Source organism: Hyperolius riggenbachi, chromosome 2 (genome assembly GCF_040937935.1).
Source record: "Hyperolius riggenbachi isolate aHypRig1 chromosome 2, aHypRig1.pri, whole genome shotgun sequence".
NCBI lineage: Eukaryota > Metazoa > Chordata > Amphibia > Anura > Hyperoliidae > Hyperolius > Hyperolius riggenbachi.
Window position 1 is genome coordinate 489787945 of NC_090647.1, and position 263425 is coordinate 490051369.

The following is a 263425-nucleotide window of genomic DNA, read 5'->3' on the forward strand; positions in this document are numbered from 1 at the left end:
CTTGGAATTAAGCCAATCAAAATCATCAGGAAGTTCTGCTTACGGCCAGGTCCAAGCTGCATAAAAACTGCATTAAATTTGCATGCCAGACAGATTTATTAGGATCTAATCAACCATCTCTGATCTTTATGAACCTCCACCCCCCGAGGTTAATTTTGCACGCAGTTCAACATGACGTCTTATACCAGTGATGTCACAGACTCCCAACCAATTCGCAAGGTGCATCAGTATGGCTTTCTTCAGTCATGTCACAGCAGCCATGTTTAAGTGCAGACAGGAAAGACTGGATGAGCTGATGGACAGTCATGCTGGGTATTGCTCGATAACACGGTTTATTGTAAGACAACCTAGATACAAAGCAACACTTACCAGTTAAGTACAGAAGTTGGTGAAATATTTCCTTCCCTGCAACGAGAGCTCATCTAATCAAATAAAAACTCTACGTTTTACTAGGTAGGCATTGATCAGGAATAACTTATTTTAAAATATTTTTGTCCTAAGTTTAAGAGCTGCAAGACAGCCTCCTCCCTCCAAATAGCCTTACCACCAGCCCTATTGCTTAACCTTTCTCCCCGGTCCCATCCCTAAATCCCCCCTCTTCTGTGCCCAACACTGATCTCACCCCCCCCCCCATCAGTGCCTAACCCTAACATTACTCCTGCTCAATACCTAATCCTAATGCTTCACACCCTCTCCTGTGCCTAATGCACAACCTGCCCTATGTCTACCCCCCCCCCACACCATCTCCTGTGCCCATTGTTACCCTTTGCCCTATGCCTGACCCTAACTCTTTGCATTGTCTCCTCTGCCCAATGCTACCCCCTGCCCTATGCCTAACTAACTCAACCTTACACCCCTCATGCCTAGCCATAACTCTACTTACACCCTCTCCTGTACCCATCATCACAAGCTGCCCTATGCCTAACCCAAATTACCCCTGCATCGTCTACTGTGTCCAACGGTCCCGCCTGACCTATGCTCAACCCCTGCTGCATAGTCTCCTGTGCTCAACTTTACCACCTGCCTAATGGCTATTCATAACACCCCCTGCAAATATTTCAGAGTCGTATCTTGTCCCACGCATAATCCTAAATTCCATTTTCTCCTGTGGAACCATAACCCTTCAATTTCCAGTGTGCTCCCAAAATGCAATCTGTCCATTGACCACCATGTGCTGTCCCAGTAGATCAGGTTTTTGCCCCCAAAAAGGTCTTTCATTTGGCAAAATGAAAGATCTTTTGTGCATTAGATCACTGACTGAGATGGCTGAACATAGCATCATGTCTATGGGCACCTTTACACCAACATACCTCTTCACCTATCAGCAACACAGATCTAAAACCCCAACTTTTCCTAAACTAACCTAAAATTCAACACTATTCTCCATTCCCTGAAGTCCAGTACTACTAGCAATGCTAACCATCTGCATGGTACAAGCAGCATCCTGTGCTTATCCTTTTGGAACTATCAAAAAGCATCTGTAGTAGATCCCATGCATGTTATTTATCTGCTGTAGACCATCATTTGTGCCTAGTACTTCAGTATTGTAGGAGAACAGGACAAGGATTGCGCCATTTCTTAATTTGGCTTCAGTAAAATTCTGCAAGGTATATATTTTTTTTTTGCTTTTTCTGTTTCTGTACATCTTTTCTTTTCACTGTCTCCTTTTCTATATATCCCAAACATATGGTACCTCTAAGGCAGTGCTGTCCAAATGATAGCCCACATTCGGCCTGTGGGCCATATCTGGCCCTTGAGAGCTTTTGCTGTATCCAGGAGCGGGAGCATATTCACGAAGTTGGACAGCACTGCTCTGAGGCCTACACTCACAGACCTATAAAAGCAGCGCCTAGACGGCAACTGAGAAGACTCAGGAATGCTGTGTAAGCATTATTTAGGGAAATGTCATCTTTATTAAAAACAAGAACAAACAGACCGGTGCTGTACAATTCCATATGTATATTTTTTTCAAATCTGCAGTTAGCTAAGAATTAAAACTGGCAGCGAACTCAAATTGCCCTTCTTTGCAACCTTGGCAATGTTACTCTGTTGAGTACTGTAGCTAGGAGATCGCCCAGATACTCCCTCCTTGTTACAGAAATGATTATCTGCACAAGGCAGGAGCCATTGTTATACGGTACATTTCAACACCTGCACTAGTCCACTGACTGCAAACAGCAACGTCCACATTGGCCAGTTTCCTTAACAAGGACTGTGGAATGACTATTTTATTTGCATATAAAACAAAGGTAAGCAAGCTGAAAAATCTTCCATCAATCTTTGTAATGTATAGCGCTGAACTGTAAAGCCCAGATTTTATCCAAGCAAAAGTGGAATTTGGTCATACACCATACAATCTTGTCTGCCAGTCTTATCACTTTGTATAGTAAGTAGTATGACAGCTTACATACCAATCGTTTCATAGCCTCAGCCTGTTGGCTCTTATACTAGAGTATTGGTAAGATTGTATGGCTTATGGCCAGCATAGGCCTTATTCCCTTTCCTTACATTGACGCAAACTCTGCATGTGTTCCATCAGACACTTCATACACCCCGATATAAAGACTGTCTGCAATTTATATTAGTGTTTAGGGTGGCCTGCTGCTTTGTACTGCATACGCGACATGCATTCATGGCACGGAGCTGTGCCATGAGGAATGGCTCTCCCCACCCCAGAGGGATTATGGGTAAAAATCATTCAGGAGTGTAAAAGCAGATCACGGTATATGAAGATATTGCTATTAGTCTGTGCAAAGGACCCTTCTTGCAGTTCTCTGCTACAGCTGTAATGCACGCATCTTTTCCTATGGCTTAACAGTAACCTGTCACCAAACAAATGTCCGTGCGACTGGGCTACGACCAGAGCTGTGGTGCAAGACTAAACCTATATCAACTGAATGGCCGCTCTGGCATAAGCATGCAGCAGCGGGTTCTCAAAACCGCTTGTTTCCATCAAAGCCCAATCACAGGTTGTTTGCTTAGTGACAATTCCTTCAAAGAGAACCAGTCATGGCTGCCATTATGCAAGACCCTGATAGGCTGATTAGAATGTAGACTGATGAAAAATTGTTGTCTCAGCATAGCTTTTTTTTACTTTGAGGACGGATTTTAAAGTAAATAAGAAGTATTAACTTTAAAGTAAGAGTTGGCCATCAGGATAGCTGCTACCTTGCTAACTGCCAGATATACTGAGATAATACCCAGCCAGTCAGATCTTAAGCATGCATAAGAATATGCAAGTAAAAACAACCTGTTAGCTGGTTGAAAGAAATGTAAACCTCTGGGTGCCCAAAACATTCAGGAAATGTTGGGCATCAAGATATGAAGAAGAGGACAGCAGATGACAGGGCAGCAGCTGTTACAGATGACAGGGCAGCAGCTGTCTTAGCTGACAGAGTTCTAGAGTCATCCTCGGATGAGGCAACACAGCTGACCATAGGTCACTGAGTGAATGGACGTGTGGACTCAATAGGAGTGCATTATGACATTTGTCTGCTGGTGTCCTCCAAAGACAACGTCGGGTACGGTAAAACATTCACCTTCCTAGTCTTTTAAAATGATGGCTGGCTTAACTGACCAAAGGTAAGGTCAATAGCTTCAATTCTACTCATTTCAACTTTTCTTATACCGGTTTCAGTCTCTGGAAAGACTGGTAATTTTACTTATGCGGTTTTCATTGTAAGAATTGTATAATTATTATTTGGTTTCCATTACCAGACTTTACCCCAGGTTTGCCTACAGTCAAGCTAAATGAGGTACCAAACAGTCTTGCATAATTTGTGACTGGTTCTTTTTGAAGTACACCTGCCTCTCTCTCTCTCACACACACACAAACACACACAAATGAGGCGGCCATTTTGTTTCCTCCACAGGCTCCTAAAAACTCACAGTGTAGAGCTAGAGGAAGGAAACTGGATTCACACATTACTTCACTCAGGAGTGCCGCATCTACTCATTGTCTTTCAGAGTTTTCTCTGTCATGGTGACCTCACGGGGAGGCGCTGCTCCTCTTCGGCCTCGTAAGGCCCCCTAAGCCCCAACCCAATCACTCATGCTCCGTCTCTCCCAGTCTGCTCTGCAGTTTATTTTTGTGTTTAGTTTTTGGGAGCAGCTTCTTGTTGAAGAGCCGGGTCAGCGTGGCACCTCTCTTGCGGTGCTCCAGGGCCCCCGGTTGCTCCAGGTACACCAGGTCATTGTGGGATTGGCTCATGCTGGGGTCTTTTTGCTGGTGCCTCCGACGAAAAAATAACTTGGCTCCTTTGTGCAAAAGTCCACCTGTGGGAGAAGAGATAGTCAGTAGTGTTACTACGGGATAGTCTTCAACATCACAATGGTTACCAAACTTGCCGAATTTCACTTTATATTAAATCATAAATTGGACCAAGTAAGTTCTGAAAACAAAACCAACTTTTTACCACAATTTCTGTCCCCACTCAAATTTTGCACCATTGGGAGTCCTTGTGCTCCAGAGTGCTTCTAAAGACCGGCACATCCATACTGTGCATGCACAAGCACGGACTTGCGTGTGCACAGTACGGATCTGCTAATCTTCGGAAGTACTCAGGGACACAAGTACTTCCGAAGGCTAGCTGAGGAAGGCTGGAGACTTATTTGAACTGCAGGCCGAATAACTTGAATGGGAAGGACAGCAGTAGACTAAGGGCAAGAAGAGAAGACAGAGGAGGCTCTATAGGATCCAGATCATTCCTTATCCATAGGTGAGTATCTTACCTTTTTTTTTTTTTATTGGCTCCTGACCCAGTGATCGCTGTGAACCAATCATATTGGCTCACATTGATCACAGGGTCAGGAGGCAATGAAATCGCCCCCTGACCGGCTCACACAGCTCTGCTGTCATAGCAATGGCAGAGCAAGTGAACTTCAGCGACGGGAGAGTGGCAGTAATCGGCCGGTCCGAGCGTTACATCAGTGAGCGCTTTTTTGTACCAGCAGTCTCTGGTACCAAGAGACTGTTGGTACCGAAGTGGTTAAAAACTGACCATGTAGTGGATTCATGCAAAAAGATCCACTGTTACAGAAAATGCATAGATGCAGTTTCTACCCTTGAACACCTTTTCTTCCGTCTTATACAGCCATATGAAAAAATTCTTGCAGGTTGTGAAAGCAAGTTATTGACTGCCATATGATCACTTCTTACAGGTTTGAAAGACTCATGCTGTCTTCTCTCCGTCTAGACAGCACGAGTCATGAAAATGGAGTGAGTAATCATGTGGGAATCCGTAATCTCCGTGATCACGTTTTGAACTGCAGCTTTCAAGTGGCTGATTAATACAGAAGAAAAGATTTTCAGGGCAAGAAACCATTTCTGTATGGTTTTTAAACTACCATTTCAGGACAGGACACCAGAACATATTTCTGGATCACCAAAGGGTCACAGGAACCTGAAGTTAGAGTAATATGGATGACATCTTCATTCTGTTACAAGCAATGCCAGTCGTTTAGCTGTGTAATGCTGAGCTTTTGGCTTTAGTTTAGTTTTTGAGTCACACCTGCTACAAGCCGGCAGCCAGGTGAGTCTGACCAGAGGCAAAGCATCTTATCTGCATGCTCATTCTGGCCCAGTGACTAAAGTATTAGAGGCAAAGCATCAGCAGGGAAGTCAGGCAACTGACGTTGTTCATTAGAATAGGAAGATGGTACATATGTATTTCTCGCTCTTCAGGTTCACTTTAAAGAATGAGTAGACGGGATCCCCAAATGATTGAGGCTTGCCCAACTTTAATGTAACCCTATTTAAAAAATAGGCTGTGCAAATGTTTTTAATAGGATAATGTAATGCACGTTTGAGGTCTTGGAAGTTTGCATGGAGGCAGTGGAAGCGTGTCCCTATATCGGATGTTCTTGGTGTAGAGAAGAATGGCTTATAAGTTCCAGCAAGTTTTCGGTCTGTTAGAAGGTCTGCCTCTTCATTTTTTATTATATTTATTTAGAAGCAAAACTTGTGCACTTCTATAAAACACTGCAGGTTGTGTTGCTCATAAAACCCTCATCAGCTTCCAGGTGTTACTTTTAACAGTGTTGACTAATGGCCCAAACACACACTAGATTAAGAATGGCTAAGGCGGCATACACATCAAATTTTGATTGGCCAATGACTGATCTATTAGCCAACATGTTAAATGGAGGTGGTAAAATTGGCCAATTAAAATTAGGAGTGCATTAGGTGGGCAATAAGTATTGCCTCTGCTGATAATGTGACGTGTGTATAGTAGCCCCCAAACTTCACCAGCCAGTGAACTGCCAGGCGGATTAATTCAGCCGACAGACGGCCAGTAGCTTTGTTCTCATTGCTCTCCCGATAGACCATGCGACGCCACACATCTGCATTGCCTTGTCAGACCCCCACATTGCAACATAATAGCATGCAAGGGCCTATAAACATAAAAACAAATACGATTGGTTGCTTTGGCTAACATCTCTTTGAAATATTCCCAGTCTTTCAAGGAGAGCTACACCAGCACGGCGAGAGAGCTGATGGAACCTCTTTTTCCTGTTTTCAGTGCTGCTTTAAAACTCGTAAGCTCGTAGATGTAAAATATTCTGCCATGGTGTTTTCTGGAAGTGTAAAACCTCTAAACAGAGATTATATAAAACAGTAAATAAATGGCAGGCTCTTCAACTGACCAAAGATTCACTGAAGCCATTCTAGATGCATGCAGGCACCTCTTCTAACATACAAAGATCAGTTTCCACAAATTAGAGCATAAAAAATGAAGATGGATAGCAGGCAAGCTGACATTATAGGCGTGTACCCACATCCAATCTCAACCAGCCAAATGTTGGCTAATTTTGCCACTGCCATATAGTATGGGAGTTTATCTATATGGACCTCAATTCATTAAGGGCAGTTCAGTAAAATAATTTAGGCCGGTAAAATACCACATTCGGTATTTTATACCTTTTTCCCCCCAAATTCACCAAGATTTCCTTCATGCGGGAGAAGTTCAGTAATTTACTGAACAAACATGCTTCAAGCCACTAAGCCCAGCTCGGTAAGTCTCACCAGCTGTGGAGCACGTCAGAGAGGAAGCTGCGAGGCTTCCCACAAGTGGTGTGCATGAGTTGGGGGTTTTCTGTGCAGTTCATCCCCGACATCCCTTTAGATCTGCTGCAGCCACCAGAGGGAGCACTTCTGTATACCAGTATACAGCTATTCACATCTAAAGGAATACGGAAAAGCCTTTTAAAATGTCTTCTTCCCCTGCTCTGCGTTCTGAAGTCTCGCCCTCCACAGCATCAAATGAAATGGGGTGAGAAGCAGGGTTGTGTGGCTCTCCCCTATTGGCTGTCTAGCTCTTTCTATTGGCTGTCTGCTACATCTGTCAATGTTACCGTATGGAGAGTATACATTATCAGCTGGCCAGAGCTGGAGGTAAATACCGAACACTTTTGCTTGATTTACCAAATGCTTTAATTTTTTTGAATTGCAATTTCTTCACATATTTACCGCACAAGTGGGTAATTTACCTCACTAGTTGGCAATTTTACTTTTCAGTGCGGTAATAGGTTTAGTGAATTGGCATTTTTCATGGTGATTGGTAATATCAGCTGTGATACCGAATGTGATAATGCTTTGTGAATTGAGGCCATGATCTGTTCAAAGTATTAAAATTCTAATGGCACTCATACTACATGGAAGCGTAGTAAAATTGGCCAATCAAAATTGGATGTCCGTATGCACCTTATCCACTCCTATTTGTACACAAATCGTGTTCTAACAACACCTGTTTGTACATGTACATTATCTCACTGAACACACAATTGATACAGGTTTATGAAAGCTCTTTTCACGATAGATACAAGATGACAAGAGGGTTATTCACCATCTAAGCCTATACTACATATCAGCATCAAAGAGGAGGAGCCTAACCCTCTAAACAGACAAGAAGCTATTTCACAACAGAGGAGGGAAATGGGTGAACTTACTGTGCAAGCAATTAATGCAAGTTGAAGTAAAGGTCCTCTTAAGGATAGAAATGACCAGAAAGATGATGAGAGAAAAAAGGAATGAAAGATGAGACAGGCAATATGTAATGTCATTTCAGGAGCATCTCCCATTACGTCCATCCTCCAAGCCCCCCCAGTACTGCACTGCGGCTCCCTCTGGGCTCCCGGGAGAGAGAACCACCCATGAGATAGAGCAAGGAGGACCACATGCAGCGCTCAGTGCTATTTTTTGCCCCAACATTTTCCACAGCATCCTGCAACTATAAGAGAAACAGAGAGCGGCTATTGCAAGCGGAAAGGGAGCCGGAAGATAGACTGAACATTCATTGTTAGCAAGGTGTAAAGGGAGAAATGGGGATTCAGAAACATCCTTAAAGTTGATCAATTACAATTTCTATAAACAGAAAGGCTGCAGCCAAGCAGCATTAATGTCATTCCATACAACATACTGCTGACACGTCAATGCTGTGGAGCCCTCCACAGTACACAAACTGTCCTCCTCCTGTGTGTACCTCCCACCATCCTCTGAACTGATCCAGGGGGGGGGGGGGGTTGAGGCAGACCTAAAAAGCAGATAGGCAAGACCAGCCAAGAAAGCAGACCCCCCCCCCCTTCCTCCTCCTGCCCACTAGGTTTTTTAAAACATTACTGTATCTGTAAACCATGTAAAACACATGTGACAGGCAGATAGCTGATCACAGAGTGGTGAGTAATGCTGAGCCACACAGTTTTGGGAAGTTTGGAGGGCAGAGGGAGAAAGTTTGTAAGGCAGTGGGAGAGGCAAGGAAAGCCGGCAGGAGCCACAGTACTGCTGTATATGCTGTACAGACAGCTGGTAATGGGGACGTGTTTGTACACCACAATAGGCAACGAGTGGGTCTTCCAACCTCTTCACTGATCAGGGTCCAGTTTGTGAGAAACACTTCTCAATTAAAAGAAAACTTCAAATTACAAGTATCAACTGCGTATATACTGGGAATGCCCATTCTTTGTACAAATTATGTTGGGAGTTAGGGCATTTTATGCAGCTCAATACAAATATTTTTTTTTTGTATAGTAGAACGGGATAAGAATATTTTAGAAGGTTTCATTGCAGTCTGTGTCCCCGCTGTGAGCTTTATCCTCACTTCCTGTTCATGAGACCACTGTGGGGGCCTTGTTGTTTCAGGATGAAAGTTAGTAATCCCAGGGACAGGAAATGAGGAACTGGAATACAAAATGGATTCAAACTTCCCCACCCTACAAAAGTGTGTTAGCCAACCTTTGGCTTCATTACAGAGCCGTCCTTTCTCCCTGCCCAGGAAGTGATGGAAATTCTCCAAGATAAAGACACCGGTAAGACAAAAAAAATAAAAATCCCTTCCTATATAGCAAAGCAGGTACATTGAGCGCCTGGTAATTTGCACACCGCCATGGACTGCAATGTTATATGCACTAATAGTGGCACCAAGAGTACAATTTGGCCATTGGCAATAGCCAAAGCCTGAAGAAGGTATGGGTAGTGTTTCTAGTAGGGGATGGATTAGGAAGCAACCATGAGTAGAATTAGTGTCTTCTTAAGGCCCAAACACACGGCATACATTTGTCTGTAGTTGTGAGGCAGCGACAGACAAGCGACAACAGCATATTTATGGCAGCGACAATTTGAGTTTGCGACAGTTGTACACGCGACAACAGAAAGAGTGAAGACACGACAGAAACTGTCCGCCACAGACTACGTGTAGTTGTAGCACTATGGTAGCAACTCTGCTGTCTGTAGAAGACTTTTGTACGCACGGCAGGGCACCAACAGACTAAGCCACAGTTCCTGAGACAAAAAAGTCACAAGAGATTCACCGGATGAATCGGTTAAACATGGCTGTGTCTGCTGACAGTCTGTCTCTTGCAGTGTCCACACAAACCGTCGCACGAACCATCTCTCAACACGTGTCTCTACAGACATCTGTACGCCGTGTGTATGGGCCTTTACTTTAAAGTTGATCTAGGATTATGCAAAAGTTAAATTTACATGTATACAGCACAAAAAAGGACTAGTCAAATACAGCCAAGGTGAAATTCGACTTATCCATTTTCAAGCTGTAGAACTTTGCACACAAAAATCAGCATCTTATTGACCATTCCTACTTAAAGGGATACTGTAGGGGGTCGGCGGAAAATGAGTTGAACTTACCCGGGGCTTCTAATGGTCCCCCGCAGACGTCCTATGCCTGCACAGCCACTCACCGATGCTCCGCCCCACCTCCGGTTCACTTATGGAATTTCAGACTTTAAAGTCTGAAAACCACTGTGCTTGCGTTGCTGTGTCCTCGCTCCCGCTAATGTCACCAGGAGCGCACTGCGCAGGCCCAGTATGGTCTGTGCCTGCGCCGTACGCTCCTGGTGACATCAAGGGGAGCGAGGACACAGCAACGCAAGCACAGTGGTTTTCAGACTTTAAAGTCTGAAATTCCATAAGTGAACTGGAGGCGGGGCCAGAGCATCGGTGAGTGGCTGCGCAGGCATAGGACGTCTGCGGGGGACCATTAGAAGCCCCAGGTAAGTTCAACTCATTTTCCCCCGACCCCCTACAGTATCCCTTTAATACCTCCGGTGTGCATCAACCAAAATTTTCTTTTCTTTTTTTAGCACTGATGTGCATATCTACTCTTACAAAAACACAAAAAAATTTTTTACAGTTTGTGTAGCTGACTTGTTTTCCTCTTTCTAATGAATTATGAGTTGTTGCCTTTGACCTCTCCTTGGCGTTGGTATGTAGCGCAAGGTTACAGTAGCAAAGTAATAATAACAATAATAGGACTTAACGTGTTGCTCTTGTAACTGGAGATGGATAATGATGTTCAGTCTAGGCCATGCTCACAGCACAATACCAGCACTACATGCTACAGTTAGTAGATTAGTATCACAGGTCCTGCATAGCCAAGACTCACGTGCATTAGCAGAGTAGTGCTCACACTACAGCATGGAGTAACTCACAGCAACCAATCACAGAGCAGCTGTCTTCAATTTAACATTGACCAATATACTGCTCAGTGCTGACATCTAGTGGACTGCTGTGGGTTACTGCATATATCAATGCTCTATGCCAGGGGTAGGGAACCTTGGCTCTCCAGCTGTGATAAAACTACAAATCCCAGCATGCGTTTGCCTTTATTAATCATGTGTGTGGCTGTCAGACTCCTGCATTGCATTGTGGGACTTTTAGTTCCTTAACAGCTGAGAGCCAACGTTCCCTACCCCTGCTCTATGCGATATGTTATTTGACAAGGCACAGAAGTAGTAAATCAGGAGGATTCTTCTACTGCAAGTGGTTAGGCAAGTTCCTCACACACACAAACAGCAAGCAAAAGCCGTCATTACCTGGTTTTAGATACAGAAAAAGTGGCTCATTTCAGCAGATCGGCTTGAAGGGCTGAATATAATTTTCTAGTTAATAACTGGGAGATCACACAACATCAGATGTGCAAAGGCAGATGTTGAAAGTTTCTAAATTAAAGCCCAAATCCAGCCAAACTTTTTTTTCCTCTTTTTAGTTCGCTTTGGAAAAACTGGGGTAGGTTTATCGATTCTGTCAGGTTGTTTTGGCCGTCTGTGTCACTACTGTGGAGAATTTCCTTCACACCCTGCCTCTGAAATCTACCTGGCCCTCAAATTAATATCATGGTTTCAGCATCAGAAACAATTGTATGTACTGCTGTATATGGGTCTTTAGTCCCCGCCACTCCGCTGAGGCTTACCCTAGACTGTATTATATGGAATCCCCCCCCCCCCCGGTTAGAAAATAAATCAGGGGGATGAAAGATTTTACAACTTAATCTATAAATAAAGGATCACAAAAAATACAAATAAGCAATTGTATTCATGATGTTATTTTGACTACACCTCCTCTTTAAACCCCATGCAATGTTTAGATCGATTGCAAAAAAATTTGCATATGTTTACACGAACAACGCAAAAATGCATAGAAAAGGGGCATTTTTTTGGGGTGTGTCTTATAAGGCAAAAAATGCGGTAAATCTTAAGGTACATAAACACGTCTGATCTTTCCAAACGACCGATCGTTCAGACTGGTCGTTTGGATGTCAAATTGGGCGTGTATACAAATGATCGTTCAGCTGATAAGACTGGTTTTGACAGTTCCACCAAGCGGATCCGTCAAAACTAGCGTTATCAGCTGAACGACCGTTTGTACACACGCCCGATTTGACGTCCAAGCGACCATTCCGAACGACCGGTCATTTGGAAAAAATCAGACGCGTGTACGCACCTTTACCTACCATTCATATAAATACTCACAAAACACTATTCCTAAGGATACAAAAACATTAATGTGTAAATTAAAAAAAAAAAAAAAAATCAGCATGGCCTCCACTCTGACAGTGGTAGACACTGGTGGTCCTGAGGAAAGAGGGGTGAAGCAATAAAAAGTAGACTGAGGGGTGCAGGTCTAGTTTAGGGGACCCAGCAGGAAACCTCTTAGGAAACAGTTCTACGATCAAAGCACCCTCTACAGCGCAAATTGTTGTGATTGGCCGGATAGTGTGGATGTAGCTTACTACAACCAATCTGAAACCTAGCAGTTTGAGAAAGTGTTGTCCAGCCAATCGTGGTAGCAGAATTTCCCTATGACATTTCCTGCTGGGTTCCCTAAACTAGACTAGCGCCGACAGAGGTTCTAATTCTTCTCTATGTTGCAAAAAAGAGAGAGGCTTCTGTCCTTGGTGGAGAGATTTACTCTCTGATGGGAAGTGTATGAATTTCTCCCAGATGGGAACAAACAAACTGTTCAGCCCATTTCATAACTAAAAGTTGTGGCTGGAGCTGGGCTTTCAGGGGCAGATGTTTTGTTATGTTCAGTGGAAGAGGCAATAATGGATCATGCTAAGAGAAATCTCCCAGCACCACTTTTTCCTGTATGGAGAACTGGGTGGGGATTATGGTTATTGGGACAGCCTTCAAAACTGCCCCAGAAACAGACAATGCAACAAAAAACAGCCTACTAATGAGCCACTCGGAGCATCCATGTCCTCCCAGTCTTCTGCAGCATTCCATGGCAGGACTTATTTTATGTTTGCATAGAAGCTTTGTAATTGGCTGATGCAAAACAAATTACTTTTAAAGTACCTAGTTAGGTGCCCAGGCAGTGTTCTCAGAATGTCCTATCTGTACCTGCTCCTACTCTGCTGCTCTCAATACCAGCAATAAACTCACACAGTACAGAAGTCAGGTGAAGTATCAGCAACTGTCTGTTATGTGTCAGTGCTGGCCATTGCTGCCTGTTGCTTTCTATGTGCTGTGGCTTGCAATCAACGGACTGTACAGGGCCCGGAGCAGTGCTTTTCAGCGCTGCTAGATTTGGACGCAGCCGGCGCCTCCATAGACTTTAATAGGAATCATTCCTATTGAAGTGCTCAGTGAGTAACGTCGGCTCCGTCAGAAGACAGAGCCGAAGTTGCTTAAAAACATAATAATTCGGCCTCCAGCAATCGCTGGAAGCCGAATTATTTCATTCCCCCACTATCCATGGCGGCCTGGAGGGGGAATAGAAATGAAATCGGCCCGGACTTGTGCAGAAGCAGGATCAGCTATATAACGCTGTATCCTGCGCCCAAGTCTACCGGCGCCGATTTCAAATGTACGCTACAGGGCCGGCCCTGCCAAGAAGCTGACTGAATCAAGTGATTCAGGACGACAGACTAGGGGGCAGCATCAGCTTTACACTGAGCCGACATTTGTCAGTCTCTGACAGACTCACAGTGCACAGAGTTTGCCTGCTGAGAGTCTGAGCGCTGTCCCCACCCCTTAATATCCACTGCACTCTGCTAGTCTTTTCCCCTAGGATGGGGGTGGGGGCTCAGCCTCACAAGTTTGCTTCAGGCAGAAAAAAGTCTAGAACTTGCACTGGGACTGTATTTAGTTATGAATTGATGGCAGTTTTTCATTGGCTGAAGAGATTTTATATGGAAAGATTGCTCTGGAATCTAGTGCGAGTATGGCTGTCCCCTGACACTACTGACTAAGTCATCAGCAATTGCTCACATTGGATCACAAATAATCCAACGTCTATTGTAATAATGGCAATCATAACAAGTCCGCTGACTGCTCCTTTGTCTATGAAACAGAAATGTCTGCCAACTAATTCGTCTGTACAATGAAATCCCAAGATGAGCTTTCTGACGACCATTATGAAAAATGTGTACCTTTAGTGTAGCCACAGGTTGGTTCAGAGCTATGAGATATATTATACATAGAAGCAGCTCAAACACCAGCTTATTAGAGTACAAACACAACAGTAAAAGACTTAAAGCCCACATCTTCTCTAAAAAGTATTCCAAGACCGAAGTCAGGCAAAACAAGAGAATAGCCCAGAAAGTCTGATGCACCAGTAGGCAACTTGCTTCATAAAGAAATCTCCTATTTAGCGGTTTAGGCCTCAAACTTTAGTTGCACTGTAAACTTTACATGAGTAATAAGTATCTGCACAGGGGGAGGTTTTTCGTTATATTGGAGAATTTAGAATGGGCAGGAGTTAATGAAGAGGAAAATGGCTGGGCTATCAGTATACAAATCCTCACTTTGTAGTATTGGGTTTAAAAATATAGTTTTACATTATTTCTACATACATATGGAAAAAGAATGTAATACAGTTATAAGGCAAGTGCTGTCAAGTACATTTTAGGGTAGCTTTACTCACATTGTTACAAGGATGGGGCCCTGTGGTGAAGAGCAGTGACAGTGGAGAATCATACTTAACCTTGTTCCGGCGATGGGACAGGCCCTTTTCACTTAAAGCGGACCCAAACCAAACATTTTTTTAATTAAAAATATTTAGTTGCACCACTCTGACACATACAAAGATAAATAAACACTCCTTCAAACCTATGAGCATTTCAGTGCATGCTTTTCACCCTTCTCTTTTCATAGTTAGGGTTATACTGGGGCAGCCATTAGCAATTCCATCATTGCCGGACACCATCTACTCCACCAGTTTGCCGGAAAAATCCCAACAATTTGAAAGGAAGGGAGGGGTTCCTCCAATAAATGTAAAATATTATATATTTGTCATCATGCAGCTGAAAAAAGGGCTGCTATGTATTATTATAAATTAGAAAATAGATTTTATTTCTGAAATCTTGTATTTTTAATTTGGGTCCCCTTTAAGTATGATGCTCCGCTGCCCAGCAAGTTGGGGGGGGGGGGGGGGGGGCGGGGATGCAGCAAGTTACGCCCTTAGTGTATCTCTATAAGGACAACTCACATGCTCACTTCCTATTCTTGTCAATAATGTCTCAAGTACCAGGATGGGGAAGGAAATCTCTCCAATGGGGACACAGAAAGCAAGAAGACATCGACAGATAACACTTCCTTAATCTGTCTAAAGAAGAAGAAAGAGTTTTGGCTGGATTGGACTTTTAAAGAAAATAAAATTGGATTAACCAATTGCTTTTTTATGTTTTTTGTTTAGCTTAAAAGTTTTTGTGAGTTTAGCTTAAAAGAAAATAGTCATTTATTTTTGGATATTTAAAGAGGAACCACATCCTAGGATTGACCGTCATCCGATCAGTAGCCAATACGCCCTTTCCCATGAGAAATCTTTTCCGTTTTTCAAATGGATCATAAGGTGGGGTCTGTGTTGCTGATATTGTGGTGAAACCCCTCCCACAGTGTGATGTCAGCACCAGGGTAGTGACATCACACTGTGGGAGCCTTGTTGCACTGTGGGAAATAACAGCTGTTTCTAACTCCCAAAAATGTGTCATCTCTTTCCACAGACATCACCTGCCAGCAGTAAAGATATTACCATGTGATAAATGTCAGAATGTAAATCAGGGAGAGGAACGATTTTACAATGGGCAAACATTGACTGAATAATTTATACATAATTGTAAAAATTAAGCATTTTTTTGTTACGTTCTTTTCACTGCAGTTCCTCTAAGTGATTTACTCGTAGGATTTTTTTTTATTTACTGTATATACACGTGGGTAAGCCGGCCTAGTTGTACCCCAAAACATGGGTAAAAAAAGGTTTGTGCATTTATCCATAAATACTACCCATGTGCTCAGCTTATCTGTGAGGCCCTGTATGCACTGCACATGCTGGAACCATTGCCTAATGGTGTGTACACACTTGAAAGATTAATGAAAGAGCTTAGACCAATTTTACCACCTTCCCTGTAGTATGAGAGCCATACTCTACACAGTCTATTCTATTGAGCTGAACTCATCAGATCAAAATCTTTGCAAGATGCTGCACACAAAGATGCTGTACACATTCAAAAGATCAGTATCAGCAAAAGATCTGTTTCTACAAAAGATCCGTTGCTGCAAAATGCATTCAGTCTGTGATATCTGCAGATCCTCATACACACCTTGTTTAACCTCCTGAGCGGTCTGGACGAGCTCAGCTCGTCCATCACCGCCGGAGGCTGCCGCTCAGGCCCTGCTGGGCCGATTTTTATCAAATAAAGTGCAGCACACGCAGCCGGCACTTTGCCAGCCGCGTGTGCTGCCTGATCGCCGCCGCTCTGCGGCGATTCGCCGCGAGCAGCGGCGAAAGAGGGCCCCCCTAGCCGCCTGAGCCCTGCGCAGCCGGAACAAAAAGTTCCGGCCAGCGCTAAGGGCTGGATCGGAGGCGGCTGACGTCAGGACGTCGGCTGACGTCGATGACGTCACTCCGCTCGTCGCTATGGCGACGATATAAGCAAAACAAGGAAGGCCGCTCATTGCGGCCTTCCTTGTTTATTCTGGGCGCCGGAGGCGATCGGAAGATCGCCTCCGGAGCGCCCTCTAGTGGGCTTTCATGCAGCCAACTTTCAGTTGGCTGCATGAAATAGTTTTTTTTTTATTTAAAAAAAACCCTCCCGCAGCCACCCTGGCGATTTAATCAGAACGCCAGGGTGGTTAACAGACATTCATCTGCATATCTGACAATCATCTGCAGATCTGAAGATCCATCCTGGGGGATCTGATCTGCAGATGAATGTCTGTTAAACAAGGTGTGTATGAGATCTGCAGATATCATAAACTATGAATGCATTTTGCAGGAACAGATATTTTGCAGATACTGATCTTTTGAATGTGTACAGCATCTTTGTGTGCAGGATCTTGCAAAGATTTTTATTTGATGGGGAGTTCAGCTCAATAGAATAGACTGTGTAGAGTATGGCTCTCATACTACATGGAAGGTGGTAAAATTGGTCTAAGATCTTTCATTAATCTTTCAAGTGTGTACACACCCTTAGTTAACTCTCCTGGCAGCAGTCCTTGCCTCTACTCTGCAGCTTTGGAACTCACCACTTGAACACCAAGCTCACTGTCATGTGACCTGAGTGAAGCGTGGAGCTTTAGTGGCGAATTCCAAAGCTGCAAAGAAGCGGAGAACCAGAAAAGGTAACTATAGCAACTGCAATGTTTCCATCGCACGCTCTGCGTAGGGGGCCACTCTTCCAATGTGCACTCTGCACTGGGGCTGTGGCGAGACAATGGGGATTGGGCTTATCTGCGGGTAACCCATTTTTAGTATAGAGGCTTCTCTGCAGGCCTATTAAAAAGGTATATATGGTAATTGGGAACACATTTTTAAAAATGGCACTATTTGATGAGAGCTTTACTAGCAGTTCTGACTGGAAATCTTACTAGAATTATCTACAGGATCCATTAGGATAGGTCTGTCTTCGATATATCCATTGTTCTAATTACTGAAGCAGAATGCAAAGTCCTGATTTGCACTATTTTTAGTGCACTATTGCAGAGAAAATGGACATGACAAAAACAGCAGCAAATCCACCCCACACCCCTCTCACCAAACCAGTTCTCTCTCTCACTGTCTGTGGTCAGAAAACACAAAAGACACCAATACCAAACTGTACATGGGCGGACAACCCATCCAGGCGAGTCAGGTTTTCAGCAAAGATAATCTTTTATTCTAACACGATCTCTCATCCTCACCCTGCATATTGCTCAACTGAAATGGTAAATATTGGCTTTTTCACACCCAAAGAATGTCTAAGGGAACCCAAGGGGTACATGAGATGGGCTCCACAAAGAACATTGGGTGTAGTTATCAGTCTGTTCATGTAATGCTAGGGATTTACTGTATTTTTCAGCATATAAAAAAAGACGCACCTAAGTTTAGAGGGGAAAAACCAGGGCATAAATAAAAATAAAAACTAAACCTGTTGCATCTGTGGTCCAGAAGCATCTAGTAGATGTCCTCCCCCAATTTTTGTGCCCCCCCTCATCCTCCTCTGCTCCCCATGTATAGTTATAAGCAGCGACAGCACGGTGCACCTAATCCATCAGATCCCGCGATGATCAGACCTCTCGTCTCCCTCAACTTCCGTTAGTGCTGACTTCTGCTCATCGAGTCAGCATAAGCCGTCATTGGGGGAGCCGTGAGGGAGAATAGGCCTGATTGCTGCGGGCTCCGATGGATTGGGTGAGCTGTGCTGCTTATAACTATACAGGGGGAGTGGAGGACAACACAAGGTGGGGAGCGGAAGGGGACAATGCAGGAAATCCCCGATATCACGGTGGGTTGGCAGTTCATATCAGCGGGTGTTCGTAAGTTGGGGTCTCCCTATACAGTATTTGGCATATAAGACGCAGTGATTTTTTCTAATAACCCAAAGATATGGCACTTAATGTCGAAGTAACATTTTCTTCTGCTCAGAAATCCTACCAGGCGAAGGTGCAGGAGGAGCAAAACAAATATTAAAATGTAACATTTTGTAAGACTTATGGAGAGCTTTTCTTTTAAATTGGATCTTTCAGTCCTAAAGAAAATAAATCGGATATATAAAACATTACAGATTGCCTCTTATGAACAAACAGAGACAAGGATGATTTTTCACGGTTGGCATTCAGCTTTAAAGGACCATTATAGAAAAAATTGTGACATTCTGCTATTTCCATTAGTGTCATTAACATTGCCGCCACATCTCAACCCATCATAATTGCTACTGCAAAATCCTTGAAGGTTTGTTTTTCTTAAGAGCCTTAGGTCTCAGCATTGGTTCGGCGAAAGTAAACACCTTGCAGCTGCAGTCATGGAAAGATTATCAAAAACACTAGAAAGAGGGTAGAGTGTTTTGTGGTGTGGCACACATTACCATAGGGTTTACGGGTGTATAAACCAGGATGAAGCAACACCCAACGTCATAACTGACAGTCCAAAGTTATGGTCGGTTGCCACGTTTGTTGCAAATCGATTATTTCTTAAGTCAACACCAAGATTGACAATTGTTTTGGCGCCACGCAGGGTCCCCTTCATCACTTTCTGGTGAAGGAGACCCTGCGTGTCCCCCAAACAGTTGTCAATCTTGGTGTTGACTTAAAGGAAACCAGAGAAGAACGCTTTGGCACAAAATAAACAGATCCACCAATAGATTTTAGGAAATAAATACTACTAGCGGACCCGCGGCTTAGCATACGCCGCATAAGAGGGTAGCGGGCAGGAAGGGGGGTTCGGACCCCCCCCCTCACCTGGGTCCCCCATCTGCGCTCCACCTCCAGCTTAAGCTCAGCAGCAGCCTCCGCTATTAGTAAGAGGCAGCGGGCGGGGATGACTCACCTCTTCCACGTTCCACTGTCGTCACAAGTGGATGGCATTGCAGGAAGTGACGACAGTGGAACGTACGCTGGAACGCGGAAGCGGTGAGTCATCCCCGCCCACTGCCTCTTACTCATAGCGGCGGCTGCTGCTTAACTTAAGCTAAAGGGGAGCGCAGATGGGGGACCCAGGTGAGGGAGGGGGGGTCCGATCCCCCTCCCCACCGCTGTGCCCAATACCCCCTTCCTGCCCGCTACCCCCTCCAGCTCGGCGGCTATGTAGGACCGCCCCTGGGGGCACTGAGCTACTACTTGCTTGGACCGGCCCCATCTTGCTTGGACCTACCCTAGGGGGCAGGGCGCTACTTCTTGCTTGAAGGTTGAGGCACTTAGAAAAAAAGCAGAGCCAGAAGGGGGCAGGCTTGAGCTTGAACAGACTCCGCTATGAGGATTCCTGAGCAAAGCCAGACTGAATGCTCATTCGGGGATTTTATCAGGGCTGATAACAAGCAGGCTGAGCAGTTAAGGATGAAACAGAGAGCAGGGTAGGTGTTTTCTCTAATGTTTCCACTGATCTATATGGTAAAATACATGAGGGTGCTTAGTCTCTGGTTAACTCTAAGCATTGAGAAATAATCGAATTGCAACAAAAACTGTGTTTTAACTAACCTTTGGACAGTTGCAGAACACTAGAAAGATGGAGGATGAACTCTGCAATAAATGAAAAACATTTTGAGGAACCATTTCTACTGCGCAGTGCATGCAACACTGGATGAACACCTTTGAAGGACTTTATGTAAAACAACGCTCACAGATGACTGAGCATTCCTTTATCTAGGACCATACGACACTTGTCTCGAGGGAGAAAATGCCAGGAAAATGAGATTGAATACCAATGTGAACAAAGATGTAACAGAAGCAAAAACAAAATCCTTATACACCAATCGCCAATAAACCTGCCTAATAATAATGTGTAGGTCCCCCTGCTGTCAAAACAGTAAAGTGTGACGCTATTGTAAGTTTTGATTTGAAAGATAAAGAAAAGTTCATCAAATACAATGCAAAATTACCTGAAAATAGATCAAAGGGGAATTGCACCTTCCTGCATGATCCACTTCTGATGTGCGCATGTCCATTGTAGGTGTTTTCTGCCATGGACATGGGCCATCAAAGGCCCTATTGCATGTCTGCAGCTGTGCAGCTCAATTTGCATCAAGCCATGTTGCACTGCCTGTTCTGAAGTCTATTTTAGCCAGTGCCCATGATGTGGTTACCAGTTTACTGCATACTGGGACACCCACCCAGTTGTTTAAAGGCTGGGTCACACTTTTATGTGATAATCAGACAATTTCTGCAAACGTTTTGTGCACAGTTGTGCAATATAGGTTTTTTTTCTCTTTACAGTATCCACTAATTTATATGGAAAACCGTATGTGTTGTGCAGGATTGTAGTGCAGGTTGTATTTTCTTTTTATAATGCTATGCAAAACCACATGTCTCGGGAAAATGTCTTTTTTTTGCCTGCGGCGCAAAACAGGATGTGCCCGTGTGACTCCTGCCTTAGAGACAGTCCTATTTGGTCATCAGAGCTTCACATGTTGCCCAAGTCAAATTTGCTCAGCCCCGAGCACTTGCCCATTTTTCCTTCTTGCATCACCTTCAAGAACTGGACTGTTCACTTTCTGCCTAATGCCTCTTGACAAAAGCAAAAACTAATTGTAAAAAAAAAAAAAGAAAAAAAAAAAAAAAGTATTCAAGGTTTCTAATTAGACCTGTCTGATCTGTGTGGAATGTATACATCCTCCCTTGGTGGGTTTCTTCCTGGTGCTCTGTGTCTTCACATATCCCAAAAATGTACATATGCAGCTGACCATAGCAGACAGACAGACACTCTCACAATCACACTCTTCTCCTTAGCTGCAAATAAGCTTTGATTCCTACTGAAAAAAAAAAAACCTTTATGAATGTTATCCCGGTTTATACTGAATTCTTAGCAGGTGACAGAGAATAAGTGAAGATGACGGATGAGGGTTGTCAGAAAAAAAAATAAAAAAAAAATAAATTGGCATTTCTGAGCAATTTTTTTCCCGCACAAAGGGCTTGATTCACTAAACCGTAATAACTCAAACATCACACCTTATCAAAGATATCACACCTTAGAGTACCATAGCGAGCGCTACGAACCCGCAGGGGCTCAGGGCAGGACAAGTGCCATTGCCAATTAACAGGCATAAGTTTGTAGCGCTCGCTATGCAACGTTGAGAAGGCGTGTTAACGTAGAGAAGGCGTGTTAACGTTGAGAAGGCGTGATGCCTTTGAGAAGGCGTGATATTGGAGTTAAAACAGTTTAATGAATCAAGCCCAAAGTGTGGTACTCTGAAAATGCACATGGCTCCCTCCTGATTTCCTGTATATTTTTTCTTACCTCCCTGGCGTTCAATTTCCCCAGGATTTCTGTGCAAAAAGTGATCAAATTCATTTTTATAACTTTTTTTACCTGTAACTTGCCAAAATGTGTCAAGCAAGGGTCTAGTATACAGTGCAGGAGAGTATTGATGTGTATGCACGTTTATACTGTTCACAGCATGTTTTATATGGACGGAGAATCGTCAATACCGCTAGGGAGGTTAATAATAGCTGCTTGCCCAACTAAATCTAAAGTTAAACAAGCCAAATTAAGTAACCATGATGCTTTGCATAAATTTTAAGGATTACATTTGCCAGTGACATTTTTTAAATTAAATTATTTGTGTAGTTGTGCTTGCTGGTATTTACCCATACAGGCTTCAGACCTCTCCTGCTTGTTGTTATTTTCTGGTACCAGAGAGGTGGTCTGGCAGTGTTTACAATCGTCACCCTGTGAACTACAAAGCTCCACCTACTCATCTAGATGCAGGTTTTCTACAATGAGTACCCCCTACTCTAAATGTCATATGATCACACCTGACTGACCTGCTCCCAGCTGCAGCCAGAGATGAGTGAAAGTTGTGTGACCGTAGAAGTACATCTGACTTCCTAACAGAAATAGGTGTTTTGTCTACCATGTCCAAATGCTTATATACACTGTCAATATTGTAAAGAAACATCCTGATTGAATAAAGAGGAACTTTAACCAAGGATTGAACTTCATCCCAATCAGTAGCAGATACCCCCTTTCCATGAGAAATATTTTTCTCGAATAGAGCATGGGGGGGGGGGGGGGGGGGGGGGGGGGGGGGGGGGGGTGGGGGGGGCAAACCCCCCTCCCACAGTGTGATGCCATAACCATGGTCCTGACAGTTTGCTGTCTGAGATCTCACGGCATCGTGGGAAATAACTTTTTCCAACTGCAAGCAAGCAATATCTCCCTCTGCGCATTAACTACTAGTAATGAACATTCTGTACAGATCACCTGGCAGAACTAAAGATGTCACCACCAGTGATACGTTTGAGAAAGAAAAATTCTGGAGAGGAAAGATTTTACAATGGGACAAAACACTGACTAAATAATATATAAATTAATTTGGTAATCAATTACATTTGTCTAGTTTGTTCTAGATTTAGAGGAAATCCTGAAAAGGGACAAGAGCTTACTTTTTAAACCCCCGTATGAAGGATTTTGCAATGCTGCCATTACACAGATGATCATGGGGTAGCAGAATGTCATTTGTTTCTACAGTGATCCTTTAAGTCTGAACGACCCATGACAGACCTTGAATGAAGAGAAGACAGCCCTGAGCTAAGTTTTCTCAGCTCATCTGGCTGGTGATACAGAAATGCAATGAGATGCAGAGATCTGGGGAGAAAGAAAGCTCAGCACAGAATGACCAAAATGATCACCGACCTTTGGGGTTTGCGCACGCTCCCAGTTTCCGAGACGCTCAGGTTGCTAATGGATACCGCTTCACTGTCCGGACCCTCCATGCCATTGCTGGTCCAGTCCTTCCTGCTGGCTGCTGTCCTCCCAGGCATCATGCAGCTGGTACTTGGTGGTGCTGAGAGGAAGGAGTGGCTGAAGAGGATGCAGCATGACCTTTCTCCCCATCACCCTGGAGGTGATGTCAGCACTGGGGAATTCTTGGTCGGATTTAGTTGCATTGTCCATAGTTGCTGCATAATCCAGCATGAGCGAGGCTTCATCATCCTTAGTCAGTAGAGTCTGTGGAAGAAGCAGAGCATTGTGATGATGAGAAGGAGTATAAGACTTTTTACAGCTGAACTCCCCTTCAGGAGGCATAAAAGAAGAACCGATACTTCAGTTTTCAGCCTGACCAGATTGAAATCCAATATGCCATTATTAAATGCAATTGCTTGAAACAGGTCCTGCAACTGCTGGTACTGGGCACAACTCCTGTGTTCTACTCAGATAGCAAGCTCCAGGCAAAGTCTCTCCTCAGCATTGCAGTGTCCTCAATACCCATAAAACCCCACCCTAAAAGCAAAGTAAAAATTCACTGTAGCGCTCATCCCTCCCCCGCTTTCCAAAAGCTCTACTAAGGGCAATCTAAAATTGCAACAGTACAGGTAGCCTCCAGTTAAAGGAGTTATCAGGCATATTCAAAGAAAATAAGTGCTACTTACCCAGGGCTTCCTCCAGCCCCTTGCTGCAGCTCTGCCCGCAGCCGTCCGCTGAATCTGCGTCCCGGTCCCCAGCGATGACGCCAGGGCGACCTCCAGGTCGGCTGGACTGCGCCGCTGTCAATCACCGCCACGTGGGCCAGAGCGGACTGCCCGCTCCGGCCCACGTGGCGGTGATTTGACAGCGACGCTCGCACAGGCTGGAGGTCGCCCTGACGTCATCGCCGGGGACTGGGACGGAGCTGCAGCGAACGCTGCAGGTAGAGCTGCGGCAAGGGACATGCTGGAGCTTGGGGCTGGAGGAAGCCCCAGTTAAGTAGCACTTATTTTCTTTGAATATGCCGGATAACTCATTTAAAGAACAAAATAGGGATTGTAGGTCAGTACTTAACCTGAATCTGTTAAGTTGGAACACTGTGCCATCTCTATCCCCTGTACCTCCTCTAAGCAACCCCAACCCCCCCCCCCCACACACACACACACACACCCGTGCCTCCTCTGTCGAGGGGACCGCAGAAAAATGTAATTTAAATAGTTTAAAATAATTTTAATTTTTAAAATCTATTTTCTGAAAAACTTCAAGGTATTTAAAAAAAAATTGCCTTGTTCCCACAGAATCACAATTTCACATTTTCATGCTGGTTGTATCAGTGGATTGTTGAAAAGTCCGGTGATCATAAGTCAGGGACTACCTGTGTTCTATTTTCCATCAGAATTTGACTAGCTACGGATTTATGGCGTTGGAAATACCCAAACGCTACCTGTTTTACCTGTTAGTCAGCAGCACATAAATCCATGTCAAGGATAGATTTGGCCTTCGGGTCTCCCTCGGTGCTCCCAATGGTACAATCTGTAGAGACCCTGCTTTAGGCATAGCGGATCATTCACCTCTTTTAACACTCATATCGCATAGAGCCTCGAAAGACCGCCTATGGCGTATTTCTAGGTTCTATATTCAAGAGCCACAGATTCATTCCAAAGTAACAGCCCAAATTACTGAATACTGGGAACTTAATGCAAAATCTGCCTCGGATAATGTGTATGGATGCCGGCAAGGCGGTTATTAGGGGTCATTACATGTCGGCACTTAAACTAGTTCAATGCAACTTCCCACAGATATATTGAAGCATTAGAACAAGCGACCATAGATGTCGAACGTACTTTTAACCGTACTCTTACTATAGATTCCCTGGCGCATATGACAGAGTGCCCTGAGACAATGGAAACTGGCGTTGGTAGATATGACAAAAATACTCTACTTCATCAATCACAAAGAATTTTTGAATTTAGAGAGAAAAACAGCAAATTATTGGCTTGGTTGTCAAAAGAAAATATCTCCCCTACAATCCCATCCATTAGTAACAGATCTGGGGAAATGTTCGTAGATCCTGAAGCACTCAGACATTTGTCTCCTTTTACCAGATTTATACACTTCTAGAGCTAATTACAATGAAGATGACCTCCTGAGATACTTACAACAGATTAATATTCCCAATTTCTCAGAGGACACCCCGCCTGCGCCTTAGATAAGGCCATTACAGTTGAGGAGGTACAGCAGGCTATCTCAGAGATGAAACCAAGCAAATCTCATGGTCCAGAGGGCTCCCTGCTGAATTCTAACATACCTACTCCAGTTTGTTGGCAGGTAACTTTGTACAATATTTAATGGGTTTTGGAAGAGAGATCTTCCTCTACACTTCAATGAAGAAATTATTATTGTTATTCTAAAACCTAACAAGGATCCCAATAACTGCGGCTCTTACAGGCCCATATCATACTTAATTCTGATGTAAAAATCCTTGCCAAAATCTTAGCAAATAGACTGAAGGCGGTTATCACAGATGTAGTGCATTGTGACCAGACTAGCTTTATGCCAGGATGCAGCCTGACATTAATATTCGAAGACTCTTTACTAATATCTCACTACCCTCGCATGAATCATAGACAGTACTGTGGCCTCCTTAGACACAGAAAAAGCATTTGATTCTGTAGAATGCCTTATCTGTGGCGCTTCTAAATCCATTTGGGTTTTGGCATACATTTATCTCTGGGTAAGAGCACTGTATCGTGCCTTAACAGCTCGAATTAAAACCGGTGGTGCTATCTTGTCCATTTCCGTTGTCTCTGGTACCTGCCAAGGATGTCCGCTATCTCCTTATCTATTTGCATTAGCCATTGAACCATTAGCTATTATGCTGAGAGACTCAGTCGAGGTCAAGGGAATACCAGTTGGCTCGCTTATTGAAAGTTTCAATGTATGCAGATGATACTTTACTGTACGTTGGAGACCCAGAGGCCTCTCTTAAAGCTGCCCCTTTCAATAATTAATAAGTTCGGGGGTTACTCTGGTCTTAGGGTTAATTTGAAGGAGTCCGTTTTAATGCCCTTAGATAACTTTGATACTGCTCGCTATCCCAGCCCACTACAATGGGTTAATACATTCAAATATCTAGGGATTTAGGTTACTGGGCGCTTAAAGTGAACCTCCGGACTAAAAATCTACTCAGCAGAACTGAAAAGGCTTGGTGTTTTTTTTAACAGTTCACAGCATCAGAAACTGTTTTTCTACCAAAGGATCATTTTTAGCTGCATTTTTAGCAAAGCTCCACCCATCAAAGAAAACTGCCGGGCGTTTTTTCCTGATGCTGTGCAAAGCATGATGGGATTTCCCATGTTATTCACGTTGCCTAGCAACTGGGAGGGGTGATCAGCACACAGGACAGTTGGGAACTGTGTCTCATGCTCCCTGTCACCTCCTTTCAAACCAAAAAGATGGCTGCCATCATGAAATCAAACATTTGCCTGTTCTTTTAAAACAGGGTGGGAAAGAGATTATATTACCTATTTTAATTAACATAACTAATGTAACTAATGACAGTATGTTTGCTCTTCAATCTTAATTTGCAGCCGGTTGTTGACAAGCTCAAGCAAAAAATGATGGCGTGGAAGACTCTCCCTCTTTTTTAATCCCTCCCTCTTCTAATTTTTCTCCAAAACCACAATCATCCCTAAATACTTCTTTAAAAAACTGCACTCATTAATCTCTAGCTTTATCTGGGGAGAGAATGTACCAAGGGTTAGTCTTCCTACCCTACAATTACCAGCAGACCAAGGTGGCCTTGCACAACCCAATATGTACTTGTATTATTGTGCTGCTGTTTTGGTTACAGTACGGTGGTGGTTCTCTCAAGTCACTTATAATGCTGCTGTTGCGGTTGAAGGGGCTAGGCTGTGTTCTTAAGAAAAACTCTCCTGGCTTTCAGAGGGACCAAGAGTAACTCCAGATGTACAGCCCCTATATCTACCTCGGTTAAAATTTGGAAGGATAAGCTCAAATATACTGATGGAGCAAATAAGTTATCTTCCCACACTCCTATTTGGGACCACTTCCGGATTCACTTTTCGCAAATTCCGGATCCTGGGATATGGGCCCGTCAAGGTATTAAGGCCATACAACACATTGTACAGGATCTTCTCAAAAAATTAGCATATTGTGATAAAGTTCATTATTTTCTGTAATGTACTGATAAACATTAGACTTTCATATAGATTCAAATACACACAACTGAAGTAGTTCAAGCCTTTTATTGTTTTAATATTGATGATTTTGGCATACAGCTCATGAAAACCCAAATTTCCTATCTCAAAAAATTAGCATATTTCATCCGACCAATAAAAGAAAAGTGTTTTTAAAACAAAAAAAAGTCAACCTTCAAATAATTATGTTCAGTTATGCACTCAATACTTGTTCAGGAATCCTTTTGCAGAACTGACTGCTTCAATGCGGCGTGGCATGGAGGCAATCAGCCTGTGGCACTGCTCAGGTGTTCTGGAGGCCCAGGATGCTTCGATAGCGGCCTTAAGCTCATCCAGAGTGTTGGGTCTTGCATCTCTCAACTTTCTCTTCACAATATCCCACAGATTCTCTATGGGGTTCAGGTCAGGAGAGTTGGCAGGCCAATTGAGCACAGTAATACCATGGTCAGTAAACCATTTACCAGTGGTTTTGGCAGTGTGAGCAGGTGCCAGGTCGTACTGAAGAATGAAATCTTCATCTCCATAAAGCTTTTCAGCAGATGGAAGCATGAAGTGCTCCAAAATCTCCTGATAGCTAGCTGCATTGACCCTGTCCTTGATAAAACACAGTGGACCAACCCCAGCAGCTGACATGGCACTCCAGACCATCACTGACTGTGGGTACTTGACACTGGACTTCAGGGATTTTGGCATTTCCCTCTCCCCAGTCTTCCTCCAGACTCTGGCACCTTGATTTCCGAATGACATGTAAAAGTTGCTTTCATCCGAAAAAAGTACTTTGGACCACTGAGCAACAGTCCAGTGCTGCTTCTCTGTAGCCCAGGTCAGGCGCTTCTGCCGCTGTTTCTGGTTCAAAAGTGGGTTCATGCTTCCATCTGCTGAAAAGCTTTATGGAGATGAAGATTTAATTTTTCAGCACGACCTGGCACCTGCTCACAGTGCCAAAACCACTGGTAAATGGTTTACTGACCATGGTATTACTGTGCTCAATTGGCCTGCCAACTCTCCTGACCTGAATCCCATAGAGAATCTGTGGGATATTGTGAAGAGAAAGTTGAGAGATGCAAGACCCAACACTCTGGATGAGCTTAAGGCCGATATCGAAGCATCCTGGGCCTCCATAACACCTGAGCAGTGCCACAGGCTGATTGCCTCCATGCCACGCCACATTGAAGCAGTCATTTCTGCAAAAGGATTCCCGACCAAGTATTGAGTGCATAACTGAACATAATTATTTGAAGGTTGACATTTTTTGTTTTAAAAACACTTTTCTTTTATTGGTCGGATAAAATATGCTAATTTTTTGAGATAGGAAATTTGGGTTTTCATGAGCTGTATGCCAAAATCATCAATATTAAAACAATAAAAGGCTTTAACTACTTCAGTTGTGTGTATTTGAATCTAAAATATAAGAAAGTCTAATGTTTATCAGTACATTACAGAAAATAATGAACTTTATCACAATATGCTAATTTTTTGAGAAGATCCTGTAGGTGATGAAGGTTTGTTGTCCTTCAATGCCCTCAAGCATACCTTTAATCTACCAAACTAAATGTTCTTCAAGTATTTGCAAATTCGCCATGCATATAATGCACAATTTAAGGCTGGTAGATTGCTCTTGGTTTCCTGCGATCTAGAACAAGTGGTAATGGTGAAAGACCTGGATAAGTCTTTCTCAGTCATTTATTTTGCTCTTATGAATAATACCCACAGCTTGGTAAGATGTCAATCCAGATGGAATGAGGAAGTGCCGGGGCTAGATGACACAGACTGGGAAGACATTTTAGAAAATTTTGTCAAAACACCAATATTGGCTAGAGACCGATTGCTTAAATTTAAATTTCTGCATAGAACTAACCTTATGCCTATGCGTATGCATAAAATATCCAACTCAAATTCTCCTAACTGTTCCAGGTGTGGTCTGGACCCAGGCACTATCTATCATATGTCCTGGGAATGCCCACTTAAACGTGCATTCTGGTCCGATATTATTACCTTCATTAATGACATTCTTCAAACACAGCTGATGATCTCTCCTAGGACACTTCTATTAAGTTTGCTAGATGACACTCCAGCTGGTAAATAGCCCCAATACTTAGTCAGAATATTATGTTTTTACACTCACAAGGAAATCCTCTGCACTTGGAAGTCAGATAGGCCCCCCTCTAATTATTGAAAATGTACAATCATGAAAGCTCTGCCCTTATAGCGCCTTACATACAAGAGTCCTAACTGTCCTCAGAGATTTGACAAAACCTGGGCCCCTTGGTATAATAATGTTGAAGCTCTTCCATCCGGACCGGAAGATTCATTGGGTAAGCTTACACTCTTCAGTCTTGTACAGTTCATAAAAGGTTCCCTTTGCCCTACACAAATATTTTGGCGGTAGGGAGACGTGCACCGGAGACCTTCTTCTCTTTCTCCTCTTCTCACTTCTTTCTTTCTCTTCTCTCTCTTCGTCTCTTTCTCTAGTTCTAGAGGGCAAACAAGACTTGAGGTTGTCCGAAATGGTGGTACGCTTTAAGCAAAGGGGATACCCTACCAAATTACTTCTTAACCAACTTGATAATAGACCAGGTGGGGGTAGGAGAAGGAGAGGCTCTGGTAGACAAGACAAACAAGATAGGGTTGCATTTGTTTCCACTTATAGTGTAGTCAGTAGTCAAGTGGAACGTTGTATTAAACGACATTGGAATATTCTTAGGGATTCATTACCTTATATTAAGGAATTTAATCGCCCCCCTATGTTCTGTTACAAAAGAGCACCCTCCCTTAGGAGTAAATTGGTTCATTCTGATATCAGTATTAATAAACAACCAAAGCAATGTGGCATTTTTCCCTGTTTACAATGTCATATTTGTAATAGCCTCATTAAGGGTGATACCTTTTTTCACCCTATGAGTGGTAAACGATATGCCATACGAGATAGGTACACTTGTGATTCTCGTTGGGTGGTTTATATGCTTAAATGCCCATGTGGTAAGTGCTATGTTGGCCAAACGACACAGAGATTGAAAGATCGTTTGGCCTCGCACAAATCTACCATTCGCAAAAAGAATATGGATCAGGCCGTTTCAGAGCATTTTACTACCTTTGGACACAATGTTAGTCAGCTTAGGGTTTGTGTCATCGATGGGGTTAAACAGGATAATAAAGGGGGTGATAGATTGTCTAGATTATTGAAGTTAGAATCTAAATGGATCAGAGAACTTGACACTGTGAATAGTGGGTTAAATAAAGAGTATGATTTGAGACTAGATTGGTGATACTGATAGACTCAGATATTTATAGGCCTTATTAGCTTTCTTTTATTGGATATTTTTTATTATACTACCAATCATTGATATACCATTGGTGGAAAGTGCTGAATTGATTTTTTTCATATATGGCATGATTTTTTCATATATGGCATTTTTATGTTTTTGGCATTTTTTGGCATTTTTTCAGCAGTTTCTTGGCATTTTTTGGCATTTATTTGACATTTGTTCGGCTTTTTTTGACATTTTTTCGGCATTTTTTTGGCATTTTTCGGCATTTTTTCGGCATTTTTTGGTGTTTGGTTAATTTTACGCGTATTTTTAGTTGCAAAGATTGCGTATAGTTAGGACGCGTTCATGTGGCACTTTCTAGGCGATTGTTTTATTGATACGTAGTTTTTTATACGTTTATGCGTCATTTTTTGAGCGCTTGTCTCATGTGTATATACGTCCGGCATAGATGCGTATTTTTGATCGTCAGTAGTCTAGATAGAGGATATGCATTATTACGTCATCTATACGCGTATGCGGGTATGGCGTCGCGTCGTATTGATGCGTTTATGTGTCATTTCCATGCGGATTTTGATGTTTTGTTTTCTTTAATAAAATGTTACTTTTTGGATTTTTTCTTTTTTCTGCTATTCAGCATATTCCACCATGGCATTTTGGCTGATATCTTGCCAATACATCTTAGAGGCATGCCTGATTTTGATATTTTTTTATTCAGCCATTATTGACAGTTATTTTTTGAATGTTTGGATCTTGCTCAGATCCACCAATGGGGGAGTTGGAGGTGTGACTAGATATGTAAATAGGCTGTTTCCCATCAGGTCCTCTAATTAGTATATACTCAGTGATTGGTTGTTTCTCTGTATATATGTTGGTGTTTTTGTATGTTACTTCAGAACTAGGCAGCATGAAGATGGGCAGGAGCCCGAAACAGTGGACTGTCCTGCCTTAAAGTTCTTTTTAAATTTGTATGTTTTTTTCCAATAAAACAGACTAAGCTTTTCTGAAGGTGGTGCGGATCTTTCTCTTCATTTTTCTCTAGTTCACTGACATGGCTAAAGAACAGCTGAGAATGCAGAGATGCAAATAATATCCAGCTAAATCTTCTGTTACTTACCCAGTGCCTCCCTGTCTTGGCTGCCCATTTTCATATTATGTATACACGCAGAACAAATTTTACAACTGTGTAATATTATTCTGTTTCATATGGTTGTATTTTTTTTTTTTTTTTTTTTTTTTTTTTTTTTTTACAGATTTATCAGCTGTATCAGTGATGACTTTGCTGTACTATTTCCTTAAGTACATGTTGTACTTGTTTTGTTTGAAAACCAATAAAACTTGATATGGGAAAAAAAAAATGAATGAATTTGACTTGTGCCTGCGCAGTTGAGCAGACCCGATCGGGCTTGGCCATTTCCGCCAGAGCCCATTGGAAAGCTACTACTGCACCTGCTCAGGAGCACGGTAGGTAAACATTTCAGCCACTAGTGGGTCATCACTGCATCACAACCGACAAGATTGTTGGTTGATGTTTCGGGGGCTGCCAGCGCTGGATCCCGGAAAGTGAAGAGAATGGGGGAAGCCTCATTAGGATACAGAGGCTTCCCCCTCCCAATGTAAGTACCCCCAGGGGCTGTGTTTTTTTTTTTTAGTAGGAGGAAGCCTTTAGATAATCCAGAGATTTCCCAGATCCTCCTCAAGTCCACAGCTGCTGCACAAAGCCCTCTTCTGGTGGCCGAGCTTCTGGCTGTGTACAAGCGCATTCATACTAACATGTATGGACTGTACTCGTGTGTAACCCAGTACAAGGACGCTTGTACATGGACCAAAGCACAGCCCACAAAACCACATTCAACAAATCTTATTGCATGTTTTGAGGGACCCAGCACTGGTACAGTGGGCTGCAGGAAGTCTCTGGACCACACAGAGATTAGTATTTTTTTTAAGAGACTGTAATAATAAAAAAAAAAGGGCCCATGGGGGGTTCTTACATCAGGAGGGAAAAGCCTCTGGATCCTATCCCCTGTTGTCCTCCGTCCCACGGTGGTCTCGCTGGGTCCCTCCAAAGCCACAGCCGACAATTGGTCAGGCTGCGGCGCAGGCGCTACTCCACCTGCAATATTTACCTTCCCCGGCTCCAGCGCAGATGCAGTTCTCGGCTTGGGATCAGGCAGAAATGGCCACCTGATCCCGAGCAGAGAGCCCATACTGCGCATGCGCTGGAGCCGGGGAACGTCAATTACATGGCCGCCGCTTGGAGGGGCCCAGTGAGACCACCATGGGACGGGGTAAGCCTTGATGGGGCCCATTTTTTTTTTTATTACAAGGTATCTCTAAAAATTTGTTTTAGGTACAGTTTAAAGGGAATCTTTAGAGAAGTATTTGGAGGTTGCCATATTTATTTTCTTTTAACCACTTCTGCCTAACTGGACGAATATATTACTCCAGAAAGCGCCGCTTAGAGGCCCTCTGGACAAATATATTAGTCTAGTGGTGTTGGGGCAGCTGCACGAGTATTTATGTGTGCGGACAGCTCTTCCTCGCTGCTATTAGAGGAGATCCCCCAAGCTTAACAATCCCCTGTGAATGAATCAAGATGCTTCCAATCAGGAGGCATCTTGATTCATGAATTGGAGGCATCTTGATTCATGAAAACTTAACGTTACAAAATGTGAAAGAAAAAAAAAGAAGAAAAGAAAAAGATTGAGCACTTCCTGGTATCTTCTAGGAGAGGAGAGTGGGTAATGCCACCTAGTGGCCAAAAAGTAAAATTAAAGTAAAAAAACAAAACAAAAAGCACATTATAAAGGTATAAAAGGCAGAGGATCAGTATGACAGCCAGACAACAGGTATTGCTTAAAGAGTGCCTGAGACGACAAAATGAAAAGAACCGATACTTACCCGGGGACTTCCTCCTCCAGCCCCATAAGCACCGCTGAGTTCCTCGCCATCCTCCCAACTACCTCCGTTCTTTGGCAATTGGTCCCGGTAATCTGGCTCAGTCGCGCCAGTCAGGGTCTTCTGCGCATGTGGCTGAGCCAGTTATCGGGACCGATAGTTGGAGAATGGAGGCACTTGGAAGAATGGCGAGTGACACAGCGGTGCTTATGGGGCTGGAGGAAGCCCCCGGGTGAGTATCAAATCTTTTTATTTTGTTGTCTCAGGTTTTCTTTAACCTCCTTGCGACCGCCTTGGAGGTCGCAAGGTGGCAGCCCCAGGACCGCACAATGCCAATTGGCGTGAACCGCGGGGGACATGTTTTGCTGGGGATCCCGCTTCTCCGCTTGAGTGATGGAGCCCTGTTCCGTCAGTCTACCAGCAGCGATCGCAGCTAGGAGACGGTTAGACAGCGGTTTTATTTACATTGTACAGCGCTGCAATCTACTGCAGAGCTGTACTGGGGACAGCCATGTCACTCGGCTGTCCCCTGGGGAGGCTCAGAGAGCGATTGGCTCGCATAGGCTAATGCCTAGGAGAGCTGATCGCTGAGATTGGCTGGCGGGGGGAGGGTAGCAATAAAAATAAAATAGCTAAAACTATTTAAAAATAAATACGCATAAATAAAATAATAAACATCGGAGCAGCAATCGGAGCCCACCAACAGAAAGCTCTGTTGGTGGGAACTCATATGTGTGCCAAGTTGTATGGCTCTGCAGCAAGCTCTTAAAGGGAACCTGAACTGAGTAAAATTATTTAAATAAACAGATGAGGTAACTTCAAATGAACATTACATAGTTACCTTTTGTCAGAACTGAAATATATTAGTTGCTGTCAGTTATAGCTGAGAGGACAATGGATGTGCCAGGTAATGTCCATGTTTCCCTATGGCTCAAGTGGGCGATGTTACAGTTTAACAGTGTGCTGACCAGGAAGCTGTTATGGGGTAATGGTCATTTCCAAAATTGAGGACAGAGAATTCCCTTGATCACAGTGGACAAACAGGACACGGGAGAGGAGAAAGATTGAGGAGAAGACTACACGGGAGGCAAGTAGGACTTGTGTATGTTTATTTTGACTTAATTTTCAGTTCAGGTTCTCTTTAAAGTTGCAGAAGCCTGAATTGTAAAAAATGGCCTGGTCACAAGGAGGGGTGTAAGGCTATGGTCCTGAGGTGGTTAAAAGGAAATATGGCAACCTCCATATCCCACTCACTTCAGGTGTCCTTTAAAGGGGAACTGAAGTGAGTGATATGGTGGCTGCCATATTTATTTCCTTTCAAACAATACCAGTTGCCTGGCAGTGCTCCTGGTATAGTTGGCTGTAGTGACTGAATCACACCTGAAACAAGTATGCAGATAATCTTGTCAGATCGGATAATAATAAAAAAAAAAAAGTTCTAGTGAGAGAAAAGTAGGCCAGTAGTAAAGCTATAATTCTGGTGGTCCACGACTTACCTGTGTGCTCTGTAGCTCCCCCCCCCCCCTTCACCCCCACTTCCTGCATGAACACTGCCCAGCCATCTTAGCAAACCTGGCTACTGCCCTAATTACCATAAGGGGCACTGCTTTCATTTTTGGGCAGCTTTCCCCAATCAAAGTCTCGATCACAACAAAAGCAAAAGAGCAGTTAACAGTAATTAGGATGCCAAGCGTACATTGTCTGCACAGTGCATTTATAAACTTGTTACAGGGATCTTTGTACACTTGTGATTAAGAAAAAAGGTATTTGCAAGATTTCAGCCACGCATAAACAAGAAGCTTCTCCCACAATGCATCACTTGCCTTTGAAATTCCTGATATAATGATGGTGCTCTTCTTGCGAGGGGATTTCAGCGACTGCCTCGATGACTCTCGGAGCTGTCTGATGGCAGCTTCAGCGACTGGATCCGACCCATTTAGCATCAGGAGCTCTGTGTCCAAAGCAAGAGTTCATTAAACAAGTATACACCGGTCATGTCACTGTAGTGTACCACCAACTGCAAGCAGACACCGCTTTCCCTTATTTACAGCACACAGCATTCTACAGAGCCATTCACACTTTCCCCAAAGAAGCTCACAGTCTGGTCACCGCCACATATACAAGCCAAGGTCAGTATGACCACATGCCAGCTAAACTACCATTATGTGTTTGGGATGTGGAAGCATAACAGATCACCAAGAAGAAACCCACACAGGCAGAGGGAGATCAGGGAGACGACATGCAGCGTTCCGGGTGGGGGGACTGCGTACCAGATACACTTCCTATGGGGTTGTGATGTACAGTATGTTTCAGGAGTTTGAGCTGTGGAGTCGGTACAAAAATCATCCGACTCACACTGCTCAATTTTTTAAATCAAGTTTGCTTGCTTAAAACAAAGTATTTGTGATAATTCAGGTTGGAGTCAGCTTGAGATGTCTCCCAATGCATCACTGCTGAATATATGCAAATCAACCATTGTCATCCCTAGAAGCTAAACACCTCCAGATCCACTGGAATGCAATGATGTGACAGCTTGATAATTGTACAGAGCCACAATAATCCAATATCGACTGTTTCGTTTTGATTGAGCCTCATCAGCGCATGGCATGGATTAATTACTCCAGGTACCCAAAAATTGCTCCGACTCCTCTACTCCAATTCCACAGCCCTATCAGTGCTATGGAATGGGTACGAACATCATCAGACTCCAGCTCCTCAGTTTATGAAACCACGGACTCCAGGTGCCCTAAAATTGCTTCGACTGACTATCCAGCCCGGGTTTAAAAGGCGAGAAGTTGGGGTGCAGGGGGGTACTTTATATCAGGGGTAGGGAACCTATGGCTCAGGAGCCAGATGTGGCTCTTTTGATGGCTACATCTGGCTCACTGACAAATCAGTAGGAGTTGATTCATTAAGCAACACTGCTCAAGCAGCGCAGCTTAGTGTGGCAGCGCAAGTAAAATTTTCATAGTAGTGCACGCTACTGCTGTAGCATGCACCACTAACTTACTCGCACTCCCCTCAAAACTAAGAGCTGCTCCAATTGTCCCACTCTGAACCCTGTCAGGTCCAGTGACTTTGTAGGACGAGATCCCCGCACTTTGATTGGCCCAATAGGCTACCTGTCACTTGACAGTGCGGGGATCTCATCCTACAAAGTGACTCAACCCCCAAGTCAGCTAGCTAATTGTACAAGCTGTTAGTCTGTATTTCTCCTGTCTGGCTCTTGGGGAAATTGCTGATGTCGCTGAAACCCAAGAGAAGCTGAAGACGTGTCTGACACTTCCGCTGCCGGGCGGATCAACTGTATACACATCACCATAGCAACAGGGACGTGAGCCCTCTGCACATGCGCACTGTGCCAGTTTAAAACATATTGTATGGGTCAGGAAAATACATTTTAAAATGTGGCGTTTATGGCTGACCCCTTCTTTATACGATTTAAAAATTGTAAATAAAAATATACACACTTGCCCCCCCAAGAACAAAGGGTTATCCTTTAAAGGTGAATGCCAAGAAAATCGAAAAAAACAAGTAGCTGTGTGACACAAGCACTTCACACCAATCATCTTTCAATCAAAAGCTTCCAGAGGTTCCAGCCTCCAAAAGGTGGCAGAACAGCATCTTCATAACCTCAGCGCTGAATGTCAGCAACCTGCAGCCACTCAGTGCACGGGGGTGGCTGCTAATTGTTAGTTAGTCCTTGCACACAGGACCCAAGCGCATCAAATCTCCTTAAATAAATGCAGTGCAGGTAAAGTGCAACGTGCAGATAACAAATACACATCAATAGACTTGCCCGCTTTTCCAATCCCCAAATCTAAAAAATAAATAAATAAATGAATAAAATAAAAATCCAGTTATGGTATGTATTTTCTAAATCAGAGAATTTCCGACAAGTCCGATCTGATTTTCGATCATTTTTCTGATCGATTTTCCAATCACTTCTATACAAAAATCGATCAGAAAAACGATTGGAAATCAGATTGGACCTGTTGGAAATAATTTTGATTCAACCGTCAATCTAACAGAATATTACAACACTACAGGCATTAGATGTGAACTTCAAAAAGACTTTTCCAGGTGTACTTTAACAAATGGATTGATGATATCATTGCAGATCGCTTTTTCATTGGCTGGCACGGCCTTTACAAGTGGTGCATTTTTAAAGCTGGTGTGATCCATGTGGATGGTGATGCTGGGTAACCCCAGGAAACGCTGTGAGGTTGGGGGGACTATGGCCCCATCTTTCCTCCTCTGTGAGCGATGCCAATAACTTCAGTGTATCTGGTGCCATCTCCTATAGAAAGCAATAGAAGAGAGGTTTTTATCTCAGCTGTAGCGTACCTGTGTCTGAAGACGACAAAGCCTTGCTAACCCCGCTGCTGGTAGACGGTATCGCCTGTATGGAGAAATCTCGCTCAATCACTTTTATTTTCGGTGGGGTCCTGGCCGGTGAATCTGTCATGTGACCACAAACAAAGGCGTAAGCTAGAGAAATGACATGAAAATGCACAACTGTTTGCTAATAACCCACCTGTCCATATATTTAAATACACATTTACAAAAAAAAAAAAAAAAAAAAAAAAAACACAACGCGAAAAGAGACGCGAAAAAAAGTGGTCCCCTCGCTCACCTCAAAATGTGGAATGTGTAGATGTAAATGTGGAATGTGGAATGTGTAGATGTAAATGTGGAATGTGGAAATTAAAGAATAGGTGGTAACCATTTCAAAATACACTTTGCATGACACCGCTCAGCACAGCCTCCAGAAGATAGAGGGATAAGGAGGCTGCTTTTTTTTATTTCCTTTTAAACAATACCAGTTGCCTGGCTATCCTGCTGCTCCAAAACAAAAAAAATCTGTGCCAAGGAAATCAATAGTTCGATCGCTGCTGAGAAAGGACCAAAGTCCACAATCAATCGTCTCACCAATGTGGTCATAAATTCTCATACCCAACTGGTATCCTGCTGCTCCTCTGCCGCTAATAATTTTAGCCATAGACCCTGACCAAGCATGCGGCAGGTCAGGCATTTCTGACATTGTCAGATGTTACAAAATTAGCTGCATGCTTGTTTCAGGTGTGTGATTCAGACACTACTGCAGCCAAAAAGACCAGCAGGGCTGCCAGGCAACTGGTATAGTTTACCATTTCCGCCTGCGGGTATTTTTTACCTTCTGGACGAGAGGAATTTTCACATTTCAGCGCTCCTCCCTTTCATTCCCCAATAACTGTATCACAAAAAAATGATCTATAACTTATTTTTTCCGCCACCAATTAGGCTTTCTTTGGGTGGTACATTATGCTAAGAATTTTTTTTCTTATTTATAATGCATTTTACCGGGAATAATAAGGAAAAAAATAGAAAAAAAAAATCTCAGTTTTCGGCCATTATAGTTTTAAAATGACATGCTACCGTAATTAAAATCCACACATTTACCCATTTGTCCTGGTTATTGCAACAGTAAAATTATATCCCTAGTACAATCTGTGGTGATATTTTATTTGCAAATAAAAGGTGAATTTTTTTCAGTTTTACATCCATAACTAATTTCTACCCCATAATGTAATAATAATATACCCTCTTAAAGGACTTACGAAGCCAAAATCTGCCCCCAAAACGTAAAAAAAGTTAACCACATGCATGACTTTGTAAGGCACGGAGGACGCCGTCCGCGCCGTTCCGCCTGGTCCCCTCTGCTCAATAGCCCCCCGAAAGGCTGCGACCCCACGGTCCAGGTCGGTATCTGCAGCCTGCATAAAGATGTCCGCCGGAGCTGGCCACGGCTGCGCAGTCCGCATAGCCGCTACTGCGGCTGCGCAGCTCTAGGGCCAACCCCCCCGATCCACGTAACAGGCAGCGTGGATCGGAGGGTTGGCCCTAGAGTTGGGGGCAGATTTTGGCCTCGTAAGTCCTTTAACATACATATGAACATTTTTTATTCCCTAATGCCTATAGGTGTAATTTTACTATTTGGCCACATGATTGAGCACTTCCTATTCATGTACAATACGTGCGCAATAGGAAGCAATGTGTTGCTACATTGTAATTAGGTAAGTGACGCAGGCTTCAACGGAAGCCTGCTATCACAGTGGCCTGCGGAGAGATTAATGAATGGGAACTTTGTTCCTATTCATAAAACGGCGGCAAGTGGCGGGAGGAAGCACAGCGGCTCCATTTAAGAATAAACACTATTTTTGAACAAAAACAGTGTTTATTCTTGGCGGATGAGAACGGATAGGCTCAGGGGACTTTTGTCCCCTGCAGTCAATCCCCCCTGTTGTCGGTAGCATTGCTATCACGGGCATTTGCCTGCACGATTGCATACACAGCACCCCAAACTGCAGGGACGTGACTAGTGCGCCCCTGCGGCTGTAGCAGCGCTGCTGCTGCGGTTCGTGAGGCTCACGTCCCAGCGGCAGAAATGGTTAAAATGAAATAAATATGGCCACCTCCATATTCTTCTCACTTCAGTTCTCCACTGTCTTCACTGCAGTACATTCTAAATTCCAATGTTCATCCTCATTACTGTGCAAAATCCACTAGGGGGAGACAACAGCCTCCGGGCTTCTTGCTAATCAATTTTAACGTACCTGAAGATTTGTCAGAGAGGCTGGTCGGGCTTTTCCCATCGAGCCGAGGTTTGGACGTGACAGAGGTGATGGTGGTGACCACAGTGCCACAGGGCATCACAGTGCGGTCCATCTCCACCTTCTTTGCTGGGACCGGGACTGGAACCGGGAAGGATTTCAGCTCATTGGGCTCCACAAACAGGAACTTAAATGGACGCAAAATAAGTTCCACTTAAAATGAAATATCACGGTCATGAAACAACAGAACATAAATAATTGCTTCATGGGCCATTTTGCTATTTAAACATATAAAGATAGCCACATATATCTATAGGTTAGATTGTAATAGCATTTTAATGCAAAAAGACATATGCAGCCCACATCTGTGTTATATGATAATTCTATAATATGGTGAAGCTGTCAGCTACCTGATCACTGACTGACCCCGCAGCAGAGCAGGCACCCACACTGACCCACACTGACCCCCGGCGAAGAGCAGGCACCCACACTGACCCCCGCCGAAGAGCAGGCACCCACACTGACCCCCGCCGAAGAGCAGGCACCCACACTGACCCCCGCTGAAGAGCAGGCACCCCCACAACTCCACAACTGACACCCCCCCCCCCCCCCCAGAGCAGGCACCCCCACAACTGACCCCCCAGCAGAGCAGGCACCCACAACTGACCGCCGCCCCCCCCCCCCCCCCCAGCAGAGCAGGCACGCACACTGACCCCGCATTAGAGAAGGCACCAACCTGAGCACTGACTGCTCCCGCTGCAGAGCTGCCAACTGCTGAGCTGAGTGGAAAGCTTTGCCTTCCAGATGGGTTCTTTCGGAAAAGGTCTAACGGTACCGTAGCCCAGGCCAACGGAGCACCTTCAATAAAAAGAAAGAAAAGAGCTGCTATTATAGCCATTGCATGGGAAGGGTTTTTTATGTGTTATTTCAAGTACAGACAGAGCTTGATGTGCATTGTAATGAGTAAAATAAGTATTTTATCCCCCATCAAAAAGGACTTTCCATTTAGTGGCATCAGAGTAACCAAGCAGCTCGGGGTGACCCAAACCACTAGGAATGTATAGGGGTATAAAAGAGAAGGAAAAGCCGTCCTACTAATAAGTAATGCTTGGTGAAATTTGCCTTCTTCAAACAGAAGGAAATTTGCAATAATTCAGCTATAAGTGACCATTTGTGGTTACCCACAATTCACCACACTACTGAATATACAAATTATCAAAATCCTTGTTGGCAATCACAGAGGTCAGGTGTTTTTTGTAGTTGGCCACCATGTTTGCACACATCTCAGGAGGGATTTTGGCCCACTGCTCATCGCAGGTCCTTTCTAAGTCAGTACGGTATAGGTTGATTTTTGGCAACTCGAACTTTCAGCTACCTCCACAGATTTTCTATTAGGTTATGGTCTGAAGACTGGCTAGGCCACTCCTGGACCTTCATGGGCTTCTTGAACCACTCATTTGTTTCCTTGGCTGTGTGTTTTGGGTCATTATGCTGAAAGACTAGTCCACGACCCATCTTCAGTGTTCTGTCTAAGGTTATCAAAACTAAGATTAATTGGCCCTTCAATGCAATATCCTGTAATTGTCTGGAACCCTTAGAAGTAAAACTATTTCAAATCAAAAATGTTTCTACTTCCATGCTTGGCTGTGGGGAGGGTGTTCTTTGATTTATACTCTGGAATCAACTCGAACAGCCGTGTTTGTAGGAAGAAAAATACAAAGAGCTCTATTTTGGTATCATCTAATCACAGAACTTTCTCCCAAGCCTTTACTAAATGACTTTTTACTGGAAAACTTCAAATGTGCCTTTGCATGAGCCTTCTTGAGCAGGGGGTGGGGGGGGGGGGGGGGGGGGGGGGGGCTTTCTGGGAGCGTCAAGATTTCAATCCAATATGGCGTAGTGTGTTAGCAATGGTGTTCTTGGTGACTGATCGCAGCTACCTTTAGATCATCAACAAGCTCCTCCATGTACTTGTGGGCTGATCCCTCATTCTCCTGATCATCCAAACCCCATGGGGCAAGATCTTGTATGGAGCCCCAGGCGAATTATGCTCATTTTATATTTCTTCCATTCCTGAATTGACAAACTATCGTCACCTTCTAACCAAGCTTCTTGCTAATGGTCTTCAAGCCCATTCCAGCATCGTGTGGGTCTACAGTCTTGTCCCATAGGTCCTTAACCAGCCCTTGGTCTTGCCTGTGGTGATGGAGAGGTTGTAATGGAAGCAACACTCTCTGGACAGATGTGCCTTATGTACATAATGGGCATAGATCAGGAGTATCTCTAATTGATCGATTGAACTGTGTGCCACGTAACCAATCTGTGGGAGCCTGAATTCTGTCTGGGTTGCTGGGGCTCAAATACTTAATTCAATCAATGACATGCTAAGCAATTTATAACTTAACATGAGTCTGAAGCATGTTTAAATAAACCCCCCAAAAACCTACCTAAGGAGAGAGAAGGCTTTGGGTCCTATAGAGCCGTCCCATTCCTCAAGTGGATCACTTGTTCCAGTGCTGGCTCCTCCGTTTGAATCCCCCAGCGCAGGAAGCTTTGAAAGTCTTCAAGAGCAAGACTGCTTCCGAAAACAGGCGGCTCCGTACTGCGAGTGCGCATGCTCGTGCATGCTCTTTACGGAGAGGCCTGTCTTTGGCTCCCAAAGACTTCCGAACCTGCAATACGGAGCAGCCCGACTCGGGCTACCAAAGCAGCAAAGAGCAAAGGTAACAGGGGAGCAAGCGGTGGGGCGCAGGGACCATGAGAGGAACGGGAACGCTCTATGGGACTCAGCCTTTCCTCTCCTTAGGTGAGCAAAGGATCAAGGATCAAGTAATTATTTTCCCCCACAGCAGACAATTATCAACCTTAAAAAGTGTACCCAGGGCGAACCACACGTACAAATAGCCATACTTTCATAAGAAGAGGGAAGCCTCTGGGTCCTATAGGGTCCCCTGTCACGGACCCCCAGAGGATTAGGTTCCCTTCATTTTTATTTTCTCCCAGGTTTGCTTTAACTTGTGAGGGTAGTGCAAAGAAAACATGCATTTAAAGAGACACTGAAGCGAAAAAAAAATGATATTATGATTTGTATTTGTAGCACAGCTAAGAAATAAAACATTAAGATCAGATACATCAGTCTAATTGTTTCCAGTAAAGGAAGAGTTAAGAAACTCCAGTTGTTATCTCTATGCAAAAAAGCCATAATCTCTACGACTTTTAAAGTCGTGGAGAGGGCTGTCTTCTGACTTATTATCTCAACTGTAAGTGAACAGTTTTCTTTTTATCTGCCAGAGGTCATTAGTTCACAGACTGCTCTGAAAGAATCATTTGAATGCAGAGTGTTGTGTAATCTGCACATATTAGAGAATGATGCAATGTTAGAAAACACACTATATACCTGAAAATAAAAATATGAGAATATTTTCTTTGCTGCTAATCTTGTAATTATTCATAGTACACAACCAATTCATTATATCATATATTTTTTCCCGCTTCAGTGTCTCTTTAATCATACCAAAAAAAAACCTGCTCCGTGGCTAGAGTACTCCTATAGACTTCTAGTACTTGTCTACCAGAGTTCAACAATGCTGAGTGCCACACTTACTTCCTGCTGGCTTTTCAGCTTCACAGATCTGAAGTAGGAGTTCTTTGGATTTTGCATTCAGTTCTCTGTTATGTATAAAAAAAAAAGGCATTAGGTTGTATGATCATGTTGGCTAATGTAGGATAAATACATTACTACAGTAAAAACAACTAGTTTGAATACCAAGAACCTAAGGGGAAGTGTAAAGTTTTTTTTTTTATAGGGTGATGGGGGAATCTCTTAACACAATGCATTCACATTAGGAACAATGTAGCAATTTGTTGCTATGTCCCCAGAAAGTAAACACCAAGGAAGTCACTTGTCTGCAAGGAATCACCAAGGAAATCACTTATTCACCACAGGCCTAAGCCCAATAAATTTGAAATTGAACCAACAATGAGCACAATAAGTAAATGAAAAAAAGTAATTTCACAAAATAAACATGCTCCCCAATTAAGTAAAAAAAAACAAAACATATTCTCTGTTTTGTTTGGATACTGCTGGTGGGTTAATAAGTCAAATGTGATGAGGTGACACAAAAGAATAGATGCCAGATTACATTTTCCAGCATCCCTGCATTACAGTACAAATGTGTCTATATGATGCAGTGGTACTTTGTAGTTAACAGGAAGTAGGTGTGACCAATTTAAAACCAGCTCTGCTAAGCGGAAATAAAAGGCAGGAGAGTTCTTAAAGGGAACCTGAGGTGAGAGGGATATGGAGGCTGACATGTTTATTTCCTTTTAAAGTGAACCAGAGACTAAGCACCCTTATGTATTTTACCATATACATCAGTGGGAACATTCGAGAAAACACTTACCCTGCTCTCCGTTTCATTCTTCACTGTTCAGCTTGCTGATTATCAGCCCTGATAAAATCCCAGACTGAGCATTCACTTTAAATAATGCACATTGCCTGGCTGTCCTGCTGATCCTCTGCCTTTAATACTTTAAGCCATAGACCCCGAACAAGCATGCAGATCAGAGGTCTATGACAAATCTGACAAGATTAGCTGCATGCTTGTTTTGGGTGTGTGATTTAGACCCTACTGACCAGAAAGATCAGCAGGATTGCCATGCAACTGGTATTGTTTAAAAGGAAATAAACATGTCAGCCTCCATAGTTCACTTTAAGCCCATACAGATAGATGCACAGCTACACAAAGGACTTTTCAATCTGAAAAGTTCAGATGCAAAGGTCATACTTCTAATTTATGGTAAGCAAAATGATTTGCCTTGTTCAGTTATGGCTATCACAAACCGTGGTTCGCATGACAGCCTGGGGCCTCAGATTCTCTCACTGGCCGGGGCCCCCACACCACCATGAGCTACCCAGAGGAAAGTGCAGACGAGCCCTGGGAGTGAGCAATTGTGTGCGTTTCAGTTTTGGCTATAGCTGGGTTTGGAATTATTTTAGTCTTGCACAAAACCGCTCTTTGAACCTGACATCACAACTTGGAACGCTTATGAACCAGAAGAAACAACTGTGGTAATTTGTACAAACAGGTCCTCTTGGTGCTGAGCCTACGATGTCGGCATAACAGCCTCCTCTTCCGAGACATCATATAATCCCCCCATTGTGCTGCATGTACAATCCCCGGAGTCACGTCTTGCACACAGGCCATATTAAGCCATTTCTGCGGAATGTGAGGTTATCGTGCCGTTATGGCAGGAAATGACAGATGAATAGGCTGCGCTCCCTCATGTATCTCTCTGTAAAACACATTCTGCAGAGCGCTCCCTGGGGACTTCTCATGATGATCACAAATGGATATTTCAGCTGTTGTGTGATAATGAGAAGCTGGAAGTTCCCTAGCTGCACATACAGTGGCAGCTGCAATACAAGAACTATTGTTCTGCAAATTCTACCTATACAAGCTCCAGTAACTCTTTCCTCTCAACACCACAGTCTTTTACCTCAATTCCTATTAGCTTTCTACTACTAGGGAATCTATAGGGAATCTATAGGGTGCTGCTGCCCCCCCCCCCCCACACACACACTGTATGCATATATTTCAGCCAGTAAATAAGTGCCAGGATCCTACGCTGATTTTAGTACTTGCTAACCTTGCACAGCTGCGCAAAAAGTCTGGAGGGGGGATGGATGCGCTGTGAGGAAATAGACTAAGCCACTAGTCCTAGGGGGTTCATTATTTTCACAATCCTGATCGACAATTTTAGCGTCATTTATAAAATGGTTTGGTCCCCGGTGAATAGGAATTTAAAAAAAATGCAACGTGACGACCTGTGACTAGACTGAGGCGGTGATAAGAGTCCGTTTAATAGAACTGAGAACAGTTGAGAATTGGCAGACATTACCTTAGAACAGGGGTAGGGAACCTATGGCTTGGGAGCCAGATGTGGCTCTTTTGCTGGCTCACAGAAAAATCAGTAGAGGTTGATTCACAAAGCTGCGTTGCTCCAGCAGCGCAGCTTGAGTAACATTTTCAGTAGTAGTAGGCACGCTACTGCTGTATCATGCACTACTAACTTATTTGCACTCCCTCCAAAACTAACGGCTGCTCTAATTGTCCTACTCTGGACCCTGTCAGGTCTTTTCTTAACCACATTTATAAAAGTTGCAGTCCGCTATCAAAAATGTTATTTTGAATAATTAACTTTCTGGGAAGCAGGCAGTTCGTCCCTATACAAATAAAACTCTTAGATTACCGTTACTCAAAGTGACTGTTTATGATTGTATCAGATGAGCTTTAGGGCTCTACAAATAACCCAACAAGGTGGGGTTTAACCTTCAAAATCTAAATAAGACTATGGAATTCCAGGAAAGTCCTATTTAGGATTAGCACTATAGATACAATGGTTTACTTCCCCAGTTAATTTTCACGCCAGGGTTGCTGGTAAAGCTGGTAGTTCCATGGACAGGAAATGAGGAACAGCCATAAATATGAGCCAGGAATTCTATTGTCCAGTCCACAAAATATTTTATTTGTAGCGGTTTCACTCTTTGCCACTTCCTATATACACAGGAAGTAAAGGAAATTGACGGATATGGTCAAAAGATACCAATAAAAACCTCAGAGTGTCTGAACACTTACCACATAATCCAAAATCAGAGGTTTTTTTTTTCCCACTGGAGTTTGGCTTTAGAAAATGAAAAAAGTATGTTTTTAGGACAGGTCTCCTTTAAATAAACCCAGGAAGTTGATTAATCTCCAGACATGAATTGATTCATGCTAAAGAAATTCTGCAGTCATCAAAGTAGATACCTCCAGACATAAATCGGCCGTACTATATATACATATAGTGAATGTCTATCATTTCTGAACTTTGTCCTTATCAGGAATGAAATTGTACAGATAAGAGGCAGACATCCGATTTCACTGGCTTGTTAGCTGTAAAGACGTTTCTACAGCTTTAGAACTCTGTATCCTTATAGCAGCTACAGGTGCAGGGCCCGATTTGTACTTTTTACTGCCCAAGGCCCATTATCACTAACTGCCCCCAGACCGACAGCATTGTAAATCAGAGGATTTACAATGCTGTCGGTCTTTGCCCCTCTCCAAAAAAACAAACAAAAAAAAAAACGGCAGGGATATTATATTGTAGGCTCCTCTAAGGACAGTTTGTGAAGTGATGGCAGGGATTACATTATAAGTTCCTCTGAGGACAGTTAGTGACATGATGGCAAAGATTAGATTGTAAGCCCCTTGGTGAGTGGCACATTCGGTGAGTGACAGGCAGCTCAGAGGCCACTGTAAGTCCCTTTGCTGCCCCTTCATTCCCCGAGTCCCAGATCTGGCTGTTGGTACTAGTCACCCAGAGTTTGGTATGTGCCACCCTGCTGCCCACAGAGCTCCCCTTGCTTTCCTGGCGCCCTAGGCCATGGCCTTTGTGGCCTTGCCTGAAATCCGGCCATGTACAGGTGTAACTGTCCTTGTACTGCTCCAATCCCTTAACAGTCACTAAATTTAAAAAACAAAACCATACTCACCTGTCCTTCAGCAGCCCAAATATCCAGGTCTCAGCAGAAAGCCTACAATAACTGTGGCCATACACTTAAGTGTCGGGGTGCACATGTTACCAGCTGCAGTCTTGCGGTTGGGAACATAAACCTACCTGCATGCTGGCACAGCTGGCAAACTGTGTACATAGTCATGGTTGTGCATGGCTAGTTGTGATCTTGGTCATGCACCTCTGTGTACAAGGACACATGCAAGTGTCGAGAAAACTAAAGCCCCTGACCTTGCAGCCAGTGCTGCATCTATCTTTCTTCTTGCCACCTTTCTGATCTAATCTGTGTCTTACCTAACCCCGCCTTCATATTCTGTGATTGTTGCTTGCACCCACCTCAACCTTGATTTGTACCATACGAGCCGCAAGACTATCCCTGTGTTTCTTCCCACTCTACCTCAATTTAAACCGGTCCTTGCCTGCGCCTTCTTTTACCCCTCTATGTATCCAGCCACACCATCTAATACCTCTAGAAATTTACAGTGACTTTGAAGAAAATAAAAAAAACCTTATGATATAATGAGTCGTATGTGTAGTACGGATAATAGAACATTAGTAGCAAAGAAAATTCACTTTATTTTCAGTTATGTATGTTTTTCTATAACATTGCATCATTCTCTAATATTTGCAGTTTACAAATTACACTCTGCATTTTAAATGATGAAACCGAGCAGAGTTAATGACCATTTGAACTTCCTGGCAGAAAACCTTTAGGCTGGTTTCACACCAGGACGTTGCGTTTTAGGGGACGTTATGGTCGCATAACATGCCCCTAACAACGCTTGGTGCTCCCTGCTTTGGACGTCAGAGTGAGCCGCGTTGTGCAGTTCACTCTGGCGTCTCACGCCTTGATGCGCACTCTTGGACGCATGCGGCATCACGTGGTCCCACCGGCCAATCGCCGCACAGAGCGGCCGTATCAAGAAGTAAACACTGCACGTCACTGAGTGCAGTGAATATTAATTAGCCATGTGCCTGGCCGCTCTCCGCTCCTCCCCAACGTTACTGAGCATGTGCAAACAGTCTAATGCGGCTCTGCCGCTTACAAAGCACTGCATGCAGTACCTTGACTTATGGCGCAGCGTTACTGTGTAACGCAACGTGGGCACTGTGAACAGCCCATTGATTTTTCATTGCTGTGCGGTGGGCTGCGTTACAGGCTGCACTAACGTGCGCCTGTAACGTCCCACTGTGAAACCAGCCTTAAACAAGAAACACAGGTTGAGGTAAGTGCCTTAGAAAAAGAAACATTACTCTCTGACTAAATTAGTCGGAGAGTTCAGGAAAGATGTTTTATTTCTTAGCAGTACTACACATACAAATCATAATCTCAAGTGTATTTTCACTTTAGATTCCCTTTAAGCTTATGTGACCACATCTCACAGTCCGTTCTCAAGATCTCCACTATAACTTTCACCCGCCTCCCAAGATAATTTCCTCAACTCAGCCTCTTCTGCAGAATTCCAATGGCGCAAGAATAAGGAATGTCCTGGGAGTTCTGGCATCCACTAGCCTATGAGGAGTTTTCTGGCGAAGACAAGGGAGCTCCTAAAATTCTGCACCTCTCTAAGCTGTCACCTGCCTAAGCTTTCTCATGATACAAGCCTGAACACGAAAAACGTCTCAAACCCCCAACCACTAGAGGGCACAGTTTATAGATAAGCTCTTATTCAGGATATAGAGCACAATAATCCATCTACCTGCCATCTGCGACCTTGGTCAAAGGACAGTCCCATTTGCTGCAGGGCATGTGAGTATTGCAATAAGCATTTCATTGCATGTTCCTTCATGCAACATAAACCATGATCAATTCACATTTTTCTTTCTCAGTAGGGTTCAGTCTGCTATCCCATTCACAGATCAAGGAACTTTTTTCATTCTCAACTAACTCGCCGAATCTGCTGGCCATCGCTGCTGCGCTATGTCCCGTCCATTGCATGAACTGGCCGCGGCGTCTACTAGACGCTACGCAGTTCATAGCGCGCAGCCCCGCTCCAGCCTGCATAGTCTTCCAGCAGGCAGAGCAGGGCTACTGGAAGATGCCGTCCGAAGCCCTGTACTGGAGACTATTTGTGTCTCCAGTACAGGGCTTTCGGGCACCATCTTCCCATAGCCCTGCTATTGCATTCAGCGCGGGAGATATGCAGGAGCAATATCTCTGGGGAGCTGCGCGCCAGAGGCCGGCCGGGAGAGGAGACTTCTGTCAAGTGAGTAAATTCCTTTTTTGCGGGTGAAATGTTGCCCACTGCGTTGTTTTCTATTGAAATGTTGCCCACTGCATTTTCTGGGAAAAAGTTGCCCACTGCATTTTCTGGGGAAATGTTGCCCACTGCATTATTTTCTGCTAAAATGTTGCCCACTGCGTTATTTTCTGCTAAAATGTTGCCCACTGCGTTATTTTCTGCTAAAATGTTGCCCACATTGCGTTTATTTTCTAGTGTCTGAAGTAACCGTTGCTGCATTTATTTAATGGACATAGTTGGCTATATTTGCTGCTTTGGGGTTACGGCGGGTATATTAATAGCATCACACAGTTTCTGCACACCCATGATGCGAATCCTCGTTTCACCACATCATGGCGGAAACACTGCTTTCTTATGCCTCGCTGTTACATCATTACGTTAGCTCCGACCCATACAATGTCATGGCCATGCCCATTTTTTTCATCGCAGTGCGCCGCAAACCCCCCCCCCTTCCCAAGGTTGAACCCACAAAAAGCGGGTCACTGTAGGTTTGAGGGCCTGGTATTTGTCATCTCTTATGTTCTGAGGAGGGGGGGGGGGTCATTTTGTTCAAATTGGCGCGTTGGCACTTTACGAGAGACAAGAGACTTTTGAGTTGAAGTTTGGGCACTGTCTCGAAAAGGTTTGCCACCACTGTTTTGCATAAAGATACTGTTGTGCTGCTCAGTAATCAGAATTTACCTCAAGCGGAAATTGCCTGTTAGACACATAAGCAGTTCAGACCGCTTACGGCGAGCCTCAACCAAGTAAAATTATTTAACCACTTGAGGACCACAGTGGAAACCCCCCCCCCCCCCCCCCCCCCTAAACACCAGGCTAATTTTTGTGAAAATGGCCACTGCAGCTTTAAGGCCAAGCTGTAGGGCCGCACACCAAAGCACACAAGTGATTCCCCCCTCCTTTTCTCCCCACCAACAGGGCTCTCTGTTGGTGGGGTCAGATCACCCCCCGGATGTTTATTTGTTTATTTTTTACTTAATGTTTGTTTTTTTAATACATTTTGCTATTTTTTTTTTTAATTTGTTTGTATTCCACCCTCCCTCCCCCCGCTGGTCAATCCATGTGATCAGCTGTCATAGGCTTCAGCCTATGACCGACAGTCAGGAGGGGACAGCCGTGTCACACGGCTGTCCCCAGCACAGCGCTGCTGCAGATCGCAGCTCTGTACAGACGGCGGTTTCGCCGTCTAACAGTCTGAAGGCGGGGCGGAGCTCCGCCCCCCGAGCAGGAGATGCAATCTCCTGCAAACTGCAGCCCCAGGACTTTACACTGATCGGCGTTAGGCGGTCCTGGGGCTGCCGCCGTGGCCACGCCCATCGGCATTAGGCAGTCCCCAGGAGGTTAAAAGACAATAGTTCGGTATCTTAACGAACCTCTACCACACGTGAAAATATTGATGAATTAGCACAGTGAAGTGTAAAATACCGCATGCCATTCATACTTAGTGAACGTAGTACTGTGTGAATGGAAGCGCCGCAGGTGGCGCTAATTACATTGATACGCAACGTAACTATACAATGTTAATGCCAACGAATATATTGTATTTGAAGTGGCCGGAACTGGCACTTAATGGAATTCAAATGAAAGCGGCGGCAATGTAACACATGAGGCCGCAGCCTTCGTCTGTTCTTCTCCCCCTTTGCCCTCTCGCTTGTATACAATGCTGCCAGCCTGCGGGGACATGCGTGTCCCCCCAGAGTCGTTCGTCGCGGCAGGGAATCCTGCTTGTTTCCTTGCGACAAACGACTCTGGCAGCATTGTATACAAGCGAGAGGGCAAAGGGGGAGAAGAAGAACAACAGACGAAGGCGGCGGCCTCATGTGTTACATTGCCGCCGCTTTCAAATACAATATATTCGTTGGCATTAACATTGTATAGTTACGTTGCGTATGTAATTAGCGCCACCTGCGGCGCTTCCATTCACACAGTACTACGTTCACTAAGTATGAATGGAATTAGATACAACAGCGCAGCAAAATTCGCTACAACAGCGCCACCTGCCGGATGCGTCCGGCTAACGGATATGTACCGCCCTTTGTGCAGATTCGACAATTACTTCTAATACTGGAAAAATCTACTGTCCACATTGCTTAAGATTCCAGAATCTTGAAATCCTCTGCTTTACACACAACTTGGCCAGAATATAGAGAAGGGATAAAACTTACAGGGGAAATTACACTAAATACTAAGAGTGTATCTCACTGAAAAATTGTCAATCTCTACAGCCAGTAAAGGTTTAAGTGCAGGCTTGACAAATCAAGCAAAATTCAAAAGAAATGCAAAACAGATCCGAAACCAATGCAAAACAGATCCGAAACAAATGCAAAGCAGATCCGAAACAAATGCAATGCAGATCCGAAACAAATGCAATGCAGATCCGAAACAAATGCAATGCAGATCCGAAACAAATGCAATGCAGATCCGAAACAAATGCAATGCAGATCCGAAACAAATGCAATGCAGATCTGAAACAAATACTATGCAGATCTGAAACAAATGCAATGCAAATCTGAAACAAATGCTATGCAGATCTGAAACAAATGCTATGCAGATCTGAAACAAATGCTATGCAGATCTGAAACGAAGGCTATGCAGATCTGAAACAAATGCCATGCAGATCTGAAACAAATGCCATGCAGATCTGAAACAAATGCCATGCAGATCTGAAACAAATGCTATGCAGATCTGAAACAAATGCTATGCAGATCTGAAACAATTGCAATGCAGATCTGAAACAATTGCAATGCAGATCTGAAACAAAAAGCACAATAGATCTGAACAAGTTTGAAACAAGGAACTCCTTGAAACTACCCAGAGATTCACTTCCTGAAAATTTCCATAGATTGTCAATCACCATCGCTGCAGTTCAGGCTTGACAAATCATCTTATTATAACCCTGGGGAAGCCTATTGCTGCAATGGCAACAATTCACCTTCGCCTCCTGCTTTGCACCCACTGCTAGATTGCACGGACACAGAGGACAAGTATAAACTTATACCAGGGAAAAATCACTCTAAAACCAACCATGTGAGTGTACACCCCTGCAACAATTGTCAGTCTCTACAGCTAGCATAGGTTTAACTGCAGGCCTGACCAATCAAATGGGAAGCAAATAACTACTTGCAACTATCATTACCCTGCAAGTTTCCATTATCTTACTAGATTATAGAGGAAAAAAGAGAGAGGGTAAAACACACAGGGGGAAAATCACACTCTAATGTGAACTATATGAGTGAATATCCCTGCTGCTGGAACAAGCTTGGAAGCTCTTGTCTGTGATCCCATCTTTCCAGCATAAGGGAGAATGTCAGGAACAGTACCATTTCTTATGCTGTCTAGTTCTCCTATATTGGACTCACCCACCAGCCCCAGTCTCCCAACCATGGCTTGTGGCCCAGGGATTTCATGCATGAGCACTGCTGCCAAGAGGACACCAATCCGGCAAAATAAACTCAGCAGCTATTCCTCTTGGGTGTTTCCAGGACGGAAACAAAGTTAAAACTGAGGAACCAGGGGAGGGTGCTTGATAACCCTCAAATAATAGCCGGTATAAAGGCCTTATAACAGAAGACACATACCAGAGAGGGAGTGGAGCTTGTCTCCTCAGAACCCTGGAAGCAAGAACCTGCAGGAGCTTCCATGGTCAGCATACACAAGACTGACCAGGATGCACAACCCTTGAATAGGTCACCTGAAGGTTTCCGCCCAAACATAATGAAAAGGTTTGCTTTACCTTAGAAATCCACCGCATTACCGAGCAGACTAGCTCAATCAGCGGCTAAATGCGGTGGGATGCACGCCGAGCCATGGAACGCATTCTACTTCCTCCTTGGTCACGTAATGCGGAAGTCACATGTCCCCCTGCGCGCGTCCTCCAGCGGAAGCCGCTCCGGCGTGTAACAGACTGGGGGAGAAGCCGATGCAGACAGCAAGCACCCGCGCTGGCTCGCCTGACCAGCGCTGACATAGGGGACACTTGTATGCCGCGGCTCCTGAAATTTATCATGGTTGGCCAGCTCTCCCCACACAACCAGCATCCTGCTGGACAGGAAAACAACTGATGAGGGTAAGGGAATGCTGCCTTATGTAGTGTGCCTGCCTAATCAATTATGTTAATTCTTTTAACTAGTATCCTCTCCAGTTGGAAATGGAGGGAGACAAGTCTCAGGGTTGCTGTCCTGAGATGTCCTGGAAACAAACACAATGTAACTGCAAATGCATATTACATACTTACCTTGCCATCAGTTCCTCTCAGAAGCTCACCATTTTCTTCTTATGATTCCTATCAGTTCTGACAAGATTTTGGCAGAACTAAAATAAATCAGTTGTCAGGTATATATCAGTTGCTGTCAGTTATAACTGAAAGGGAAAACCGATGAGTAAAGTAATGTCCCTGTTTCCCTATGGCTCAAGTGGACGATATTACAGTTTAACAGTGTGCTGATCAGGAAGCGGTTATGAGGTAATGGCCATTTTCAAAATAGAGGACGGAGAATTCCATTGATCACAGTGAACAAACAGGATGCAGGAGCGGAGAAAGAGATTGGTGAGTAGACTACAAGGGAGGCAAGTATGACGTGTGTATTTTTATTTTAACTTTTAATTTTCAGTTCAGGTTTGCTTTAAGTCAACTCAAAATAAAAGCGAAGTGAGTGGAGTCACCAATTGCACCAAAAGGACCTAAAACAGATTTGGAAGGTTGAAGGAACCAGGCAAACTACAACTTTCAGAGACTATGGCCTCAATTCACTAAGCTTAACTCCTGTCTTTAATAACTCTTCTGAGCTGTTTTACAGTTATCACCATGGTGATATAATTGTGATAATTGTAAAACAGCTCTGAAGAGTTATTAAAGACAGGAGTTAAGCTTAGTGAATTGAGGCCAATGTCCGAATCTATCTTAAACGGCCTATATCTTTGGGGCTAGGCATTGCTTTTATGAGCAGTCTTCACTGAAAGTAATCTTTAATGATTTTTTTTTCAGTGTGATTTCAAGTAAAATTGAAATATATGCAAAACAAAATTTTAATATAAAGTAAACTGCACAATCCTGAAAAAAGAACAGTAAAATAAATGTTTTTATCAGAACAACAACTAGCTGTAGTTGGATACTGTCTGCCTGAGATACAAACACTCCTGACACTTGGGAATACAAGAATCTGCTTTCCATGTGTCCAGGCTAAAATGCAATTGCCTGTTCAGGGCAATCGCTTTTGTTATTTCCTGGAATTTTGACGGAAAAAAAAAATCTGCCTATTGCTCGGTGTACATTTCCCTTTATGCTCAAGCACAATGTGAAATGTAACACGTTCCCTAAATACCAGAATATATGCGTTTTATTTCCAGGAACTGAAACTGGACACCTGGTGATCAACGATCATATGTATGTACAGTCCAATTCTTAAACAGAGCTGTGTACCTTTTCCCAAGCTGTAATGCTATGTACTCACCTCGCAATGCAGGTAGATTGACCTAGTACAGTGATGGCTAACCTTGGCACTCCAGCTGTGACAAAACTACAAATTCCATGATGCCTCTGCCTCCCAGAGTTGTGCTTAAAGCAGTCAGAGTATTGCAATGCCTCATGGGACTTGTAGTTTCACCACAGCTGGAGTGCCAAGCTTAGCCATCACTGATCTAGTGACATCTCCCTGACGACGAGCGCTCCGCTGATCCATCTTCTGGCTGGCAGGTATACGCAATGCTGCACGATGGGCGCAACCAGACTTCAAGCGATTGCGGTACTTTTGTTAAGCGATGTTGCCCAACGTCAGGTAACATCACTGCAAGTATTGCCTGGTGTATACAAAGCCTTGAAAAGAACCCGAGGTGGGCGGTTGGGGGTTGGCCTCTCTGTCTCATGACATGCTTCTGTGTCTCCACCACCCCTCTCTGCCGCCCACCGCCGGGCTGTAGTCCCCCCCCCCCCCCCCACACACACCAAGATTAGCAACAATATTTGTCGCCATCTCTGAGGTAAACACAATGAGAGGGATTTCCTGTTTAAAACGCCGCTAGGGGCGTTCCTGCAGGGTTTCCAGAGCAGCCATTGCGCAGCTCTCTCTCCCTGGCCACGCCCCCTGCCGCTACCCCACCTCCCTGCATGCTATGAAAGAGACAACAGTCTCTCAGTGCAGCGTCGTGACCCAGAGGTCATCAAAGTGAAAGTGGTCCATTGCAGCCCATGGGAGCGGTGGTTTTTGCAGCTACCTAATCTGCTCAGCACCCTGGATCAGGTAGACTTTTTTTTGAGCCCACCTCGGGCTCTCTTTAAGGGTTAGGAATTCAGGGATCTGAGTGATGTCAAAACTCTTGTTTGGTAGTGAAAAAAAACAAAAAACAAAAAAAAAACAGACACAAAATTCAGTTTGAGAGAGGTCTATAAAGGAGCTGCATATACTGTAGAATTTGCTCGAGGTAGATAAACCTTATAGGAACACTATCAAACCAAGGGTTCTAAAATGACAATGTACAAATAATGTCTAAGTAACTGTGTAAACATTTTCCAACTTTTTATGTTCAATATCAGAGGCAAAAGCTGCAATTGTGTACTATGTTTAGATTTTAGTTTGGTTGGAATATCTAATTTGCATAGATGAATCTCTGCAATCTGACATGCTAAGAACAGTGTAATATTGAAGCAGAGTTATATGCAATGGCTCTGGTGTCAGGTTTCACATACTATTACAAATGTTTATGTTGCACATAAGATACATTTCCTCTTTCTGCAGACAGCTCAGTCAGAGACAGGCAGCTGCTGAGAGCTTTCTCTCACACAGAGGATTAACAGATGTAGTGAGGGAATCTCCCTCCCTTCATTATGTAGTCCGTCAGATTTTGGAGTCACTGAGGTGTGAAAGGAATTTGATAACCGTAAACAAAGATACCATATATACTCTCATATAGGCCGAATTTTTCAGCACAAAAAATGTGCTAAAAAGTCACCCCTTCGGCCTATATGCGAGTCACCAACTTACTAAGTTGGCGTCTGTGGGGAGGAGTTGACCAGGCTGACCTACGGAGGGGATCAGAGAGCGCAGCGGTGAAGGCTTGCGGGCTGTGCAGTGACTGGCGCACAGTGGATGGCCACCTGCACTGTAGGTGGCCCGAAGGGGAGCGCATCAGCTAATCTGCAGGCGAATGCCCGGATTACCATGTGGCAGGAGGGAGAATGCTGCAGGATCAAACAGAGGTCCGGAGGAGAGCAGAGCTGGCTGGATGGACGGCTGGCCACAATCATAGCAGAAGCGCTCCCCTGTACGCATAATCTCGCGTTTGGCTGGTCAGAATCATAGAGGAGCACTTCTCCGTGCACATACGGTAATCTCGCACTTGTCACTTCCGTATTGCTTTAAGGTGATAAAATAAAGATAATGCAGGTGTGTTTCTGAGAAATCCATTCCATATTTTCTATACGAGTCACGAAATGCGTGGGCAGCCGTGCACAAAGAGCACTGAGGGGAAGGAAACGTTTTCTCTCACTTCAGTACAAACAAGACTGGAAACAATTAGTAAACTATTAACAGTCTCACCCCTAGAAGCCGTAATGCTAGATTGCTACTAGAACATGTGGGTTTACTAACAGAGACTTACAAAAGAAAAAGGTGGTGTTGCCCTGGCAACCAGATTCTGGTGATGGCTTCTCAAGAAAGGAGACATAAAAGGACCAGATCGAGCAGAAATAATGCAGCAATACCTTCTCACACACGTAAACCTTTCAGAAGAGAAATATGGAGCATGAAAAAGGGGAAATTGTGCAATGCCACTCAGAGGTCAGGGGGAACCTGTGTACAATTAGTTTTAATCACAAAAAGAACTAAAAACCCCAAGCACAGTTTTCCCAGGTCAGTGCAGCACTCATATGCAAAGCTCTTTTTATTCCATTTATAAGCTCCTTCATTAGCAGAGGTAGAAAAACAGGGCTGTTAATGCAGCCAGGGATCGTCCTTTTCACGTCAAGACTTCTACCCAGGGCTGTGGAGTTGAAGTCGAGGAGTTGGCTTTGGGTACCTGGAATTGGTGGTTTCATAAACTGAGGAGTCGGAAGACGCCACATAACCCTGGAAAGGCAGTGGAGTTGAGGAGTCAGAGCAATTTTGGGTACTTGGAGTTGGAGGTTTCATAAACTGAGGAGTTGGATGATTTTTGTACCCACTCGACAGCCCTGCTTGTAACAGCTGCCACTTTACTTTGGTATGCACAGGTCAGCATAGTAGTGCAGAGAAGCAATAGCCGCTAGGGAGCGTTCATACTTGTACTTGCGTTTTATTCACGCGATCTTCGTCATGCTCTAATCTGTATTTGCATTTTTTGTATGATCTTTTGTGCACATTTTTTGTGATTTTTATAGGCATTTGTATGAGCTTTTTCTGTGAATCCCGACAAAGTTAATGTTCATGAAAAACCATGTACGAATTAATGCAAAATTGCATGTGAAATCACGTTTTGGGAAATTTGCAAAGTTACACACATAACTTAAAGCGACTATAAACTGATCATGCCAAAATTATTAACACTACATTTTAATAACGAAATCCTGAAATTTTCTTTAGTTTTTAACGTATAAAGGCTCCCAGAATCAAACAAAATCAAATGCATTTGTATTTAAAGAAGATGGTGGTAGCCTGAATTTGACGCAACTACCCACTTATCAAATGTTTTAAAGAATGGTGGAGTAGCAGCTAGGTATGTACTATTGTTGTGTATTCTATTTATAATGCTATGGGTGCAATATGGAAAAACTTTTTTTTATTTTTTTAAAGGGAACCTGTACTGAGTACAATTATTTAAAATAAACACATGAGGTAACTTCAAATGAACAGTACACAGTTACCTTGCCATCAGTTCCTCTCAGAAGCTCACCATTTTCTTCTGACAGTGATCCCTTCCAGTTCTGACAACATTTTGTCAGAACTGAAATATATCAGTTGCTGTCAGTTATATATCAGTCGCTGTCAGTTACAGCTGAGAGGAGAACTGATGTGTCCATGTTTCCCTATGGCTCAAGTGGGCGATATTACAGTTTAACTGTGTGCTGACCAGGAAGCGGTTATGGGGTAATGGCCATTTTCAAAATGGAGGACGGAGAGTTCCATTGATCACAGTGGACAAACAGGACGCAGGAGAGGAGAAAGATTGATGAGTAGACTACGCAGCAGGTAAGTATGACTTGTGTATGGTTATTTTGACTTTTAAATTTCAGTTCAGGTTTTCTTGAAGTTTGGCTCCTGCTCAACAATTGTGAACGCTGCCTCAGGGCGAGTTTCCATTAGCGCAATCCGATATGATGGTAGCATCGCTTTTACTCCTTATGTAACATGATTGACTTGGCTTCACTATCTTTAGAAACCTGCTAGATTTCATGCTTGCTTGCATAAAGCTCACTGGCTCCAGCCTGCTGATTCCCTGACATCTAATTGCTAAACAGCACCCAGCACAACTGCCATCTTCATGTTTGCCATTTCCCTGCATCAGTGCTTTACTACAGCCAACATCTGGAAATATGCCTGAAGAAGGGGACTAGATCCCAGAAAGCTTGCATCATTTAACTTTACCAGTTAGCCATTAAAAGGTATTACATTTACAAGACTTTTTTTCTACCTACATACATCGCTTTGCACTAAAACTTAAACCGATGCGAATCAATGGAGCAGTTTCCATTGCATGCTAATTTTGCAATGCAATCCCATGCAGCCTGGGAAAAGAATTGGTTACATAATGCAGATTCTGCTACATGGTATCAAATCAGGGGTAAAGAGCTATAAAAAGTCTATTATGCCTTCATTACTCAATGCAGCCAAGAGCCTAGTACCTAGATACGGGAAGTCTCATAATTCCTACGGTGAGGGAGTGGTGTGAGGCAGTAAATAGGTTGTTGACTTTTGATGAATTGCATTTTCTTAGAATGAATAAGCTAGATAAATATGTTAAATAGAGAAGGTGGTTAGAGTTCAAGGAAACCAAAAGATATGCAGAATTTCTCTCTTCTTAAAGGAACACTTAAGCCAGGAATAAAAAAAATCAGTTTTACTTGCCTGGAGCTTCTACCAGCCTCCGACAGCCATCCCGTGCCCTTGCAGTCACTTACGGAGCCTACTCTCCCCTGTCACCAACTAGTTTTGCTTTCGCGGACAGGCCCTGACAGGGAGTCTGCGGGCTTTCTGCGCCTGCGCAGGCCTGGCCACGTGTATGCTTCATTTTCCCATCCTCAATTGCATCCTGCACAGGCGCAGGACGCTATTGCGGACAGGAACGCAAAGAAAAATACGCGTGGCCAGAACTGTCGGGCCTGTCAACAAAAACAAAACTAGCTGGCGGCGAGGGAACCGGAGGCTCCGTGAGTGAATGCGAGGGCACGAGACGGCTGGAGGGGGCTGGTAAAAGCCCCAGAAAAATTAAACTGATTTTTTATTCCTGGCTGGCGCGCGTATACACGACACATTTTAGCAAACGAGAGTACAGGCGGTCGACAGACTGATAAGACTACTGAGGGCAGAATGACCACCCGCGGGAGGGTCTGATGGACCCGTCGTTTGCTAAAATACGGGGTGTGTACGCGCCTTTAGAGGCTCGAACAACAACAATCATCCTATTCTCTTTGAACGATGTATTGAGCTGACTTTCCCAGGTAGATAAATAAAGATGATAAATGTTAAGTATAAGGAATATAAGATATGGAAATACCACCTCGGGGGATATGAGATAAGGGATAATAGTCGATTTGTTTTTCTCTTGTTTTCACAGTGTAACTAGAATGATAAAATACTTGAAAAATGGGTCTTCTGGTTAATAGAAAATTAGGCTGTTTGTACGGTTTAATTTATTGTATAGACTGGCCATAGTAAGCTACTGTATTTAGAAGATGGACGGCGTTTATGAATAACTTGTATTGTGGTTTTTGTAATTTTTGTAGACAAATAAAAATATAAAAAAAAAAAAATAATAATGCAGATTCTCGCAGCAAGCATCAGATTCCCTTTCACCATTACAAATGCCCACATCCAGACTTCCGGAAGTAAACCGGAAGTGCTCACAGGGCGATATCGTATTGTATAATTTTGGTAGTGCAAATGAGCCCTAAAAGTGCTGGATGTCGGGAATCGGGACCCGATCCCCTGGGGCGACATCCCTGGGCCGGGTTGCACAGACGTGTAGTTGACAATACGGTGTGTTGCTATGTGGAGTGATGACGGACTGGCGTGACATCACACTGTAGGCAGGAGAGCGGTGTGAACAATGCAATAGGGTAACTTGATATGGCGGGAGGATCGCTTGCAAGTCGCTGTACCCACACCTGATTATCAGCTGAGGCAGTCATCAGCTGTCTGATCTTTAGGTCAGGCGCGTGGACAAGCCAGAGGTTATCTCGGGTAGAAGAGTGGATATGAGGGCAGCCCTGCTGACAGAAAGCTGTCAGAATCAGATAATATAAAAAACGCCATTTCTGAGCACTTTCTCCTGCTATAGGGGTAGCAGATTGTGAATTTGACCTATGGTGAGCCTTTCATTTCCCTTTCAGGAGTGTGTGCCTCCAGTCCGGAGCAGCAGCATGGGCATGTATGGGCATTTGCTGCCTTCACGCCTAGTACTGTGAAATATGTGCAGAGGGGCTAGAGATGTAGGAAATGCTTCCACTATAAAAAGCATTGTTCACATTCCTGTAATATCTTCACAGCCAGCAGAAGCGGGTAGTGATCAGTATTCTGGGATAACAGTAGCAGATTTCTTCCCTGCTATCAGACACATAATGGGAAGCCACTTTACAAAATGTATACAGGAACTCGAAGCAATACATTAATGAAAACTGAACATACTTAAAATGTATACAGCTATTTAGCAGTTTTTATCCGCCATCAAATGCACGTCTTTCAAAGCGATGACAGAAATATCAGATATCCAAACCTTCCCTGCCTTCTCCGGGACAGTCAGACTTTTGTTAAATACGCCGCAGCGCCGGAAATCCAGGAATCAACAAGTGTGAATATATCGCTCTTGGTCACAGCCACGACCTATTTGCACACTTCCAGTGCAAAAAAGATCAGAGAGAGTACTCTCAGCAGATTCATAACATGCAGCTGCTTTATACAGTGATAAAATGCATCCAACATCATAAGGGTGCACTCACATTGTGAGGGTTCTGACCCAAATAGGACCCTCTGAGGTACAGATCGCTTCCCACCCATGTGCTACTATAGCCCTCTGGTTGGTATCAGTATAGCTTTGCCTGTTCTCATCCCAACTAGTTTCGGTCTCTCGCTGTCATCAGGGGTCAGACGACTGGTTGTCCGATCACCGGGGAGACTGTCACCTGTGGAGCGTCACCTGTGACCCCATTACACCAGGCAGGTAAGTATTTAACCATAGTACCAGATGAAGGAAAATAAAGGTCGGCACTGCAGTCTTTCAGTTTATAATATGAAGTTTGCAAGTCACATGCAATATTAGACAATCGTGAGCACAAGTGGCAAACAAACTGGAATGCACATACCGGTCCTGGTGGGTAGTCAGTGGATGGGTGGGTGCAGGGCAAAGGTAACCTGACGCCGTTTTGTTCCTTCAGCGTTTCTACAGAGGCTCAGTTTGAGACACTTGTGCTCACAATTTTCTAATATTGCATGTGCCTTGCAAACATCATCTAATAAACACAGAAGACTGCAGTGCCGACATTCATTTTCCCTCATCTGGTACTATGGTCAGCTTCACTGGTCAGAGCATGCCATACTTCCATTAGTGGGCTTGCTGTCCCTGTATTGATGTAGTAGCTATCTATCTATCTATCTAACCTGCAATGCCAATGGCGTTTCTTCTTCACTTCTAAGTATTAATGCAACCCCCCCCAATCCAACTTCAAAGTATACCTGAGACGCACCCTCCGGCATGGTCGCTCCTTCGCCGCCGCCCTCTGCTGCCTGCACAACTGGCCCCGGCAAGTTGTCCAGTTGGTGCAGTCGGGCTGCGCATGCTCCCGTCTCGCTCCCATGGCCGGGAGCACTCTGCGGCTGCACAGTACTACTGCGCAGGCACAGAGCGCTCCCGGTAATAGGAGTGTGACTGGGGAGTGCGCAGAGCCCGACTGCACCTGCCCATTATGCCCTGGAGGATGGCCGGGGGGGGGGGGTCCTGAAATGAGCAGGCCGGAGGAAGCCCCAGGTATGTATACATTTTTTATTTCCCCCCCATCTCAAGTTAACTTTAAGAAAGTTTGTCATGACAGGCTGTCATTTTTACTCTAAGAAGAGAAAGGGACAACAATAAAAGATCCTAAAGGGAACTTGGGATATGGAAGATCCCATACATTTTTTCCTTTAAAACAATGTAAATTGCCTGGCTGTCCTGTTGATACTCTGCTTTTAATACTATTTTAGTCATAGACCCTGAACAAGCATAAGTATAACAAGCTGCCTGGTGTCTGCCTGGATTAACCAAATGCTTGTCTCAGGTGTGTGATTCAGGCACTACCGATTCTGGAAAGATCACGACTGCCAGGCAACTGGTATATATATAAAAAAAAAAAAAAAAGAGAAAGAATATAAATATAGCAGCCTCCATATCCCGCTGAGGTTCCCTTTATGGTACCCACAGACATGATACTTTGATTGGCTGAAATGGCCAATTTTGACTGTTTAGGCCGATCATCATAGAAGATAAAAAAAAAAAAAAAAAAGTGTTGAATATGCTTATTGGCCTAACCCAGGAAGCAGAATTGGGCACCTGCAAATCACAGCATCCAACACTTGATTCAGTTAAGCAGTACCTTAGGGGCCGTTCACAGTTGTCCTAGCGTTTTATGCATGCGATTTTCCACGTGCACACTGCGATGACACTAAGATACATTACATTTGCAAAGATTGCATGCAAATTCTACTAAGGGTGGCCCCTTTCCTCCTTGCTTAGTGATCTGAAAACCAAAGCTCCACTCTGGTGAAGCCAGAAGCATCATTTGCTCACACCCACCGTCTGCTACAGGAATAATCTTTTCCAAAAAAAGATATCTGGCCGGAAAGACTTCAAGTGTTTGCCATTTACAGGGGTTAAAACAGTAAAAATAAAAAAAAACAGTGTTGCGCCTTTAAAAGTCAGCAGCTGGGTCTGGAAAGGGAAAAACCCACTGGTTCCGTGGTATTGGTAAAATGCTAGATAAAATTTCAACCAAGCGCTATACAATGGCAAACTATTGTATTTATTAAAACTCATAAAATCAGCAAAAAGTGCACAGTATTTATTAATATCTCTAATAGCACACACACTCCACCACATCCACTACACCGCTGCAGTGGGAAAAAAATGCATGCAAAAAATGGGATTATTCATTACATTCATTATTTGCAAGAAGTAGTTAACTACCCCCGCGTATATTAAGGACACTTTTTGAAAATGTTATCTGAAATTAAGTGGCAGGAAGAGTACTGGTTATGTACTTTTGATGCGATTTAGTAATACACTGAGTCCTCATGAGAAAGAAATGGAGACTACTGAGAATTTTTGGACAAATGGCACCAACCTACAAGAAGAATAAATAAACTTTATTGTGCAGAGCATTCTGTTTATACTTCAGCACAACTATTTTGTGTACAATGGTGACCACTTCCTCCAGAGCACTGGGACAGCCATGAGGACCAGGTTCATTCCTGCATTCGATAATCTTTATATGGCCCACTGGGAAGAGCACTTTCTCAGTGGTCCTGAGGGCCCCGGTAGCCTTCTGGTGCTCTGGAGGAGATTTATTAATTAAGCATTCTTTGTATGGGATGGCACTGCAGAAAGTTTGGAGGAATTCTTAAGATGGCTAAATTTAAGTACTTACAATTTGAATTTTACTGGGAGCTCAATTAGACAATCCATCAACTTCCTTGATTTGACAGTGTATGTGGAGAATAGAGAGATTTTGACTGGAGAGATTTTGACTAAAACCTATCTGAAACCGGCGGACGTTAATAGCTACATCCAGATTGATAGCTGCCATCACTTAAAATGGCTCACTACAATGACTCATGGGAACTACTGCGCCTGCGCAGTACAGTCCTGATGAAGTCGGTGCTACCATGTGACCCGCGGAGTGCATAAGAAGCCGACCCGAAAAGCCGAGCTGGCGAGGTCAGCATCTGCAGCGGAGGAGACCGGGAGCCACCAGAGCTGTGGTAAGGGCACAGGACGGCTGTCAGGGGCTGGAGGAAGCCCCAGGCAATGTGCATTATATTTAAAAGGAAACAAACATGTCAGCCTCCATATTCCTTTCACTTCACGTTCCCTTTAAGTCTATGGCCTCAGTAACATTTCTAAAATACTGAAAGATATAGTTGAAGTTAACTAAGTGCAGTTACCCTAAATGCCCCAATTCCTCGAATCGGATTACCTCTTGAAGTGTTGCAGTTTATTGCTGGGGCACATTTACAATCTATATAAATGCATTCCTCTGTGTTATTGCTGAGTAAAGTAAATAAAATAGGTTTCTAACAGCATCTTAGAGAGCAGCGCCAAATCATTTACATGTCAACACAGGTATATGCCTAGGGTCAGCTAAGAAAGCAGATGTAAGCTTGCACCCACATTGAGGTCTCAGTTCATCTTTTTTATAGTATGTTCCCACCTGGAAGATCTACTTACAAAACAAATTCCTCCTCCCAGGAGGGGCTCAGGGTGTGTTTTATGGCTGCTGTGGTGTATTTCTGGACTGGATCATTCAGCTGTACCGAGCATACAACCATATCTGAGCAAAGACAAAGATCACAAGTGAAAGGGTTAAAAGATGGCTATGGATGAGAAATACATTTTAATAAACATGTACATTTTAATATGAAATGTACACTTGACTGTCATTCACTGTAAAACACTTTTTTCCACGTAGCAGTCATTTACAGAAAAAAAATAAAATAAAATAAAAAAATGGGGGTGAAATAATACAAGTATGTTGCATAACTGGTCAGGGTAGAGGCCTGCATCGGGTCAGGTACCTGTGGGTTTGGGTTACAAATTTTTATTCTAAACTGGTTGCGGGTAGCGGCCTGCGGGTGCAGGTAGTGAAAGCAAGCAAGCAGATAATTTAGTAACAAAAAAAAAAAAAAAAAAAAAAAAAAAAAAAAAAAAAAAAAGGATCTTCACACTTCTTTGGCTTTGGTTTCTGTAGAACAATAGTTTTCACTTACTTTACAGCCTTCCAGTAGCTATGTATATTTTATTATAAAATTTAAAAAAAAAGTGTCGCAGGTTGGGATGCGGGTCTGGGGGCCAGCGGGTCGGATGTGGGTACCAGATGCACCAGAAAGTGGGCTGAAAAATTAGACCCGCCATTTTTACAATACAGTAAAGTGTAAACACAGTAAACATGCATACAACTGAACACAGAGGAATCCAACAGCAAGTCCCAGTAAGGGAACAAACAGACCATTATCCATGCAGTACCTGGTGGGTTGGAATCTGCTGCCAGTGAGGCTTTGATATTCCGCAACTGAAGCTTCAGCTCGTGGGCTCGGGGAGGCTTTGGTGGGCAGATCACCGGGGAAAGACTACCATGCTGCAATGACATCACAGAACAGGCAATGAGAACTATACCAGCTCAGGGTTACCCAAAGTAGCCAATCAGATTAGAACTGAATGGGAAAACAGCAGCACACTGCATATATTCTTTTTCATCAATTAAACATTGCCTTTTTCAGAAGTCACTTAAAAATTTACACATGACCTCAGAGGAATTAAAATAATGGGAACACAGGGAACTTTGTTTACTGTTCCAGGAAAAACAAAATAAGACTATTGACTGAACACACAGAAGTCAAGATTAACATTACTGAAATGTAAATGCACGAGTTTGTGGCCATATCTTGTGTACACTAAGGGCCCGTTTCCACTATCGTGGTTTCCGCCGCGATTCGGGAGAGTTTCCCCGCACATGAATTGCACGGGGAAACTCTTCATAGGGGATAGCGGCGGCGCGGCCGAATCGCTTGCGGGAGCGATTCGGCCGGAACCCCCCGCAGAATTCGCGGCGGAAGCTGCGAATCCCATAGCCGTGCATGGCACGGCTCATGTGATTCGCCTGCGATCCCGCCCACCCGCTCAGTGCCGGCGTGCGTCTGAGAGCCGCACGCCGCACTAGTGGAAACGAGCCCTTAATTTTCCTTGGAGGGTGGAAACTCCCTTGGTACAAGCAGTTATGTGGCAATCAACGGTTTTAAATGGACACTATAGTGAAAAATTGTAAAATTTGAAACCCATACGTACATATACATAAACTCGTCCGGGGGTAAATGCACTGTAAATTTTTTTTTTTTTAGTGCATCTATCACTTACTATAAGTATTATAATTTGAAAGCTCTAAATCTCTTAACATCAGGTTTTAAATTCGTCTATCTTCTCATGGGGGATTCTCAAACTTTTTTTTATGGTTTCAAAAGCACTCCCTGGAAAGGAACTAACAATGATGCCACTTAAACGTTCAACTCACTTGCACACTATACTGGCAGTTGAACTATACCCCTGCCACTCCTACAAATGCCCCATGAGGAGATAGACAAGTCCAAAAAAAGTCTGTAAGAAGTTCAGAACCGGTGGATCATAATGCCTTCTGTAAGTGCTACATAGAAAGTAAAATGTACCGATATGTACAGTACATGTTATATGAAGACGTAAATCTGTATTTTACAGTTTACAGGTTTTTTTTGCCATTATGTCCCTTTAAAATTTCAGGACAAGGCGACTAAATCATAGGCAATAAAATGATTTGTGCACAATGCTGACTTCAGCAAGTAAACTCCCCCCCCCCCCTCCTCCACCCCACACATTCAAAACCAATCCGAAGAATCTCCTTTTTCATAGTCTTCTTTAATGCTGGGAATACACGGTTCGTTTTTGCCTTCGTTTAAACCTTCGATTCGTTCGGTAAACGAATCGAGTGTTGAAAACGTATGTGAAAATAGTCATAATCTCATTATAGTTTCGATTAATAGACCCCAAAAACGAACGACTAGTGATCGAACATGTTTGATATCTCTCTTTATCCATCTAATCGAGCCATTGGTAGGCTTGATGGCTGTTCAGATCGATTATATATTCGTTTATGCTAGTCCGTCCCTGTAAAAAGGGATTTTCGTTTCGTTTCTTTGCAGCCTTCGATCATTGGAAAAACGAAACCATCAGAATCGAAAAAAAAACCGAAACCGTGGGTGGTGATATTAACCGTATGACCGATTATTTCGGGATCGAAAAGGACAAAAGGCACAATCGAAACGAAGGTTTAAACGAAGGCAAAAACGAACCGTGTATTCCCAGCATAACAGAGAATCCATTACCCGTGGAGCCAGTTTCCACTGCTTAGTTCCTCTATAACTCTTATAGGACAAAAGCTCGCTTTATGCAATAATCGTAGCAGAGAATTTATTGGCCAGTGAACAGCCTGTTGCACAATCCAAAAAGGTTGTTCATATAAGGCAACAACAAAAGGTTTCTGTTTTTTTAATCCAATGGAACCAGAATGAATGGGACAGGAACTTTGCACAGAGCTGATCAGATTTGGAAGTTAGCAGCTTGATTAATCAGCCCAATGTGATGTTCGGGTTCTGCCTTAGCCAAATCTGGTATGTGTAGATTTTAAAGTTAAAATTAAAAAATCCTGTAAATTCAAAAGTAAAAATAAATAAATTAACATGCCAATCTCTGTACCTCCCAAAGCCTGGGAGCATTGCGGGTAGCGCATCTGATCCTTTCTAGCGACTGACAGGTTGTTCTCTGGAATATCTATTTTTCACACTAGGAAACCTTTGACTTTACACTGGGTTTAACTACAGCCACCTAAGGTTCATGACTGGATAACATTGGTTGGGGACTCACTTTATGTGTATAAGTTTAATTACCTGAACAGGAACTGTCCCAAACATTTTTGAACGGTTATGGGGACTGCATATATTGACTTGTTGATTGGGGTTATGGGGACTGGCTTGTTGGTTGGGTGTTGATTCCCTGAAGCAGGAACAGACCACATGATGGATGAGGAGGGTGGGATAGGACAGTCAGTGTTGACCCTGTTGCGTTATGAATTTGTATATCCTTTTCCAAATTGAAACAATCTCTTAAAAAAAAATATCTGATAAAAATTTGTAGTAACACAAGGGATACCAGTTCTCAGCAATGCATGGTTTACTCAATGTACAGTAAATCACTATAGACATCTATCTACATCTCACTTCCCAGCTAAGGAGCACTCACACTGTCCCACACCAATAAAATATGCTGAACGGAGGGCTACTTATTTCGACCAATGATTGCACAGCTGAGGCACAAGTGACTCCATCTAGGAACGCACCTGAGAATCCTTCCCATTGGCCGGCCGGGTGCTCAGCTCCACACTCGCCCGCACACCACTCATAAGGTTCTTCATTATATCCTCTAGGGTTTCCATGAGTACGGAGGCTCCCGGGGTCTGCAGGCAGGACAGGTGAAAGACACATGAGCGAAAACTTAGCCATACACTAGAAACCTCTTTCATAATTCTAATGCAGAGCAGGAAACGAGGAAGTAACTGGTTGCCGGTGCTATTAGGAACCAAACAGCAACAAAGTCATGCAAAAGCACCTGGGTAATTGACACCTGGAGATGACAATAGAGGACAGATCAGATGCTACAGACCAGTGGTAGGCAATCTTAAAGAGGTGGAGCTCGAATTTTGAAAAAAAATAGAGGCACTAAAGATCCTCAGGGATCACGGGCTTGCAGAGATTGCCGTAGCAAAAATTTAGAAGTGTGCCCTCAATGACATTGGTATGCCCAGTAAGAATAAATCATGGCAATAGCTCATTCATACACAGTCACATTATTACCAAAGACAGTGTCCTATCCACTAGCCCCAGTGCACCAACAGGTTCCCTCTCAGTGCTGCCTTGTGCACCCATAATGTACGGGTCACATGACTGACTTTTTCAAAAGGAAATTCTCTGCAGCGGACTCAGAAAATTCATGACATCATTACTCCCACTGAAAAATCAGGGAGTGTGAACTAATATTTAAATGATAGCATGTATACCTAAATTTCAACTGCTCCTACTTATTAACCTAAGTAATACATTTACCAGGAATTTCAGTGTTTTAATGTAAACAAAAATTAAAAATTCATACCTAATAAAAAAATACATTCTATAAAAATCCTGAAAGAAAAAAATAATTTACATATTCCAGTCCGCGTACCTGTTTGACAACCCCCAAAACAAAATGCATAACAACCAAGCAATCTGGACCTGCTTTTCTGTTGAAAGATGAACAATGAAATACAGACAAGTGCAGCTTGCATTCAAATGAATGCAACTTGTTTATAGCTTGGATATGGGCCAATGAAAACTGACTGGAAGGGCATTTCACTGAAATTTATTCCAAACCAAATGCATTTGCATTAAATCTGCATGCAATCTGAAATTATTAGCATCTCATTGGCCATCTCTGTTCCTGTCCAGATCATAAATTAAGCCTCTGCAGCCTCGTTCCCCTTCACACTACACTGGAAGCTGTATACTAATTTAATGTCAAAGTTCAATCAGCAGGGAGTAGGACAATACCAATAATGGATGTAATACTAAAAACTGCCTGGTTCTGAAGAATTCCTGCCCCTCGCTATCAAGAGCCCCCACCTCCCATGCGTCTCAAAGCTTATTTTGGGTAGCCAGTAGAAGGCATTACTATTGTATGCAACTATCAGTGTGGGTTGGAGGAGCACTAGGGCAATTCACTATTCCCTGACTTCCTAAAAATGGTCCAGTTTAGCTTATTGAAGCACACTGGGGGGCAAACAGATAACTGTACTTGTGTAAGTACAAGTACCACTGAATTGAGAGGGTTTGATTGCTCTTAGTGCCTTTTTGTGAATGGTGCTTTGACACATCACAGCACCATTCTCTCAGTCCAGTGCCCCCCGCACTAGTCAGGCGAAATCTTCAACTGATTAGAACGTTGAATATGGGCTGGGAGGAAGTTGCAGTTGGCCTCCTTAGGAATGCCCCTGATCACACCCACCACTACAATTTAAAGAACTAAAAAAAAAAAACTACCTACAGCAAAACTCGCATACTCCTGGTTCCCTTTGCTGTCTTTTCTGCCCATCAGCTCTCCCGATCCACCACAATGTCACCATATATAGTGGCATTTTCACCGCTATGGCGCTGTCCTGAAAGTACTTCCGGGTCAGCGCCAGAACAGTGAACATGCCACCATACATACAAGAGGACAGGGCGGTGGAACGGAAGAGCTTACAAAGCATAAAGAAAACAAAGGTAACCAGAAGTAGGTGAGTTATGCTGTAGTTTTTTTTATTCTGTTTTTTCTTACAGGTCATTAAACTTACAGGAGTACTTGAAGGATCACCAAAGTATCATTAAAATTACAGCATTCATACTTTCCCTTGAAGTCACAAAGTAGAAAAAAAAAAAAAAAAAGTATAGACCAGTGGGAGCATCCAGCAATAAAATCCTAGGAGGTTGTAGTTTTTTCTTGCAACATCCCACCAAAAAATAAAATATTGGGCTGGGTTTCCAACTCATGTTTTGCTAAAAGTATGAATAGAACATTCACCTAGGGATGGTTGGAAAGTGAGGGCTTCTGCCAAGAGAGGACTTACACCTGTGTAAACAGACAACTTATCCAGAGCACGGGAGATTTTCTGCTGAACATGGAAAGGCCTCACCTTTTTTCCCCTTCGTCACATTAGTGTGATAATAAACAAGTCTGACCTCGTGGCTTTGCTCTATTTCTCAATGTAGGTAATACAGAACACAGAGAAGTAGGAGAAGGTTTAGAGGCAGAACTTACTCACTGACCTCCAGCTTAGTTTTTGGCTGAACCTGCAGATCGAGGTCGGTGAAGTTCCCCATCGTCCACTGAACCTGAATATTTCCATCTCCTTCCTTCACCCGGAGCTCCAGCTGAAACAAAAAAAACAAAGACCATCAGCTGCCTTCCACAACACCTGTCACATCAACACCACAGCAGTGCCGAGGCTAAGTGGTCTCTCTCGAGACATCTCTGTACATGTTCAGCCCTGAAAACCCAGTGCCAGCAAGCTTCAGTGACCAATCGCCAATAGCAGGTAAATTAAAGGCTAGTCAGCCTACAATAGCGGTTGTGGCAGCACCATTACCTTTACCTGGTGTGGCCTCGTTATAGAGTGCATCTGATATCTGAGGTTCCCTATTCAATAGGGCCCCATATGTGAGTCTTATTTCCTTTTATAGCCTTTATGTACATACAAAGTTTATTATTAAAGTCAACACTTAAACCATTTTGCTTATTTTATCCACCCTATATTAACATCCTGGGCTGAGCACTACCAACTGGGCTACTTGTATTACCATGTGAAGACCTTATTGGGGACCATATACACCAGTGGAGATTCTAGAAATCAATTGCAGAGCTATTTGTAGCCTTGTAGTTTGGGCTATTGTGGGCTAGTAAGCCTTTCATTTTTACCTGCTACTGGTGATTGGTCACTGAAGCTCGACACTGGGTGCTTATACCATTGTCTGAGGAACTCTCTAAGTGCAGATTGCTTTTTATTGCTATACTGTTTGGGACTCTGGACAAGTCATATTCTCTGCTGCTTTTTACATAATGCTGGCGCTGTTTCTTGTTTGATTAGTGCTTCAGTTTTGCCCACACACAAATTCAGAAGCAGTCCATTGATTTCAATAGGCTGCGCAACCGCTTCTGAAGTGGTGTGCGGAAAAACAATGCAAATCACCCTTAATGAAAATTAGCCCTTAAAGAGACACTGAAGCGAAAACAAAATTATGATATTATGGATTTGTATGTGTAGTACAGCTAAGAAATAAAACATTAAGATCAGATACATCAGTCTAAAGGTAGCCATACACTGGTCGATTTGCCATCAGATTCGACCAACAGACAGATCCCTATCTGATCGAATCTGATCAGAGAGGGATCGTATGGCTACCTTTACTGAAAACAGATTGTGAACCGATTTCAGCCTGAAACCGTTCACAATCTGTGGTGGTGGTGGTGCTGCCGCCGCTTCCCCCCCATCCCGCATACATTACCTGCTCCGCTGGCGAGACTCCAGTCCCCTGGTCACCGCTGCTCCGTCTCCGCTCTGGTCTCCAGGTCCAGCATGCTTTATTTCTTCCTGCCCGGCAGGAAGTTTAAACAGTAGAGCACCCTCTACTGTTTAAACTTCCTGCCGGGACAGGAAGAAGGGAAGCATGCCGGAGACCAGACCAGAACGGAGAAGAAGAGCGGAGACCCGGGAGTCGCGCCGGCGGAGCAGGTAATGTATGCGGGCTCTATTGTGCCGGTCGGGCACTCGAACGCCGCTAGCGATGCGCTCTTTACCCGCGGGCGATCGACTTATTTTACGCACGGCGCGATCGACGGGATCGGACGGAATGGATCGAAATTCGGCGTGTAGCGCGAACGATTGCCAGCAGATTCGATCCCAGTGATCGAATCTGCTGTCGAAACGGCGGCAAATCGGGCCAGTGTATGGCCAGCTTAATTGTTTCCAGTACAGGAAGAGTTGAGAAACTCCAGTTATCTCTATGCAAACAAGCCATTAAAGCTCTCCGACTAAGTTAGTCGTGGAGAGGGCTGTTATCTGACTTTTATTATCTCAACTGTAAGTGAACTGTTTACTTTTTCTCTGCTAGAGGAGAGGTCATTACTTCACAGAATGCTCTGAAAGAATCATTTTAAATGCTGAGTGTTGTGTAATCTGCACATATTATAGAATAATGCAATGTTAGAAAAAAACACTATATACCTGAAAATAAAAGTATGAGAATATTTTCTTTGCTGCTAATCTTCTAGAAATTATTCATAGTAAACAACCAATTCATCATATTTTTTTTCGCTTCAGTGTCTGTAACAGGCTATAACTGGCACTGCAAAGTAACAGAAATGCAAAATACTCCATATTTTCATAAAAAGGGCACTTTATAGGCGTGGTTCACAGCTCCTCGGCCAACAACCCCACACGCCTCAAGACTTTTGTAACCTCAACTAGTGAAGTCATTAACATCAAGGGAAAGCAGTGAGCAGCTCTACAGGAAGCCAACAAAGGTTTTACTTTCATCAGTAAATAATCCTTTATGTTCTGTAAGAATATGTCACCAGCACAGAGGTAACAGAGGATTTCCCATGTTATGTACACAGACATTCCAAGGGGTGAGGAAAAGAGAAGAGGAATTCCTCAGCTTATCATAGAAAGAGACAAGAAACAAGAATGTGCATAATGTGCAGGAGGGCTACACCGATCACTGGAGAGGATGAGCTAAATATTCCTCTCATGCCTCATTACTGACTGAGGGGACAAACTGAAGCTGCTGAGAGGAAAGGCCAGCAGCCATCATGTTTTGTGTTGTACACCACAGTGTTATGATTAAACACAATTCCAGGAAGTTCTTTAGGTTTTGAGCAGCCTTGTGCAGGGAGGATTGTTGTCAGTGTCCACATTGGAGAGATGTTCTTTCACTTTCTGTACTTGGGACCTCCATGGAGTTTTTTGCGTCTTGAATACTAAAACTGCTAGTCTTATGTACTTGAAATACGAAACAGCAATACAAACTATTCGTTTTAATATCTAACAATACACCGAGCACTGCTGTGCTCTCCAGCGTTCGCCATCTAACCTCAGCTTCCAATTTAAGCTAAAGGAAAATTTAACTAAATCTGACAGCGGACTCTGCCGTGAGGAAAACTTGCGGAAAGCTGTAGGTTTCAGAAGAGTCACATGAGAAGCTGAGAGGGAGTGCAAGGGGCCGGACTTTAAAAGGATCAAGTTAATAGTCAACTTAAAAATAAAACAAGTGTAATGCTGGGCATACACGGATGCAATTATGCGCCGGATCGATCCCGGCGCATCCCCGCCGGCGCCTGTACGAATCCCCGCGGGCACTCCTTATCTTCCGCTAGATTCCCCGCTATTGTCCGCCCGTGGGAATCGAGCAGGGAATCTGGCGGGTCATCGGAAGAAACTTGCCGTGTATGCCCAGCATTAGACATTTACCTCAGTAGTTGAAACATTTGGATGGTCCAGAAGGTTCCCAGATCCTCCTACAGCCCACACTCTAGCAGCTTTTATCTTCTGGCCACGAAAGTGACAGAGCACGTCCCCACTGGCCATGCGCAAGTACAGTTTGCACATTGTGCATGCCAAGTAGTAGGAAGCACTCATGCGCAGGTTTTTGTACCTAATCCACAGGCGTCTTCCCTCTACTGTTCATGCACACATTTTACTTGCGTATGGCAAGTTTGGATATGCTCGTCTGTGGTCTATTCCACTTACTAAATTGAATAAAAAAATACAGAGGCCCTGCAATGGAGATGTGGTCTGTAGGGAGGATCCAGGCAGCCTCTTGACTATCCAGAAGCCTCCCACTGCTGAGGCAAGTACCGTAGAGAGTGTCTTGGTTTTCCAGACCTCAACTAACCAGCAGTCTCAATCAACCAGAACAAAATCGCCGGCAGTACTCACAGTGGTGAATGACAACTATAAAGGCTGTTTGTAGCGCTTTCTGTATATTTCTGCGTATAAGACTACTTTTTAACCCTTCAAAATCTTTTGAAAAGTTGGGGGTCGTCTTATACGCCGGGTGTCATTGACGCCGGGTGATACGTCCTATCATGTTACCGCCTCTCAGATCTCCCTGCTAAGGGGTCGCAAACTATTCTTCCATACTGCTCTGATAAACAGGTAGTCAAGGAGAGCTGACCAGTCTACTTAAGGAGAGTTGACCAATGCAACAAGTCAATTGACTATATACTGTTATATACTGGGTAACACATACAGTACAGCACCAGTATCTGTTCATACACAGCACCAGTACAGGATTTTTTTATTTTTATTTTAATTTGGTGTGCGTTGAAGGAGGGGTAGTCTTACACGGCAAGTATATCCCAAACTCTATATTTTAACTGGAAAAGTTGGGGGATCGTCTTATACGCCCAGTCTTATACGCCAGAATATAGGGTAAATACGGGAAATACTGGGTTCCACAGCTCCTCCATGATTAATATACTTTGTTACTGTAATTAAACATTGAAAATCGTTGGGAATCTATTAAAAAAAAAAAAAAAAAGCCAGATTCATACCTAAGGAGAGGGAACGCTCTGGGTCCTATAGAGCCTTCTCACTCCTCTCTCGGGGCCTGTTCCAGCACTGGCTCCTCCATAGCAGTATTCAACCAATTTGGTCAAATACTGCTCTCTCCACCACCGAAGGGAAGCTTCAGAAGTTTTCAGGTGCCAGAGTCCTCCCGAAGACAGGCGCTCCATACTGCGCATGCATGAGTGCCCCTCTCTCGCACACGCGCGGTATAGAGCCGCCTTTCTTCGGGGAGGACTCTGTTCCCAAAGACTTCTGAAGTCCCTCAGGCAGAGGATTCAAGTGGAAGAGCGGCCGCTGCAATGAGGGGACCGAGAGAGGAACGGGAAGGTTCTATAGGACCCAAAGCCTTCCCTCTCCTTAAGTACTGGTATCCGCTGATTTTTTGATTTTATTTTTATTTTTTAAATAGATTATCATTGACTTTAATACAGAGTTCATGGTATGTATATAGAGTGGAGTATAGTACTGTATTAGCTAGGCCTATTTTCAACATTTAGTCTCTGGCAACAAGATAGCATACTTATCCAGCATCAGCTGTTCCATCAGTGCCGGATAACTCAGACTCTACTGGATGTAACTTTTGTTTTTCGCTTCCAATTAAACACTTTTACCTGAACAGAAGATTTTTTTTTTTTTTTTTCAAAGAAAGCAGACAGACCTGAATGTAAAATGCAGACTCACATTTAGGAGCAGTGGGGTGATCCGTACAATGTACACCTGGCACCCTGAGTTGGCTGGGACAGTGCGAGTGACCTGTACTGCAAACTGTATAGAATCCCCCACCAGACAGCATGATACAACCTGGGAAAAAAAATAAAAATAAAAGGGGATTGAAAACAAGTGTTAGATGACAAACTTCCTTCATCCACCATCTGAAATTAAAGCAATAATAAAACAAGCCAGAAATAAAAACATCCCACACTTCCAAAACATTCATTATTTTTTTTTTAGTCTTTCCTTTGGTCAAAGCTAGAAAATGAAAAGGATTGGGAAGTGGGGTGGGGATTTGTGCTTTAAGGCTCAAATTCAGGCATTTTTGATATTTAATACATTTTAAGAAATACTTAAAATCAGAAATCAGGATAGAATAGATATGCACAGAGGGAGATACTGGTTGCTTTGCACTTGGAAACAACGTTATTTCCCACAATGCAATGAGGTACACAGACAGGAAATAGTCATGACCATGACATCCCAATGTTGGAAGGGTTTCACCACCATATCAGTCATACAGACACCCGGATTACCTATTCTAGAAAAGGTAAAGATTTCTTGTGGAAAAGCGGGTATCGGCTACTGATTGAGATGAAGTTCAAACCCGGGTTAAAATTGTTATTTAAAAGGGGCACTATGGCGAAAAATTTAAAAATTTAAAATATGTGCAAACATACAAATAAAAAGTGTTTTTCCTGAGTAAAATAAGCCATACATTACTAGTTGCTGTCACTTACAGTAGCTAGTAGAAATCTGACAGAAGTGAGAGGTTTAGGGCTAGTCCATCTCTTCATTAGGGAATTCTCAGGGATTTATTTATTTTCAAAAGCACTCAGTGAATGGCAGTTGCTCTGTCCAACTACCAAAAAACTGTAGCGAGCAGGGACGCTGACCAGCATCATTGTTAATTCCTTTTTAGGAAATATCTTTATAAAGAATAAAAGCCTTGCTGAGAATCCCCTATGAAGAGATGGACTAGTCCAAAACCTGTCGCTTCTGTCAGATTTCTACTACCTATTGTAAGTGACAGCAACATTGTAGAAAAGTAATTTATAGCTTATTTTACTCTGGGAAAAACACACTTTTTAGTCTATGATTGCACATATTTTAAAGGTAAAATTTTTCGCCGTAGTGCCCCTTTAAACAGAAAATGCCCTGTCCAACATTTAAACCTGGGACGCCATCTGTGTCAGGGAAAAGCACTATCCACTATGTCACTGTGCCAAGTAGAAACAAGGGCATAGCACTCAGATGCATAAAGGAATATACCGGCTTTAAACACATCAATAAAAAATACAAACGACACATTACTCCCATATGGGTTTTATAAACAGGCATATGTAGATTCTAAGCATAGGATTATGTCAGGCAGGAACCCAAATGCAAATGGAGATTAAACTGGGAAAGCCCCCTAATTGGTCCTTAGTGGGTTTAACAAATGCGTAGGCATTCAGAATATGTAAACATTAAAAAAATAAATTGTGAAATAATGAGAAGCCTCAGCGTTCATCGCTGGTACTCGTCCTGCCTCTTCAGAAACGCCTCATTCCATTAATCTAGGTGCTGAAATGTACACCGACCTATACCCAGCGTGATGAATTGGTGCGTTCCGTGCGCCCCTGCATGGATGATCATCATATAGTGCAGAGTTCCCCAACCCTGTCCTCAAGGCCCACTAACCGTACATGGTTTGAAGGAAACCACACACAGGCCCAGTGCACACCAAAAACCTCTAGCAGATCCGCAAAACGCTAGAGGTTTTTGAAGCAGATTTTCAGAGCGATTCTAGGCATGTTTCGAGAGATTTTCTAAACCTGCCTAGCGTTTTTTGGAGCGCTTTTGTGTAGCAGATTTCATATATTGTTACAGTGAAGCTGTTACTGAACAGCTACTGTAACAAAAACGCCCGGAAAAGGCGCTCTGATCTAGCGTTTTTCAGAGCGGTTTGAGCTTTTCCTATACTTCACATTGAGGCAGAAACGCAACTGCAAACCGCAAAAATGCTGCAGGAGCCATGTTTACGGTTTGCTAAAAACCTCAAAGTGCTGGTGTGCATCATCCCATTGAGATACATTAGCCAAGCGTTTTCACAGGCGGCAGCGGTTTTGAAAACTTTACCAAAACACTGTGTGCACCAACCAAAATCACAGGTGAGGTAATTAGTGTCTCAGTAGAGCTTATTAACTACCTCTGTGGATGTATACAGAATATGCACTGTTGGTGGGCCTAGAGGACAGGGTTGGGGAACACTGACCACTGGACAGATCCTCGGATAGGCTCAGCACTCACACCCTGGATGTACGTACAATTCCCAGAGGTGCTGAAGACTATGCATTAGGGCCCGTTTCCACTATCGCGAATTTGCGTGCATAAGCCAAGTGCAAATTCGCATACGCAATGTATTTCAATGTGCTGGTTTCCATTACAGGCAAAAATCGCTTCCCCCGTAGGTGAAAAAAAAAAAAAAGTCCACGTCTAAGAATTTTCCACGCCATTTCCGTGGGGTTTTAACGCATTTTCATGTGCTAATGTCAATAGTGATGAATGACCATGGGGGAAAAAAAAAAATATTTGCTTACACATGCAAATTTGCATGGAAAAAAACGTCCGCAAATGCACGCAAATTCACTTGCAGAACCTAGCAAGCGAATTCACTTACTTGTAGTGGAAACGAGCCCTGAAATGTATGGAATGTTAAAGCAAGAATCACATATCAGCATAGAGTTGCACAAAAAAAAATAAAAAAAATAAAAAAAAATCGAAATATGTCTTACGACTTCCAATGCGTATTAATGAAGGGGTAGATAATTGCTACCACTTTAGACAAGGATCTCCAGATAAAGAGTCTATTTATGACAAGTTCGGATAATGAGCAGTTTCCATGGGAACATAACATTTGAGCATTATGGTCAATCTGTGTGGAAGGATGAGCGTTCTGGAGCCCTGGTACTGCTCCATCTGTATCTTCCATCTGAGCTCCTGTGCGGACGCTGTACATCTATCCACACATGAAGAGACACTCTGTGACACTGTAAGCCTGTCCTTTGTGTGGAAGGCACAGCAGATGTTCTACATGTACCCAGAGGAGCCCTGACGTCGCCAGGGATACTCGTACTTTATAAATCTCATAGAGGTCATGTGAATTCTCTTCAGGGCTTGTCAGAGGGAGAATTCTGCAGACTGTTTTTCCTTAAAGTGAAATTCCACTTCAGTTTAGAAATAGGCAATTTCTTCAGTTCATTTCATGCATCGCTAGAATTAATGTCACACAATACTATTTCAAAGCCAAATTTACAGAGGGCAACCCCATCCACTTCAGGATTAACTTCAACATTCGGTGCTTGGCCTAAAAACGGTGCACAGGACCTGCCTGACCTACATCTCCGATCTTGTCCACATGCACATACAGCCCCCTCCGATCCTCCAACGACCTACGCCTGTTCGCACCACGCATATCTCACTCCCATGCACAATTGCAGGACTTCACTACTGCTGCCTCCACTCTCTGGAACTTGCTCCCACCTTTAAAGGGAAGGTTCACGCAGATTACAAAAAACAAAAACTGCACTCACCTGGGGCTTCTTCCAGCTCCTGGCAGTTGATCGGTGCGCTCGCCGCAGCTCCTCTCCCTCCCGGCGTCCAGCGTTGAAGAAGCAGACATCGCCAGGTCGGCTTCTGTGCGCTCCACGGCAGGGGGTCACGTGGAGTAGAGACGTCATCGGGTCTACTGCGCAGGCGCAGAACTTCTTCATCGCTGGACGCCGGGAGGGAGAGGAGCTGCGGCGAGGGCACCGATCAACTGCCAGGAGCTGGAAAAAGCCCCAGGTAAGTGCAGTTTGTTTTTATATAATGCTCGGATCTTCCCTTTAAATACCTTCAAACAAGCCCTTTAGAGACTCACCTTTTCATGCTCAACATCAGCACCATAATACTTTCTACTGGGCACCCTCTCAACAGATGTGCCCATTTGCCTTACCCCCACCCTTTAGATTGTAAGCCTCTGGCAAGGCTGAACCGTTATCAAAGAAATGTGCATGACCTTGTTTTGTTGCGAGTTCCTTGCATGTCCCACCTTGTATGTTAACTCATTTATCCATTGTGCATTGCTGTGTAATATGTTGGCGCTTTATAAATACAATAAATAAATATTAATAGCATATAATCAGAGAGCCTTTCCACCATGATCCCAACAGTCCTGTCAGGTTGGGAATAGGTCCATACTGTGGCCACTCAGTTAATGCAGGTGGTGAAAATAAGGCCTCCTGCTTTGTGCAGCCAATTATTGATGCAAGAGAATATACATGGTTAGGCCCTACTGAAAGACAAAATGCAGAATCCAGACAAGAAAATAAGTCAAGTTCTGTTGACAGCCCTTCTCCTCATGGGGGATTCTAAGAACGCCCTTTGTTGTCAAAATCATACCCTGCACGGCAGTCAAATGAATCAACATATCAAAAACACACACACACACACACACACACACACACACACACACACACACACACACACACACACACACACACACACACACACACACACACACACACACACACACACACACACACACACACACACACACACACACACACACACACACACACACACACACACACACACACACACACACACTTCTCGTAAAGCAGACCTGAACTTAGAACTTTCTCTGAGCTCTAAAAGATAAGCATCAGCATAACCTTTAAAGAAAAAAAACATCTTTATTACCATTGATACAAATCCTGCTAAAAATCTGCAGTGCTTACTTCCTGCTTTCATGGAAGCAGACATATTGTTAACATCCTGTGCTTTCAAAATTAGCCTCTCTGCCCAGGCAGCCAGCTGACATAGCTGAGGGATCAAATTACAACTTGTGCTTAGTCACAAATGACAAAGCATTAGACTACGCTCTCTAAATACATACAGGGTGCATTTTTCTATGTTTTCCTTTTGTCCTGTGCAAGGGTTCAGGTCCACTTTAGGGCAGCCATGACCTGTGGTGGGCTGTCAGGTTTTGTCAGTGATTTGAACAGCCAAGTAGATTATAGAGCTTATCTTTTCCTTCTCCTGCGCAGCACTCAGAGGGAGAGCTTTGTTTCATCTGTGTGGCTGGGGGGAAAGCTCTGTGATTAGCTAATATAGGATAAATCCCTCTAAAGTACCAGCCATTGCCTGCAGCAACCAGAGTACAGGCTCCTACAAATGCACAACGGCTGTTGCATGAGGGGATAGGAGTTCCTTTTCTCAAGAGAGAGTCCTGGGGTCGAGCATTGTACAGACCCTGTAGCAGAATGATGCACCGCACCGGTTTCTGAGGAGAAGGGACAACATAGCAAATTATTCTTTAATACTTAAAAGCGGTCTTTCCTTCTGATCTGAATGATCTTATTGAAAACATGATTGTTTGCTATAAATCCCATGATTACTGATCACCTTTAGGCTTCGTTCACATTGCAAAGCGATTGCCATTTTCAGCGATTTTTAAAGGGAAGGTTCAAGCAAAATAAAAAAATGAGTTTCACACTGCGACATTTACGCATTGAACCAGTAACGCGTAAAAATGTATGTGTTAATGTTCCTGCACTAGCGGGAATGCGTAAAAATGTACGCAATGCGGCCCGGCGACCTCCGAGGTCGGCAAGCTGCCAGCGGGGGACTGGAGCAGCAGTGAGTGACTACGAGGGCACGGGATGGCTGCATGGGGCTGGTAGAAGCCCCAGGTAAGTGAAACTAATTTTTTTTATTTTGCTTGAACCTTCCCTTTAAAAAACTTGTGTTTTTCACATTCCTCATGGGGGGACTCTACACTACCATTTTGTAGATCACTGGCGATCTGAAAGCGCAGGGCAACCAGCCCCAGTGTAAACCTGCCCTTAGCTTTATGCACATTGTGTACCTTAAAAGGTCATGCTGCTGCAGCATCTGATTGGTTCATTTTCAAGCAGCATAACTTTGCACACAGTTAGCATAAACATTTATATCAATGGAATTAAATGCATCTCATCGACCATCCTGAATGGTATATTTAACTGTGAAAGGTAGAGGTTAAAGCCGTTCTACAGAAACAATGGCTGACCCTAATCTCGTAAACAGCCACCTACTCTTTAAAGCCACACACACACACACACACACCTTACCCCACACCCTATTCTAATCCCCAAACCTCTTTATACTCACAATACAGATAGGTACAGCATCATGTGGCATGGTAATTTAGCACCAAAATCAGTTTTGGGGAATAAGCATCAGCCAATGCATACCTATAACATAGCCGCCGGGAGATTTTGGTGCTGCTCCTCCACAAGTCCAAACGGCGTTAATTACTATTCCACCCCCAGGCCGCCATGGATAGTGGGGGAAAGACCAAATTTGGCTTCCAGCTATTGCTGGCGGCCAAATTACAGTGTTCTTGTAGTGATTTGTGCTCTGTCTTCTGACTGCGACAAAATCAGCCACTGAGCGATGCTATAGCCGTAATTCCTATCATGGTCAATGGTGGCGTGGGCTGCGCCCAAATCTCCTGCGCCGTTCTTACAGCACTCGTCAGCCAATAACATGAGGATAGAATCAAGAGCAGGATTTAGATCCCATGCCACTTCACAGAAGGCGGGACACAGACAACAGTGGGAGTGGCTATCCCTTAATCACAAAGTCAAAATCTGCATACAATTTGAGGGGTGTTACTTATCAAGAATAATACAGCCCCACTACAAAAAGTTCACCTTCCTTCCGGATTGCCGGCATTCTGTGGCTTGATGTAAGACACTGAGGTTACTACAGACAGGTACACTTTAGCTTGATCAGCATGAAAAGCCAAAACAAGGCATCAGAGGTGGAAAGCTGAGTGTTTTCCACTTCTCCATCTGGCAGAGGAGTGTCGCACCGTCTGCTCCGTGTATAACAGCATATGCCTTTGTGTGAACGCGCTATGACAACATGTCTACACACTGCGGAGGACAGGACGAGGAGGGGTACGGTGTGCCGGGTACTCCACAGCCTGACAGACTCCATTACCCTCCTCTGATCATCACTAAGCTAGAAGGCCTGGAATGCACATGGTTTTCAATGCAGGCTCCCTAAAAATGTCCCCATCAAGAAGAATCAAATACATCATCAAAAAGAACCAGAAGGGCAATGTAAAACTTAAAGTGGACCTGAAATCTTGCACAGGACAGAAGGAAAACAGAGAAATGCACCCTGTATGTAATTAGAGAGTTTAGCCTGTTTAATTCTCCCTCATTTGTGACTAAGCACAAGTTGTAATTTGATCCCTCCCCTGTGTCACATGCCTGTCACGGCAGATAAGCTCATTTGAAAGCACAGTATGTTAACAATATGTCTTCTTCAATGAATCAGGAAGTAGACACACTGCAGATTTATTGCAGGATTTGTATAAGCTGTAATAAAAATGTTTGTTTAAAGGTTATTATGCTGTTGCTTATCTTTTAGGCCTCTTTCACACTGCGACAATGTTTTAACGTGGATTAACGCACAACAATACTAAGTCTGTGTGACATTCACAGTGCACATGTTGCGTTTGTGTGTAACGTGTTGCATTATTAGACAGTTCTGCATGCTGTGCGTTATACATGCTATTAACTGCGTTGGTCTGTTTGCACATGCTCAGTAATGACCTGGAAGCATACTTATTGCCTGTATGCCCTACTGTATGCGACGATAACAGGGCACAGAGTTGACTTTTTTTGGGACGTTGCGTTGTTAGTTTGCGTTGCGACTTTAACGTCGCATCAAAACGCAACGTCCCACTGTGAAAGTAGCCTTAGAGCTGAGAGGACGTTCTGAGTTCAGGTCCACTTTAAGTGCTTTAAGTAAACCTTATGCAAAATAAAATAGAATAAATAAAAGGACACATTTTCTCACTGAAAAAAAGAGTTGAAGAAACAGAATCCTTTATTTCGCCAAGCATAACAGGGTTATACTCGGAATTGGATTTGGCACAATACATCGCTCAAAAAAAGAAAGAAGACATACATAAAGGGTACACAGCATGCAGGAACATCAAGCAGAGGAACAACGATAACCATTTACAGTGTTCGTTTAGGACAGATCATCCTGTGGTTCCTGTCCGCCCTCAGATCCTGTCTTACGTAGAGTTAGTCAGACTTGGGGGACGGACAGATCAGTTCAGCAGTGTCACAGCTCGGATCGTGATCTGTGATGGGGTTGTAGTGCTGATGGGAGTATTTGGAGGGAGTTTAGGAGGCTGACAGCCGAGGGGAAGAATGCATTCATGTGCCTTGCAGTCCTTGTTGAGATGGCCCGAAGCCTCCGGCCCAATGGGAGCAGGTTAAAGTAGCGGTTTCCTGGGTGGAAACGGTCGTTTGCGATCCTCAGTGCCCTAGATTGCAGCCTTGAGTTGTGTAGGTGGGCAAGTGAGGGGAGGGGTCTCCCAATAATCCTCTCCGCCACCCTGATGACCCTCTGCAGTTTGCACTTGTTATCATTGGCGCCATTATGCCAGACCAGGATGGAGGAGCAGAGAATCGATTCAATGGTGGCGGTGTAGAAGCTTGTTAGGACCTCCTGGGCCATGCCGAATTTCCGCAGTTAGCGTAGGAAGTAGAGCCTCTGCTGGGCTTTCCGCTGGATAGCAGTGATGTTGTCTCTCCAGCTGAGGTCATTGGAGATGGTGGTCCCCAAAAGACTAGCGCATGTTACTCTCGCAACTTCCATGCCGTCGATTAAGATGGGAGGTGGGGTGGAAGCAGCCTTCCTGAAGTCTATGATCAGCTCAACAGTTTGTCGTGTTTAGCACTAGACTGTTCATCTTACACCACTGGCAGATTCTCTCCACCTGCTGACAGTACTCCTGTACATTATCCTTGGTGACCAGGCCGACAATGGTGGTGTCATCGGCAAACTTTATGACTTTAACAGAGTCTGCCTCGGATCTGCAGTTGTTCGTGTAGAGGGAGAACAGCAGTGGTGACAGGACACAGCCCTGAGGTGCGCCAGTGTTTGTCGTCACTACCGCTGAGTGGATATTGCCCAACTTGACGACTTGTGTCCTGTTGGTGAGAAAGTCTGTGATCCACAGGCGTAGGCCGGGATGGACACCAAGTGCAGTTAGATCATCCTGGAGGATGCGTGGGCAGATGGTATTAAAGGCCGAGCTAAAGTCCAGGAGTAGTATTCTGGCATACACATCTGTTTTGTCAAGGTGATCATAGATGAGCTCCAGGCATATGTTTATGGCATCGTCCGTGGACCTGTTTGCTTAAAGGACTTACGAGCCCAAATAGTAAAAAAAAGTTAAGTACCTTAATCATTTTTAAATGCACGGAGGACGCCGTCCGCGCCCTCCGTGCTGTTCCGCCGGGTCCCCGCAGTCTGATCGCCCCCCGTGCCGCTCCCGACCCCACGGACGGGGTCGGGCTCCCCTTCCTCTCCCAAGATGGCCGCCGGAGCCGGCCGCGGCTGCGCAGTCCGCATACGCGTTAGTGCGGCTGCGCAGCTCTAGGGCCTCCCCCCTCGATCCACGCTACTGTGCGTGGATCGGGGGGAGGCCCTAGAGCTGCGCAGCCGCACTAACGCGTATGCGGATTGCGCAGCCGCGGCCGGCTCCGGCGGCCATCTTGGGAGAGGAAGGGGAGCCCGACCCCGTCCGTGGGGTCGGGAGCGGCACGGGGGGCGATCAGACTGCGGGGACCCGGCGGAACAGCACGGAGGGCGCGGACGGCGTCCTCCGTGCATTTAAAAATGATTAAGGTACTTAACTTTTTTTTACTATTTGGGCTCGTAAGTCCTTTAAGGTGTCCCTGGACCTACGTCTCACCACAGAAAAAGCATGATGAAAATGAATGTTGAAGATATAGTTAAGCAGCACCCCCACAACCTTCCTTATCGCTATAAAAGCTAATCCAAAAACATTTCTTACTGGAACACAAAGTGCAAAAAACAAAAAAAGAGGAACTGTACTGAAAACAATTAATACATTTGCCTTCTTAAAATATTACTTTACTAGCTGCATAAAAGGATAGAGGTCAGGAAGGGGGTATTGGGCACAGCGGCGGGGAGGGGGGGGGGGGAATTCACATTCCTTAATTTATCACAGGTTTTTAGTGCTGTCAGGTGCAGTCCTGTGGCAGGTTTGTATATTCACTGTTGCAAAGCCAGTAGAAAAAAATACCTGAGCCCATATGCAATTTATTTTTTCTCCTGACTTTTCACCTAGGTGAGATTTTCACCCCTTGTCATAAAATGCATTTTAAGCCACCAGCAAGCAATACTCAAAATAATTTTGATACTACTTTTTTCACCATCATTTTGGTACCATTTCAATTGTAAAATGCTGAAAAGTTATTTTAAAGAGAAGATTAAAATGATCACCTAGGTGAAAACCCAGGAGAAAAAAACATTAATTGCATATGGGCACTGGTCTCCCAGAATGCTCTGGGAAGAGAATTCCACATAGCAAAAAAAAAAAAAAAAAAAAAAACTGAAATCAGTGGGAGGGCAGGGCTACATATGGATATACAGCAACGTATTAATATAGGAAGTGTTCAAAACCTGTTCTAAACATACATCAGTGCTGCACATTTGTTTTTGTTTTCATTTCAGTCTGCAGTCAGCTACGAATTTCCAAAATAGACAACGAAGGTCAAGTGGCATTGCTTTTCTAGTCTGGAATCTGTACTCTGTCTTGCACTAGTTGTCTGCACAGCCTACATCGTTACATTCTTGGTTCTGCAGGAGTAATGATGACTGACTCTGCAGGAATAAGTTACTTCGTTTCACACTGAAGTAGTTGAACATTCTGAATACATTATTACAAGGTAAGCAAATAAATGCATGCTCTACTTATTTCTTCATGAAAGTTAAGCTGAAGCCTGAGCCAAAAAAACTACACACCAGAATAGGCCACAAGCAAGTGCTAAAAATACCTGCTGTACAAGTAGGGATGGCCAAAGGTATTGCAAATTTCGAGTTTATGCAGGATATTGAAAGTGATGTACACAAAATGTATTCTGCATCAACTCAGAATTATATAGTTTGTGCTGACCACTGGGAAATTATAAGGGCTCAGAGACCAAAAAACCCTGTGTTTAAAAAACAAAAAAACAATGCCAAGGGCCCATTTACACTTTATCAGTTGGTGTAAGTTAGTACGCGTTGGTGCACATTAGTACGCGTTTTTTCCATAGCAATGTATTGTGAAAAAAATTTCAGTTAAAAACGCGTTGAGTGTGAAAGGTGCCATAGGAAAACATGGGCATTACTTTGAGAACTGATTAAAGCGGATCAGAGATAAAAAAAACTATAACAAGTAACTTGTCTATATATCGTATCTAAAGTTTAAATAGTTTACACAGCAAATCTAGCTGCAAATAGCTTCAATAGAATATTTATTATTTCTTCCTGTGATACAATGACAGCAGCCATGTTTGTAAACATTACACAGGCAAGCTTATCTGCATCTTCGTGAATGTGATGAAGCGGGTTATACCTGCGAAACGCGTTGCAGAGTGCCAAAATAAATTGTTATTTGCGATTTGAACAATCTCGATTGTCCATCATTTCAGGAGGTAAGTCCACCTGTACTCCTTTTTAGTTGTTTTTAGTTCATTTTAACCTGGATGGCGCCTCTGTCCAAATTTGCACAGTATATAGTCCACCTTGGGTGGAGGGGACTGTCCCCTTCTTTCTATCTACAGAGAGCGACTTCTTAAACCTGAGTGGGGTCAGGTTCTAATGCTCCCCACTTGCATTTCAAGTGGTTGCCTATGTGGTAACCCGTGTTTGTGAGTATATCCACATCTGTTAATTATTTCGCCAACAATTGTTAGACTTACTGCACTATATTGGGCTCTCGGTTTTTCTTTTTGTTTCAAGTGTTATCTGCATCTTCAGCACTCAGCCTGTGAAAAAACCTAATCCCCCCCCCCCCCCCCCCCCTCTGTCTCTGAAAGCTCTGGCAAGTAATACCTCCCCCTCCTCTTGCCCAGACTGAGCTCCCATGAGCCCTTGCTACTGTATGAAAATGCAAAGGCTCTCTGAAAAACTGGATGAGGCTTGTTTAGTTTATAGGGAATTAGAGTATTAAAACGAAAACAAAAAAGTATTTGGCTTGAGGAATGCCCTATAAACAATAGGAAAGGAACACAATTATGCGTAAATGAGTAAAAGTTCATCTCGGATCCACTTTAAGTGTAAACAGGGCCTAAATATGAATTTACCGTCTTAAAACAGAAGGTGTGACGGACGTTTGCGTGGCCGTAGACACGTCCTTGAACCGCCCGTGAAGAACATGCGATTGCAAACGATTCTCTGCATCGATTGTGATTAAGATCGATAGAATCTAGATTGGTTGTGTAGGAGCATCTGCAGTCAATCTGGGCTCTCTTTTCTCAGCAGAGAGATAGCAGTGACTTAGGTGCAGGATGTCTTTTGATTTGCTAATTCGCTTGGACAATGCTTGTGTCCAAGAAGAATGTTTACTTTTAATTACCTCAGCTAGATGTCCCTAGTCACCAAATGCTGACTCTATTCAGAGAAAGGCTTCCCTCACAGCAGGAGGTCTACTCAAAACCTGCTTTCCCACAGACTGGCCAGCCCCGACAAGGGCAGATTTGAATGCATGTGGTGTATGGTTTCTGGTCTATTATATGGAGACCGTACATCGCACAGCTATAAAATTCATATAGTCTTATTTGGTAAAATCTGGCCAACGTGCTGATATGAAATTCATCGCAATAGCTCGTCCGGTTATTGAGGTATGACATTTTTCAAGAACTGGATCAGATACCCTAGTTACGTCTGATATATTAATCTGTATTTTCCGAAAAGTATGAATCTGCTAACCACCTAAATATGACATGTATCGTTTAGGAGTTACGGCATTTTATAAGTTTAAGCCTAAATCTCTCCCCAAGGACTTGAACTGTGGTTGGTAATTCAGAGGAGGCCGGCACGGCCACACCCCCGAGCCAGCTTCATCAAAAGCACATGGCCAGCAGGCGGACCTCAGTCCTCCAAATTCCATCTGTATGAGAGCCTGTCTGCTGCTAGCCAGAGGACACGTGGTTAGCGGCCATCTTGTTTGGACTTTGCTCTGGAACAAAATAACTTTGTTACTAACTGAACTGAATTGAAACCAGGAACTTTATGCTTTTCCCAGAAAGGACATCTTTCCATGAATTAAGTATTTTCTCCCTTTTATTTTCATACTGTGTTATCATTTGTCTCCATAATTGTTGATTTAACGATTTTCTGTATATATTTATATTGCATTAATAAACCGACGCTATCATCAGTTTGTTCAGCTACCCTATTATTCATCTATACAGAAACTGAACCCAGACTTCTGGAGAGACGCTACTTTTGTTGCTAGCTAGACAGAATAGAGTGTGTTTAACCGTTTTTATTTGTAGATCTAGGCTCAGCAAGTCAGTGAGTTCCTCTGTCTCAGAAAACAGAGGTGGCGGCAGTTATACCCTGAAATAGTGTGTAGTTTGTAAGTACCGTAACCTCACAGGCTCCCTTTTAGTCGGTCTGCTGCCCAAATTCCGACGGTTTCTGCGCGACCACAGCTTGCATGGTCTGTGTGCTGAAACCGATTGGAAGGCAATTTGCGGTCTGGCCACGAGGGGTCCTGTGACAGAAGGCATCTCCAAATACCTTCTGTTCTAAAGAAAACCTATGACATTAAAGGGAATCTGAAGTAAAAATAAACTTATGAGATAATTTGCATGTGTAGTACCGCTAAGAAATAGAACATTATTAGCACAGATAGGAGTCTCATAATGTTTTCCAGTACAGGAAGAGTTAAACTTCAGTTATCTATGCAAAAGAGCTTCTCTGGGCTCTCACCCAACTTGGGTCGATGCTTTCTGAAGAACTAATACATAAAAAAAAAAAAAAGAAAAAAAAAAAAAAGAAAAAGAAAGACAGATCTAGAGAAGATTTTTACTGCGGGGAAGTTAAAAGGGTCATTAGCTCTGCTTGTGTTATAGTTTAAAATACAGAGTGTGATTTGTAATTGCAAATATGATGGAATTATGCAATGTAATGTTATTATGCAATGTTATATAAAAAAAAAAGCTATTAATATGAGACTATTTTCTTTGCTACTAATGTTCTATTCATTATCAATACTACATGTACAATTCATTACATCATAAGTTTGTTTTTCCACTTCAGTGTCACTTTAAGGGAGGGAAAGTTAGATCAGGCATGTCCAAAGTCCAGCCCGAGAACCAATTGCAGCCCATCGAGCCATTTCTGGTGGCCCCCAAATCTTTCTACAGTTGTTAAATTGTGCGGCCCACAGGCCATAGCTGGGGTGCTGCATGCAAGGGCCAGCAGCAGTTACAGCCACTGATTAGCAGCTGCCACTGTGCTAACTGCACACGGTAAATGGGTTATTTCCAGTGGAAAGCTTTTGGCTAAATGTCCCAGGTATAGTGTATCTAATGGCAGTCAGCAAAAACTGTTTTTAAAGGATAACTGAAGATTCCAGTTAAACAAACCAGTTGCCTGGCAGCTCTGCTGATTAATCGCTCGTGAAACCCCCCCCCCCCCCCCCCCTTTCAGCACTCTCAAGAATTGCGATATAGCCCTTAGCCTGAAAAGTTTGGCCAGCCCTTAGTTAGATACTTGGTAGAGGGAAGAGGCTTTTCGCTTCTTTATCCAGACCACTGCTTGTCAGCGGGCCCTCTGAAAGCTTGCAGCTGTAGAGTGGTGCTTGATCTACCAAAACAGGGGAGGGGGGGGGGGAATCTGGGACAAAAGTGTAGCAGGTGCTAGGGACAGCCAATTAGAATCCTGGTTTCATTCAGTTGCTGAAAACGGATGGATTGCTCAGAGCAACTTCCACACTATTGCTCCAGTTTTCCTAGCACTGTCTGCACAGACGCGGTTTACAGACAAGGACGAATTGTGATGGCTATAATAGTACTGGGTGGTGCAAATGCCAGTAATAATTCTTACACTGCTCTCCACACCCTCCCAGTTATCTCAGCACCTTTCACCCCGTCTGTTTATATCATGCAGCTCACACACTTCTCATCACTGCTTCCCTGGCTAATCCCTTTCATGATTACATTTTGCATTACTGAAACTGAATACACCAAAATCAGTCCAAGTTACTTTAATGGGAAAATAGGAGATAGAATTCTAGCCAAACAGCAGACCATGTGACCACTAATATGCCCAGCACCACTTGGCTATACTGTATGCTGAATTATCCAGACTGCTATGGGGCCCAGCACCACCTGGCTATATGCTCCACTATCCAGACAGCTATGGGGCCCAGCACCACCTGGCTATATGCTCCATTATCCAGACTGCTATGGGGCCCAGCACCACCTGGCTATATGCTGAATTATCCAGACTGCTATGGGGCCCAGCACCACCTGGCTATATGCTCCATTATCCAGACTGCTATGGGGCCCAGCACCACCTGGCAATATGCTGAATTATCCAGACTGCTATGGGGCCCAGCACCACCTGGCTATATGCTCCATTATCCAGACAGCTATGGGGCCCAGCACCACCTGGCTATAAGCTGAATTATCCAGACAGCTATGGAGCCCAGCACCACCTGGCTATATGCTCCATTATCCAGAAAGCTATGGGGCCCAGCACCACTTGGCTATGTGCTGAATTATCCAGACAGCTATGGGGCCCAGCATCACCTGACTATGGGCTAAATTATCCAGACAGCTATGGGGCCCAGCACCACCTGGCTGTGTGCTGAACTATCCAGACTGCTATGGGGCCCAGCACCACCTGGCTATAAGCTGAATTGTCCAAACAGCCATAACACTTGGCACAATTCTGGAAACAACTGTATACACAACTAAAGTTGGCCCATGCACATATTTTTCCACCCAATTTTACAAAATGATTGATTCCTTTCTGAAGGGAATCGATTCCTCCCACACACAGCTCAGATTATTAATAGATTCTCTGCTAAAATGTATAAAAAATAGATCAAATCACAGTGTTGCGCTTTTTGATGCAATACAACGCTGGGCCATTGATCTACCTCCGCTCCTGTCCGTTCCCCGATCGACCTAGATTTTCCATCCTGCCTGGTAGATACTTTTGATAGATTGTTGACCATAGCTAGGTGGCATAGGGATGCTATGGCAAGGTGGGTAGGGATGATCAATGAGATTCAAAGGATTCAGAGTTGGAGGATTATGCAAATTTATGCGACTTGGAAATGGACCAAATTAAATCTTGGTGGGATTTGACTGGTCCATTTTCAACTGCATTCAAAATGTACATATACCTGAGTCAACTGAATTATTTGCATCTCTCAGACCATCCCTAATTATGGGATATGGTGCTGGAAGTTACAGGAAGGGAGATCTGCCACCAAACCTCCCATATGTGCAGGGCTAGAAAGAGGAGAAAGTACCCCCAAACAGGGCTGTGGAGTCGGAGCAATTTTGGGTTTGGGAATTTCTGATTCATAAACTGAGGGGTTGGGTGATTTTTGTACCAACTCCACAGCCCTGCCTCTAAACACCTATAACTGGCTGGTGCGGAGCAGAATCGAAGATCCACATATGTTCGTATAAGCAGGGCTGTGGAGTCGGAGTAATTTTGGGTACCTGGAGTCGGAGTCTGAGGTTTCATAAACGGAGTCAGAGTCGGATGATTTTTTGTACCAAATCCTTAGTTCTGGTAAGTATTAGACTGAGGATTCGGAGTCATTTTGGGTACCTGGAGTCGGAAGTTTCAAAAACTGAGGAGTCTGAGTCGGATGATTTTTGTACCGACTCCACAGCCCCGAGTATAAGGGTCGTTTTGGGCACAGAAGTGCTTCCTTCTACTAGGTAGGGGGGCATGAAGAATAGTCTGTGTAGATTGTCTTTCACATATACCACTACCAAGTGGTAGTTTAAAAAGCTTTAATATTATGCAACACGATGGTAAAAACTCCCCACTAAGCATGCTGGCATGTACAAAGAGCAGGGGGGAAGCAAAAGAATTTTCTCTGCGTCCCCCAATATTCTCAGGACTGAAGTTAAACCATTCTATTAAAAAAAAACAAAAAAAAAAAACAGAATCCTGGGTAATTAGGGTTAATAGGATTCTTTGCAGGATGTTCTGGCGTTTGTGAAACTCCACGTAATCCACTTAGGAGGGTCTGACCGAGTGACTGAGAGGCGTCTTGTTTTCAGGAACAGATGGGTGATTAGCGTGCTGGAGGAAGCCTCGGCACTCGACGACTGTTCTAAGCGCGCAGCCGATCCTGGCGCCTCGCCAAGCGCTCAGCACGAGGCGCTCGCAGACGCAAATCACTGCTCACTCAGAGCCATAAACCTTACACGCTCCTAACGCAGCATTAATGTGTCACTCAGCGCCAGATTAGGTCACAGCGCAAAGCAGCCAGGGGCATTTTTATTTAATAAATCTCTTCGCCAAACTGTAAAATAATAAGTGTACAAACTTCCTGTACTGCAGCTTGAAGTGCCAGACTATTGTATTGTGAAACATCACCATCATTCAGATGGCGGGAACTCCGTGCAGGAAAAGCCCTGCAGACTGTATAGATTAAACATGGAAATTGGAGGCAGAAATGATGACTCTCCTCCAGAGAAAAGCTGCCTCTGGTTCCCAGGAGCCAAATTAATTCAGTGAGGTGCAGGCGACTTCTGGTGCAGTGTAGGTCAAAGTCAGCCTGTGCAAGGTCATCGATGTTAGTTGCATTAGGCAGAGGTCATACTACACCCAAGGAAAAGCTAGCTCAAGTAAGCACAGAGGTATGTCCATGCGTTGCAAAATCATTACCTCTTACACACTACATACGATTGATTTTATTATCTGATCAGATTTTTGATTCGGATTAAACAACGTACTGCACACAGCTCTTTTTTTTTTTTTTTTTTTTTTTTTTTTTATTTAATCGGAATCAATAAATGTGTGACCCTCACTGATAAGAAATTCCCCTTTTACGTTTTTCTTGCTCTCAGAAGCCATTTTCTGCTAGGAAAGTGTTTTATAGTTGGAATTGCTCATCAGTGAGGGTCACGCTGTAGTCAGGACTGAGTTAGCCACTTACATACCTGATAGTTAACTATGCTGTGTTTTTTTTCCTTTCTCTGAAAGAGTTATTAGTGTGCTTGGCACTGTACTTACGCATGTCTATCATGTCACATGTCACTTCGGTTATCCTTTAAATGAGTACTGTAGGGGGTACCTCCGGTTCACATCTGTAATTTCCGACTATAAAGTTGGAAAACCACTGAGCCTGCATGGTCTTGTCCTTACTCCCGCTGACGTCACCAGGAGCGTACTGCGCAGGCGCAGACTGTACTGGGCCTGCGCAATACACTTCTGGTGACATCAGCAAGGGCATGGCCGCGCAGGCGTTTTCCAACTTTAAAGTCGGAAATTCCAGAAGTGAACCGGAGGCGGGGATAGGAGCCTCGGTGAGTGGCTGCCTGGGCACAGGGCGTTTTCGGGTGACCATTAGAAGCCCCAGGAAAGTTCAACTCTTTCCCCCCCTATAGTACTCCTTTAACTTTGGTTACTTTTCGTCCAGCATGAACTTGAAGGCTGTCTTCTGACAGAGATTCCTGGCATTCTCTGGCACTTAGCACTAGCAAAAATGTAAAAAAAAAAAAAAAAAAAAAGTTAATGGTTCCCCATGAGGCCACTTCACAAAACCTTTCCATTGTCTGGCTTTGCCAAGAAGCCTACTGCAGGCATTTTGGTGGCAGTTAGAGATATGATCTTCATTGGTGATAAAGCCCAGTTACCGGCATAATGTTTCTTAGCTGGCTGCCTAATTTCCCCATTCTTGTCCTGAAACATGTTTAAAGAGAAACTTTAACCCAAGATTGATCTTCATCCCAATCAGCTGATGCCCCCTTTCCCACGAGAAATCTTATCCTTTTCTCAAATAGATCATCAGAGGGGTCTGTGTGGCAGATATTGTGGTATAACCCCTCCCGCAGTGTGATGTCATGATCATGGGTCTGACAGTTTGCAGTTTGTGAATCTCATTGCATTGTGGGAAATAACAGGGTTTTTTTCCCAACTGCCAAGCAAGCATTAGCTCTCTCTGTGCATAGAACTCATAGAACATTCCATACAGATCACCTGGCAGGACTAAAGATGTGCAAAAGGTGGATCAGCGCATCACCAGTGGATCAGCGCATCACCAGGCCACCTCCGATCAGAGGTGCGCTGAGCCCCCCCAGAAACTGCAAACGCACCTTGAACCCAAACAGAAGCTCTGCATATACACCAAAAGCAAAGCTGTTAAGTGGGAGCAGCTGACCAAAAATGAATTAAATTAGTACATGGCAAGGAAATGAACAGCGCTACTTAAAAACAGATAAGTGCCTACCTGCAAAAGAGTGCAAGCTCATTTCCTTGCCAGGACTAAAGATGTCACAAAGGGAGAGGAAATCTAAACATGAATATTGTAAAAAAAAAAAAAAAAAAAAATAAATTTAATCATAATGTTTTCAATACAGTTCCTCTAAGTCCTAGTTCCCAAACTCTGTCCTCAAGGCCCACTAACAGTACATGTTTTGCAGAAAACCACAAACATGCACAGGTGGGGTAACTACCTTCTGTGGATTTCCACAAAACATGCACTGTTGGTGGGCCCTGAGGACAGGGTTGGGGAACACTGCTTGAGTCTAAGTGACCCACATCCCCTCTTCCCCATGCCTAAAGAACTTGCAGTCCAAACCAATCGCTGCTGCAGTCTCAACCACTTATCTCCAACTAATGGGAGGTGGGTTGAGAGTCAGCCTGGTGACACCCTCCCATGTCTTGATAGGGAGCAGAGGTGTGTCAGCTTGGCCACTACTCCCCTCCTAGAAATCACTGTTAATTGGATCGGGGGCACAAAACAAAATAAAGAAAAGACTGGTATTGGCCACAATTTATAGAAATATATTTATGGCTACTAGCTAATTAAGTATGAGAAATGCCTGCCAGTGAAATCTCAGTCAGTGCCAAGTAACTGCTGCTGAAGTGCCAGTCAGAGAATTTGCAGTGTAAACGTCTTCAATCCAGACCATTGGCTGAGGTCAACGCACTGGTGGAAGGAGTACAGCAGGAGCAGCTTCAATCAGCTTTATTAGCACAGAAAGTGGCTGTCAATTCACTGGAAAGCCACAACTTTATCAGCAGCCCGGCTGTGCCGATGAAGGACGACAACTGAATCCCAAGCCCTGACAACCACTTTCTATACGCTCTAGTCCTGAACGATCTCACATCCCTATCCAGACGACACCAGCTGATGAGTGCATTCTTCATGATGAAAAATATTCTGCTCTCCCTTATCTCAAACCCTCAACAGCAGAAGCAGACATCATTCTAGAAATTCCAATTCATCCAAGTACATGCCAATTTTATTTCTATACAGATGAAGACAAAATTGAATCTATATTATATAGTGTCTGCCAATATATGAAATGAAGACAGGATTGTTGTGTCATAGAACTATATATGTATTCAGCTTTATGGGAGATATACAGTATACATGTACATCAGCTGATACATTTGAGATAAGTAACAATAGATTATTCTAGCTGTTGTCAATGGAGCGGACACCGGAAGTTTTTTTTGTTGCCTCTAAAAAAATTCCACATAAATGTTGTCCACCCCTGTACCAAACACTATACTGTTGCCATGGTTTCTAGCATGTTTCCAAAGAGAAGTATAGCAACTGCAGACTCTGGTATGAAGATACCATTTCAAGGTGGCTGGACAGCGTACTGATTAAGGGCTCTGCTTTAGACACAGGAGATCAGGGTTCGAATATCGGCTCTTCCTGTTCAGTGAGCCAGCACCTATTCCCTTTCTACCTGGAAGATTGGAGAAAAAAAAAAAAGTTCTACTTACCCGAGGCTTCCTCCAGCCCCTGGCAGCCGAAATGTCCTTCGCCGCAGCTCCGGTGTCCCCTCATTTGCAGATGCCGACCTCACCAGTTCGGCATCTCCTGGGCCTGCGCTGCTCATGGATTGCGCTCAAGTGGTCAGGAGCGTTTTTTTTTCCCCTCAGATCTTCCCATTAAGCAAGATTCCCCAACACTGCTACTGCCTAGACAGTGACTGTAAGCAAGGTTCATAAAATAGATGCAGAATGATAAAATCTCACCTTCACATTATCAGACTTCACAACGCTTGCTACTTGTTTTACAGACAGCTCTAGAGGACGTTGTCTGTCATCTTCAAACGTCAGACGCAGAGACCCCTAAGGAGAGAATGGATTCAGCATCAGAAAGATTAAAGCACAAATGTAACCATAAATTAGAGATGACAGTTGGGCATTTGGATTCATCCCAACTTCAGAGCTGTATTCTTTAAATGATGGCTTCACATCATTCACATTTATTACACCTATTCATATCACCCTGAGATGTTTATAGTCCCTCAGAGAGGGTCACAACCTAAAACCAAAAAAGTACATTCTTATGTCTATATAACAAAGACCAATTTTGGGTAGAAACCAGGAAATTAAGGGCTGTGGAGTTGGAGTCGGTGTCTAAGGAGTCAGAGCAATTTTGGGTACCTTGAGTCTGAGTGTGTGGTTTCATAAACTGAGGAGTCAGATGATTTTTGGACCAAATCTACAGCCCAGGTAAGACGAAGAGTTTGACCAATTTTGGGTACCTGGAGCCGGAGGTTTCATAAACTGAGGAGTCAGAGGCGGATGATTTTTGTACCGACTCCAGTCCTGAAGACTTTTTTCTGTAAGGTGTCAACCAAGAGTTGGTTGGTAAAAGGTTGCCTCCTGTGCCATCTTCAATGACATGCTGAGGGCCCTTTTCCACTACCTTGCGCTTTGCAATCCACTTCTGAATGCTAACGGATCGCAAAACGCAGGGTACAGTGAAGCTATCGGAAACAGGCGACTGTTTCCATTCGTGCAATCCAATTGCGGTGCGAGTTCAGCCTGACTGCAATAGTCATCCTGTCAAGTTTTCAATGTTATTGAGCTTTTCAGACCACGTTCACACTCTAAATCGCAAAACATGATCACAATCGCCAATGAGATATTTTGCCATTTTACCGCAATTGCATTTTGTGATTATCATTCCAGTGAATGAGAGTCACAAAACAATTGCCCAGGATAGCTGCATGCAGATTGTTTGTGATCAGCAGCAATCGTGCCACAGTCGCCGCAGTGTGAGTAATCTCATAGGATGACGTGCCAGTGATCAGCAAAACGCTGCAGGAAAGAACCAGAGTGTGGGGCCTTATACTTTGTAAACTAGCTCAATCACATTCGTGGAAATTAAGAAGAACCGCTATAGCATCGCAACTACAATCACATGACCTAGCGGGACAGAGACCTATGCCCGGCTGTATAAAAGATATAGGACTGCAATCATTTTCTATGGCCTGGTGCTTGTGGATGCGTTCTGTTTGAGCCAGTTGCAGTCCTTTGCGGAAAAATCCGACTTTTTTCTGGATGGCAGATTGTGTTAACATTCACTTAACCACTTAAAGAGAATCTGTATTGTTAAAATCGCACAAAAGTAAACATAGCAGTGTGTTAGGGGACATCTATTACCCTCTGTCACAATTTCGCCGCTCCCCGCCGCATTAAAAGTGGTTGAAAACAGTTTTAAAAAGTTTGTTTATAAACAAACAAATTGGCCACCAAAACAGGAAGTAGGTTGATGTACAGTATGTCCACACATAGAAAATACATCCATACACAAGCAGGCTGTATACACCCTTCCTTTTGAATCTCAAGAGATCATTTGTGTGTTTCTTTCCCCCTCCATCTCTCATGCACTGAAGTTTCAGGCTGCTCTTTTCTTCCTGCAAACAGCTTTGCCCTTGTCTGTAATTCTTCAGTATGTGAAAGCCCAGCCAGCTCAGAGGACGATTTATCCAGCTTGTAAAAGATAAGAGATAAGAGAGAAGCTGCTCTAATCTAAATAACACACAGGCAGTGTGCATAGAGGGGCCTGGAAGGGGGAGTTCATAGCAGAACCACAACACTGAAGAACTTGGCAGCCTTCCAGACACAGGCCGACAAGTCTGACAAGGGAAAGATACATTGATTTATTACAGAGACTGTCATAGTATAAAGTGCTGCAGTAAGCCAGAACACATTAGAATAGCTTTTGGAACTTGTAGGATGATAAAAAACAGGATGCAATTTTTGTTACGGAGTCTCTTTAAGGACCGGACCGTGGTGTTAAACCCCCCTAGTGACCAGGCCATTTTTAATAATTAGGCTACTGCAGCTTTAAGGCCTCGCTGCAGGGCCGTACAACCTAGCACACAAGTGATCCCCCCCCCCCCCTTCTTTTCTGCCCACCAAGAGAGTTTTCTGTTGGTAGGCTCTGATCGCTCCCAGGATGTTGTTTTTTTTAATATTTATTCTATTTTTTTTTTTTTAAATAAATAAACCTATATTTATTTTCTAATGATCCCTCCCTCCCCCTGATAGCCAATGACAGCGGATCACTCCTGTGTGTCTCAGGGGGGACAGCCGTGTCAAATGGCTGTCCCCTGTACAGCACTGCTGCAGATCGCAGCTCTGTACTATGTAAATAGACGGCGGTTTCGACGGCTAACACTCTCCTAGCGGCGATCTCTGCTGGGAGGCTGATGATGGAGTTCTGTCAATCAAGCTGGGATGCGTGGGCATCGGCATGCGCAATCCCCGCCCTAAGGACTTCACACCAATTGGCGTGGAGTGGTCCTGGGGCTGCTGGCGCGTTCACGCCAATCGGCATAGAGCGGTCAGCAAGAAGTTAATCAAGGGCACACCTCTTCCTGTCCGAAAATTTGATTGTAGCCAAAAGTCAACTTTTTCAAGGAGTGATTGCGGGGTTTAAAATAGCTATATAATAATATCTACCTAATAGCTATAGGAGCTGCCATGCCCCCTCCCCCCCTCCTCCTAGCTGCCCATTATTTATCCAGGGACAGGTGTGAGGATAGCATCTGTGGCTTTTCTAAAGCTTTAAAAGTATATTATCCTATTTATCCACACTGCTGTGGTCGGGCAGGCCTGGGAAGTAGTGTAGTAAAGCCCTCTACTAAACTTTTAAATGTAAAAAGAGGTAAAACGTGAAGGTTTTTAATTATTTTTATTAATGAGCTACATTATTGGCATGTACCGGTATATTTCATGTGCTATCGAGATGCCCTGGGTGCTAAAAATGGTGCTCAGTTCACTTTAAAGGGAACCTTAACTGAGAGGGATATGGATGTTGCCTTTTAAACCATACCAGTTGCCTGGCAGTCCTGCTGACCTCTGACTGCAGCAGTGGATGATTTAGACACCTGAAACAAGCATGCAGCTAATCCAGTCTGACTTCAGTTAGAGCACCTGATCTGCATGCTTGTTGAGGGGCTGTGGCTAAAAGTATTAGAGACACAGGATGAGCAGGAAAGTCAGGCAACTAATATTTTAAAAGGAAAAATCCATATCCATCTCAGTTTAGGTTCCCTTTAAAAGGACCCCCGAGGCGACATTAAAAAGCAATTTTTACTCACCTGGGGCCTTTTCCAACCCCTAGATGAAGCTCGCCAACCTACCGGGTCACTTCTGCACATGGCTTATGGCTGGCATCACACGAGCACGCCTAGGTCATCGGGCATGTACTGCAACGTTTGTCTGCGCAGGTGCAATACACGCCCGATGTTGGCGCGCTCGCATGATGCAGGCCACACACACCTGCACATGCGCAGAAGTAACGACCCGCCGGTGGGTTGGCGAGCTTCACGGGCACCCAGCGGAGCTGCGGCGAGGGACTTCGAAGACCTCTAGGGGCTGGAAGAAACCCCAGGTAAGTAAAAATTGCTTTTTAATGTCGCCTCACGAGTCCAAGGTGTTAACGAATTCAGTTGACACTGCCCAGTGGTAAATCTCTGTGTGGGGCAAGTCAGAGAGCATCTTCTTCCTCTGACACTTGCTTGTGATCCATGAGCAGTCAGTCCTCAGTCTACAGCTGAGAATCACGGAGTTTGAAGTTGTATTTGCAATACAGCCACAATGGCCAGTATGTGACATTTTCATATGTAGTTTCCTATTGTCTTCTACACGGTACAGATGACTTCCACCTTTGCTGATATCCAACACGTTGAGATTAACCCATTTCCATGAATGGCAGAATCTGCATTTCCACAGAGTACAAGTCGGGAATCCTACAGCAAAATGAAGCTTTATTTTAGAGTTATGAAATGGTGACCCAATTCCCCACTTGCTGGTTTCCTGTTAAACCGCTGCTGGGAGGAAATCTTTGATCAGCTAAGCTTGTGCTTACTGCTCATAGAGAAATAAAGCTTGGCTGAGGCTCCCTCCTCCTCTCTGCAATTATTTGATACTCATGTGCAGGGATAGGACGAGAATTCTTCCTCTTACACACCTGTGAATAGGAAGCAGTTTGCACTGGGCGGGGATTGTAGTATTTTTCATGCTGCAGGAAATCTTTAAAGTGGGATTGTCAGCCACAAAATCTAATTCCATTTTTTCACTGCTCTGTGTTTATTATGCAGCCTGCAACCTAACCCTGCATTTCAATCTAATCATAAATGTTTCTGCTGTAATAAATCTTATTTCAGTCAGCTTGGCTATATTTGGTACATTGCCGATAAGGAAGCTTGTCATCTCCCCTGTCACATTCCTGCTCCTCACTGACTGGCTGAGGACAGTTCAGTGTTTCAGTCAGCTTGGCTATATTTGGTACATTGCCGATGATAAGGAAGCTTGTCATCTCCCCTCCCACATTCCTGCTCCTCACTGACTGGCTGAGGACAGTTCAGTGTTACAGGAGACTGAGAAGGAAGAAGCTGCTGAAATCTGATCCTAGTTGTGCTCACATGTGTTTACAAAGCAAGCTAGATATAACAGTGCAGCTTCTAGAACGAAAAAAAAAAGCTAGGGAGTAAAAGACATCAGGATTACCTTCAGTCAGAAGAACTAAACATGGAAAATGCCAGGAAGAATTTTCTCTTTATTTACTATCTACAATTCACCGAAATAAAAACGTGGATGGTACAATACATACATGCAAGTAAAACAAGTATTTTTCTAATTACCTATTACGCAGCGCTGCGTAATATGTTGGCGCTTTATAAATACAATAAATAAATAAATAAATAAATAAATAATAATGTGGTGTTTTTCCTGGGATGGCTGTGGGATGACTGTTCCTGCTGCTTTAAAAAGAAGCAGATTTCAGGGATAATACAGAGGCTGCCATGTTTTGAGTTAGGCAGGCCCACAGCTGGAAGAAGAATACGGCCAATGGAGTCACGACACCTGAGTCACTGACTCCAAGTATTAGCAGCTGGACCGCAGCACAAGAGCCAAGAAGCCAAAATGAAGATGGCAGCTTCCATATCATGTAAGCTGTAAGAGCGCGCAAGAGAGAGCGAAAGCACACGCGCGAGACAGAGAACATGGACACTGGACTCTAATAGTACAGCGTAAAAAAGAAAAAAATGGCATTTGAATCTTCATTTCAGTTGGGGTTGTACCAAAATGTGAATTAAAAGCAAGAAAGAAATTACCTTTCCAAATTAGATGCAGTCTTTTCGTACCTAATTTCTTTAGCATACTTCATTGAGAACCTAGGATCTCGACAGCTTGTACATCCTGCAGGTGTTCTGGTTGGGTTCAGAGTGTATTTGAGCTAGTCAGTCTATTAGTGAGTTGGGGCTTTTAAAAGATTCTAAATTACAATGGTTTCGCCTTCTCTCCACCTACATGTTTCAACCAATCACCTGGTCTTTAAAGGGATACTGTAGGGGGGTCAGGGGAAAATGAGTTGAACTTACCCGGGGCTTCTAACGGTCCTCCGCAGACATCCTGTGTTGGCGCAGCCACTCACCGATGCTCCGGCCTCGCCTCCGGTTCACTTCTGGAATTTCAGACTTTAAAGTCTGAAAACCACTGCGCCAGCGTTGCCGTGTCCTCGATCCCGCTGATGTCATCAAGAGCGCACAGCGCAGGCCCAGTATGGTCTGTGTCTGCGCAGTACACTCCTGGTGACATCAGCAGGAGCGAGGACACGGGCGTGCAGGCGCAGTGGTTTTCTGACTTTAAAGTCAGAAATTCCAGAAGTGAACTGGAGGCGGGGCCGGAGCATCAGTGAGTGGCTGCGCCAACACAGGATGTCTGCGGGGTACCATTAGAAGCCCCGGGTAAGTTCAGCTCATTTTTCCCCGACCCCCCTACAGTATCCCTTTAAGGCCTTGACAAATACCGTAATACATTTTATATATTTTTTTTACTAAACTCTCCAAACATGTTTCATAAAGGGGTACATGGTGTATTCATGTTGAGAAACACTAATCTAGGAGACAAAGATTAGGTCTAACATATAAGAGATATCCGAGCCTGACAAGGCAGATGCCGCACTGCTGCAAAAATGAAAGAATGGGGTAAGGCATACCGGTAATCCAAAATTATACAACACTAGGACAATTTCAAAAATAATGGAGAAGGCTGGCCTTGGGCAAACTACATTTTCAGCATAAATATACAGTATACTGTTCGGGTTATTAGAAATAAAAAAAAAGCCAGCATTAGCATTATGTAAAAATTTAAAGAACTGCTCCTTCCAGGCGCTGTACAGGAGGGTGCCGATCAGGGGGGTTAAGTAAGTTAGTAAAAGTGCATTGATAGGATTATGGAATGCATCTTTTAGCTCACCCATCAAGGGCACCCGACTGGTTAAAGGGAACCTGAACTGAGAGGGATATGGATGTTTCCTTTTAAAAGTTATGGAGGCTAAAAGTATTAGAGAGAGACAGGATCAGCAGGAGAGTCAGGCAACTTTCGGGGCTGTGAAGTTGGAGTCGGAGCAATTTTTGGGTACACAGAGTCTGAGTTAGAGTCTGAGCCGGTGGTTTCATAAACTGAGGAGTAGGAGTCTAAGTCGGGAGTCGGATGATTTTTGTACCAAATCTACAGCCCTGGTAAATATTTGATTAAGGCAGTGTTTCTCAAACCTGTCCGCATATGCACTGGTGGGGTAATTAGTGTCTCAGCTAGGTGGATTTCATGTAGCTGAGACACTAATTACCCCACCTGTGCACAGGCGAGGTTGCCTGCAAAACATGCATCCTTGGGGAGTGACGACAGGTTTGAGAAACACTGGACTAAGCCTCATTTTTAGCTGCACAGAAGAAAACTGCCCTGGCAGTTTTCCCCTTATGCTGTGCAAAGCATGATGGGATTTCTGATGTTCTCGTTCTGCTGTTTTGGTGCAATTTTTTTTTTTACATTTTGAATTTGACATTTGAAGCCTAGTGTGTGCAGCTGGGAGGAGTTATCAGGACACAGGACAGTTGGAACTGTGTCGCATGCTCCCTGTCAGCTCCTTTCAACCAAAAAGATGGCTGCCCCCATGACAAAGATGGCAGCCTCCCATGAATCAAAAACATTTGCCTGTTCTTTTAAAACAGGGTGGGTAAAAGACTATATTACCTATCTATTCTAATTAACATAACTCATGTAACTTAATAACAGTATGTTTGTTTAGGCTGAAGTTCCCCTTTAAGCCTGGTGTAGAAGTTATTGAGCACAAAAGGGAGTTTTTAATTTTGAGCTCTTAGAAAGTAAGGAGAACAATGGGGAGTCTGTACGTTCTGATGAGGTAGACAAACTGGTTTTAACATAACTAATAGCTTGATTATACTGTAACCATTTCTTAATTGGCAGCTGGAATTTAGATTGAATTTCAGAAAATAAACTTTTCCTCAGAAGGATGGATGAGATGAAAAGGTTATATACACAGACAACCAATTTGGTTTACTAGATGGACCAAAGATCAGTATTTGAAGAGCCCAAATTTGGCGCTAGTTACAAACCTACGTAGCATCAATAAAAAAAATAAAAAAAAAAAAAAGCTTTGGCCCATACACTGGGTACGGCCGTCGCCGCAACCACGTGGCACGCGCGTAATGCTGCGACAGGTCGCCCGTGTGTATAACGCGCGTGCGCCCCGAACCGGTGCCCGTCGGAGCTGTCGCCAGGCTATTGACATGTTCAAATCGCCAGCTACAGCTGTCGCCGTGACTTCGCCGGAACTGTCGCTAGTCCCGCGTGAGTACGCGGGCTAGCGACAGGAGACCTACGCGAGTAAATGGAGCATCCGGCCAGGGGATGCTCCATTCACAAACAGCTTCCACCACGTTTCTGCATTTCCGGCGAGACGTGTGGACTGCTGTCGCGCCGTTCGTGTGCGCGCATGCTACGGGGGACAATTGTCCCCCGTGAGTATGTAGCTTTAGAGTTTGAAGTATATCGTTCCTTTTCACAGGCAATGCACTGACCTAGCCTTTCGTGTTATATCATAGTTAGGGAAAGTTATGTTTCTTAAAGCAGGAAGGACAGCCATACTATCCCAGGAAAAATAGGCGCATATATAAGTAGATAAAGACTTGTTCTACTTACATAACAAATATTGTACTTTCCACATTTTGATTTCAGAGAATTTTATATAGTAAAATAAAGAGAAAACTGTTCCTGGCATTTTCCATTTTATTCCCTCTGACTGAAGCCAATCCTGATGTCATTTACTCCCTTACTCTTTTTTCCTCCTAGAAACTGCACTTTCATATCTAGCTTGTTTTATAAACATATGTGATCACTGCATACTGTATATACTCGCAAGCAAGTTGGGGGGGGGGGGGGGGGGGGTCGGCTTGCTTGCAAGTCACCTGTGGTCCGCGCACCCGCCCCCCGCTATCACCTGAGCTGGCGCCGCATCTTCTATTATTACACCCTCTACGCTCGTATAGTAATTCACTCCCAGCAGCGCGCCCCACGGGGCTGCTGTGATGACAAGGCAGGAAGCCATAGAGAGAGCGGCTTCCTGTAGCTATGGGAACCGCTCTTTCTCTCTATGGCTTCCTGCCTCGTCATCACAGCAGCCCCGTGGGGCGCGCTGCTGTGAGTGAATTACTTTACGAGCGGAGAGGGGAATAATAGAAGATGCGGCGCCAGCTCAGGTAATAGCGGCGACCGCTGGGCGGGGGAGAGGAGGGGGCACTACCTATACTGGGCACTGTACAAGCTATACTGGGGCACTATACTGGAGCACTACCTACCTATACTGGACACTATACTAGCTGCACTACCTACCCATACGGGGCACTTTACTAGCTATACTGGGGCACTTTACTAGCTATACTGGGGAACTACCTACCCATACTAGGCACTATACTAACTATACTAGGGCACTACCTACCCATACTGGGCACTATACTAGCTATACTGGGCACTATGCTAGCTATACTAGGGCACTACCTACCCATACTGGGCACTATACTAGCTATACTGGGACACACTGGGGGGGGGGGGGAGCATTTCCTACCCCCGGCTTATATGAGGGTCAATGATTTTTTCCCAGTTTTACTCAGGTAAAAGTCGGGGGGGGGGGGGGGGGTCTGCTTATATGCGGGTCGGCTTGCTTGCGAGTCGATACGGTACTTCATTTTTCAGCAGCTCACTGAACTGCCCTCAGCCAATCAGTGAGGGATAATGAGAAGCTTCTTTTTCATCAGCAATGTACCAAATAGTACCAGGCCGACAGAGATGAGATTTACCACAGCAGAAACTACTTGTAATGCAGGGTCAGGTTGCATAATTAATATAGCAGTGGGTAAATGAAATCTAGTTTTGGGACTGACAATCCCGCTTCATACTCAGAGACCAACCCTTCTCCGTACAATAGAGTTTGGAGTCTGGTCATAGTGATCTGAGGTTATTAGGTTGCTTCCCACCGTAGAATCCATCGCACCTGACCCTCACAGTACACAATTCTGAAAAGATTGCTTATAGATTATAGTATTAGACTTTCTCTTATACTATACTCTGAGGGCTTCTGTGAGCTTCACGCCTCATAATGTCGGACTTGGGGATATGAAACGCCTGCGCAGGTGGCAGTTTTTACCTTCTTGTTTGACCATATGAATAAAATATTACTCACCTGGACAATCTTGAGGTTTTGTTTTATCACAGGGTTGGGCCCGATTTACATTGGCAGTTAAAGTGGTTCGTTTAGCAGACCATACTGGGACAGATGCGAACAAATCCAATGTTAACCAGAAGTTCCAGTCACATTGTTCCATTCAAATGGATCCATTTGGTATGTTCCGCTGAACAGGCCACAAGTATGTGGCGGGAGTGATTTTTCAAGATCTACAGATCAGTTGAATTCACATGGAAGAGAGTCAGGGATCAAACTGTTGCCCAATAAAAACGGATCTGTTTCACGGATCAGTTTTTAATCCATCCAGTGTGAACTGGGACTTATGCTGGGAATAGACGGTACGTTTGTACCGCTCTATTATGCCGCCCGCTCATCCCCACGCGAGCCTGGATCGATTCCCGCTCGTCCCCGCGGGCGCTTCTCTAATCTTCTGCTCGTTTTTCCTCATCTTTTCCCATTGTCCCGCCCGCGGTATCGAGCGCGGAATCGATGCGGCGGGTGATCGGACATGTCGGAATTTATCATTCGAGCCATCTAATGTGTCTATTCCCAGCATTAGGGAATAACGTGTGAATTTGGTGTAAAGGCCAGAGTGCGGATCACTGTAAGAAGAAAATGGGGAGCTTCTGAGAGGAACTTATGGCGAGGTAAGTATATAATAATTTGCAGCTAAATCATGTGTTTATTTTAAATAATTTTACTCAGTACAAGTTCCCTTTAAAGTTATGGTTAGCCTCAGGGCCCCTTTACACGTAATCAGTTGCTCTCAGTTATAACGGAAAGAAAACAGATTTTCAAAGCAATGCCCACGTTTCTTCTATGGCACAGTTCACACTATATGCGTTTTAACAAATCTTTTTCACAATGCACTGCTACGGAAAAAAACGCACACTAACACGTACCCAACGCATTCAAGAGGAACTTCAGCCTAAACAAACATACTGTCATTAAGTTACATTAGTTATGTTAATTAAAAAAAATAGTTAATATAATCTCTTACCCACCCCGTTTTAAAAGAACAGGCAAATGTTTGTGATTTCATGGGGCGGCCATCTTTTTGGTTGAAAAGAAAATGACAGGGATCATGAGGCAGTTCCAACTGTCCTGTGTCCTGATCACCCGTCCCAGCTGCGCGCGCTAGGCAATGAGAACAACAACATCAGAAATCCCATCATGCTTTACACAGCATCAGGGGAAAAATGCCCGGTCAGTTTTCTTCTGTGCAGCTAAAAATGAGGCTTGGATTAAAAAAAAAAAAGTTCTGATGCTGTGAAACTGTTAAAGTGAACCTCCAGACTAAAAATCTACTCAAAGAAACACCAAAGGCTCATACACACATCAGGCCATAGTCTTTGGAAAATGAAAGATCACAGACCAATTTTACCCCCTTCCATGTAGTATGAGAGCCATACCTACACAGTCTATTCTATGGAGCTGAACTCCCCATCAGACAGAAATCTTTGCAAGATGCTGCACACAAAGATGCTGTAGACATTCAAAAGATCAGTATCTGCAAAAGATCCATCAGATCCACCAGGATGGATTTTCAGATCTGCAGATGATTGTCTGATCTGCAGATGAATGTCAGTTAAACAAGGTGTGTATGATGATCTGCAGATCTCATAGACTGTGAATGCATTTTGCAGGAATGGATTTTTGGCAGGAACCTTTTGTGTCTGTACAGCATCTGTGTGTGCAGCATCTTGCAAAGATTTTTTTTTTCTGATGGGGAGTTCAGCTCTATAGAAAAGACTGAAGGTATAGATCTCATACTTCATGGAAGGGGGTACAATTGGTCTGTGATCTTTCATTTTCAAAAGACTATGGTCTGATGTGTGTATGTGGCTTAAGCCTTTTCAGTGCTGCTATGTGTAAATGGGCCCTAAAGGCTCATACACACATCAGACTATAGTCTTTGGAAAATGAAAGATCACAGACCAATCTTACCACCCTTCATGTAGTATGAGAGCCATACTCTACACAGTCTTTTCTATGGAGCTGAACTCCCCACCAGAAAATTTTTTTTGCAAGATGCTGCACACACAGATGCTGTACAGACACAAAAGATCAGTATCTGCAAAAGATCTGTTCCTGCCAAAAATCTATTCCTGCAAATTGCATGTATAGTCTATGAGATCTGCAGATCATCATACACACCTTGTTTAACTGACATTCATCTGCAGATCTGAAAATCCATCCTGGTGGATCTGATCTGCAGATATCATAGACTATGAATGCATTTTGCAGGAATGGGTCTTTTGCAGGAACACTTGCTTTTTGCACTGTGAACCTCATGTTAGCAACTATCTGGCAGCAAACTAACTTATGAATATTCTTGGGTTGTGGTTGTAACTCTAACCCAATCAGAATGTAGACAGTCTATGCAGAGAATAGCTTTAGAGAAGTGGACCCCAGACCCCCAGTGCAGCAATGGTGGGGAATGATTTAGTCAGGCAGAGCGCAGCTGTTCTATCCCAACGCTTGGCTGGACAGTTGCAGAGATGAGCAGGCCTCCCTCCTCCTCAATGCACAACAATACATCAGTCACTCTATACCAAGGCTACCCTTGGGGGGGGGGGGGGGGTGGGGGGGTAAAGCACACTATGGATTTTCCTTCCCTCTCTGTATAATGGAGCTTTTTTTTCCCCCCCACTCTTAAATATGCCATTGAATCGCCAGCAGATCAATCTGCCTTTCCCTTCCAAACCGGTTACGGATCACCTTCCTTCCTTCCTCCGGGCTGCCTTCTGTGGATCTGCAGCACTATCAGCCTGGAACAATGCCTAGGCCCGGCTGTGCTCTACATAAATCAGAATGGATCCAGGCATCTTTTAAATTTAATCTGACACACCATCTCTGCTGTTAAGTAAAAGCCCTTAAAAGCCTCGTAAAAGCGGCAGAGACAATGCTGCGTGTGATTTGTCATAGTTACACACCGCTGATGGCTCTGGAGAGGCTGTACACTGAAGAGCGGCTCAGAGCAGGACAAGGACGCTGCTGCAGCGATGCAGACTTCTAATACACCAGCTTGTGTTACCTTGCTTGGCTTCTTCAGCTTAAAAATCTATTTTTAAAGCAGTTATGTGACCTGATGCAGCCCAGCTGAAGGGGCTCAGTGGGCAGAGCTGCTGCACCTCCTTAGCTCTGGATCATCAATGTCTCTGGTCCACAAGACTGCAGGTCTGGTAATCTCAGCTGAATTAAGAGGCTTGAACAAAAGCCCCTCATCAGGGACATCAAAGTACGGCCTCATATGGGGGGGGGGGGGGTCCTAACAGCAGTAGACTATATACAAGTAGAGGTTGTAGGACCACTCCAGCGAAAACAGTAAGCCGTTAAAAATGTGTCATAACAAACAGGTTTTGGGCTAGTCCACCTCCTCATGCAGAATTCAGGGTTTTCTTTGTTCTCAAGCTTCCCACCCCTGTGTAAAAATATGTAGTTGGTTTGTTCACTGCATCAGCGGTTATCCACCCTTGTCTTGTATTAATCGGTTCGTATTGTTTATTTTGCATTGTTATACCCTGTATGCTGTTGTACAGCACCACGGAAGATGCTTGCGCTATATAAATATAATAATAATAATAATAATAAGGCATATAGGAGGGGGAAATATTTAACTTTACAGTCCAAAAGATTATGGCGGTGCTATGTATTTATAATGTTCCATATTTTCTGCCATATAAGACGCACTTAGGTTTAGAGGGCAAAAAAAACCCATGTGTCGTCCCGTGACTGCTTCTGTCCCAGTGTGTGCACGGCTAACCAACCCCCCCACCACTGCTCCCTCTCCTGCATGCCCCCCCCCCCCCAGGTGTATAGCTCCAGTAGCGGTAGCTGCTTGCCTAATCCACTATGCCCACAGAGATTGCAGAAATCCTTCTTTGCGCTTCTCCCTCTAGTGTTTGGCTTGCATTAATGACGTGATCTATACAAGCCAAACACTAGTGCGAGCTGCGCAGAGAAGAAAGTTGTCTGCAAAACCAAAGGCCATGGCGGATTAGGTAAGCAGCTACCACTACACACCCGGGGGGGCCAGGAGAGGGAGTGAAGGTGGGGGGAGCCAGGCACAAAGGCAGGGAACCCCCCGTCGTGGCAGCGGGTCGTAGCGGAAAGACGCAGGGACTTTTTCTCCCCGTTTAAGAGAAAAAGGTACGTCTTATAAGGCGGAATATACACATATAGGCCCAACATCTTCCATAGCACTGTACAGAGTATATCGCCTTGTCACTTAACTGTCCCACAGAGGGGCTCACAATCTAATCCCTACCATAGTCACGTGTCTGTGTCTATTATTTAGTACGTATATAGCGCCGACATCTTCTGCAGCGCTGTACATAGTATATATTGTATTGTCACTAACGATCCCTCAGAGGAGCTCACAATCTAGTCCCTACCCTAGTCATATGTGCTATGTGTGTGTATTGTGTAGTGTATGTGTTGTAGTCTAGGGCCAATTTAGGGGGAAGCCAATTAAATTATCTGTATGTTTTTGGTATGTGGGAGGAAAACGGAGTGCACGGAGGAAACCCACACAGACACAGGGAGAACATACTAACTCCTTGCAGATGTTGACCTGGCTGGGATTCGAAACGGGGACCCAGCTCTGCAAGGCAACAGTGCTAACCACTGCGCTTTCGCCTTGCAGGTTTCGTGTAGTGTATGTATCATCGTCTAGAGCAGGGGTCCCCAAATGTTTTGGGTCGAGGGCCGGGTCAACATACTTCAGACTGCTGGGGGGCCGGAGTATACATCAAAATGATGTCTGTGGGCCAGACAGTGAAGCATACCCAGGTGACGACCTGCAGTCCAATTGGACAGCAGTGTCGCCTGATGTGGAACTTGATTGGAAACCAGCGATTACTGCTTTCTGGCTTCCATGTGGATGGGCGGTGCCAGCACTGCTATTCTATATTTGGACCACCAATATTTAAAGATGTAGCTGACCACATCTACAGGATCTTCTCAAAAAATTAGCATATTGTGATAAAGTTCATTATTTTCTGTAATGTACTAACAAACATTAGACTTTCATTTTAGATTCAAATACACTCAACTGAAGTAGTTCAAGCCTTTTATTGTTTTAATATTGATGATTTTGGCATACAGCTCATGAAAACCCAAAATTCCTATCTCAAAAAATTAGCATATTTCATCCGACCAATAAAAGAAAAGTGTTTTTAAACAAAAAAAAGTCAACCTTCAAATAATTCTGTTCAGTTATGCACTCAATACTTGGTCGGGAATCCTTTTGCAGAAATGACTGCTTCAATGCGGCGTGGCATGGAGGCAATCAGCCTGTGGCACTGCTCAGGTGTTATGGAGGCCCAGGAAGCTTCGATAGCGGCCTTAAGCTCATCCAGAGTGTTGGGTCTTGCGTCTCTCAACTTTCTCTTCACAATATCCCACAGATTCTCTATGGGGTTCAGGTCAGGAGAGTTGGCAGGCCAATTGAGCACAGTAATACCATGGTCAGTAAACCATTTACCAGTGGTTTTGGCACCGTGAGCAGGTGCCAGGTCGTGATGAAAAATGAAATCATCTCCATAAACCTTTTCAGCAGATGGAAGCATGAACCCACTTTTGAACCAGAAACAGAGGCAGAAGTGCCTGACCTGGGCTACAGAGAAGCAGCACTGGACTGTTGCTCAGTGGTCCAAAGTACTTTTTTTGGATGAAAGCAACTTTTACATGTCATTCGGAAATCAAGGTGCCAGAGTCTGGAGGAAGACTGGGGAGAGGGAAATGCCAAAGTGCCTGAAGTCCAGTGTCAAGTACCCACAGTCAGTGATGGTCTGGGATGCCATGTCAGCTGCTGGTGTTGGTCCACTGTGTTTTATCAAGAGCAGGGTCAATGCAGCTAGCCATCAGGAGATTTTGGAGCACTTCATGCTTCCATCTGCTGAAAAGCTTTATGGAGATGAAGATTTCGTTTTTTAGCACGACCTGGCACCTGCTCACAGTGCCAAAACCACTGGTAAATGGTTTAATGACCATGGTATTACTGTGCTCAATTGGCCTGCCAACTCTCCTGACCTGAACCCCATATAGAATCTGTGGGATATTGTGAAGAGAAAGTTGAGAGACGCAAGACCCAACACTCTGGATGAGCTTAAGGCCACTATCGAAGCTTCCTGGGCCTCCATAACACCTGAGCAGTGCCACAGGCGGATTGCCTCCATGCCACGCCGTATTGAAGCAGTCATTTCTGCAAAAGGATTCCCGACCAAGTATTGAGTGCATAACTGAACAGAATTATTTGAAGGTTGACTTTTTTTTTGTTTAAAAACACTTTTCTTTTATTGGTCGGATGAAATATGCTAATTTTTTGAGATAGGAATTTTGGGTTTTCATGAGCTGTATGCCAAAATCATCAATATTAAAACAATAAAAGGCTTGAACTACTTCAGTTGAGTATTTGAATCTAAAATATATGAAAGTCTAATGTTTATCAGTACATTACAGAAAATAATGAACTTTATCACAATATGCTAATTTTTTGAGAAGATCCTGTATAAGTAACACATTTTGTGTGTGGGGGGCCGGTAAAAAAGCTTCAAGGGGCCTGCGGGCCTTCGTTTGAGGACCACTGGTCTAGAGCTAATTTATTTATCTGTATGTTTTTGGGATGTGGGAGGAAACCCGGGTGCCCAGAGGAAACCCAAGCAGACGGGGGGGGGGGGCACACAAACTCCATGCATTGCAAACAGTGACCTGGCTGGGATTCAAACCAACCAGAGACCCAGCGAAGCAAGGCAAGAGCGCTATCCACGCCACCGTGCTGCCCTATGTATTAAATGAAGAATGTGTAAAACATACATGCATATACATATATATACATATACATATATACACACACATATACATATATACACACACACACATACACACACATACATATTCCCCTTTCAAAGAACAGGATCGATAGTCACAGCCTGAAGGCTGACATTTTACATTTCAGTAATGTCAGCCTCCACATTCCCCTCACTACAAGTCTCTTAATGCCCCCCCCCCCCCCTCCAATTAGTTTCCCATTCTGTGCAGCCCACACAGGTTACACAGGAATGCTGTACAATAAATACACCCACTGCTTGAAATCCACACCTGTTAAACCTTTAGTGAACCAGAAAGCATAAATACGGCTATGCACCTATGTACAGCTAAGCCTAGAGCATGGAGGAAAAGAAAAAAAAACATTGATGGGATGTCCTGATACAGAGATTGATTTTTTTTTTTTGTTAACCTATTGAACTAAATATAAAGCCCCACACATTCCCTTGAACAGTCATACACAAAAGCAGCTTCATAGAAAAGGTTTGTAAATGGCAACAATACAGGTTTGTGCAGCTTCAAGTTGTGAAAACAACCAGCTTCTATGCATAGCCATAGCTGGGATTTGTAAATGCTCTGAACTCGCTCAGCCCCAAATACTGGAATTATTACTAGAGCCCTGACAGGCACCAGTCTGCTGCAATACAAGATCCTGATCACACAGTGTATAGAGGACAGTGCCTGTAGGCCTGAATATGTAACTGCAGGTCACATTTACTACGAGTTCACCAACTACTGCAATTGCTCGAATATAACCCACAACCACATCACTAGCAAGCAGCAGGCAAAGCAGATTTATAAGCAAACAGTTTATCAGCGCCAAGGAAATAAAACATGTGATCGCTGCAGAGATTGAACAATGTCCAAAGTCCACAAAGACAATATTAAAAAAAAAAAAGTCAGCGCACATCAAAGAGGGATTAATACAGTCAATGAAACTTCACCACGGTGATATTCCAACTTCGTATGGTGGTGGTTAACGATCACCCAAAGAGAGTAGGAGGGGGCTTGCCAGCTGCCAACAACCCACATTGTGGGAGTAGACAAACTCCTTATGCAACAACAGGCTGCATCCGAATCATGTCAGATGCAGCTGCACTGTCCCAATGTGTCCCACACCTGTGCACTACTCCAAAAAGTGATTACACAATGCCATGCGCCCCTGTGCCACATCACCACACTGTAGCTGTGTATGCTTGGAAAGAAGAGGAATTAACAGATATACCATCCCTGCAGATTAAAGAGGGTGTCTAAGTAATTACATACAACCCCACCCCCCAAAGGCCAGTCTATACTCCAGACTAATGTTACTATGGTGATGTCTCCAATGAAGTACAATTTGAACTTGGGGTCAGTTTTGGAAATTCTAAGCTGCCTTCAAACTAAAATGTAAAGATATATTTAAAGGACACCTGAAGAGAGCGGAATATGGATGCTGCCATATATATTTCCCTGTAAAGTAAACCTGAGACGTTGATAACCGGAGTATTTATACTTACCTGGGGCTATCTCCAGCCTAATGTTGGCTATGAGCTCCCTTGCGGTCCTCCCTGGCAGCTGTGTTGTCCCATGGTGGGGTACAGTAAATTAGTTGTGCTCCACTGAGCATGTGTAGCCCAGTGTCGGGCGTTCCCTTGGCATGCTCCCATAGTTGGGATCATTCTGTGCCTCTGGTGCAGAATTCTCCTGGTCACTGGAGCATGCATTCACCACTTACCAATTTATCAGAGCTCACCACAGGACAATAGAGCAGCCAGGGAAGGAACCCACGGCCGACATGGGGCTTAGGGCTTGTTCAAACTGCAGGCCTTTTCGTTTTTTTGCCCGCGTGCGGTATTTAAAAAACGCCCCCGACTGCGTGAACAATGAAGGTCTATGAGAAGGTTTAATATCAGCGCGGGTAGTCCGCTGTGCGGCTAGCAAAGTGATGTGTGTACCATTTTCATGGCGATTCAATGGAAGGTATAGGAGGGCAAAAAAAAATTCCGAAAACGCGCACAAAAACGCGCAATAAAGGTAATTGCGCTCGCACTTTTAAGAATACATACATTGTATTTATTCTTTTGCGGATCAAAGAGTTCACTTCCTGCCCTTGGTTACCTGGAGTTGTGATTTCATAAACTAAGGAGTCCGAGTATTTTTGGACAAAATTCACAGCCCTGGAAAGTATTAGACTAAGGAGTCAGGCCTAGTGCACACCAAAAACCGCTAGCAGATCCGCAAAATGCTAGCAGATTTTGAAACGCTTTTTCTTCTTTTTCTGCAGCGTTTCAGCTAGCGTTTTGCGGTTTTGTGTAGCGGTTTTGGTGTAGTAGATTTCATGTATTGTTACAGTAAAGCTGTTACTGAACAGCTACTGTAACAAAAAACGCCTGGCAAACCGCTCTGAAGTGCCGTTTTTCAGAGCGGTTTGCGGTTTTCCTATACTTAACATTGAGGCAGAAACGCATCCGCAATCCAAAATCTGCAGCAGCCCGGGAGTATGCGTTTCAGCAAAACACCTCCCGCTCTGGTGTGCACCAGCCCATTGAAATACATTACCCTAGCGGATCCGCACCCGCAAGCGGATCGCAAACCGCAGCAGAGCCGCTCCGGTGTGCACTAGGCCTCAGAGTCGAGTCGTCGGAGGCATTTTGGGTACCTGAAGTCGGAGTTGGCAGTTTCGTAAACTGAGGAGTCGCGGAGTCTGAATATTTTTGTACCGACTCCACAGCCCTGGAAAAGACGCTTTGTAAACAGCTAAGCACAAAAACAAATCGCCCACCCAAGTGCCAGGACACGGGAAAAAATATGCGCCAAAAAGCGACCAACGCAAACAGACACGTGAACGGAATGCAATGTAAGCAAGGCCTAAAGGAAGCACCAGGCAAGTAGAAATGGTCCTGTTAATGTCTCGGGTACACTTTAACCTCCTGAGCGGTATGGACGAGCTCAGCTCGTCCATCACCGCCGGAGGCTGCCGCTCAGGCCCTGCTGGGCCGATTTGCTTCAAATAAAAAGCAGCACACGCAGCCGGCACTTTGCCAGCCGCGTGTGCTGCCTGATCGCCGATCCGCCGCGAGCAGCGGCGAAAGAGGGTCCCCCCAGCCCTGCGCAGCCGGACCAATCAGTTCCGGCCAGCGCTAAGGGCTGGATCGGAGGCGGCTGACGTCAGGACGTCGGCTGACGTCCATGACGTCACTCCGCTCGTCGCCATGGCGACGAGGAAAGCCAAACAAGGAAGGCTGCTCATTGCGGCCTTCCTTGTTTGTTCTGGGCGCCGGAGGCGATCGGAAGAACGCCTCCGGAGCGCCCTCTAGTGGGCTTTCATGCAGCCAACTTTCAGTTGGCTGCATGAAATAGTTTTTTTTTAATTGAAAAAAAACCCTCCCGCAGCCTCCCTGGCGATCTCAATAGAACGCCGGGGAGGTTAAACAATGCAAATTGCCTAGCTTTCCTGCTGATCCTCTAATACTTTAAGCCATAGACCCAGAAAATGCGTGACAATCAGATGTTTGACTGAAGTCTGACTTGATGTGACGCATGCTTGAATATGTATGTGTGAAAAAGTTGTGCAAACCCAATATAGCTTTGTGGAAACGTAATCACATGAAATTTTCCTACAAAAGACAGCTCTGTGTAAGTATTTAATGTTTTTTTGAATTGTTGCTAAACCTGGTTTAACTCTGTAGAAAAAGCCAAAAGGCCTGGATTGCTGAAGCCAGGATTTCTGGCGTTTCCACAAGCCTTGTAACCAGGGCTGTGGAGTCGGTCCAAAAATCCACCGACTCCGACTCCTCAGTTTAGGATTCCACCGACTCCACGACTCCGACTCCTCTAATTTGCATATTACAATTTTGTTGATTAAAAGTATGTAACATGAAATTCGTCTCTTAACTGCCAACGCTTAGGAATTTTACAAGACAACTGAAGTGAGAAGGATATGTAGACTACTATATTTATTCCCTTTAGACTAAAACTAGTCCTTGGTAAGAGTACTTGTAAAAGGTACAAACCGGAACAAAGAACATCTATCAGGCCCTAGGCAATGTAAGTGTGGGTACATGTAAGAATGATGTGCAGGTACTCTGCAGGGGAATGAGGAGATTGTAAACAGACAACACCTCTGTGTTCAATGTGCACAGCATTCTCAGTGGATTCCCTGCAGCTCCGTGGGGAGTGCATATGTATAGTACTACTCTGTAACAAAGTAAACCTGAGACTGATGAAATTAAAGTTTTATACATACCTGGGGCTTCCTCCAGCCGCCTTCAGGATAATCAGTCCCTCGTTGTCCTCCTCCACCACCTGGATCTTCTGCTATGAGTCCAGGTACTTGAGCCAGTCAGGCGTAGTGCGCATGCACACACTCCGCCGCCAGGAGCATACCACACCTGTGCAGCACTATTGCGCAGGTGCAGAATGTTCCTGGCTGTGGGAGCGGCATGCGGCCGGACATCGCTGACTGGCTGAATTACCAGGACTCATAGCAGAAGATCCGGGTGGTGGAGGACAGCGAGGCACTGATTAGCCTGAAGGGGGCTGGAGGAAGCCCCAGGTATGTATAAAACTTTACTTTTCATCCGTCTCAGTTACCCTTTAATTTGTAGTCACCAAACCAAATTTTAATAACATATCAAATTATTTGATTTCATCAGCAAAGGGAGTGCATACATTTGCATAAATCAGCATCAATGCAGAATTATTTCCATCTCATTGACCATCTCTATTAGTGACATGGCTACACATCAGGCTTTATTCTTACAGCATAGATGTTATTTACCGTATTTTTCGGACTATAAGACGCTCCGGACTATAAGACGCACCCAGGTTTAGAGGACAAGAATCGGGGAAAAAAAGTATATATACTAAACCTGATGCGAATATAGGTCGGGGCATCTTGTAGACCTTTTCCCCCAACTGCACTACACTAACCCCTGCTGTCCACCCCCAACTACATTACACTTCACTGCTTACTACACTAATCCCTGCTGCACCCCCCTTACCCCAGCTAGGTTACACTTCCCTACACTACACAACACTAATCCCAGCTGCTCCTCCTTCCTTCCAGCTATGTTACACTACAACAGCAGGGAACTAACAGTGGAAGCTAAACTAAAGGACACTACAGTCACCCAGCATGCTCCATCCTGGGAGTGGGAACAGCTACAATGATCCCAGGTGATGCCCGATACCTCCCTCCCTCAGATGCACAGCGGTGGCAGCATGTAAATGTCACCCAGCATGCTCCATTGCAGGAGCGGTGACAGCTGCAGTGTGCAATGCCTTATATCCCTCTCTCTCTCTGCAGTGGCTCCAGCTGATTGGCACCCTGCTCCTTTGCGAGTGCAGTGACTGCAGCAATGTCCCCGGTGATCCACCGATCCCTCCCTCCCGTGCGCGTCAGCTGCATCGTTTTGTCACTTACCCTGCTCCATCGTGGGTAAAGTGACTGCAGCAATGTCCCCGATGATCCACCGATCCCTCCCTCCCGTGCGCGTCAGCTGCATCGTTTTGTCACTTACCCTGCTCCATCGTGGGTAAAGTGACTGCAGCAATGTCCCCGATGATCCTCCGATCCCTGTATGCGCGGCTGCTTTAGATTTTGTCACGCACCCTGCTCCATCGCACGGGTGCAGTGACAGCGGTAATGTCCCGGGTTCCTTTGATCACTCCCTCCTGTGCGCGGCGGCTGCAGCCCGTTATTACTCAGTCTGGCGTGTCCCGGGAGCCGGCTCTTTTATCCACACTTTGGCAGGCATTTTACTACACTGTAGCAAAGGGGCCTTGTTTGATGAGGTCATCACGCAAGGGACCCTTAAAGCTACAATGTAGTAAAATGCCTGCCTAAGTGTGGATAAAAGAGCCGGCTCCCGGGACACGCCAGACTGAGTAATAACGGGCTGCAGCCGCCGCGCACAGGAGGGAGAGATCAAAGGAACCCGGGACATTACCGCTGTCACTGCACCCGTGCGATGGAGCAGGGTGCGTGACAAAATCTAAAGCAGCCGCGCATACAGGGATCAGAGGATCATCGGGGACAACGCTGCAGCCGCTGTGCTTGGGAGGGAGGGATCGGTGGATCAGGGACATTGCTGCAGTCACTTTACCCACGATGGAGCAGGGTAAGTGACAAAACGATGCAGCTGACGGGCACGGGAGGGAGGGATCGGAGGAACCAGGGACATTGCCGCTGTCACTGCACCCGACATGGAGCAGGGTGCGTGACACATCAGGCTGCAGCCGCTGTGCACGGGGAGCGAGGAGGGGACCACTAGACTGCCAGGGATTCATTTTTGGGGAGGCTGTGAGGGCACATTCGGACCATTAGACGCACCAACATTTTCCCCCTCTTTTGGGGAGTAAAAAAGTGCGTCTTATGGTCCGAAAAATACGGTAGTATATATAAGAGATTCCTGTGTACACATCATATATACAGTCACAATCAGATATGTATATCTGACCTTAAAAATACGGGGACTGCTTTATTGAAGCAGCACAAGTAACTAATTTTGATTGGTTTATTTCATTTTTGTGGACTAAGCACAGCTATTACTGTATATATACATTATTTTTAAGGACTATTATCTAAGAAATAGAACATTTTATCATATTTTCTATTTTAATTACAGTTACAAATTCATTAGGAGTCGGAGCATTTTTTCCCGACTCCGACTCCAGGCACCCAAAATTGCCCGACTCCACGACTCCGACTCCACAGCCCTGCTTGTAACCACACATTTACTACAGTAAAACAAGACAACAACAACAAACAAAATATTTGCAATTATTCAGGTTGGAGTGAGCATATGAGGTCTCCCCCAATGCATCACTGCTGAATATGAAACACCTTTGTTGTCCCTGCAAGCTAAACACACCTCCAGAACGGCTGGAATGCAATGAAGTGTCAGCCTAATTGTACAGAGCCACAATAATCCAACAGGCATACAAACTGTTTCAGAGTGGTTGATCCTCATCAGTGCAAGGCATGGATTAATGTGACTCTATAGATTAGGACTGGAATTACCCAAAGTTACAGACTACCCAGCGAGCTCGTGGTGAACCAAAACTCCTAGGAGTGTGTAAGGGGCTACAAAGGACCAAAAAGTCATCTTACTAAAATTAACTTTGGTTCTTTTCCGTTAGCCGAGCGCAACCACTAGGTGGCGGTAAAACTCAGTTACCCGGGCGCAACTGAGCTAAGTAATGTAGAATGTAATCTCCCTCGCCAGTGATCGCTGGCAGCAGAGTTACATCTTTCCCTACTATCCATGGCAGCCTGGAGGGGGAATAGCAATTAACCCTGCTGGGACTTTGCAGGCCGAGGGGGATTACATTCTACATTACTTAGCGCCACCTAGGGGTTGCACCCGGCTAACGGAATAGTACCTTAGCTTTTAAGCAAAACAAAAGTGTGCCTTCTTAAAACAGAAGGTATTTGCAATAATTCAGGTTGTAGTGAGCATATGCTGTCTCCCACAATGCATCACTGCTGAATATGCAAATCATCTCTGTTGTCCCTGTAAGCTAGCCACACCTCCAGAACCACTGGAATGCAATGATGTGTAAGGTCCCATGCACATGCCTCTGCATACTATACAGCCCAATCCCACATAATCCAGTGCTGAGGTCAGTAATTTAGGAATCATGAAAAGCCATTTTACAAAATTATTTTTCACATATTCTGAACAAAAAGAGCTTCTGTGACCAGAGTTCATCAAGAGAAGAGAACAGAAGGGGATGTTTTACTACAAGCCCCCCAGAGATCTGCTTTCATTTCACTGTAAGAGCTGCTGCACATCTAAGCTTCAGCCACATCTGGCCCACAGTGGTGTTCCATTGAAGTTCTCTGAAAGCAGCAGGTTATATCTGCAGTGCTGGGAAACCCGCGTAAGCATTACAGCTATGATATGAATGCAATGCACTTCATTATATCCAGTCTGGGGCACGCTTCTGCTGCCCTTAATGGAGACAGACACCACTTGGTGTAGCCGAACAATCGATTCCTCTCTGATTGAAATAGATTGCCTGTTTACTTGGGTGATGCTGAGGTTGGAATGTTAGTAATATTAAGCTTAAAACTTCCCCACTAGCTACTGCAATTTAAATATTTGCGATATTATGATCGATATTAAAGTGCAACTAAAGTGAGAGGGATATAGGGGCTGCCATATTCATTTCTTTTTAAACAATACAAGTTCCTAATGATATTCTACCTCTAATACTTTAAGGCATAGCTCCTTAATAAGCATGCAGACCAGATGTTTGACTGGATTTGATGAATTGACATATTTTGGATCACTTTTTGCGCAGAAATCCTGGGGAAATTTAACACCACAGAGGTAAAGGCTATCCGGGGGTAACGCAATAAATTATTACCTACCTGGGGCTTCTTCCAGCCCCTAGAGGTCACATGCAGGAATGAGCTCCAAATGGATTAGTGGAATTGGTGCACCTGATGGGGCTAGTGCAGGAAGCTATTGCAGACATCAACAAGTACATTTTTACGCGTTACGGCTGCAATGCGTAAAATTTTTCGCATTACACCAGTAACGCGTAAAAATGTACTTGATGTCTGCAATAGCTTCCTGCACCAGCAGGGATGCGTAAAAACGTACGCATGGCGGCCGGCCGACTCCCAGCCGGCAAAAACAAAACTAGCTGGCAGCGGGGGACCAGAGGAGCCATGAGTGACTGCGAGGGCACAGGATGGCTGCAGGGGGCTGGTAAATGCCCCAGGTAAGTAAAAACATTTTTTTTTCTCTGTCTCTCAGAAAAGGTTCCCTTTAACTTTCCCTCACCAGCCCCATCAGGTGCACCAATTCCACTAATCCATTCGGATTTCATTCAGAGCTCATTCCTGCATGTGACCTCTAGGGGCTGGAAGAAGGCCCAGGTAGGTAAAGATAGATTTATTGCATCGCCTCGGATAACCTTTAAGGTAGTGATTCCCAACCATTGTGCCGCCAAACATTTATGCATCACGGCAGCCCCGGCTATGTGTCGCTGCTCACCGCGTCCCCCTCATACTTCTGAGATCCGCCCCCGCTTCGTCTATTTAGAGCAGGGCTACAAAAAAAATGGCCGCCAATGTCCACAAATGCAGACATGGTGGCCATTTTTGTAGCCCTGCCCTAACTATACATGCAGAGAAGCAGGAAGGGAGAAAGCGCTGGAACATTGAGCTGGTGAGTGACCTTCCACCAGCACATGCTACTGAGGGCACCTCCCTCCTAGCCACCTATCCCGAGGGCACCTCCCTCCTAGCCACCTATCCCGAGGGCACCTCCCTCCTAGCCACCTGTCCCGAGGGCACCTCCCTCCTAGCCACCTGTCCCGAGGGCACCTCCCTCCTAGCCACCTGTCCCGAGGGCACCTCCTCCTAGCCACCTGTCCCGAGGGCACCTCCTCCTAGCCACCTGTCCCGAGGGCACCTCCTCCTAGCCACCTGTCCCGAGGGCACCTCCTCCTAGCCACCTGTCCCGAGGGCACCTCCTCCTAGCCACCTGTCCCGAGGGCACCTCCTCCTAGCCACCTGTCCCGAGGGCACCTCCTCCTAGCCACCTGTCCCGAGGGCACCTCCTCCTAGCCACCTGTCCCGAGGGCACCTCCTCCTAGCCACCTGTCCCGAGGGCACCTCCTCCTAGCCACCTGTCCCGAGGGCACCTCCTCCTAGCCACCTGTCCCGAGGGCACCTCCTCCTAGCCACCTGTCCCGAGGGCACCTCCTCCTAGCCACCTGTCCCGAGGGCACCTCCTCCTAGCCACCTGTCCCGAGGGCACCTCCTCCTAGCCACCTGTCCCGAGGGCACCTCCTCCTAGCCACCTGTCCCGAGGGCACCTCCTCCTAGCCACCTGTCCCGAGGGCACCTCCTCCTAGCCACCTGTCCCGAGGGCACCTCCTCCTAGCCACCTGTCCCGAGGGCACCTCCTCCTAGCCACCTGTCCCGAGGGCACCTCCTCCTAGCCACCTGTCCCGAGGGCACCTCCTCCTAGCCACCTGTCCCGAGGGCACCTCCTCCTAGCCACCTGTCCCGAGGGCACCTCCTCCTAGCCACCTGTCCCGAGGGCACCTCCTCCTAGCCACCTGTCCCGAGGGCACCTCCTCCTAGCCACCTGTCCCGAGGGCACCTCCTCCTAGCCACCTGTCCCGAGGGCACCTCCTCCTAGCCACCTGTCCCGAGGGCACCTCCTCCTAGCCACCTGTCCCGAGGGCACCTCCTCCTAGCCACCTGTCCCGAGGGCACCTCCTCCTAGCCACCTGTCCCGAGGGCACCTCCTCCTAGCCACCTGTCCCGAGGGCACCTCCTCCTAGCCACCTGTCCCGAGGGCACCTCCTCCTAGCCACCTGTCCCGAGGGCACCTCCTCCTAGCCACCTGTCCCGAGGGCACCTCCTCCTAGCCACCTGTCCCGAGGGCACCTCCTCCTAGCCACCTGTCCCGAGGGCACCTCCTCCTAGCCACCTGTCCCGAGGGCACCTCCTCCTAGCCACCTGTCCCGAGGGCACCTCCTCCTAGCCACCTGTCCCGAGGGCACCTCCTCCTAGCCACCTGTCCCGAGGGCACCTCCTCCTAGCCACCTGTCCCGAGGGCACCTCCTCCTAGCCACCTGTCCCGAGGGCACCTCCTCCTAGCCACCTGTCCCGAGGGCACCTCCTCCTAGCCACCTGTCCCGAGGGCACCTCCTCCTAGCCACCTGTCCCGAGGGCACCTCCTCCTAGCCACCTGTCCCGAGGGCACCTCCTCCTAGCCACCTGTCCCGAGGGCACCTCCTCCTAGCCACCTGTCCCGAGGGCACCTCCTCCTAGCCACCTGTCCCGAGGGCACCTCCTCCTAGCCACCTGTCCCGAGGGCACCTCCTCCTAGCCACCTGTCCTGAGGGCACCTTCTCCTAGCCATCTGTCCTGAGGGCACCTTCTCCTAGCCATCTGTCCTGAGGGCACCTTCTCCTAGCCACCTGTCCTGAGGGCACCTCCTCCTAGCCACCTGTCCTGAGGGCACCTCCTCCTAGCCACCTGTCCTGAGGGCACCTCCTCCTAGCCACCTGTCCTGAGGGCACCTTCTCCTAGCCACCTGTCCTGAGGGCACCTTCTCCTAGCCACCTGTCCTGAGGGCACCTTCTCCTAGCCACCTGTCCTGAGGGCACCTCCTCCTAGCCACCTGTCCTGAGGGCACCTCCTCCTAGCCACCTGCCCTGAGGGCACCTCCTCCTAGCCACCTGCCCTGAGGGCACCTCCTCCTAGCCACCTGCCCTGAGGGCACCTCCTCCTAGCCACCTGTCCTGAGGGCACTTAATCCTAGATATCTATGCTGAGAGCACTTACATCTTGATACCTATAATAAGGGCACCTACGCCTGGCTACCTATACTGGGGGCACCTATGACTGGCTACCTACTTACCCATATCTACCTATACTGAGTCTGAGGGTGTTTTATTTGGGGGGGCATGTGTGATGTGTCACGGAGATCTGAGCATTTGGCGTGACTGCTTTATGGGTCTGTCTGTCTAAAGGTCATAGTTACGAACATAATTTCAAAACAAAAAAAACCGGGAACTGAATAGTGTATGGCCAGGTTAAGTGGAGGGTTTTTGGAAATTAAGAGGGGAGTGGAAACCCACACAAACATAGGAGAACATGCAAACCTGACTGCAGAAGGAAAAGGGGATGCAAAGATATTGGGTTGTTCCTTCCCCCACTATCGTCACAACTGGGAGGATGCATAGTTCAGAAGGTCTAGAAAATCATAGCTAGTCATAATTTTAATAACTTTACAGACAGGTTTGTGTATCCATAACATAGGCAGTAATTTTGTTTGGTAATAAACAAGTTAAATGTCAAAGAACTCTAACGTGTCAGTTAAGTAACTAGATTTAGAAAAACATTTATTTTAATACTTCAAATGTTACGGGTTTTCCAAAACATAAAACCCCCTCTAGTCCGCTGGCAAATACCTATCTGTATGAGTATTGCAGATCAACTGTATTTCGGTTTTAAAGAGAACCCGAGGTGGGTTTGAAGAATATTATCTGCATACAGAGGCTGGATCTGCCTATACAGCCCAGCCTCTGTTGCTATCCCAAACCCCCCTAAGGTCCCCCTGCACTCTGCAATCCCTCATAAATCACAACCACGCTGCTGACAAACAGCTTGTCAGAGCTGGCTGTGTTTATCTCTATAGTGTCAGTCTGCTGCTCTCCCCGCCTCCTGCAGAACTCCAATCCCCGCCTGCATACCTTCCCTCCCTGCTGATTGGAGGGAATGGACGGGGGCACGGACCGGAGCTATGCAGGAGGCGGGGGAGCAGCTGAGACTGACACTACAGATGTAAACACAGCCTCACAACACGGCTGTGATTTATGAGGGATTGCAGAGTGCAGGGGGACCTTAGTGGGGTTTGGGATAGCAACAGAGGCTGGGCTGTATAGGCAGATCCAGCCTCTGTATGCAGATAACATTCTTTAAACACACCTCGGGTTCTCTTTAAGGACAAAAGGATTAGCTTTACACGACACCTGAATGGAGAGGGATATGGAGGCTACCATACTAATTCAATTTTAAACAATGCAAATTGCCTGGCTGTCCTGCCACAAATACTTTTAGCCATAGACCCTGAATAAGCATGCAGATCAGGGGTTTCTGACTGAAGTGCGACTAGATTCGCTGCATGCTGGTTTCAGGTGTGTGATTCCGACACTACTGCAGCCAAAAAGATCAGCAGGATGCCAGGTAACTGGTATTGTTTAAAAGGACATAAATGTGACAGCCTCCATTTCCAGCTCAGTTCAGGGGTACTTTTAAGTACAAACTGATGCTTGAGTGAAGCAATGTTGTCTGAATACAACAGGATCTCATTTTTTCCCTCATTCTGTAATGCACAGCATTTTCATTGGCTGAAATTATGTTTTTATCAATTAAGGCACATCATAAGAAAGGGAAAACCATGCGAATAATAGACACTTACCCCTCTTTTGCTGGCCTCTTCATTCAGTGCAGTTATCCATGCCTTCAGCCACTGGCTTCTCCAACTATTCAAGGACAAGATCCAGGAGAGCAGAGAATCCACCTCGCTGTGCTTGCCATATTGCGATAATCTGGCCTTCCGGTTCCACCATCCTACCCACACATTCTGGAAGAGGTACAAAGCAAGCGTGACCACGGCGGCAATGAAGAGGGTTACCAACGTGAGCCACTGAGGGTCTCCAAACCAAGACATGACTGTGTGGTCAACACCTCGAAAGAGGTCACCAAAGAACCCTCATGAATGAGGAAGTGTATTCCCGTAGCCGTGCAGAATTCCTTTGGGGTATCTCAAACAGGCATAAAATAAATGAAGGGCTGTACAATTGCCATTTCTTACGGTTTCAGAAAAATCAGACGTCGGGACTCCTCATGAGAAGAAGGAAGGAGTGGTAGATCTGTATCTCCCGGTGCGAGCAAGTGGAAGTGGTTGCTGTCAGAACCAGAGTTGGAGTTACTGGACTGTATCCCAGCATGCCTGGTCCTCTGTGGTGACAAGAACTCAACTGGCATAGATGTAGCGAAAAGTCCCTGGATCCAGATCCATCAGAGGAACATTGTTTTCATCATTTTGTTGCCGGAGGGTGAATCCCTGGAACAAACTAGCTCATTTTCTCCTCTTCCGCGATACCTTTCAAATTAATGAACTGTGGAATGTTTAGGACTTCTGGAAAATACGTCTTTTCAGTGGAATTGTGCCGAATTCCCGTTAGTTCCTCCGCAGAGAGCAGGCCAGGGGATGTGGAGGCGCAGGGGAACAATTCAGAGGAAGACACTGCAACAAGACATCACACACCAGTCATAAAACACTAAATAAATAAAGCATTAGGCAAGCTTCAGTTTACAATACATAATCTGTTTTGGCAGATGAGTCACAGGATAGGGTATCAAACACGCCCAGGGAGCCCAGAGACAAGGAATGACCTGAAAAGGGAGATTATAGGACTTATTCCCACTAGGAACGATTCGATTTCACAAGTGCGTGCGGTTTGCTGGTTGCAAGGATGCAGAATTTATCAACCCAGTCATGGTACTATATCACTATTAAAGCAATTTCTAATAAAACCAATGGAAGAATGTAAAAAAAAAAAAAAAAAAAAAAAAAAAAACCACACAAGCACAAACAGATTGAAGAGAAAAAGCATCAGAAATCGTATGGTAAAAAAAAAAAAAAAAAAAAAAACACCCACGCATTAGATGTTGCAGTGGAAAAAAAGCCCTAAAAAAAATGTTCCTTAAAGGAAACCTGTAGTAAGAGGAACATGGAGGCTGCCATTTTCATTCCCTTATAGCCAGCTGCCTGACTTCTGTGCTGATGCTTTGGCCTCTAATACTTCCAATCACATATAACTCTGTTCTGACACTACTGGCTGCATGCTTGTTGCAGGGGTGTGACAAACTAAAGTCAAAAGCTCAGCATAAAAGCCAGGCAACTGCCAGTGTTTTTTAAGGGTAGGAAAATAAACTGGCAGTCTCCATATCCCCACTCACTTCAGGTGTCCTTGAAGCCTCTTCACTGAAGCCTGGTAAACCCCCCCCCCCGCCCATTTAGAATCTGGTGGTACCTCCCAGGGCTGTGGTGTCGGTGCAAAAATCTCCCGACGCCAACTCCAACTCGTCAGTTTATGAAACCTCAGACTCCAACTCAGACTCCGGGTACCCAAAATGGCTCCGACTCAGACTCCTAAGGCTGCATTTCCACTTGTGCGGTGCGAATCGCCGCGGTAAAAATTCGCATGCGAATTTCGCAAGCGGGTCTATGCGAATTTTCAAGGGAATTTGCATGAAAATTCGCATGGATGATGTTGTATGCGAATTTAACCATGGCAGTGCTGGTGTGCTTTTCCATTGTTTCTATGCGAATTTGCATGAAAATTCGCATACCAAAACCTCATGCGAATTTCCTATTAAATACATTGTATGCGATTCGCATAGCGGCTCTGCCATGCAAATTTTTTCTGCACAGAAAACGCAAAGAAATCCTGACAAGTGGAAACAGTCCCATTCACTTGTATTGCTATGCGAATTTGCATGTGAAAAACTCATGCGAATTCGCGATAGTGGAAATGGGCCCTCAGTCTAATACTTGCCAGGGTTGTGGATTTTGTACAAAAATCATCTGACTCAGACTCCCGACTCCTCAGTTTATGAAATCACCGACTCCAACTCCGGGTACCCAAAATTGCTCCAACTCAGACTCCACAGCCCTGGTACCTCCTCTAGCAAACAAAGTTAGGAGGTAGACTGGCGGTGGGGACTTGCATAACACAGGGGTAGGGCCAGGGCAGTCTTATGGAGGTGATTTTGGAAGACCAGGATATCTGTATCCAGACATTCAAGGTAGGAGGTTAGGTGTAGATTTATGAAGGGCTGGAGTCTAAGCAATTTTTGGGTACCAGGAATCAGAGTCTGATGATTTTTGTACCAATTCCACAGTTCTGGTAAATATTAGGCTGAGTCGTCTAAGCAATTTTTGGTACCTGGAGTTGGTAGTTTCATAAATCGATGAGTCAGATGATTTTTGTACCGGCTCCACAGCCATGGATTTATAATTTGTGCAACATGTAGGGTATCCTTTAGGGCTCAGACACACTATAAGTGCTTTTCTGAGCGCTTTTTGGCCTCCAGCGCTTTCTGTGAGCTTTTTTTTTTTTTTTTTAAAACCGCTCCCTTTGACTTACATTGAAATAGCAGAAAAATCGTGATCTACCATGATATTACCGCAATTTTAATGCAAGTCAATGAAAATGATTTTTAACCACTTCGCATCCAGACCTTGTATCCCACTTATGGACCAGAGCAGTTTTTACATTTTAGCCATGTCCCTATTTAATCAGCAATAACTTTATCCCTACATATGACACCTGAATGAAATATATATTGTATTTTTCCCCAAGACAAACCAGGCTTTCATTGTATGGCATTTGGGAAAAAAAAATAAATAAAGAGAAAACATTTCTCAGTTTTACCAATTCCAGTTTTGTGATAAAAAGTAGAAAAAAAAACACTTTATTTTTCCTGTCACAATTTATGTTGAAGATATTTGATTTTGAAATAATGCTATAGGGTGCATTTTTCACTAGGATTTGAGAAAATAAAAGTATTTTTAATAGTAAAAATCAATCTTGTTGGTTGAGGGAACATATATTCCCCTTCGCCAATTAGTGCTGCATCAGATAGTGCCAGAGGTGTGCACAGGAGCAAGCCCAAACATGTACAGCTGGGCTTCTGCTACAAGACGTATTTCTACGTCTTCGTGGCTTAGATGAAGTCACAGAGGGCATAGATCTACTGTAGTGGTGGATAAAGTAGTTAAAAAGCTTTCAGAAGTCTCTGGAGGCCAAAAAGCGCTCAGAAAAGCACTTATACTGTGTCTGAGCTCTTAGTGTACAAGTTTTTTTTTCTAAATTAAAACCTCAGCATTCAGTAGAAGTTGCAGTGTTGGCACTTGATAACTAAGTAGATATTGGGTTGCAGTTTGAGCGCTCTCTCTAAAAAGGGTTTGCCATCACTGACAGAATGTGTGGTAAAGTGTCCTGCCAATCCACACTGCCAAATGTGAGGAGCTGTGGTGTCCTCTTCTGTCCACACAAAAAAGACAACAGTATAGCAGGGAGCAGGACATATGATGGCTAGAAGGGGGCAACGCAAATACTTTATGCAGCTTGAACATGGAGAAATCAAATGCAACCACAACACATTTGATTGGTCCATTTTCAAGACGCATACATTTATATAAAAATCTGCCTAAAATTTGCATCATCTAAGACTTATTTGCATCTCATTGATCATCTATGCCACAGATAATGAAGAAGTGAAAAAGACAGAAAAGTCTTGAGGTGCGTACACACATGCGACTATAGTCGTTTGTAACGATCGTTCCCCGATCTTTACCAACGACGATCGTTACAAAAAACGAACCACCGACTATTAAGGCAAACGACGAACGAGCCAAATCGCTACACAAGAAAGTTCTGTCTCGGCGGATTTTAACCAACGACGATCGTTTGCAAAAGTACTACATCGTTGGAAACGGTCGTTTGTACTAGGCTTGACATGCGCATTTCACTATTTCTCTGTGAAACTTCTCATTTTTATGCGCAGGCGCAATAGTTGCTTTACGTAATGTAACGTTCGTTCTAACGATCAGATCGTTACACACCTTTTAAAACTATCTTTACTTAGGTCGTTCTTTCATCAATTAAAAGTTCGTTCGTCGTTCTCAACGAACGATCGTTGTCGCATGTGTGTACGTAGCATTGCTCTCACAAGACCAGTTCCCAGCATGGTCAGGGTAATATTCGGACGCTGTGCAGAAAACTGGAAAGGTTTTGTTTACTCAGCTGCAATCTATTTATGGCAAAAGGCATATCTGTAGCATGTTCACTGTGCGTCAGGTTACCACAGCAACCAACCCCAATGGCAAAAGGACAGCTTCCCCAGACTTCTTCAGTAAAAGATTTACACACACACAAATTTACTAAAACAAGTCCATTATAGAGGAAATGCATCAAGATGAAAGAATTCCCATGAACTGTGTATACTATTAAAGTCTATGGACAGTTTCCAAAGAGCCATAAGTGTAAACACCGGAGTGCGGTGCATCGCAGCACACATGTGCTGACCGACGGGAATCCCACTGACTTGTTTCCTTCCTGCAGGGAGTACGTCACTGAGTGGGAGGCGGCGCTATCAATATGGACACCGTCACCGCACTCTGCTTCAGGGTCATAGGATTGTTGTTTGTTGTGTTGGGTTGCATCAGGAGCATTGCACCGCACAAATCAAGTGTAAAACCAGCCTCAAAGTACTGAGTAGATAAGTAAAACAAAAAGGTAGACAATCAAGAGCCCCCAATTGCGTATTATTGATAATACAATGTATATATGGTATGTAGTGAAGAATACTCAAGTATGGGTTGCAAAGACCAGGCAACAACTCAAAAAGCAAGAGGGGAGATTAGGCCTGTCCCCACTCAGGCTGAGAAGTCGCTCTCCGTAGCACTAGAAGAAGGGTGGTCACACCCATCCACCAGGTGAATAATCATCACTTAGGCCCCATTCAGACTGCAGAACGCGGACCGCAACACATGCGGACCGCAACGCGTACGAACGCACGCCATCCGCGTTCGTATGCGTTGCGTGGCTGATCCCATCACTGAAAAGTGAATGGGACAGCCATGCGTTTTATACAAAAAATGCGTGCAGCATGCGTTCCCGGACCGCACAGGTCCGGAACGCATGCAGTGTGAACATCAGACATTGCACTCTATGCAATGTCTGATGTCGTGCGTGTCGGCCACCTGCACGCGTTTCCAAAACGCGGCTGGAAACGCGTGCAGTGTGAACGGGGCCTTAGACCAGTGGTTCTCAAACTAAGGCCTGAGGGGCGAATGTGGCCCCCTGAGGCTTTTTTACCGGCACCCCCACACACAAATTCTACTACTTATAGATGCGGTCAGTCGCTGGTTTCCAATCGAATTCCACATCAGGCGACACTGCTGTCCACTGCAGGTTGTCACCTGGGTATGCTTCACTGTCTGGTCCACAAAGACTTCTACATCATTTTATGTATACTCCAGCCCCCTAAAAGTCTGAAGCACGACCCAAAATGTTTGGGTAACCCTGACTTAGACAATACAGAGGTGCCAACAGAGTAAAAGTATCACTTTAAAAAAAGGTATAAAATGAGGGGCAAGGGTGGACTTACCTCCCCGACAAAACACAATTATTGTATAAGATCAAGAAAAACGTATTCTTACTCCAAAAACAGTTAGCAACGCGTTTCACAGGTCTCAAACACGCTTCCTCAGTGAAGCGCTTCACTAGCGTGCACAACTTGAAAGTTGCTCCTTGTGTTTTTTGTCTGAGGAAGCGTGTTTGAGACCTGTAAAACGTGTTGCTAACTGTTTTTGGAGTAAGAATACGTTTTTCTTGATCTTATACAATAATTGTGTTTTGTCGGGGAGGTAAGTCCACCCTTGCCCCTCATTTTATACCTTTTTTAAAGTGATACTTTTACTCTGTTGGCGCCTCTGTATTGTCAAAATGGTGAGCGCTAGTTGGTGATCAATAAAGTTACTAGTCCCTTTACAAGTAGGCCAATAACAGAAGTTAAGGTGCCCATTAACAGTACAATATTTTCCTCAGATGCGATGATTCCATCAGATTTGTGTTATCTTAGGTAATCGGAAGGTATCCATCAATTGTTCCCATAAACTAGAGTGATTAGGGCACGTTCTCTTTTCAGATAGGATTGTAAAATCCAATATTCTGATCTGAAAAAAGCATATCCCCTGAAATCTAATAAAGCACAGACCCCAGCATCAAGCACCAGCGGGGACCGCCTGATATAGTGCAAACCGGTCCAAAATAGTGCAAACCTTCCCCCTAAGATACTTACCAATCCTACAGTGACGTGTACCAGCCTTCCTGTACCTCCCCGCAGGCTCAGAGCGGTTTCCCGGCTTCCCCAGTGCACGGAAGCCAGAGTGGCAGCTGACCCGCATCAGGTCATGTGACACACTGGCTTCCGTACACCGCCGCCAGAAGCCACTAGGATTCTGCCAGGAGGAACATGGAGACTGTCAGACATCGCTGGAGCCTTGCTAAGTATTTTAATGCCTGTCAGCACCCACAAAAATCCCCCTAACAGAGGTCCCAGTTACCCTACAGGCATGCTGGTTAGTTGAGACTTCCGGCTGCCATTCAGGCAGCCGGAAGTCTCAACTAACCAGCATGCCTGTAGGGTAACTGGGACCTCTGTTAGGGGGATTTTTGTGGGTGCTGACAGGCATTAAAATGGGTAACGGGGACTCTGCTGTATCAGTATTTTATCCTGCAGACAGGCTTTGTGCAATGACATCAGCATGTGAGGTGCCGGGTTCAGCAGCAGGCACAGTGAGGCAGCAGGTTGGGCGCAGTTGCTTACTCTACATGTGTGAACGCTGGGAGACTCCGTATGCAAATATTTACCCATCCACCACCGAGACAAACACGGCTTCCTCTCCATTTCCTCATGTAAATATAGCCATGTCATGGAGTGTCCGATTCCAGCTGCTGCCTGCTATTTGCAAGGGAAATCATTCATGCTCTCCCTGGCACTAAGTCACCTGCTAAATGAACATGTCAGGATGTTCTGCAGGGCAGAATGCTGGATAACAATCAATCATACTTGTAACCATCACCTGTAAAAAAAAAATAAATAAAAAAAAAATAAAAAGCGATTCTCTGGCATGTATCGCAAATCACCAGCGATTGCTAGCACTTTTACCAGCGCTAATGTGAAGTATACAGCAGTGATCTCACTGCCGCGATCGGTGGCGTGTTCAACGCTTTTTCAGGAGCGATCACAATGTTAAAAAAAAAAAAAAAAAAAAAAAAATTCGAGATTGCTCAAAAACATCCAATGAAAAACAAGCGTTTACTATAAAAAAAATTGCCGCCGCAAAAACACTACCGATAGCCTGACTTTGGTCATTTTCAAAGCAATTGTGTTTATTACGGTTATATAAATATGTGTATGTATTACCTTTAGGAATTAATTTTTTACCAGATATCCTCCAGTAGAAGTCTAGAAATACAGGTCCGATTAATTTGTATGGCAGCCTCGGCTCTAGACTTTTGGACATTATCCCCCTGATCCTTTCAGAACTTGTATGAGCCAAAACCAATTCCGGTTTGTACTTGGCAAAAATAAAGGATTTGGATTAAGAAAAAATATAGGGATCGACATATGGACTACCTAAATTTGACTTGTGGCCTCTCTTGCTCCCTGTGTGAGCAGCAAAGCAGCTGCAGCAGAGCACATATACCTACTTAGTGTTCTCCCCAGAAATTATTTCCAGCCGGGTGGCATGAAAAAGTAGCCGGATGGGGCAAGATGACAGAATGCAGGGCCGGTGCTTCTGTGCATAACTCTGCTTACAGCATAGGAGGAGGTGAGCCGATGACAGCCGGGTGCTCACCAAAACTACCTTGGTGGAGCACCTGGCTAAAATAGCCTGGGGAGAACACTGCTACTCCAGCGCTGGCTCTTCCCTCCTCTTTACTGCAGCCAGTCAGAGTGCTACAGTCTCCCTCCAGCACCTAATATCTGGAGTGACGCTGATGCACGCTTACCTGCTGCAGGGATGTGTGTGGGTGATGACGGGATAAAAAGGAAGAGTTTGTACAGTAATCTGGCCAATAAAATATGCAGTGATCTAAAAAAAAAAAAAAAAAAAAAAAAAAAAAAATTTAAACAAGACCCTGCCAGTAAGGTACTTTCAATAAACGTATTGCAAAATGTACACTTGTGCACTGCACAAAAGATTTTCTCTACAGCTTCAATGACCTTAGTTATCTTCAAAAACAACGCAATAACTAGACGTTGCCTAGCAAAGTTTAATCTAACGTGTATACAAGGCTTAAAGCCTCGTATACTTGCTTAAAGTCGGCTGATAATGACCACGTTAGCCCATAATCAGGTGTGTATGGCTGGTTTCACACTACATATTGGCGGTAGCAGTGTGCCCACCGCATCTCACAAGCAAAAACAGGCCTTCAGGAAATAATGCGTTAGTACACGGTATTCCATCTGGCATTCGGCCAAGCAGACGTGACACGCGCTTGTGTTCACTTCTTGCTATGGGTATACGAAAGCGTAATTTAAAAAATATGCTTCCACGCATGCGCACCGCAACACCAACGTGCTTAAAGAACCTTGCATCGCCACAGACTAACATGACTGCATTATTTCGGGCACTTCCGGCGCAGCTTACCGCAACGTGGGAAGTATGAACATCCCTATAGGGTTTCATTAGGCTGCGGTAGCAGTGCTTCAAATTGCTGCACCGCCCCAGTGTGAAAGGGCCCTTAAACGACCCTCCCGGCAGAACAACTGACCCAAGCGGTGGATGATTTCTTTGATCCTGTCGCTTTGCCATGTGTCATCGTGCAAGCAGCGCTCAGTCTTCCCTCCACCCCCCCCCCCCCCTTCCCCCTGCATAGCAACAGAACGATTTGTCAGTAAGACAGCTGATAGGAGTCTGTACAAGCCAGCCCAGCGATGTCCTGACACCAGATTGGTGACATACATGACAGGTGTGTGCGCACCTTAAACGCATACCCACACCCAATTTCGATTGGACATTACTACCACTTCCATGTACAGTAGTAGGAGAGCCAACCTATACAATCTGTTCACAATCTTCAAAATTTGTTGGCTCTCATACTCTGAAAGTGGTAAAATTGTCCATTCACTGGCCAATCTAAATTGGATGTGTGTACACACCACAGGATATGGAAAAAGGCTTTTTTTCAGGGATTAGTCAAACCACGGTATTCAAAAGATGAACGATAATAAGTGATAACACTGAGGGAAAGCATTTAAACCTGAACTCTTGCTCAGGACAGAAGGAAAAATTGGTCTGATCTTTCATTTTCCAAAGACTTTTATCTGACGTGTGTACCCACCTTTAGTCATTACCAGTTTTTGGACAAAAAAGGAAAGGAGGACCACTCTAGCCTATACAATCACCACGGACGCTTGCCATGTACAGTATTGTTAACCCTTAGGCTAGGGTCACACTTAGAATCACACGAGTTTTCCCCATAGCATAATCGCATTTGTTATCCAATGTGTTCTAAGTGTGACCATGCCCTTAATTCTAGAGTTCTCCTCTCGGCCAGGGATGCACCCACTTCAGCTTTCTTATTACATGTGCAATTCTTAAGATATCCTCACTTCCTGTGTTGTCTCATATACAGAAGACTAGAAGCACAAAATAACCGTCCAGAGTCAGAAAAAGAGAAGAAAAATGATATTTTCAGTATTTAAGGAGTGCAAGATGGCAGCCCCCATGACACACATAGCGCACATTCTGCAGCTCTGGATAGCTAGGTCAGATGGCACTGTTCATTATTATTGTATTTATTATCCTAATTATACATTTTATTTTTTTTGATATCCAAAGGTTTTATTTTATATTCAAACAATTATAAAGTAGATTGAGGCCTTGTTCACATCTAAAAACGAACACATTTTGCGCTTTTGTGCACTTTTTTTTAGCACCTCCCAGCGCTCCACTGCACACTGCGTTTTTGTTAAAAGCGCTTTTCTAAGCACTTTTCCTGAGCGTTTTTTTTTTAATTCACTCCCTGACAAGTCAGGAAGTGAACTCTTTGACCCGGAAAAGAATACAATGTATTTATTCTTAAAAAGGCGAACAAAATCGTTGCACAAAGCGATTTTGTGAGCGTTTTGCCTATACCTTCCATCATAGCAAAAATACCCCAAAACCGGTAAAGGCACCGCTTTACGGACCGCAAAGTGGACGAAACGCGCTGTTATGAACCTTATAGAGATTCATTGCACAAGTGTTTTGTGGGCGATTTTGAAAAATCGCCTGCACTTGAAAAAAGGCCGAAAACGCCCCTAGTGTGAACGAGCTCTGAAGGTTTTATTGTCTCTGCTCAGTAGCAGTCTATTAAGAGTCCCAAGTAATACAAAGAATCAATACTTACTCGGTGCTTCCTCCAGCCCCATAAGCACTTGCAAGTCCAGGGCCGACTGCCGCCGAACGGAGTCACACCGTAGGATGGCGAGGGACTCGCACGTGCTTACGGGGGATGGAGGAAGCCCTGGGTAAGTATAGATTCTTTGTATTACGTGGGCTCTGGCACACTTTAAAATACATGAACTATTGACCTTTTTCTCTCCTGCATTCAGAAGTTGTATTGCATGTATCTGCTAGGAAAACTTATTTGCTTATCAGTGATTTTTACTATATTCCAGACAAGGAACTGACAAGACAGATGCTGTCATTTGTAGGCCTGAAAATTAACTCTTTCAGGCTGCAAAATTAAAAAAAAAAAAAATAAATAAAATAAAACCAGCCTGGTTATTAATATGTTTTGCACTATACATACACATTTGTCTCATATGACATGTCGCCTCGGGTACACTTTAAGAATGTAGAAGGTGGCAAAGAAGATCGAAAAAATGGAACAGACAAGAGAGCCACACTTTATCACAGTCATGTCACTGCCAACATTTCCAGTAAAAAATGGCTCGCTAGTTCACATTCTATTTGGCGATTGCTATACTGCTGGTAAGATCTGCATGGCGATGATAAAAAGAACTGCCAAGTATAAGGAGACGGGAAAGAACACTTTAGAAGCACATTTTTCAAAGCCGATATTCGGCTATGGGAATCATACAGTGTGCAATATGCTGCAGGGAACCTGCACGAATGTCAAGCATATCACAAAGCTCTGTCACAAGTGCGTGCGTCCCATAGAGGACCATTGCACAGAAACAAGCGTGGTCGCTGCCTTACAGAACAGCATTATAAAATTGGGTTAAAAAAAAAAAAAAAAATCACTGAAGCAAGTGTACTGCATTAATAATCAGGGCAGACTCATTTTAAAAGTGGATCCGAGGTAAACTTTTACTCATTGCATAATTGCAGTGTTCTTCCCAGGCCTAATTAGGTGGGCGGGCCGCCCGGGTGTTTTAAAATCCTGCCCGGCTGCCAAAAGTCAGGCAGGACTTTTTTCTTTTTATTAATACAAGCCGGCGCCATTAGAGGGCTGCGTGACACAGGCACTCTGGCCATTATATCCCCTTTCCTTCCCACAGCACCATCTCCTTTTCACGGGATGGAGGTGGGGAAGAATCCAGGGATGCGGCGCTGGGCTTACTGGACATCCAGGGTGCACTGCGTATCTGCGCTGCAGGAGCAGGCTACCGGACGGCCACCCACATGGACTTAGTCGGCTGCAGTACCGGATCAGCTGAGCCCTGGGAAGGCTACTGGCACATGGAGGGACCAGAAGACAGCCCCCAGCAGCACCTCGGCATTAAGGACAGCAAGGGGAGCCGACCACCAGCTGCACCGGGCTCCCAGCTTCAAGCACGAGACGCCAGAACGCCGCTCACTGCAACCATGCGGTCGCACCACGTGGCTGCCAGGACGCAAGCTGGGGAAGTCGGAGGCTCGCTTGGGAAACAACACTGAGCCTCAGCAGCTGAGTGGTCGCCACCCACGTGGTTGCGACCGTGGGCCCAGGAACCTCACTGCCTCACTCTGGCCAGCCACGTGCCCGGCCCTCCGCATCGGATATCCATTGCTACGGTTGCCAGGTATGCACGCCATTCAGCGACGGCGTGTGAGAACGGACCGTACCATTAGCACCGGCTCCCCCGTCTGCTGTGTAGAAGAAGAATCCTCTGGCTAGTAATAAGGTGCAGTTATTAGGAATATCTAGAATAATTGATTGTGCTGACAGGGGGGGGGGGAATCAGAGGCGCGCCAGGGCCCAGGGGGAGCATGTCTGTGGCCTTTGCTTCAGCCAGACCCAGGGGGAAGGGAGAGGTCACCCAGCAAAACATCCAAAAGGTAAATCGCCTTATTCTAAGGGGGAGGGGACACCTGCAGCGTCATCTTACAGCCCCCATGTATTATCATGCAACCCCCCATGTGTCACCATGCAGTCCCTCATCATACAGCCCCCCAGTGTCACCATCATCCATGTGTCACCAACTCACCATGTAACCCTCATCTGTCACCATGCAGCCCCTTATCATGCAGCCTCCATGTGTCATCGTGCAGCCCCTCCTGTGTCATCATACATGACAAATCATGTGCATGATGGATAGGGCATATATGAGCGCATGCTGCATCATTAGGTTATTATCTGTCCATATCTAGCAGGACGTTTGTCATCAGGTGTATATTTATATCAGTATATACATTCCCATCCCATATATACATTTATAATAATGTACTGGCACACCTATCCATTGCCGGGCACTGAGCTCTGCACAGGTGCCATGGCTGAAACTAGGCCCTTCACTGTTAAACTTTCTGGGGCCCTTCTGGCCCCTCGGCTGCTGGGCCCTGCATCTCACGCTAGCGCCCTGGTGCTACGACGTCGAACAGCTGCAAGCCAGCCAAACTGACCACAATCCCATGGGGGTCAAACTTTCACTTTTGCTGTCTTTCACCTTCTCTCTCTTCTTGCTCTCCCATTCCTCTACTCTTGCTCTGCTCTTTCCTCTCTTCTCTAAAAGTACCCCAATATACTACACTGCTCTGTGCTCAGTAGTGTTCCCCAGTATACTACACTGCTCTGTGCTCAGTAATGTGCCCCAGTATGTTACAATGCACTATATTGACCTTAGGGCCCTTTTCCACTAGCTGCGATCTGCTTTTCTGAATCGCAATTGGTGGGCGATCATGCTCCGTTCCCAGCAGCTATACGTTGCAATCACGGGTAGTAGAAATTGTAGGTTGCGCGATTGCATTTCCTAGTGTAAAAGGGACCTTACTTCCCCACCCGGCTACTTTTTCATGCCACCCGGCTGAAAAAAATTTCTGGGGAGAACACTGAATTGTGTACCTTTCCTATTGTTTACAGGGCATTCCTGAAGCCAAATACTTTTGTTTTAAATACTCTAATTCCCTATAAACTTAACAAGCCTCGTCCACAGTTTTTCAGAGAGCCTTGGCATTTTCAGACAGTAGCAAGGGCTCATGGGAGCTCAGACTGGGCAGGAAGAGGGGGAGGTATTACTAGCCAGAGATTTCAGAGGCGGAGGAGGGGGGAGGGGGATTAGTTTTTTTTTCACAAGCTGAGAGCTGAAGATGCAGATAAGCTTGCCTGTTTGTAATGTTTACAAACATGGCTGCTGTCATTGTATCACAGGAAGAAATAATTCTATTGAAGCTGTTTGCAGCTAGATTTGCTGTGTAAACTATCTAAACTTTAGATAAGATATATAGACGAGTTACTTGTTATAGTTCGTTTTTCATCTCGGATCCGCTTTAAGCCCATGTAAGTAGAAATACAGTAACACTTAACGTGTGGACAGTCCTTGCCTAAAACCTGAGCCAAACCTTCCTTCACAATCTCATCTATACCTTGTTCTGCATACCTGAACAACATTGTTTAACTGAGGGTGCCCATTAACTGTACAAGTTTTTCACCAAATACGATCTTTTGATGCAATTTGTACGATCGAATTGTATAGAAAATTCACGGTTTATGAAGGCAAATCAATAAGGAACTATTCTTTGGTCGATTGCTAAATAGGATAAAAAGTTGGATTTTATGATTGAATTTTAAGAAAGAATCGTTCAGTAAATGTGAACAATCGATAATTACCTTCCGATTAGTTATGATCGTTCAAAGTGCATCGAAAAATCGCATTTAGTGAAAAATTGTACCCTTAATGGGCACCTTAATGTACATTATCATCCAACCTAGATGGCCAGTGCCAGAATACACTGCCTTTATGTTAAGAGGGCTATTATCCTCAAAATGTCTTAACTCACATCTGACCTCTCCCCCAGTGTAAGAAACAACATATGGACATATGCCAGAAAGTCCAGTAAAATACTCTGCACAGGGAGAGCATGGCTATTTTACAGTTAATTACGTTGGATATATAGCACATATAGGGCAAACTGGTGTTACCTGGGCAACATGCACTTTGAAAGTAGTGTAATGCAAATCACACTAGTGACGCATACATTACCTAGGTAACCTGGGTTGCGATAATTGTGCAACGCGCTCTACATACTCATCGTACTTACCAAGCAGATTTTCCCATAGGCATTCATTGGAGTCATAAATAAATGAAAATTGCTTCACTGCGCCTCAATGATAATACATCAATTGCTTCAATAAAAAGGTTTTTATTTAAAACTATTCGAGGTATGGGTAAATAATAGGGAAATGTCTCCCAAGCTATTACTGAGATCAGTTGACCTCACCACACTGCACAGCAGATACCCTCATACACACTACTCCATTCACAACCTGGATTGGTCAATTCTCCCCACGAAAAGCTAGCTGATGCCGCCCGTGATCGTGTAGGGAAATTGTACCCCAATTGCGTCTGGATATAGGCTGCAGAAAATATCCCCTGGGTGTGGCAGCGCGGTTTAGATCCCAAAAGATTTAATGTATCCCAATTGGTTAAAAAACATAAAAATAGAAAATATAGAAAAACACTTAGTTGATCATTGACGTTGTATTTCATAGCATTCATATGCTCTGCATATAGCGGATTGTTGTAGGCAATCAATTAGATTAGGATTGTAGGTACAGTTCATAACAGTTCATAGCAGTTCCACTGCTCCGCATATGGCGTTTGTGATAACTCACGTAATCTTCACCCAGCGGCTAGGAGGTTTGAGGATAGCGGCTAGATTGTAATGGTCTCTTTTTGGCAGCTCAACGCGCTCCCTTGTCCCGGCCGAGGACACCAAGAGCTCGGAGCCGCTTGTTGCTTCACGGTGGTACTCGGAAGTTTCAGGTGACGTCACCACTCTGTATCCACCAATCGGGGCCTATGCGTTTCGGTAGGGAACGCCTACCTTCATCAGGGCCTTATGAAGGTAGGCGTTTCCTACCGAAACGCATAGGCCCCGAGGCTTGAAGCAACAAGCGGCTCCGAGCTCTTTGTGTCCTCGGCCGGGACAAGGGAGCGCGTTGAGCTGCCAAAAAGAGACCATTACAATCTAGCCGCTATCCTCAAACCTCCTAGCCGCTGGGTGAAGATTACGTGAGTTATCACAAACGCCATATGCGGAGCAGTGGAACTGCTATGAACTGTTATGAACTGTACCTACAATCCTAATCTAATTGATTGCCTACAACAATCCGCTATATGCAGAGCATATGAATGCTATGAAATACAACGTCAATGATCAACTAAGTTTTTTCTATATTTTCTATTTTTATGTTTTTTAACCAATTGGGATACATTAAAGAGACACTGAAGCGGAAAAAAAAATGATGATATTATGATTTGTATGTGTAGTACAGCTAAGAAAAAAAACATTAAGATCAGATACATCAGTCTAATTTCCAGTGCAGGAAGAGTTGAGAAACTCCAGTTGTTATCTCTATGCAAAAAAGCTATTAAGCTCTCCCACCAACTTGGTCGTGGAGAGGGCTGTTATCTGACTTTTATTATCTGAACTGTAATTGAACTGTTTACTTTTCCTCTAGTAGAGAAGAGTTTATTACTTCACAGACTGCTCTGAAAGACTCATTTTGAATGCTGAGTGTTGTGTAATCTGGACATATTATAGAGTGATGCAATGTTAGAAAAAACACTATATACCTGAAAATAAAAATATGAGAATATTTTCTTTGCTGCTAATCTTCTAGTAATTATTCATAGTACACAACCAATTCATTATATCATATTTTTTTTCGCTTCAGTGTCTCTTTAAATCTTTTGGGATCTAAACCGCGCTGCCACACCCAGGGGATATTTTCTGCAGACTATATCCAGACGCAATTGGGGTACAATTTCCCTACACGATCACGGGCGGCATCAGCTGGCTTTTCGTGGGGAGAATTGACCAATCCAGGTTGTGAATGGAGTAGTGTGTATGAGGGTATCTGCTGTGCAGTGTGGTGAGGTCAACTGATCTCAGTAATAGCTTGGGAGACATTTCCCTATTATTTACCCATACCTTGAATAGTTTTAAATAAAAACCTTTTTATTGAAGCAATTGATGTATTATCATTGAGGCGCAGTGAAGCAATTTTCATGCATTTATGTTCCCAATTCGATGAGGTTTTGAGCAAACCCCATAGCTTTTTTCTGCAGCCCACATTATTACCATCACAAAGCACCACAGCCACTTAAACTCAATTCATTGGAGTCAGTTTTTCTGCATCCATTCTGCATCCAATCTGTGTGTAGTGGAAACAGGCCCTAAGGCTCTCTATTACTGCTGCAAGGGTCGGTGAGTGGCAGGGTTGATAACTAACCGATTAGCCCGTAAATTCATGACAGTCAGAAAGTCCACCACCTCCTCAAAACTTAACAAGCTGACACATCATTGCATTCCAGCGGTTCTGGAGGTGTGTTTAGCTTCTAAGGGTACAATGGTTAATTTGCATATATTCAGCAGTGGTGCTCTGGGAGACATCTCGAGCTCACTCCAACCTGAATTATCGCAAATTCTTTCTGTTTTAGGAAAGCAAATTTTTGTTTTTTTTATTTTTGTTTTTGTTTTTCTCAAAACTTCCGTAATGGTTTTTTCAGAAGTCTTCCAAACCCCCACCTGCTTCTGTGCCTCATCCCAGGTTGGCAGCCATGGCCTAATTGGCGGCTTCCTCCTTTGGGGGAAAAATGGTCGTGGCCATCTTGCAGATGGGGGCGGGTTTCTAATGAATTGCCAGCGAGCAGGTGAGTGGTTAAAGGGCACCTAAACTGAGAAGGAGAGGGATTTTTCCTTGTTGCCTGACTCTCCTGCTGATCCTGTGTCTCCAATACTTTTAGCCACAGCCCCTCAACATGCATGCAGATCAGGTGCTCTGACTGAAGTCAGGCTGGATTAGCTGCATGCTTGTTTCAGGTGTGTGATTCAGCCACTACTGCAACCAAAGAGATCAGCAGGACTGACAAGCAACTGGTAGAGATATGAAGGTTTCCTTTTAAACACACTCAGTTTAGCTTCCCTACAGCAGTCAGAGACCAGCAGGACAGCCAGGCAACTGGAAATAAATATGGCATCCTCCATATGCCTCCCACTTAAAGTCCCCTTTAGCCTATTTAAAGCAAATGTGACACCTATGGAGAGGGAAGGCTTCCATTCCTACAGATGATAAATTGCTAATTTGGTGTGAAAATTAATGTGATTGTCGAAAAAACACCCAGACTAATTTTAGAATTCTAAAAACCAATGTAATGCTCAATATACAATATAGAGTTCACTTGTGTACATTATTCTAACTCCAAGGTTAAACAACATGTCTATATAACATTTATTGATTTATATGTTTCTCCTGATGGACTCAAAGTGCCAGAGCTACAGCAACTAGAGCGCACGCAGTAAGCAGTAGAAGTGTTAGAAAGTCTTGCCCAAGGTCTCCTCACTGAACAGGTGCTGGCTTCCTGAACAGGAAGAGCAAAGATACGAACCCTTGTCTACTGTATCAGAGGCAGAGCCCTTAACCAGTACACTATCCAGCCACAGAGCACTGGAAAGTCTGCAGAACTGCATTAATGATCAGAGCTTCATTAGGAGAGGTTTAGTCGGCCTCAATCCACATCAGGTATTAGTTACAGACACATAACCATCTATTAGCCGTGTCATACTGCTCGCTACACCTAGTTATTAACAGCCCTAATGAGAGCTATATTATTATTATCAGTCCCAAATTATCTCTGCAATAATAATCTCCATACAGAGGATTGCAGCACCATATTACATTGACACGTTTAGGCTTTGCGATTGGTTGAAACACAAAAGGTGTAATTAGACAATTGTGTGCGGAGCTAGTGGATGAGTGGTAGCTGAAAAAAGGAATATAAAATGGTAGCATATATCTAGGAAAAATAAAATATCATGGGATAAAAAAAATTCAATATGACAATGGACTGAATACAAAGGAGGTCAATTCTATAATAGTTCCTGATCCATGTAGGAATTACCTTTTTGCAGACACTTTAAACAGAATCAGTCAGAAGGCATTTAAAGGACACCTGAACTGAGAGGGATATGGAGGCTGACATTTATTTCCCTTATAACAATGCAGATTGCCTGGATGACCTGCTGATCCTCTGCCTCTAAAAGTGCCCAAATACCTAGTGATGATGGGCAAATTCAAATAATAGACAGATCCCTCTCGGATCAAATCTGATGTGAGAGAGAGAGAGAGATCTGGCACCTGCCCATACACCACAGGCCGATCGATTTCAGCATGAAATCTCTTGGGAATTGGCCTATCCTACGCCACCTTGCTGCTCCCCTAGTGTAAAATGTGCGCTGATGTATGAAATTAGAGCAGGGGATCTGGGGACTGATTATTTTCCTGAAAAAGAAAAGCAAGGTGGTTTCTGAAATTTTGCATTGCCTGTTCAGCATAATTTTTACTTATCTAAAAAGAAATAGAGAAAGGATTTTTGATTTTATGCCTAAGTGCCCTTTTCCATTTCTGAAAGTGATGCGATGCAGCTACGTATCACTTCCGCTGGTGTCCGCGTCACCTCCGCATCTCCCGTTGCGAAAATGTATGGAGGGGATGGCGGGCGGATGCGGCTATACGAGAATCTGCAGCATGCTGCAGATTCTCCAATCGCTCCGCACACAGTGGAAACTGTTCCGTTGCCATGCATTGGTCTCAGGACACCTGCGGTGCAATGCGGCTATGTAACCGCATCGCACCACTTCGAGTGGAAACGGGCCCTAACCGTTACACTTTAAACAAGAAACCGTGAGACAGGTTGAGATAAGTGCTTCATAAAACAGCACTGTAGCCCACCCAAGTTGGGTCAGAGAGGTCAGAGAAGCTCTTTTGCATAGATAAGTGAAGTTTCTTAACTCTTCCTGTTCTGAGTAGTCCACGAGGCAGGCACCACCAATGGTATAAAACAATGCTCTTTTATTGAATCGTCATTAAAATGACATCAGGACTGCATAGCTTGACCAAGAGCAACCAGCTCGAAACAGCGGGTTGTCGCCAGAGCTATTCTTACTGACTTGATGCAATTTTAATGATGATTCAATAAAAGAGCATTGTTTTATACCATTGGCAGTGCCCGCCTTGTGGACTACTTGTTATTTAGCCACAAGGAACTGTGAGCCAAGGCTTGGGCACGCTGAAGTCTTGCTACATGGGTGCTTCTCCAATCCAGTGACTACTGCTCTTCCTGTACTGGAAACAATAGGAGACTCACATCTCTGCTAATAATGTCCTATTTCTTATCTGTACCACACATACAAATCATTATCTCATAGGTTTATTTTCACTTCAGATTCCCTTTAAACTACATTGTAACTGTACAGCGCTCGTTAGCCAAAATGTTACACTAATGATTGTTCATCAACCATTAATGAAGACAATTTGCCATACTTTGCAAGTGCAAATCCATGATAGCTACACATGCATTGATCACAAATATACCGCTGCCTACAGAAACACCACATCAGGCATGGCAGGTGGGCATTTAGATCCTTCAGGTTTTTAGGATCTAGGCTTTGTCCAAGTCAGGAGCTTCATAGGTGCAAACGCCAGGGCTGTAAAGTCCGTACAAAAATCATCCAACTGTTTATGAAGCCACCGACTCAGAGTACCCAAAATTGCTCCCACTGAGACTCCACAGCCCTTGCAGGGCTATGAAGTGGGTACAAAATCATCCGACGACTCAGTTTTATGAAACCACCGACTCCAACTCCAGGTACCCAAAATTGCTCAGACTCCACAGTCCTGAGAAGAACAGACGAAGATGACAGCTCTTGAACCTGCTCCTTTTGAAAACAAGCAAAAGAAAGTCCTGAACATCTAACCTCACAGGCTCAGTGTAAAACAGAAGAGCCATGCCCTCCAGCAATGGCTGCACAGGATGCAGAGATACAAGCAGCTGCTGGGTTACTGCATTTGCCAGAAGTGTACTGTAGTTATCTTTCAGCACACAGAATTAGGGCTGTCAACACTCGATGGGCTGCTGAGAAGTGCAAGGCACTTAGCTTACAAGGAACCGGTTAAGCGTTTTTACCTAAAGGAGCGGGCAACAGGGTTGGCAGCAGTTCACTGGATGTTATTATTTATGTAGAGCTGACGTCTTCAGCAGTGCTTCATAGAATGCATAGTCATGTCACTTACTGTCCCTAATAGGAGCTCACTCTAACAGAATCAGTACATTTGGACTCCAATGGTAATCTGGAGCCAAGGCGGTGAGTTGGGCGCACAATGCACTAGATCCTAGCCAGCTAGTACATGAGCTAACTAGTCAATTGGCTTCTTTTAGCTTGGTAGGTTGGGGGGGATTATGGTGAGGCATCAGCCAAGTCTATAGTAAAATACAGTTATATTACATTACCGATGTTAACTATCTGCATCAACACCCAATCTTTTCCCCTTTAAACCAGTTGTCTGGCAGTCCTGTTGATCTCTATGGTCCATAGTGTCTGAATCCCAAACCCAAAACAAGCATGCAGCTAACCTTGTCAGAAACACCTGATCTGCATACTTCTTTGGGGTCCATGGCTAAAAGTATTAGAGACAAAAGAGCAGTAGGACCACCAGACAAAAAAAAAAAAAATGTGTTTAAAATGTATTAAATATGTCAGCCTCCATTTCCCACTCTCTTCAGGTTCCTTTTAAGTGTTCTCTTACTAGGCCTGAATGATTTTAGGAAAAATTTAATTGAGCGATTGCTGTCCAAAATCGCGATTTCAATTAGATTCACAATTTTTCAAATCAAGCTTTGTGCTTGATTTGTGCCCCCTTTGTCTCTGTATCCCCTTTGTATCCCGTGTCTCCCTCTGTGCCCACTCAGTGTCCCCTCTGTCTCCCAAGCTGCAGCAGTGCTGGGATCCAGCACAAGTCCAGCGATGCCCATCTATCCACTTTGCCTCCTGCAGGATCTAATGCACGGCATACTTCCTGCCTGTCACATGACCAGGAAGTATGCAGTGCACAAGAGCCAGCAGACAGCAAGAGAGGACAGACAGCGTTGGATTCGTGCAGAAGGTATGTCCAACACTGCAGGCCGAATGCGTTGGCACTTGCGGGAAGTTTGAAGACGCTACTTCAAACTCCTCCAGGCGTAAATGACATTGCAGAAATCGCTGCTGTAACGATTCTGAAATCATGATTTTGGTGATCGCAATTTTGGTTTAAATTCGATTTATCGTTCAGGCCTCTTACGCGCTTTCAGACAAACTATGCAAGCCGTAGTTTGGCGTCAGAGAAAATGGCAAAGGATGTTTCAAAAAATGCAGTCGTAGCATTTGATCGGGAAAGCAGAATCTTTAAATGACAGAGATCCTCAAGCCCACAGCTCTCCTGCTAACCTCTCCCCTAGAAGCCAATACATTGATGTCCCTCTTCCCTACACCATAGAAAAGAAAAAAAAAAAAAAATAAATAAACATGCATCGCTCTCCTATCGCACAGTAATCGCCTGTAACACGATTTGCCTCTTAACGCGTATATAATTAAGCCGCTGAGAGATTTGTGGCACAGGGTAAAGCCGAAAAAACCTCTCACCCTGCTCCTGCAAAACTCCCGGCGGCACCAATTACAATCCCCCCTTCAGGTCACTGTAGATAGTGGGGAAAGAAGTCATTCGGCTTCCAGATATTGCCGGCGGCCGAATTACACAGTCTTTATAGCAATTTGTGCTCCGGCTTTTGACAGCGAGCAAATTACTCAACGAGAGCTGCTATAGCCGCATCTCCTATTATGGCCTATGGCTGTGGCCAAATCTCCAGCACTGTTTTTACACCGCTCCCTCCAAGTTGTCGCATGACGGAACGGGTACCTATCCTTTTGGGGCGACATCCACTGTGCATGTGTGCGCACCTTTACTCTGCCTCCCGGGAAACTAATCCTATAACAAGTTTTGTTAGAGCAAATAAAGAGTATCACATGGCTACAACCCTCTTATTAAACATGAATCAGAAAACCCACAGGATATAAACAGAACAAACATCACATTCGTACACACATTTAGCCTAATCGCATTTTGCCACAGGTTCACTTTAAGCTGCTATAAGTACGCCTGGAAAGGTCTTCAAAAAGTGGAAATATCTGCTGCCGCAATATTCTCGTGTCCATCCAGCAGAAGTAATATTACTAAGAAAAATAGCACCAGGAGAGTAGCACCTTGTAATTTATTTGCTGCCTAGTCACATCTGCAGGGCACATACTAACGTTTGCAGCTGTCACCATAATAGAGACACTTTAACAGCTTAATAACTGCAAACAACCTGTAAACTGCGCGTCAGGTGACAGCGAGCAATCCGCGGGATTACCAGGGCCGCTGGTAATGGTCACAAGCACACTATATAAAGAAGTGAAAGGAGCTGCATAGAAAAAGACAGGAGGGGGCCATTGAACAGTCTAGCTGAGTGATCTTTTGTGACTTCCTAGTGGAACAAACAGGAACTGAACTCTCATTGTTATGAATGGGCCGGTGAAAAGGCACAAATACAAAAGGCTGACAACACACTAACTCTATACGGCAACAGAATAATACATGGCGGTCTCCCGTACCTGAGACACAAGCGGCTGCTGGCTGGGAACTTTCTAGATACTCAGGTTTCAAAATACATACTTTATTTTTACCTGTATATTAAATTTCAGCACAGGTAACGACAGGTATTCAGTGGCGGCCAGGGCTTAAGCAATACACCGGAAATATCAGCCATTTGATAGGCAGTTCGTCAAGTGGTGACAAAGCAGCTAGGAAAGGGTTATCTTAAAGCACAGCTGTACTCAGAGGGATATAGAGACTGACATTTATTTTAAACAATGCAGATTCCATGGCTGTCCTGCTAATCCTCTACCTCCAATACTTCTAATCATGGTCCCTGAACAAGCATGCAGATCAGAGGTTTCTGACTGAAGTCTGACTGGATTAGCTGCATTCTTGTTTCAGGTGTGTAATTCAGACACCACTGCAGCCAAAAAGATCAGCAGGACAGCCAGGCAACTGATATGGTTTAAAAGGAAATACATATGGCAGCCTCCATATCCCTCAATTCAGGGGTACTTTAAAGCAAACTACTTATACTTAACCCCTTAGCATCTTCACACAAAATATTGGTTTTGATATGCTGCACTCATGTTAACCTCAACCAGCTAAACTCGTTCTGCCTAGTTAGGTCACGCAGAGCGGTGCTGGGAGAATTTTTATAGTTACATGTTCCAGACACTGGACTGGCTTCTCTTCATCCATCCACAGCACTGCACCCCCCCCCCCCCCCCCCCCGACATCCTCCTCTGACTTTAAATTACATTATAACAGGTGATCCGGGCTCAGAAGATGGTGTCAGCGGTGCAGCACCATCCGGTGGTGGAAGAGGGGTAATGGAAGAGCTCAACTGTTTACTGAGTGTTCCATAGTCAGTAGAAATAATACCTAGTCTCCCAAAGTGCTCTGTGAGGAAGATTCCGCAGAACTAAACAGCCTAGGCTAAACCTCACTGGGAGGGTGGGGCTACAGATCAATATAGAGATGTAGTAACTGTTTCTAATGCTGAAATAGAATCATCATGAAAGTGGGTATCCTGAATAGTTTACTACATTCTACTATTGGTCACCACGGTGTCACTTTAGATCCTGCTGAGATAAAAGTGAACATAAGGTCACATCAAGGTTTAGCCATGGGGCCGTCATTCCTAGGAAGTAAGCTTTAATAATGTACCCCATTTTTATATCTTTAAAATGTTTTATTTCTCTGTAGCTTCTTTCTCCTCCCTACCCTTCCCTTTAAGTTATCTAACTTTATTCCCCAACTATCATAAAACCTTTATGACTTGGCAGCTGCAGGGCACGGAACCTCAGGTGCACACATGGAGCTACTTCATGTGCCTACAATGTAATTGCTTAGTTGGCAACACACTTCTGTATTATTTCTATTGATTACAGACCTAACATGCAATACACAGTACTTGAAGGAATCATCAGGAAAATATATTGCAAATCTGTTTTACTTACCTGGGGCTTTCTCCAGCCCCTCGCAGCTGTCTGTCCCACGGCAAGAGCTCTGTTCGCAGCCGCCGGCCCAGGGTCCTGCAGGATGCAGAGGAAGACCTCGAGGTCGTCCTTACTGCGCCTGAGTGAAGCACCGCTGTCAATCTGCGCAGGCGCAGTAGTGGTGACAACATGGGTTTGATTGATCCACCCAGCATCCTCAGCTGCCTCTTTCCATTCAGCACCCTCACATGCCTCTTTCCTCCCACCCAGCCACCTAACATGCCTCTTTCCACACACCCAGCAACTTCTCTTGCCTCCTCCCACCCCCCCAGCGCCCTTAGCTGCCTCTTCCCACCCAGCGCCCACATCTCACCTAGCACCTTCAGGGCCTTAATAGTACTCAGTGCTCACCACCGATGTGCCTGCAGAATCAGCCACCACTGAGTAGCAACCACCACTGTGCTAGCAGAAGTAATAGCCTCTTAGTAGCTGCCACTGTGCCAGCAATAGCCACTGATTAGTAGCTGCCATTTGTTTTTTCCTACTATACATATGCAATGTGTCACGAAGATTGGAATGTTTGGTGTGGTGTGTCCCGACTTAAAGGTTGGGAAGCACTGATCTAGGCGAAGGTTGCTTCTAAACATACAAAGTTTAATAAACCCAAGTTTTCAGGATCCCCAATTCTCTGAAATCTCCCTCATTACTTCTTAACTTGGAGAACCATCTGATATCCGGTTAATAATGAGAGTGGACCTAAAACAGATGTCCTTTTCTGTAGAAAACCACTCTAACCACTTAGCCAGACATTCATTTCCACAGGAGAGGTCAGCTAGGAGCACAACTAAGAACGCTGCACGTTTTAGTACCATCGGAAAAAGCAGCCCTCCAGCAACTTCAATCTGTATGGCTTCATTTGGCTCAATTGAAATGCAGGGCTTTGAGATTTATGTACAGGATAAGTGCACTTATGCAGCCAAGTGCCCTGATTTTGCCCCCCAAGAGCACAACAGAAAAAGTTAATGGGGCTCTTGACCTGGAATATGCAGTTCTTTTCATGTCCCGCCATCAGCCTTCTGCTTTTCCCACAACTGCATCTCTTGCATACAAAGGTGCCCTGACCACTCCCTACGCCATGCCAGATGTATCAGGATGGATGGAAGGAAAACGACGGCAATCGATCTTATTTTCGATAGGATCATTGGGATCAAAATTAATCAAGATTCAGATGTATCTAATCGATCCACAGCATTAAAGAATCCAACTTACGATCATGTCTAAATCAGTTGCCTAAATGATGTCTAAACCTTCAGCAATGCAGATTGACCACTTCAAACCAGCTAACCATTTCTAACCAGCCAACCTGAGACTAGGGGAGTAAAAGAATTGATACTTACCCGGGGCTTCCTCCAGCCCCATCACCACCATTGGCCTCCCTTGCCGTCCTCTTGGGTGCCTCCATTCTCCTGCTATCAGCACTAATAGTCCGCGTTCAGTTACAGGCAAATGGAGGCAAATGGGAGGATGGCGAGGGAGGAAATTGTGGTCATGGGGCTGGAGGAAGCCCTAGGTAAGTATGAATTTTTTTTACCCATCGGTTCTCTTTAAGTTAATGATCGATAACGTGCTTGTTCAGGATTGATTGGGCGCACCAGCCTCTTTGTTTTCATATAATACAATCTGAATAATCTTATCAAAAATATGACAGTTCACTAAAAAGTGTACCAATAACGGCCACCATCATTGACCTGATGATAAAGAGCAGTGTTCTCCCCAGGCTCTTTTAGCTGGGTCCTCCACCCGGCTAGTTTTGGTGACCACCCGGCTGTCATCGGCTCATCTTCTCCTCTGCTGTATGCAGAGAAACGCCGGCCCTGCATTCTGTTATCACGCCCCACCCGGCTACTTTTTCATGCCACCCGGCTGGAAAAAAATTCTGGGGAGAAAACTGAAGAAGTAGACCTCTCTAACTTTATAATTGGATTCAGTCTTCACAAACAGAGTAACTCTACTAAACAAAATGTTGTATACATTTTTATTTACTGTATTAAAAAAATTAAATAAATCAAACTTCTGTCTAGATGGTACTGCCTTCTGTGTTCTGCCAAATCCACAAACAGGGAGAAATTCCACTCTTATTTGCTCATAAAACAGCTCATAGGCTAGTAACAGATTGCAGCTCTATGCTCAGGTACAATGTTTTTTCAAGAGCATGAGGAAAGATAACATCCCAAAAGGATGTTTCTAAATTGCTCTGTACAGCGTGCTTCATTTCAGTCTGACTTGAATGACATTCAGTGGCCTGGCTCATCTTCCTCTTACTGCTTCCTGTTCCTATTTCGAAGAATACCTCTTAGTTACTAACATCGTGGTACCTAATGATCTAATGCATGTTTTGTTCTTCACCAAGACAGGAAATGAAACAAAAAAAACAAAAACAAAAAAAAAAGCACAACATAGCAATACCTCTCCCTGACTCAGCAAAAAGTTATGTTTTCCTTGCTTTCTATGTACCTTTTAGGAGGAGGTTTCCAACAGCCTGTATGAGTTACACCCTATACATGGGGTATAACTTGTGTGCACCAAGGTTTACCTATGTAAACACTACTGTGTAAGGTTTCTCTTTGTGACGTGCTGAGTTAGGGAACCGTGGCACAAATCATGGACCTACCAACAACTGGGAGAACACCACCTTAACCACTAAAAAGCAAGCTTTACTTCAGTTAATGCTTAGTATAAGCAGTAAGGATACAAACAGAAAAAAAAGTCAGAAGTCTGGTATACTGTACCCTTTCCATAGGCCATTAGTAGAGTGTTGAACACACACATTCATTAATTTTTGTGAGGAACCTCCTGATTAACAATTTCCTTCACGCTCTTCTCCTTTCACTTAAAGCGTACATGAACTCAAAACTTCCTCTCTGCTCTAAAAGATACACAACAGCATAATAACTTTTAGGTCTCTTTTACAGTGGGACGCTAAAGTCGCACGTTATAAAAAATAACGCAGACTAACGCACAGCAATACAAAGTCTGTGCGACATTCACAGTGCACACCTTGCATTGTATGTAACGTGTAGCAATATTTAGTGCTGCATGCTGTGTGTTTAGCAATAAATTTGCTGCGTTTTGTGTGTGTTGCACATGCTCAGTAATTTTTTTTTAATTATTAATGTAACGTATGCGCCATTTTCGTTCCATCAGTATGCAATGAAAACGGCGCACTAAGACAACACAGGGCAAAATAACGTCCAATTTCATAACCTACATGCGCTGCATTAGGGGCACATTGTGCGACTTTAACGTCGCATCAAACGCAACGTCCCTCTGTGAAAGAGGCCTTAAAGAAAAACATTTATCTGTTACAGCAGATACAAATCCTTCAATAAATCTGCATCGTTACTACTTTCATGGAAGCAGACATATTGTTAACACCCTGTGCTTCCAAATGAGCTTATCGGCCTTATCTGCCATGGCAGTCAGGTGCACAAGGGAGAGATCAAATTACAACTTGCAATTAGACATAGATAAGGGAGGATAAGACAGGTTAAACTCTCTAAACACATACAAGGTGCATTTCTCTATGTTTTCCTTCTGTCCTCTGCAGATGTTCAGGTTCACTTTAAGGAGGACATACACTAGTTGATGATCACCAGATCCACAATCTTATAGATCCATCACAGATCGAATCTCATAGAGGGATCTATAACCTACCCACACACTGAAAGCAGATTTCCGAATGATATCAGCATGAAATCTATTGGAAACCGTCCTAACACCACTGCCTCCTGGATCCCCCCCCCCCCCCCCCATATGTAATGTGTCTCCTCCTTCGGCCCATAGTGGGTGTGGAAGTATCTCACCTATCAACCACGAACCTTGTAGTATGTTCTCCAGAAGTGCCTGTACTATGTGAAACATATCAATAGCAATATCAGTACATGAGACAGGGTTACAGGGTACAGGCACCCCCCGCAATGGAGAGAAGATGCTGGAGGAGGTGCGCAATGGGTATGTGAGCTACTTCCACACTCATCACGGGCCCGGTATGGGATTGGGGCAGGAACATACTACATGGGAGAGACTGGCCACGGGGCCTGACGACCGTTGGACTATGGAACACCTTTCACTGACATGCACCCGAAACAAGCTCTTTCGAATGAGATCGTTCCAGCACGTCAGATCGAAAGTCACAACATGGCCGCCTGATCGATCATCTCCATCGAATTCCAGTCAGATGAATCAATAAGATCGAACGGTCGACCACATAGCGCATCAATCTCTGTCAGATCAGATTCCATCATTATGATCAAAACGGCCGTATATCGATGCCGCAAATTCAGTAATGCATGGGCACCTTTACATTTGTCTGATTTCTAAAGCAACTGCCACACAAGTTCCACCCCGATCACCACCGTCTCCAGTACCAATCTTCAGCCACACTGACATGCTCTCTCAAGCGCTGATGATTTTTGAAATCACCCTTTTCCACTAGAGCGTTTGCGATTGCTTAATCACAAAACCGCAAACCGCTAGAAATTTTAAAAATCGCTACAGTTTGCTTTTTAACATAGGAATCGCGGTAGGTAATTTCCACTACCGCGATTAACTTTACTAAATCGCGATCGCGTCAAGGAACGATTTTTGCAGCGATTTTGCTATGCAGTGCATAGAAAAATCGCGTTCACAAACGTCGGGAAAATCGCCAGTAAAATTTGGACTTTTGCTGAATCGCAATCACTAGCGTTTAGCACGAATGCTAGTGGAAAAGGGCCCTTAGGCCCAGAGCACACCAAAACCGCTAGCAGATCCTCAAAACGCTAGAGGTTTTTGGAGCAGATTTCAGAGCGATTCTAGGCATGTTTAGAGAAGTTTTCTAAACCTGCCTAGCGTTTGTGTAGCAGATTACAAATATTGTTACAGTAAAGCTGTTACTGAACAGCTTCTGTAACAAAAACGCCTGGAAAACTGCTCTGTTCTAGCGTTTTCCAGAGCGGTTTGAGCTTTTCCTATACTTTACATTGAGGCAGAAAATCTTCTGCATCACGGCAAAAGTGCTGCAGGACCCACGTTTGCGGTTTGCTAAAAACCTCAAACCGCTGGTGTGCACCATCCCATTGAAATACATTAGCCAAGCGTTTTTACAGGCGAAAGCGGTTTGGAAAAACGCTACAAAAACTACTCGGTGTGCACCAGGCCTTAAAGCGCTTGTGCAATGATTCCTAATGAGTGTTCACATGTGATCGTTTCGATTTTAGTAAAATCGCAAAACGCGATACATATACCATTTTCTGAGCATTTTTGCTCAGTTGAAGGTATAGGGAAATCGCAAAGGGCTTGAAAAAGCACTTTGTATAGGGATTTCCCCAGCGTTTTTAAGAATATATTGTACTTGTTATTTTCCAGGTCAAAGAGTTCACTTCCTGACTAACATCAGAATGTGAAAATCACAATCGCTCATAAAAAGCGCATACAAAAGCACTTTTCTAAGCTAAAAGCGTGCATAAAAAGCTCAATAAATTGCTCAGCGCTTGCAATTTATACTGTGACCAAAGCCTTAGAACAGGCAGTGCTTGAGCCAGCTGTGACTGAAGCATTATATAACTGGGAGGCAGACAGGACTGGTGTGCTCTGTGAAGTTGCTCTGCTGTAGCCTACTACATGAGAGAAACTTCAGAGAACAGCGCTCACGGAGAAACATGTGACCAGTCTGTTCAGGTGAAAGATTTTAGCCTGGGGCAGGGTTCACACTTGACCATTTTCCCATATGCATACTTGTATTAGAACTGGCAACCAATAGGCTCATTTACATCTGATGCAAATTTTACCATGCGCAGTAAAAGTGCGCCCACAGCATATTTTCACACCATGCATGCTCTTGTTATGTACCATCAGCTACTGTAGCAGAACATGCGTGCTGTAACGCAGACTAGCTTGCATAGTGTCCGAAAATCTACATGCACAAATAAGCACGTTTTCTGCGTATACAAGTGTGAACCCTGCCTTTAGTTATGATCGTTTGAGGATTTGAGGAGTCGGGCTAATTTTTGGGTCCCTAAAATCAGATTTGGATGATTTTTGTACCAACTCCATAGCCCTGGTAAGTATTACCGTATATACTCGCCTATAAGTCGACTCCGTGTATAAGTCGACCCCAATATTTGTCCCTCTTAAGCTGGAATTTTTTACTGCCTCAAATATAAGTCGACCCAGGAAAGTTACTCGCTGCACTTAGGGACCAGGAGGGATAAATAGCTTCATTGCAAAAAACAAGTATTGCACCCTTCCATATCCCCAAATGCAGCCACTAAACCCTACAGGTCCCCATGTACAGTTGACCCCTAATGAATACAACAAAATTATTACTTACATGCTGCCACCCAGAATCCAACACCATAGGGGGGAGTCGCCAAGGTCTTTCTTGATGCCCATCAAGAATGCATGTCTCTCTCCCCGTTCATATGTGTTTTTGCACCGGCAAACTGATTGGGGGACCTGACTGATGTGACAGTCAATTACATCCTGTCACCCACGTTACAGCACATTCAGGGGGGTGGCGGCGGGCTGCCGTTGTCTTTTTCAATGTTTAAGTGTGCCCGCCTCTCTCCCCCGTTCTTATGTGCCCGCCTCTCACATTCGTATGCAGAGTTATTGCGGAAAGCGCATATCGATTCCACTGCCGGGCGCCGCTTTATCTCTTCTGTGTGCCTCACATACAGTTCCTCCGTCGGCTCCTGATGATGTCACCAAGAGCTGCCGGAGAGACGCCAATGATGAACCGCTCGGAAGAAATAAACACGGCGCCTGGCGGTGAAATCGATATGCACTTTCCGCTGCAATAACTCTGCATATAAGAACGGGAGAGGCGGGCAGCCGGGCACATAAGAATGGGGGAGAGAGGTGGGCAGACTTAAACATTGAAAAAGACATCGGCGGCCCCCTGCCACCCCCTGAAGGTGATATAATGTGGGTGACAGGATGTAATGAACTGTGAATTTATACGGATCAATCGGCTCCCCCACAAATTAAATATGTAGGTCTCAAATATTAGTCGACCCCCCAACTTTTCTTTATTTAGTTTGACCTAAATTTCTCGACTTATAGCTGAGGATATACGGTAGACTAAGGAATTGTGGTCAAGGAGTCAGAGCAATTTTGGGTACCTGGATTCGGAGTCGGTGGTTTCATAAATTGAAGAGTGTGGAGTATTTTTGTACCGAGTGCACAGCCCTGATGCTATCAGCAATTTTGTTGTTACACAGTCACAATAAAGTGCCTGAACATCAAAGGAATCCCATGCTACTCCAGGGGATCTGCAACACACGATTAACTCCAATGATGGGGACAGGTAAATGAATTTGCTGCAACTCGTATGCTGGATACACACGGTGCGTTCGCGCACTCGATTTTCCCGTCGATTCGTTTATTTTCAACATGTCCGATTTGGATTTCGATGGATCGTTAGGTCGATTCGCATGCAAAGTATGCCGAATCGACCTAACGATCCATCTAAATCCAAATCGGACATGTTGGAAATAAACGAATCGACGGGAAAATCGAGTGCGCGAACGCACCGTGTGTATCCAGCACTAGTCCCAATCATTGTGCCCCCGCTGTCTATCCCACTCAGCTGTTATTTAAAGAGTCTGAAGCCATAAAAATTACCTCTTTTTATGCCCAGTTATCTTAAGCAATAAGATCAAAGCTGATTTGCCGCATTCCCACAGCAGAACTAGGTATTTATCCCCCCAAAATCCCCAGGGAAAAATTCTGCATTCCTTCCTGGAAAGGCAGAGCTTTGCGCAGTAGCTCTGCCTCTGCTCCAGTCAATCTCCGCCCCTCTCGGTCTTCTTTCACTGAGGAGGTGCGGGGAGAGGTGGAGATCGACGGAGATTGACTGGAGCAGAGGCAGAGCTACAGCGCAAAACTCTGCCTCCCCCGGGCAGCAAAATCCACCACCTGGAAGTCGTGGAATTTTGCCGCGGGATTTTGGAGGGATAAATACCTCGTTCTGCCGCAATGATGCGGCAAATCAGTTTTGATCTTAATGCTTAACGCAGACAAACTGACCAAGAATTGAACTTTATCCCAATCAGTAGCTGATACCTCCATTTACATGAGAAACCTATTCCTTTTCACAGACCATCAGGGGGCGCTGTATGACTGATATGGTGAAACCCCTCCCACAAGAAACTCTTGAGTACGTACTCCTGGCAGTTTCTGGTCTAGGAACCTTGCTGCATTGTGGGAAATAGCTGTTTACAGCTGTTTCCAACTGCCAAAAAACCATGCAGCAGCTACATCACCTGCCAACAGTAAAAATGTCACCATGTAATAAATGTCAGAATGTAAATCAGGGATTTAAAATATTTAACAATTGCCAAACACTGACTAAATCATTTATACATAATTATTGTAAAAATGAAGCATTACATTATTTTCACTGGAGTTCCTCTTTAAAGAGAAACTCCGACCAAGAATTGAACTTTATCCCAATCAGTAGCTGATACCCCCTTTTACATGAGAAATCTATTCCTTTTCACAAACAGACCATCAGGGGGTGCTGTATGACCGATAATGTGGTGAAACCCTTCCCACAAAAAGGCTGAGTAGTACTCTTGGCAGTTTCCTGTCTGTGAACCTTGCTGCATTGTTTCCAACTGCCAAAAAAAAGCATGCAGCAGCTTAATCACCTGCCAACAGTAAAAACGTCACCATGTAATAAATGTCAGAATGTAAATCAGAGATTTAAAACATTTTACAATGGGCAAACACTGACTAAATCATTTACACATAATTATTATAAAAATTAAGCACTTTTTTATTACATTATTTGCACTAGAGTTCCTTTTTAAGTCCCAAGCAGTTGGAAACAGTTTTGGGGTGAGAATGTGGTGCTGCACAGGGTGCCAAAAGGTGAAATTCCCCCATGGGATGCTCCCACTTCTGAGGTAGTTACAAGAGATCATGGACCTTCTGTAACGCACCCTGATCAGAGGGGTGTCTACTCCGGGATATGGTACACAGCCTGACAACACCACCATTTTTAAAGGACCCCTGAAGTGAAAGTAATACGGAGGCTGCCATATTTTTTCCTTTTAAGCAATACTGGTTACCTGGCTATCCTGCTGATCCTCTGCTTCTAATACTTTTTAACCATAGCCCCTGAACAAGCATGCAGCAGATCAGGTGTTTAACATTTCTGTCAAATTTGACAAAATTAGCTGTATGTTTCTGGTGTGATTCAGACACTACTACAGCCAACGAGAAGAGCAGGCCTGCCAGGCAACCGGAATTGTTTAAAAGGAAATACATATGGCAGCCTCCATAGGTCTCACACTCTTCAGGTTTCTTTTAAGGGCACATTAAAGGCAGACCTACAGGACACAGCATTTGTAAGACAGTCACATGTCCGCCTCATTCACCATAAAAAATAAATAAATAAAAAATCCTGCAGTGCTTGAAAGAATCCGTAAATATAATTTAGCTTTGCAGTCCTATGCTTAAAGTGAAGTCTATGGGCAGGCCTAAATACTGCAGAAATCAATCAGATGGCACATCATCCTCGGCTTGCATATTAAGAGATAAATATCCTCCAGATCACAAGGTCGACTGCAATTCAGCCAGAATTACAAATCTCCACAGTAATGCATTACAGGCAGTTACTGCAGCATGCGTTAAAGGCGGCACCCAACAGATGCCCGGTATAGAGGGGACAGAGTTTCCTGCTCACTAGGGAAATAGTTGCCAGCTTAAAGAGACACTGTAGCGAAAAAAAAAATATGATATAATGAATTGGTTGTGTACTATGAATAATTTATAGAAGATTAGCAGCAAAGAAAATATTCTCATACTTTTATTTTCAGGTATATAGTGTTTTTTCTAACATTGCATTATTCTATAATATGTGCAGATTACACAACACTCAGCATTCAAAATGATTCTTTCAGAGCAGTCTGTGAAGTAATGACCTCTCCTCTGGCAGAGAAAAAGTAAACAGTTCACTTACAGTTGAGATAATAAAAGTCAGATAACAGCCCTCTCCACGACTAACTTAGTCGGAGAGCTTAATGGCTTGTTTGCATAGAGATAACAACTGGAGTTTCTCAACTCTTCCTGTACTGGAAACAATTACACTGATGTATCTGATCTTAATGTTTTATTTCTTAGCTGTACTACACATACAAATCATATCATAATTTTTTTTTCGCTTCAGTGTCTCTTTAAGTGTCATGCTCATTAATGCGTTGTAGCAGATCATGTGTCAACCTCTTCCCGATTGTTTGCACACTCCCTGCTGGGTACTATGATGTTATTGTTACTGCTTATAAAGTACAATGCTATGTGTCATAAACATTTGACGTTTCACCGCGGTGTGTCACGGCCTGAAATAAAATTTAAAAAAAAAAAAAAAAAAAAAAGTTGTGAAAGACTGCACTAGGATCTCTTCCTTCTGCCAGGCTCACTAATTTCCATAGCAAATTACCCAGGCAATGTTTACAATGAAGAGTGCCAATATTCAGTCACCAGGCACTGAGCACTAGACTGCCTCACCTCCACCAGGACCACAAACTTCTACTGCAAAATGCCCAAACAAAAGATCAACCTTCCCCTTCCTAGCCCTGAGTACTGGGGTGTCCCACTGAGAACTAGTCAGAATCATGTTTATTACGCCAAGTACAGTGGATAATACATGGAATTATTTTTGGCACAGACAGCTCAGCAGGGCAGACAGTACAAAACAAGATAGAGACATACAGTAAAACACAAGGTAAAGACATACATTTGCAGTACAAGAAAGGCAGTAGTAGAAAAAGGGACAAGACAGTATACAGTAAATTGGCGTGCGGGGTAACCACACTGGTGGGGGCACCAGTTTAAGGGGGCCACTGTTAAGGATTTGAACAGCTTGAGGAAAGAAGAAGTTTTTACGTCTAGTGGTCCTGTTGGGTAAGGACCTGTATCGGCGGCCCGACTGGAGAGGTTTTAAGGTAGCGATTGCCAGGGTGAGAGGAGTCCTTTGCTATCCTGACTGCCCTGGAACACAGTTTGGGTCGCTAACACCCTCAGCAAGGTAGCGCAGATAGCTCAGTCACTAATACCCTCAGCAAGATAGCCCCGATAGTTTGTGCAGCAAAGCAGAAATGCACTTCATGCTTGAGACCAGGGCTGTGGAGTTGTTACAAAAATCATCAGACTCCAACTCAGTTTATGAAACTACCGACTCCAGGTACCCCGAATTGCTCCAACTCCGACGGCAACTCCTTAGTCTAATATTGTCTGTGGAGTCGGTAGAAAAATCTTCTGATGCCCCAGTTTATGAAATCAAAGACTCCAACTCGAGGCACTCAAAAACTGCTCTGACTCCACAGCCCTGCTTAAAACAGAGCAACCTGATTACTGGGGTGCCCACTCTCTGCCACAATCAAGTGAGGATGCACCTATCGCATGTTGTGATAACCGGAGAGAATGCCTTCTACCAATATCACTACCGCTATAGCAATTCTCCCCTGGCATTTCCAGCAGCAGGTAGAGGGAGGCACCATCACATACGCCTGGTAAAAAGTAGTAGCAGTAGGGTATTGTACCGTGTTAGCCATCAGTAAAGCCATCACTTCTAGCAAGCTCCCTAACCACTGCATAGCAATAGACCGAGACTGTACAGCAGGAAGAGAGGGTGGCAAACCATGAGACAGACTTGCTATCACCTCCATGGAATGAGACACTCATCAGAAATGCCTGGGCTACAGAATGCTAATGACTGATGTTCCCCACTTCCAGCACCGTGTTCTCCCAAGGCTCTTTTAGCCGGGCGCTCCACCCGGCTAATTTTGGTGAGCACCCGACTGTCATCAGCTTGCCTCCTCACTCTCCTCCCATGCTGTAAGCAGAGTAGTGCTGATCCTGCAATGATCCCCTGTGGCGACCCGCCCAGCCACTTTTTCATGCCACCCAGCTAGAAAAAAAGAGGGGAGAACACTGTAGTATGAGCAATGACCTCCACCTAAATATACCCACAGAGCTTTTACATTATTAAGAGAGGGTGTTCATGTGGGACATGCTTGGCAGAGTGCTAAGATCACAGGGTGCCTCAATACTGACACAATCACTACCTCTATAGCAATATACTTGTGATGTAATGTCCTTACAGCAGCACACAGGGATAGGACAATCATAACATGCCTGACACAGAGTGCCCTTCCTACTGGAATACCTCATTTCTCCCATCCCCTCTGTAGTAATGTACCTGGGCAACACAGCAAGAGGGACTGCCAACCTTGAGACATGACTGGCACTAAGATCCATGGGGTATGCCACTTCTACCAAGAAAATGAACCTCCACTACAATGTACTCAAGCAGTCCTGTCAGGAAGTATAAAGGCAACATTCATCAGAATCCATAAGATTGTGAGCACAGTGGTTAGCGCTCTCGCCTTGCAGTGCTGGGCCACCGGTTCTAATACCAGCCAGGTCACCATCTGCAAGTTTATATGTTCTCCCCGTGTCTGCATGGGGTTTCTCCAGCCACTCTGGTTTCCTCCCACACCCCAACAAAACATAAAGATAAGTTAATTGGCTTCCCCTTAAATTGGCCATAGATTATGTTACATGCACTACACAATACATACATAGACAGGACTAGGATAGGGATTAGATTGTGAGCCCCTCCAAGGGACAGTTAGTGACAAGACAATATACTCTGTACAGCGCTGCAGAAGATGTTGGCACTTTATAAATACTTCAATAAAGCTACATATAATGTATACTTCAAGTGGCTCTCCTGTGCCCCCTATGCTGGATACTATTCTGGGACTCCCATCTGGGTATCCATACTGGAAGTAGTACCTGAACCACTCTGATGTCTGGCACTAGCTGTCCTGATCACAGGGATACCCCACTTCTGCCAGTCTCTGGCCTCAGTAACATACTCCAGATAGATGCAAGAGAGAGGGCACTCCTAATTAAAAGATGTCCCAAACGTTGTGGTGCCCCACTTCTATCAGGATCACTTCCCCACCAACACTAGGCACCAGCAGGTTTTCCACCCATCAGGCATGACTGGTCAGGACTAGGGGCTTCACTTCTGTCACTACCCCCACCATAGAACTGTACAGGGGGGGGGGAGGGTTGCAGGGAGTGCAGGAGGAGAGGGCACCCGTCAGACAAGACTGGCACGGGGTGCTCCGATCACTGGGCGCCCCACTACTGCCAGGACCCTCTCCAGAGGTCTATGGGCCCCGAGGATGGCATGTGGGAGTCTAGCTGGGCAGATGTGAGCGAAGTGGACACTGGTGGTGATGGGGGGGCTGTTAGAGGGCACAGAAGTCCTGGTGACAGGAGGCCACCCCTCCGCCCTCCCTCCGCCCTCCCCGGCATGGCACTAGGATGCCCCCCGCTCTTACCTGCGCAGTGAGTCAGCACTCCCCGGCCATCAGGCCTGGCGATTCCCCGCCAGCAGCCCTGCACACACCGGCCGCCACCGCTCCTACAGCCCGCAGGAAAAGCCGACTGACTACCTGGAGGCGGGACCCGCATCGCACGATTTGCATAATTTACCACTCCCCGGGCCGACGCGCTCCGCGATTGGTGAAAACGTGGTGGGCGGTGGCGCCAGATCCGGCTAGTGGAGGATTAACCCGCCTAGTGCTGGAGAGTTGGTGTACACTGTACGTTCTGCACTACACTGCATGCTTGCGGACTGCTCTGTCACTGCTGACCCCTGTCTGACGACGTACTGCGCTGACACTGCTGCTGACTTCTGTCTAACCACACGCTGCACTGTCACTGCTGACCCCTGAGGGCACACTGCACTGTCACTGCTGACCTCTGTCTAACCACACGCTGCAGTCGCTTCTGACCTTTGTCTGACGACACACTGCACTGACAAACACAGAACATTTATATTGCGCTTTTCTCCTGGCGGACTCCTGCTAACCTATGTCTAACCACACACTGCACTGTCACTGCTGACCCCTGTGTAACCATACACTGCACTGTCACTGCTGACCCCTGTCTAACCATACACTGCACTGTCACTGCTGGCCCCTGTCTAACCATACACTGCACTGTCACTGCTGGCCCCTGTCTAACCATACACTGCACTGTCACTGCTGACCCCTGTCTAACCATACACTGCACTGTCACTGCTGACTCCTGTCTAACCACACACTGCACTGTCACTGCTGACCTCTGTCTAACCACACGCTGAAGTCGCTTCTGACCTTTGTCTGACGACACACTGCACTGTCACTGCTGATGACACACTGCACTGACAAACACAGAACATTTATATTGCGCTTTTCTCCTGGCGGACTCCTGCTGACCTATGTCTAACCACACACTGCACTGTCACTGCTGACCCCTGTCTAACCATACACTGCACTGTCACTGCTGACCCCTGTCTGACGACACACTGCACTGTCACTGCTGACCCCCGTTTGACAACACAATACACTGTCACTGCTAACTCCTGTCTAACCACACACTGCACTGTCACTGCTGACCCCTGTCTGAGGACACACTACACTGTCATTGCTAACCCCTGTCTGACCACACACTGCACTGTCACTGCTAACCCCTGTCTAACCACACACTACACTTTCACTGCTGACCCCTGTCTGAGGACACACTACACTGTCATTGCTAACCCCTGTCTGACGACGCACTGCACTGTTAAATCCTGTCCGACTACACACTGTCACTGCTGACCCCTGTCTAACTTCACACTGCTCTGACACTGCTGACCCCTGTCTAACCACACACTGCACTGAAACTGCTGACCCCTGTCTAACCACACACTGCCCTGCCACTGCTGACCCCTGTCTGGCGACACACTGCACTGTCACGGCTAACCCCTGTCTAACCACACACTGCACTGTCACTGCTGACCCCTGTCTGACAGCACACTACACTGTCACTGCTAACCCCTGTTTAACCCTGAGGACCCACTGCACTGACATTGCTGACCCCTGTATAACCACACACTGCACTGTCACTGCTGACCCCTGTCTGATGACACACTGCACTGTCACTGCTGACCCCTGAGGGCACACTGCACTGACACGGCTGACTCCTGTCTGAGGACACACTACACTGTCACTGCTGACCCCGTTTGAAGACACACTGCACTGTCTCTGCCGAGCCCTGTCTAACTACACACTGCACTTTCACTGCTGACTGCTGTCTGACGACACACTCCACTGTCACTGCCAGACACTGTCACTGCTGACCCCGTTTGAAGACACACTGCACTGTCTCTGCCGAGCCCTGTCTAACTACACACTGCACTTTCACTGCTGACTGCTGTCTGACGACACACTGCACTGCCACTGCCAAACCCTGTCTAAAGATACACTGCATTGTTACTGCTGACCCCTGTCTGACAACACACTGCACTGTCACTGCTGACTGCTGTCTGACGACACACTCAACTGTCACTGCCAGACACTGTCACTGCTGACCCCGTTTGAAGACACACTGCACTGTCTCTGCCGAGCCCTGTCTAACTACACACTGCACTTTCACTGCTGACCTGTCTGACGACACACTGCACTGTCACTGCCAAACCCTGTCTAAAGATACACTGCATTGTTACTGCTGACCCCTGTCTGACAACACACTGCACTGTCACTGCTGACTGTTGTCTGACGACACACTCCACTGTCACTGCCAGACCCTGTCTAATGATACACTGCATTGTCACTGCTGACCCCTGTCTGGTGACACACTGCACTGTTACTCCCAGGCCCTGTTTAACAATACACTGCATTGTCACTGCTGACCCCTGTCTGACGCAAACTCCACTGTCACTGCTGACCCCTATCTGCCGACACACTCCACTGTCGCTGCCAACCCCTGACTAATTATATACTGCATTGTCACTGCTGACCCCTGTCTGACTACACACTGCACTGTCTCTGCGGAACCCTGTCTCACTGACTACACACTGCACTGTTACTGCTTACTCCTGTCTCACTGACTACACACTGCCACTGCTGACCCCTGTCTCACTGATTACACACTGCACTGTCACTGCCGACCCCTGTCTGACAGCACACTGCACTGTCACTTCCAAACCCTGTCTAAATGACACACTGCACTGTCATTGTCAAATCCTGTCTAATTACACACTGCATTGTCACTGCTGACACCTGTCGCACTGACTACACACTGCATTCTCACTGGTGATCCCTCTCTCACTGACTTCACACTGCACAGTTACTGCCAAACCCTGTCTGACGATACACTGTATTGTCAATACTGACCACTGTCTGACAACATGCTGCATTGTCACTCCCGACTCCTATCTGACAGCACACTGACTGCACTGTCACTACCGAACCCTGTCTGACAACACGCTGCATTGTCACTGCTGACCCCTGTCTCACCGGCTAAACACTGGACGGTTACTGCTGACTCCTGTCTGACTACGGTGCACTGTCACTGTCAAATCCTGTCTAATTGCACACTGCATTGTCATTGCTGACCCCTGTTGCACTGACACTGCATTGTCACTGCTGACCCCTGTCTTACTGACTACACACTGCACAGTTACTGCTGACCCCTATCTGACTACAGTGCACTGTCACTACCGAACCCTGTCTGACAACATGCTGCATTGTCACTCCCGACCCCTATCTGACAGCACACTGCACTGTCACTACCGAACCCTGTCTGACAACACGCTGCATTGTCACTGTGCTGACCCTTGTCTCACTGACTACACACTGGACGGTTACTGCTGACTCCTGTCTGACTACAGTGCACTGTCACTGCCGGGACCTCTTACGCTGAAGATGCCCTTGGTAAGTTTTTGGGCTCCATATTAATAAAGTGCTTGGGGACCCCATCTAAAACTTGCACTTGGGCCCCTGGCTCCCTAGCTATGCTACTGCACAAGGCCCCACACACCTGCCTAGGTTGCCTTGTGGATGATCCTGCTTTGCTGCACATTGTACTGTTAATTAGGGATGTCAATGAGATGCAAATAATCCAGAGTTGGTCCAGGATTATTCAAATTAATGCAGTTTGAAAATAGACCAATTGAATCCTGCCTAGGTGGACTGTAGATCCTTGTTTGCCTGCACTGCACTGTCAATACTACATCCTGCATTTCAAGGGAGAGTAATCTAGCATTAGTGTGTAGCTTGAGCACACACTACACATCCTCTGGAGTCAGGAAGAGATGTCTCTCCAGTCCTGGCAGTGATCTCTCCTTCCAGCGAGTCCCATCATGCAGCAGGAAATGCCCAGAATGCCTAAGCAGTGCTATCATATTATTACATCAAAAATTATTACATCAATAATCGTCAGGGAGATTTAATCCCATTAATGATCCTCTTCCACCCCACCGATGCTCGACGGGATCCCCTTCTTTTTCATGGCCATGCTCGTCCATGTAAAAGTGTGACCACTAATGCAAGGCTTTTTCTTCTGTCCACAAGCACAAAGCTGCTTGTGGACAGAAGAAAAAGCCTTGCATTAGTGGCGCGGGTTGTACTTGCACATGCGCAGAGCAGCTCGTACACAGGCGGAATCGCGGCCCCGAGAACCTATTCAACAAACTCTTGTTGAATATGTTTGGAGGGTTCCAGTGCTGGATAGGTGTGGTCGAACAGGAAAATTGGAAAGCCTCAGAATTATCCAGTGGCTTCCCTCTACTGAGGTACTGTACATTCTGGCGTATAGGACTACTTTTTAACCCTTGAATATCTTCTGAAAAGAAAGTTAGGGGTCGTCTTATACGCCAGGTGTCATTGATGCCGGGTGATACGCCCCATCCTGTTACCGCCTTTCAGATCTTGCTGCTGAGGACTGTAGTGAAGCTGTGCAGGCGCACATGTGCGAGATGTGAGAGGCAGAGAAGAAGGTAAATAGGATACAAGGGTGGGCCAGAAGGGTGAAAGAGGCGTGTTTTATGGGAACAGCGCGATCTATTCTTCCATAGCGCTCTGATAAACAGGTAGACAAGGAGAGCTGACCAATCCACTTAGGGAGAGGGAGAGTTGACCAATCCAACCAGACTATCGCCTATATACTGTTATATACTGGGTACCACATACAGTACAGCACCTGTATCTGTTCATACATAGCACCAGTATATGATGTTTTTTAAATTTTTTTTTGGTGTGCGTTGGAAGAGGGGTAGTCTTATACGGCGAGTATATCCCAAACTCTATATTTTACCTGGAAAAGTTGGGGGGTCGTCTTATACGCCCAGTTGTCCTATATGCCAGAATATACGGTATGTATCTAAACTGGAACTTTTTACGATTAGGGGCCTATTTCCACTGGCACGCGTTCGAAACGTGTATGGAAATCCACAACCGGTTTTTAATGCGGATACGCATTTCGCATTTGAAATCTGCCTGGCAACAACACATGTGACGTGTTTGCTGGGCAATTCGTGTTCGCAATGCAAATTTTCACGTTTGTAATGCGGATTACATGTGGACCCATTGACTAACATTAGCTGCAATTTCCATCCAGATTTTATCCACATGTGGAAAAAATGCAGCATAACATCCAGATTTTTCTCGCACCGCAAACAAAAATTCGCATTGAATGGAAATTGCTCCATTCACTAACGAGTTGCATTTCTGATGCGGAAATCCGCATGCGGAATCCGGGAGTAGTGGAAATAGGCCCTTAAAGTGAACCTGAACCGAGTAAAGTTATTTAAAATAAACACAATATACCTGCAAATAAACATTACATATATACTTCGCCATTAGTTCCTCTCAGAAGCTCACCATTTTCTTCTTACACAAATTCCTTCCATTTCTGACAAGATTTACGTACGGCCTGGGTCTTTATAGCACGGAATGTTCTCCTGGAAATTCAGAGGTGTTGCAACAATCAATACAGACCAAACCTAAAACAATCACAGCTTAGTTACACATTATGGCCTCTTGCACACTACATGCAATTCCGATTTCCGATTTTTAATCGGTACAGCATGCTGAGTTTTTTTCTGCGTTTTTCTTTTGATAACATCCAGGGAAAATCGGAATCGCAAATCAGAATCCCAAATCGGAATCGCAAATCGGACTTGCATTGTGCAGGGGGTCTAAGGCCTCTTTTCCATGGACTGTTGAACTGTGTGCTCAGCAAGCAGTTACCAGGCAGCAGCAAGCAGATGTGAGAGTTTGAGAGGCATTTCACTGCCTATCAACTGTCCTTGGAAAAGAGGCCTAATAGCAATTGACACAACATTGTCATGCTATTAAAGCGGATCCGAGATGAAAAACTAACTATAACAAGTAACTTGTCTATATATCTTATCTAAAGTTTAGATAGTTTACACAGTAAATCTAGCTGCAAACAGCTTCAATAGAATATGATTATTTCCTCCTGTGGTACAGCAGCCATGTTGTTTGCAAACATTACACACAGGCAAGCTTATCTGCATCTTCAGCACTCAGCCTGTGAAAAAAAACCTAACCCCCCCTCCTCCTCCCTCCTCCCCTCTGCCTCTGAAATGAGTTCCCATAAGCCCTTGCTACTGTCTGAAAATGCCAAGGCTCTCTGGAGAAGCTGTGGGCGAGGCTTGTTTAGTTTATAGGGAGTTAGAGTATAAAACAAAAACAAAAAAAGTATTTGGCTTGAGGAATGCCCTATAAACAATAGGAAAGGAACACAATTATGCAATGAGTAAAAGTTCATCTCAGATCCACTTTAAGGCCTCCTTTGTTATGCTAATAAGCCGAGTTGTTTATAAGATTCCCGTTTTATGGTGTGCTAAGAATAGCTCTGTGGTGCCCCTTCTTGCAAGTGTCACTTCAGACACCTGCCTTGTAGTCTATGCCTAAAAACGCTTGGTCGATAGAGCTGGGAGCCGCGCCAAAATTTTACCCCATAATTTGTAATTGGACCCATTTTTCAAACAATTTATTGGTTTTTTTGTGTGAAATAAGGGCTCGTTCACACTAAGGGCTTGATTCACTAAACCGTGATAACTCAAATATCACACCTTATCAAAGTTAACACGCCTTATCAGAGTAGGATAGCGAGCGCTACGAACCCGCAGGGGGTCAGGGCAGGACGAGTGCCATTGCCAAATAGCAGGCATAAGTTCGTAGCGCTCGCTATGCTATTCTGATAAGGCGCGCTAACGTTGATAACGTGTGATATTTGAGTTATCACGGTTTAGTGAATCAAGTTCTATGAGCGGTTCCTTTTTTTTTTTTTTTTTTTTTTTTTTAAGCGATGGCGATTTTAGAAATCACCCTAAAAGCGCCTGTGCAATGTTTTCCTATGAGAGCGTTCACATGTGAGCGTTTTGATTTCTTTGAAATCGCAAACATGCTACATGTATAATTTTCTGAGTGCTTTGGCTTAATGGAAGGTATAGGGAATTCGCAAAGCGCTTGAAAAAACGCTTTTTATAGCGATTTCCTGAGCGCTTTTATGAATAAATACATTGTATTTATTCATTTCTGGGTCAAAGAGTTCACTTCCTGACTGATGTCAGGAAGTGAAAAAACAAATTGCTCAGCAAAAGCGCTCACAAAAGCACTTTTCTCAGCGCAGGGAAAATCGCTTAAAAAAAGATCAATAAATCGCTCAGCGCTTGCGATAGGCAATGGTGATTTAAAATGTGAACCAGGCCTAAGAGTGCCTGTTTTATATTTAGCGGTTGCTGTAAGGGAATTCCCATTGGTATATGAGGGCATTGAGAGACTTGGAATGAGCACAGAGCACTTACTTTGGGACTGTCCAAAACTGAAAATACTCAGAGATAACATTTTAAGGTTTTTGAAAAAATTGCCTATGTCCTTACAGTCTATACCTTCGGGTATGGCACTTTTGCACCTGGGAGTTAGGGACCTGCCACCTCAGGAAAGACTCATATACAATCATATTTTTATTGTCACTCGAAATCAAATAGCTTTAAATTGGAAATCCACTACTATCCCAACACTTGGAGAAATATTGAGGATTGTGGAGTCAAATCTTCTCGCAGAGAAGGCATGGGCAATCAGAAATAACAGTCTGAAGTCTTTCCTGGGTAAGGCATGTCTCTGGCCTACAGTATACAAAAATTCCAAATTATTAAAATTTTGAGATATCTAGCCCTCTCACAGAAGATACACTCCGTCTGCCCTCACTGAGACAGTTCCTGGATACTATAAATACTGCATATGTTGTGAATAATGTGATTACCGCTCATGTTATAACTAAGATCTAGAGATCACACCTCTGCACACTGACCTTTTTGGGACAACGATGCATACTGTTTAGTTTAGTGTAGAATAGTATAGTTTAGTTTTAGTTTTTTCTAGGCTCACGCCTGGAATAGTTTTCTTTCCTTCTTTCCAGTTTTTTCGATTCTATAACTAAGATTAGACCATACACTCAAAACCCATAGATACAACAGATATGGAAAATTTCTGAAAGTAATATACAAATTAATCAACTCAACCACCAGATATTAAGATATAGATAATCACCCCCACACAGTAATAGATGACATATATATATATATGTATAGAATGGAAAAATGCACTATATATATAGAGACCACTCCTTGGAGTCTCTGTAGGGTGGTTTTATTCCCCCATTCTCCAAGTTGAGAGGTCTCAACAAAGCTTTCTATATATGTATATATTTGTACGTATATGTATACCAAATCTAAAACAATATATAACTATTCCTCTAGAAATATATGTAAGTCACTAATGGGACTGAGCTTCTAGAGATATATTAGGGTGGAACTAATAGATAGACATAAGATATATCCCCCTTTAGATATATAACCTTAGACTCTCGAAGCAAACACACCAAGAATTAGTCTTGGTCCTCTTGCTCTTTGTAATTAACAATAGTGTATTGAGACGTTGCAATGGTTGCGGAATCTGTTATTGTTGTTGTTATTAATATAATACGCTGTATTGATTTGAGATTCTGTATAATCTTACTTATACAATGCAATTCTCTGTAATACAATATACTGTTTTATTATAAGTATTTCATTTTTGTATATGTTTGAAAAATCTTCAATAAAAAACAATTGGAATTGGAATGAGCACAGAGTTACCTGTGCAGGTTGCATAAAGTATGTTTGCATCTGACTGGGACTTTTTGTAATTAAAGCCATGCTATAAATAAGCTCAGACTTTCGGATTTTTGGCAAATGACCACAAAGAAATACATTTGATGCAGAGTCTATTTTTTATTCAGTGTTATATTGTGTGCCAAGAATAAATGGCCTTAAACAGATCGATTCCCTCAATGCAGAGTTTTTGGTGGATAGGAGCCAATGTCCTGAATGCTGCATTTTTTATGTGATGCAACATATGGCCGCAGTCTGTATACTGAGTGGCACTTGTAACATACTGCATGGCACAATGCATTGTTCTGCTGTATTCCGGAAGGAGAATATGAAGGTTTCTTGATTGAACTGACCAATAATTTGGAGATCCACGAAAGACAAATTCAGACTATTAAAAGAGATAAATATCAGCGAGACGAGCATGATTATAACTTGGGGTTTGTCTATAATTGGCAACGACCAATGACACGACCACGACCCACACGACCCCCGCGTAAACCCAGACAGGAGGATCAACCTAGTGGACGACCAACTGGGAGCCAACCAGACACATCAGATAACCCTACAAGCTCCTCACAGGAAGCCTTGACTGTTTTCCCCTCAAGTCAAGAAGTAAACGCCGGGGCGGACGCAGGAGATATCGGAATAAGATGGAGACTTGGGCCCCAACGCTACCAACCTTATCGCAGGACTTGATAGTGGTGAATATCTCCTCACGCCAATTGTCCCCGGCACAGCTCTCTGCCCTCAACTTTGGCTTATCTTTTGCCCCTATATATGTGCCAGATCCACTTGAGGTGGACATAGAACTACAGCGATTTTTCCGTACCATCAAATTAAAATATTTTTTCTCCTTACCCCGTCTCTTTGAGGTGGGAACTACTACTAACACAGAATTGGAACAATTACAACTACGGGACACGTCTTTACGACTGAAAAGTCGGTTCCAGCCTCCATCATGTCAAATTATAGACATCTTCATCAAGAAAGTACAAAGTGAAGTTGATACATTATTGAGGAGTCCAAATCTATTGGGCCTCTCTACTCGTAAAAATATAACTCGAGAACAGCAAGTTGCATTGAAAGAACTGTCAGAGGATCCATCTTTAACCATCAAGCCAGCAGATAAGGGCGGGGCAGTGGTGGTCATGGATACGTCCATGTACCGGGGAGAGGTCTTACGACAGCTCTCAGATACATCGACGTATCGTCATTTAGAGACGGACCCATTGAAACATATACAGGGTCTTATTTTAGAGGTGGAAACAAGAGCAACTGATTCTCATGTGATTGATGACAAACTTTCACAATTTCTTTTACAGGAATATCCAATTACGCCTGTCTTGTATATTTGCCCAAAAATACATAAGAAATTAGATAATCCCCCGGGCCGCATATATATGCTTGCTACTCCCTTGCAAAGTCTGCTGTACAATCTGTGACTCCAATCGTTATCTGCACGATTTAATTGGTATGCTTGCTACTCCCTTGCAAAGTCTGCTGTACAATCTGTGACTCCAATCGTTATCTGCACGATTTAATTGGTATGCTTGCTACTCCCTTGCAAAGTCTGCTGTACAATCTGTGACTCCAATCGTTATCTGCACGATTTAATTGGTATGCTTGCTACTCCCTTGCAAAGTCTGCTGTACAATCTGTGACTCCAATCGTTATCTGCACGATTTAATTGGTATGCTTGCTACTCCCTTGCAAAGTCTGCTGTACAATCTGTGACTCCAATCGTTATCTGCACGATTTAATTGGTATGCTTGCTACTCCCTTGCAAAGTCTGCTGTACAATCTGTGACTCCAATCGTTATCTGCACGATTTAATTGGTATGCTTGCTACTCCCTTGCAAAGTCTGCTGTACAATCTGTGACTCCAATCGTTATCTGCACGATTTAATTGGTATGCTTGCTACTCCCTTGCAAAGTCTGCTGTACAATCTGTGACTCCAATCGTTATCTGCACGATTTAATTGGTACACTGCTGCATACATTGCTACTAAGATTGTTTAATATAAATTTAAGTAGTTCAGCAGTGTTAGTAAATTCCCATATTACATTTGTGAATCCTTTGTGTTCCGGCCCAGTGAGCAGTAATTATTTATTGCAGCAGGCCTGGTTTTTGGTAGCCACTCTCATCCTCAGCTGAACTGTTTTCCCAATTTCTAATTGAGAATCACTTCCAATTCAGCCATGGCAGCTACCATACCTATTTAAGAGCTGGAGCTTGGTCACTCGTGGCCTAGGTCACTTGTGCCATTTAATTCCGAAGAGCCATTTATTACAAAGTGCTTCACAACTTACCAAGAATTTACCAGGAATTCACCCAGGAATTCAAACAGGATTCAACAGCCACAGGACTCTGCTGGAAACAACTACTCTGCATCCACAACTGCCTCCAATGCTGTTGCTAAAAATGCCACTGCTGGACATATGCTGCACAGCCAAGTAGACTCTGCTTCCTTATTTACACAGGTTTGCTTGCACTAACTGCATACTCATTTAAACTGTTTAGTGGTTGGAAACTTCCTGGTTATAATCAGACCATTACCATGTTTACTGCACTTTTTCTTATGTTCTGCCTGTCTGCAAACATCTACAAGTTGCATTGCAATATGCATCCTCCCAAAGTACCACACACCATATTCATTTCACCTGCTCTGCTTTCTTCACCTTACTCAGCTTCTCACGAGCTGTTAGCTCTCCTGAAGACTCTCTCTCCCTCCAGCAGCTCAAAAACCTCACAAACATTTCAATCCCATTCACATTTGCTTACTCTCTCCCTCCTACTCTTACTTGCAGCTGGTGATATATCACCCAATCCTGGGCCACAGCCTGCTGCCAGACAAGCATCCCCTGCTGACCTGCTCCATACACTTCACAGCCCTCTGTCCACAAATAACCTCAACACCCATCCTCGCTCCAACCTTATTTCCATCCATCCCACCCACAAACACATACTCCCCCTACCCTGCGGTCTCTGGAATGCCAGATCCGTCCGCTACAAACTTACAGCAGTCCACGACCTCTTCCTCTCCAAATCCCTCACCATCCTTGCACTCACTGAGACATGGCTCACCCCCTCTGACTCTGCCGCAGAGGCTGCCCTCTCCTATGGGGGTCTTCACCTCAGTCACACCCCCAAACCAGACAACAGGACCGGGGGAGGGGTGGGTCTGCTCCTCTCCCCATCCTGCACCTTCCGTGTCCTCACACCACCTACCTCTCTACAATTCACATCCTTTGAGGCCCACACCATTCGCCTCTACCACCCCCTCCCTGCCATTGTTGCGGTCTTATACCGCCCTCCGGGCTCCACCCCACAATTTCTCGATGACCTTGCCTCCTGGCTCCCTCATATCCTCTCCTCTGACCTCCCCACCATCATCCTTGGGGATTTCAATATTCCCATCGATGAAGCCCAGAGCTCTGCTGTGACCCGGCTACTCACCATTGCCAACTCACTTGGACTTGTACAACACGCCAACACCCCCACTCACACTGCAGGTCACACTCTCGACCTTGTATTCACTAAATCCACCACCATTGCAGACCTTGACATTGCACCCTTTCCACCCTCAGACCATCACCTTCTCACCTTCAACCTCCTCACGGAAGGCACCTCCAAATTAGCCACCCACCCACCTGGTCGATGGCAGCGAGACCTACGCAAGCTCAACTCTAGTGTCCTTGCTGACCCCCTCCATGCCCTCTCCTCCACTCTCCCCACCCTAACCTGTCCTAATCTTGCTGCAGCTCAGTATCGCCAAACTCTCTCATCAGCCCTAGAGAAAGCTGCTCCACCAATATTTCGCCACAACCGACCCCCTAACCCCCAGCCCTGGCGCACTACCCATATTCGCATCCTCCAGAGGAAAACACGCGCCACTGAACGGAAATGGAGAAAAACTAGACTTAACCAGGATTTCCTACAGTACAAGACCAACCTGCTGCAGTTCCACACTGCCCTTGCTCATGCGAAGCAGGAATACTTTACCAAGCTCATCGGAGCACAAGCTTCCAACCCCCGGCGTCTTTTTGCCACCTTCAATTCCCTGCTTAAACCCACCCCCCCACCCTCCGTTTCCTCCCTCTCTGCCACAGATTTAGCAACCCACTTCACCAACAAAATTGTCTCCATCCGCCAGGAAATATCCAATCTCCAATCTTCACCTCCCACCCCCTCCCAACCAGCTCCTCCTCCACCCTATCCTCCCCTCACATCCTTCACTCCTACTACCACCGAGGAAGTCAACCACCTACTGCAGACTTCCCATACCACTACCTCCCCCCTTGACCCCATCCCTTCGGATTTACTCCAGCCTCACTTCACGGAATTGGCCCCAGTCCTCACTACCCTGTTCAACCTCTCCCTATCCACAGGCACCTTCCCCACAGACTTCAAGCAGGCCATTGTACTACCCCTGCTCAAGAAACCCTCACTCGACCCCTCGCTACCCTCCAACTACCGTCCTATCTCCCTCCTCCCCTTTGCCTCAAAACTCCTTGAGCGTCTGGTTCACAAACGCCTGACCCAGTACCTCAATGCTAACTCACTGCTAGACCCACTCCAATCTGGATTTCGGCCTGCCCACTCAACCGAAACTGCTCTCACCAAAGTGGTCAACGACCTTGCCTTAGCTAAAGCTGAAGGTAAATACTCCATTCTCCTCCTCCTTGACCTGTCAGCAGCTTTTGACACAGTAGATCATCCCCTACTCCTCCAGTCGCTCCAGACCTTGGGCATTCACGATCTCGCCCTGTCCTGGCTTTCATCCTACCTCTCCAACCGCTCCTTCACGACCACATTCAATGAGTCCTCGTCCACCCCCAACCACCTCTCGGTGGGAGTCCCCCAAGGTTCGGTCCTTGGCCCCCTACTGTTCACCCTATACACATCCTCCATTGGCAAGGTTATCTCCTCCATGGGTTTTAACTACCATCTGTATGCAGATGACACCCAGATCTACCTCCACACCCCTGACATATCCACCACTACCATGGACAAGGTCTCCTCCTGCCTATCCGCCATCTCCTCCTGGATGTCTGCTAGGTTCCTGAAACTAAATCTAGACAAAACGGAATTTATGATCTTCCCACCCCGGCCATCCACGAACCTCCCAGATGTGCATGTCACTGTTAACCACACTACCATTCGCCCTACCTCTCAAGCCCGCTGTCTGGGTGTCACCCTGGACTCCACACTCTCCTTCACTTCCCACATCCAAAACCTCACAAAGTCCTGCAACTTCCACCTTCGTAACATCTGTAAGATTCGCCCTTTCCTGACCTCTGCCACCACCAAACTCCTCATCCATGCCCTCATAATTTCCCGCCTTGACTACTGCAATGCCCTGCTGTCTGGTCTCCCTATGACCCGAACAGCCCCACTGCAGTCCATCATGAATGCGGCAGCCAGAATTATCCACTGCTCCCACCGCTCCACCACGGCAGATCCCCTCCTAGAATCCCTCCACTGACTTCCTATCCAGTCCAGAATCAGATTCAAGATACTGTGTCTGACCTACAAATCTGTCCACAAAACCTGTCCAACCTACATTTCCGATCTTTCTCAGAGGTACACACCTAGCCGCTCACTCCGCTCTTCCAATGAACTTCACCTAACCACCCCCCGCATCACCCAGTCCCATGCACGCCTCCAGGACTTCTCAAGAGCTGCTCCAACACTATGGAACTCCCTACCTCCACCCATTAGGGCAGCCCCCTCCTTCAACATCTTCAAGAAAGCCCTCAAAACTCACCTTTTCACTCTGGCCTACTACCCCTCACAAGTGCTCTAAACCTACAGCTGAACTCTGGTCCCCTACCATTCGTGTCCTTACCTCTCCCTCTAGATTGTAAGCCTTTGGGCAGGGTCCTCCTCCTTTTGTGTCCTACCTGATCTGGCACCTCCATTACTGTGAACCCATGCCATGCATTTGAGTGAACCTAACTTGCCTAATCTCCATGCTTCATCCAGTGACTAAGCATTACCTTGTACTAATACTGTGCTGTGTGATCTGGTTTTCTTGTATTTCTGTATTGTCATATTGCTGTATGTCACCCCTAAATATTGTCTGTAACCTAAATTAATGTTCAGCGCTGCGTAATATGTTGGCGCTTTATAAATACAATAAATAATAATAATAATAATAATAATAGTTGCTGGAGTGGACTCGATATTTGCTCCAATAGCGAAATACCTTGATCAGATCCTGAGACCATTTGTGATAGGGTTGAAATCATACTTACGAGATACACAGATGTTCTTAAATATTTTGCGCAATATGGACCGAATACGGGATCATTGCTTGCTGGTGACTTTGGACGTGGAGAGCCTCTATACCTCCATCCTTCACGATGGGGGTATAGAGGCGGTCCAATACTTGTTGGAGACAGCTTCTGACTATACTGTGGACCAGATTAAGTTTATCTGTGACCTTCTGAAGATAGTGTTACACTATAATTATTTTAGATTTGAGGATCGCTTTTATATGCAGGTGAGGGGCACAGCCATGGGGTCGAATGTGGCCCCATCCTACGCAAACATCTTCATGGGTGTCTATGAAGAAATGTACGTATATACTAATGAGTTGTTTAAAAAATATGCCATTCAATGGTTTAGATATATTGATGATGTTTTTTGCGTGTGGGTGGGGCCACATTCGACCCTAATGACCTTTGTAGATGAATTGATGCAGAGATGTAGTGACATCAGATTGACGGTACACTGTTCGACTGAACAGGTTAGCTTTTTGGATACAATGGTGACCGGACGAGGAGACCAGCTGATAACCGACCTCTACGTCAAGCCAACGGATGTGAACTCCCTTCTCCATTACGGGAGTTTCCATCCGGGGGCTACAAGGAGGTCGGTGCCAATTGGCCAATTTCAGAGGATTCGACACATAGTTGATGACGAGAGTGTGCGTAGGGAAAGGATGGAGGAGATGTAAAACAAATTTTTATCAAGAGGCTATCCAACAGATATCATACGCAGTGCCAGGGTTAGAGCAGAGACGGGTGACGATGGACAAAGAAGCAGATGACATAATCGTGACCGGATTCCCTTTGTCACTAAATATAATACACAGAGCCAGAACATTTCCAAAATCATTAAACGCCATTGGCACCTACTTACAGAGAGTTTTCCTGAAGTTGAATACTTCAGGAATCCTCCACTCATATCGTATAAGAGACCTCCTACGATACGTGACCGACTTGTACATGCTGACATTAACACTACAGGTCAACGACAACAGATGACCAAGAGGCAGGGGACATATCCTTGTCTCAACTGTGTCCACTGTAGTTCTGTAGTTAAGGGCGACACATTGCTACATCCACATCGTGGTACAAAATTTAAGATTAGAGGATGGCATACCTGTGATTCAGATCATGTGGTATATGCCCTGAAATGCCCATGTGGCTTGTTATATATTGGGCAAACCACACAAAAAATTAAAAAGCGATTATCCTCACATAAACATGCTATTAGAGAAAGATTAGTGGACCAGGCAGTAGCGTATCATTTTGTACAAGCTGGACATCATGTTAGCCAATTAAGATATATGATAATTGAACAAGTGGCCCCTTTAAGAAGGGGAGGTGATCGCAACAGGAGACTGTTGCTGAGGGAGGCATTTTGGATTAAGAGACTGGACACAATGGAGCCAAGGGGACTCAATAGAGAATTTGACTTATTACCCTTTTTGTAGAAAAATATTTTTATAAGGAAGTTGTATTATTTCCCCCCCCCCCTCCTCCATTGTGTACAGCCTCATAGTATAGATTGGCGTAACTGTAATATAATATATATAACAGTCAGACTAGGGATAATCATTTCTACAATTTGACAATAATGTGTTCCTGCTATTAGCTCCTGTCTTATTCTGTGTCCCTGTGTGGACATCTCTGAGATCGCTATTATATGCGCGGTTATAAGCTAGATGTGTATTTATGTTTATCTATGCTAATTAGCCATGTTAACACGGAGTAATGTCCGGTTGAATATTTGTGCGCAGTAGTATGCAACTACTGAGCCGCACTGCGCAGGTGGCACCTAATTGGCTGCGGGCTTCTGCTCTTTTACCAACAGGTGAAGTACGCGGATGTTTACAACGCGTACGTCACTATGGGACTCACTGAACGTGCAGAGGGCGCGCATGCGCGCGACCAGACGCACATCATCCCACATTGTCCCCTGTCAGGTCCGCTTTGGGCGGTACTGACAGAGCGGAAGTGGAGGTGTAGACCCACGGAGCGGTTAGCTCTCAGCCAAGGTGGGTGTTTTGAAGATGGGAGGGAATCCATTTGAATGGGCCAATCTTTTGAGTAGCCTAGTAGTTCTCCATCAGGTCCGTTAGATATAGGGCTATTATGATTGGAGTGTTTGAATCAGTGAGTATTATTGGCTGTCTCATAACCATGTATGCTATATAAACAAGCTAATACGTTGTTATTTTGTAACTGACATTTGACATACAGCTTCAGCTTGAGAAAGAGGCGGAAGGCCTTGAAACGTTGCTGCTTCTATACTGTAATGTCATCTTATCAATAAAAGAGCATTGAGATATACGGATGGTGCCGGCTTCATCTACTATTATCACTTATATTGACTGGTCCCGAGTGCTGCTGGACCGTGGCCTGGCACGTCATTTGAACAGCAAAGAGGAGTGCTTCACAAAATGCACAGCAGCTGTATTGTGCAGGGAGAATGTGCCCTAAGGGCTAAGACCCACTTGGGCGATTTTGGCATTGTTTTTGGATCGCTGACAGTCGCCAGCGATTCCAAAAAACGCTTTGCCAATGTATGTAAATGGTGGGGAACCCACTAGTACGATTGCGATTAGGGTTCATTGCAATCACAAGACATGCAGCAGTTTGCGCTCAAAGCTACCGGCATGTATAGAAGCGCTGCAAAATGGCTTTGAAAGCGATTTTGCATCAATTTGAAGGGGTGAAGGTTTAGAATTTTAAATAAAGTTAATTATACTTACCGGGTGTCCTGATGTCCGGTTTCCGTCCGTAGCCCCGCCCCCTAGCAGAAGAGGTTATGGGCACTTCTCTGATTGGTCCTAGAGAAGCACCTCTTCCTTTAGGTGGCGGGGCTACGGATGGAAACTGGACATCGGGACACCTGGTAAGTATAATAAAGATATTAAAAAAAAAAAAAAAACACTAATTGAAAATGCTGTACAGTTTATTGTACAGCACTTCATAATGGAGCGAATCGCTATAGAATCGCAATTACACCAGTAATTGCTGCACACAGCACTGGCACGATTTAAAAGCACTGCAGCAATTCCTAGTGGGTTCCAGCCCTAAGGCCTTGTTCACATTGCGTTCCGTTCACATGTCCGTCGGCGTTGGGCTGTTTTTGAGGCGTCTTTTTTTCCGATTCCTGGCGCTTGGGTGGGCAATTCGTTTTTGTGCTTAGCGGTTTTCTAAGTGTTTTTTTGTGAGCGGTTTTGTAATTCACTCCCTGACGCAAGTCAGGAAGAGAACTCTTTGACCCAGAAAAGAATAAATACAATGTATTTATTCTTAAAAGCGTGAGCGCAATTGCCTTATTGCGCGTTTTTGTACGCGTTCACCGATTTTCCTATACTTTCCGTTGAGGCTGAATCACCCTGAAAATGAAACACTCATCGCTTTCCTAGCTGCACCGGGCACGACCCGCGCTGATATGAACCTTCTCATAGACATTCATTGGCCACGCGGTCGGGGGGCATTTTTAAAAACCGCAGGCGGACAAAAAAAACCCCCTCAAACGTGTGCAGTGTGAACAAGCCCTAAGTCCTCGTTTTCCACTACCACAAAAGTTTTGGGATAGTGTTCTGTGGACTGATGAAACAAAATTAGAACTATTTGGGCCCATGGATCAACGCTATGTTTGGAGGAGGAAGAACAAGGCCTATGAAGAAAAGAACACCTTGCCTACTGTGAAGCATGGTGGGGGGTCAATCATGCTTTAGGGCTGTTTTGCTTCTGCACGTACAGGGAAGCTTCAGCGTGTGCAAGGTACCATGAATTCTCTTCAGTACCAGGAGATATTGGAAGAAAATGTGATGCAGTCCGTCACAAACCTGAGGCTTGGAAGACGTTGGACCTTTGAACAGAACAATAATCCCAAGCATACCTCCAAGTCCACTAGAGCATGGTTGCAGATTAAAGGCTGGAACATTTTAGAGTGGCCATCGCAGTCACCAGACTTAAATCCAATTAAGAACCTCTGGTGGGACTTAAAGAAAGCAGTTGCAGCGCACAAGCCTAAGAATGTGACTGAACTGAAAGCTTTTGCCCATGAAGAATGGGCTAAGATACCAGTACAACGTAGATTTTTTTAAATAAATATTTATTTGTTTTATTTATTAATAAATATGACTTTTTTTATTTTTGAGTCCCTCCCTCCACCAGCCAATCAGTGCGATCAGCTGTCATAGGCTTCAGCTTTGGTGTCTCCCAGGAGGACAGCCATGTCACACGGCTGTCCCCAGTACAGGGCTGCCATAGATTGCAGAGCTGTACAGACTAAATAGACGGCAATCGCCGATGGAAGACTGATGACGGAGCTCCGTCATCCAAGTGGAGAGGCACGCGCACCGGCAAGCTCGATCTCCTGCAAATCCCCACCCCAGGACTTTACACCAATCGGTGTAAGGCGGTCCTGGGGCTGCCACCGCGTTCACACCCTTCGGCGTGACGCGGTCGCCAACAAGTTAAGAGGATGCACTGGTACAAACCGCCTGGTACTGTGGGGTATATTATTATTAATATTTAGTATTTATATAGAGCCAACATCTTACGCAGCACTGTACAGAGTACTGTATATAGTCTTGTCACTGTCTCTCAGAGGAGCTCACAGTCGAATCCCTACTATAGTCCTATAAGTATATATGTATTGTAGTTAGGGGCAATTTTAGGAGGGAGCCAATTAACTTACAGTATCTGTATGTTTTTGGGATGTGGGAGGAAACCAGAGTGCCCAGGGGAAACCCACATAGACACGGGGAGAACATACAAACTCCTTGCAGATGTTGACCTGGCTGGGATTTGAACCGGGGACCCAGTACTGCAAGGCGAGAGTTCTAACCTCTAGGCCACCGTCCTTCACAGTACAGCGGTAGAATTGACATGACAATTTTACTGGTACTTACACAAGAAATGTTGTGGTGTGATACACAAATGGCACAACCCAACCCTTGTTGTTAGTATAATGCATATTGTACCATTTGCGTGACGCATGTCATACTACCAATGTGAGCATTGTATACATCACGTTGGTTGTGCTATACGTGCTATGTTACTTGTTGCTGTATGCCGCTTGTTAGCATATTTTCTTTTCATCAAACTATCATCCATTTCCATTGCACATCCATAAGTTTAGCAGTAAAGGATACAGGGGATACAGAGAACTGCACTCAGAACCAGAAGGAATACATGCTTTTGTGTAGATAGTGTAGTACAACTTATTGCCACAAGGTGCCACTCATGCTTCTTGTATGTAAAAGACCTGTAGACATGATCAGTGAACTGTGCATTTTTAGTCTGTGTGCATAATGCAACATAATTTTGCAGTGACTTGGTAAAATAGCGGCTCATTGATTATCTCAAGTTCTTATCTATCTAGGTCATGGTATAGCATACATAAAATCCAGATCAGGGATCATCTCAGCCAAGCACAGGCCGGGAGCATCATTCTCATTCTCACCCTTCATCCTGCTCCATCGTTCCTCCTCCCCGCTCCATTGCAGCAGTACCATTCACTAGCCTGTAGGCTTGTAATGTGCCTGTACAGCGCTCTGACCCAAACTGCCACCTGAAGGATCCAGACCTGACAGGGCCTGGACATGGTTCTCCAGCGCTAGAGGCAGAGGTACCAAAGTGCGGAGCCCCCCTTCTATTGTGCTTGCCCTGCTGTAGGTAGCAGATGTGGCCCCAGTATTAACTAGGTTGCCACCCTTCCCATCCAAATATAGGTAACCAAATGTGCTCCCACTATAAGGTAGCCCCCTCCCCAGTTTGGATAGCCAGATGACCACCAGCATTAGGCAGCTCCCTTCCCAGTTTAGATAGATGAGCATCTGGTTCCCCCCCACCCCCCATTAGTAAGTAGCAGCCAGATTCTGTGCCCCGCTTCTTCTTCCCCCAGGCTAAGAAACGCACAGGGGGGCTACTACGTTTTTTGTGGTCCCAAGCTGCACATAATTTGCGGCCTTTCAAAACCACCCTCCCCATCTGATGCCTTTCTCCAAGTAAAACTAGGTAGCCCTCCAGTATAGAATTGTAGCCAAAGGTGCATCCCCCTAGTATAGGTAGCCACCCCCAGTATAGATAGCCAAGGTAACACCCCTCCAGTGTTGGTAGTCCCCCTAGTAAAATGAGTAATGACCTCACTTCCACATCTGAAGTGTACTCTGGGGTCGCTGCAGCCCCCCCCCCCCCCCCTTTGTTCACATTGCCACAGATCTGAGGCCTGTGTGCTGTAGGAGAGGCCCCAAGCTTTGCCTGGGCTAAGCAGTGCCCCTGGAAACGCGGGCAGTATTTAGTAAGAAGCACGGCCTGTATGCAATTACATTTTTTCTCCTGAGTTTTCTCCTAGGAGATAATGTTTCATCTTCTATTTAAAATAACTTTCCAGCACTTTTAAACTGAAAAAGTAAGGAAAAGAAAAAGAAAAAATTACTGCCAAAATTATTTTGAGAATTTTATCACTTTCTGGTGGCTTAAAATGCATTTTATTGACAAGTTTAAAAATATCTTGTCAGAAGAAAAAGAAAGTGTGGCACTCCTGCTAGAGATTAAGGGAGGATTAGTGGGCAGAAGAGGTATGGGCTGTATTCTTCCCGCACATGGATGTCCCCTTGCACATGTAACTTCTTAGCAGCTACTGACGTGTGCACCGTATGTATGAGTAGGAAGGAAGAGCATCATGGAAATCTTGTCAACAAGAAGCAGATACGGGCACCATCCATCATTCAGCTTGTTTTATTGTGTGAAATGACACATTGTGCGACAGTAGGACATCAAACAGACATCACCAATTCAAGATGTGGGTACCTGTGCGGGGTGGAGGTGGGTGTTCAGGGCTGCAGATGGGTCGGCGACGGCCGTTTCGCGTCCAACAGGACGCTTGGTCACGCTGCGTTCCACAAAAATGGCGTCCGAGGCACTTCCGTTATATGTCGGGGATAAACCCCACCTCTTCCAGCTGTGCGTCAGCACCAGTGCTCAGAGTCAATTGGTCAGTGGTAAAGTGGGGTCGGGTAATCAGTGTGTAGAGGGGGCAGGGCGAAGCGTAATAGGTGCGACCAAGAGGTCGCACGGCGGACAACAATACAAATCAATATAAGTCGGCCAGCTATGACGGCATCAGATATGTGCCGTCGCCCTATTATAACGCACCAGGAAGACAATGCGCATCTAGGTATGCCAAAACGTAGCATACCTCCTATCCCCAAAATCACTGGATCCAGGTGCCACCTAATGGCTGAATTGATTAGTGCACGAGTGTGAAAGTGAATTACATAAAGTGGTGACTAAAAACAATAAACTGGGATGGTAGGTACAGGAAACCGTTACAATTCTACCCGTCTCCCATGCACAATACCCTAAGTAGGCAAACATATTCCCCTGACTATAAAAGAAGAGGGAGGGGAAGGGAGGGAGGACTTGGCAGCATATCATAACAAATCAAAAGCAGGGAGGAGGAGCAAACCATCTGTATCCACATAGACACAGATAATGTTAAACATCATTATGAACATAATTGGAGCACCACTCGCACCTCATCCCTATGCGGCGATGGGGGAAACGGAGCCGGGCCAGGCAACGCAAGAACCCACCGGAAGTGCCTCGGACACCATTTTTGTGGAACGCAGCGTGACCAAGCATCCTGTGTCACCGACCCATCTGCAGCCCTGAACACCCACCTCCACCCCGCACAGTTACCCACATCTTGAATTGGTGATGTCTGTTTGATGTCCTACTGTCGCACAATGTGTCATTTCGCACAATAAAACAAGCTGAATGATGGATGGTGCCCATATCTGCTTCTTGTTGACAAAAAAAAAAAAAAAGTTTAAAAATATCACCTAGGAGAAATCTAAGGAGAAAAAGTTAATTGCATATTGTTTCACACCAAGGATCTCTGATCATTATAGTACCAACAAACAAAAGTAAAAATCTTTTTTTCCATTCTTAACCACCCTAGCGCCGGTATTGACAGATATATCCGTCCATAAAAACATGCTGTGAACAGTATAAACGTGCATACACATAAATACTCTCCTGCACTGTATACTAGACCCTTGCTTGACACATTTTGGCAAGTTACAGGGAAAAAAAAGTTATAAAAATTAATGTTATCACTTTTTGCACAGAAATCCTGGGGAAATTGAACGCCAGTTAAAATTTTGTTCTGTGTGATGCTGATAAAAACTGTGCTTGAACAGGGACATCCGCTCTGTTGTGACAATACCAAAGTGTGCCGACTGACTGTTGTGGATATGAACATTGCTGGCTATATTTTTGCATCTGGCCTCATTGACAGTGGGACGTTGCGGAGCTGCGTTATAATGCAGCTTACCGCACTCCAATGATAATCCTATGGGACGTTCACAGTGCGATGTTAGCGTTGCATTGTAACGTGTAGTGTTATGGTAATGCACTGCTTGCAGTGTGTTACCTCTAAAAGCACACGTTACCAGGTACAGGAAAGCATACTTTTCATTGCTTGTATGCTTTCCTGTACCTGCTGTTTGCAACGGTAACGCAGCATTAATGTGCGTTACTACCTTTTTCTGCGTTGCGTAGTAATGCTGGATTGTGACTTTAACATCGCATTACAATGGAACATTCGACTGTGAATGAGGCCTCAATGTTCAAAGAAAGGCTGCGCCATCCAATTTCCAGTATCAATGTACTACAGTTCAGTTCCAGAGTCCACTGTTGAGTGGGTCACTTTCACAATCTCCCAGTGATGAAATACTGTAAATATGTGAGTGATAGACTGCGCACACCACATAAGATCCAAAATATAATAAACATACTACACATAGTGCATTATTGCTGACTTCAATGGGCACTCCCACCAGTGCACAAATGTACACTATGTCTGCATACATGCGCAAAAAACGACACTTCCTGTCATGCAATGCATTTTTTTTCCATCATATATGCAGACAGAAGCTGGAACTATTGGGCTTTCTGCAAGCTTTTGGGGAAGAAATCTGTGATTGCAGATCCTGGATTTGAACACAACACTGGTGCCAGTGAGCACTGAGCGATAGAACCACCTGGAGTTGAGGTGGCTTTAACCAGTCCTTGGTGGTATAATTCCCGCGGCTGCGCTGCCGCGGGAGGTTTTTTTTCAACTTTTTTTTTTTTTAGCATGTAGCTAGCCTAGCGCTAGCTACATGCTTCCGCCCTCCATGCGGCGTCCCTCCGTAGCTTTCGATCGCCGCCGGCACAGCTTGCCCATGATGAAATCCCGTTCTGAACGGGATTTCCTTGAGGGCTTCCCCCGTCTCCATGGCAACGAATGGAGTGACGTCATCGACGACGTGACGTCACAGGGAGTTCCGATCCACCCCATAGCAATTGGCCAGGCTGCGCAAGGGGTATGCGGGGGGGGAGGGGGGCCTGTATCGCGGCGGGTAGCGGCGCATCGGCGGCGGCGATCAGACCAAACACGCAGCTAGCAAAGTGCTAGCTGCATGTTTGAAAAAAACAATTATGCAAATCAGCCCAGCATGGCCTGAGGAATCCTCCGCGGCGGGTCACCCCGTGTCCAGCACGTGGTTACCGCTAAGGAGATTAAAGGAAACGAGCTGGAGAAGAAACATTTATACTTACCTGGGGCTTCCTCCAGCCCCATAAACACTGCTGAGTCCTCCCGCGGTCTGCCGTTCAGCCTCAATCAGCCCCGGTAACTGGCTCAGTCGCGTCAGTTGTGGTCTAGGTCCGTGCATGTGCAGAAGACCACGACTGGCACAACTGAATGGTAGACCGCGGGAGGATAGCGAGGGACTCAGCAGTGCTTATGTGGCTGGAGGAAGCCCCGGGTAAGTATTGATTCTTTCTTCTTCTCCAGCTCTGGTACACTTTAATCTGGTAAGCAGTAGCCCAAAAGTGGTGTGCAGTGGTGAAATGCACCAGAGCGGTGGACGCTAGTGTGAATTTGTGCACTGATGGGAGTGCCCATTGAAGTTAGCAATAATGCACTATGTGTAGTATGTTATTTCATTTCAGATCTTATGTGGAGTGCGCAGTCTATCACTTATATATAGTATATTTTTTTGCATCATTATTATTAAACAGCCAAGCTGTGGCTATATAAGTGAAGTGTAAGCTAATAAACCATAAAAATACCATCAGCGTTACACTTGTTAAATAAACAACTGACAAAGTGTCCACTAATCCATCTCGCCTCACGTCTCATAAAACTTACAACAACTTGTCTATAATTATTAAACACAAACTAACATTTAGGTGTTTAAGTTATTATCTTACCAATGAACTGAATGACATAATAATATACTATAGACTATAAACTATTTTACAATGGTACTGCCAATAAAGTGAAGTCAAAGTACATGTTTTTACGTCCTGGATACCGTGAAGATGGTTTAGAACCTCTATCAGAATTTTACTCCTATCTGTGTCCCTGTTGGAGAGTTTTCTCTTGAAGAGGAAAGATCAATAGTAGAATGCAGTAAATGATTCAGGAATCCCACTCGGGCAGCACGGTGGTGTAGTGGTTAGCATTCTCTTCTTGAAAACGCTAGGACCCCAGTTCGAATCAAAGGTTTGTATGTTCTCCTTACACAGAGAGTTTAATGTGTGCATTAAACACCAAGTGAACACCTGACATATCTGGCTTTGCAAATTTGGCCTTATTGGCTATTCATTAGGCAATGCTCATGCAAATGTGCATTTGCTTTCGCATGCCAAATTATGCAGGGTCAAAAACCAATACCGCAAAGCGGTTGCCCTGCAGGAATTAGTTCATGCTACAATAGCACTATCCAGGAGCGCCACGGGGAGGCTTCCCAATGCCCCCATACAACCGGGGGGATGCAGGGTCAAAAGTGTAGTGTTTCATTTCTATCCCCCTTTGGAGGAGAGTGATGGATGGCTTGTTCTAGGAGGTGAGAGCCCTGGAGCAGGCTGTCTGCACCTTCCCCCGCCCCATTGGAGTGTTGTGTGAAAGCCAGCTCTGAGCTCCAAAGCTTGGAGTGGCCCATGCTACACTCCTTTCTCATGTGTTCGCTCCCAAGTCGTGCTCATGTAGCAGAACGCAATGGACGTTAAGGTAAGTGCCTGTTTTTAAATTTTGGGAGGCAGGTGCGGGCGGCTCTTCCCAGCGCTGGCCACGCTTGGGGGGGGGGGGGGTCGCCTGCACCTCCCAGCTTCCCCTTCTGGGATGCCGCTGTGGTTTCCAGGCATTGAGAGCGCTTGGGGCCCCACGGCACCCCAGTTGTATGGGGGTATTGGGAAGCCTCCCCGTGGCGCTTCTGGATAGTGCTAATGTAGCATGAACTAATTCCCGCAGGGCAACCGCTTTGCGGTATTGGTTTTAACCCTGCAAACTTTGGCAAGCGAAAGCAAATGCATATTTGCATGAGCTATGTCTCGTGAGTAGCCAATTAGGCCAAATTTGCAAAGCCAGATTTGTCAGGTGTTACTTGGTTTGATGCACACATCAATTCTCTATAAAAAGTGTAGTTTGTATGTTCCCCCTTGCCTGTGTGGGTTTCCCCCCACATCCCAAAAACATACAAAGAAGTTAATTGGCTTCCCCCTAAAATTAGCCCTAGACTGCAATACATACACTAGACTAGGATACATAAATAAATGACTATGGTAGGAATTAGATTGTTAGCCCCTCTGAGGGACAGTTAAGTGGCACTGTGGAAGATTTCAACACAATATAAATCCAATATAATAATTTGCCTGTGTCTCTGCGGCCCAAGTCCATGTGCCAGTGCTTTTGCGCTACTGTGCATCTGCCGCACTGACAGCGGTTGGGACAGGACAAAGACAGGCCGGGGGCTGGGCATGTGTGCGCGCAGGTGGGCGGTGACAGACCTAGAGCCCGTTTTTAAATGGGTTTAGGTCGACTAGTACAAAATAATAACTTTCACATTAAATATCCTGATTTCAACATCAGAAACACTTCCTATAACTATATATTGCTCTATACTGGTATATAGCCCTCGCACTGAGGCTTATCTAAAGCTGTTTATTAATACCCCTGCCCTGTCATATCACTCCAGACTTAGTGCTGGAACCCACTAGAGCGCTTTTTTTTGAGCGTTTAGGGAGCGCTTTAAATTGCTAGCGATTTCCGTAAATGCTCTGCCAATGTAAATAAATGTAACAAATTCCACAGTAGCTACTGCAATTAGCAAATTTGCATTTTGGGAGCGTTTGCGCTTTAATGTAAAGTATTGAAGCGCTGGCAAATCGCTCATGAATCGCTACTTATAGCAATTTATGTGATTGTGCAATTTTAAATGAATGCAAACTGTAAAAAAAGATAAGAATTTGAAAGGACCAATCAGAATTAAAATCACTAATCGCAAATCGCTATCACAATTGTAGGCAAAAAGCTTACACTTTCCAAAATCGCCAGAAAACGCTCATGAAATTGCTATCCCATGCTAATGAAATAAGCTAGCGATTGCGCTAGCGATTTGTAGTGGGTTCCAGGCCTCACATGGTTTTAGCCAATTCAATCTCCATAAATCGTAAGCCTTGGTGATTACATTGACGTGTCTAAAATGTTCAGATACCCTGTGACTATACAGTGCTTTTTGATGAACATGTTAGAAGTATCAAGAAAGGACTGAATAGTCACAGTGGATTAGTGGAACTATATGCAGCTTGGCCAATCAGATCGAATTCCTGCTGAATGGTATTGGCTCATATTTAAGCTGCATACAGTTTCCATGCAAGTCGGGGGGAGATGAGGACTTATGATTTTGTGCAGCAAGCATTTACATTTGCTAAAGAATTTGCAAAATTCAGTTGGCCTTTAAGAAAATGCATTTCTGGTGGCTGCCAGTGCAGTACCTAAGCTCAACAAATCATGACTAATTGCAGGTGACAGCTGACCATATGTCCTGCAATGCAAGAAAATTAAATTACACTATTCACCCTGCAGCACCCACAGTCCTCCTTAGCTGCTGATAACATAACAATCGTAATGGCGACCTTAGCAATCCATAACATTGTAGCCATAAGACAATTCAAAATACTAGAAACTGCAGTAAAGAACTAACCAAAATATTAAGTCCATCAAGCTGAAAATGTACTCTGTAGCTCGTTTACAGATGTACTGTTAGGCCTCTTTTCCATGGGCGGCTGAACTATGCTACTGTCGAGCAGTTCAGCCTCCCGGCTGCTGGCCACAAGTGCCTTTTGTTTGCAATTACATGGAGCCGAATGGCAGAGTTTGGTAACACCGTGCAGGTCATGTTTGACAAGCGGCAGTGTTGCACGGCAGCAGTCGTGGTATGTAAGTTGAAGTTCCTGTCTGAGTCAGGACTGGGTCAGACTACAGTGTGACCCTCACTAATAAGAAATTACAACTATAAAACACGTTCCTAGCAGAAAATGGCTTCTGAGAGCAGGAAAGAGATAAAAAGGGTCAACAGTTCATAGATTTTAGCTCTGGCATACTTCAATGAATGTGTCATTGAGCAAAAACAATAAAACAGTAAAAACTTAAAAAGTACCGTAGATTTAAATATAAAATTACTGTGGTATATCTTAAAAAGTCATTTTTTTAGGAGAAGGAAGATAGATACAATTGTTTATTTCATTGGTTTATTTTCACCTCGGGTGTCCTTTAATGGCAGTAATCTCACTGCTACGATTGCAGCAGATCGTGGGCAATTAGCTGCAATCGCAAAACGCGGTGCATGCAGCATTTTACCGCAATTCTAGAGCGATGGCAATACAGTGTTTAAAAAGTGCAAAAAGTTGCATGAGCGTACAGTAATTTTGCAACTGAATGAAATTGCATCTGAAAAGGCACTCAGTGGCCAGCCACTGGGAGTATTAACCTCCCTGGCTGTAACCCCGACCTACACATTCGGGGTAGCCGCCGTAGAGGATTACATGGCCCCGGGAGGTATTTTTTGAATAAAACTTATTGTAAACCTTGTAGCTAGCACTAGGCTAGCTACCTGTGTCCCCAAGTCCCTCCGCTCTGATCCCCCTGATACCCACCGTTATACCTACCACCCCCCGGATCCTGCGATAACGCAGCCTCTCCAATCACCTCCAGACTTCGCTATGGGGAGGATCAGGACTGGGCATGATGTCATGACGTCGATGATGTCAGACCTCATGTCCGATCGTCGCCATAGCGACTACTGAAACTGATTGGGGAGGCTGCAACTCTCGCAGGATCGCGGCTGGGTTAATATAAGCGCTGGCGATCGGGGGGAATCACAGAGGTGCGGGGGGACACAGGTAGCTAGCCTAGTGCTAGCTACAAGGTTTACAACAAGTTTTATTCAAAAAATTACTCCCGCGAACGCAACCACCGAAACTGCGTACCTCCAGGAGGTTTAAAAAGAACCTGTACTGAGTAAAATTATTTAAAATAAACACATGAGGTAACTTCAAATGAACATTGCATAGTTACCTGGCCATCAGTTCCTCTCAGAAGCTCACCATTTTCTTCTTACAGTGATCCCTTCCAGTTCTGACAACATTTTGTCAGAACTGAAATATATAAGTTGCTGTCAGTTATATATCAGTTGCTGTCAGTAACAGCTGACAGGAGAACTGACGTGTCCATGTTTCCCCATGGCTCAAGTGGGCGATGTTACAGTTTAACTGTGTGCTGACCAGAAAGCTGTTAGGGGGTACTAGCCATTTTCAAAATGGAGGACAGAGAATTCTATTGATCACAGTGGACACACAGGACGCAGGAGAGGTGAAAGAGATTGAGGAGTAGACTACACAGGAGGTAAGTATTACTTGTGTATGCTTATTTTGACTTTTAATCTTCAGTTCAGGTTTTCTTTAAAGAGAACCCGAGGTGTGTTTAAAGAATGTTATCTGCATACAGAGGCTGGATCTGCCTATACAGCCCAGCCTCTGTTGCTATCCCAAACCCCCCTAAGGTCCCCCTGCACTCTGCAATCCCTCATAAATCACAGCCGTGCTGTGAGGCTGTGTTTACATCTGTAGTGTCAGTCTCAGCTGCTCCCCCGCCTCCTGCATAGCTCCGGTCCCTGCCCTCGTCCCTTCCCTCCAATTAGCAGGGAGGGAAGGGATGCAGGCAGGGACTGGAGTTCTGCAGGAGGCGGGGAGAGCAGCAGACTGACACTATAGAGATAAACACAGCCAGCTCTGACAAGCTGTTTGTCAGCAGCGTGGCTGTGATTTATGAGGGATTGCAGAGCGCAGGGGGACCTTAGGGGGGTTTGGGATAGCAACAGAGGCTGGGCTGTATAGGCAGATCCAGCCTCTGTATGCAGATAAAATTCTTCAAACCCACCTCGGGTTCTCTTTAAGTCCTCTTTTCCACGAGCAGTTGAACTGTGTACTCAGCAAGCAGTTACCAGGTGGCAGTGAGCAGTTACCAGACAGCAGCAAGTAGTTGTTAGAGGCTTTTCACTGCCCATCAACTGCCTGTGGAAAAGAGGCCTAACTGCCCAACAAGCACATGGTTCAGCCTCCCCTCACTAAGGCCTGGTGCACACCAAAAACCGCTAGCAGATCCGCAAAATGCTAGCAGATTTTGAAACGCTTTTTGTTATTTTTCTGTAGCGTTTCAGCTAGCATTTTTTGCGGTTTTGTGAAGCGTTTTTGGTGTAGTAGATTTCAGATATTGTTACAGTAAAGCTGTTACTGAACAGCTTCTGTAACAAAAACGCCTGCAAAACCGCTCTGAACTGCCGTTTTTTTGAGAGCGGTTTGCGTTTTTCCTATACTTAACATTGAGGCAGAAACGCATCCACAATCCAAAAAATGCCTCACCCCGGGAGTATGCGTTTCTGCAAAACGCCTCCCGCTCTGGTGTGAACCACCCCATTGAGATACATTGACCAAGCGGATCCGCAGCCGCATGCGGCTGCAGAAACGCTGAAAAAGCCGCTCGGTGTGCACCAGCCCTCAAAGCTCCTTTCCACCAGCAGTTGGACTGTGTGCTCAGCAAGCTGTTACCAGGCAGCAGTGAGCAGCAGCAAGCAGTTGTGAGAGAATGGGATGGTGCACACCAGAGCAGTTCGTTTTTTCCACAAACTCAGGGGCTGCAGCATTTTTTAGATTTCTGAGGCGTTTCTGCCTCAATGTTAAGTATAGAAAAGTGGAAAAACGCTCTGAAAAACGCTAATCAGAGCGGTTTTCCAGGCATTTTTGTTACAGAAGCTGTTCAGTAACAGCTTTTACTGTAACAATATTTGTAATCTGCTACACAAAAACGCTACACATGTTTAGAAAACGTCTCTAAACATGCCTAGAATCGCTCTGAAATCTGCTTTAAAAATCTCTAGCGTTTTGCAGATCTGCTAGAGGTTTATGGTGTGCACTGGGCCTTAGAGAGGCTTTTCACTGCCTATAAAGCTGCTTGTGGAAAGGAGGCCTAAGACATGGCAGTAGGGATAACCAATGATATGCTAGAGTAGAAGCACATTTTATGCACACCATTCCAAGTTGTATACATTTTCATAAAATTAGCACCAACAAAGGCCTCTTTTCCATGGGCAGTGAAATGCCTCTCAAACTCTCACAACAGCTTGCTGCTAACTGGTAACTGCTCACAGCTGCCTGGTAACTGCTTGCAGAGCACACAGTTCAACTGTTCATGGAAAGGAGGCCTTAAGGCTCATACACACATCAGACTATAGTCTTTGGAAAATGAAAGATCACAGACCAATCTTACCACCCTTCATGTAGTAGGAGAGCCATACTCTACACAGTCTTTTCTATGGAGCTGAACTCCCCATCAGATAAAATCTTTGCAAGATGCTGCACACACAGATGCTGTACACACTCAAAAGATCAGTATCTGCAAAAGATCTGTTCCTGCCAAAAATCCATTCCTGCAAATTGCTATGATAGTCTATGATATCTCCAGATCATCATGCACACATGATTTAACTGACATTCATCTGCAGATCAGATCCACCAGGATGGATTTTCAGATCTGCAGATGACTGCTTGATCTGCAGATGAATGTCAGTTAAATCATGTGTGTATGATGATCTGCAGATCTCATAGACTATCATTGCAATTTGCAGGAATGGATCTTTGGCAGGAACAGATCTTTTGCAGATACTGATCTTTTGTGTCTGTACAGCATCTGTGTGTGCAGCATCTTGCAAAGATTTTTTTCTGATGGGTAGTTCAGCTCCATAGAAAAGACTGTGTAGAGTATGGCTCTTATACTACATGAAGGGTGGTAAGATTGGTCTGTGATCTTTCATTTTCCAAAGACTATAGTCTGATGTGTGTATGAGCCTTAAGTCATTACCATTTCTTTGACCATCCCTACATGGCAATCTCAGGGTAGGAACACACTAGGCAGAATCGCATGAGTTTCCCCATAGCACATAGTGGAAACCGCATATGTGATTCTGCCTAGTGTGTTCCTACCCTCAAGCTACCTTCCTTCACATTACAGATTAGCTCATATACACACTCTCTCCATAGAAAATTAACACCAAGATATAGATATAAAAAAAAATGAAAACAGACAACAGAATGTACCATTTTTTTATTGGAAAAAAAATAACTGTAACTCTATGCAAAAGTACTCCTTTTTACCATTGTACAACTGTCCAGAACCAGCTTTGGAAATAGGGTATGGTTAATATAAAATCGTCATTTATTAAGTAGTACAGCGCGACAGAATGTTCACCATCCACCTCTGATAAACACTGACGTCTCGGCTGCAAGTTGCTCGCTCAGTTCCATCACATTGTGCTTTCTGCAGTGTGTATTCAGCTTACAGAGTAAATCCCAACTGTGTCATTTCCTAAAGATGGAAGCATCACTCCTCTGTCCAGTCACTGCCGTCCTGAATCTTATAAACATCACCACTTTACATTGTGCTACAGGAAAACAACAGAACACATTGCTAAAAGCTTGCAATTTTCCTAACCTTCACCACTGTCCATAGATCCAGAACGCTCGGGAAATCTAGCCAAATAACGGAAATTGTATGAAATTAAGAATCAAGAAAGTTTCTAAAAGAGGAATTGTTGAAGATTTCTGCTCATACAAAGAAAAATGTTGCATCAAAAAGATAAAGCTGCAATGGTCGGCCCACCCAAGAGTAATGTTAGTGCCACATAAGCAGAGTCACGCTCTGGCAACAACGTTTTATTTAATGGTAAATTAAAGACTATTTTAAATGCAACTTTAAAGAGGAAAATTCATATACTTTTTTATTTGATGCAATACTAAAGTGACACAGGGAAGAAAAAGACAGATACTCACCAATGGGTAGGCTTTGGATCCTAAAGAGCCTTCCTGTGCTGTCACCCCCCCCCCTCCATATTCAAACCAACTGGTCGAATATGCCTTTGAGGATCCTCGTAAGGCATCGGAAGTACTCACGTCCTCAAGTGCTTCGAAAGGCAGGCGGGCTCCATACTGAACATGCACAGCACGCAGCCGCTGTCTTTGGGAGCACTTGGGGACACAAATACTTCTGATACCTTATGAGAGTTACAGTAGGCAGCAACCAGGACACCGAGCAGGGGGTGGGGACGGCAAGGCTCTGTAGGATCCAGAGTTTTCCCTCTCCATAGGCGAGCATCTGCTTTTTTTTCCTGCCCCAGGTCACTTTCTACCATTACTGCACACTTAAAGAGACACTGAAGCGAAAAAAAAATAATATTATGATTTGTATGTGTAGCACAGCTAAGAAATAAAACATTAAGATCAGATACATCAGTGTAATTGTTTCCAGTACAGGAAGAGTTAAGAAACTACAGTTATCTCTATACAAAAAAGCCATTAATCTCTACGACTTTCAAAGTCGTGGAGAGGGCTGTCTTCTGACTTTTATTATCTCAACTATAAGTGAACAGTTTTCTTTTTCTCTGCCAGAGGAGAGGTCATTAGTTCACAGACTGCTCTGAAAGAATCATTTTGAATGCAGAGTGTTGTGTAATCTGCACCTATTAGAGAATGATGCAATGTTAGAAAACACACTATATTCCTGAAAATAAAAATATGAGAATATTTTCTTTGCTGCTAATCTTCTAGTAAATTATTCATAGTACACAACCAATTCATTATATCATTTTTTTTTCACTTCAGTGTCTCTTTAAAACATAACTGTATTTATGCACATAGGTACAGTTACCACTTTGCTCCACTAGTAAAAACAATAGTGACGATATCTGCTGTCTGCTTACAGTCAGCTGTGTGTGATCTGGTATTAGTCATAGAGAGAATCCGAAGACACAATAACAAAAGTTGTTTAGGTGATACCTTTAATGACTAATCTTGTACAGTTATAAAGATATCACCTAAACAACTTTTGTTGTTAGGTCTGCTTTAAGAGAATAGAACGCGGGCAAGGGGGTGGAGCTCCTGATGTCATGGAACTTCTATGACTGTAGGAAGCCTCTCCCTGACTGGTACAAGCCACAACTTCTGTTTACCCTACTAGAAAAGAGATAACGTGGCTGTTTAAGTGTGGGCTGGAAGGGCATTTAGCCGCTGCAGTCAGATCTCCACATCTGTACATGCTAGCTCTCATTTAGTTATTTGATGAACGTTGAGAATCAGAGAAATAACTGTATTTACATGGATAAGTACAGTTCTAAGTTTTTTAAATGGAAGAGTCATTTTACAAAAGCAAGTTGATATGACAGTCTTTTCAAAATTGATGATTGGGGATCACACACTCTTGAATGTAGGTAGATGGTAAATCTTGAATATTGTTAAAATAGGACCCTGATCAATAATGCATTATACTTGCTTGGCTAATTCTACACCATTTTATCATATGGGCATGTTAAACTCAGTATGTTAACTGGGAAAGAGGACATCTTATGTTGCATTTTCCATGCAGTAGGTCTATCTGAAATACAGGACCGGCTTGACAGAATTAAAAGAATTGCTGCGAATGAATATACATTGTGGGAGGGAAGATATTTCACATATGCTGTGCTTGAAGAGCTACTTCCCATGGATGGTTATTCAGGTGCTTATCACCTTGTTCAGTCAACCAGCACCCAAGGTTCAGCCAATAGTTTCTTCAGTATACGTGGCTGAATGGGAACAGCTGGGCCAGGTAACAGGCTGCGAGCAACAATGCAGTTCAAAACTGTTGCATGTAATGCCTATCAGGCAGGGAACACCTGCTCACACGTTAGTGGACTGGGTATGGCACTGTTCAAGTCATATAGCACCACATGCTCAACAAAAATGGAGCTCAAACAACAGCTGTAAACCAACGGCCTGCCGGCTGTTTTATTCAGAAGTTGGCCTAGAGTTCAGTTTTAAAGAGTACCCAAGGCAAACATGTCTTATTGATGATGGATCAACAGGGTTCTCAGGTTTAACTACATACCTGATCTGACATCATCGGCTCACAGACGCTGCTCCGCCTCCCTCCTCGGGAACGCTGTTGCAACTATATTTCCGAAGCGCTTTGGAAACCTCCGCCTGCATTGCAGAGAACGGCCCCCAGCTCGGCAGCCACCAATCGGGCTGCGACTGATGAGCTGGGGGCGGGCTGCAGCAAAGCAGATGTGGTGGCCAGAGCCTAAGCTGCAATTTTGGTCCCCCGCTACAAGGGTGATGGAGCAATCACCTGCCTGGAGGGATGACTCCAGAACAGGTAAGGTACTTTTCTAACCCTAATACCCCCCATTCCTGTCATGACAGGCTCTGCCATTTCTACTTTAAGTACTCTTTAAAGAAGAAGAATGTATAGTAATGATCACTTACATAACTTTTTTTTTTTTTTTTTTTTTTTTAAATCAGGAAAATAACTAATCACAAATAAATAACTAATACTTGCTTAGAGCTCCACCTGCTGGTTTGACTAGCAAACTTTGCAAGTACACAAAAATGATGCGGCAGCAAGGAGAGTATAAAATTGCTCCATTAAAAAAAAAAAAAAAAACACAATCATTAAATCACTAATGCTAAACTTTCATTACTCACAACAGATCTGATCCATTCATATTTTTATCAATTCTGGGCTGTCCATCAAACAGAAGGTGGGTCAGGTGAACTGGAATATCTCCATAGGAGCAGGCAGGGGGATTGATGGCCACATAGTGCTGCATGAAGCAGTACATCGCTGGTGTGTCTATCTACTGAAATCTAACCAATGTCACTATCTGATCCATCAATTTCCTATCATAACAGCCAGTTATTGACCTGTATAGGAATTATCTAAGTTAGAGACTTCTCTAAAGAAACAGTAAAACTGCACTCTTTGGCTCACACGCCATTACCAGGTGGAGAACCTACTGTGGGTTTATATTATTATCATCAGTATTTATATAGCAGTATCTTCCATGGAGCTGTAAGGATACCTGTAACCACATGGGGGGGGGGGGGGGGGGGGGAAATACTCACCTAAGGAGATGGAACGCTCGGGATCACTTAGAGCCTTCCCAGTCCTCTCTCCTTCCTCTCATTCCAATACTGGGCCCTCTGTCTCAGCATCCGACTTAAATGTTGAAGAAGCCTTCAGGTTGCCTCGGAAGGCTATAGTAGCACTTGGGACTTGCACGTGTGCAGTACAGAGCTGCTGGTCTTCCTAAGTACTCCAAGACCCGAGTGTTGCTGTAGCCTACCAAGGAGACTCGAAGACGCTGCAAGCTGGACATTTGAAACAGAGGCCCAGTGGTGGAATGATGGGACGTACAGAGGACCGGGAAACCTCTAAAGGATCTAGAGCCTTTCCTCATAGGCAACTATGTAACTCCCCCCCACCCCCACCCCACCCCTTAGTTGTTACAGGTCTCAATTGAGATTAGGAGCTTGAAATCAGAGGATTCACTAATCTTTATTCGCCATATTGTTTAGGGGGTACATTACATTTCTATCAATTGATCATTATACATCAGCACCTAAGTTCTTTTCCAAATGGTTACAGCCTCAATTGTGGATAATGCTCATATACTCTACCTTTGGCACATATGCTGTATATTATTCTTATCAATAAAATGGTATGTATTTTTAGGGGAAAGAGTATTTTCTTTTAAAATGGGTTAGGTTACTTGATATATTTTTTAATAGGCATTTGTAGACTATATTATATTCATGAAACCTTTTATAACTATGAAGCATGTTTTATTTTTTTTTATGAGCAATCTCTTTTTGTGTATTGTATTTTACTCTAGGATTATGCTTTGCCTACACCTGGGGCATTGCAGCAGTCAAATCTCAAATTGCAATTACACAGACTTCGTTAGTGCAACAGTCAACTGATTATCTTTTCTCCTCACAAAACATTACTAGCCAGGGGTTACACAGGTGGAGCTCAAAGGGAAAAAAAAAATTATAAAAAATTAAAACTATTACACACAAACACTTTTTAGTGCTGCTCAAAATAAATAAACAGAAGAAGCTATGAAATCAGAAAATACACTATACATTCCCTTCAGCATCTACGAAAAACTCAAATTTCATCTTTGGGTGGACCGACCTTTATTTTTTTCCACAAACACTAAGCTGTAGAGTAAAAAGAATCATCTTTGTTGTGGTTTTCATTAGTAGTGTTACTGTGAGATCGGGTTTAGCCAAAAACTAAACAATATAAATTTTTTTAGACCAATGCTAATCTATTAGCACAGCACAAACGCATTGCTTTCCCAGAAAAATGACAAAGATTCACCACAAAGCTGTGACATATTAACTTGAGGTTCTCAGATTGATTATTGCTAAAAGGTTACGGTAACTAAAAGTCACATCAGACTTTACTTTCTGCAGTAAACAAAACAAATGGATAAACCTGGTATATTAGAGGGTGGGAAGCTACTTATTACATAACAAAAAAAAAAGTCTGGAAATGGCACCAAGGAAAAAAAAAACGGTTTTGAACTCGGTAATGTGATGAAGAGTAGTGAATGATTCTGTGCATCTGAAATGGATCAAGTGAATAGAATAGGATGAGGGATTCATTTTATGAAGGGACTTTAGACTGAATTACTGCACCAGGTCTTCAAGCAACACCAATAGACATCAACAGGCCTCTAACGCTTCAGATATTTTTGTACTTCAGCTTGTTGGTACCGACTGAGGAAAAAAAAAAATACATGTATTCTAGCACCAAAGTCTCAGTTGTGCGTTTGCTCATGACTCCACAAGCTAAACGCAGTCTTAAAGGTCCTGTGACAGAGTTTACACATGAACTGCCGTTTGAAGGTGATGGCTGAAAGAGGTGGGGCATGATAGAAGAGTGTATCTGATTCTTGAGGTGCAAACCCTTTTTCATTCCCTCTCGTCTTCTCTGGAATTACTGGGGGTATTTCAGGTTCTACAGGCTGTATTTTAGGTGGAGGGGGTGGTGGTGGGGGAGGAGGCGGTGGAGGAGAGGGAGAGCTCACGGGAGCGGAGGCTTCTCGATCCTTGAAGGATGAAGCATCTTCTCCTTGTGCCATGTGTGACTGAAAGTGACTCCAGAGGCGGAAATTCGTCCGAAAGGCCTTGTTGCATACGTGACAGATGAAAGGCTTGACTGAACACAGGAGTTCCTGATGTCGCTCCAGCTGTTTATGAACAGTGAAGATTTTACCACATTTCTCACATGACCACATACCATGCTTTGAGCCAGACAGGTCTTCCTTTGGGACAAAGAGAGCTTCTGAGCTATCATCCATCTCATCTGATGGTTCTTCCTTGATATTAACACTGAACTGTTTTGAAACACTTAGGTCCTCTGGGAGACAGTTTGAATCCTCAGAATCAAAGTTCATGTGTTCTGAAGAATCACTGTAGACGCCATCATCTTTTGAGGTCAAAAAACTGTTCCCTTTGCTTGATTCAGACAAAGACTGCATCCTTGGTGTGTGGCCGATGTCTCCATTGTGGTCAAGAAGGGGCAATGAAAAGTTTTCAGTTGGCGTCATCGTATTTTGGTTGTGGACTTCAACTTGATGACGCCAAATGCTAAAAGAAGATTTAAAAGTTCGCATGCACTCAAGGCAGGTGAGCTTCTTATATTCGCACTTTGGTTCATGTTCACTTTTCTGCTCCGGAGTTGAAAACCGAAGGCTACAGTATGGACATAGAGTTGCATTTCTGCACATCCGCTCATGGTTCCCCTGCTCAATAAATGAAGGAAATTTTACATTACAGAGTCTGCAGGGATACACATCCTTGGTTTCTCCTGGGCTCTTGGGAGGTGAAGCTACTTTAGGCCTAATGGCCTTGTTGCTGTATGTAGGCCTTTCTTCTGGATGCATTTTGCAGTGCTGCTTGTACTGTGTCAAGAATCGGTAAGACTTCCCACACTGGTTGCAAGTAAAAGCAGCCTTGGTTCTTGATCTTAAGCTTCTTTTCAGGGCTTGTGCTTGGCTACTAGAAGACCCAGAGAAACCAGATTTCCCTCGTCTCAACTTAAACATGAGGGCTTTTTTAATTTCCCGCTCTCTTACAATATCTATTAATTTCCTTTGGAATTTTTCATCCAAAACAGTTTGTGAACTTGAAGCAGGTGATGGATTCTTCAATATGCCATGCTGGGTTTGACAGTGTGTCCATACTTTAAAGTTGGTGTGAAACCTCTTGAAGCAGATGTCACATGAATATGGTTTTTCGGGGTTGTGATACATGTTAATGTGACGATGAAGACCTGCTGTTGATCTGAAGATTTTAAGGCAGTGTTTGCATTTAAACTTTTTACTTTGAAGCATATCCGGTGTCGCAATTACCATCTCCCTGCTGTCATCAGAATCTGAGAAATTGCCAATGGCTGTAGAGTCTTCATCAAAGTTCCTATCAAGTTCGGGAGATCGGGTTTTCAACTTCACTCTCAGAGGCGGAATTCTTTTCTCAATTTGCAGCTTTCTTTTCATAGGAAGTGTACTCAAATGAGAACCTTCTTCATCTTTAAGAGAAAAAGCCCTCTTCCTTGCTTGAGAAGCACCACCTAAGTTTATTCGTATTGCCTCCGATGGTTCTGAAGCAGGACTATTAGGCTCAGTCTTTATATGCATGTCATTTTCGAAAATATTCTCTGTAGAAGTTGACTGTGATGACATAAAGGATCTTAATGGATCTAAAACTTTTTCTATTCCCTTGTCTTGGATGCCAACTCTATCTAGAGATCCTATTAGAGTGTGCCTCTGGGTGCTTCCAGCAGACACATCGTCCTTTGTACTATCGTGAATGGATGATGTTCCTTGATCAGAAGGCAAATCAATAGCTTGTGAATATGCAGGAACTTGACTGTCCATAGATAATGATCTTCGAAGAAGACTTTTAACAAGTGGACCGCTACGGTCAATTTGTTGTCCTGAGGATCTGGTAGGAGGAGAGGAAAGTCCTGTCTGTGAATAACATAGCACATTTCTCTCTCCTTTAATGTCCAAACTTTCATTTTCAAACCTTTGTGTTGAATAAAGAGGTTCAGTTTGGCCAAGTAAAGATGCAGAAGCCAGTTTCTTCTTCAGGATCTCATTTCCCCTTGAAAGTGTCCCACTAGTAAATGAACGACTATCAACATCCTCCTCATGTCCTTCAAGGACCTTCTGATGAAATGTTGCTTTTCTCTTCAGCGAACCGCTTAGGGTTTGCTCCCCTGAGTTAGAAGATGCATGCCACTTCCTTTCGGAGGCCAAGAAACCGGCAAGTGAGTCACCTAATCGCTTAACAGAAGGCGCTCTCCCTATAGAAGTTGAAGGCTTTGTTTGGCTTTTGTCCTGATTACTAATGTCCCTGCTTTGTGCCTCTTTCCGGCTTTGACAGACAATAACACTTCGCTGCTGAGAACCACTTTCATCTTCTTCTGTGAAAGTAGACTTTTTACTTGAAGGAGAAGAAAATGGAGCTTGAGGAGTTTTGGAGAGGATATTGGTTAGAAAGCTTATTCCAAGGCTATATCCCAATTCCTGAACTGCCGCAAGACTTCCTTTCTCAACAAACAAAGATGAGGAATAGATATAGTTCAAAACGTTGTCGAAGGCATCTGCTTCACAAAAGTCCAGCTGAAAGACTGTTTGAGACTCGTTGCTTTTGTCAGTGAACAGGCTGTGGAAATATTCGCTGTTTGCAGCAAGCACATTTTTGTGAGCTCGAAATTTCTGGTCCCCAACAATCAGAAGAACATCACACAGTAGACCCTTCAACCGCTCTTCATTTAAAGAACTCAGGATAGAAATTGCATGAGCTGGATTGATGTAATGCAGAAGGCCATCCATGGTTCCCAGAAATCTGAAAGCATGAAAAGAACAAACATTTTTTTAATAAAGTTATTTCCTTTTAAACTGTTTTCTTAAAGTGAACGAGAGACGAAGCACCCTCCTCATGTATTTTACCATATATATATATGATCATGGGATCAAATCAATCAATGCAATAGGGATTTATTGAGGTGTGTAATATGTTTTATTTTATTTGTCTGCACTCAGGCTTTAAGCAAGTGAACCAAAAATGAAGCATCATCATGTATTTCATCATATATATCAGTGGGAACATTAGAGAAAACACCTACCCTGCTTTCTGTTTCATTCTTCGCTGCTCAGCCTGCTTGTTATCAGCCCTGATAAAATCCCCAACTGAGCATTCAGTCTGGCTTTGCTCAGGAATCATTATAGCGGAGTCTGTCTAATCTGATGTCTTTTCAAGCCCAAGCCTGCCCCCTTCTGGCTCTGCTATGATGATTCAGCTATAATGATTCCTGAGAAAAGCCAGACTGAATGCTCACTCAGGGAGTTTATCAGGGCTGATAACAAGCAGGCTGAGCAGTGAAGGATGAAACAGTAAGCAGGGTAGGTGCTTTATCTAATGTTCCCACTGATTTATATGGTGAAATACATGAGGATGCTTCGTTTTTGGTTCACTTGCTTAAAGCCTGAGTGCAGACAAATAAAATGAAACATATTACACACCTCAATAAATCCCTATTGCATTGATTGATTTGATCCCATGATCACAGTTAATTTGCTCTTCTTTCCAGCTATGAATAGGCACTGTGTGCACAACCAACAAGCACCCTCAGATTGGAAAGGGGGAGGGAGGAGTTGTCAGGCTGCTGCGTACTCAACACACTGGCCTCCAGGTGAAGCTGCTGAGAACCTTTTCCCCAATATAGTTAAAACAAACCCAGGGAAGGGGGTAGGGACGTGCTGGTCCCTAGCCCTCGCTCTTCTCCAGGGGACTCACAGGTGGCGCAATTTCAAGCTTCCGCAGCAGTGTTGCGCATCCCTGAGCGCCACACTGCATTCTCCCTTCAATGTGAGTACATCTCCCAGCATGTATTACAGTGGTTAGAAAACTGTGACACTGCTGCAGGCACGTCATTCTGCTATAGCTGTGAGTCTACCTGGAGAAGATGAAGGAATGTATACCAAGGGAAAACGAGGGGGGGGGGGGGGTTTGGGTTAAGCAGCCCTCCAATAGATATCAATGTCTGGACTACACCATTTCAAACCTACTTTGAGGGAAGTGATTTTTTTTTTTTTTACATAATTTGGTAAAAAAAAAAAAAAAAAAGTGCTCTTTAGGATCCAGAGGCTTCCCCCTCTCCTGCGGTAAGTACCCCCCGAGGCACTTTTTCCCTTTGGTTTTACTTTAAAGGACAACTGTAACGAGAGGGATATGGAGGCAGCTATATTTATTTCCTGGCAGCCCTGCTGGTCTATTTTTCTGCAGTAATGTCTGAGTCACACAGAAACAAGCATGCAGCTAATCTTGCCAGATCTGACAATAAGTCAGTAACACCTGATCTGCTGCATGCTTGTTCAGGGTCTATGGCGAAAAGTATTAGAGGCCGAGGATCAGCAGGATAGCCAGGCAATAGATATTGCTTAAAAGTAAATAAATATGGCAGCCTCCATATCCCTCTCGTTACAGCTGTCCTTTAAGGGTCCGCTCGCTGGGTTCTGCACACATTTTTTGCAGTTTAAGCAGCCAGCTAAGACATTTCAAAAGTTGTCAGTGAACTAAAATTGCACTTCTTTCTGGCAACAGTGCTCTATTAGGAGCACTGCTGCCATGAGACTGTCCAGAAACTCCCACCTTGCTGTACTAGTTATCATCTGCATAGGGCAGCTAAATTTGATAATTTCTTTTACGCCCATAAAAAAAAAAAAAAAAAAAAAATTTGATCAAGATTGAATATTGTTTATTATTAATTCTTGCAATATATGGAACAGAGCGTAAAGCGTGGAGTGGAATTTCCCTTAAAGTGGATCTGAACTCTGAACTTCCTCTCTGCTATAAAAGATAAAAGGTGCGGAGGACGCCAGGACTCACTTCCTCCTTCCTGGTCCTCCGCTTTATCCTCCCCTTTCCGCCGCGCCACGGATGACGTCAGTGCGCCCGTCCCTCCTCCTGCGGCTGACGTCAGAAACCCGGAACTACTGCGGCGGTGATAGACGCTAGAGCTATAGCCGTGAGCCGGCGTCTAAAAGGCAGGAGGGGGAAAAAGCGCTGTTCACCTTCACCAAAGCGCATTTCTCCCAAAAGAAAGACAGGCCCCACAGGAATCCCCTCCGGAAAATCGACCAGGCCTGTCCCTCGGAAAACCACCTCACCCTCCGGTAAGGTAATAAAAATAATAAACGGGAGCTGCTTCTTGAAGGTGTTTCCTGGAGGGAAACACAGATGAACTGAGGAATGAGGGTGGGCGGGGGCTTTTAATGCTTCTTGATTGATCGTTTCCCAGATCCGGAGGAGGGACCGGATCTCCTGTTGTCCCGGATGACGGTTAGAGAAAGATAAGTAACAGCATAATAACCTTTAAAGAAAAACAATTCTTTATTTCAGCTTACAGAACTCCTGTGATAAATCCGCAGTGTGTTTACTCCCTGGTTTCATGGAAGCAGAAAAAGGGTTAAAGGGGACCTAGGGGAAAATTGTAAAATTTAAAATATGTGCAGCATAAACAAATAAGAAGTACGTTTAATGAGTAAAATGAGCCATAAATTACATTTCTCCTATGTTGCTGTCACTTACAGTAGGTAGTAGAAATCTGACAGAAGTGACAGGTTTTGGACTAGTCCATCTCTTCATGGGGGATTCTCAGCAAGGCTTTTATTCTTTATAAGAATATCCCCTAAAAAGGATTTTAACAATGATGCTGACCAGCTTCCCTGCTCGCTACACAGTTTTTGGCAGTTGGACAGAGCAACTGCCATTCACTAAGTGCTTTTGAAAATAAGTAAATCCATGAGAACCCCCCATGAAGAGATGGACTACTCCAAAACCTGTGGCTTCTGTCAAATTTCTACTACCTACTGTAAGTGACAGCAGTATAGGAGAAATGTAATTTATGGCTCATTTTGCTCTGGAGAAAATGTACTTCTTGTTTGTATATGTTTGCGCTTTTTTAAATTTTACAATTTTTCGCCATAGTGCCCCTTTAACATCCTGTGTTTACATATTAGCTGCGCCTGTGGAGACTGCAGAATTCCTGTGCTGACACAGCTGAGAGCCCAATTTTTTTGTTTTATAAACTCACAGGTTTGATTTACCAATCAAACAACTACAGTAGAATCTTATTATAGTAAACGCTGATATATTAAAGAAAACCTGTACTGAAAAAAGTTCCCCCAGGGGGTACTCACCTCAGTAGGGGGAAGCCTCTGGACCCTATCGAGGCTTCCCCCGTCCTCCTGTGTCCCACAGTGGTCTCGCTGCAGCCCCCTGAAACGCACAGGTGACAAATCCGACAGCCTGTGCAATATTTACCTATGCAATATTTACCTTTTCGGGCTCCAGCGGGGGCTCTGTTACCTTTTCGGGCTCCAGCGGGGGCTCTGTTGCGGCTCTTCTGACGTAGATAGATGAAAATAGCCGATCTCCATCGGGTCCGCTCTACTGCGCAGGAGACTTGCGCCTGCGCAGTAGAGCTGCCCGATGGAGATCGGCTATTTTCGCCTATCTCTGTGGGAAGAGCAGATACTGCGCCTGCACTGGAGCCAAAAGGTAAATATTTACATCGCCGCCACTCCGGGAGGATTTTCTCCGCCGCTGTGGGACCGAGGAGGACAGGGGAAGCTACAATAGGATCCGGAGGCTTCCCCCACCCCAGGTGAGTACCCCCCCGGGGAGTTTTTTTCATTACATATTTTCTTTAAACCTCTGGATATTATAAACTCAGTTCTCAGATCCCAGCAAATGCCTCTGTATAAATATACAATATATGACCAATTCTTATATAGTAAACTTTTGATATAGTAAACTACTTTTCCTGGTCCCTTGGAGTTTACTATAAAGGGATTCTACTGTAGTTCTGTATGGTGAGGACAAACATATACAGTAGCTTCTATTGTCTCTTATGGTTTATTAAAAAGAAAATCACGTGCACCGGCCACGTCATTCTAACAGGCTCGCCATTTTCACAGAGTCACACGTCACAGCCAATGATGTTAGGGTCCACAACAATGCGGAGCTAATTCACGAGGGGGGGTCCCTGCGACTCTCCAATCACGGAGAGGTAGGTGGACGTCATGTGACTGCTGTCAGCCTAAATCTATGCGCACGCGCAGCCAGTCTCGCGCTCTCGTCAAGTTCTTCGTCGCATGCGTTGCAGTCACTCCAGTAGGTAACCGGGGCATGCGCAGTCACCTCTTTAGATTACTAAGCTTCTTCAGCGCATGCGCAGTAAAGCAACCTGCACAGAAGGGTGTGTGGAGAGAATGAGGCTGGCGCGCTGACGCTGAATAAGGGAGGGCGGGAGAGGCAACGGCTCCACGGCAGCCCCGGTGAGAGGGAAAGACGGAGCGAGCTGTTAGAAGGATCACCTCAGAAGGTGTTACGTCAGGCAGAGGCCGCGGCGGGAAGGCTCGTGCGTACTCACCGCGACTCCGTGCTCGCGCTGCAAGGCGTTCCGGGCGGTTATCGCTCCCCCTGAGACCTGCCATTCACTAGCGAGCCACTGCCGCTGTGATTCCATCCATCTTGAATTTGACGTCATCCCACACCAGAGATGAGGTCATCGCATGGAGCGCTCGTCACGTGCGCGGCGTTCCGATTGGCTGGAGCCGCCGAAGGGGCGGGAAAAAGGGGGGCGGGGCCGGAGAGCAGCTCGCGGACTGAGGGCTGCAGCAGCTGTTGATGATGAATATTGTTGTCATCAGAGGGGAATGGATGGCGGGAGGGGGCTCTTGTGTGGTTCTGCTGCTGTGTGCACTACAAGTGACAGCGTGCACAGAGGAGCTTCTCTCAGCACTGTACTCAGCCTGCTGCTGGGCGAACTACAAGTCACAGTGTGCACAGAGGATCTTCTCTTAGCCTGCTGCTGGGCGAACTACAAGTCACTGCATGCACAGAGGAACTTCTCTTAGCCTGCTGCTGGGTGCACTACAAGTCACAGCGTGCACAGAGGAGCTTCTCTCAGCCTGCTGCTGGGTGCACTACTGTTCACAGAAAGTAGCAAGGAGCTTCTAACTTAGCACTGTACTCAGCCTGCTGCTGGATGCACTACAAGTCACAGCATGCACAGAGGAACTTCTCTTAGCCTGCTGCTGGGTGCACTACAAGTCACAGCGTGCACAGAGGAGCTTCTCTCAGCCTGCTGCTGGGTGCACTACAAGTCACAGCGTGCACAGAGGAGCTTCTCTCAGCCTGCTGCTGGGTGCACTACAAGTCACAGCGTGCACAGAGGAGCTTCTCTCAGCCTGCTGCTGGGTGCACTACAAGTGACAGCGTGCTCAGAGGAGCTTTTCTGAACCTGCTTCTGGTTGCACTACAAGTCACAGAAAGTACCAAGGAGCTTCTCTCAGCACTACTCGGGCTGCTGCTGGATGCACTACAAGTCACAGCATGCACAGAGGAACTTCTCTTAGCACTGTTCTCAGCCAGCTTCTGGGTGCACTATGTTATAATTTAAGTAGGCCTCAGTTATTTGGCCTGAGTTTTATGTAAAAGGCTTGTCCGCAGAGTATGCCTTTAAAATAAATAGAGTTTCTTGTGATGCAGGCAGAAGCATCTCGGTGTCAGTGTGAAGCAGATGATACACGCAGATACTGAGAACATGTTACTGAAAGAAGGCCACAGGCCTACACTGACCTCATCATGTACACCACAAGATCAACATAGGCCATGTTTACCAAAATACCACATTCAAGTAAGGGAAAAGTGACATTAAATATTAATCGAGTAGGTGGGTATTATGACACCACGAGGGGGCTAAGCCAATAGTCGGGTCTGGGGGATGGCGAAGATGAGGTCACATTTAACTCTTTCCTAGTCGGTATTAAAGACCCAGGACGGGCGGACAGAAGGCACTCTGATTCTTGATCTGCTTCCTAGTTTCATGTTATCTAGATGCTGACTGGGACCTCTAAGTATTTTTATTCTTTATGTAATCTGATCTAATGTATGCTGTACATAGGTAGTCTAGAGTAACGTAGTCTAGAAAGAAGGTAACTGACTAACATTCAGGAGGAAAGTTAGTCAAGAGCTGTAACGCCAAGAACTTAAACATGAAGATCTGCTTTGCTAGGATATGATGAATTGAATCTGTATATTCGTGTAGTGAATAAACTCCTTAAATACTGAAGAAGCCTGAGAAAAGTCTATCTCCTGCTTGCTGTGTTGAGTCAAGTTATCTCACAGTCTGTGAGACGCAACTATAAGAAGTTGCTGGTGCCGGATCGAAAGGTGATTTATAACACACTACAAGTCACAGCGTGAATGCAAGAGCTTCTCTCAGCACTATCTGCATCATCAGCCTGAAGGAGCTGTTTAGTGCAATGTAATCTTAAAGTGAACCAGATACAAGCACCCTCATGTATTTTACTGTATATATCAGTGGGAACATTAGAGAAAACACCTAACCTGCTCTTTGCTTCATCCTTCACTGCTCAGCCTGCTTCTTAACAGCCCTGGTAAAATCCTAGACTGAGCATTCAGTCTGGCTTTTCTCAGGAATCATAATAGCTGAGTCATTACAGCAGAACCAGAAGGGGGCAGGCTTGGGATGGAAAAGACATCAGAGAAGACAAGACAGCTATAATGAGCAAAGCCAGACTGCTGAGTCAGGGATTCTATCGGGGCTGATTAGAAGCAGGCTGAGCAGTGAAGGATGAAGTAGAGAGCAGGGTATGTGTTTTCTCTAATGTTCCCACTGATATATATCGTAAAATATATGAGGGTGCTTTGTCTCTGGTTCATTTCAAATAAAGTATTGGCTGTAAAATAAATGCTCTGAATTGTTAATTATATTGTTCCAATACAAGCTGATTCTATTAGACATCAGGTTTATGTAAAGGATTTTTTTTTGCGGTGGTTTGAAGATGGTAATCAAACAATTCATGTTACTGATAGTCTTTGAGATATCAATTTTCCAAGCTCATTGCAATTGTATGCAGCTTGGTGATGGTCCATTCAGCTGCTCCTGTATTTGCCTCTAATATCCAAGCTGTAACAATTTATAATAAACTCAGAAAATTAACATCTCTATTAGGCTCCCTGCACACTGCAAATCCGTTTTCCGATTCCGTTTCCGATTTTCCCTAAATACATTCAACAGAAAAACGGATCAAAAAACGCAGCATGCAGTAAAGATTAAAAATCGGAATCGGATGTAAAAACAGATTAAAAATCGGAATCGGAAATGTATGCAGTGTGCAAGAGGCCTTAGAGTGTACTTGAAAAGAATCAAAAGTAAAAATTCATACATACCTGGGGTTTCCTCAGCCCCGGGCCGCCAATGAGGCAGGTGACTCAGGCGGCAGAAGTGCCAGCGTGGGGGGCGCGTTGGAAGGGGTAGCAGGCACAGCGACGGGGAGGGAGGTTGGACCCCCCTCCCTCACCTGGGTCCCCCCACCTCCCGTCTGCTCTCCCCTTCCAGCTATTACCGCAGTCAGTGTAATAGGCAGATGGCTGTGGAGGTGAAGAAGTGATGATTCACCTCCTTTTTCGTTCCAGCGTGCGGTTCACCCTCATCACTTCCTGCAACGCTGCCCACTCTACTGTACAGAGGATGGCATTGCAGGAAGTGACGAGAGGTGAAACGCGGAAGGAGGTGAGTCATCGCTTCCCCACCGTCTGCCTATTACACTGACTGCGTTAATAGCTGGAGGGGACGGGGGGTCCAACCCACCTCCCCATCGCTGTGCCCGCTGCCCCCCTTGCCCTCTACCCTCTCCAGGCTACTTATACTGGGGCAACTATACTACTTATTGGGGGGGAGGTGGCATCTTCACAAGTTTGCCTCATGCGGCAAAAAGTCTAGAAACGGGCCTGGGCTTCCTCCTCCCTTCAACCTGGTTGGTCTGCCTGTGCAGAAGTACGGGCAAGCGCAGACTGTTCCCGGCAAAGGTGTGGCCAGGCTGCGCACGCGCAATAAGCCCCAACTCCCTAAATTACCAGGAGCCACAGTGGAGGATGGCGAGGGACCAATCAGGCCGAAGGGATCCTGGGGACCACACTATTTGGTTAATCTCAACAACAACCAACCATGTTAGCATAATTCTCCTATAAGGGTTTCCTGATGGGTCACTTGAACCATGCTAGCGCCACATTAGTTTTCTGGTGTCTGCTCATTATGTTCCAGCCTTTTACTCCCCAAAAGTTTGTCCCGCTGTACCAGTATATGAGCTTCTAACATGTACTTCCTGCTCTGTAGTTACAATATTGTACTGCTCCTCTCCCCTTATGGTCCTTCACTTGGTATAATGCCTGTCCTAATAGGGCCCCTGTTAGCTCTCCATTATAGTATCTTCCATTACTGCCATGTCACGAAAATGCTTTCGTAGAACTTCCTCATTATAGTGTGTGTGGCCTCAGCAGCAAGCTGTATTCTGCTACAGTGATGGTCTCCCACTTCTGTGCTGTTACAGCAAAACAATAGTTAGACATCCTTGGCTTCCCTTTAGACCTGCATGGCCCCTTCTAGTCCCTCTGAATCTATCAGTCTTTCTTAACATTTTTTTTATAGCTGGAGTTTAAATACATTTTCAATAAATATAAGACACACCTGCCCACATGCAATTAACCTTTTCTCCCAAGTTTACAACTTGACAATAATATGCCTTTTAACCCCCTTGTTGGTATGATTCTTTCTGGATTTTAGGGTCTAAAAGTGGTAAAAAATTTTTTGCACCATTTCAGATCCTAAAACCTGGAAAAAATTATGCTGCCAGGGAGATCTGCACAGCCCCAGCAATCAGTCACCTCCCTGGCTCCAGCGCTGCAGTTATGCCTCCATCCTCCGGGTGGCGCTGCAACTTTGAAGTGAGATTGCTGGCTGTCATCATGACGACAGCCGGCGATCTCACCAGGAGGAAGCAGAGCCCCGGAGGAGAGGAAGAATGGCGTCGGACATCGGGATCCCTGGGAGGTGTGTAGAAACGCTCCCGCTGCGCGCATTGCTCTGCATAGAGCCTCCAGCGGCTACCCCGAGCAAAGGTCAGGATTACCGCTCTGAGCTGGGGTTTTCAGCCCCGACCCTAGCTCGGAGTTACTGCCAAGGAGGTTAAGCCACCAGCATGCAAGAAAATACTCAAAATAATTTTGTGAAAAAACTCAAAATAGATTTGATAGTACTTTTTCAACGGCAAAGTGACAAAAAGTTATTGTAAAGAAAAGATTAAAAATTATCTCCTAGGAGAAAACTTGAGGGAAAAAGTGAATTGCTTAAGGGCCATCTTGCTTGGATGATTTCACCAGTTGCTTCTCGGAATCTTGGAACAGGAATCTAAAGGGTTACTGTCTAAAGGTCAGCACGGTGGCATAGTGGTTAGCGCTCTCGCCTTGCAGGGCCGGGTCCCCGGTTCGAATACCAGCCAGGTCAACATCTGCAAGGAGTTTGTATGTTCTCCCAGTGTCTGCGTGGGTTTCCTCCGGGAACTCCGGTTTCCTCCCACGTCCCAAAAACATACAGACTTCCCCCTAAAAATTGGCCCTAGACTATAATACATACATTTCACATTATATACAGTGGGTTGCAAAAGTATTCGGCCCCCTTGGAAGTTTTCCACATTTTGTCACATTACTGCCACAAACATGCATCAATTTTATTGGAATTCTATGTGAAAGACCAATACAAAGTGGTGTACATGTGAGAAGTGGATCGAAAATCATACATCATTCCAAACATTTTTTACAAATCAATAACTGCAAAGTTGGGTTTGCATAATTATTTGGCCCCCTGAGTCAATACTTTGTAGAACCATCTTTTGCTGCAATTACAGCTGCCAGTCTTTTAGGGTATATCTCTACCAGCTTTACACATCTAGAGACTGAAATCCTTGCCCGTTCTTCTTTGCAAAACAGCTCCAGCTCAGTCAGAGTAGATGGACAGCGTTTGTGAACAGCAGTTTTCAGATCTTGCCACAGATTTTCGATTGGATTTAGATCTGGACTTTGACTGGGTCATTCTAACACATAGATATGTTTTGTTTTAAACCATTCCATTGTTGCCCTGGCTTTATGTTTAGGGTCATTGTCCTGCTGGAAGGTGAACCTCCGCCCCAGTCTCAAGTCTTTTGCAGTCTCCAAGAGGTTTTCCTCCAAGTTTGCCCTGTGTTTGGCTCCATCCATCTTCCCATCAACTCTGACCAGCTTCCGTGTCCCTGCTGAAGAGAAGCACCCCCAGAGCATGATGCTGCCACCACCATATTTGACAGTGGGGATGGTGTGTTCAGAGTGATGTGCAGTGTTAGTTTTCCGCCACACATAGCGTTTTGCATTTTGGCCAAAAAGTTCCATTTTGGTCTCATCTGACCAGAGCACCTTCTTCCACATGATTGCTGTGTCCCCCACATGGCTTGTGGCAAACTGCAAACAGGACTTCTTATGGTTTCCGTTAACAATGGCTTTCTTCTTGCCACTCTTCCATAAAGGCCAACTTTGTACAGTGCATGACTAATAGTTGTCCTATGGACAGAGTCTCCCACCTGAGCTGTAGATCTCTGCAGCTCGTTCAGAGTCACCATAGGCCTCTTGACTGCATTTCTGATCAGCGCTCTCCTTGTTCGGCCTGTGAGTTTAGGTGGACGGCCTTGTCTTGGTAGGTTTACAGTTGTGCCATACTCCTTCCATTTCTGAATCATCGTTTGAACAGTGCTCCGTGGGATGTTCAAGGCTTTGGAAATCTTTTTGCAGCCTAAGCCTGCTTTAAATTTCTCAATAACTTGATCCCTGACCTGTCTGGTGTGTTCTTTGGACTTCATGGTGATGTTGCTCCCAATATTCTCTTAGACGACCTCTGAGGCCCTCACAGAGCAGCTGTTTTTGTACTGACATTAGATTACACACAGGTGCACTCTATTTAGTCATTAGCACTCATCAGGCAATTTCTATAGGCAACTGACTGCACTCAGATCAAAGGGGGCTGAATAATTATGCACACACCACTTTGCAGTTATTTATTTGTAAAAAAATGTTTGGAATCATGTATGATTTTCGTTCCACTTCTCATGTGTACACCACTTTGTGTTGGTCTTTCATGTGGAATTCCAATAAAATTGATGCATATTTGTGGCAGTAATATGACAAAATGTGGAAAACTTCAAGAGGGCCGAATACTTTTGCAACCCACTGTAGACATATGACTATGGTAGGGATTAGAATGTGAGCTCCTTCAAGGGACAGTTAGTGACAAGACTATACAGTGGTGTGAAAAACTATTTGCCCCCTTCCTGATTTCTTATTCTTGTGCATGTTTGTCACACTTAAATGTTTCTGCTCATCAAAAAACGTTAACTATTAGTCAAAGATAACCTAATTGAACACAAAATGCAGTTTTAAATGATGGTTTTTATTATTTAGTGAGAAAAAAAACCTCCAAATCTACATGGCCCTGTGTGACAAAGTGATTCCCCCCCCCCCCCCCCTTGTTAAAAAAAATAACTTAAAGGTGGTTTATTACACCTGAGTTCAATTTCTGTAGTCACCCCCAGGCCTGATTACTGCCACACCTGTTTCAATCAAGAAATCGCTATCTGACACAGAGAAGTAGACCAAAAGCACCTCAAAAGCTAGACATCATGCCAAGATCCAAAGAAATTCAAACAAATGAGAACAAAAGTTCTTTAATTGAGATCTATCAGTCTGGTAAAGGTTATAAAGCCATTTCTAAAGCTTTGGGACTCCAGCAAACCACAGTGAGAGCCATTATCCACAAATGGCAAAAACATGGAACAATGATGAACCTTCCCAGGAGTGGCCGGCCGACCAAAATTACCCCAAGAGCGCAGAGAAAACTCATCCGAGAGGCCACAAAAGACCCCAGGACAACGTCTAAAAAACTGCAGGCCTCACTTGCCTCAATTAAGGTCAGTGTTCACGACTACACCATAAGAAAAAGACTGGGCAAAAAGGGCCTGCATGGCAGATATCCAAGGCGCAAACCACTTTTAAGCAAAAAGAGCATTAAGGCTCGTCTCAATTTTGCTAAAAAAAACATCTCAATGATTGCCAAGACTTTTGGGAACCTTGTGGACCGACGAGACAAAAGTTGAACGTTTTGGAAGGTGTGTGTCCCGTTACATCTGGCGTAGAAGTAACACAGCATTTCAGCAGAAGAACATCATACCAACAGTAAAATATGGTGGTGGTAGTGTGATGGTCTGGGGTTGTTTTGCTGCTTCAGGACCTGGAAGGCATGCTGTGATAAATGGAACCATGAATTCTACTGTCTGCCAAAAAATCCTGAAGGAGAATGTCCAGCCATCTGTTCATCAACTCAAACTTAAGCGATCTTGGGTGCTGCAGCAGGACAATGACTCAAAACACACCAGCAAATTCACCTCTGAATGGCTGAAGAAAAACAAAATGAAGACTTTGGAGAGGCCTAGTCAAAGTCCTGACTTGAATCCTATTGAGATGTTGTGGCATGACCTTAAAAAGGCGGTTCATGCTAGAAAACCCTCAAATAAAGCTGAATTACAACAATTCTGCAAAGATGAGTGGGCCAAAATTCCTCCAGAGCGCTGTAAAAGACTCGTTGCAAGTTATCGCAAATGCTTGATTGCAGTTATTGCTGCTAAAGGTGGCCCAACCAGTTATTAGGTTCAGGGGGCAATTTCTTTTTCACACAGGGCCATGTAGGTTTTGAGGTTTTTTTCTTACTAAATAATAAAAACCATCATTTATAACTGCATTTTGTGTTCAATTAGGTTATCTTTGACTAATAGTTAACGGTTTTTGATGAGCAGAAACATTTAAGTGTGACAAACATGCAAAAGAATAAGAAATCAGGAAGGGGGCAAATAGTTTTTCACACCACTGTATATACTCTGTAAAGCGCTGCGGAAGATGTCGGCGCTATATAAATACTAAATAATAATAATAAAGGGCTGCAGGCAAGGGGAACAACTTCTGTGCCGGCACAAAGACAGCTTTTGCTTCCCGTCACGTTTTGCTGCTACGTCAGTGGCTGGATAGTACAGGATCTTCTCAAAAAATTAGCATATTGTGATAAAGTTCATTATTTTCTGTAATGTACTGATAAACTTTAGACTTTCATATATTTTAGATTCATTACACACAACTGAAGTAGTTCAAAGCATTTTATTGTTTTAATATTGATGATTTTGGCATACAGCTCATGAAAACCCAAAATTCCTATCTCAAAAAATTAGCATATCATGAAAAGGTTCTCTAAACGAGCTATTAACCTAATCATCTGAATCAACTAATTAACTCTAAACACCTGCAAAAGTTTCCTGAGGCTTTTAAAAACTCCCAGCCTGTTTCATTACTCAAAACCGCAATCATGGGTAAGACTGCCGACCTGACTGCTGTCCAGAAGGCCATCATTGACACCCTCAAGCAAGAGGGTAAGACACAGAAAGAAATTTCTGAACGAATAGGCTGTTCCCAGAGTGCTGTATCAAGGCACCTCAGTGGGAAGTCTGTGGGAAGGAAAAAGTGTGGCAGAAAACGCTGCACAACGAGAAGAGGTGACCGGACTCTAAGGAAGATTGTAGAGATGGACCGATTCCAGACCTTGGGGACCTGTGGAAGCAGTGGACTGAGTCTGGAGTAGAAACATCCAGAGCCACTGTGTACAGGCATGTACAGGAAATAGGCTACAGGTGCCGCATTCCCCAGATAAAGCCACTTTTGAACCAGAAACAGCGGCAGAAACGCCTGACCTGTACTTGACACTGGACTTCAGGCATTTTGGCATTTCCCTCTCCCCAGTCTTTCTACAGACTCTGGCACCTTGATTTCCGAATGACATGCAAATGTTGCTTTCATCTGAAAAAAGTGCTTTGGACCACTGAGCAACAGTCCAGTGCTGCTTCTCTGTAGCCCAGGTCAGGCGCTTCTGCCGCTGTTTCTGGTTCAAAAGTGGCTTGACCTGGGGAATGTGGCACCTGTAGCCCATTTCCTGCACACACCTGTATACGGTGGCTCTGGATGTTTCTACTCCAGACTCAGTCCACTGCTTCCGCAGGTCCCCCAAGGTCCTGAATCGGTCCTTCTCCACAATCTTCCTCAGGATCCGGTCACCTCTTCTCGTTGTGCAGCATTTTCTGCCACACTTTTTCCTTCCCACAGGCTTCCCACTGAGGTGCCTTGATACAGCACTCTGGGAACAGCCTATTCGTTCAGAAATTTCTTTCTGTGTCTTACCCTCTTGCTTGAGAGTGTCAATCAGGGGCGTAACTAGGCCCCACCGGGCCCCCCTGCAGATTTTCTGAGCGCCCCCCCCCGGGGCCCGCTCGCGGCCGTTTTGTGGGTGCTGGAGGGGTGGCAGCATGAGGGGAAAGCCTTGCCCACAGTCGGCGGGGAGAGGGGTAGTTCCCCCCTCTCCCTCACCTCGGGGCTCTCCCCTCTGCGCTCCCCTCCAGCTCGTAAGTGTCTGTGGGGCTGTGGTGGGCGGCGGGCAGATACATACCTGCTTCCGTGCGTTCCATCGGAGACTTCTCCCTCTAGCGGCTGACGGAAGTGACGTCAGCCGCTAGAGGGAGAAGTCTCCGATGGAACGCACGGAAGCAGGTATGTATCTGCCCGCCGCTCGCTGCCCACCACAGCCCCACAGACACTTACGAGCTGGAGGGGAGCGCAGAGGGGAGAGCCCCGAGGTGAGGGAGAGGGGGGAACTACCCCTCTCCCCGCCGACTGTGGGCAAGGCTTTCCCCTCATGCTGCCACCCCTCCAGCACCCACAAAACGGCCCCGAGCGGGCCCCAGGGGGGAAGCCGGGCCCCCCCGCGGGCGCAGGGGCTGCAGGGCCTATTCCTACGCCCCTGGTGTCAATGATGGCTTTCTGGACAGCAGTCAGGTGGGCAGTCTTACCCATGATTGCGGTTTTGAGTAATGAACCAGGCTGGGAGTTTTAAAAGCCTCAGGAATCTTTTGCAGGTGTTTAGAGTTAATTAGTTGATTCAGATGATTAGGTTAATAGCTCGTTTAGAGAACCTTTTCGTTATATGCTAATTTTTTGAGCTAGGAATTTTAGGTTTTCATAAGCTATATGTCAAAATCATCAATATTAAAACAATAAAAGGCTTTGACCTACTTCACTTGTGTGTAATGAATCTAAAATATATGAAAGTCTAATGTTTATCAGTACATTACAAAAAATAATGAACTTTATCACAATATGCTACTTTTTTGAGAAGATCCTGTATACTGGTTCAGGGCTCTCCCTCTGACACAGGAGGACCTGGGTTCAACTCTTGGCTCTTTCATTTCTGTAAGCCAGCACCTATTCAGTAGGAGACTCCCTAAGCACTGCTACTCCTTATAGAGCGCGTCATAGTGGCTGCAGCTCTGGCGCTTTGAGTCTTCCAGGAGAAAAGCGCAATATAAATGTTATTTGTCTTGTCTGTTCTCATACACATGCGTGCCAGGATCGTTTTTTCTCCTGCTTTCAGTTATAGGCCTCATACATACCTCACACATCCCAAATTTGCAGCCCCCCGAGCCCTGCTGGTGCCTTCAATTTTGTATAGAGGTAGATTGGGGGGTCCCTTCCATACCCTCAAAATTTGGGGTGTGTAGGAGGCCTACAATTTAAAGAATTTAGGGTAAACAGTAATTGAGAATACACTGCTTATGCGCAGTGCAGTGAGGTAGGACAGCAAAAGCTGTCATTGCACTGGCTCTCTTCTCTGCTGCCTGGGGGAGAGAAACATGTCCCTCCTGACAGTATATCAGCACCAATGGAGGGAGTAGCAGGACAGGGTGGCTCCTCCTATTGGCTGTCTCCTTTGTCTGTAACGTTTTATTGCATGCTAAGTGTTGGATAATGACAGCTGTAGCCTGGAGATAAATACCTCACTTCTCACTTGGTTTTACTGAATACTCTAATCTTTGCGAATTGACATTTCTTGAGGTATTTTCCGCACAAGTCGGTATTTTACCTCACTGGTCGGTAATTTAAGCTTGTCATGCAGTAATAGCCTTTGTGAATACACATTTGATAAAATGTTGAGTAAAATCAGCTGTTTTCTTCAGTTTTCTGCATGATCGAATGTGGTAAACGCTTAGTGAATGGATCCCTTAGTGCTACAGTGGGAATGCGAAAGTTTGGGCAACCTTGTTAATCGTCATGATTTTCCTGTATAAATCGTTGGATGTTATGATAAAAAAATGTCAGTTAAATATATCATATAAGAGACACACACACAGTGATATTTGAGAAGTGAAAGGAAGTTTATTGGATTTACAGAAAGTGGGCAGTAATTGTTTTAGTAAAATTAGGCAGGTGCATAAATTTGGGCGGGGGTCAATTGTAAGTTTCCCTTCTCTTTTAATTTTCTCTGAAGAGTACCAACATGGGGTTCTCAAAACAACTCTCAAATGACCTGAAAACAAAGATTTTTCACCATCATGGTTTCGGGGAAGGATACAGAAAGCTGTCTCAGAGATTTCAGCTCTCTGTTTTCACAGTTAGGAACATATTCAGGAAATGGAAGACCACAAGCTCAGTTCAGAAAGAACAATCTCAGACAGACGGAAGCGACGAATGGTGAGAACAGTCAGAGTCAACCAACAGACCAGCACCATAGACCTACAACATCACTGTGCATCATTCAACCATTCGGCACACTTTACACAAGGAGATGCTGTATGTGAGAGTGATGCAGAGGAAGCCTTTTCTCCACCCACAGCACAAACAGAGCTGCTTGAGGTATGCTAAAGCACATTTGGACAAGCCAGCTTCATTTTGGAATAAGGTGCTGTGGACTGATGAAACTAAAATTTAGTTATTCGGGCATAACAATGGGGCGCTATGCATGGAGGAAAAAGAACACCGCATTCCAGGAAAAACACCTGCTACCTACAGTAAAATGTGGTGGTTCCATGCTGTGTGGCCAGTGCAGGCACTGGGAATCTTGTCAAAGTTGAGGAACGCATGGATTCCACTCAGTATCAGCAGATTCTGGAGACCAATGTCCAGGAATCAGTGATGAAGCTGCGCTGGGGCTGGGTCTTTCAACAAGCCAATGACCCTAAACACTGCTCAAAATCCACTAAGGCATTCATGCAGAGGAACAAGTACAACATTCTGGAATGGCCATCTCAGTCCCCAGACCTGAATATAATTGAAAATCTGTGGTGTGAGTTAACCTCCCTGGCGGTTAATTTTTTTTCCCAAATGGGCAAAAATCCTTTTTTTAAAAAAAAAAAAAATTTGTTTCATGTAAAGCTACCAGAGTGGTAGCTACATGAAACACCACTAGAGGGCGCATGTGTCCCTCTAGTGCGATCGTCGCTGGCACTAATAGCAAACAGGGGAGCGCGTATATAACGCGTTTCCCTGTTTGGCTTCTCCTGTCGCCATGGCGACGATTGGAATGACGTCATGGACGTCAGCCACACCCGATCCAGCCCATAGCGCTGCCCGGAACTCATTGGTCCGGGCAGCGCAGGGCTCTGGCGGGGGGGGGGCCTCTTTCGCCGCTGCGTGCGGGCGATCGCCGCAGAGTGGCGGCGATCGAGCTGTGCGCGCGGCTAGCAAAGTTCTGGCTGCGCGCACAGCACTTTGAATGGGGCAAATCGCCCCAATAGATGCGGAGAAATCCTCCTGCGCGGCATAGCCCGAGCTCAGCTCGGGCTTACCGCCAGGGAGGTTAAAGGGAGCTGTCCATGCTTGGAAGCCATCAAACCTGACTGAACTAGAGATGTTTTGTAAAGAGGAATGGTCCAAAATACCTTCAACCAGAATCCAGACTGTCATTGGAACCTACAGGAAGCGTTTAGGGGCTGTAATTTCTGCAAAAGGAGGTCCTACTAAATATTGATTTAATTTCTTTTTTATGGTGCCCAAATTTATGCACCTGCCTAATTTTGTAACAATTACTGCCCACTTTCTGCAAATCCAATAAACTTAATTTCACTTCTCAAATATCACTGTGTTTCTCCTATATGATATCTTTTTAACTGACATTTTTTATCGTAGCAACCAACGACTTATACAGGAAAATCATGAAAAAAAGATGCATACTGTATTGTGTATGGTTATCTTAAAGGGAACCCGAGATAGGGGATTATAAAGAAAATATACATACCCGGGGCTTCTTCCAGCCCCATGCCATCCTCTTCTACTTCTCTGTTCACCTGCAATTGGCCCTGGAAAGTCCTCCAGTCCGGGGCCAACTGCCCATGCGTGTCTTGGCCGGGCGTGCTTTCCCAGAACCTCCTCTCTGCTCTAAAAGATAAGCAACAGCATAATAACCTTTAAAGAAAAGCATTTCTTTGTTACAGATGATACAAATCCTAACATAAATCTGCAGCGTGTCTACTTCCTGCTTTTATGGAAGCAGGCATAGGGTTAACATCCTGTGCTTTCAAATTAGCTTATCTGCCATAGCAGTCAAATTAGCTGCCAAGGCAGCCAGCTGACACAGTAGCGAAATCAAATTACAGTTGTGATTAGTCAAAGATGAGGGAGGATTAGACAGGTTAAACTCTAAATATATACAGGGTGCATTTCTCTATGTTACCTTTCTGTCCTGTACAAGAGTTCAGGTCCATTTTAAGGCAGCTGTAAACTAATAATTATGGGAAGGTTTAATTCCTTTGACCAAATGTACTTAAAATCATCTACTACAGTCAAAATAATCAATAACTCCTAAATTGCCTCTCAAAAGCTCCCTCCATGAACTTGTGAATCTAAGTTCCTGTCTAATCTAATGATTCCCAAACAACTGAGGTCCAATACTTCCAGCTGTTGATAGGTCTCTCTGTCATGGATCCAAGTACTGTATTTGCTATATCCCAGAAGAAAAGTGTTATAGAATACTGTTGCAGTTTCATATCTTGTACAAGTTTTCCACTTTCTAATCCAGCTAGCTGAAGTCTGTTAAAATTCAACTATGGCAGGGACCTGCAGCTTTGCCCAGCCTTCTTTGCCAATTTACCTTCTTACCCCACTATTTAACGAGTAATGCTGTCTCTTCTTTTTGCAGAAACATGACCAGTGCTTTGTGAGTTCAGTGATGTTCAGGGTGAGCTGTAGAGCTATAACAATGATGACATTTCTAAAGTGCTTTTCTTCTACAGCACTAAAAACCCACAGATGTGTCTCAGATCAATAAATAGTTTAGGGATGTAATGTGCTTCAGACAAAAAAAAAAGCTGTGTTCATAAATCCCAGACTAAATAGGTGGCTTTTAAGTTTGGATTTCAATACCTCCAGGGTTGAAGCTGTCTTGATTGGGTGTGGTGAGGGGTTCCAAAGAGCAGGGGAAGCATGACAGAAGGCTCTAGCTCCAAAAGTTTTAAATTGAAATCTGGTGTGACAGTGATTAGATCCTGTTGATCTGAGGTTGTGGGAGGTGTGATGTCGTTGCAGCAAAGCCTTCAGCTATACAAGGCCTAAATTGTGTAAAGATTTCAATGTAAGCCAATTTTGAAGAGGATGACTAACAAACAGCCATTCAGTACAGTTATAGAAGAGAGGAAACTGAGCAGAGGAAAGGTGAAAACTAGTTAAAGAAAATCTGTAACGAAAAAACCTCCCCAGGGGGTACTCACCTGGGGTGGGGGAAGCCTCCGGATCCTACTGAGGGCTCACCCATCCTCCTCGGTCCCACGGCAACGGGGAAAATCCTCCCAGAGCGGCAGCGATGTAAATGTTTACCTTTTGGCTCCAGCGCAGGCGCAGTATCCGCTCCTTCCCATGGAGATAGGCGGAAATGGCGCCTGCGCAGTAGAGCGGACCCGACGGAGATCGGCTATTTCCGCCTATCTCCGTCAGAAGAGCCGAAACAGCGCCCCCGCTGGAGCCTGGAGAGGTAAACATTGAACAGGCTGTCGGATCTATCGAGCTGGCTTTGAAGGGCTGCAGCGAGACCTCCGGGGGACAGAGGAGGACAGGGGAAGCCTCATTAGGATCCGGAGGCTTCCCACTCCCGAGGTGAGTACTCCCCAGGAAACGTTTTTATTGTTACAGTGTCTCTTTAAACTAATCAGGAAAATAAGAATAGTAAAAACATATTTCCCTCGGTACACAATAGTATTACCGTAGGTAGTAATTAAATTATGGCTAATAAGTACTAATGGTTTTGTACTGATAGAAATGTTATGTTTACCGTATATACTCGCATATAAGCCATCCCGTGTATAAGCCGAGGTACCCTCTTTTCCCTCAGAAACCAGGAAAAAGCTATTGACTCGTATAAGCCCTTTCCCCAATATAGCCCCCTCCCCAGTAGCCAGATGTTCCCCCAGTACAAGTCAGCCCCCCTCCCCTTAGCCAGATGTGCCCCAGGATCAAACAGCTGTGTCTCAAGACGCCACTAGATGGCATCATACATATTTATTTATTGTATTTATAAAGCTCCAACATATTACGCAGCGCAACATATGAGACACAGCGATTGACACACAGAAAGAATCCCTGATCATTGCACCGCTGACAAGTTGTTTGTACGCTGCGCTCCACAAGCCAGGGGACACGGTAGTCTTGAGTAGCATACTCTGCCCACCATGTTGCAGGGGATGGGGGGCATGGGCACAGCAGGGTGCAAGCTGGTAAGAGCAGGATCACTAGTGCACGATCCTTAACCACTTAACGACCGCCCCCAGCCGATGGGCGGCGGCAAAGACCGGTCCCAAACGACCGCAATACGCCCATCGGCGGGGGCGGCTGCGGGAGTGGCTATGCGGCGATCGCGTCATTCGTGACGCGATCAGCCGCCGGGGACTGGCTCCGCCCCCCGTTCGCCGTAACCCGCCGGCCGTTCGGAAGCGCCGGCGGGTTACTGGCATCCGGATCGCCGCTGACACATTGTATAATAGGCTTTGTAATGTATACAAAGCCTATTATACTGGCTGCCTCCTGCCCTGGTGGTCCCAGTGTCCGAGGGACCACCAGGGCAGGCTGCAGCCACCCTAGTCTGCACCCAAGCACACTGATTTCCCCCCCCCCTGCCCCCTGATCGCCCACAGCACCCCTCAGACCCCCCCCTGCCCACCCCCCAGACCACTGTTTGCACCCAGTCACCCCCCTAATCACCCATCAATCACTCCCTGTCACTATCTGTCAACGCTATTTTTTTTTTAAGTCCCTAATCTGCCCCCTACTCCCTCCTGATCACCCCCCCACCCCTCAGATTCTCCCCAGACCCCCCCCCAGACCCCCCCCCCGTGTACTGTATGCATCTATCCCCCCTGATCACCTGTCAATCACCTGTCAATCACCTGTCAATCACCTGTCAATCACCCGTCAATCACCCCCTGTCACTGCCACCCATCAATCAGCCCCTGATCTGCCCCTTGCGGGCAATCTGATCACCCCCCCACACCAATAGATCGCCCGCAGATCCGACATCAGATCACCTCCCAAATCCATTGTTTACATCTATTCTCTCCTCTAAACACCCACTAATTACCCATCAATAACCCCCATCACCACCTGTCACTGTTACCCATCAGATTAGACCCTAATCTGCCCCTTGCGGGCACCCAATCACCTGCCCACACGCTCAGATTGCCCTCAGACCCCCCCCCCTTATCAATTCGCCCGTGCAATATTTACATCTGTTCTCCCCTGTAATAACCCACTGATTACCTGTCAATCACCCATCAATCACCCCCTGTCACTGCCACCCATCAATCACCCCCTGTCACTGCCACCCATCAATCAGCCCCTAACCTGCCCCTTGCGGGCAATCTGATCACCCACCCACACCAATAGATCGCCCGCAGATCCGACATCAGAACACCTCCCAAATCCATTGTTTACATCTATTCTCTCCTCTAAACACCCACTAATTACCCATCAATCACCCCCTATCACCACCTGTCACTGTTACCCATCAGATTAGACCCTAATCTGCCCCTTGCGGGCACCCAATCACCTGCCCACACGCTCAGATTGCCCTCAGACCCCCCCCCCTTATCAATTCGCCCGTGCAATATTTACATCTGTTCTCCCCTGTAATAACCCACTGATTACCTGTCAATCACCCATCAATCACCCCCTGTCACTGCCACCCATCAATCACCCCCTGTCACTGCCACCCATCAATCAGCCCCTAACCTGCCCCTTGCGGGCAATCTGATCACCCACCCACACCAATAGATCGCCCGCAGATCCGACATCAGATCACCTCCCAAATCCATTGTTTACATCTATTCTCTCCTCTAAACACCCACTAATTACCCATCAATCACCCCCATCACCACCTGTCACTGTTACCCATCAGATTAGACCCTAATCTGCCCCTTGCGGGCACCCAATCACCCGCCCACACCTCAGAACGCCCTCAGACCCCAGCCCTGATCACCTCGCCAGTGCATTGCTTGCATCTATTTCCCCCCTCTAATCACACCTTGAGACACCCACCAATCACCTCCTGTCACCCCCTAGCACACCTACCCATCAGATCAGGCCCTAATTTGCCCCGTGTGGGCTCCTGATCACTCGGCCAAACCCTCAGATCCCCCTCAGACCCCCTTCCGATCACCTCCCCAGTGCATTGATTGCATCTATTTTCCCCTCTAACCGCCCCCTGAGACACCCATCAATCACCTCCTGTCACCCCCCTAGCACTCCTATCCATCAGATCAGGCCCAATACATCCTGTCATCTAAGAGGCCACCCTGCTTATGACCGATTCCACAAAATTTGCCCCCTCATAGACCACCTGTCATCAAAATTTGCAGATGCTTATACCCCTGAACAGTCATTTTGAGAAATTTGGTTTCCAGACTACTCACAGTTTTGGGCCCGTAAAATGCCAGGGCAGTATAGGAACCCCACAAGTGACCCCATTTTAGAAAGAAGACACCCCAAGGTATTCTGTTAGGTGTATGATGAGTTCATAGAATATTTTATTTTTTGTCAAAAGTTAGCGGAAATTGGATTGTTATTGTTTTTTTCACAAAGTGTCATTTTTCACTAACTTGTGAGAAAAAATAAAATCTTCTATGAACTCACCATACCCCTAACGGAATACCTTGGGGTGTCTTCTTTCTAAAATGGGGTCACTTGTGGGGTTCCTATACTGCCCTGGCATTTTAGGGGCCCTAAACCGTGAGGAGTAGTCTAGAAAACAAATGCCTCAAAATGACCTGTGAATAGGACGTTGGGCCCCTTAGCGCACCTAGGCTGCAAAAAAGTGTCACACATGTGGTATCGCCATACTCAGGAGAAGTAGTATAATGTGTTTTGTGGTGTATTTTTACACATACCCATGCTGGGTGGGAGAAATCTCTCTGTAAATGGACAATTGTGTGTAAAACAAATAAAAAAATGTGTCATTTACAGAGATATTTCTCCCACCCAGCATGGTTATATGTAAAAATACACCACAAAACACATTATACTACTTCTTCTGAGTACGGCGATACCACATGTGTGACACTTTTTTGCAGCCTAACTGTGCTAAGGGGCCCAAAGTCCAATGAGTACCTTTAGGATTTCACAGGTCATTTTGAGACATTTGGGTTCAAGACTACTCCTCACGGTTTAGGGCCCCTAAAATGCCAGGGCAGTATAGGAACCCCACAAGTGACCCCATTTTAGAAAGAAGACACCCCAAGGTATTCTTTTAGGTGTATGATGAGTTCATAGAAGATTTTATTTTTTGTCACAAGTTAGCGGAAATTGATATGTATTGTTTTTTTTTTCACAAAGTGTCATTTTCCGCTAACTTGTGACAAAAAAAAAATCTTCTATGAACTCACCATACTCCTAACAGAATACCTTGGGGTGTCTTCTTTCTAAAATGGGGTCACTTGTGGGGTTCCTATACTGCCCTGGCATTTTAGGGGCCCTAAACCGTGAGGAGTAGTCTAGAATCCAAATGCCTCAAAATGACCTGTGAATAGGACGTTAGGCCCCTTAGCGCACCTAGGTTGCAAAAAAGTGTCACACATGTGGTATCGCCGTACTCAGAAGAAGTAGTATAATGTGTTTTGGGGTGTATTTTTATACATACCCATGCTGGGTGGGAGAAATCTCTCTGTAAATGGACAATTGTGTGTAAAAAAAATCAAATAATTGTCATTTACAGAGATATTTCTCCCACCCAGCATGGGTATGTGTAAAAATACACCCCAAAACACATTATACTACTTCTCCTGAGTACGGCGGTACCACATGTGTGGCACTTTTTTGCACCCTAAGTGCGCTAAGGGGCCCAAAGTCCAATGAGTACCTTTAGGATTTCACAGGTCATTTTGCCACATTTGGTTTCAAGACTACTCCTCACGGTTTAGGGCCCCTAAAATGCCAGGGCAGTATAGGAACCCCACAAATGACTCCATTTTAGAAAGAAGACACCCCAAGGTATTCCGTTAGGAGAATGGCGAGTTCATAGAAGATTTTATTTTTTGTCACAAGTTAGCGGAAAATGACACTTTGTGAAAAAAAACAATTAAAATCAATTTCCGCTAACTTGTGACAAAAAAAAAAAATCTTCTATGAACTCACCATACATCTAACGGAATACCTTGGGGTGTCTTCTTTCTAAAATGGGGTAATTTGTGGGGTTCCTATACTGTCCTGGCATTTTAGGGGCCCTAAACCGTGAGGAGTAGTCTTGAAACGAAATTTCTCAAAATGACCTGTGAAATCCTAAAGGTACTCATTGGACTTTGGGCCCCTTAGCGCAGTTAGGGTGCAAAAAAGTGCCACACATGTGGTATCGCCGTACTCAGGAGAAGTAGTATAATGTGTTTTGGGGTGTATTTTTCCACATACCCATGCTGAGTGGGAGAAATATCTCTATAAATAGACAATTGTGTGTAAAAAAAATAAAAAAATTGTCATTTACGGAGATATTTCTCCCACCCAGCATGTGTATGTGTAAAAATACACCCCAAAACACATTATACTACTTTTCCTGAGTACGGCAATACCACATGTGTGGCACTTTTTTGCGGCCTAACTGCGCTAAGGGGCCCAAAGTCCAATGAGCATCTTTAGGCTTTACAGGGGTGCTTACAATTAGGCACCCCCCAAATGCCAGGACAGTAAACACACCCCACAAATGACCCCATTCTGGAAAGTAGACACTTCAAGGTATTCAGAGAGGAGCATAGTGAGTCCGTGGCAGATTTCATTTTTTTTTGTCGCAAGTTAGAAGAAATGGAAACTTTTTTTTTTTTTTCTTTTTTGTCACAAACTGTCATTTTCCGCTAACTTGTGACAAAAAATAAAATCTTCTATGAACTCACCATGCCTCTCACTGAATACTTTGGGATGTCTTCTTTCCAAAATGGGGTCATTTGGGGGGTATTTGTACTATCCTGGAATTTTAGCCCCTCATGAAACATGACAGGTGCGCAGAAAAGTCAGAGATGCTTGAAAATGGGAAAATTCACTTTTGGCACCATAGTTTGTAAACGCTATAACTTTTACCCAATCCAATAAATATACACTGAATGTTTTTTTTTTTATCAAAGACATGTAGCAGAATAACTTTCGCGCTCAAATGTATAGGAAATTTTACTTTATTTGAAAAATGTCAGCACAGAAAGTTAAAAAAGTCATTTTTTTGACAAAATTCATGTCTTTTTTGATGAATATAATAAAAAGTAAAACTCGCAGCAGCAATCAAATAGCATCAAAAGAAAGCTGTATTAGTGACAAGAAAAGGAGGTAAAATTCATTTAGGTGGTAGGTTGTATGACCGAGCAATAAACCGTGAAAGCTGCAGTGGTCTGAATGGAGAAAAAGGCTCTGGTCCTTAAGGGGCGAAAAGACTGTGGTCCCGAAGTGGTTAAGCTCTTCTGCCATTAACAAAACATCCTCTACGATCTGTTCTACTCTACTGACTCGCATTAAAGCCGAGGGGGTAACTTTTCAGCACATTTTTTATGCTGAAAAATTAGGTTTATACACAAGTATATACAGTATTTTACATACCATAGATTTTGTAAGTACAATAAAAAAAATGGCTATCTTTATCACATATTTTATCCATTTTCCCTGTACTGCAATAATCCATCAAATAATGATTGAAATATGGCATGATTGCTTAAAGGACAACTGAAGCAAGAGGCATATGGTGGCTGCCATATTTATTTTCCTATAAACAATACCAGTTTCCTAGGTGTCCTGCTGATCCTCTGCCTCTAATACTTAGACCCTGAACAAGCATGCAGCAGATCAGGTGTTTCTGACATTATTGTTAGATCTGACAAGATTAGCTGCAAGCTTGTTTCTGGTGTTATTCAGACACTACTGCAACCAAATAGATCAGCAGGGCTGCCAAGCAACTGTTGTTGTTTAAAAGGAAATAAATATGGCAGCCTCCCCTTCTCACTTCTGTTGTTCTTTAAAGGAAACCTAAAGTCAATGGAAAAAAAATCCAGATAAACTTACCTGGGGCCAGTGGCGGAGCTAAGAAGCCGTGGGCCCCAGTGCAAGTTAAGCATTGGGGCCCCCAAGCATGCTATAGTTAACAATTGATACAACACACAAAAACCAATCAAGGACAACCACAGTGTCAGAGGTACAAGAAGGGAATGGGGAACAGTGTGGTCCCTACTATTCAAAACAACTATAGAAGTGAATATTATCAGCACAGGACCAATAGAGAGCTAATACTGTGGTTGAGGGGTGGGCCCTTCGGGGTCCCTCTAGCCCAAGGACCCCGATGTGGTCGCTACCTCTGCACCCCTTTTGCTACGCCACTGCCTGGGGCTTCTACTGGCCCCCTGCAGCCGCCCTGTGCCCGCGCCATGACATGCCGATCCTTCGGTCTCCCGCAGTGACTCATTCTCGATTTCGGCAACTTAGCCAGTCGATGGCCACTGCGCCTGCGCAGTCCTGGCCGTGCGCATCCTCAATCACTTTCCCGTTGTCGGGAGTGTCCTCTCGTATTACACATGCGCAGGATGCTCCCGGTGAAGGGAGCGTGATTGAAGACGCACGTGGCCGGGACCGCGCAGGTGCAGTAGACTTAGTCGCCGAAAATTAAACTGGGTCGCTGCGAGGGACCAGAGGATCGGCATGTCATGGCACGGGCACAGGATGGCTGCAGGGGGGCAGTAGAAACCCCAGGTAAATTAAAGGGGAACTGAAGTAAGAGGTATACGGAGGCTGCCATATTTATTTCCTTTTAATCAATACCAGTTGCCTGGCAGCCCTGCTGGTCTATTTCTCTGTAGAAGTATCTGAATAACACCAGAAGCAAGCATGCAGCTAGTCTTGTCAGATCTGACTTTAAAGTCTGAAACACCTGATCTGCTGCATGCTTGTTCAGGGGCTATGGCTAATAGTATTAGAGGCAGAGGATCAGCAGGGCTGACAGGCAACTGGTATTGCTTAAAAGGAAATAAACATGGCAGCCTCCATATACCTCTCTTCAGTTCCCCTTTAAGTCTAAAACACAGAATGCAGCATTTTACCAAATGTGTATTATTGAATTTAAAGGAAATCTAAAGTGTAAAACAAAAGTAGCTGAACTTACCTGGGGCTTCTTGCAGCCCCCTGCAGTCATCCTGTGCCCGCACCCTCCTTCCATGACTTTCCCAGCCATCAACAGCAATCCCCTCAAACTGGCCAGGCAACACGAGCCTCCTCATCGTGTTCCCATGCACGACAGCATTCGTCGCATGGACAGTATGGGAGAATTGCTACTGTGCCTGTGCAGAATGCTCCTGGTGCGGGAGCGCCGTGCACAATCAGATTTTGTACTTTTGTACATAAATGAAATTATCCTCTAAAACTGTAAGCTCAATTGGGAAGAGTCCTGTTCTGCTGTGTTGTACTTTTGACTTGTTAGCTGTGTAAGTTTGCAAATTGCACCCCCTATTATTTATTACACAGAGATGAATAATATTGCAGCGATGCTGCTCAGGCCTGGTTGTAAGAAAACACTATTTTTATTGATTTATTTCCGGCTGTAGAAGTGGAAAATCACATTGTGAGATGGCAACAATTTGGTGCTATACGTTTCAGCATTAAGTGCAGTAAACACGCTCTCAGTTTCCTCTCAGAGGAAAGCCCTGCATATACAATGAGCTATGACCTCGCTGTAGTGATTCATACTGAGTTCCTGTGGAAAATTGCTGTGCAAGTCTTAGATCTCAAGACCAGTGCAATTGCATGTTAGCAAAGCGTTATGATGTTAAAATTATAATTTTATTATAGGAATAATTATTTGATAAGGAAAAGTAAAAACCCTGGTTATGCCATTGACTTGTTTATGCTGTTCCTGCAGCATCTTTCAGTGATTTTGGGCTCTATTCATAAAAAAGATGTGGCGAAAAAACTCCTGGAGGGAAAATACCGCAGCGGTATTTTACACTTCTGGGTGGTCATTCAAAGAAATCTTGAAAGCTGCGATGCAAGAGCGGAGATCTCCCGCTGAAAGCTGGCGGTAAGCTGTCGGAAGGCATGCGGAAACACTTCAGCCGGCAGAGTCCCTCCGTGCACTGCTCTCTCTGGGAGGTCTGTCCCATTTACTTGTATGTAATCCGCAAAATCAGAGGAAGCGGTATTTCCCGTCCACATACCGCTTCCTCTAATCTTTATGAATGGCCATTTTGTTACTTTTTTCTAGATAAATCTAGAAAAACACTGGAGAAGGCGGAAATTTCTCGCTCTGCTGGGGGATTGTAGATTTTCATGCGGGAACAGCTTTTATGAATGCCCACTTTGCTAAATGGACGGGAAAATCCGCTGTTTTGAGCGGAAAACTTGCGGTAAGGTTTTATGAATAGAGCTCATTGTGTAAGCTTGGTAAAAAACAAACTTGGCGTTTGACTGCCTAGGACAGTCTTTCTCAGCTTCTCTTACCACAGTACGTCAGCCATTGCCTGTACAGATATTAAAGGATACCCGAAGTGACATGTGACATGATGAGATAGACATGCGTATGTACAGTGCCAAGCACACTAATAACTCTGCTGTGTTCCTTTTTTTCTTTCTCTGCCTGAAACAGTTAAATATCAGGTATGTAAGGCCCCATTCACACTTGCGTTTTGGCAAGTAAACGGACCGGATCCTGACCTGATCCTGATCAGAACCGTACGGTTCCGATCCGGATCCGGTCCGTTTGCATCAGGCATGCATCAGGCTTCCATCCGGATCCGTGGGCAAAAAATAGCGAAATTTTAAGAAAAAAATGTTGGGGTCAGCAGAAGGTGCACCTGGTGCACCTGTAGAATCAGGTTCCTCCGCTGTAGGCCTCACCTCCACATTCTGCCAAACAGCTCCAGCACGTCTGTCACTGCTGCTCCACTCCAGACATGCTTGGCCCATGTGTCCCCATCCAAAATGGCCGCTTGGATACGCATAGGAAGTGGGGTAGAACGTCAGGTTTTTGTAGGCAGTGTGTTCTGTGCCTTCCGTTTCCCATTGGTTTCTGTGTTCCGGATGGTGCTGTCAGGCTCAGGTCCGGCTCCGGTCCGGGTGCATGGGCCGGAGATCCGGACCCAAAAATAGCGCATGTTGGAAAAGAGTCCGGATCCGATCCGGCTCCGGTACGTACGGAACGGACGCGTGTGAACGTCCGCATAGACTTTACATTGCTACGCGGAACGTACGTTCCGTTTGTACAGTATGCGGTCCGGAAAATCCGGATAGCGAACGCTAATGTGAACCGGGCCTAAGTGGCTGACTCAGTCCTGACTCAGACAGGAAATTACTACAGTGTGACCCTCACTGATAAGAAATTCCAACTATAAAACAATTTTTTTCATCCTTTTCGATTAATTTAGTTTGATTATTCCATTAGATTGAATATAAAGATTTTTCCAACATGTGCATCAGATTTTTATTGAAAAGCTGGATAATTGTTCGTTTTTCTTGATCGAAAGAGAAGATTCTTTTCAACATTCATTCGATTTGATCGTTTTGCTTGAATAAACAGGAAAATTTAACGTTTTCATATTACCGTGTATGGGCACCATTAGACCTAAGTGTGCTAGCTGCTGAGCCAATGTAACATACACTATACAGAAAAAGAGCTTGCCTCATAGAAAGTAGCAGGGCCGGGCCGAGGCATAGGCTGGAGAGGCTCCAGCCTCAGGGCGCAGTGTAGGAAGGGGCGCAGAATTCATTCAGCTGTCATTCCTAATTGTGTTTGAAGCAGAAAGAAATAAGAAAAGGGGATACATGGCAGTGACTGCAAACCAGATAACTAGATATTAAGGTGTTGGGGAGGTTGTGGGCCCATGGGGGCCTGTTAGTCTAATAGCAATCAGTGTGTGACGGCTGGGGTGGCAGGGATGGAGGGGCGCACTTTGGTGTCTCAGCCTTGGGTGCTGGAGGACCTTGTCCCGGCTCTGGAAAGTAGCACCACTCATTGGTATGGCCAAATGCATACAGGGCCGGCCTTAGGTTTCACACCGCCCTGAGCGAAACCTGATTTTTGTGCCCCCCCCCCCATCCACTTCCCGCGTACGTGCACACACATACAGGCCCATATGCAATTCACCTTTTCTCCTGAGATATCTCCTTGGACAGCGGTTCCCAACCTTTTTGATGTTGTGACACAAATGCTCAGATCTCTGTGACACGTCACATATGTATAATAGAAAAAATACAATATATAACCACGAATGGATGGAAAGAGTGCATTATCCTGAATACACTTAAAACCGAAGGCTAGAACCTTTCAGGGATATTAATAAAAACAATCAGTGGGACAGTTAGCCGCCCCCTCCATTTAGAATGATAGCACAGCACCGACAATTTGCACCACACGTTATAGCTGCAGTGCGCCCCCCCCAAAAAAAAACGCCCTCAGACTCAGTATAGGTGGGTAGCCAGCTATAGGTGCCCCCAGTATAGGATCTCATGTGTAGGTTCCCTCAATATAGGTTGCCAGGCGTAGGTGCCTCCAGTATAGGTAGCCATGTGTTGGTGCACTCAGTAAAGGTAGCCAGCTATAGGTGCCCCCAGTATAGGAATTAGGTGTAGGTGCCCTAAGTATAGGCAACCAGCTATAGGCGCCCCCTTGGAAGCCGGCGCCCTGAGCCACCGCTCCGGTCACACAGGTCAAAGGCCGGCTATGAATGCATAATATTACTTTAATATGCTGAGAGTAAAAAAAAAAAGCTTTCCGCATGTAAGTATGTGTTGCCTGTTGTAGGTTTTGTGAAAGCTGTGATACCGAGCTGTCTTCTATGTTACTGATCACCAAATCAAAAAAATGAAATTATGGGTATGGTTATTTTGATTGAGGTCTTTTAGGAATTCATATATCTCCTTGCCAGCCATGGAGGATGTCATCTATGTAACTCAACTATTGGGGAGGTGAGGGGGCATATGCACCGCTGACTGAATGAGGATAAGGCTCCTGATGCCCCCAGCACCCTAGATGGCAGCAGACATATTCTGGAGCACATGCTACCCTATCAATGCCCCCCCCCCCCCCCCATCTAGCAATAATAGCGACCAAGAAAACCACTGTAGTTCAAAAAAACCTTAGTAAGTCTACAATAAATTGATTTCATATCAGATTATTTCCAGCTTGTGAAGCTTACGGGTATGCTGCTCCCATGATTACCTTTTATCTTCCTGCATAGCAGTTGCCATACCAGTACTAATGAAGGTCTCATTAAAGAGAACCTGAGGTGGGTTCTAAGAATCCTATTAGCACACAGAGGCTGGGTCTGAATATAATGCCCAGCCTCTGTTGCTATACTGTTTCCCCCCACAGGCCCCCCTGCGCTCTGCTATCCCCCATAAATCAAACCCCGTGCTTGCGACATCGCTAGCCGGCTGTTTACATCTACACTGTCACTCTCGACACTCCCCCCGCCTCTTGTATGTCTCCACTCCCCGCCTGCGTCCCTTCCCTCCCCGCTAATTGGAGGGAAGGGACGCAGGCGGGAAGCGGGGAAATAGAGGAGGCGGAGGAGCGGCGAGAGTGGCAGTGTAGATGAAAACAGCCAGCTATCGACACGCGTGTCGCTATCATGGCTGTGTAATTTATGGGGGATAGCAGAGGGGGGGGGGGGGGCTGGGGGAAACAGTATAGCAACAGAGGCTGGTCATTATATATGAGGTGATGAGTCATTCAGTTGTAGCCCATGTTGGTGAGCGCTTGCTCTGTTTTCTGCTGTCTGTATTGAATGTAAGTTACACATTTTAGCATAGCAGCTGCCAGGGTAAAGACATCTGCTTTTAACTTAGGTCAGTTTAGTGTTAGGACATCTGCTCTGGAGATTTACCTCAATGTTGGTGCAGATGTCCAGTATATTATATTTTTGCATGCAAAACTATGATGGAAGCTAAAATTTCTCCATAGACCAGTATTGCATTGTTTGGATGCGGGCGTACATTTTAGTCCAGGGGGGGCGGTGTGCGCCACATCGATTAACCATTCAATTGTACAGTATTGGGTCAGGGATGCGCAGCCTTCTACCTATTTTTTGAGGCTGGTCATTATATGCAGACCCAGCCTCTGTGTGCTAATAGGATTCTTGGAACCCACCTCGGGTTCTCTTTAAGAGAAAGGGAACATGAAGTGAAAATAAACATATGAGATAATGAGCTGTATGTCTAGTATGGATAATGAATAGAACATTAGTAGCAAAGAAAAGTCTCTTTTTTTATTTTTTGTTATATAGCGTTATTTATTGCATTGTATCCTACTGTCACATTTACTGTTTAGAATCCACACTCTGCATTTTAAGCTGTAAAAGAAGCAGAACTGATGAACATGTGAACTTTCCTGAATTAAAACTTTATCTCAAGCTGTCTTTCTGTGTTTCTTGGCTCTTGGGATACCGGGACTAACTTTGACCAAGCTACCAACAAGTTCAGAGAAGCTGTTTTGTATATATAACAACTCAAGTATTTTAGCTCTTCCAGTACTAGAAAACAGAAAGGGGCTTCACTTACATTCTTACTAGGCATAATATCTATCATACATTAAGGCTAGGTCCACGCTTGTCCGTAGTAGATCGAAAAGCATCCGATTAGGTAATTTTTCCCCCCTCCGTTTTTCATTTTTAAATCTATTTACAGCACACATTTCCAGTTAATGGAAACATATTCCCGGGGGGGGGGGGGGGGGGGGGGGGGGGTGGGGGGCCGAACTGGAGCATCCGTTCAGTTTTTCAAAACGGATCCCCCTGAAAGCAGATGGATCTGTTTTGAAACTGAGTGAAGAGGGCTGCTATTTTTAACATTGGTATCCGTGGCTCCGTTTTTGATCCGGCCAAAAAACAAAGCCACGGATATGTTTTTAAAATAAGTGTGAACCTACTCTTACTGTACATGGTTATCTCACATGTCACTTCAGGTTCATTTTAAAGCCATGGTCTTTACACAGGGCTGATTATACAGGTGCTGTTCTGTTAACAAGCTCTCACAATGCACATCCTTTATTTCCGTTTACAATTTTCTGACATCTGATGACACCTATCCTATTTAATTTTGGATCCTCAGAAGCTATTCATTTGCCATATATATAGCATCATTAGCCTTCTGTTAACCAACCCAGATTAAATTCTCTGTTTTAGCCTCATCGAAACATACGGGGTATACTCACAAAATTTTACATGCGCAGGCAGAGCAGGTAAAGTATTCCAGCATTTACGCAAACTACATAACGTGTGTTACGCGAATAGTATAACTTACGTTATACACACGTCTACATTGTATACTGTGCTGTACTGGATGACTTGGTCAGTATTAATCTGTCAGTGATGCACGTTATACAAATAGCATAGATGCCGTGTGTATAACGTGGTAGGCTATTTGTGTAATGTACATTACGTAGTTTGCATAAATACCAGTAAACTTTTCCTGCACTGCCTGTGCACATAACATTTGCATTGCTTGAATATAGCCCATAATTCCTAATTTGAAAGTACATCTGGATCATAATTGTAGTAAAAACCTTTCTGAATGACTTGATTTTTTTCTTCTATGACCTCACTGCAGGATCTTGAAGACACTCTCATCCTTTTTCAACAGGGAAGAATTGGCAGCACATCCTAAAACCAAGCTGCATCTGAAATGACTACCAACAGAGGCGTGCAGAGCCCCCTAGAGGCAAATACACACCTTGTTTTCAAAACAGATGTTAAACTATGCACTAGAGCCCTAAACTCTGAATAAAAAGAAATGCAAACATGAAATAGCAAATGGGAGCAGAGCAGCTAGCCATAAAGTAAACTTACATTTTATTATTTATTTTTTGACAGCAGGGAAAGATGGCAGCACATCCCAAGAACGCCTGGTAGGCTGAGTAGGATCTGGAGATGTGCGCCTTGCTGACAGTTTAAGGTACCTCCATGTCCCCCAGGAAAGAGAAAGTTACATTTCCCTGCAATGCTTCATGAAGTTGTCCTTTATCCGGGAATCACAAATAATTGCCAGTTCTGGTTTGTTTCCCAAGTAGATGCAGAATTACCAGCAATCCCTGAAATCACCCAACTTCATGCAATATGGCTACTTTCCCACCAAGACGTTGCGTTTTAGGGGACGTTATGGTCGCATAACGTGCCCCTAACGCAACGTATGGTGGTGTTGAAGTTGGACGTCAGATTGAGCTGCGTTATGCAGCTCTCAAAGCAGCGGCTGGAGGTTAGTGATAGGAAGTCCGGATCTTTTTAAGGATTCGGATCATTTGAATCGGATCATTGAAAAGATCCGGATCTTTGAACCGAATCATTTGAATCATTTTACTAGGGAAGCAGACTGGGTGAAATGATTAGCAGGACAGGACTTTCCCTGCACTGTACATTCTGTATGTTCCTGTTTCTTCCAGACAGACATCCACTGTGAACCGAATCTTTCATTGTGATGATCCGGATGATTCGACTCACAAAAAAGATCTGGATCAAATGAACTATTCGTTCATGATCCGGACAACACTACAGTCCCACCAGGAGTCATCACAGTGCAGTGAATATTAATTAGCCATGTGGCCACCTCCTCCAACATTACTGAACATGTGCAAACAGTCTAACATGGCTTTGCCCAGTATAACGTACAGCATGCAGCACTTTGTTTAAACGTGCTGCGTTACTATCTAACGCAACGTGTGCACTGTGAACAGCACATTGATTTTACAGTGCTGTGAGTTAGGCTGCGTTACTGGCTGCTGTAACGTGGGACTTTAACATCTTACTGTATATCAGCCTGAATCTGGAACAAGCAGGTTAATGAAATGTTGCTGCTGACAGACAAGATGATTTCCTTCCTCTCTTTATACACAATAGCTGTGCAGATACTTTTCCTGGATTATGGAAATGCGCATTTATTTTTAGGCTTTTGTAATCACTGTAAGAGTTCCTGTGAATGTGTGCCGGCCATACACTGTACAAGAGAGGAACAGTAGCTGGCTGGAATAAAGACAACTGACATCATTGAGAGAGGAAGGAGAAGATTGCTTTCTAACATCAGCAGTTATTGATTTTATCACACAAAGAACAGGGTGTAGTCCTCATTGTAGGACGGAGGCATGCAGATTATCTCTTTATATACCAGTGATCTGTTCTGTAATCAAGAATGTCGCTTTTCCTTCTGTCTAGAGGAGTCTTTATCATATCTACAAGAGGTTTTCCCGAAAGCAGCGGCGTAACTAGAGGGGAGAAGTCCATGTGATTGTGATGGGGGGGGGGGGGGGGGGCACCAACTACTAACCTTCCCTTCCTCTGGTACAGGGGACTGTACTTCAGATATGGTGTTTTTGTGGCTACACTTGTTATCGTTGTGAAGATCACAATGGCCACACTTGTTTTATGACCTTTGTGGGATGGGCCCCAAGGCTGTGAAGGTCACCAGGGGGAGGTAAGTGAAGGGGTGTGAGCATTGGGGGCCCCACCAAAGTTTCACTGGGGGGGCATGAATTGTAGTTATGTCATTGCTCTTAAAGAGACTCTGAAGCCTCTTACAATTCATCTTTTTATTTAACAATCCCCTTCTACACTATCACCCCATCTAAAACGCAGCTATCCCACGGCAGAACGCTGTGTGTAACCCCTCCAAACACCGTGGCAAAAATCCACGACTTTCCTGGTCGTGGATTTTGCTGCCCGGGGAGGTTGAGCTTTTAGCTGTAGCTCTGCCTCCATTCACGTCAATCCTCGCTGATCTCCGCCTTCCCCCTGCCCCTCTCTGTGAAAGAAGACTGAGAGGGGCGGGGAGAGGCGGCGATCAGCGCCGATTGATGGGAGCGCTTCCCTAACATTGCCCCGGGGATTTGGGGGGGTTAAACACAGCGTTCTGCTGTGGGATAGCTGCGTTTTAGATGGGGTGATAATGTAGAAGGGGATTGTCAAATAAAAAGACAAATTTTTAGAAGCTTCAGACTCTCTTTAAGTTTCTCAGTTGTCCATCTCCACTTGTGCATTCAGTGTATAAAGACCACGTGTTCTGATTAAAAATGACCACGTCTTCCTCTCATCTGCACTGACAATATCCAGCCACTGGGGCATAGTGCAAACGTTTGGAACAAATATTTTTCATCTACAGCTTTTTTCATCAGTTTCACTTGTGTCATCATGTTTATAGCTTGAAGAAAATGTGAAGAAAGTACCTAACCTTTTTTAACAGAGTCTAACTCCAGGTTAAGCAACAGTAGTGGAGAATGCAGGCTGGGAAATTCCTGTGACATCATTATCCGTGTGATGCTACAATACTCACTATGAGCAATGATGTCATGTCACAGGGAACCCCATAAAAAATCCTAAAAACCCTGCGATCAGTGTTGTCAGTATCCAGGGAAGAGCAGAATTAAAGTGGTTCTGAACTCAGAATTTCCTCTCCGCTCTAAAAGATAAGCAACAGCATAATAACCTTCAAAGAAAACATTACTTTGTTACAGCTGATACAAATCCAGCCATAAATCTGCAGTGTGTCTACGTTCTGCTTTCATGGATGCAGACATAGGGTTAACATCCTGAGTTTACAAATTAGCTGCTCTGCCATGGCAAGGGGGATTCCTGAGCTGACACCGCTGAGAGATCAAATTAAAGTGGTGATTAGCCCCAGATCACTGGGAATTGGGCTAAACTCTCTAAATACATACAGGGTGGATGTCTCTATGTTTTCTTTCTGTACTGTGCAAGAGTTCAGGTCCACTTTAATAGATAGTGCTCTAAGTGGTCTCACTTTTAAAGGACTGCCACTGGTGACCAAAATAGAGGTGACAAGCCAAAGGGAAAGATAAGAAGATTAGTAAACTTATTCTGTAAGCATTTTGTTTAATTATTAGGTTAAAAGACCCCAACTCTTTCTATCGAGAGCTATCTCTAGGAAGGGGGCTAATGCTGTGTTTTGTTAATAATCAATAATTTTCAAGCTAACTTACATGGCTTCATGGGTAAGAATTTTTAAAATAGGATTACTTACAAAACAGTCTTGTATAAAATTGGAAAAAAAAGCTAAAACCAACTGACAATCACTACGGTTTTATTTTTTAAACAATATTTCCTGAACGCAAGGTTCCCTATAATTACAGGAACTCTCATACTGCTATATTGTGCTTTCCACCTATTGGCATTGGACACGGATGAACTATGATACAGTATACTCCTCTGCCTTTCAACTTTCTTGTCCCCCTGGTAACATCAGCTGGATATTGCGCACATGCCAGGTTTGCAGGAGGAAAAACAAGTTAATAAGGTGCCCAGGGACCTGTCTTTTCTGAGTGCGTGTAAAGGCTTGCTACAAGAGTGTCAGCATCCTCATGAAATACTTGCAGAAAGCATTGTTGGCTAGTTTTAGTCAGATAAGATACGTGGCATTCTATTTTTGTACCTCTAATAAAATCTATTTAGAGTCTTACAACTTTTTCCTTAATCACCATGTAAGACTGTGTAGACACTAGATTTTTGTCACCCTAAATGATGGCTCGGGATCATTTGGGAAGAAAATGTATTGTGAGTAGAGATGTCTCCCGATGTTGGTGACCTTTCCTTCAGCGAATCACCAAGTTAGATACAACGCAACCAACTAAAGGTGGAGTTCCAGCATCAGCTTCAGTGGAACATCTTCAGGCCATCCTCCTCCCTCCTCTTTCCATAGAACCACAAAGGTCATGAACTACGCCACCAGGAAAGCAAGGGGCGAGCTGTGATTAGCAGGGTGGCAGCAGCAGTTATAGAAAACATATAGATGAATATCAAGTATGTGGTTCTAATGCAGGTACCAGCACTGGTAATGAGACATATAAAAAGAAAAAAGAGAGGACCAACCAGTATATGCTGCTCAAAACTGCATTTTATTATTGAAATTGCTTAAAACCACACAAACATTTTGTGAGCAAAAGTGCAAGAAATCTCCTTGCACCTATAGATAACTGTCAATATAGTATATAGTGCCAAACTGTCTTAAACAGAATGAGTTTCACTTAGAAGGGTCAAGGACGTATATAAATATATGTCTCCAAGGGAACAATGTACCTTGTTTGTACCTGTAAACCCATATCACAATTGTATATTAATATATTGTGAACGCCAATCTAGTTATCAAGAGGAAACCTCAAGAACTAGATTACAATATAAGGTTATAACTACTCATAGAGGATAGGCGTGACCAATATGATCTTTTCTTTTTATATGTCAGCAGCAGTTAGCCTGCCGAACATTCATCCTGCTACACCGACTTTAATAGCGGTGGGTTGCTACCAACAGCCGGATTTGGAACTTGGGGATTGAAGGAGCAGCAAACGGGGGGGGGGGGGGGGGTTGATGGGCCTTGGACAGTAAAAAGTACAAAGCTGGCCCTGCATAGAGTAGAATAGACTGTCCCTCAGGACCGTTATAAAAGACTGTTGTTGGTTACTGTTGCCCCAAGGGTGTACATAGCTCTACCACTCAAATAGTGAAGTTATTTTCTTGTTAGGGACATGGGGCAAACATAGCTTTCAATTCTCCCTCTTTTTCATGCAAATTCACTATTCTGAGGAATGATCAGTCTGTCAGTGAAACCTCTGGAGACCTAGTCGCTTGGAGTGATCAGTTCACCTTTATGCCTTTTTTTTGCGTGAGTTTTCTTTGCACCTGTCCATGCCGGTCAGCCTTTGTATGTGCAACCCTGATGACCTTCATATCCTGGCCACTATGCAACCAGGGGTGTAGCAATAGGGGTTGCAGAGGTAGCAACCGCATTGGGGCCCTTGGGCCAGAGGGGCCCCGAAGGGCCCACCCTCAACTACAGTATTAGCTCTCTATTGGTCCTGTGCTCATAATAATCACTTCTATATATGCTTTGAATAGTGGTAATCATTAACAAGCTGTTCCCCATCCCCTTGTTGCACCTCTGACACTGCTGTTGCCATTGGCAGGTTTTGGTGCGCCGTATCAATTGTTATGCATAGAGTGCCTGGGGGGCCCCATTGTAAAACTTGCATCGGGGCCCACAGCTCCTTAGCTACGCCACTGTATGCAACCATTACTTATACTTGTTTTGTTGCCTCTCCTGAAGGCTAATACCATAGTGACTGGTTACGCTCACATCAGCGCTGGTAATTGGCTTGCAGAGACTCAGCTGTGTCACAGAGGGGGTGGTTAGTAAAGTAAAGAAATTAATGAGACAGTATTTAATTCCCAATGGATCTCCCGTATTGTAGTCAGTCTTGTGACAGAACTAAACAAGATAAACATTCTGTCGTTTCGGGGGGCTGCCTAAGCATTCTTTTGGAGGATTGCACCCTGAGCGATTTTTGCTGCCATCACCTAAGTCTGTAGAATGGGCAGGAAGGCTTCTCTGTACCCTGTGGTCATCCTCTGCCTGGCCACAGCCCTGGGAAGAGGACAGATGCCGGGTAAGTGGCACATCACTTGTTACATGGGGCTTGATTCACTAAAGCCTGCCTTTGCACGCACTAACATGCGCGCAAAGTTTAGCTCTGCGTGGTGTGCGCAAAACGTCGCACCGTCCTTGTGCAAAATAGCCAGATAAGCGTACTGTGCACGCGCGATCAGTAACAGCTTTGCCCATACTTAGCACCTTAGTTTGTACATGCCAAGCTTTAGTGAATCAAGCCCATTGTCTCTACAGTGACATGAACAGGCTTCAGGTCATTGGGGACTTATATATTTATTCAGTGAAGACCTGCAAAAAACTGGTCGGGGGCAAAGTGCAGGGACCAGATTTGACTTTTGACTGCAGTCTGATCAGTGAGTTGGAGATTCTGATGGGTTTATTTGGATCATGATATTCTGGCATCATATTTGCTCAAGCTTAATAAAGAAAACCAGTCAATATACACTTTGTGTCAGCTAGATTTTTTATGTAAAGATTGTCTGCTGTCAGGGGAAGGGGGGCCCACATTGCTGACTGGGGTTCATATGAGGCTAACTTATACTGATAATCTGTTGGCACAATTGCTACCCATTATTTATATCTGGAGGGTGCATACAGCTTCCTAATACTGATATCTAGGGTTGTACAGCACAAGGATTTCCTAACACTGTTGTTTGGGGACACACGTGGCTATTTAGGGTTACATGGCTACTTAATTGTTGTATGTGAGGGTCATCAGGCTACTTAAAGTAAACCAGAGATGAACACTTATAAAAGATTTATACATACCTGGGGCTTCCTCCAGCCCCCTCTGCACCGATCGCTCCCACGCCGTCTTCCTCCACCTTCTTGTTGTCCCAGTAGAAGCCCTGTAAGTTAGTGCAGTACTACTGCGCAGGCACAGAACACTCCCAGCCGCGGGAGCAAGACGGGGACACGTGCAGCCGCACTGCGCATCCGCCGGCTGCCCGACAGGCCAAACATACGGGACTAATAACAGGACAACAAAAAGGCGGAGGAAGACTTCGTGGAGGTGATCGGTGCAGAGAAGGCTGGAGGAAGCCCCAGGTATTATTATTGTTGTTTATTGTATTAGATGCCCATGCAATCCACTTTATGTGGGAAAAACAAAGAGAATATTGGGAACGAGAATCGGTGAACATGTAAAGAATATTGAAAAAGCGGAAGAAGATAGCCCTTTGGGACTACATTTTGAAAAGTATCATAATAAGGACCCTTCTGGTTTACGATTCAAGGGAATTGTGAAACAAAAAATACCTAATAGGGGGGGTGACATTGAGAAAGAACTGTAAAAAATTGAAATGAGCTGGATTTACCGTTTGGGAACGAAGATTCCAAACGGGTTGAATACTGACATCAACATGGTCTATTTTTTAAATTAAGATCCTAAGTGATTAAGAGGAATGGTGTGATAGATCGCTAAGTGTGTGTCCTGGAACAAGTATTCGTTAAGGAAGGTTAGGATTAACTGTGGTAAAGGACGGTTGTAGTGTCAGTTATATCAAATTCATATCAAATTCATGATTGAAAAGATGATCTGCCTACGCTATATGAGTGTGAACCAATTGCGGAGAATGCCTTACAGATAAAAGGGAGGAAAGCACTGGCTGCCCCAACCCATTACGCTTTGAGAAAGCCCCGTGGGCGGGGCGAAACGCGTCAGCGGGAGGGCCCTGGTGCGTGTCATGTGAGCGCTCACGAAGTTGGAACCACACGCAAACACCATTAATTCCCCCGGAAGAGTATCAGCGCGGACCGAGTTCAAGCAGCGGGATGACAGGGGCGTAGGAATAGACCCTGCAGCCCCTGCAGTTGCAGGGGGGCCCCTAGCAAGTCAGGGGCCCGGAGGAGGAAAGGCTGTCACCACCGGCGTACCTACCGGGGATGAGACTCCCTCAGCCGCAGGGGGGCCCGGCCGCCCGGGGCTGCTCTGGGGCCCGCTCACTGTGCGTGGGGGGAGCGCTGCTCTGGACCCCCCAGCAAGGTGCTCAACTGGCCGCAGCGTCTAATAGACGCTGCGCCAGTTCATTCCCCGCAGCCCCGCTCCACCAGCAGCCTGCATAGTCTCCGGCAGGCAGAGCAGGGCTACGGCAAGATGGCCGCCGAAGAAGCCCTACACTGGAGACTATTTGTGTCTCTAGTACAGGGCTTCGGCAGCCATCTTGCCGTAGCCCTGCACTCTGCCTGTCAGTGCGGGAGATGTGCTGCAGGAGGACTCGGGGAGCTGCGAGCCAGATGCCGGGAGAGGAGAAGACTTCAGTCAGGTAAGTGAATTGGTTTTTGTTCACAGGTGCATTTTTTTTTCTAGTGTCTGCTGCCTACATTGCGATTTTCTGGTCACTGCTGCCCACATTGTGATTTTCAGGTGTCTGCTGCCCACATTATGATTTTCTGGTCACTGCTGCCCACATTGTGATTTTCAGGTGTCTGCTGCCCACATTATGATTTTCTGGTCACTGCTGCCCACATTGTGATTTTCAGGTGTCTGCTGCCCACATTGCGATTTTCTGGTGTCTGCTGCCCACATTATGATTTTCTGGTGTCTGCTGCCCACATTACGATTTTCTGGTCACTGCTGCCCACATTGCGATTTTCTGGTGTCTGCTGCCCACATTGCGATTTTCTGGTGTCTGCTGCCCACATTACGATTTTCTGGTCACTGCTGCCCACATTGCGATTTTCTGGTCACTGCTGCCCACATTGCGATTTTCTGGTGTCTGCTGCCCACATTGCGATTTTCTGGTGTCTGCTGCCCACATTACGATTTTCTGGTCACTGCTGCCCACATTGCGATTTTCTGGTCACTGCTGCCCACATTGCCATTTTCTGGTGTCTGCTGCCCACATTATGATTTTCTGGTGTCTGCTGCCCACATTACGATTTTCAGGTGTCTGCTGCCCACATTACCATTTTCAGGTGTCTGCTGCCCACATTACGATTTTCAGGTGTCTGCTGCCCACATTAGGATTTTCTGGTGTCTGCTGCCCACATTGCGATTTTCTGGTGTCTGCTGCCCACATTGCGATTTTCTGGTGTCTGCTGCCCACATTACGATTTTCAGGTGTCTGCTGCCCACATTGTGATTTTCAGGTGTCTGCTGCCCACATTACGATTTTCTGGTCACTGCTGCCCACATTGCGATTTTCTGGTCACTGCTGCCCACATTGCGATTTTCAGGTGTCTGCTGCCCTCATTACGATTTTCAGGTGTCTGCTGCCCACATTACGATTTTCTGGTCACTGCTGCCCACATTGCGATTTTCTGGTCACTGCTGCCCACATTGCGATTTTCTGGTGTCTGCTGCCCACATTATGATTTTCTGGTGTCTGCTGCCCACATTACGATTTTCAGGTGTCTGCTGCCCACATTACGATTTTCAGGTGTCTGCTGCCCACATTACGATTTTCAGGTGTCTGCTGCCCACATTAGGATTTTCTGGTGTCTGCTGCCCACATTGCGATTTTCTGGTGTCTGCTGCCCACATTGCGATTTTCTGGTGTCTGCTGCCCACATTACGATTTTCAGGTGTCTGCTGCCCACATTGTGATTTTCAGGTGTCTGCTGCCCACATTACGATTTTCTGGTGTCTGCTACCCACATTACGATTTTCTGGTCACTGCTGCCCACATTGCGATTTTCTGGTCACTGCTGCCCACATTGCGATTTTCTGGTGTCTGCTGCCCACATTATGATTTTCTGGTGTCTGCTGCCCACATTACGATTTTCAGGTGTCTGCTGCCCACATTACGATTTTCAGGTGTCTGCTGCCCACATTACGATTTTCAGGTGTCTGCTGCCCACATTAGGATTTTCTGGTGTCTGCTGCCCACATTGCGATTTTCTGGTGTCTGCTGCCCACATTGCGATTTTCTGGTGTCTGCTGCCCACATTACGATTTTCAGGTGTCTGCTGCCCACATTGTGATTTTCAGGTGTCTGCTGCCCACATTACGATTTTCTGGTCACTGCTGCCCACATTGCGATTTTCTGGTCACTGCTGCCCACATTGCGATTTTCAGGTGTCTGCTGCCCTCATTACGATTTTCAGGTGTCTGCTGCCCACATTACGATTTTCAGGTGTCTGCTGCCCACATTACGATTTTCAGGTGTCTGCTGCCCACATTGCGATTTTCAGGTGTCTGCTGCCCACATTGCGATTTTCTGGTGTCTGCTGCCCACATTACGATTTTCTGGTGTATGCTGCCCACATTAGGATTTTCTGGTGACTGCTGCCCACATTGCGATTTTCTGGTGACTGCTGCCCACATTGCGATTTTTCTGGTGACTGCTGCCCACATAAGGATTTTCTGGTGACTGCTGCCCACATTAGGATTTTCTGGTGTCTGCTGCCCACATTACGACATTCTGGTGACTGACTGCTGCCCACATTAGGATTTTCTGGTGACTGCTGCCCACATTACGATATTCTGGTGACTGCTGCCCACATTAGGATTTTCTGGTGACTGATGCCCACATTGCAATTTTCTGGTGACTGCTGCCCACATGGCGATTTTCTGGTGACTGCTGCCCACATTGCGATTTTCTGGTGAACTCTGCCCACATTATGATTTTCTGGCCCACATTACGATTTTCTGGTGAACACTGCCCACGTTACGATTGTCTGGTGAATGCTGTCCACGTTACGATTTTCTGGTGAACGCGGCCCACATTACGATTTTCTGGCCCACATTACGATTTTCTGGTGAACACTGCCCAAGTTACGATTGTCTGGTGAATGCTGTCCATGTTACAATTTTCTGGTGAACTCTGCCCACATTACGATTTTCTGTCCCACATTACGATATTCTGGGGAACGCTGCCCACATTACGATTGTCTGGTGAATGCTGCCCACGTTACAATTTTCTGGTGACTGCTGCTCACGTTACTATTTTCTGGTGACTGGTGCCCACATTACGATTTTCTGGTGACTGCTGCCCACATTACAATTTTCTGGTGACTGCTGCTCAGGTTACAATTTTCTGGTAACTGCTGTCCACATTACGATTTTCTGGTGAACTCTGCCCACATTATGATTTTCTAAAGGCCCACATTACGATTTTCTGGTGAACTCTGCCCACATTACGATTTTCTGGCCCACATTACGATTGTCTGGTAAAATGCTGCCCACTTTACAATTAATTTACAGTGAAACGCTGCCCCATTACGATTATTTGGCACCTATGGGGGGGGCCCCATCCAAATATTCGCAGGGGGGCCCAGTGATTTCTAGTTACGCCCCTGCGGGATGACGTCATGTCGGGCGAGCGTGGATGTTTGAGCCCTGAGCGGGAGCTCCCCCGTGGAGAGATGCGGTGAAGTCCGGTACCGTAAGTACGGTGGGAAGTACAGCCACACTCTTTTCTTGTCATGCGGGTGAAGTGATCATAAATGCTGCAGTGCAGTGGGGAGAAAGTGGACATTCCATATACCATCATCAAGCTGATTATTTATGTGTAAGCAAGTACAGCACATGCACATTGAGGTGGATTAAGGCAATATAAGGGCTACTGGCATTCCAAGTGTTTGGAGGAGAAGCTACCCTGAGCAATAGTGCAAATCAAGACAAGGAGTATAAACTATACAGCAATCCAGCTATTTAGACCACGGCTCTTCATTAGGACTGGGCAGACATCACATTTCCATGCAGTTGAGTGTGAGTGGAGGCCTCATGGTGTGCGTCGGTGGTGGGCCCACAAAAGTCAGATGGTAGTTGGTGGATCAACGTGATCAGCATAGGCGTAAGCTGGGCGATCGCAGTTGGATTGTTACCATCACCTTGGCAGTGGGATCCAATCCAATTGTATGAGTACTCCATGCGCATATCAGTGTGTTTTTAATGGTTTTATAGGGGTGGGTGATGCAAGACGTCAGGCTGGGGTTTTTTGTATGCCAACATTAAAGTATTTTTGTACAAGCACATGAAGAGGTCATGGTTTTTTGTGGGTGAGGTGAAGCCCCAGGTATGTATAAATCTTTTATAAGTGTTTGTCTCTGGTACTTTAACTCTTTTATCTGGTGGCACGTGGCTACTTAAAGGGAACCAGAGAGGAGCGGCATGAAAAAAATAGAACAAGATTTTATACATACCTGGGGCTTCCTCCAGCCCCATAAGCCTGGATTGCTCCCACGCCGCCATCCTCCGCTTCCTGGATCGGCGGTACCGGACATTTGGCCGCGTCTGCCGGCCGACTCGCGGCATGGACGGGACCCGGTACCGGCGGATCCAGGCAGCAGAGGACGGCGGCGTGGGAGCGATCCGTGCGTATGGGGCTGGAGGAAGCCCCAGGTATGTATAGAAGCTCCACCCCCAACCTCTCTGGTTCCCTTTAATTCTATTATCTGAGGGTACATGGCAGCTATCTCAATGTTATCTTAAGGTACATACACACGTCTGATATTTCTGAACGACGATTGAAACGTACACACGCCAAACTGTCGTTCCAACGACCAGTTTGAACGACAGTTTGGGGTGTGTACATTCGATCGTTATACTGATAGCAGCAGTTTTGACTCATTCGCTTGGCGGATCCATGGACTAACTGTCGTTCAAACGACAGTTAGGTCCGTACATGTGTACAAAAGACTTGTTTGAAAGTCTATTACTTTGACACTAATAGAGATTCAATCAACTGGTTGATTGATCAGTCTTTTGATCTGGTCCATTGTTCTATCCAATCCATTTACCAGTCAAATGACATTTAAATTAGCTGTAATTAGCATTGCAAACATTTTGTCCTCTGTGTGTACAAGGAGTATGGACGACTTTTTGTTTGAATGACAAGTCAATGGTAATTGAGCGTTAAAATCAGACGTGTGTACGCACCTTTAGAAGCAAGAAACCGGTTTGTTCCCGCCAACGACAAAGCTTAGACAGATGCCTGAAAAGTTGAATACAGGTATAGAGATCTGTGATGTTATTTTTTGTAATATTATTGCAGTGAATTATTGAGCTAGGTGTTTGAATTATTCAGCTTTCTGTGAGCAAGTAAGGTGTCCCATAATGCATCACTGTCAAATATGCAAGTCACCTTACAAGCCAGACACACATTCAGGACCGCTATTATACAGTAAGGCCATAGCTTATACATTTTACAGCCGCATGAATACAGCTGTTTCTGAGTTTTTTGCTCCTCATTAGTGCATGGCATAAATGAATATTTCGCTCTATGGGATAATGCTTGCACCAGTTCTATGGAATACCCAGATAGCTCATTGTGACCAGGACTGGATTTGTACATTTTTCCACTCAAGGCTCACAGTCAACCCCACCCTGCCCTCTGTGTCCCCCCTGTTCTGTGCTTCCCCCATCCTCTGCTGTGTTCAACTGCTCTGCCCTGTGGAAGCAGGGCAGCCACACACAGGGTCTGTGACCGCTGTGGTTTACATGTTTGGCACTTTAACTGCCTAAGTGTGCCTGCCTACGTCCTTCCCCTTGCTTCCTGGCTCCCTAGGCCATGACCTTTCTGGCCTTGCCTTAAATCCAGCCATGAGGGTGACCTAGAACCTAGCTATCTGGGTATAGTTTTTAAAAAAATGTGGAATGGAAATGTGTTTGACATGCACATAGATACAATGCAGTTAATCTGAAAAAAAGGTTTGCCATTAGTCCTTGCACTATAAAGCGCTTAAAGAGGAACTCCAGTGAAAATAATGTAATAAAAAAGTGCTTCATTTTTACAATAATTATGTATAATTGATTTAGTCAGTGTTTGCTCATTGTAAAATCTTTCCTCTCCCTGATTTACATTCTGACATTTTTACTGTGGGCAGCTTATGTAGCTGCTGCTAGCTGTTTTGGCAGTTGGAGAGAGCTGTAAACAGCTATTTCCCACAATGTAACAAGGTTCACAGACAGGAAACTGCCAACAGTACCTCGGTCCTCAGAGCTTCTTGTGGGAGGGGTTTCACCACAGTATCAGTCATACAGCGCCCCCTGATGGTCTGTTTGTGAAAAGCAATAGATTTCTCATGTAAAAGGGGGTATCAGCTACTGATTGGGATAAAGTTAAATTCTTGGTTGGAGTTTCTCTTTAACTGAATGCATTGTGCTTTTCCCAATGAAATTTGTGAATGGTTACTTTCGTTGCTTTTCTGAATTGGTGGTATCCGCCAAACTTCTGAGTACCTTTAATCTGAAGAAGGCCCTGCTGTAGTTGTATGCTTTATTGTAACCACCACTGGGCTAAAGTGCAACTAAACTCAGAATTTCCCCTCTGCTTTAAAAGATTAGCCACAGCATGACAATCTCTATGGAAAAAATAATTTCTTTATTATAATTTATGATAGTAGCAAAAAAGTTTCTGTACCGTGTTAGCCAAACAAATTATAAAGGTAGAAAAAACGTTTTGTAAAAAATAATACCTTTTAATGGCTAACTGATAGAGTTAAATTATGCAAGCTTTCTGGGATCTAGTCCCCTTCTCCAGGCATATTTCCAGATGTTAGCTGAAGTAAAACACTGATGCAGGTAAATAGTAAACACGAAGATGACAGCTGTGCTGGTTACTGTTTATCCGTTAGGTGTCAGGTGATCAGCAGGCTGGAGCCAGTGAGTTAGTGCAACCATACGTGAAATCCAGCAGGTTTCTGAAGATCATGAAGCCAAATAAACTATTTACCTGCATCAGTGTTTTACTTCAGCTAACATCTGGAAATATGCCTGAAGAAGGGGACTAGATCCCGGAAAGCTTGCATAATTTAACTGTATCAGTCAGCCATTAAAAGGTATTATTTTTTTCATAATTTATGGAAATCCTAAAAAAAATAAGACCACACCCTGTTTTACTTGGTTTAACTTTTTCCGAAGACACTGAAAGGGTTAAGCCTAATGCTGGGAATACACAATGAGATTTTTCAGCAGATTTACTGTCCAATCGATTTTTCCATTCGTTTTTCTAATCGATTTCCATTCACTTCTATGAGAAATTGATCAGAAAAAGGATCGAAAATAAGATCGGACCTGTTGGAAATTATCTATCGAACCATCTATCTGCTAAAAAATCTCATGGTGTATTCCCAGCATTAGTACTTACTGTATGGAGAACTGCCTCTGCAGAGCTCTCCTGCAGTCTATTCTCAGATGCTAATAAGAACTAATTAGAATCAGAATCAGAATCAATTTTATTTCGCCAAGTAAGTTTGCACCTACAAGGAATTTGTCTTGGCAGTTGCTTAACAAACACAAACAAAAACAATACAAGGACAGACAGTGTGTATATTACAAGTCAAGGACATTATAAGTAGATAGTAGGTAATCTGTCTAAACAAACACAGAGCACAGAGAAGGGAATTTCTTCATTAACTATATGTGGAATAAAGATTATATATTGTGCCATGCAAGATTTTCAGTCCATTTAAGAGCTCGTACACATTCAAAACTAATGTCTCCCGTCAGGGATCAGAAGCCAATCATCTCAGGCGACATCGCTGAGGCTTGCTGCACACATGCGTGTCAGCTAAGTAGCTGACGTCGCACTGTGTTGCTATGTGGGGCGAGTGGCACATGCGTGCTGTCACGTAGAGCGTGGAACAATGGGATCCGTGGCAGGATTGGCGTAGCTGGGGTTGGGTAGTTCCGTCCGACAGACCGTTTGCAGGTTGGGTGTTAGTGGTTGTCGGGTGCTATACACACCCCTGATTATTGGCTGAGGCGGTCGTTATTGGCCGCCTCAGCTGACTTAAGTCAGGCGTGAGTACGAGGCTTAAGTTTAACAGTACCTGTGTGACTTGTGTAATCACTAGGTGACCACACAAACTGTGTGAAGATACTGTACACACACTGGGAGGAGGGTCCTCAAAGGTTGTAGGCAATCAAATCTGAGGGTATAATGAAACAGTCTTACTGAAGGTGTAGCAATGAATTGTATTCTCATTGACACCAGAAAGGGTCCTTCAGTCTGAGGTAAGACTCCACTCAGAATTGATTGCATATAAGATTTGGGAGACCTCCCAATCTGAATACAGTTCTCCCCCCCAGGGGTGTCCCTTGTGATATTTATCTAGTGTGTTCTTTGTTTTTTGGCCCCAGGCACCTGTCTAGGTTGCCTGGTGGATGATCCTGCTCTGCGTGGAGATGATATTCTCAACATGCCTGATATTGTGGTTGCCTATCTGCAACCTAGTTTTGTAAGTAGTATTTGTCTCATTTGTTATCCCATTGCCTGAAAATACTACACTATTTGGTGCCCCTGGTGTTCCCTGGTCCTTTTTTCCTTACCTGTTCATGAGGTTCGTCAACCAAATTTCCTCCACCGTTCCTCATACCCACCATTTGGAAAGCAACTGTCGTTCCAGAGAACTAAAGGGACTGATATAAAGACCTCAGTGTTGCAAGGCAAGCATGCTGACTACCTGCAAAATATGCCTCACAATTCCCTTTGCACTCTCCTTCCAGGAAATATGATCTCCCCGGCAAGTTACCATGTATGTGAACAGACGGTGACAGTGAACGTTTCCATGCAGGTCCCTGTCCAGGTTGCACATAAGGAGAGCACTTGACCCGGATAAGCCCCATAGGTTCCCCTTCCCCCGTAAACACCAGGCTGTGACAATTGTCTGGAATACCAAGGCCACAGCTTTTATTAACATTATTTTCTGGTTACATTCCAATCCTAAAAAGTGTTAGTATACAATAATCAATTTTCTCTACAAACAATCACTATTTCACGTAACCAGATTTCCTTATCCTCTTCTTTCGGCAACCACCATCATTTCGTTGCAGAGTCCCCGGCCAAGGCCGCCATCACCAAAGTAGCCGCAAGCCATGTTCCATCTCAGCTCTGCGGGTAACTTTATTCCGTCCTTATTGTGATTATGCCTCCAAGTCGGCCTTACCAAGGACCCGCCATGCTGTGACAGAATAGATACCTCGCCTGCCCAATTCCCCCTACCCCTGCTATTGCTGACGGGTGGGAGGGTGGGTGCTGCTCTGTTCCTTTGGATTGAAAGGAAGTCCCTTTGTCTGTCCTGACCATATCAAAGGCTAGCAGATTCCTGCCCGCCTTTGTTTGACACCTTTGACCTAAGTTGACCTATCGGGATGCCTGGGGTCACCTTTCGCCCATCCAGGTCATGTGCTCTGGTCGCTTAGCCCTGCCCAGCTCTGGAGCTTTCTTGACCCGGATAAGCCCCATAGGTTCCCCTTCCCCCGTAAACACCAGGCTGTGACAATTGTCTGGAATACCAAGGCCACAGCTTTTATTAACATTATTTTCTGGTTACATTCCAATCCTAAAAAGTGTTAGTATACAATAATCAATTTTCTCTACAAACAATCACTATTTCACGTAACCAGATTTCCTTATCCTCTTCTTTCGGCAACCACCATCATTTCGTTGCAGAGTCCCCGGCCAAGGCCGCCATCACCAAAGTAGCCGCAAGCCATGTTCCATCTCAGCTCTGCGGGTAACTTTATTCCGTCCTTATTGTGATTATGCCTCCAAGTCGGCCTTACCAAGGACCCGCCACAGCATTCCGGGAGTTGCGCCTCAACCCCGAATGCCCCGCCACACGCTGAGGGCGGCCTCCGCAGCCTCCCTCAGCCCAAACAGGAACGCCTCGTTCCCGACATCATTAAGATGGACGCCATCATGCCTGAAGAAAGAAGAGTCCTTTTCCAGTAGCTTGTGTCGAACTGACAATCCCCCTCTTTTGCATACAAATTTGGCAATGGCTTTGTTTACCTTCCAACGGGTTCGGTTGATTTTTGCGTATGGGACCAGAGGGCGCCACCGCATTCTGGGTATCATTTCTGACCAAACCACCACCACCCCGGGGCAGAGATCCCAAACTCTAACCATGAAGTATTTTAGATCCGTCATTAGGTCGTACGCTGAAAGCCAGCCCAGGTCATTCCCTCCTATATGCAGCATTAGCACATCAGGAGGACCCCAAAGCCGTGTCAGCCGGCCGAATTTCAATTTTAGTCTTTCTAGTGTAAGGCCCGGGTACCCAAACCAGTGCACCTCTGCGTCTTCTGTACTCATGCTCAAATTCCTTCCCCCGCTGCGCTGAGTTGCTCGTCGTTCCGCCCATACCACGTAGGAGTGCCCCACTATCCATACTTTGCATCGGGGCTTGGGTGTATCTGTTGAGGCAACAATTGGGTACATTTAGTATATTAGAGCACATTATGTAGGCCTCCCCCCCCCCTTTCTGGCCCCTCTCCCCCTTGTCCTAGTATTGCTCTACCAAGTGGGGGCGGATGTATAGCTTGAACCTCCCTGATTTCCATCTGCCCAATTTGCAAAGCCTCTGATCACTCAGGCCCCTTGCCGCCCCTTCCGTGGCGGCCCCGATGCGGAACGAATGTGATCCGTATTCCTCTGATCTGCAACCGACATAAGTTAAGCAGCGCTTAAGTACTGCAACAAATTGATAGCGGGAAAGGGCTGACCCATCCTTGTGCTGTAGCAGTGGACCTCCCCCTGTTGGGTGTTCCCCCATAAATTGCGTAAAGAGCCCGAGAGGGCACGTGGGGCATCCGGGCCTTACCCTCAATGTCAATGTCGCCCCTTTTCCCCTCTGATCTGTCTTGGATTTTGGTATGTGGATGAACAGGGCCTCTTTTCCCATGGAAACTTCCGTGACCTGTAACCCCCCCCGGTCCTTCGTACGCTGGCTAACCAATTCCCCCAGGCGTAGTGCCCCGTGGAAGGCTATTGAGAAGGCTAAGCTGAACAACTTTTTCTCGTGTTCGTCCCGACACACATTACCCATGCTGACCATGATAACCCTGAGTAGTGGGAGAGTAATGGGACGTCTCTTGTCCGTAGTTTTTGGGCCTCTGCGAAAACCTTTCATTGCCTGTCGCAAAAGGAAGTCTTTAGTTATATCACCACCCCCTTTGAGCTTGAACATGAAGGCAAGCGCCGCCATGCTCCTGTCTACCGTTGCCGGCGAACAGCCTCTCTGGAACATTTCACCTAAAAATGCGAGGAGGCGCTCCCTGTCTGTTCCCCAACCTGCGTGGGTTGGTCCTGACCTGGCCTGGAAATCCGCCCACTGCATCCATACCCGGGAATATGCCCTCCAAGTGCTCTCTGCCAGTGATTGCCTGACCCACCCCGCCATTATGGCGAAATGATGTCCCAGAGGTGTTGTGGTACCTGTACCGGTAGGGCATGTGATTGCGGAGCCAGTTCCCGGAAACGTTCCAGCTGAAAACGAGATAAAGCATCTGCTATACCGTTAGATATTCCCGGTAGGTGGACGGCTCTGAATTTAATGTTGTGCCGCAGGCATTGTAATACAAAGTGCCTGACTAGGTTGACCACCGGCCCTGAGCTGGATGTCAGCCTATTCACCACCGATACCACCGCCATATTGTCGGTATTGAAAACCACGTCTTTATTTGCCAGCGCTGGGCCCCATACCTCGGCAGCGACTACCAGCGGAAAGAATTCTAGCAGGGCCAAGTTCCTTATCAGCGGGGACCTGCGCCAAGCCGGTGGCCACCGGCCATGGCTCCATTGTCCTTGAAAGTATGCCCCAAAACCGACACTACCGGATGCGTCGGTGAACAGCTCCAACTGCTCGCTGCCTATCTGCTTCTCCAACCACAGGGTCCTCCCATTGTAATCCTCTAGGAAGTGCTCCCACACCCTTAGGTCGTCCTTCCCCTCTGCCTTTATCCTAATATGGTGCCGTGGGTTCGTGACCCCCGCTGTCATAAAGGCCAGTCTCCTGCAGAAAATCCTGCCCATCGGCATAACGTTACATGCAAAGTTCAGCTTCCCCAACAACGACTGCAGTGTTCTTAGAGTTATTTTCTTAGCTGTTATTGCCCTTGATACCTCTCCTCTTAAGTCTGCCAACTTGTCCTGTGGTAGTCTGTATTCCATTGCCCCTGAGTCGATCTCGATTCCCAGGAACCTGATCACCTCAGTGGGGCCCTCAGTCTTTTCTGGCGCTAGGGGCACCCCAAACTCCCGAAAGGAATCCTGTAATGCTGCCAACATTAATGTGCAGTCCTCTGACTTAGCTGGGCCTACGCACAAGAAATCATCCAGGTAGTGCACCAAGCCCCTTAGGCTGGATCTTTTTCGCACTACCCACTCCAAGAATGAGCTAAACGCCTCAAAATAAGCGCAAGATATAGCACACCCCATAGGGAGGCAGCAGTCTATGTAGTACCCCCCGCCCCATTGGCATCCCAACAAGTGAAGACTATCTTGGTGAACCGGCAGTAACCGGAAGGCCGATTCGATATCTACCTTTGCCATGAGTGCCCCCCTTCCCATATCCTTGACTAAGGCTGTAGCCTGGTCGAATCTCGTGTATGTCACTGCCGACAGTTCCGCGCTTATCCCATCATTCACCGACTCCCCCTTTGGGTGGGAGAGGTGGTGAATCATGCGGAATTTGCCCGGTTCCTTCTTTGGCACGACCCCTAGGGGCGAAATGTGAAGGTTGGGGATGGGGGGAGATTTGAAAGGCCCAACCATTCTTCCCAATTCTACCTCTTTGTCTATTTTTTGTTGCACGATGTGCGGGAACTGGAGGGCTGATTTTAGGTTCTTGCAGTGCGTCGTTGGTGAAGTGGTCTGTGAAGGTATCCGAAAGCCGTTAGTGAAACCGTGTATTAGCAGGTCTGCATCCTCCCTATTGGGGTATTTATCTAGCCATGGCTGCATCTCTGCGATGCTCACCGGTGACCTCCCCTTTGCCAGCCTGCTCGTGAGATTTTTGCCCTGTTCGGAGCCTTTTGTAGCACTTCTCCCAAGTATGGTTAAGGCCGCCACAGGCGGAGCATTCGTGCTTGTAGCGGCAGCTAGTGCCCCATTTGCATGCGCCATTGTTGTAGAGCCAGCACGCCCCGCTCTTACGCAATGCCGACGACCCTGCTTGGGGACCGCCGGCTGTCCCTGAAAAGGGGGGTTGGTTACCTCGCAGCACACTGTATCCGCATCCCCCCTGTGATCCAGACGACCCCACCGAGGTTGATTTAGGATCAGTGAAAAGACGTGTCCATAGGGGAAGGTCTTTTTGGTCCCACCCCAATGATGGCCAGACTGCCATACGCTGGCGATATTGCTCGTCATACTTTAGCCACGCTGTCCCCCCATAAGCGCGATATGCATCTATTATGCTGTCTAGGTAGCAGAAGAGGGAGGAGCATAATTCCGGTGTCCTTTCCCCGATTATGCTCCCCATTGTGACAAATGCCTGCAACCAGTTCATAAAGGTTCTAGGTATTAGTCTGACCCTTCTTCTAAACTCGTCCTTGCTCCTACGATGTTCCTTGCCCCTTTCCCATTTTTCCAGTGGGAAACGGTCCAGGGAAAGGAGTGAGAAAATGTCAAAATATTCCCGCTTCCATATTTTTTTCTTTAGCTTCTTTTTTAAGTGAGTACCTAGGGGGCCTTCATATACCACATAGGTGCTTCTCTTTGCTGCGTCTGCCACCTTGCCTTTTCGCGGCCGTTTTTTGTCGCTTGCGCGCGAGGTCCTGTCTGCGCTGGTGCTGCTGGCGCTTGAGCAACTGCGGCTCCTGTCCGAAAGCTTCTGCTTCCGCGTGCGCTTTCTACCGCTTGTGCATGAGGCCGTGTCGGTGCTTGAGCTAGCGGGGCTTGAGCCCCTGCGGCTCTCGAGATTCCTGTCCGGTACCCCGCTAGTAGCTTCCCCCTTCGACCCGCTCTGCATCCCCGCTATCATTTCCCTCATGTTTTGTAATAGACTCATCTGAGCTGACCATAAAGGGTTGGGTAGTGTATTATTAGTCGGAAAGGCCGGTTGGGGATTGTTAGGTGAATACCTCTGTTCCCCCCCTTCCCCCCTCCTGCAATAATCATCTACTAAACAATCTTCGTCAGTCTCGTCTCCTGTGGTGATCTCCTCACCTGAGTCTGCCGCCATAGGCGCCACTGATCCCGTTCCTGGCGAGCCTCTACCCCGAGCATCTTGCTCCAGGGGGTGTCCGATGCCTTGTTCCATAGGCTGGTGCGCGTGCGGCAGCAGGAGTGCCGCCACCCCTTCCACACATCCGAGAGCCAGTGTACTCCCCTGTGCGTTGCCCCTGCTCTGCGCCGGAGCCTCCACCGCGTCATGCAGACCTCGCTGCTTTTGAGCACTGCTCCCCTGGGAGCCTGCCTTGTGCGACCTGTTTGCAGTTCTGTTGCTGGTGCGTGTCTCCTTGTGAGCACGGCCCCGGTCGGAGCCTGCCTTAGCTGTCTTGCCTCTTCTGCCACTCCGGGCCTGTTCGGCCCCCCCCTTTTGGGCTTCTTTCCCCCGGCTTTTCTTCGGTTGCTGGTCCCTGTCCCCCCCGCCTTTCCCCTTAGCGTGGAGTTTTTTGGGGCGGCTGTGTCCTGAGCTATTCCCGGGGACAGGGGCCTCGGGCTGAGTGGGCCAGGGAGGGGGGGGGGCAGGAGTTGGGACCAGGGGGGGCTGTGGGCCTACAGCTGATGCTTGGTGTGGCTGTGGGGGGGGAGGCAGGGTGCCTGGTGCGGGTGGGGGGAGCGCTGGGGGGGCACGGGCATGCCCTGCAAAGACCCCGTGGGGGTCTCCTGGCTGATCCCAGACAGTGGGATTAATTGTGGGGGAGAGGAGCGCGGGTGCAAGGAGGTTGCCGGCTCCGGGTGGGGGAGTTTGCAGCGCTGGGGGGGGGCGGGCATGCCCTGTACTGACCCCCTGGGGGCCTCCCAGCTGGTCTCTGGCGTGAGAATGCGGTGAGGGGGGGAGGAGGTTAAGGCCCGAAAAGTCCCCAGTAGGTGGCGCGCTGGTAGAGGGTGGACGCGTCTGCAAATGCGCGTCCCCGTGGTGCTGTACGCGTGCGCTTATGGGGGGCGGACGCGGATAGCAATCCGCGTCCCCCCAGTACTGTGCGCGTGCGCTGTTGGGGCCTAGGTCCCGGTGAATAGCAGCGTCCCTCGGGAGGTGCGGCGGCGTCACTTCCGGGTCGACCCCGAGGACTTCCGGGTCGACGCCATTTTGTTGGAGCCCGCTGTGGGCGGAAGAGCCCTTCTTCTTGGTCCTGCCCGCTCCGGAGTTTGTAGGCGGGTAAAGTCGGC

At 45.0% G+C, this 263425-nt stretch overlaps 2 protein-coding genes and 1 long non-coding RNA gene across 5 annotated transcripts; all 3 read right to left on the reverse strand.

The window, feature by feature from the left end:
* Window positions 1-4188: 4188 nt before the first annotated feature.
* Window positions 4189-11379, reverse strand: LOC137547149 (uncharacterized). Its single transcript, XR_011026505.1, has 3 exons — window positions 11326-11379; window positions 7948-7984; window positions 4189-4275 (listed from the first exon to the last, which is right to left on the reverse strand). It is a non-coding gene; the product is annotated as an uncharacterized lncRNA (long non-coding RNA).
* An 11967-nt stretch (window positions 11380-23346) lies between these two features.
* C2CD2 (C2 calcium dependent domain containing 2) lies at window positions 23347-165658 on the reverse strand. Its single transcript, XM_068270393.1, has 15 exons — window positions 165544-165658; window positions 127646-128476; window positions 98060-98155; window positions 76937-77056; window positions 71955-72059; window positions 69458-69574; window positions 66562-66673; window positions 65767-65869; window positions 43971-44035; window positions 41103-41224; window positions 40370-40553; window positions 38121-38234; window positions 37573-37593; window positions 35597-35724; window positions 23347-23653 (listed from the first exon to the last, which is right to left on the reverse strand). Exons 2-15 carry the CDS (start codon window positions 127895-127897, stop codon window positions 23399-23401), a joined length of 1794 nt encoding a protein of 597 aa, XP_068126494.1. The 5' UTR covers window positions 127898-128476; window positions 165544-165658; the 3' UTR covers window positions 23347-23398.
* A 32270-nt stretch (window positions 165659-197928) lies between these two features.
* ZBTB21 (zinc finger and BTB domain containing 21) lies at window positions 197929-211343 on the reverse strand. Of its 3 annotated transcripts, none has more exons than XM_068270394.1 (2): window positions 211171-211343; window positions 197929-206579 (listed from the first exon to the last, which is right to left on the reverse strand). In XM_068270394.1, exon 2 carries the CDS (start codon window positions 206564-206566, stop codon window positions 203483-203485), a length of 3084 nt encoding a protein of 1027 aa, XP_068126495.1. In that variant the 5' UTR covers window positions 206567-206579; window positions 211171-211343; the 3' UTR covers window positions 197929-203482. The 3 variants fall into 3 exon arrangements, with proteins under 3 accessions (XP_068126495.1, XP_068126496.1, XP_068126497.1); XM_068270395.1 differs by lacking the exon at window positions 211171-211343 and adding an exon at window positions 210679-210839; XM_068270396.1 differs by lacking the exon at window positions 211171-211343 and adding an exon at window positions 210673-210839.
* Window positions 211344-263425: the final 52082 nt, after the last annotated feature.

Excerpts from the sequence above, each read along its gene's own strand:
- C2CD2 (XM_068270393.1), bottom strand. The coding sequence starts at position 127,897 with ATGTCTTGGTTTGGAGACCCTCAGTGGCTCACGTTGGTAACCCTCTTC. Across the intron at positions 65,870-66,561 it reads AGCAGATTCCAACCCACCAG|ATATGGTTGTATGCTCGGTA; the intron begins GTACTGCATGGA and ends GTCTTTGCTCAG. Across the intron at positions 41,225-43,970 it reads AGCTGAAAAGCCAGCAGGAA|GTGCTCCGTTGGCCTGGGCT; the intron begins GTAAGTGTGGCA and ends TTTTTATTGAAG.
- ZBTB21 (XM_068270394.1), bottom strand. The coding sequence starts at position 206,566 with ATGGATGGCCTTCTGCATTACATCAATCCAGCTCATGCAATTTCTATC.